The following is a 288,358-nucleotide window of genomic DNA, read 5'->3' on the forward strand; positions in this document are numbered from 1 at the left end:
TCTGGTTTTTAAAGTACTGGCTCTTTTGAAAACTAGATCAGGACCAGAACCCAAATAATCTTTAAAAAGGGGATCCAATTTGAGGACTGACCAATGCTTATTCAGAGTTTTACGTATCTGATCATTATGGGTGTTATATTGGGTCACAAATGGGCAGAAGTTAGATCGATTTTTCTCTTTTTCTTTGTATTTTAACAATTCATTTCTGTTCAGATTTCTTGACCTCACCAAAGCATTATCTATCAGGGTTTGGGGATACCCTTTTTCCTGGAATCTGGCCACATAAACTAAAGCTTGCTGTTCAAATGTATCGATGTTACTACAATTACGTCGCAATCTCAACAGTTGGGAATAAGGGAGATTGCTTTTCCATTTTTTATGATGGCAGCTGTTATACTGCAGATAGTTATTACTATCAACCTTTTTAAAAAAGGTGCTAGTCTCAATATTCTCAGGCTGTTCGTCATTTACTGTAAGGGTGAGGTCAAGAAACTCCAAACTCTTGTTATTGAAATTATATGTAAATCCCAAATTATATTGATTAATATGAATATACTCAACAAATTTAAGGAAATCTTCTTGTGATCCCCTCCATATCAGTAATAAATCGTCGATATATCGCCTGAATAGGACGATATTATCGGCAAACGGATTGTTTTGAAAAATACATTCCTCCTCCCATTCACCCAAATACAAATTGGCGAACCCTGGGGCACAAATCGTCCCCATCGCCGTGCCACAGAGCTGGATGAAATAACGCCCCAAAAAAGTGAAATAATTCGATTTTAACACAAAATTCAAACATTTTAAAATAAATGCACTTTTAACCTCAGAGATATCGGTGTCTCTTTTCAGAACTTCCTCTATACACCTCAATCCCTTTCCATGGGGTATTGAAGTGTATAGGGAGTTCACATCGATGGTTGCCCAGTTATAGTCACTTTTCCATTCTAATGCCTCTACTGTCTGAAGTACAGAAATTGAATCCTTAATATAAGATTTTAATTTAGGAACATATTTCTGTAAATACTTATCCACATAAGCCGACAGTCTTGATGTTACAGACTCAATGCCGGATACAATCGGCCGACCTGGTGGGGCCGACCGATTCTTATGTAGTTTTGGCAGATGGTAGATTGTAGCCACCCTTGGTTGGTCATTGTACAGGTATTCATATTCTTCCCTGCACAACGCTCCACATTGCCTCCCATCGTCCAAAATGACTTTGAGTTCCTCAACAAATTCTTTAGTTGGATCTACAGACAGTATTTTATATGAAATGGGGTCAGATAGTAATCTTTCCATCTCTTTCACATAATAATCTCTTGACAGGATAACTAGCCCGCCCCCTTTATCTGCCTGTTTAAAAACCAGGCTATCATTTTCAATGAGTTCTTTTATGGCGCGGGTTTCTTTATAAGTTAAGTTTTTTTCTTTTATTTCAATATTTTCTGAATATCCCTCAAAATCTTTTTTGACCAGCTGGGCAAATAACTCTAAGTTGGGGCCACGTGATTCCACTGGATAAAAAGTGCTTGGCTTCTTTAACCCAGAGGAATTAATATTCTCCTCCAAAATGTTTACTTCATCATTTTTATTATTTTTCAAGAAGTGGCGTTTAAGGGTTAGTTTCCTAATATAAAGGTTCAAATCTACCTGCAGGGCAAATTTATTAACCCTATTTGTAGGGGCGAAGGATAGACCCTTTTTTAAAAGGTCTAGCTGGGGTTGTGTTAATTCTACATTAGATAAGTTGAAAATGCCTTTAATCTGTGAATTAACTAGTTCAGGAATCTCCGTTTGAAGACGGGGATTTTTTCTCCCTCTTTTGCCCCTTCGTCTCGATTTCTTTTGCCCCATCTTTGGGGTGTCGAGACTTCTTTGTGGCGCTGTTCTAAAAAACGGGGTTCAACATTTGAAGGACCTTCCTGTGACAAAGAGGCAAACCTATTATAAGTTATTGGAGTGGTATTCGCAGATTGCTCATATCTGTTTGGTCTCCAGGATTTTTTCTTATTTACCTGTTTCCAATCTGACCCCACTCTTTCCTGTACATGGGAAGCCTGAGATACTGGTCTTTCCTCCCACCTTGTGTTCCACCTTTTTTGGGGGGGTTGATAAGCATTATTTTTAAAGAAATTTTTTGGACGGTTAAGATTTCTATTTTTATTCCAGGTTCTCACCTGTTTAAGATCATAATCTTCTTTATCCCGTCTAAATTTTTTTACTTTTATCTGCATAATGTCCTGTTCTGCCTTTATTACCTTTGCATCTATATATTCCTTAAATTCTTGTACTTCTTTGCTTTCTTTTAATAAAAACTGTGGTTCTAAATTGTCTATCTTTTTTTCTATTTCTTTCATATTTTTCTTTTTTTCTAAAATGATTAATTTCATTAATTCAATAGAACATATGTCTAAAATCTTATGCCATTCTTGTATAAATTGAACATTATCATGACCGAAGGTTGGCTCTTTAATTAGCCGCAACCCTCTAGGGACCCTGGAATTTTTAACATAATTATCCAGAGCCTCTATGTCCCACCATGTTCTCATCTCTTTGAGTAACAAATATTCTGCATCCTCATAAATGTCTGTATCATTGATTTTAGGAGGCTCATCTATCACAATCGAACTAGAATCAGAAAAAACATTTCCTAGCTGTTGGGATCTCCTATCCCGCAATTCAGCAAACCTGGACATTTTTCACACAATGCAGCAACCGTTTAAATGGATAAATACACAATAAAACAAGAAGAAAAAACAGTGCGCAAATTAGTGAGAAAAGCCAATGTCCAATTCAGACAATGATACCGTCAGAGAATATCCTCTGTAATAGTGTCTTTGAAATGCACTCAGGTGAAAGTATCCCCGGCAGCTTAAACTCTCCACCTCCAACGAGGTAATCCTGAATCCACAGGTAGATTTATCTGGAAAGAAATGATGAGAGCAAGCGCTCCATAGTGCGTGAATCAATTTTAAAAAATTTTATTGTTACACGGTAAAACAAGTGATAGACAGCAGGGATCACGTACCAAATACGGCGGTATAAACACCGCAGTATGAATCACATAAAGTGCTGACACCGCAGCAAAGTGTTGGAGTGGTTACACTCAGATGTCTCTCACCAAGCGGCAAACAGCACGCGGCGGGCGGTGATCCAGTGCAGACAGCGGCAGCGATCTGTGCTCAAAGTGGGATTCGGTCAGAGATGACGCTAAGCCACGCCCCAACGCGTTTCGTCATCGACTTCGTCAGAGGGCTGGCTTAGCGTCCATCTCTGACCTCTTTTAACAGGTAGATGCAAATTAGCAATCGTGGTAACACCTGGCCACTTAACCTTCATCCTGCCAGACAAGTTTTATACTGACTTGCAGCGTGACTGCAAAAAAATCTCCTATCACCTGATAGAATAAAAAAGACTTTCTATTTAAAAAACGGCTCTGTCTATAGAGCATTATAAAAATATATCTATATATACGGCTACCACGATTGCTGTACAAGATATAGCAACATTTTTATATACAAAAAATGCAAACAGTTGTTATATAAAAACCATTATTTTGACAATAAAATATTTTAACAATAAAATATTTTGACAATAAAATACAGGAATGGCACACAGTAATGCATTGAAATAGGAAGAGGAACATACATTTCCTCCTACTCCCTAGTTAAGACATAATCATATAGAACCACATCAAATTATTATATAGTGTCTTATTACATAGTCGTACAAAATAAAGAACATAAATTATACAGTCTTTAAAACTATACAAAAAAGGCTTAATTAGCTCAGGATTCAAAACACAGGCAATCAGACATATAGGTGATCTTCGTATGCCCCAAATAGAAATATTTCTTCTTTATCTCCTTAGCCCCAAGAGAGAAAAAAAAAAAAAAAAAAAAAAAAAAAAACACAGACAATGGTTATAACAACCAATATTGAATATATGATAAATTCACCTCATACAGGTACCTCTAAATCAATTAACGCATAGAAAATAATATGCGAAGAGGGTTACATATAGCTATGCAATACAAAGCAGAAGGAGCAAGCTTCAACTATTACTGCTTTTCGTATGCATAAATAGATTTTAGCCGATAAAGGCTGTAATTTCCAGTCCATCGTTTAATCCCTCTGGACTTAATGTTCCTAGATGGTACATCCAAAAAGATTCCCTTCTAAGCAGCATTTTTTCTCTATTCCCCCCCCTAATGTCGGTGGCAACAATTTCAATTCCCACAAACCTCATGCCCTGTGGATCACTCTTCTGACAGTGGGCAAAATGTCTAGGAACACTGTGATTGGTCACATGATTCTTGATGTTCCTATAATGTTCCAGGATTCTTATTTTTAGGGCCCGTTTTGTTTGCCCCACATATCTCATACCACAAGGGCAGACAAGAAGATATATCACATGGGTAGAATTGCAATTAATTACACCCTTTAGCTTCCATTTCTTGCCATCCTTCCCAACAATTTCCTTTGTGCCCTTTAGGCTGTGTGAACACATCTTACATTTTCCGCAGCAATAAAAACCCGTTGCTGGGGACATTCCATAGGGCATAAGACCTGGGTTATATATATATGGGAATGGGGTCAGAGCTGCAGTGTATGAATGTAATGAGCGCAGCCGGTCTTCTCCACTGGCTCATTGTCCGTCCGCATCACCCCAGCTTTCTGCTCAGTGTCTGTGGGAGAGAAGGACCATGGCTCCAGATGCTGGGAGGAGGGGGGTGGAGCTTCTGCAGCTGGGCAGAGGGGGAACGGGAGCTGCTGGGAGCCCACTGCCGCCGCACTTAAAGATTTAAAAACCTAAGCATGCATGCGGGCAGCAGCAGCAGGGAGGAGAACGGAGCCCGTGAGCAGTCACTCACGAGCTCCACAAAGGCCCATGGGAGGGGCTGTGCGCTGTCATGCATGTGCAGCAGCCCTCCCGCAGCCATTAAGGATTTGGGCAAAGCACTGAGGCCGCTACCCGCTGTTGCGCAGTCCGCGGCTCAACCAGCCCAGGGGGGAGCGTGGCCGCCCAGTTTGAATTATTTTTTTGGCCGGCCCACCGGGAAATGGCTCGGTTTCCCGCCGGGCCAATCCGCCCCTGGAATGGGTCATAGGTCGACAGTGTCTAAGTCTACAGTCAATAGGTGACCACTATGGGTCGGCAGGCACATAAAAATGTTCAACATGCTTAAAGTCAACATGAAAAAAAGGTCGACATGTAAATGGTCAATATAGGAAAAGGTAGACATGGGCACCGTATATGTGTACGGCATCCCCTCTCCATACTTCGGGCATGGTGCGTCGCTGCGCTACTATTATATTCTCCCTCTATGCCCACTGGAATGGTAAAGCAGTAGCGCACGCAGGGGGGGTTTCTGAGTACCCAGAAACCCCCTCAGGAGTCTAAAGGCCCCCATACACTAGCCGATTTTGGTCAGATTTCAGCCAGATCAGTCGGATCTGGCCGAAATCGGACCAAATTCGGCTAGTTTTGATGTCCCCTCAGATCCGATGCGCGGTCCCGTGCGCATCGGATCTGCGTCGGGTGGTCGGACCTGCTGCACGTCCGACCACCCGACTTGGGACCTAGTGGAGCGGCGCGGCGGTGGAGGGAGCAGGGGGGGCTGGGGACGCTGCGGGGGACACGTCTGTGTCCCCCCCTGCTGGGGACGCTGTCTGTGCGGCGAGAAGGTAGAGGGAGCAGGGGGGGCTGGAGACGCTGCGGGGGACACAGGCTGCATAGAGCCGGGCAGGGGGAGCCGGCCGGGAGCTGTCAGTAATGAATAAAAAAAAAAAGCCCATACAATGAATGGGCAGCCTGTGATTGGCTGCTGAGCGCTCTCTCAGCCAATTGCTGACTGGCTGAGAGAGCGCTCAGCCAATCACAGGCCGCCCATTCATTGTATGGGCTTTTTTTTTTTATTCATTACTGACAGCTCCCGGCCGGCTCCCCCTGCCCGGCTCTATGCAGCCTGTGTCGCCCGCAGCGTCTCCAGCCCCCCCTGCTCCCTCTACCTTCTCGCCGCACAGACAGCGTCCCCAGCAGCGGGGGACACAGACGTGTCCCCCGCAGCGTCTCCAGCCCCCCCTGCTCCCTCTACCTTCTCGCCGCACAGACGCTGTCCCCCGCAGCGTCCCCAGCAGCGGGGGACACAGACGTGTCCCCCGCAGCGTCCCCAGCCGCCCTGCTCCCCGGGTTTTTTACATGTGATAAATCGAGACGATTTATCACATGTAAAAAATGGCACATCAAGTGCCAATCTAATCAAGCTCCCCCGGGGAGCAGCCGGGGAAGCTCAGGGGGAAGTCGGGGGCGACTTGTCCTAAGGACAAGTCGCCCTAGTGTATGGGGGCCTTAAGGGTCCTAGGCTGAAAGCTGAGGGTCCCCTCTTTCCATGGGTACAAGAATTTAAAAAATCGGCCCTTGGGAACCGGAGATATCTGACTTCAAAGCAGTGGTCCCCATCCAAGCCTGTTAATTGCTCTTCCAAGTCAGATATTTCAGGTTCTCTCTGACTTATAGTTTTTCTGAGGGTATATCCCAAAAGCTGGGACTCTTCCCCTTTGATGGACACTAGCAGCTTGTCTCTACTGTTCCCAGAACCAGAGATATCAGCCTTCCAGCTGCTGGCTACTGCTCCAGCTCCACACACCTGGTATGTAGTTTTATATACTCGTTGGCAGATTGCTCTGCCTCCTGAACTCTGATCCCCTAGTCCCCAATACCATTTGGTAGGTGGGGTTATCTAGTTTTTAATTCCATTAAAATCTAAGAAATCTATTTCTGAGAACTGGAGATATCTTCAGTCAAGCAAGTTGTCCTCCCACCAGAAAATTATGAATAATAAGCCCACTCCACTATACACCCCTCCTCTGCATATTAACCATCCTCTTCCACCCTGGAAGTTATGTATCAGGGCCCCTTCATTCAGCCCAATGCCCCCTTCTCCCACCCCATCTCCCACCATCTGTGCAGTAAAGGGGTAATAAGTGGAAATTACTGATCCAGGCCCTACATGCTGAGCGGTTGATATAATACCCCCTACCACACGTGGGACATCAAAGCTTCCCACATACCCTATTATTTATATACATTTGATCTATCTATAATACTTTTACTGACCCGGCATATACTGGTCACCTAAGTGTCCATCTCCGTGCTTTGCTCTGCCCCTCTGGAAACCCCCTTCTGAAAATCCTGCGTTTGCCCCTGTAAAGTACAAGTCGATTTACAATAAAATTCACGAAAACCTCATGTTGACCTTTTGCTTGTGTCAATGTCGACCATAAGCATGTCAACTTTTTCACGTGTTGACCTAGTGTGTGTCAACCAATAGTGGTCAACCTATTGAGTGTTGATGACTGCATACTATCTAATCACTGCATACCACCTCATGGGAGTGACACACAATAGGGCTGTAACTGCTCTGCCAGCTGCTGCCTGATTCCTGCTGTGAGTACATGATGGCATTATGCGAACAGAAAAGTGTAGGTTTCTACAGCATGTGTGTGGACAGGGGGGGGGGGGGGGAGTCTTTGGTTTGACATTACAGTGGCATAAGTGTGTGTTTATGTGTGTGTGTGTGTGTGTGTATATATGTGTATATGTATATATATTATATATATAAAAACACAGGGGGCCCAGCACTCACTACAACAAACTAACTCACCTTAACATTCAAATAATCAATTAAATAAATAATGGGGTTTTAGTTCATGAATTGATCAATGCATTTAAGCCAGGGTTGCCGACCCTCCCGGAATTTCCGGGAGTCTACCGAAAATCGGGTACCCCCTCCCGGCCCCCGGAAGGGTGGGCAACCCTCCCGGATTCAGGGGGGAACCCCGCTGACCCCCGGATCGCGGCATTAAAATGCCGGAATCCTCGGGTCTCAGAGGAGGGGGCGGAGCTAAAACGGCACAATCGCGTCATTTTAGCCCCGCCCCCTCCATGGAGATCCCTGAATTCGATGCTTTTACCAGTATGGGGGCGGGGCTTAGTGATGTCACTTGTAAGCCCCGCCCCCTGAGCGGCTGCTGAAACTCTCCTCTCCGGGCTTCTCCCGGAGAGGAGAATGTTAAAGTCGGCAACCCTGATTTAAGCTTGCAGCCCATCGCCAAGGGACCCCATTTTACTGCAAGTCCTACACTAACAACTGATTTTCATGGGAACCTGGCAACTGTTTGCACATCATAGCTAAAATGAACATGTGTTATTTTCCTGGGTTAAAGCTCAACTGCCATGTCCTTATGGCTTTTAAAAGGTGAGACCATCCCAAACACAGCACCTAAATTAGTATTAAAGGGGCAGCTGTCACAGGTTTCAGGTAAATGAGCTTATCTAGGGTGCATGAGAAAGCTATGATCACAGTAACAGAGGTTAATTAAAAATCAACCCAGTGTAGGACTTGCAGTGAAATGGGGTCCCTTGGCGATGGGCTGCAAGCTTAAATGCATTGATCAATTCATGAACTAAAACCCCATTATTTATTTAATTGATTATTTGAATGTTAAGGTGAGTTATGGTGTGTACACACGTTAGATGTGCCTTAAGATCCTATCCACGATCTGATTAGATAGGATCGTGGATAGGATCTTAAGGCACATCCGATTTGCATCCTATCTTGACTATATAGTGCAGATCTGCACTATATAGACAAGGCAGCCAAGACTTTCTGGCTTCCGATACGTGAACGCGCATCGGGATCGGATCGGAATCGCAAGGGTTAAAACCCTTGCGATCTGGGGGCGTGGCCACGGCGGCAAGGACGTAGGACGTGTGGTGAGTGAGCTCCCGGGACCATCATCCTGATCAGCCCATCCTGTGCCCGATTACTGTCCCCATTACCGCACATCAGTTGCCCGACTCCCTCCTGCATCCAGCTGAGCTGCCTGCGCCCGGAGATTGCTGTGTGCGGTGCCTCTCTGTGTCTCCTGGTGTCTGCGGCCTTCCCGCCCCGACTGTGCTGCTGAGGCCTGCTGGCTTTGGTCGACCTGGGAGGCTGTACAGGCATCCTGTACCCTGCGGAGGCTCCCTGCTGAGGCCCTGGTCGCCGGCGGTGAGCCGACCCTGTGCTCTGATGTGCCGCTACTGAGCTGCGGACGCCCGGGCTGTTCAGTGGGCGTGGCCTAAGTGTGCGGCAGCCATCTTCTTCTCCTGCCTTCTTTTATGTCCCGCTGGGACGCTGCCGCGCTGATCCTCCAAGTGATCGCTGCTGGTCTCCGGCATACACGTGGGCGGGGACCATCTTGTGAGCTGTATCCTTTGCGGTCCCCCAGCCGCTGCCCTGTTGGTCCTGCTCAAGTTAGAGTGCCTGTTATTACATAGCTGCGTAAGTAGCTGGGAAGGACAGGGACTGACCTGGTGCCAATTGTTATTTTGGGCTGTATGGGCCAATGCCTGCTAAAACATAAATAACATAACAATAAAGGCCACGATTATACTGCTGCACAAGTGACCAGCACTGATAGACGGCCCACTCACTCTCCTGTATCTGTGTGTGCACCCTGGGATGCCAGGCACCATTTCGGTGACTATATATCTATTTCTTGCACGCATCTAACTATAGTTAAATGCGACTGCATCTGGCTCTGTTGCTGTTAGCAACCTCCTCAGCACGCTTGGTGGTGTGCTAGCCACCGCCATCTTATATAAGGACTTCCCTGCAGCAGCCTGCCTAATCTCCTTTATGCTTGAGATTCCAGCTGTATATACTATGGACATAATCATGAAAACATCTTTCCAGCAAATAATCCAGGCTATATATGCTTCAGCTGACAGGCTTGTTAAAAAGTTGGATGGCATCCAGGAAACAAGCCTTTCCACCTCTCATGTCCCTGATAGATGCTCTCCTTGAATGGTGAAGAATATGCCTCAGTGTCCTGATCATGTAATCCACATGGCTCCTGTGTTTGCCCACACCCTGAAAATGCTTTTACAGATGAATCTCCCTGGTTCTGAGGGTACTTGGTGCCAGATGCCCACATGCTTCGAGATTGCTGTGGTTCAGCAGGAACTTTCTACATCTCTCCTGATTGCAGCTTCCCAATTCCTCATTTCAATGTTTGACTATCCTAATTTTGTTCCAGCGAGTCCCCGGGAGCTTGGATGTGGGCTCCTTAGTGCACCTCGGTCCTATCTTGACACTGTAAACTGGCCAGATTAGAATTTGATTTACACATACTAGTTTGAGGACTATTTTATGGTTGGTTTTACATGCGAGAAAGGCCTGGCCAGATTAATATTACATCTCATTGTACTCATTATGTTGGTTTAATCTATGTTCCTCACATAGGCTGAACTGTTTCACTATTTCTTGCTATTGCGCTTCTTGCCATTTGTTTGATATTTTGCAGTCATCAGCATATATATGCTTATACCTACATGTATGCAGATAATGCCTACGACAGTTAACCGTCCCCAGCCAGTCCATTTCTAGCATATTTTTACAGATGTTGATAAATGTCCTTTAAGTCTTGCTTGTTGTGCGGGTAAATATATCCTGTTTTCTTTATGTTTATCTTTACCATTTATCTCTAATATTGTACAGGACGGGTTCACCCTTCTACTGTAATTATGATGCCGCATCCTAGTTGTATTATTTAACGATTGTCGAGTCACTGCCCCAATCAGCCCATTTGTCCTTTATCCGGATTTGGGGGGGGGGGGGGGAGGGTGTTTACAATAATATATAGATGTTAGTGTAGTTGGGTGGGTAGGATGGACGGGGAGTAAGCTAGGTTTCTCTGGTAGTTTGGCTATTATGTAGCTATAGACCACTAGCTTACTCCTATAGTCCATAGTAGGTAGAAATGGGTAGAGGGGTAGTATAGTTGCAGGGCTCCAGGTACACCTAAGTTGGGGGTGGGTAGTACAGGGTGGGGGGGTTATGTGGGAGGTTTGCTTTGGGTTTTGGGGATTTTTTTTTTCTTTTTTTATTAATGTTAGATGGTATTTAAGCACAGACAGTAGGGTTTCTTGCTAGCTGACTACTTTATGATGTAGACCGATGGTGCTTACTGATGCGCTATGCAATGTGTACAGGCGTGTGTGCCTCCTACCATTTCACTTACGGGAACCTGGATGGCGCCTTCAGGTTCTTAACTTAGCATATATTTATATCCTGAGGGGTGGCACTCATCCTATTTATGGACCATATATGTTATGTGCATGTACACAAATAGTTGATTTTATATACTCCCGTGTATATATTTTTTGTGTGCTGTTATATACTTTCTGTGTGCACCTACTGATCTTATTGATACACTGCTGCCTGTAATTCTGTCTTATTTTTTGTTTGTTGTTGTTTGTTTATTTTTTTTTTCTTTGCAAAACCAATAAAAATTACTCAATTTAAAAAAAAAAACCCTTGCGATCTGCATCCGATGTTGATCCGATGCCGATCCGATGTTGACTATATCGTCAACATCGGAAAGGAAATGGGACCGTGTGTACACAGCATTAGTTTGTTGTAGTGAGTGCTGGGCCCCCTGTGTTTGTATTTACTAGAGTGTGTGGTCACAGGCCAATGCACCCCATCCTGGGAAGTGGGTGCTGTTTGCACCCCATTCTTAGGAATGGCGAGTGTGTTGGTACTTCTGTATCTATACTCTGTTTCTTTGTCCAAATGCTGTGAATATGCGCCCGGTGCCTTCCTCAAAATTGTTATAAGTCTGGTCTGCATGGACGGCACTCCTGGTCCTTGAAGAATTAGGGATATAGAACCTCCGGTATTTGTTTCCTAGCACGGCCACACCGATTTGCATAGGGGTGGTCGTGTCGGAAAAATTGCGTCAGTCGCATCGCATGCAACCAAATCGCATGCGATGCGACCGACGTGATCGACCCGATTTTTACATTGAATCAAATGTGAATAGGGTCCCTGGGACCCTATTTTACATTGGATTCAATGTAAAATATTCCCCAGACCCCCAATTTTAACCCCTCAACGCCACCCCACGATTGGCGCCAACCCGAAGCGTGGCGAGCGGCGGCCGTGCGCGTCCTCCGACCTCCTCCGTGGAGTTGAGAATATAAAGCCCCACGAGGGGACGCGTATAAGGTACACAGGTATACAGGTATACGCGGCCCCTCACGGGGCTCGCTGCGCTCGCCACGCTTCGGGCTCCGTGGCTCGCTGCGCTCGCCACACTTTATATTCTCAACTCCACGCCGACGTGGGTAGTAGGGGTATGAAAAGGTCGGAGGACGCGCACCGCCGCCCCTCGTGGGCTTGCTGCGCTCGCCACCCTTCGGGTTGGCGTCAATCGTGGGGTGACGACGGGGCCATATACAATGTGAAATGGGTCATATTGGCCCATTTCACATTGTTTCCTATGTGAGATGGACTCAATCAAGTCCATCTCATCTTGTGCCATTATAATGGCACAAGACCGACGCGATGCTCCCGATTTCAATGTTAAAAATAATTTAACATTGAAGCCTATGGCAAAATCGCGGGCATCGCGTCGGGGGCCATGTTAATGCACGCGACCGACGCGATGCCCGCGATTTTGCCTTTGCCGGTAAAATGGACCTGATTTCAAAGGAAATCGGGTCCATCGCGGGCATCGTGTACCTTAACTTTAAGGTACACGATGTCCGCGATTGTGGCCGTTCTAGGAAACAAGTACCGAAACTCCTAACACGCTAGTTTGCATTTCAACATTTTGATTTTATTATTGTCTTTAGGAACAAGCTTACAGGTTACAGTACAGTTTTTATACAGTGAAGAACACCTCGTGCATATGTACTGATGTCATCAATGGCAGACCATTCTATCTTTGTCAGCGTCAGGGGGTTAATAGACTAATTTACATTGGAAAAGTACATATTCCATAGTTACGAGGATAAAGTGCAGAAGCAAATTTACATGGAAAAGTACATGGAAAAAAATACCCGGAAAAAATCCACAGAATAACGCATTTCCTCTTAATAAAGACTTCATCAGGGGTACTTCTTTGTATCTCACAGGGATCACTCATAATTTGTAGATTTTTTCTATGTAAAAAGATGGCTCACATAGGATCATACTGGTTTTTCTTCCTTGAAGTGATTGTGGCTGGAGTGCTTTACAGAATTATGGAACAAATCGGTTCAAAAACCTCTTTTGCAAGAAAAAATTATTGTAAATCAGTAGATAGCAGATAAAAACAGCTTTAAGCCCCCCATACACGGTCCGTTTAACGGATCCGTTCTGTGCTGAAACAGCACACATCGTATCGGATCGCATCCCTTGTGCATGCAGTGTGCATGCACTGTGATCCGATATGATGTTTACCTAGTACAAAAAGTATGTGCAGCACATACTTTTTGTACTGTACTATGTGATGCGCGGGAGCGCGCATCGCATAGTACAGAACGGAGCCGGCCAAAACGGAGAGTGTATGGGCTCCTTTAGATGTATTTTTTAAAAGGCAGGATACTGTAGCTCAGTAGTGTTTGAGCACCTCATACATCTTCTTCATGCACCACACCTTTCATGGGTTCAGTTTCAGCATTAGGGGGAGGATGGGCCCCAGAGGTAAAAGTGTTCCAGGCCCGAAGTTTTTTGTTGCTGTTTGCAAGTTCTCCGGTGAAGGTTTCTGCTGTCAAGTTCTGAAATTATATTTTCACAACTTGATGAATTTGGGTACCGTATTAGTGTATGGGCACCAATTGGTGTGCCGAAGCACCATTTAAAAAAAAATCTAAAATGGCTATTGTCCCAACCTCCTTGTGTTGCCTAATATTAGCTAGTGCTAGGACAGGGACGACAGTCCGATGGAGGAGAATGAGTGAGCAAGTGCTTCTGAAGAAAGAAGATGCCGAGAAATCATTGGATGGGCAGCGGCATGCAAAAGAGCTTAAAAGCCACTGTCCACCTGGTGAAGATGCTGGGGAAGCACTGGAAGGGTGAAAAGGGAGAAGACAATGGGCTCGGTGATAGGCTGCGGCAATGCAAAGCTTTAAAGGCTCTGCCTCTTTCTTGGGGGTGGGGCAGGGACGCGGCAGGGTGGCGAGTAAGCCACCCCGCCGCCCTACAGGTGGCGACTACACTAGCTTTATAATTGGGAAAGTTTTACTGAATTAAATAAAAACTGTAGCTCTCTGGAAAAACTTAAATCCAAAAGCCCTACACAATTCCTCCCAACTGTCCCAATTTTCATGGGACTGTCCCATGTACCTCCCAGGTCCAGCAGTGTCCTGCAGTGGGGGGCAGTTGGGAGTCCCACTGCTAACTGCGGCCCTGAGCAATCTTGCTGAGCATTCTGAGTAATCTAGCATCACTGAGAATGCTTAGCAAATCTCCTCGTGTGTAGGCCCTTTAACAGTTGAAACTTTAGATAGTTCCCAATGGTCATTTTTTATGTTTTTGCCAAGCAGCAAGGGGCAACAGTTCTACACGTCCCTGCCAAAACCCAGCTCAGTACATCCAACCACTTTTGAGGTGTAGCCCTTCAAACATCATGCCTCCAACTCTAGGGGTGGATTTAGGGGTGAGGGCACCCCTACGCACAACAATAATGGCAGCCGCCCCTGCCTAATTATATTATTTTTATTGATTAGTTATAAGCCCTCATTTGATGATCGCCCATTTCATAGAATAATAAAGCCACTAACCTTGAAATTTGTTTATTTTTTATTATGTATACATATTCAGTAGGATAGATTAACATAGCAATATCTGCATGTCTTATCCATTTACTGTACCATATTCTATCTTGAATATAATGTAAATGGATAGGACAGTGGGAATATTTTGCAGTTACTGGTACAGTTCAGACTGACAGTACCATCACAAGCATCTAAGTACCGCCCCCAAACATGTGCCGCCCCTAGGCACCTGCCTCATGTGCCTAATGGGAAGTTTGGCTCTGTCCAATTCAGGAATTCCCTAAGGGAGAATTCCATTTATTCAATTCAGCATTAATTTAAGGGCACGGCTGTTCCCTCACAATACTGTCATTCTGGCATTTTGGATCCAGAAGTGCTGCATCTACGGGAAAGAGATAATTGAACATGCTGAATATATATATATATTATATATAAAAATAATAATTCTTAGTATTATATTTTTATTATGTGTAATCTGTGATGGGATGTAGACTAGTAATGTTAGTGCCAAAGGATGCTACACACCCAGTGGAATCGTGTTGGCATCAGCAGGTTTCTTAGCAAATAGCCATCAACGCAAATCCTCAGGCATGTCTGCATTTCTAATATAGCGCTAACATTAACCACCCCTACCTATGTTCTAGAACCTTGGACAATCTGGGATATCTTACCACTCACTGCCTTTTTACATTTTATATTTATTAGTACATTTTCATTAAAAAAATATATATTTTTAGTCTGAAATGTAAACTGAACATTTAGTAGACAGTGATACAACTAAAACTAGAAAGCACTGGTACAAACCTAGTAATGGTGGTCAAAGGGGGTCATTCTAGTCCCTTTGGAACCTGGCGAATTCGGCCCCGTACCTATGGTTGGGGACTGCGCATGGTCTTTTATGCCCATGTGTAGTTCCCCTTTGCGAATGACTTTGGCGTACTTGCATAGTCGCCAAGCTGTTCACAGGGAGTGGGGTGGGCCGGGGGCGTGCACCGATGGGTGTAGCCCATAGGAATGCCCAGCGTTTCATGAGCGTCCCCATGAAAACACTGGGTGTTCCCATGGAAATACGGTTGGGCCGATGTGTGCCGGGGGCGGGCAGCTCTGGCACTCCACAAGCTACGATGTTCGCAGGTTACCGTGTCAACCAGAATCAGCCTTTAAAAATACACAACAGAGTGACTTCCATTGTTATAGTAAAGTCTGACATTCTCAGTGAAGAGCCCTCAAACTGGGCTCTTCATGGATGGATATCTGCGGCGGACATTTTTCCTGCAAATTCCTCTGCGCTGCTACAAACGTAGGTGGACTCCTGACTGAGGTTAAACATTAATAAATGCGTGCACCGATTATAAATACACCCCTGGGAGTATGGCTCGTGGAAGGCAAAATAAGAAGATATTTGTGCATCATATGGTTGGTCCTGGTTTTATCTGAAACATATGTCTTGCAAATGCACTATACAGTATCTATGTCATGTTTTGTTTGCATAGGCAGCATTACTGTGCAGTTTGTAACTGGCAAGTGGGGAATTGCCTGTGCAACATGTATAGCTGGTATTGGGGAGAAGGTCAGGATGCATCTGTGCTGTGCAGTGCAGGGCTGGTCAGTGGCATACAGGGCCGGCGCCACCACTAGGCAAATCTAGGCATTTGCCTAGGGCGCCGGCCACTGGAGGGCGGCATTTTGCCCCCCCCGTGCCGCGGGGGTACCTGTCCTGCGGCGCTGTGTAGTTAAAGCTGGCGGCGGCGGCGGCAGCGGGGGGTCCCTGCCGTCAATAAGAAGAAATAACCAGCGCTATCCGCCGGGCTATGCGGAAGCGCTTCTGTTGTGAAAACCCTGTCCGCACGCTGATTGGCTGTGCGGGCAGTGTTTTCACAACAGAAGCGCTTCCGCATAGCCCGGAGGATAGCGCTGGTTATTTCTTCTTATTGACGGCAGGGACCCCCCTCTGCCGCCGCCGACAGCTTTAACTACACAGCGCCGCAGGACAGGTACCCCCCCCCACCTCCCCCGGCACCAGGGCGCCCCCACCCCGACTCGCCTGGGGCGCTCCGGTGCCTTGCGCCGGCCCTGGGGGCATAGCTAGAAATTTTTCTCCCCCTGCCCAAAAAATTCTGCCCCCCAAGAAGGGGTGAGGCCATGGACTACGGGCACTGCTGGCTGAGCTGACAGATGACTCAGGCAGCAGTGAGCCCTGAGCTGGTCCTGCTCCGTGCATATCTAATGAGCGGGGACCCAGTGCAGTGCATATTTAATGAGTGAGTCCCCGCCCCATGCATATGTAATGAGCTGTTGCTGTGTGTATGGGTGAGCCGCCGACTGCCCATTTGGGATGTCAGTCCTGATGGATTGGGCAGCATGTATAGAGAACATGCTGCCCGATCCATTTGTAGATATATCTGTAGATCAACTGATCTTCAGATATATCTATTAGTGTGTATCCAGCATTATATTTGGGTGGGATGTATTCAATCTGATATCTAAATTGCAGTGTAATAATAAAGTAGCCAGTATTTACCCTGCACAGAAACAAAGGGCCTGATTCAGACCTGTTCGCTAGGCTGTGGATACTCGCAGCCTAGCAAACAGATAAAGATTGGGAAAGGGTAGGGATTGTCACAGGTGTGGTGCACCAAAAGAGAAATTAATTTAGGACTCGTAAAAAATACCTTTTATTAGGTTCATTTAAAACTGCGAAATATACAAACTTAACATAAAACATTAAACGGTGAATACAGTGATTTAAAAGATGCACGTGCGGTTTAACACGCAGTACCTCCTATTCAATTGATCACTTCTCCTATTATTACCTCTTATTTATCAACCCTTAAACCGTCTCTGATGGCTCAAGATGGCCTGTATTACAGGAAACGGCGGGTGGGGTTATCGAGGTATTATAACCCCACCCGCCGTTTCCTGTAATACAGGCCATCTTAAACCATCAGAGACGGTTTAAGGGTTGATAAATAAGAGGTAATAATAGGAGAAGTGATCAATTGAATAGGAGGTACTGCGTGTTAAACCGCACGTGCATCTTTTAAATCACTGTATTCACCGTTTAATGTTTTATATTAAGTTTGTATATTTCGCAGTTTTAAATGAACCTAATAAAAGGTATTTTTTACGAGTCCTAAATTAATTTCTCTTTTGGTGCACCACACCTGTGACAATCCCTACCCTTTCCCAATCTTTATTCTGACTAACTATTGTCCGTGGTCGCACACCCCTGCATCCTTATTGGATAACCAACAATACAGATACTTGCAGGGGGCCTAATTCAATGTGATATACTCATAATGATAAAGTCTTGTGCGATTGTACCCCCAAAAACCCTATCTAGCAAACAGATAAGCCTGCTGCCCCAACCAACTCACTAGCATGAGAGGGGATGTGTAAGCAAAGGGGGCGGGTGCTAACAGCATGTGATGTCCCACTTGTGTAGGGGAGTTACCAGCGTTTATGGGATGCGTTCCTCTGCTGCTGCACGCCCCCTTCCCTCCTCGAGTGAACAGCCCAGCGAGTCTGAAACAAACCAAAGCCATTAGCACCCGAGGTTTGCGCATGCGCATATTTGCGCATGCTCAGACCCCAAACATCAGGGAATGGGCTGAATTAAAATCCAAACGAATGGGTCTGAATCAGCCCCAAAGTACTCATTCAATTTAAAGGCCGACTTTGAGCTGAAAGCTGCTCAAAACAGCATGTGTATGGCCTGGCAATGACCATCGAATGATTTCTACCCTGTTCACAAATCTAAGTCAGTCTGGGATGACAGTCTTGCGGCATTCGGTTTGAGAACGGGGCAAGCAGCTGATGACCTGTGACGTTAGCCACCCCAAGTCTCCAAAGGCGTCCACACAGCAGCCCTGCACATGCGCATATGCAAATATGGTGCAATTTTGCCGGGACCAACCATATTAGAATGACCCCTATAAGGGAAGTGGCGTAACAACAGAATTGTGTCTGCCTGCCCACCCATAATATTTTAGTGATGCTTACACGTAATACCCACCATAGTGCCATATATGTAATGCCCCCCGTAGTGTGGTATTAATAAATAATGCCCACCATAGTGCCATACACATAATGCCCCATGTAATACTCACCACATCTTTTTCTGCAGATCTTCTGACATACTGTAAAGCAGCCCTCTACCCGTGTATCTTCACTTACTCTGCCGCAAATAGCTCTACCCCCTTACCAGCATCCAATGACACAGGATGGGGGGGTGCGCGGAGCTTCTAGCTGCCAGTGTTGCTGCCTGTCAGAAGGGATGGCCATCGTTGCCATTGCCATCGATGGTTGCCATCGATGGCAATTCCGCAACTGGCCATCGATAGTGCTAAACTATGCAATGGCTGACCATCGATATTTTTACATATCAATGGTCATCCATTGTGTTTGATTGATTGGCATGTGGGCCAATCAAAACACAGGGGATGGGCTTCGTGGGTGTTGGGGGGCGGGGCTATGCTCCGTGTCCCGGCACTTTGAACAAAAAAAGCAAAACATTGTTTTGCTGTTCCATCGATGGAGGGAAAGCATCTGGTTTTTGAATCGTCGATGGCCGATGGCCATCCCTACCTGTCAGACAGTGTGACAGGCGCAGCACCAGCAGCAACAGGACAGCAGCAGGGTGCAGAGCATTGAGAGCGCCTCTCCTGTCCAGCATCCTGGGTCCGATTCAGAACTATAGGCAGGGCTGCCAATTATCGTAAGATCGTGCATACGGTGGCCACTTGCAAGGTATTTAACAGGCGCCGGGCGTTTGAGGGCATAACACCGGTGTTTTCGGGCAGTGTCCCGTAAAATGCAGGCGTAACCTGGTAATTGAGATGGAGGGCTACTTATATGAGTAAGGGAGAAAATCATTAGAAGGTTAATTCGCGGGGAAGGTGGTCGGCAAGGCAGGCGGGCCAGCATTTATCGGCTCACTGGGCTCCGAATACTCGCAGGTCAGTGTGCAGGCCTAATTCAGGTCTGGACATTAGGGTGTGCCTAACACATACCTCCCAACTTTCGAAGTTGGGAGGTCGGGACGTCCGCGCGGCGAAGCCGCGCGCGCTCCCGAAAAGGGGGCGCGGCCTCGCGGAAAGGGGGCGTGGCCTCGCGGGGTGACGCGAAATTCGGCCGCGCCCCCGTTTTCGCCGCTCGTCGGCGCTGAATAGACGCTGTGCGCATGCGCACAGCGTCTATTCTCGGGAAGCTGGGGGGGCTCCCAACTGTCCCCCCCCCACCGCGGGACAATGGCGGCCCCGGGCGGGACGCGGGAACGTCCCCGAATATCGGGACGTTCCCGCGGGAATCGGGACAGTTGGGAGGTATGCTAACATACACATCCCTTGCACATGCCTATGCAGTGCTGGTGAAACCCATGTTGATGCAGGAGCTCAGAAGCCTCTATACAAGTTTGGGAAGAAGTAAAGAATGAGGCAGAGAAGAGATGAAAGGGTCCAGCTGCTCCACACAGTGACCAGAGTAGTCAAAGTCAGGAGCCAGGTGAGTTACAGGGTGTGGTCAGTCAAATCAGGTCAGTTACCAGTGACGTCAAGATACAGTATAGCAGCCAGATCAAAAGCATCTATTAATTAGAGAAATGCTTATTAAAATTGTGGCATGCTGAAAGGGAGGCTATAAACATTAGCGGAAACACCTGTGATATTTAACCCTGTTATGATCATTCATTGAAATGATCCCAAAAAAAACTGTATCATTTAAATTGCATTTTGTATCAAGGTATATTCCCTATGAAGAATTTTATTTTTTTCCGAAATTAAGGTACAACACACAATGAGGGGCTTAGGGGCCCATTTATCACAATCCAATCCAGATGTATGAATTATCATATGCAGGGATAGAGCTTGTGATGAAGCTCTGTCCCTGCGATGGGTCTCGCAGCATCATCAGGATATTTTTTCACAAATAATATCCTGATGCAGTACTGCACATGTGCTACCGCCCTCCACAGATTTATGCTCACCAACCCCAGGGAATCGGCTCCTGCAGCTCTGCCGGTCTTTGGGACTTCCTTCTCCTGTGATCCATGGTGCTGTAAAGTGGTCTGCCACTTTGTAGCATCACTTTACTGCACAAGGGTCCGTCCTTGCCCAGCTTTCTGCCTAGGAGCAAAGAAAGCTGTGTTGAAGCTACCAATTTGCATCTGAGCCCTGTGATTTGCCAGCTGAAGCTTTAGTAAAATTAGCCAGATCACATTTCCCTTTATAAGTATGGGAAATGTGATCTACATACTAAAAAACTGTGAATTGAAGAGTTTGGAGCAGTATTTGGTAAGTTGGAAAACAAAACATGTGCGGAGAGAAATCAAGAAGGCCAATATTATGTATCCTGTAAAAAGCCATCACATGTCTGTTTTTATGCTATGACTCAGAACTAGTCCTCACTTAATATCATGTTCCATGTACCCCACAATTTTTTTGACTGAAGAATGCACATTTGTGTAAATTAAATAGGCAATAGACCAGTCATATGTATATAGAAAATATATGTACAAATGGGGGCGCTAATCTAACTTCCAATGAGCACTAGACTCTTTTGACCCTTTAATTGGTTGCAGGCTGCTCCTGGGACTAAGGTGCTGTACCTTAGTAAATAACAGAAATAAGAAAACACATTTTTGGAGTGCTGTCTGCACCACAAAAGGTACAAAAAGAAAGAGAAAAGAGTATGTCCCTTGGTGTGGTGCACCTGATTTGAATTAAGATTTAACTTTTATTAGATAATGATAAAATAGGCTGTGAAATATAAAAGAAAGAAAAAACACATTCAACATCAAGTGAAAATATGACAAAGACAATAGGTGTTTTAAAATAAGGTGGCGAGCAGGTGGCACACTGTGATAGCCACTATTAATTTGCAAATGTTTTTTATATGTTCTTTATCAGTTGTGAGTGCGTTTCACTGTAAGATTTACATGATTTTTCCAGACGTGTTCCCTTTAATAAAGGCTATGTAGCCTGGGATTTGTCTGTATAGCTTTGAAACTTTTTATTTCATTTCATTGCTTATTTTGCTACTGAGGAGATTGGATACAAATGATTGTAGATGCTGGATTGCCACCATTTCTGTAGCAATTGGGTAATAATAAATTTACTCCAACTGGTACTTTAATTACAGAGAGGTTGGCTGGTTATATCGCATGGATATTCCCTTTTTCCTTTTCTTAACCCACTAATGACACTAAGCTGTCGTGTACAATGCAGTCATTGAAATAGCTTGAGATTATGCTATCAAAGCTGCCATGTATCGCAGTGGGTGGCTAAGAGTGAGAGTAATGCAGGGCATCCCATTCACTGAGGAATCCCAGTAGTTGTGGCGTTATCCGTCTGTATGGAGGTTTTATAGGGATTAATAGCCCAGTAATTGGCAGACAGGTGGTACTTAGGGTATAAATTAATCCTTATATAAGTTATTTGCTAGAATAGTTTCCCTAGACCGTAAGGTACAATTCATTCACTTTGTGTGTATCAGTACCCGGATAGTTGCAAGCCGTGATAATGTACACGGTCTCGCAGCCGGTAACTAGGTCCAGGCACGCTGTGTTTAAAACACAGCTCTCAGTGCTGTTAGCACGCTGTCTCCCTGCCTCTCTCACTCAGCACGGTGCTACACGCTCGCACTAAATGCGGAGTTAGCCACTAATATCCCGTGCCTTTCTCCTTTGTAGAGCTACTATCACAGTTAACACATCAATCACAATAATATACAATTTCAACACATAATAGGGTTCACAGTGTCCACTCTGCAAGCACACCACTAGCCGGCGTACGCTTCGCAGAATAGCTTTGTCAAAGGCAACCATGCAGGGGAGCAAATGGACTAAAATACTCCTACAGGAGTAGTGCCGCTTACACACATAGGATCTGATTTAGACCCGTTCACTAGGCAGTGTACATTAGTCAGCAGCGACCTCCTTCTCCTCACAGTGCCCAGTAAGTCTAGACATACTTGGCTTGGCGACTGCAAACAGGGAAATTCAATCAATGGTGAGTGATTACAAATGGTTTTCACCTTGTGCACAAATGTGAAGGTACTTGCTGCCATACACAGGAACAGGGGGGAAACCATGGCGGGGTGGTTCATAGCCCAGTGATCAGGTCTGAATGCTCATAGGAGTAGCGCTGTTTACGCACATAGTGGCCACAAGAGTAGCACCACAAAGGGTCCGATTCAGTCCTGATCTCTACTATGCCAATTAGCAGCAGCCAATGAACAGGTGGACACCGCCCCGCTATAGTGAAATCTCACCTTGCAAATAATGTACTTGCTGTGCAAATAGATGTGAACGGCTAGCGAAGACTTTGCAGCACCTAAATCTGCCACTGGCTATAGGAATCAGAGAAGATGGATTGATACTGTAGGTTTTGGGGAAGGGACTTTTGCTCTGCAGGTGTTAGAGGTGCTGTAACATACTGTACTATATGGAAAAAAGATTATTTATGAACTGGTAAGTGGTGCAGCCAAGGAGGGGGGGAAGGGTGCAGAAGGCATGACTACTCCTTCCACTAAAGAAATATTGAAATTGGCACCTTTCAGAGAGCAGTGCCAGTCAGTATATTGATACGCTAGAAGGCTGGCAAATATGTATCTTTTTTTTTAAATGAAACATGCTGGTCATGGGTGCCTGTCTGGGAATGGAGTTGAAGAAATAAACCACAATGATTGTAGCACAATTCCTTCTTCCCTTCCATTTTAGAAGTAATGCAGCCTATTGCTGATGTGCAGGGCCCAGCCTCCTCCCTTATGATCCCTCCTCTTGAGGTGCTACACACACACACACACACACACACATATTCAAAGAAAATGTATTTCTAATGGACTGGATAGAGGTCTCCCTGGATGAAGAGCCCAAAGTTCTTTAAACTTTTGGAAAGTAATATTTCAACCCTTCCATCCCGAACAAGCAACTAGTTGTTAAATGTTTTTCATCAACCTCCTGATACTTAGGGGGTGATTCTGGTTGGTTTGCAAAAGCAAATTCCTTTAATGGACAAAATCATGTGCACTGCAGGTGGGGCTGATGTTAAATGTGCAGAGAGAGTTACATTTAATAATAATAATATATGAATGATATTTATATAGCACTTTTCTTCATTAATTTTACACTGCAATTTAGATTTAAGTTTGAACACACCCCACCCAAATTTTATGCTGATTACACACCAGAATGATTTGGCCTCAATTCCCCCAATTTCGATACAATCTCGACCAATTGTACAGATGGAGCCCCTCTCATTATTGGCTGGCTCTCGCTAGACCGTCCCCGCTGGCGAGAGCCGGCAGAGAGGGACTCCATTAAACTAGGCCGCACACGTGTCCCAGTCTCTTGGCGGCTGGGCGTCGGGACCCTGCCCATCTCCGCTTCAGGGAGATGGGCAGGGTTAGGGGGGTGATTGGGGCGGCGAGGGGAACCATCGGCGGCAGGGGAGGCGGCGGTTACCGGGGGGGAGCTCCGTTGCCACGGGGTGTGCGAGCATCTCATGCGTGCGAGCCCCCTGGCGGGAGCTGGTGGCTGGCGGGGGCTGGCGATAGAATTGCCAGCCCCTGCAAAGACTAGGCAGGCTACATCTGTATGTAAATTGGGCATGTTTTTGCATATTTTAGATGCAATTCCAATCCGATGCTCATCCCCGCTGGTCGTTTGGTAGTTTTGTAGATTGTACATGCTGCAGTCAGGATTTGAAAATGACCCTTGCAACTGAGTACAGAACAGGATCGGATCGTATGCAGATTGTGTGCAGATCGTGTGTTCCAACAGATCGTGCAACAATCGTATGATTGTCTAACGATCTGCTCATGATTATGATCGTTCGGGTGTGTACCCTAAATAACTCATGTACATCTGCCCCATGTTACATCTGCTCCACCTGCAGTGCACATGGTTTTGTCTATTAGAGAGAGACTTTGCTTTTGCAAGCCCTTAATGCGATTGTTAATGATTCTCCAGTCTAGTTGGAATATTGATTAGGTTTTGCGCAACATGCACATTAAACCTTCATTAGTCTTTTCATTGTGTATGTTCTTTTTGTTTTCTCATTAATTTAAGTAACATAGGGCCTTATTCTAGTTCACTTTTTCTGACAAAATCCTTCTTAGATGGACAAAACCATGTGCACTGCAGGGGGGCAGATGTAAAATGTGCACAGAGAATTAGATGTGGGTGAGTTATTTTGTTTCTGTGCAGGGTAAATACTGACTGCTTTATTTTTACTCTGCAATATAGATCTCACTTTGAATTAAAACCCCACCCAAATCTAATTATCTCTGGAGAAGTTACATCTGCCCCACCTGCAGTGCACATGGTTTTGTCCATCTAAGAAGGAATTTGTCAGAGAGTGAACTAGAATAACCCCCATAATGTAATCTTTGTCTAATGTAGATCTGAAATCATTACTGTAAAATGTATGCCAAATTACAGTCTTCCAATAAAATTAAGTATAAAACAAAAATAAAAAAATTAGGCAAAAAGGGCAGAAGTTACTGGTGTGCCTAGGCAGGGAATCCTCACCCCTAAATTCAACCCTGAGTAGTAAATAAAAGCGTTATTCTTTACATGATATTTGTCTCGGGGTGAATGCCCATATAACAAAGTTACAGATGGAGAGATCTCGCCAGAATGCCCCTGCTGGCGAGATGGTGCTCTATCTGACTGGGACGTGTAAGCTTCCCACACGCATGTGTGTCCCAGTTTCCGGGCGGCGAGGGACGCGAACCCTGCACGTTTCCAAAGACGGTTGGGGGGGAGGGAGAGGGGAGGGGGGAAGGGGAACGCTGGCTAGACGGCAGGGACCAGTGGGGAGCTCCGTTGTAAGGGAGCTGGCGGTTGGCGATCTGACCACCAGACCCCCACTGGATGGAGTGCACTCCATCTGTAGTACCCAGGGAATAATGCTGGAAATGTGCAATATTGGTGATGTCCCCATGTTACCATATAGGCATATAGATATTGTTTTATACCATCATTAATGTAATGTGATTTTAACCATAGTATATATTATGTATGTGTAGATAAAAACAGGAATAGCTTAATAATTAGGATATCAGGGTTTTATGTTTAGACATTGTAATTTAGCTTGTTTTACTAAATAATATGAATGACCACTTTGTAACATATCAAATGCAACTGAATTCATTTAGGAGACAAAATGTCTAAGGCATGCTGGCTAGCAGATGGAGATGTGTTGATTCACCCCCAGTCAAACTTGTATATAATTAGCACAGACTATATAGGTTTAGCAAATACAAACTAGCTATTGTCTTGTTATACTGCGGGACAGGATACAACCGTTTAAACTGGGGTACTTCAAAGGAAGACTAGATTTTATGACACCTTGAGTCTTGGGAACCAACATTATCCCATGGGAACAGGCAATTTCAATCAGTGAATTGGTGATATAAGGAAAGAGACAGATAGAGCAGACTCACACACTGACACACTCACAGACACACACGGACAGTCAGCAAGAAACCCATTCAGTGAGTCAGGAGGAGAGATGTGAGACACGAGCAGGAGAGAAAACGGAACCGAAGCAATGGGCTGGAGTGAGAGACTAACAGTAAATATGGTAGTTATGAATGTTCGTTTATGGGTATAGGTATAAGTTATGTCAGTATTGTAGCAGTCTGTCTGCCAATTGTTTAATGTCGTTTTATGTAATATAAGCAAGGAGGCGTATATAAATATATATAATCATACCGCGGGGGTTCCGCATACGCAATCAGCCCACGGTGAGCAGAACCAATCTTGCTTTTTGTAAACAATGGTGCCAAATACTTAATGAATGTTCATTTCAGTTAATTTTGTTGGTTATTGAACAGGTCAACACGGATTTAGAGTTATTAGAGCATGAAATACTTGCTTATGACAAAACTGGTATAGAACAGTTATCTACTAGTCCAGATGGGGATTTACTGGTTAAACTTGAGGAGACAGTTAACAACTTTAGACTTGAGCTGCTAACTTTTAAAAAAAGCAAATATAAAGTCGTGAAGGAAGATTACAAGGAGATGCGGGTATATAGCTGGGTACAAGGCCATGAAAATAGAACCAATTGGAGGGACAATGTTAGATCACGTAGAAGACGTGGAGGAAGGGTGGACAAGGGTTATTCTGACCTGGATACGCATACCTCTGCGAGTGATTCGGATCAATCGCAACAACGGGTTTTTCCCAGAGGCAGTGTGACCAGGTCAAAATACAAAGCAAACCCCACAGAAGACCTTGCAGAAGGGGTGGAGTCAATAGGAAGAAAGCAGGCAGGGGGCAAAAACAAAAAGGCGAGCAAGTAATTTTTAATTTATCTGACTATACACCCAATAAAGATGAGTTGGAGGTCTTGTCTAAAGGCCTCTCCTTTGTTGAGACGTTTAGACAACACCCGTTCAATTTTGAAGTGGAGCTATATCGTTTCCATCACTCTCTCAGATTGAAAGACTTTTTTTCTAGACACCCCCAAATTAACAAACAGGATAGTCAATTTAGACCTCATAGTACATTTGACCCTCCTAGTACTAACTCATCGATTGATGTGTTCATCAATCTGGTAAAGAGAGACACATTGCAATATATGCGTCAACAAAAAAAGTCTTTCTCTAATCTGACTAGAGATCAAAGTATTGCCCTAAAAAGCCTCAGGGACAATAACACTATCACGGTCCGCCCCGCTGATAAAGGGGGCGGGATAGTGGTCTTAAATAGATCAGATTATGTGTCAGAAGTTTTGAGACAATTAACTGATACCATATGCTATAAAGTCCTTACCTACGACCCCACCTACAAATATAAAAAAGAAATTGATTCCATCATTACATTAGGATTGGGTAATAACTGGCTTGATGAAAAAACAGCTGAGTTTTTGACTCAGACACATCCACGTATCCCGATCCTATATGTCTTACCCAAAATCCACAAGACCATGGTTAAGCCCCCCGGTCGACCAATTGTTTCCTCTTGTGGATCTATCTGTCAACCGTTGTCACAGTACATAGATTTCTGGCTACAGCCAGTTGTCCAGAACACTGCATATTATCTATGTGACACTACAGACTTTATTCTTAAATTGAAAAAACTAGGCACCATACCCCCTAACGCACTTCTTGTGACCCTAGACGTTTCAAGTCTGTACACCAATATTGTACACAAGGAGGGATTAGATGCTGTCAGGAGTTTGGTGTCCACCAGTCCACACTATGCAGGTCCGAATGTAAATTTTCTTTTGTTATTGATGGAGGTTGTGCTTACTAAGAATTATTTTCTGTTTGAAAATGCTTTTTATTTGCAGCTCCAAGGCACGGCTATGGGGTCCAATATGGCCCCAGCCTACGCCAATTTGTACATGCACATGTACGAAAATAAGTACATTATGTCAAATTCCATTTTTTCATCATTTATAATATTTTATGTTCGCTACATAGACGACCTGTTCATGGTGTGGACTGGTGGAGCCAAACTCTTGGCAGATTTCGTTGATTATCTTAATGCCTTGCCCACCCCAATAAAATTCACTATGGCATATAGTGAGTCGCAAATTAGCTTTTTGGATGTTAATGTGGGTATTACAGAGGGTACATTTGTGACTAGAATCTTCAGGAAACCCACTGATAAAAACACGTTATTGGCCTCAGATAGTTTTCATCCGACTCCCCTCAAGCATGGATTGCCCTTTTCGCAACTCTTGAGGGTGAGAAGAGTAACATCTAACAATGATGAACTATCTGCTGCACTATTGGAAATGGGTGACAAATTTCTTGAGAGGGGATACTCCCAACATGAAATTTGTGATGCCATACAACGTTGCATGAATCTTCCCCAAGAGCAGTCCCTCTCAGCTACTGTTAGAAAGCAAGAACCTAATAGAATGAATTTTGTGAGCACGTATTCGACAGCCTCTACACGAATACGAGAAACTGTGCTCAAACATTGGCACATTTTACAGTCTGATAACATTATGGGTCAATTCTGTCAAAACACTCCTATGTTTTGCTACAAGAGGAGTAGGAATGTGAAAGATGTTGTAGCCAGATCAGATTTGTTACCTATAAAGCATCAAAATTGGTTGTCTCCAAAAAATGGGAGTTTTAAATGTGCTAAGTGTGTCAACTGTCAATTTGTGATTGTTACCAATGCTTTGCAAAATCCTATTACAGCAGTGTCATACCCAATTAGATACCATCTGGATTGTGATACTCGCTATGTTGTGTATGCAATTATTTGCTCGTGCAAGCTGATTTATATAGGGAAAACTATACGGACACTAAAAGAGAGGATTTCAATGCACCGCTCTTCGATAAAAAAGGCACTTGTCACAATTGATGCCAACACCCCCCCCCCCCCCCCCCCCCCCGGTGGCTAGGCATTTTTTCAATTCAAAGCATACAATGAAGGATTTTCGATTCCTACCTATTGACCATGTCCCTCCCTTGAGAAGGGGAGGAGACCGTGGAAACCTCCTACTTCAAAGGGAATGTTACTGGATTCACCAGTTGGACTGTGTTTCCCCCAAAGGACTAAATGAAGATCATTCATTTCATAGTTATTTATGATCTGTACTTTTTCTGAAATTTTTTTGATATTCTTATTATTATCTTCACTTTTTTTGCTCTATGTTTGTCTGTATTCATGTAATGGTCCGATATATTTCATAATATGATGTGTATGGTTAAATTTTGACATTGGAGTAATGCGATGACATGTAATGGACACACCTCCCGCCCACACCAGGTGACTACATACTCAATGCCTCTTCATTTATTTTTTTCTTTTCGCTTGGTGGTCACTGGCGATCCGATGAAAATCGGTAACCATTTGTGATAACCTGCGATTCTATTGTGCGGTAGTGCTTTAGCAATGCTGGATTGGTGGTTCCTGATTTATTCAGGTTTCCGCCATATCTACAGCGCTATCACTTGCTGCATCATAAGATGCCGTCTAGCTGTTACCATGACAGAGGACGCTGGCTGGGGCTATTCCCTAGTTGGCTTCCGGCTATTGGTGATGACGCCGGCAGTTCACGTCCCAGTTGTTTGCCTTGGAGACACACGTGGTGACCGGCATTATCCGGCTCCTGTGTGATGTCATCCATGTGCACCTGGGTCTTTGCATTGAACAGGTGAGAGTACGTCGCTGGGTGGACAGGTGAGCAGGTGTGTCCGTTTTCGCTTGATTGTCTATGCCATATATATCTGATCCTGGGACCAGTTTATTCATGCTCCTGACGACGGTGACATACAACCGAAACGGCCGTCGGGCATGAATAATCTACCTTTGGACGTCCATCCTGTGCTGCTGTCTATGCTGGTATACCTGTAACTACCTGTATCATGGATTCCGCTGTATTTGACTGCACCTTTTGATGATATGGATTGTCCATGTGCTTAATGAAATATAAAATACTTTTTTTCATTGATGAACAGAATGTGCTTGCCTCTGATTCCAAGTCTATATATATAATAGCATATACATCAATTACTGTGTTAATGTATTCTGTAATGGTTTGTTTTGCCTGTAAATAAATATCAGACTTTCTGAGCTAAAATTACAAGTCTTGAACTCTTATATTCTGGGAATCTGGTTATGACAAGTACTCTGCATATTGTATTGTAAAGTCTATTAGAATATAATTGCAGATGTCAAATATATATGTTATATCAATACAAGATATAATAAATATATTTTATATAATATTTCACTCTCAATAATTATTATTGGGATAAGAGAGATATATGATTCCTAAAACTCAACAATGGCGACCACGGAAGGGACTTGTACATTTTGGTATCTGATTGTATGATTATAATATTTATAAGGAGTAGCAGATGCGTGAAGCTGGCTACCTAACCTACAGAATCACAGTGAGGATGTATCTAGGAAAACGTAATACTATTGTGTATTTTTATCTTGCATTGTTTGTAGACCTAGAATAACGTATTGGTAGAACAGAACTGATATTCCATTGTTACCATTATCTGGGAGTGCACGCTTAGATATTGATATATGGCATCATTCAGCAATATTTTTAACTAATACTATATTTACTAGGCTCAGCACAAGGGTTGGTTAGCCTGCTGACACATTGCAAGACCACAGTGGGGTATGTTACTAATAGGCACTTCATAATTGTAAAGGCCTAGAATAAATAAACAATGGAAATGAGCATTTCCAAATAAATGAGAATTAGTACCAGATATTAGAGTTAACTTTGAGAATCCGGACACTATCATTGGGAGGATATCTTGTGTACAAAATATAAATATAGCATTGCAAAACGTGTGCAATGCTGAATTTACATAAAGTTGCAGTAGCATTCAGGAAAATGCCCAAAACTGTTACTTTAGGAGCTAAAGAGAAATCAGGTTCACGCCTTAAGAGCGCATGCCTGAAAATGAATGCAAAAATGCATTCATTGTTAAAGTCCCTTAAAGGGAAGAAAACCAAACAGGAAAATATAGGAACAAACGCAAGAAGCCTGGCAGTTTGTAATCAAACTGGCAAGATCTCTCATGCAGAGATATCAGAAACACCCAGCGAGCAAGCTGAGATCGTAGAAACACTTAACACCACAAATAAAAGCATTGTAGGTGTATTTGAGTCTGTTATGGTCACACACACCATAAACAAACCAGCCTCTTTGCTAGAGGAAGAAAGTAATATTGTTTTGATTAAGGTGGGAGATCAGTACATTGAGAAGGAGAGTGATTCTGCAGAATCCACTCTCACAGCCCCCATTGTGACAAAGAAACTTGTGTTGCCCTCAGGGAAAGGGGAACAGACAATAGCCTTGTGTACATACACACCAGTTGTAGGTAAACTTGTCACAGAGTTAAAAGAGCGAATGTATTCAGCCACAAATATGTTTGAGCTGAGCAATGGCATGAATTTAGGAGTGCATGTTAACTCCCAAAGTAACAATACATTTGCCTCCCTCACACTGCACCCAGCGACATCTAGTGATGTCCACAATCTCTCAGAGAGACCACATTCAGAGTGGCAATCTGTGAACACCACACAGAAGTACAGGAATGCTAAAAAGCATCACCAGGATGAGAAGGTTTATATGTCCTGGAGTCCTAACCATTTTATTTTAGGTTTGGTCAAACATGAAGCTCCGAGTCATACCAAGCATATTTGGCAAAGCCTAACCAGTTTTTCGCCCCACAAGTATATTTTTCAGAAGCTCCAAGTTTCCAGACTGAAGAAACTCGCAGGACCACCAAAAGCAAATCGAGAAAAGATGCATCCTGGCAATGACAACAGGGAGTATTGTTCATTTACTTTATAGATTAAATCTAGTTATTGGGTGGTGTAAGGGACTGCCACATGTTTAAATGGATACAAGATCCAGATTAAATGTAACCTGCATCATACCTGCAGCAAAGTTTATGTTGTCAGTGACATATACTATTACATAGAGGAGAGAAATGGTACAAACCAGAAAACATGGCCAGCAATGTTGGACCAGCAGATAGCACAATGCAATGTCACACCAGTATGTAAATAGCATAGCAATTGTATTTCTTTTTGTTTCAATTTTAGTCCTGCACAGCAGCCTTATTAATGATGGACGCAAAGTTTTAAAGAAAGCCCCAAGTCGCAACAACAACCTCTACTAAACCTTTTATTGCTGCAATTATGCAAAGAGCCAGTACCTTGCACAGCTTGTGTTTGTCATCCAAGGAGAATCCACAGTTGCTCTAAAAGGACTGACACATGGACAACCCCAAACAAGTTTTTTTCTTCTTCAGGAGAAGTTCGTTAACCCCCTCACTACAGCAATCATTGTTTGTGTGTTTGTCAGGACACATGCTCACACCTCTTACAGTGTGAATCTCACCCCTGCAAGCATGCAGAATCCTTTTGTACTGTACAGACGTTTTTAATCGCTGATCTGGTCACACATATGATCTTCATTCTTATGTCATTGTATATACCTTGTAACTATTTGTTTTCTTTTTCTTCTTCTTCTTCTTCTTCTTCTTCTTCTTCTTCTTATGAGTATATGCTGATTATATATATACGCTTCCTTCTTAAAAAGCTTCAAACTAATTTAAATATCAGACAAAGAATGGTATGCCTTACGTCAAATTGGAAAAGAAAAATGTTTTGTTAGTCGTTGGGATGGATCATTCTCTTACTACAGACTTAACCAAGTCTAAGAGAATGAATAATAGCATAGATAGAATATTGTAGTTATTGTCTATGCACATGGCTGCATATCACACAACACTGGAAGGAATCAGATATAGTCAAACCCATTCTTAACAGATATCTAATATTTGTTTGTAGCAAAATCATAGTCATTTGTTGTATTGATAGGATGTTTTCATAGATACGTCAAATCAAAATATTATTGTTAGTTATTGGATTTAGCTGGTGTATGGTTATTTTAGTTTAAGATAAGATAGTATATAGGAAGGTAGGTATGAGATCAGAGACTGAATGGTAAATTATTATTCAGTGAGGAAATTTAGTATAAATGGAGTGGATCCTTGAGAATCTACCCCAGACATTTACCTGCCAATGCCGGAAGATAAATGTTCTTATCAACAAGTAAAGGAAAAATACTTGGTTAAAGTTTCAACTGCTGTATTCAACGTCACAAACTGTTTTGTTCAACACAACGAGGTTGGGGTTAAAGAGAGACATGGACACTTATCATGATTGCAGCGCGATAATCTTAAAGGACGCACAAAGCGAGCTTGCTAAGGACTGCATTAATGAGGCCTATCAAAGGCCCCGTGTTTTTGCAAAACTGTGGTGAAGAAATTTATCAAGACCACAGCACTCCAAGGGCCACCCATTCCCTCTATACATGGCAACATGGCAAGCAAGTCAACAGCGTCTATGAAGAATTCTACTTCTACGTCCACCATACTGCAAATGTAAAGTGTCTCCAAGAACTGCAACCCACACAGGTGACAGCACTCAGCCATGAAATCACTGTGAGCAACAATACAAGGAAAGTGTCCTCACTCATCGACCAAACAAGATCGACAAGGCAAGCTGTGGCGTGGCATATAACTGTCTGTAGCAATGAAAATATTTTCCTCATGAATACTGAATATAAATAACCTCTGTCCCTGGTCAGATTTAGTTATTATAGGGTAAAATAGGTTAATTAAATGAAGGATATTTCATACCAATGGTTAATTTATGTTTAGGATAGTTTGAAAAAGAAATGTTTGGAAATATATAAGAAACAATATGGTAATTTACTGTGTGACCAATCAAAATAATTTCTCATGGTCACAAGCGGGGGACTGTTACCATATAGGCATATAGATATTGTTTTATACCATCATTAATGTAATGTGATTTTAACCATAGTATATATTATGTATGTGTAGATAAAAACAGGAATAGCTTAATAAATAGGATATCAGGGTTTTATGTTTAGACATTGTAATTTAGCTTGTTTTACTAAATAATATGAATGACCACTTTGTAACATATCAAATGCAACTGAATTCATTTAGGAGACAAAATGTCTAAGGCATGCTGGCTAGCAGATGGAGATGTGTTGATTCACCCCCAGTCAAACTTGTATATAATTAGCACAGACTATGTAGGTTTAGCAAATACAAACTAGCTATTGTCTTGTTATACTGCGGGACAGGATACAACCGTTTAAACTGGGGTACTTCAAAGGAAGACTAGATTTTATGACACCTTGAGTCTTGGGAACCAACATTATCCCATGGGAACAGGCAATTTCAATCAGTGAATTGGTGATATAAGGAAAGAGACAGATAGAGCAGACTCACACACTGACACACTCACAGACACACACGGACAGTCAGCAAGAAACCCATTCAGTGAGTCAGGAGGAGAGATGTGAGACACGAGCAGGAGAGAGAACGGAACCGAAGCAATGGGCTGGAGTGAGAGACTAACAGTAAATATGGTAGTTATGAATGTTCGTTTATGGGTATAGGTATAAGTTATGTCAGTATTGTAGCAGTCTGTCTGCCAATTGTTTAATGTCGTTTTATGTAATATAAGCAAGGAGGCGTATATAAATATATATATATATATATATATATATATATATATATATATATAATAGCATATACATCAATTACTGTGATAATGTATTCTGTAATGGTTTGTTTTGCCTGTAAATAAATATCAGACTTTCTGAGCTAAAATTACAAGTCTTGAACTCTTATATTCTGGGAATCAGGTTATGACAGGTACTCTGCATATTGTATTGTAAAGTCTATTAGAATATAATTGCAGATGTCAAATATATATGTTATATCAATACAAGATATAATAAATATATTTTATATAATATTTCACTCTCAATAATTATTATTGGGATAAGAGAGATATATGATTCCTAAAACTCAACACCCAAAAGTAACAGAAATCACTCTTCGACACTCAGATTTATAAAAGAGCAGAATAGTGAAGCTGAATGGTGACAAATGTAGAAAATAATAACGGTTTAGAAATATGTCATTTGGTTTATTATATGAGGTTAGGGACCAGATTGGGAGGGGGGGGGGGGGGATTTCACAAAACATGTAGGAGTTTTACTTTGTACACGGTCTCCTTATCTCCTAAATCAAAATATTCTTCAATTACTTTAGGCTTTTATAATTGCTTTCCCAATGTTCTCTCCATTGAGCATTCCAATGAATCCATTGGGCATGTTCATAAAACCGTGAGTGATATGTTCATGGTATTTCACTTTGTTCTGTAATACAGGAAAAAATTTACAGGTATAGCAACAAAGTTTATTATAAAACGATAAATGTGTATATCAACAAAATTCAGCAAGCTACTGTACATCTTACCCAAATACAGCATGAGGTTTATTTTGTTGGATCCTCTTAACCCTTTGAGTGCCAAGTGAATTTGTCAAAATAGGTGTGAAAATTGGCAAGCAAACATCATAATGTCCTGTAATGTTTACCTTTTACAGGTAATACGTATAATCTTTTTTTTTTTTTTTTTAACACAATTTTTTTAAATTTAAATTTATATGACAAATGTGAGCAATAATAGCATTTTAGCAGATATTTTGCACATCTCTCACAGAGATGTTGGCACTGAAAGGGTTAAACGACTTTAGGATAACTGGAATAGATATACTAAAAAAAAACCTGAAAATGTGTGTGTTTTTAATAAAGTATTTTTTTGTCTAAAACTCAGGCTTTATGAATTTTTTTACTTAATGAACTACAGGTCCCAACTGAACCAGAACTACTGATACAAGGCCTGACTCCCCTTGGGAAACTAACTCTGGTACCAACTTGGCTACCCTTCTATGCTTTCCACAGCCTGGGCTAGCAAAGTCCAGTACTGGTTAACCTGAAATCAAGGGGGGACCTTAGATTATTTCCCCTGCGTCACATCTGAGGAGTAATTCTGGTCTGGAGTTGGTATGTAATGGAAGCGTGGTTCACATAAAGGGAGACCCTTAATGAATATGTATGGAGCCGGAAGGAGACAGTTCTGGGCTGGAACCAGGGGATTCAGGGCCGGTGCAAGGCACCGGAGCGCCCCAGGCGAGTCGGGGTGGGGGCGCCCCGGTGCCGGGGGAGGGGGGGGTACCTGTCCTGCGGCGCTGTCCGGTGCTGGGGGAGGGGGGTACCTGTCCTGCGGCGCTGTGTATTTAAAGCTGGCGGCGGAGGCAGCGGGGGTCCCTGCAGTCCATTAGAAATAACAAGCGCTATCCGCCGGGCTATGCGGAAGCGCTTCTGTTGTGAAAACACTGGCAGCACGCTGATTGGCTGAGATCAGCGTGCGCCGTGCTGCCAGTGTTTTCACAACAGAAGCACTTCCGCATAGCCCGGCGGATAGCGCTTGTTATTTCTAATGGACTGCAGGGACCCCCGCTGCCTCCGCCGCCAGCTTTAAATACACAGTGCCGCAGGACAGGTACCCGGGCGGCACGGGGGGGGGGGCAAAATGCCGCCCTCCAGTGGCCGGCGCCCTAGGCAAATGCCTAGATTTGCCTAGTGGTGGCGCCGGCCCTGAGGGGATTCAGGTAAGTATCGTGAAAGATACAACGCTGGAGCCTCTTGGTGCTGTAGTCAAACCTGAACTATGTTGACTATCAATGGTGGAGGGACACAGAGGAGCATTGCAGATAATTATAGAGCTCAGGCATATACCACTAACACAGGCACAGGAGAGGTCCACCAATGATGACTGATGTTAAAACACCAATGGTGGTAATATCGATTTTGACACTCTGAGAAGGTGGCTGGTAACTTGGGTGGTACTGGGCAAACAAGCAGGTAGCAGATGTAAACAGTGAGTGATGATGAACAATGGTATTGCAATGGTGATCAGATAACCGATGAAGCAAATGCAGGTAGTAAATAGGCTTGGCTAGAACCAAGGTAATTTCCAGTCCTGACACTGGACACTGGAGGGAGTCGGGCTGTGCAGCAGGATGCAGATACTGCACAGAGACAAACATCAGGAGCACTGAAGATTCCAAGAACAGAGCTACCCTGGACATCATGGATGATTTTCGTGACATCCTGATATGCAGGTTTAAAACAGCAATGCTGGTTACATTTTTGTTTTCACAACATATAGTATTAGTGTACACTGTCCACCTACAGTACTTAACTAGCATTAAAACAATTCAGTTAGAGAGAAGTTCCAACTATCGATTAAGCTGGCCATATACTGAGCAATTTTTGTTCAAAATTACTATTTCGTTGGAATAAAAAATGACTCTGTTGGTCAGTGTAGGAAGCTTTTCTGGTGACACTCCAGTCTTTTAAGATCAAATCTCAAGAGGGTTTGTTACACTTGCTTGAACACATTATAACTATACTCGAGGGGTGGCGAAACTCTATCCTTAAGTACATTTAACAGATCAGGGGCCTGATTCTGCTTCATTCGGTCCCCTGAGAATTCACTATGAGGACCAATGTTTCGGGTCTGCACATTTGTATCGTCAAATATACAAATGTGCAGACCCAATGTGCGAATGCCTTCAGCGAATATCACACTCACTGAGGCATTCACGCACCGCGGGGTGGGTAGTACACATACATTTGCATGTAGGTGGGGATATACTTGTCCGGTGGCGTTTACCTGTACGCTGTTTAGAGAGTGGACCTGAATTAGGCCCCACGTTTCCAAACATTGACACTGGCATTTTGCAGGTACCGTTTAATGAAGCTGTCAGTTGAGGACCTGTGAGGCATCTATTTCTCAAACTAGAGACTCTAATGTACTTGTTTTCTTGCTCAATTATGCACCGGGACCTCCCACTTCTCTTTATACTCAGTTAGAGCCTGTTTGTGCTGTTCTCGGAAGGAAGTAGTACAGTAGTTGTAGGAAATGTTCAGTTTCTTGGCAATTTCTCACATTGAATGGACTTACTTTCTATAAAGAAGAATAGACTGTCGCATTTCATATGATACTCCTTTTTATTCTGGCCATTTTGAGAGTATAATCAAACCCACAAATGTGATGCTCCAGATACTCAACTAGCTCAAAAGAAAGCCATTTGTATAGCTTCTCTAATGAGCAAACACATTTTCAGCTGTGCTAGCATAATTGCACAAGGGTTTTCTAATCATCCATCTAGTTTCTTAACGTGATTAGCAAACATAATGTACCATTAGAAACAGGGAGTGATGGTTGCTGGAAATGGGCCTCTACTGTACCTATGTAGAGATTCCTTTAAAATCCTGACATTTGAAGTGTTACCACACCAACAATGTATAGAGTGTATTTCTGATTAATTTAATGTTATCTTCATTAAAAAAAACTGTGCTTTTCTTTCAAAAAGAAGAAAATATCTAAGTGACCCCAAACTTTTAAACGGTAGTGTATGGTCTTTTAAAGTGGGTGTGTCCACACCTGATTATGCCATTACTGGTGCCTGGGAAAAAGCTCTCTATGGACCTACAAAAAGTGTACTGTTGTACATACATACCTCTAAAATCCACTCCAAAAGTTGTTTCTGGGCTTCTCCATAAAGAGGTTTATCTTCCCAGTGGAATATCAGAAACCCTTCCATGCGCAGTTGTTTAAATAGAATATATGGCTGTATATATGGACCTGGGCATGAGAGATTTGAAATGAATACAATAATTGAAAAAACATTTTCTCTAATTTTGGATTCTAACAATAACTATCCATAAAAAACTTGTCTGTGTGAACCCAAGCATTCCTAATGACATCCTTGATCTTACCTGTATATGATATCACAGTCTACATTTTTAAAACAAAGCAATGTATTTGCAAACATTTTAAGGGAAAAATATTGCAGTGGTAAATGCACAAATGCAAATGAAAGTTATATGAATATATTACAATCCAACCAATCTGGATATTCTTGAATTAATCTTCATTTCCTTATCTATTTGTATTCTATTTAATTAATGTAATGTCTGCAATAGGCATGGAGTGGGTTAAACATCCCCGGCTGTTGTGTGACCTAGGGAAGCATGTGACTCGGGGGTCCAATAAGGACTCAGGGAAGGGCAGTGTTAGCTGGGATATCAGTGCAGGAAAGGGAGGAGTCTTCCTCTCTTTCCTGAAGGTTTTCTGGTGAGTAGACCTGTGCCCCTGAGCTCCCCAGTTAGTGTATAACCATATCCAGTTAAGTGCTGATAAATTGCTCTGCTGCCTCAGTTGTAATTTCCCTGACTAGTACCATGCCATGCATACCTCCCAACTTCTGAAGATTGCAAAAAGTGACTTTCGCAGCGCCCTAAAAGGGGGCGTGGTCTATGATAATTAGGTCTTGGTATAAGCGAATTAGCTGCGATTAGGCCCCCCTCTGCAATGCTGAATAGACTCTGTGCGAAGTCGAGGAGGACTGAATAGACGCTGTGGCATCATCCCCGTCTACGGTCACCATTCGCGGGCGGGCTGGTGGTAGACGCCCGGCTGCAGGTGAAGCCTTGGAGGCTCCTGCGCTGTGGCCTGCTTCCGGCCTTAGGCCCCAGGTGGTGGGACACTGTGGGGTAGCAAGGCCCGGTGTAGGAGGTGAGCGCTAAGTGGCTGCGGACATTAGGGGTCAGGCAGCGTGGGCCAGGTATAGTGCGGGCAGAATTTACATGCCCTCCTGGGGGCTGCCACCTAGGGGACATACATCTGCACAGGCTTCCGGGGGGATGGAGTCAGAGCGGATGGCAGGCTTCCACCGGCGGGGTGTGCTCTGGATCCATGGCTGGGTCTGGTGGTGCAACCGCAGCTAGAGTCTCCACTCCCTCCTTTGACCCCTCTCTGCTGTCCGCAGCATTGTCCTCCATGGCTGGGGCTCTGGTCGCCCCTTGTGTATACGTTGCCCCGGGGGACAGCAGGGTCCCAGACAGTTAGGGAATGGTCCCAGGGGGCACAAATGGGGGCCCATTCCAGGGTGCTCAGAATTCTCGGTCAACAACGGTATTCCCATGGAGTGTTGTTCGGTGGCTTATCAGTCATTTGGCAATGCGTTAGCCATGGTGCAATCGTTTGGTCCTGGGCCCTCATGGCAAAGATCGATGCGGAATTTTCCTTTCGGCTACTTTCTCTTCACCCGGACGCATTCTGACTCATGGGCTTCCGCATAAGTGAGGAATATTTAATCGTCAATTGTTTACCGGTGGGGTGTTCTGTATCCTGCGCATATTTCGAGAAGTTCATCACCTTCATAAATTGGTGTGTAGAGGTGGGATCAGGGGGAGAGCGGGATCGTTCACTACCTCGATGACCTGCTGTGTGTTGGGCCGGCTCATTCTGAGCGCTGCGCCGGTCTCCTGAGTAGATTCCGTTCTGTCTTCGGTGATTTCGGTGTGCAGATCACCGAGGATAGAACGGAGAGTCCAGTTACCTGCCTGTCATTTCTGGGTATCCAGATTGACACGGCGCAGGGTCTATGCTCCCTTCCCCTGGACAAAGTGTCCAGGCTCAAGGATGCGATTGCAATATGCAGGGAAGCGCAGAAGGTTATGCTGCGGCAGGCGCAGTTGGTCTTGGGACAGCTTAACTTTGCATGCTGGGTAATATCTATGGGGCGTTTGTTTTTCCATAAGCTAGAAGTGGCCACTGCGAGTGTAGCCAGATCTCACCGCCTGATTCGCTTGTCTGCCGAAATTAGGCGGGACTTGTCGGTCTGGTCCTCTTTTTTTGGAGGACTTTAACGAGGTGAGGATCTGGCTGGCTCCCGTAGTTGATAACGCGGATTACAGCTGTTTACTGACGCTGCTGGCTCCACCGGTTTCAGTTGTTTTGATCTTGAGTGATCTTGCAGCCATTGATACAGCTTGGCCTTTCTGCACTTTGGTTGGTCATTTATTGTTCCCCGAAGCTGTTCAAGAAATGCTAGGAATTGTAAGCTGATTGAGGAGGCTTGGAAGCAGCTTAACTCAGTTGTGGCACGGTGGGTTCTAGCTGCCAGAGGTGCTGTTGTCCTACAAGAGAGTATTAGGTTTTGGTGCCATCGTCTCTTCCAGCCTGACGGGGTGCATTTGGTTAGGAATAGTTTGTTTATTTTCTTGGAGGATCTGTTTCTGGTTGTAGCTCAGTTGCGTTAGGTTGGGGGCGAGGAGCGAGGATTCTGGGTTCAGAGTCCCCACTTTGGCGGCAAAGAACGGCAGGTTAATAAAATTAGTTCTTATTCAAATGATGATGCTACATATATGTTTGCTGGTACTTATGTAGTATCTGGGTGCCCGATTTTAAAATCGGGTCGGAAAAATCGCATCGAATCGCATCCGATATCGCATGCGATATAACATGCGATCTGATGCGATTTTCCATAGGATTCAATGTTAACATAGTCCTGTTCATTTCCCCACTTTCCAAGTGGGCATAGAGTTGATTTTATAAAGCGTGGCGAGCGGCTGCGGATTATGTAAAATGTTTTCCGTGTCCCTTCGCGGGGCTCGCTGCGCTCGCCACGCTTCTGGCTCGGTGGCTCGCTGCGCTCGCCACGCTTTATAAAATCAACTCTATGCCCACTTGGATAGTGGGGAAATGAACAGGACCTTGTTAACATTGAATCCTATGCAAAATCACATCGCATCGCATGCGATATCGGATGCGATTCGATCTGATTTTGCCGAAAATCGCATCAAATCGCATCTGATTGTATGCCTTAAGGTAAGGCATACAATCAGAAAATCGGCAGCCCAGATACTACATAAGTACCTGTTTGCTTTTTGGTTCGCTCGCCTCTCATTGGCTTAGGCCTTTGGTTGATCACCCGCTGTTGGTCAGCGACCCCATCCGGATGGGTGGGTAGTCAATGCAGTAGGTCGAGCAGATACCGCTTGTTATGGTAGGCTTCATTACGTTAGCAGATTGTGTGGGTGGAGCTTAGTTAATTAGCCGTTCTTTCTGGGCCACCATTAATTAATTAATTATTAATAAATCTATCTAGCTTAAAAGTGCTAAAATAAATCAGCTAACAATTTCTGCCAAACCTAAGTCTCCGAGTCTTTATTTCAGGTTTAGTTTGTAAGTTTTGAAATGTGATGTATATACATGCTAGGGGTCACACACATCAGATGCTAGGATGTTTAATATTGCAATATACAACTGTAATCTTTTATAGTCCTAAATTTACAAGCTTAGTACAAAACTCAAGAACAAACTAAATAACAAACTGTATAAACAACAATCCTGGTCTCAGTTGAATAAATATCAGATTATAAACCCATGTACTGTAAGAACTGTAGCACCAACTGAAGCGACCAGCACTATGGGGGTGATTCTAGTTGATTCGGTAAGCTGCAGAAGGTCGCAGCGTACCGAGTCCTTGTGACGCCACCCTGACTAATGCACGCCCCCTGCTGCCGTTTTCCCTCGCAACCAAGCTAAGGGATGTTTCACGAAGACACATCCCCTCGCATATGCTCGCAGCAGGAGAAATCATCATTGATTGTCGGCACCATCTAATGATTTTTTCTGCCTTCACAAACATAAGTCAGTGGAGACTGACTTATATTTGCGGGCAGGAGAACGAAGACAGGGTGGGCAGCTGACATCATGTGCTGTCAGCCAGCGGCCCCTGGCACACCTCGTCCAGCCCGCAATCCGATGGGAACGCCCAGCATTTTCATGGGGACACCAGACTCCACCGCCCCACATCACTCCGTGAGAACGGCTCGGTGACTATGAAAGTCGCCAAAGCCGTTCACCCATGGACCCTGCACATGCGCATAAATTATTATGCGCATGTGCACAACAAAACCATCGGTCCCGCGTGCGAATGGGGGAGGGACCGAATCAATCAGAATCACTTCCTATATCAAGTATCATAATAATAATTATTGAGCCAGGAGAACATTCTCCACACTTTATCAGTAGATGACAATGCTTCTCAATCATCACCAAATTTAAAGTGAAAAACTTTAATTACCCATTTCAGGCACAGAATCATTGTACATGGAGATGGCACCGCACACCGCTATTCTTCCAAAATCGTTCATCTGCTGAAGGGCTGCATCTGCAAACTTCCCTCCAACCTATATGCACACACCAAAAGAGAAAAACCAGACATGCTACACTACTGTATATGTAAGTTGGCAACTGCGCACAGTTTCAGGACCAGTCTCTGGGATATTTTGGATGTTCCTGGAAGGTGGCTATTCAGATGCAATCAGATCTTCCTTCTCATGAATATATTATGGGAGTGCAGCAGAAGTGGTTTCAAACTCAGATTACATGTCGGACACTTCTTTCTTCTGAGGAGGAAATCTAGTTTTGATGGATATATAGTACTGTGTCCCGATACCTCTTTCTGGGTCTTGACCAAGAGTGTCACTGTTGCATGGACTTTGCCTTTAATTAAGTTGGTGGAGGTGTTCTCACTTCACCATTAAAATGATTCCCTGTGCAAGCCATATTTGTCAGTGCATTGGGAGTTTGATATTGCTGTTCATTTTCTGACTGTCTCTGACCTTTGTAAAGTTTGACCAATGTCCTGTCTGCCACCCCAAATGTCATCTGGCTCCCAACCATTGCAGTTTACCTTATCTGCTGGTACTGTAGGTACTTGTGTAGTTTCACGGTGGCACTTATGTAATCAGCATAGTGTCCCTGTCAAAATACAGAGTCAGCGTAGTGTTCCTGTCAGCATCAGCGTTGTGTTCCCGCCATCCAGCGTAGTCAGCTTGTGTCTGCGACTGTGTGTACGTTCGCGCCTAACCGGAGCTTATGCAGTTAGTGGATATCAGAAGACAACAGCGTTTTTGGTTTGAGGGGGATAAAACACCACCAGGGGATCCACTTTTGTCTTCTATTTCCAATGTTCCATTAAACTCAGAGGGATAAGAAAGACATCATGGTGCAATACGTTTTTTAATGTTAAAATTTCTTTAAAAATGTACACGGAAGATATAAACAGAGGACTCTCACCATGTGAATATGTCCACAATGCAATTGTAGACAATCAGAGCATTTGATGGTAAAGAACAGGCATCCCTGGAAACTCCTTCACAATGATCAGAGCCTCTGCAATCCTCCTCAGCATTCAAATAGCCGACCGGTTTCGATACAAAGTATCTTCTTCAAGGCTTGATGCTCAAATGCTCTGATTGTCTACAATTGCATTGTGGACATATTCACATGGTGAGAGTCCTCTGTTTATATCTTCCGTGTACATTTTTAAAGAAATTTTAACATTAAAAAACGTATTGCACCATGATGTCTTTCTTATCCCTCTGAGTTTAATGGAACATTGGAAATAGAAGACAAAAGTGGATCCCCTGGTGGTGTTTTATCCCCCTCAAACCAAAAACGCTGTTGTCTACTGATATCCAGGTAGACAATAGAATCTGGTACGAGTTTTCTACATTTAAAGGCGTACTACACTGTTTTATTGAAAAACCTAGAAACAATATCACACTATTGTTTTTTTCTTCTTTTTTCTTCCTTTTGGGTACACCCCATATGAGGGGTTGGGATCATTTGGTCTATTGCATTATGGTAGAAAGTCATTAGGTTGAATCCATTAGGTCGACATGCTAAAAGGTCGACATGACTCTAGGTCGACATGGGAAAAGGTCGACATGATTCTAGGTCGAAAGGTCATTAGTTCGACAGGTCATTAGTTCGACAGGGTCATTAGTTCGACATTGTTTATGTCGACATTCACAAGGTCGACATGGGGTTTTTCACTGTTTTTTTACCTGAATGTCAACACAGTCGACATGGACACAGTTTAAAGTGCACTGCATCGCTGCGCTCGCTATGCGTCGGGCACGGTGCCTCGCTACGCTCGGCACACTATTTTATTCTCCCACCACACCCTAGTGGATGGTAGGGCATGAAATACCGCCTGTCGGCACATGTTGGCTCAAAAAACAGTGAAAAACTCCATGTCGACCTTGTGAATGTCGACATAGACAATGTCGAACTAATGACCTTGTCGAACTAATGACCTGTCGAACTAATGACCTTTCGAACTAGAATCATGTCGACCTTTTCCCATGTCGACCTAGAGTCATGTCGACCTTTTAGCATGTCGACCTAATGGATTCGACCTAATGACTGTCGACCATAATGCAGTAGACCAAATGACCGCATCCCGTGTGAAGTGGCTTTTCACTTTTTTGTTTGGTTTTCACTAGCTGCTTATCAGCGCACGGTCTAATAATCTGTATCTTATATTACATAACGGTGACTACCCTGCCTGATGGGGACACTATGCTGACTACGCAGGGCTGCCGCGGGGACACTACGCTGACTACGCTAGGCAGCCGTTGGGCTACGCAGACAACGTAGCTTAGCCTACACTGAAAACGTAGTGTAGCCTGCCGCTGTGAAACTACACAAGTACCGTACTGTACATATAGAGGCAAATTCAGTTGGCCACAAAGCTGTGAGCAGAAATGAGAGTAAAAGGGCATACACACATAGAGATGTGTGCTAAACTTTTTCCCTGCATCCAAATCGCCCATGGAGAGCACATACACATGTAGTGATTTGTGCTAAGCAATTTTGCCTAAGCAAAAAAAGGCAGGGTACTTGTTCAGAATGAGAGATCTCGATCAGTATCTCTCATTCTGTACACACACAGAGATTTGCAGTCACTTGCTAAGCAATTTGAATAGATTTTGGTTGCATGTACTGACTTAGTTAGCAGGCGTTAGCAATGTGCGGGACCGTGCATCGTGATCGCTCTGGGGCATACACACAGAGAGATCTGTGCCTACTTTCTAAGCAATCTAGTCAGATTCTGTCAGATTGCTTAGAAAAGAGCACAAAATCACTCCGTGTGTATGCCCCTTTACCAGTGTGGGCACTACCCGCTCAGCAGAGAATGCAAGGCAGGTAGGCACCGGGCAGGAGAGGGTGCACTCCCAGTCCTGCATCCCCTGCTGACCTGTTACTGTGACCTCTGTGGCTGCTGCAGGGCGGCTGCTGCTGCTCCTGTCATACATACATGACAGGCAGGCTGATTTCGATCAACTGTCTGGGTCATATATTATTATTTGGATTGTATCTGTATTCTATATATGGTAATTCATAAAAGTAAATAGAAATCAAATGGACCTAATCCCATTGACTATATATTACATATGGGGTGGTCCATATAACTGCAATTATAATATGTACAAGTATGCTTATAATGGAAATGATGGGATATTTGCTACCAGTGCTCCCCTAATATGTGCATGCAAATAGTAATACAACAACTACTTTACTAACTTACATTCTCAAAGTAACAGTCATAGCCTTCTGGAGAGGCTTTCTTCAGGGCTTCTTCAAAAGAGTTCACAGTTTTGTAGTTAAATGCTTCATCAAAACCAATTTCTTTTAAATATGTGACCTTGTCATCTGAACCAGCAGATCCAACAACTTTACAGCCCTGATGATAAATGGTTTTGGGGGATGAAAACAGAAAATCTCCAACCTACATACCTGCACATATGTTACAGTAAGTACAGAGAACCCCACAAGAATGACAACATACAGATAAAAGAACAGTGGCCTTCATACTTTTTGTTTCAGGATAAACACGACTTTTAGAAAAGTTTTTTTTTCATGAATTGATACCAAGAATTCTAATGTCCTGTGGAAACTGAAAATAAAAGAAATACTGAATATCTAGAATGGGTGCACCTATGTTCTTCAGTAATTACCTAGAGTCCCACAATGGCGGCACTGCACAAATCACCATAGAAATGGCACAGTGTCTGTTTTCCCAGCAATTTGCACATGTGCATTAGAATCTCTAATGCATGACTAAAAGCAATTGATAAATTAATTAACAAGCCATCTTTTATAGCATCTATATATGAAAACTGAGGTCTTTGTAATTGGTTTCAGTTGAAGTCTCAAGCTATAGTGATTAAACGCATTAAAGTGTTTCTGTGAGAGATTTTCCAGAAGGTTATCTTGAAATGGCATCACAGGTAAAAAAAAAAAAAAAAGCAGAGAGCATGAGGAGGTACTGTAACAAGAAACAATGTCCCGGATATCAGCAAATGGTGCCCTTCTTCTCCCTTTTTCTTGTTTTGTTCTCAGAACTACAACCGAGGGTGAGACTTTTCAATCTGATATTGGCAGATTGCTGAAGGTCCCAAAACCCCTGAAGACAATAATTTCACCAATTCTCCTAACATCACATCTATGTTTCATATTTTCATATAGAGTAAATGGCAATATCAGTAAAGATGCCTGCGTCGGTATTCTGACTCTCAGCATCCTGTCTACATCTCTCACTTTTCACAGATAACATAATTGTTTGGGTTCCTCAGTCACATAAACCATCATAGAGACAGGGTTTAAATGTCACTTAATTTTAACATTTACCTTTATTTTCGCAATTTGCCCAACAATAGTACCAACTGCGCCAGCAGCAGAGTTTACAAGAAGCACTTCACCTGGTTTTGGGTTGCAGATTTGCTGTAGCCCAATGTATGCAGTTATTCTGTGTAGAAAATAATACAATATAATTATTAGTAGATTCCTTGCGCCTCATTTTCTGGCAAGTATACAGATGTGTCAAAATAGACGTGAATGTCCCGACTTGGATTTTAGTCTGTTGAAAATGTGACAGTGGGATGGCAGTAATAGTATTTGGTGTGCCCACTTGGACTTTATAATTACCCAGCGCCGCTAGAGGATATCAATCCCTTGGGATAGCATTGCAGCATTTGTCCTCAAAGTCTTACGGCAATAAATCTGGTTGATGAATTTGTAATCCAAAGTGAGTCAGAAGGGCTGATGTACTCTTCAAGCTAGTAGAAAGCCAAAGTAGGCCACAATAAGAAGCCAATAAGGGGAACAGCACTTGGTAAAGATCCCAAAATCCTTGCAAAGGGCATACGAGGTGTGTAGGTCTGGTCCAAATAAGCCACTGACGTGTTTCACTGTTTAGGGAGCAGAGCTTTGTCAAAGGTGCAGATGTGTCACTTTCCATTGTTGCCACGGTGTGCATCATGGTAACACTATGCCCTGCTAGTATGTGTCTGCTCACATTTAGAGGTCTCCAGTTCAGTGCATATGGATAGTGGATGTGAGCGTACACCTGCCTTAGAATCTCACAAGTTGCGTGCCACTGGAATAGTTCATTATGACTGGTTTACAATTTAACTGCAAACCAAAGAAAGTATACAGGCAGGGGGGATTTTAATGACTAAATAAACTTAAGATTACATATCATTTGGTCCCTTTTTATTCTTCAGCATAAGCAAGACACAACAAGAGGATGGTAAGAAATTCTTAGACATTGTACAAGAGTGTCACATACTGTATTACGTGTTGCTATAGGAACAAGAAAGAGTAGAAAAATAAATTCATGGACTCAACATATAACATTAAGGCAAATTACCCAGGCATGCCAACAGCTCCAAGTGCCAATGATCTAGGCAATGATTCAGGCCATTTGGAAGGTAAGGCACGAAGGTCTTTACCATCTGATATGAAGTATGTTGTCCATCCTGCTTGTGCCACATAATAGTCCCCGGTAGCAAAGCCAGAATTTTTACTTTCCACTACCCTGGATCAAGAGATGGAGATTTTAAAGGAGAAAAGTGATTCTAACTAATGTACCTCTTAACAGTAGATTAATGGCATTTATATATTTAACATGTTGATTTTTGTAGTAAATCTATTTATATTGACTTCAAGTCACAGTAGGACAGGTGTCATTCTTAAGTCAGCTTTCATAATTACTCCTTAGTAACTATCTTCATATATTCAGTCCTGTAAAAGAACCTAGACTGCAAAGGCCGGATTACAAAATACCACCATTTTTGCCCTTTGTTGAAACATTGAGAGTGCTACTGCGCAGTCTCCAAGCTGCTTCTGAAGGGAGGCATTAAATCCTTTACCAAGATGGCCGCAGTTGGTTGCATGCAGAGGTGTACCTAGTGTTAATGGTGATTAAAATATAACCAGAGTGACGATAAGTGAAAAGCGTTGGTTACGTAATAAGTCCGCAACCAACGTACCCTTTATACCTAACTGCGTGCGAACAAAACGTAGCGCAGCGCAGCGTACAGTCTATTGTATGTTATACACCAAGAACCGATACCTTAATAAGAGATCCTTTCGCAGGACTTTGTCTCCAATTGTGCGAATATACCTTAAAGGACAGAGTCCGCAATGTAAGGACAGAGTCCTTAATGTACCTTATCGCTATTATGCGAATAACTAGACACGACCACTGAATAGAAGTAAGGAGGTTAGAACTCCGTAAAAAGATTGTATTAAAGTCCCTAATGGACAAAAGGGGGTTACAGAAATAAGAATAAACAGGTATAACAAGTGATACAATACAATAACAATGAATACTAAACAAACTCTGCTAAGGGGAAAGAATACAAATACAAAACACAATCAGCCAACAATACTTTAAGAATAAATACCGTGAAAATGCAACCGTTTACCGTGGTCATCTAGTATGTGAAAAGCAGTCCGGTCAGAGCTCACTATCGTTCAGGAATGAGCGATAGTCCGGTAGGAAGGTCCAGGGAAAGTAGTTGTGCCGAAGAGACCCTGGCTGCTCTGGGTCGCCTATCTTATAGGGTCAGAAAGGGGAGGTCAAAGGCCATTCTCATTGGTCAGAGATCATATGTCCGGTCCACTGTGATTGGAGGTTAGACGCTGTACCTGGTCTGACCAGGTGCAGGGGAGTGAACTTTAAGAGTCCTTTGTTTGGTGGTTTCGGCGTCAGCAAGGATAAGAACCGGTTTGAGCTAGTTTCCTTTGTTAACTACTTACAACAGAAACTGTCTCTGGAATATGGATTTTGTCCATAACTATCGGGCCGTGTACATTGCGAAATATTCGCAATGACCGGAATACTTTGCATGATGAGCTGAACGGAACGGTACTAAACACGATACAATCAGGTGTGTGCAGGGCTAACTAAGCTATGTGTGGCGTTCTAAACCTTTTAACTATATATCATTTCGTGTAAGTGTGTTATTATGAATTTATGTGTGATAGTATGTCTACTCTTCTGGTCCACATTGTCACACATACTCGGGTATGGAAACTTTATTTGCGCAACTCTGCGAACCAAAATGGCGGCCATACTATCACAAAATGGCGTGTGTGTACCTAGGCTTCCACAGTCCACCCTTTAACAGTAAATATAAAACTGTTACAATACAAAAACATTTCACACGACAATACAGAAATTCATAATCCTAACAAAGAAATTGGGATCCATGAAATAAACATATAAGGGGAGTAAACCATCTGCTCTCGGCCGATCCAGGATCATGGATAAACGATGGGCCGCATTTATCGAACAATCTACTCAGGGTCACGAAGGATAATGTACAATTTTGGGATAAAAATAAAAACAGGGGTGGTTACAACATATACACGTTCACAAATATGGCATCCTTTGGTAGGTATTGTTTGTGACAACAGACCCTTGAACTCTTTGTTGTCTCTCTTTTTGGTATGCTTTTAAGTATGATGGTATTAAACATCCGGTCCTGGGTAAGGTGTCAAGTTTATAGATTCTACCTTAACCTAAGCTGGGACGGGTAACACACTCTCAGAACTCTGTATCGTCCGTCCAATGCCTGGCAGCAGGGCGGCGGCGGTATCCTTGCTTTTGAGGATAAGAACGGATAGTGGGGGGGGGAGACAAGAATAGGACCCACAACAATAGAGAAAACTGAGAAAGGAAAAATTTTGTTAGTGATCCTTTCAACCTGTTACCAGTGGGGTGTGTCACAGTCCCTTTTGTAGCTTGTACAGGTTGCTTGACCTTAGCTGCTCTCCAGTCCTCCCGAAATGGTGCCTCTTAGCGATTTCTTTCTTTCGCCCTCGAGTGTAAGGACCTTCTGGTTTTCAGTTCCTTTGGCAGTAGGATGAACGTACCCGAATCTCTCTCTCTGCGACTTTGTTATTGAGGTAGTGCTGGTCAACAAGATTTGGGGTGGTTTTTTTCAAAGGTCTATCAAGCAACCTGTATATGGCAAAGCAGGGGAAACAACAACAACATCTCCTGGTTCATGGTTATGATAGTTCACAACAGGTGTCAACAACGTCCTTTTGCTGCAGTTTTCCAGGTGTGGATACATCACTTGCATTTGTGGTCTAGGATCTTCTTGTGGGATTACCATAACCTGTGGCTGCCCGCCAAGCAAAGTTTCGATGGGGACAAATTTTGGTGGAGTTCTGAGAGTGATTCTACTACTACAAAAAGAGATTATGGGGTGTACCATCAGTCCCTAAAGGTTCACACATGACTTAAACCTTTTATATATATATTTGCATACTCAAGGGTGCTTCTGGGCTGCCATATCTATACACACAAACGTCAACACATACATATATATATACATAAAAAAAATAATAATAAAAACTATATACTTTTAGAGTGGACTGTGCAAAGCCAATTTTTGTATTACCTGCAGAGGATCCTGCTGGAGGAGGGATGTGGAGATGGCTCTGTGGGAACAGCCGTTGCAGTTTCTTTCCTCCAGACAAGTAAGGCATGATTCTGTCGTCTTACCTGTCTGTGGGCACACCAGTAATTTCGGACTAATTTTTTTTCACATACCTTCCCTGTCAAGACAAGTCAGGCCATGGGCTATCTCTGTCCTGACAGTTTGGCATGTTCTCAGAGTCACTGGTTTTCCTTGTCCATCTTTCTATTCCTGTCCACATCCCTTCGGCTTCCAGACTGCTTCTCCTGCAGGGGACACAAATCTTGTATTACTATGTGAATATACTGACATTTATAGGGGGACCACAAACATTATCCGCAGAGCGCATGGCTCACCCAGCTGCCTTGCCAGCATGTTCATTATCAAGTGACACTGAATCCTCATTGAGGATGTGGTTTTTACACTTGATAACAGCCACTCTGTCCGGCAGCTGTGTGACTGTCAGAAATCTTTTAAACTTACAACGCTTGCGCCACTGGAGTGCCAGCTACTGAAACAGAACATCTGAGGCGCCATAGGGCCTACGATCTTCTGTATTACCCCAACAAACATACTTGGAGTCGGCATGAATATTGGCTGTTTTCCTCTCAGCCCGCAGTACTACTAATGAGACTGCTGTTGCTGAGTGAGCCGTCCAATGGGTTCAGCCTCTACTATGCCTTTTCCATCTATTACGGTATAGCCAGTGTACAATTTTCCCTCTCGGTGTTGTGGAAAGAACGAAAAAAAAATGAATTACCTCTTCCAATGGGTTGTTACCACCCTTTGGGGGCATGCTGCAAAGGTCTGATTCAAACATGTCATGCAATCATATTCGTCTCGGCTCCCACTAAATTCCACCATTCCAGCAACCTCAGCACCACTCCACCCTTTGTGCCTTAGTGGGCACACCTGGTAAGAGTGTTGCTGGGTTTACAATACTACCCATTTTTACTGGTAACATCAATGCAGGTTCCCATTTAGTGAACTTGGCTGATGAATATTTTTCACATGTTTAGGCAGAATTTTAGGAGTGTCCAGACTATACGAGGAGCATAAATAGTTAAAACACACCCCAACACCACATTCTCAGTTTTGTTTACCAGTAGTGCTATGGCAACTACACTGTGTAGACAAATATGAAGTGCTTAAGTAATAGGGTTTAATTGTACACTGCAGTACGACATTGGTCAGGCTGGCATCACCAGGTTTCTTACGTCACTATATCTGCCGCCCCCTCAGCAGGTCTAATATTCTAAATCACATGGTCTCTTGTGTCAGTTTTACCCATGGCAAAAAGCTGTAATCAGGCCTGTTTCTCCTTCTTTATTGTCCACATCTGTCTGTGAAGACATGGGTATTGTGATTGCACCTATTTATATGTAAATGCGTTTTACAACCCTTTTCATTCTTTGTAGAAGGGGAATGCTTTGTGCATTACTTGGACTGCTTTTCACAAGATGGTGGCTGTGGTTGCCCTGGGTAACATTAGGAGTAATGCTTAAAGTTATTTGGACTTTGTTCAAGATTTACTGAAAAATATCTATATTGTGACTACTCGCTTTACAGGGTACCGCATATTCACAATGGTATTTCTCTGCTGGGGGTGCGACAGATTCTTCGAACTGTTTTTCTATGATTTGTGGGTTTCTGGAACAGAAGGGTAGGGGAAGGAGAAAAAATTGGGAAAAGAGAGAGAGATAAACTCAAAAAGGGTAGAAGATATTTATGACAGTAATGTGTACATTTATTTTCAACAGAAACATTTTTCTTTTATTTTGAGGACGCCAGGATTTAGCACTATGGGGGAATTGGCTCTCAACTATTTGGTTCTTACCCTTTTCAACTCCTGTTCAGATTCATAAGCCCTCCCTTTCTTTCTGTTTCCCAGTGTGGTTGTGACTATGGGCTGTGTCTAGGGGTATTTAGCTAAAAGTTCTCTTTTGGGAACCTTGTTATTTCACTGGGTATTTTCTCAGCTCAACCTCAGGTTTCGAATGGTGAAGCTGTACTTTGGGGCGCTATACTTTCTGTTTTTAACAGGGTTTCTATTGAAGCTATGGTTGCCATTGATCCTGTGTCCTTCCCATCTTTAGTTCAAAGGGAACTCGGTATTTGTGCTGTAGTTTTTAGCTACCTTAGATGGATTTGACTCTCTAACAGTGGAATACAACATTAGCCTCTGAGGACTGTCCAGCATATCTTGCACTTCTTGTGTAAGATTTCTAGGAGTGTCCAGAAATACCCCATCAGGGGTGTAATAGATGACACATCCCATTTTGCATAGTAAATCTCTACCCAGGAGGTTAGTCGGGCCGCTGCAGCTAACAGAAAAGAGTGTTTGGTATGCAGAGGCTCGCTTGTAACATCTGCTGGTTTTGTCAGTGGGTAATGCTGTATTTTTCCTGTTACCCCACTTGCTGCTACTAATTGCTTGACACAACCTAGACCAGGAGGGAATGTTGTTAACAGGTTTGATACAAAAAAAACTTTATTTTTAAACTATTACACTTACCCATATCTGAGGCTCCTCCCTAAGGTATTGAGTTAGTCTAACTGGTTGTAGGATGCAGGTATGACCTGCTTCCTATTGTCTGACCTGGGTTGCCCTTAGCACAGTGTCAGTCATCAGATGGGGAGGAGGCATGTTGCGTGACCTGTCTGTCTCCTCCCATTGTCTAGGGGCTGGGTATCTCCGTGTCTCACCTTTGTGAGATTCCCATTCTCGCTTATGTGTCTTGATAACTCCTGGGGTTTCCTGACCTACAATGAGCTGAGTAGTGACCTTCCCTATTGCAGTTGTAACAGATAATTGGCTTTCTACCTGTGTCCCTGGTGTTTCGTTGGTAGGCAGCTTTGTTTGGGGCATTAGTAAGGGCTTGGATGCTAACCATCATTAGTTTGTCAGTTTGCAGTTCCCTGTGCTTCTTAATGTTGCGGTCGTGGTCCACAGCAGATTTCCGTAGGGCGTCTACTGTCATTCCACGCCAATTTGGAAAGGAAGTTTGGACTCTGGCTCTCAGGTTTTTGTTAAGCCCTTCCACCAGCACAGACACAATCAGCTCCCTCAAGTGGGGGTCGTCCTTAGGTTTAGAGACACCAGTGTATTTTGATATCGCCATCAAACCCCGGTTGAAATATTCGCTAGTTACTTCACCATCTTTCTGTGTGATGGTGAACCCTAGGGTATTTTCAACTGTCGCTGGGAAATATACACCCAATTGTATATTTATTAGGCGTATATTTTCCTGGTTGCCCTGTTCAGTTAAAATCTTATCGCCCTCCACACCACTGTCTCGAATGAACTTCTGGACATTTATGTGCGAAGGGAGGCAAGCTCTCAACATGTATCGCCAATCTTTATTGGTGGGCTCATCTGAATTTCCTCGCTCCCTTACAAATTTCTGACACTTTGCCAGATCTTTGCTGGGATCAGGGAAATTTTTGATGATTGAATGACGTTCCAATCGTGTCCATGTATTGTGCATGTTACTATCCTTTACAGGCATTACCTCATCCCCGTCTCCCCGTCCACAAGGAGGTTCCACTGTGTGCAGAGGGCGGATCTGTATCCCCCCTGCACCATTGGACAACATCTCAGGAGCAACTATCTCTGTGCTGTGTTGTGTGTACTTACCTGTGTCTCCAATCGTGTTCCTGGCATCAGCCATCTCCTCGACCAGAACGGCAGCAGCAGCTTGGGCTGTCTCAGCCTCTCCCTCCTTTCCGCTAGTTTCGCAAGGGATGGCTGATGTCAGGAATCTCCCTTGTGGATCTGTATCTTGCTTATAGAGGGTAAAAACAGGGTACAAGTTAGCAATGGATACATTATTACTTATGTCTTTCTTATAAGTCATTAACCCCTTCGGCACATATGGGGGTGGGGGAGCTGATTCTATTGCGGCAACGGTTGCATTTTTATTGTGGCTGATTGTGTCCGGTATTGCCAGACCTTTGATTCCCCATTGTTCCTGTCCTTCCTTCTGCCACAATTTAAGAATATCTATATGCTTCACTCTCTCCTTACGGCTGGAGAGTAGGCATATTTCATCTTTTACTGCCGATAAGATTTCTGGATCGAAGCTACCAACACTGGGAAATTCTAACTTGCTGCCTTGTGTCATTTTTCTCCATTTATTTTGGTAAACAACTGCGAGTTCACCGTGCTTCTTGCACATAATAAAAGCAGCCGATCCTTTTGGCTGGCTTGCTTCCTCCCTAACATGCACGTTATCACAGCGTGACCCGTTATTACCCATAGTTACAGGAATAAACGTTCACAGCTTAATAGATATCGGTGGGTTATTACTTATCTGAGAGCTCCCCAAACACTCACTTCTACAGCTTCCTAGAACATCCCACAGTCAAGCAGGTGCGAAGGATACGAGGTATTATACTCAATCACCAAGCTCTCAACTAGCAGCGAACTTCTAGCCAACTTGCTTGATGCGGCACAATTTTTCCAGGGTATAACAAACTTGTTTTCCTATACCCCCAAAAATCGGATTTCTAAAGTAGCTAATCGGAAACAAGTGCGTTCCGATATATCTTCTTGTACCCTCCTAGCGGAATTAATTCCACTGAAGGGGCAGTTCCTATGTGTACGTCGGCACGTACACCCTGTCCTAACTGGACCTGTCCTATTACACTGCGCTTGGGTTGTGTCCGTCCCACACCCGTCCGCCTCAGTTCTTTTTCACACTGGGCGCTATTTACACCTAGGTCTTATGCTTATTTTTGAAATATTTCTGTACAGAAAATTTTTCCCAGGCCGGTAGCTTTTCACTAGATTCTTATGCAGGTATAAATCCCTTATAATAAGCTATAGGAATCTATTAAAATAATGCTTGAGTTGCTTGCTTATGAGAAAATGAACAAAAAGAAAACCTTATTTTCTTTTCTTAAATCACCGCTTCATTCGCAGTATATTACTATACTGTTTAAATAAAGCTAGTGGTTTAAATACTGTTCACTTCTTCCTATGTGTGCTGCGTGTGCAGTACCAATGAACAGCCACGTGTGTACGTGCGCTTGTTCACAGGCCGCCGATGAATCGGCCACCCACGTGTTCTATAGTGTATTTGCAAGGTTGCGCTCGGGTTTCGCTATACGCAGTAATTGCGCCTAAATGTGGAATAAATCCCTTAACTCTGTCCGAGAGTTACGTATCAAGATGCGAAATAAATCCCGCACTTAATTCCGTAAACCACGTACAAAGATGCGAAACTTTCCCGATGTGGGCACGTGCGCGCGCACCTTGCGTAATACACAATAGACGCTTTACGTTACTGCAAAAGGCCCAGGACTTGTCGCCACGTGGCGGAGTCCCTGTTTTTGCGGTAGCTAACAATAAACAATTATAGTTTTGCACAGAGGGGATCCTCTATGTACTATAATAAACACAGATTCCACGTGTGCGAACCTTATCGCACGTGGTACATATACTATAATAAACAAGCAGCCCAAGACACTATACCCCGTTAAACTACTTGTGGCAGGCAGAAGTACAGTTTACTAAACACTTAGGTATGATATGCTTTAAAACATGTGGCTTTCACTTATTGTACTCCGGGTTCAGCGCTAGCACTTCCCGAACCCCGCACCGCCGCGGACTCGGCCTATCCAGCAATGGAAACAAATAAATACTTCCACCCTTTTGCTGGTATAGGTCGAGTCGCACGCCTGGTACTGAGTTCCGGACTGTGAAACGACCGGGCGAGCACCCCAATTGTTAATGGTGATTAAAATATAACCAGAGTGACGATAAGTGAAAAGCGTTGGTTACGTAATAAGTCCGCAACCAACGTACCCTTTATACCTAACTGCGTGCGAACAAAACGTAGCGCAGCGCAGCGTACAGTCTATTGTATGTTATACACCAAGAACCGATACCTTAATAAGAGATCCTTTCGCAGGACTTTGTCTCCAATTGTGCGAATATACCTTAAAGGACAGAGTCCGCAATGTAAGGACAGAGTCCTTAATGTACCTTATCGCTATTATGCGAATAACTAGACACGACCACTGAATAGAAGTAAGGAGGTTAGAACTCCGTAAAAAGATTGTATTAAAGTCCCTAATGGACAAAAGGGGGTTACAGAAATAAGAATAAACAGGTATAACAAGTGATACAATACAATAACAATGAATACTAAACAAACTCTGCTAAGGGGAAAGAATACAAATACAAAACACAATCAGCCAACAATACTTTAAGAATAAATACCGTGAAAATGCAACCGTTTACCGTGGTCATCTAGTATGTGAAAAGCAGTCCGGTCAGAGCTCACTATCGTTCAGGAATGAGCGATAGTCCGGTAGGAAGGTCCAGGGAAAGTAGTTGTGCCGAAGAGACCCTGGCTGCTCTGGGTCGCCTATCTTATAGGGTCAGAAAGGGGAGGTCAAAGGCCATTCTCATTGGTCAGAGATCATATGTCCGGTCCACTGTGATTGGAGGTTAGACGCTGTACCTGGTCTGACCAGGTGCAGGGGAGTGAACTTTAAGAGTCCTTTGTTTGGTGGTTTCGGCGTCAGCAAGGATAAGAACCGGTTTGAGCTAGTTTCCTTTGTTAACTACTTACAACAGAAACTGTCTCTGGAATATGGATTTTGTCCATAACTATCGGGCCGTGTACATTGCGAAATATTCGCAATGACCGGAATACTTTGCATGATGAGCTGAACGGAACGGTACTAAACACGATACAATCAGGTGTGTGCAGGGCTAACTAAGCTATGTGTGGCGTTCTAAACCTTTTAACTATATATCATTTCGTGTAAGTGTGTTATTATGAATTTATGTGTGATAGTATGTCTACTCTTCTGGTCCACATTGTCACACATACTCGGGTATGGAAACTTTATTTGCGCAACTCTGCGAACCAAAATGGCGGCCATACTATCACAAAATGGCGTGTGTGTACCTAGGCTTCCACACTAGATATTCGTAGGCCCTATAGCAAATTTTTTTAAGGGCCCCCTATTTAGCAACTCCTGGTGATTAATGTATGCAAAACATATTACTTACACAGCAAAGATGGGCCCCCTTCAGCTCTGGGCCCCATAGCAGCTGCACCCCTTGCACCTATGGTAATTACTCCCTTGGTTGCATGGCGCCATCTTGATACATATATGGCGCCATCTTGTAACTGAGTTAGAGCACCACAGTGTGACAGACATGTTCCACTTAGCTTAGTGAGATTGCAATCCACGGCACTCCAAGCCACTTGTAACCTTCATACAGTTACCGGGTGGTGTCTCTATTCTCTGTATAAGCTCTGCTTCATAACGAGGGCCAGATGTACTAAGCTTGAAAAGTGATCAAATGGAGAGTGATAAACATCGAGCCAATCAGCTTCTTACTGCCATGTCACAGACTGTGTTTGAAAAATGACAGCTAGGTGCTGATTGGCTGGTGGTTTATCACATTCCATTTTATCACTTTTCAAGGTTTAGTACATCTTGATCCATGTCTTTTACATGCATAACTCTGTGCAAGGCTGTACATCCACACTACAGCTAAATAAACTACTCCACTGGTTAAGCACTGTGTTTTCTTGTAAGATCTGCTGGCGTGTACTATTGAGCTGCGGTACCACTGCTAGCAGTACAAACATTTCAACATACTTATGCCTTCCTTACTTGGCAAACACTTATCCTACACTTCCTTACTTGGCAATCATCTATTATACTCTGCCTTATTTGGCAAACACATATTCTACACTTCCTTACTTGCAGTGGCGCAGCTTTGTTTGGGGCCCCCCCGCCGTTAATGGGGGGGCGCCCCCCCCCTCCCCCCCCCATTGCCGCAGGCATACCTGTCCGCCGCGCGTCCCGGCTCCCCTCCTGGCTTCAATTAATTCTATGCAGACGGACCACGATAAAATGGCCGCCCCCATACCGCAGACAGTTTCAGAGAACAGTCTGCTTTATGGGGCGGCCATTTTATCGTGGTCCGTCTCCATAGCATTGATTGAAGCCAGGAGGGGAGCCGGGACGCGCGGACACTGGACAGGTAAGCCTGCGGGGGATGGGGGGCGGGGGGTTTACTATAGCACCGCAGCCCCCCCGGCGCCCCCATATGCACAGCGCCCCCCCGCGACCGCGGGGGCTGCGGTGCTATAGCTACGCCACTGCTTACTTGGCAATCTATTATACTGTACTCTTTCTTACTTGGCAATCTATTATACTCTTCCTTACATGGCAATCATCTATTATACTCTTATCTTGGCAATAAGTTAATTAGGTAAATTAGTGTACAGTATATTGTGACATGAGCTTCTGGCAGTTCTGCAAAATATATTTTTGGTGTGATTCAGACTTGACTGCTTTTGTGAGAATTTGCAGTGGACTCCAAGGAGTAAGCCACTGCCGAGACAGATAAACTCCCCTTGCTAAATTGCGAGAGAATTGTAAATGGATAGCTAATCTGTATTCATTCGCAAAACCTTAAGCAATTCCCGAACCATCAAAGAGTTTTTTCCATCTGTGCAATAGTGAGCAGGTCTGAGGCTTACACAAATCTGCGACTGAGGCAGGGTCATCGCTGACATCACAGACTCTCTTCAAAAACGTTTTGGCAGGCCTGCGTTTTTCAGACACACCCAGAAAACATCATGTTTCCACCATCAAATACTGGCTTCCTGTCAGTCAAAGTTGGCCACATTGTACTTATGATTCATAAGCATTTTCTGTTGCTATTCACCCTTGCGTATGTGTAATGCGATTTGCGATTATGTCCTGATTTGCAAATTCAAGTTTGAATCAGGCCATTTATCTGAACCAGTGTAAATGGTACAGGTGACTAAAGGAATTAGTAACCGACAGTAGCAGCAGTTACGTACAACACTATCTAGCAAAGAGGTAGAGTATTACTGGATTGTTAATTAAGGCATATCATTGGTAGCATTACAGTGCACAATACCATTCACTTGGCAGGATGTACTATGGGAAAAATGCGGTAAAACCCTTTTTTTCTACTAAGATCCGGCCACCGCGTCCTCACCTATGGGCTTCTTATTGCTGCCCGCCGCCGACCTCACTCTGAGTCCCGGCATACACCTCCGTCAAACTCCTCCTCCCCCTAGCAACACAGCCGGAGGTCCTTCCGACTGCAGGGAAAAGGAGGAGGTGCCGGGGACAGCTGCTTCCCATACAGGCCGGAGAACTTGAAGAGGGAGAGACCAGGTATGTGACGGAGACCCCCCACACACCACATCACAGGTATCGTGGAGGCCTCCGTCACCGCTTTGCAATGCTAGTCGCATATGTTAGTACATATGCCATAGCATGGCTGTGGTAGCGTGGCGAGGGGCGGCAATGTATTTTAATACATCCTGCCCTCAATATTAGATTGAATACTGGAACTACATCATATGAGGAGTTTGTGGTCTCTTTTTCTGGTTATGGTCAACTTTCACAAGGTTGGATTGGGCCATGAAGGGCCCACTGGGGAAATTCAGTGGTAGGGGCCCATGTTTATGGTTGTGATCATTCCACAGAGGGGGTGTGGCCAGACACCATATTGCTGGGCTTTTCATAAATATAGTCAATGCATTATAATGTGCCAGTTTAATAACAGCAAAGACTTTAGAAAATACAATATAGTACTGTGCAGTATAAGGTAACATATGTTTCTGAAATCTGATTCCCAGAGGAGGAGGTGGAAGCCCCAAGAAATTGAAACATATGGGACATATTACAAGACTGATCTTACCTGGCAACTTGAGATCCCATTATGACATCTCCTTCTTTCAATGAGCGCTTACTGTATGGTCTTAAGAGTAAAAAAACAGTTATACATATTTGTATTAAATCAGCAATAACATTGCAAGCAACAAAGGGCCCAGATTATATGAATTGCATAATTAATGTAATCAAAAGGGAGAAGGGCTGCAGATATGGACTAAAATATGTATTGACATATGAGACCAAATGTAATAGGGTGAGAATCAGAAAGTGAGCGATTTTGGGCGAGTGTTCCAATTTTTTGAAGCTGCAATCAATAACATAGCAAAATCAACCTTATTTTTTTTCTCAGTGTAAATGATTGCCACTTTAATAAAAAATGGGAAAACTCTCCCAAAATCTCTCACTTTCTGATTCCCCCACCCTATTAAATTTTGCCCACAGTTTATGGATCATTTATAGAGCATCTGTGGTGCTCATTTTGTCAAATTTCACATTTTATACACGCTTATGGCATCCATGTTATGTGTAATATCAAAGATTTAAAACCTCTGAAAAATGAAAGAGATAATCTGTTTTGTTAAATTACCTCATGTATGGGTCTACACTCCAAAATTCAGATTTCAGCAAGATCTCTAAAAAAAATTTTGGAGAACAAAAAAAAACAAAAAAAACCCATAAGCTTAAAATATAAATTATAAATAATTTGACTTTAGTCATGAAACAACATTAGTTAACACTGATATGCATGTGGTCAGTGGAAGAATGTTTCAAATAAAAAATGTAATGACTGATGCATCCACCCCAAGGTCTTAAAGAATGTTGTTAAACTGGCCCAGATGTATGGGTACTCTGTATGGGTTTCCTAGCACGGCGCCCAGATTTTCTAAGTATGCTAACGTAGTGAAATCGCATTGCATGCGCTTTTTGCATGCCATGCGATGCAATGCGATTTTCCTGTTCCCGCTCCCTGACATTCCCGCCCCCTGAAATCACTCTGAGGTGATATTCTGTCTTGACAAGAAGTGTACCTCAGAGCTCCCAGTGATTTTTAGTGATTTATCACAAATTTCTAGAGTTTATTGTGATGGCTGCATCCGCAATGAATTTCTTTACGCTGCCTCAGTCGAAGGAGGAGGCGATAGTGTTCTTCCAAGGGCACAACCTCCTTCCTGTGTCGCAGATGTGTGAAAATGGACACGCTATGAGAGAACCTGTGGCGCTGCCACGTTAAAGTCTGCAGATTGAAGGTGAGTGTGCGAGCGGCGCACTAGTTCCCGGGGTGCCGCTTGTCTTTCGTCACCATGGTCATTTATGCCTGGGCCCAGGAGATGACATCAATCCAGTTTTGTCAGGACGAGCTGGATATGTCCAAAAAGACTGCCTTCTTATACAACACATGGATGAGAGAGGCCTGCACGTGTGAGGGCCAGGGAAGATCATCAAGGTCGACAAAAGCATGTTTGTCCGCAGGAAATATAATGTTGGCCGTATGCTCCCACAGCAGTGGGTTTTTGGCGGTATCTGTTGTGAGACGGGCCAGTGTTCTCTGTGTATGGTGCCTCGGAGAGATGCTGCCACATTGATGGTGGCATTGTGGACAACATCGAGGCAGGCACCACTATTTATAGTGACTGTTGGAGGGGTTACACCACAGAGTAACTGGAACGTGCAGGGTATTTTCATGCCCAAGTTAACCATCGATACAATTTTGTCGATCCTTCAACAGGCGTGCATACGCAGAATATCGAGCGCATGTGGGGCGCATGCAAGTGGGGCAACAAGCGTCAGAGGGGTACGGCACGCCACATGTTGCAGCGGTACCTCCAAGAATATATTTGGAGGAAAACATTGGGTGTGGAGAACTCTTTTGAAAGAGTGCTCTTCGCACTGACCCTCCTTCCTAAAGAGGATAAATTATTATCTTTTTATTGTCAATTATTCCTGATTTATTAATGATTTAGTGTTTTAATCGATTAATTCTTATCTAATCATTATTGATAGTATCTTTTATCTTTTTTATCTTTATTGTTATTGAATCATTATTGTTATTATCTTTATCATTATTTTTCATATATTTAAGTAAAAAGTACAGTTCTTTGTTAACACATGTCGTCATTACTGTCTCAGATGTAAGATATGGCTGGTGTGAATGTGTTCCTAAAACACCCCCACTATCCACGCCAGCCCGAAGCGTGGCAAGCGGCGGCGGAACGCGTCCTCCGACCTTTTCATACCCCCACTATCCACGTCGGCGAGGAAATGATTTTATATAGTGTGGCGAGCGCAGGGGGGGGGGGGGGGGGGGGGCGGCACAGCCTCTCTCTTCTGCTCAACACATGTTGCTCAGTGCCATGTGTTGAGTAGGGAAGAGAGGCAACTTTACTTTCTCAGCCTGTTTTCTCTCTCTCCCTGGTCGGCCACCCGTACACAACCCACACCCCCTGCTAAATTGATTTTTTAAAGGGGCGTGGCCATGCCCCCTGTTGGTTGTGCCCTCCCTTTTTACTGGGTCCTGGTGGTGCTTTTGGCAGCCTTGCCTTTGCATACTTATGTTTGGAATGTCAGCAGTGAGAATTTCAGTGCCACTATCCTCACCAATGATGACATTCCGGCGTTGGTCTCCTTACGGTAGTCAGGATGCTAGAATCTGTATTGTAACTGCTGCTGCTGGCATACCACCTGCCGGGATGCAGAATACATTGCATAATAAGCAGAATAGCTGCTTATAATAATTGACTTGGTGTTAGGCAGCAGGGGAGGGTGGAGAGTTAGGTTTAGGCACTTAACAGGGGGGCGGAGGGTTAGACTGAAGCGAGAGTCACCCACATACTCTGTGGTTACTGCTGTTAGCACAGTAAATGTCTGTTCCAAAAATGGCCACCATTTTCTCTAGCATTCTTAACAATTGAGACATTTTCACCATATTCTATGTGGCAAGCCAGGCCCCATGTAATACTGTATGCAGCGCTCCGTGTGATTGCCTGGATTGCCTGGCCCTAGAAAGTGCCCTGGTAGTGGGCATAAAATATATATGGGGTGGGGGGTGCTGATGCTCTCTCTTGATTGGTGTGCCAAAATGTCTACTTAAGGCCCGGGAATTATCTTACCTCCATCTTTAAGTGGTGGCAACTCTTTCTCAATTAATTTGAAGTCCTCTGGTTTAGGAACACCTTCAAAATGTCTCACCATAGTCCATGATTCTGACACAACCATTTTGAGTCGCTGTATTATAAAGCTAGAAATGAAAAGCCAAAGGTATGAGATAAATTAAATACATAATTGCTTACCCTCACGGAATGGCAAGAAGGCTCCCGAAAATCAGTCCCCCTCTCTGCTCCCCCAACCCTCGGCTCCCCTGAAACAAATTCTGGAATTTGCAGCTCTTTGGGGAGGGGGCGGGACTAAAATGATGTGAATCGCGTCATTTTGCATCATGGGCTGGACTGGGCTGTAAAGCCACTGGCCATGCCGCCAGCTCCTCTGTCTCCGGGAATTGACGCTGTGCTCACTGATGATAAAGTCAACATTGTGCCGCATGTACAGATGATGGGGGGGGGGGGGGGAGTGTGCATCGCTAATGATATTATTTATACACAGTAGACAATATGCACAATATACTGATATATTGCTCAGTGTGTACCAAGTATTAGAGGCATTATTGATTCAATCATGAATTGGCTGTGTATGTTATAAGCACATCATACTAAACAACCATTAAAAATAATCCCTAAGGAGATATTTAGTCAGAGAATATATAACACTGCCTCTAATAAACAGATGCACTAGAATTACCAGCTTGTTTTTTGCAATTAGATCCAAAAATACAAACATACATTTACTGCAATTCCTAAGAAATTGTCTCTTTTATAGATATGCAGAATGTATGAATGTAGCAGAGACTTTTATCCTATAGTTTTACTGTACAATTTACAGTACCTGACAATGGAGCGATCCTGATTGCAGGGAAAGGTATTCTATTTGCTTTACTCTGAGCCCTTGCTTACAAGTGTGCAGGCTTTGCAATTGACCAAACCCCTTACTCAAGTGTTGTCCCCCCCCCCTCAGTCCTTTATGTACTACAAAAATCATAAAAATGTGGGGCGGAGTGCTAGAAAACGTACAGGGTGTGTTGATAGAATACAGCATAAATAGGGGTATAGCTGGTAGAAATAAAATGCATCAGTTCTTAAGTAGGTGTCAAAATTGTCAAGGAGACTAAAGATGAAGTAGAGAAAGGGAAGAACAGGACAGGAGCGCTGGTGAGGTAAAGAGGTAGGGTGAGTACGTGAGGAAGGAGGGCCCTGCTCATAAGAGTTAATAGACTAAAAGGAGGGGGGTGGACGAACGAAAAACAATAGGATAATTAGGAACATACATCGCCACCCCTTGCCACGCCCCCGCCGCGATGCCACTGCATTGCGGTGGCGATACCCTGTCTGCTGAAGACGGTGCGGACGGGCTTTGTAAATTTGAAAATGCTGTAAAACGGGGGTTTTACTGCATTTTAGGTTTAGTACACTGGGTCAGGGACTGATGTGAATGTTCAAATTTTCTCTGTAAAGCGCTGCGGAATATGTATGTATGTGCTATATAAAAACTGTTAATAAATAAAGTTAAGGTAGGTGATTCTTGACAGGATCTGTTTCAACCAGCAGCTGCTGTAATCCAAGATAGTCAGTCCCGGAGAGAATATGACAAAAATGAAAAGAAAATGGTAGCAGCACTAAAATATTAACGTAAAAATGGGATGGACTGATTTTACAATCATACATTTTTAATAAAAAAATAAAAGAACAAATACGTGATCAAAAAATAAAACCACATTTCCTTGAATATGTTCACAGTAAAATAGTGATATGAAGAATTCTTAGTTTATGGAAATGGACTGTTCGTTCCTAAATGTGCTCCAGTAAATAAATGAATAAGTGCCAAGTGGGGGATATTGAATTACCTTCCACCTTAGGTGTGATGAGATAATCCTGGTAACCTCCTGTTCTCAGTGGGAAAGCTGGTGTGCAGATTTGTTTGAAGACCAGTTCACCGTGAAGGGAAAGGATGAGCAAATGGCACAAGGCAGGGTGGCAGAGAATACATTCCAAAGGGTGATGTGTACTTTGTAGATGAAGACGTTTGGTGCTGGTTCAGAACCATCCAGAGTCCAAAATGTGGGCAGCAGGCCCCCTGACGCGTTTCAAATGGTTTTATCAAAGGTCCGACTTCCACTTTAATTTAAATTGTGGCATATTATCATCATGTAATGCACTAAGTAGTGTCGAGTAAATTATGGAAATCAGCTGTCTATCGCCAATTGAGGTCAATCATTTCTTAAGAGCTGAGTCCTGTATACATTCATAAAAGTTGTACAAGCATGTCCGAGTTGGAGATCTGAAAAATAAACATTAGGGATAGGAAAGTCTACTTGTAATTGTTGGAGTGTCTTAAATATACCATATTGGTACAATTGTCCAATTCTAATTACACCCCATTTATCTTATACCTTGCGTAACTGTAGCCTAGACAATTCCCCAAACTCTTTGTTGCCATCTAAGGGCGAATCCGGATCTCAACCCATCCCAGGAAGAATGGCAGCAGCACCCCTCCACAAAAGTATAGCCTGTTTCACTATTGGTAGCTTTAGCAAAGTTACATTGACACTCAATACTAAATGTTGAGGGGTAAATCTGGGAGGAGCCTCAGACATTAACAGGGATGGCAAAGTAGTGTCTGACCCATCAGCAACCCATTCAACTAAATGAGCCAGTGGAGCCGCTAGGTCAGGGGTCTTCAACCCATGGCCCGCGGGCCACGAGTGGCCCGCGGAGCTGATCTCAGTGGCCCCCTGCCCGCCGGCCCGCCATGCACAGGATTTTTTCTTTTTTAAGTAAAAGAAAATGCTGCCGAGGGAGGCAGTGTAATGGAGTCCCCTTGGGTGCCGCCTACCCGATTTCCATTGGCTGCAGGCAGGGCAGAGGAGTGGATCCAGCGCGGCTGAGGGAGGAGGAGGCACGTCTGGTCACGAGCTGGGAAGTTGGGACCCGGCGAAGCTGCGGGAGGAGGAGACGCAGCTGGCGGGAGCAGGGGACCCGGCACTGGAACTGCAGGAGGAGGAGGCACAGCTGGCGGAGGGGACCCGGCGAAACTGCAGGAGGAGGCATGGATGGTGGAAGCAGGTGACCCGTCAAAGCTGCAGGATGAGGAGGTACATCTGGCAGGGAGCAGGAGACCTGGCAAAGCTGCAGGCATTACTGGGGGCATTGTGTGTGGGGCATTACTGGGGGCATTGTGTGTGAGGGGCATTGTGTGTGAGGGGCACTGCTGGGGCATTGTGTGTGAGGGGCACTGCTAGGGCATTGTGTGTGAGGGGCACTGCTGGGGCATTGTGTGTGAGGGGCACTGCTGGGGCATTGTGTGTGATGGGCACTGCTGGGGCATTAGGTGAGGGCACTGCTGGGGCATTGTGTGTGAGGGGCACTGCTAGGGCATTGTGTGTGAGGGGCACTGCTGGGGCATTGTGTGTGAGGGGCACTGCTGGGGCATTGTGTGTGATGGGCACTGCTGGGGCATTAGGTGAGGGGCACTGCTGGGGCATCATATGTATAAGCAGGAGTACTGCTGGCATTATGGTCTGTGGCATAATGGGCATGTGTGGGGCATAATGTGCAATGGGCATAATTTTGTGTGGATTAATGTGTAATGGGCATCACGGTGCGGCATAATGTGTAATGGGCATTATGGTGTATGACATAATGTACAACAGGTATTACGGTGTGTGGCATAATGTCTAATGGACACTATGGTGTGATGCACAATGTGTAATGGGCATTACGGACAGTAACAGTGTATATTGATTTAAGTAGCCTTTCATTGTTTGGGTTTGATCTGTGAGGCATACTATTTCACTGTGTGGGCCTTCATGTTTATATGTCATTGTGCAGCCTTCAGTCAACTTAAGCGTGTGAGGACAATGACCATTCCTGCGGTAACCAATGTCTGGTGTCAGGTAATTGTTTTCCTGCTAGTTCACACTCGTTATAATTAGACCACGCCCCTTATAATTAGGTCACACCCGTTTTTGGGAGCGCGCCTAGGGCGCGTGCAATTTATTTAATATCACGTTATATATGGGGGGGCACATATTTTACTGTTTGCACTGGAACCCAAATTGGCTGCTGATAACTATTAGGGTGTGTGTGTGTGTGTGTGGGGTTATGTGCTGAGTATGGGCGGCTGTGCCAACTATCTATGAAGGACTGTGCTGACGTTATAGGGGAGCTGTGATTCTATGGAGCTGTCCGAAATTCCGTAGGCGATTTTAGTGGCCCTCGGGCTTCACTGGATTTTTTTAGGTGGCCCACGCTGTCTTAAAGGTTGAAGACCCCTGCGCTAGGTAGTACAGCCTAAACATGGGAAGAGCCAAGCCTCCAGAAGTGCGTGTCCATGTCAGCGTATTAAATTTAATCCATACTCTCCGACTAGACCAAATGATGGAAAAAAGAAAACCATCAATACTTTTAAAAACCTTGTGATGCACATACATAGGAGAATGATGCAGAGCATAAAGCAGCTTACGCTGAGCAATCATTTTGATGAGGTTGACCCTGCCAGTAATCGTGATTAGGAGTTTCCCCCACAGTTGCATCCCTTGTATTTTGCTGGAAATCTAAGTACACATGCACAAATCAGGATTGCCATCAGAAATTGTGGGACCTGGGACTGATAAAACAGGCATGAATGAAAGAAGGTTCTATACATTTTATTAAGAGTCACTCTATTTTTTAAACATACCACATATGTATTTAAAGAGCAATATATTTTTTTTATTTCCTATATTATATAAAATAATCATCAAATTCATAATAGTATTTTTTCTCTAAAATCTAATAGTATTTCATTGAACAAATTGAAAATATGATTTTATTTGACAATTTATTTATTTATTTATTAACAGTTTCTTATATAGCGCACACATATTCCGCTGCGCTTTACAGAGAATATATGAACATTCACATCAATCCCTGCCCCAGTGGAGCTTACAATCTATATTCCCTACAACATGTACACGCGCACACAGACATTCTAGGGTTAATTTTTGTTGGGAGCCAATTAGCCTACCAGTATATTTTTGGAATGTGGGAGGAAACCGGAGCACCCGGAGGAAACCCACGCAAGTACTGGGAGAATATAGAAACTCTGTACAGTTAGGCAGTAATGCTAACCATTACACCATCCGTTCAATTGTGTCAACTTTATTTGATCATTTAATAAATCTCTATCTGTAATTATTTACGTAATAACACTGGCAAATAGAACTACAAACTTAATAAATCTTTCAATTTTCAACAGTTTATCAAAAACCCAGTAATAAACTGCACAGAGGCCTCCCATAGCATCATAACATAGCAAAAACTGTCATTCATATATAGAGGTCAGATATATTCTGATTCCAGCAGCTGTGCGGGATGCCGGCTGAACTCGGACATTTTGCTTAAAGTGGCAAAAACATGCCTTGTAGATGATTGCCCCTTTAATACAAGTCTGAGTTCGTCTTGCATCCTGCACAGCCGCTGGACTAGGAGGCTATTAAATCTGGCCCATGCACTCTATTTTATTTTAATTAGCAATGACTCTAAACTAAATGCACTCATTAAAAAGTAAAGGCATGTAAGACATGTGTTTCCCCACCAGAGGGCGAACAAATGTAATAAAACAAGTCTTTCTGAGCTGCAAGTCATTTTAATGTCATGTAGTATTAGATGTATAAGATGGTTTTGCTCCTATATTTACTCCTTTATATAATTTGAAAAGTCTTCTTATTGACTGATGCAAAAGAATCCCTTCTTCATATTAATCTATGCATGTGAATCTGTTTAATTGGTTGTTGCCAATGAGACAGACCCCCAGCAGAGGACCAGAGTATTATCACAGAAGGACACTGGAAAGCAAGACCATGAGCATAGAGTACAGCTTAGTGTGGTGGTCAGCATACGAGGCAAGGGCGTAACTACCATAGGTGCAGGGGGTGCAGCTGCTATGGGGCCCAGAGTTTTGGGGGGCCCATCTTCCCTCTGTAAGTTAGATGTGCTATCTAAATGTATCAGTATTGACTGGTAAATAGGGGCCCTTACAAACTTTTGTTATGGGGCCTATGAACATCTAGTTACGCCCCTGATACCAGGCAGCACTGAACACCGGTCGCAACCAACCAGCATTTGTTGCCTGCTTATCTGCTCAACTGAGTGCTACATATTAAAGGACTACAGCTGGATAGAGTAATTGTAACTAAAGGCCAACCAGCATTTGTTCCCTGCTCACCTGAGTAACATATGTGTAAGGCACCTAATGCTATTGCTAGTTATAACAACTGTGTCTTAAAGACACCCAGCATTTGTTATCTGCTAACCTCAGTGATACATATCAAAGGGTCTCTTGCTAAAGCTGAATAAAGTGACTTGGATTTAAAGGGAACTAGCATTTGTTACCTGCTCACCTGATTGCTATATGTGAAAGGGGCCTATTGCTATTGCTGATTATATGAATTGTGTCTTAAAGCCAACCAGCATGTTACCTGCTAACCTGAGTACTAGATAAGAAAGGGTCTATTACCAAAGATGGATAAATGGACTGTGACTTAAAGCCAACCAGCATTTTTTACCTGCTTATCTGCTCACCTGAGTGCTATATGTGAAATGAGCCTAGTGTTATTGCTGGTTGAAAGAACTGTGGGCCTGATTCAAATCTCAGCACTGCTGTGTGACATTGATCAGGTAGCCGTTGCCCAGGCAGAGTGAAGTCCCGTTCCGTGCAAGTCTACGCTTGACTTGCGAATGGATTGCTGATCTGCAAATCCATTTGTAACTCACTTACTCAAATGATTTTCCCAGTCTGTGCAAGTGTGTGGAACTCTGACTGAACAACACTCACAACTTTGCGACAGAGACAGACTGATCGAGGCCGGAGCTGACACCACACACCCTCCCTGAAACACCTTTGAGTGAGGAAATAGTCAAAAATAGACCTAAATAGTAACATATCTCCTGGCCCGGACGAAATACACCCTAGGAAACTAAAATAATTGAGTTCTGTCTTAGCACTAACGTTATATCTGATATTCAATGAATCAATAAACTCTGGGATGGTACCAAGGGACTGGCGTATAGCTTACATTGTACCAATATGGTAAAAAGGTTAACCCTGAAAATTATAGACCAGTCAGCCTTACATTCATTATGGGGGAAGTTTTTAAGAAGGCATAATAAGATATAGTATCCAAAATTTCAAATAGATCATGCCAGACTCATTTGTTTAGCTTCAATGAAGAAGTCAGTAGGGGGTGGACTTAGGGAAATCTGTTAATGTAATACTTCTTGATTTCATTAAGCTTTTGACATGGTGCCTCATAAAAGGTTATTAATAAAACTAGGTAACTTTGGGGTAGGAGATAAAATTTGTAATTGGATTAAAAACTGGTTGCACAATCAGGAAGAGAGAGTGGTGGTAAATGGCATACATTCCAGCTGGGGTAAGGTCCAAAGTAGGGCCTGCACGGTTCAATATTGGGACCCACCTTGTTTAATGTATTAATGATATAGGTAGTGACATAGAGAGTAAGTTTGCAATATTTGCTGATGACACCAAATGGAGTAAGGAAATGAACTCAGGGGAGGATGTGGATAAACTACAAAGTGACTTACAGTAGTTAAATTGGAAAGGTGGGAGAAAAGGTGGAAACTGTGGTTTAACATTGAAAAATGTAAAGTAATTCATTATGGGAACACAAATGAACAAGCTACTTCTATGCTAAATTGAGTTAATAAAGGGAATTCTGCAGTGGAGAAGGACTTAGGGGGTCATCATACATGACAAATTGGGTAATAGTTCACACTGCTCAAGTGCAGCAGCAAAAACAAACAGGACAGGATGCATTAAAAAGGGGAATGGATTCAAGGGATACCAATGTGACAGTGCCCCTTTAAAAGGCATTGGTGAGACCACACTTATTGTACTCAGTTCATGGCAACAAATTAATTCCTTCAATTCACTAATATTAGGTGAATTGGCACTAGGTTCTGGGAACCTACCTGTGCACACACACCCCATTTGAACCATTACATCCTTAGTGACTTGAAGGACCTTTTGTACTGTATATTTTGAGGAACCAACATTGGTGGATATTGGAAAACCAACTCATAAATTATACATTGGATATACAGATGGAGCCCTTCTCAGCCAGTGACAGGGCTCGACAGATTGCTCCCGCTGGCAAGATGGCACTCCATCTGACTGGGACACACGTCACTATGCGGTGGGTGATGTGAACCCTGTCCATCTCCGCTTCAAGGAGACAGGCAGAGTTATGGGGGGGGAGCGGGGAGGTGGCGGACAGCTTGGGGGACTGGCGGTGAGGTGGCGGGGACCTGGGGGGGTGCTCCATTAGAAGGGGATGCGCGCGCATCCCATTCCGGGGGCTGGTAGTTGGCGATCCAATCGCCTGCCCCTGCAAGAATGAAGGGCGCTCCATCTGTATATGCATTGGATCAACATTCCTGTTGTGAGGAACTACATCCCTGACACCAGAAAGTGTGGTCATCCAATCAAACCATTGTATTTCTTCCCCTAATGAAGTCATCGCGAATTTCAATGCGTTGGAATAACAATGTTGAACTGATGATTGTAATGTCAACATTCTAAAGGATTCCATACTGATGATTCATTGAATTGTGCTGAAATCTGTATGCACAATGGCGCTTAAGGTGCCCACACACGCACCGATCCCGGCGGTGCGATGCTATACGATGGGGTGAGCGCTCCCGCGGCACCCCATCGCACAGTACAAAAAGTATGTGCTGCACATACTTTTTGTACTAGCTTTTTCTAGCATAGCATCGCATCGTATGCACATCGTATGCATAAGGCATACGATGCGATGCTATGTGTGCTAGTTAAGCCCACAACGCACGCCGGGATCGGTGCGTGTGTGGGCACCTTTATTTAAATCTGATCGCAGTACAAATTTGTTCTCAAACTGGGCAAAACCATGTGCACTGCAGGTGGGGCAGATGTAACATGTGTAGAGAGAGTTGGAGTTGGGTGTTATTTTGTTTCTGTGCAGGGTAAATACTGGCTGCTTTATTTTTTCACTGCAATTTAGATTTCAGTTTCAAAACACCCCACCCAAATCTAACTCTCTTGGCACAGGTTGCATCTGCCCCACCTGCAGTGCACATGGTTTTGCCCATTTTGAGAACAAATTTGTACTGCGATCAGATCTGAATAAGGGTCAATGTCATGCCTTTAGGGTATTTTTAATTATTATTATTATTTTTTTATATTTTGAATCTAGTGCCCTCTGAGCTTTATCTTTCTCTTTAATTTCTAAACATTGGATCCTGTCTAACAGGGAATCCTTTCAGAGGTGCTGCTCATATTGTGTGAAAGTGCGCATTGGGACCTTCTCTACATTTTTAAATATACACAGTATATATATATCTATATATAGATATATATACCTATATATAGATATATATCAATATCTATATATATATAGATATATATATATATCTATATATATATAGATATATATATATAGATAGATAGATAGATAGATAGATAGATAGATAGATAGATAGAGATATATTTCCGATTAGCAGGCACTCTCATACAAAGCAATTTTGTGCCGGGGTGCCCTGTCTGGGTAAACAACATACAACAAACCCACGTGGGACCGGCACTCGGCGGACTTGAAATCAATTGCTCATACCCATGCTGGCTTTTGCAACGTTTGTACGCTGCCTGAGGAAGAACTTAATTAAAGAGTTTGAAACGTTGCAAAAGCCAGTATGGGTATGAGCAATTGATTTCAAGTCCGCCGAGTGCCGGTCCCACGTGCGTTTGTTTTATATATATATATATATATATATATATATATATATATATAAAAAACAAACCCATATATATATATATATATATATATATAATGCTGTTGCAATATTTGAATAAAAAGCAATAGCTGAAACCACTTGTGCCACCGGGAGTCCCAGTAGCATTGCAATCGCCTGGACCAAAAATCAGGGTGACAGCCTGGTGTACCGGTTGTCCGTTAACTGCTGGGAACAGAATCCCCAGCGGTCGGTTGGATGTGGCACATGTGGGTTGCCTACCCTCCCGGAATGGCCGGGAGGGTCCCGGAAATCGGGTCCCCCTCCCGGTCCCCCGGAAAGGGTGGCAATCCTCCCGCATATCCCCCCCAGCTACTGCGATGTGTCCCTTGGCAGGGGGGTCCGCAGGTAAAATGCCGCGATCGCGGCATTTTAGCCCCGCCCCCCGCAGTGCAATGACTGAAATACCGGCATTGCACGGCGGGGGGCGGGGCTAAAATGCCGTGATGCTGTAGACATGCCCCCAACAGGGCATCATCTGTGTGGCCACGCCCCCGGACCGCCTCTTTTTCCAGTCCAGGAACTGGCCGCGCCCCCCTGCCTGACAGAGCTGGCTGCCCTCAAAAGTCGGCAACTATGGTCTAGACTCATTTCTAAATTGCTGTTTTAAAAAAAAAAAACTGCCCAGTATTTTTGGGATACATGCAAGGAAACCAGTATTGACCACACTTGCAATAAATAAAAGCCCATTGCAAGGTGCTGTGGCATTTTGGGGTAAAAGTAAAAGGTTCTGAGTTACCAGAGGTGGTGTCAATTATTTACAAGGCAAAACCAAGTTAGTTCTGTTAGTGGTGTAATTCAAACAAGTAGCCAAGGTTGGATTATATCTAGGCACTTCAAAATTCTCTGGCAATGATTGAGTATCAGCTTTTAGTACACAAATGTATGCACTGATCTTTCATCTTAAAATATTATGGTTTACATTAAGTAACTTTGTATACCTGTCACTTTCTTGAGAATTTTACAGTTGTACTACCTATAGAACTGTGCTCATTAGCTGCTTTCTGCCACTGAAGGTCACCAGCTCCAATGTGCCTCAGTTCTGCTCACAATCTCTCCTGAACTCTTGAAGTCATGCTCCAAAGCCTAATGCTGCAGAATCTTTGTCATGTACATATTTTATGTGATTATATATAATTTGTTCATGCCATGTTATGACCCCCTAAAAATGTATCATGCTGTGTACTATGCTCTATAAATATCAATATAGTTCTACTTTATCCTTTTGTGATACCTGTATTTTAATTAGGGCTGCATGCATTTTTACATACAGCCACTAGATGGAGCTCAAACTGAATGGTTAGAGTGCAAAGATGATTCCTTGAAAGTAAATTGATTTTCCAGCTGAGCACATCCAACTTTCCCCTCCATACCATCCAATTGCCAGTCCTAAGGGAGAAATTACAGCAGCAACAGCAAGAACAGTATCACATCTGGCTGTGTATCGCAGGCACAGCATCATTACTAAAGAGCTCCCGTGAGACCATAAAAGTAAATACCTAGAACTGGGATGTAATAATCTGCTCTACTATGAGAGGCTTCAAATCATTTCTGTTTCTTTTGCATCTCATTGGGAGATTAATGGTAGGTGCATATATTATACCGCTAGTGTACTTTATTTGCAGCAAATGGATTCAAAAATTTAAATACACACTCGAATATACAAACCAACAACTTGTTGAATAAGATTAAAAAAAAAAAATAATAGAAAAAAAATAACAGAGTTATGCTTTTAGAATGTTTTACAATGTTTGTATATATGAAACTTATCTAATTGTGTAGGATACTTTGTTTATGCTTACCACAGTTCTATCTCCAATACATATTTACAGCTTTGGAAGTTCACGTCTGCTCAACATCCAGATATAGCTGACTACCATTTTGCTGACAAATAACCCAAAATAGCCTCATTTAATGCAAAATGTTCCAGTTTGTCTTGAACTTGCTGTCAGGAAAAACACTCATTATTGCAACAAATAATCCTATAATACACCAAGGGGATCACCGCAGTCTGCTAGATCTGCAAATATTGGATTTTTGATTCAATTTCAAAGCAGAATTTATCTGCATTTAAAAGAGAAAAAACTCTTCTTTATTTTGAATTAAAATACATTTTTTGTTATCACTTTAGATCTTTATCTTTGAAATAACTGATGGATGGCATGACTTGGACAACACGGAATATGACTGCTGGCCTCTGGAGAAGCCTGATGAAGGGAATATGTTAGACTGTGGAGGTAAGACTTGAGTACTGTACATAAGTAGGTGGAAGCTGCAGATTTGTGTAATTACTCATACTATGCACAAACGCCTTCCTGAACAGATGATTTACCCTTCATAGAAGACTGGTGTGAGCAGAAATACAATATTTTTGTGGTTACCCTACAATAAGAGCATTTCTGGAGCAAAATCTCCAAGTAGTTAGCTACTGTATTCAGAAGTTTAGACCCACTTCCCAATAGTTCATGCAAGTTGTGCCTACTGTACTTCTGTTGGATTGTGCGCTTTGTTGAGAGAAACAATCCAATATTGTGTAAAGTCCTGACTACCTCAACACCATTGCCATTTCATTTATTGAATCTTTTTTCTTTTAAAAGTTCTGCTTGTTGTAGTCTGTTTTATTTACTATACAGTATAGTCTTATCAGGACATTATGGTTGATTTAATTACATTTTTATATGTTTTAAAAATGTGTTTTTTTTATGACACTGGTGGTAAAGTAGTTTGCTTAGAAATGGGCTTTCCTGTGAAGTGCATCTAGAAGGTTCATAAAATTCTCACTTAATTGAGAATTTCTTCTCTCCTTGTCCATTTTTTCCAACTAACTAGAGTAAATTAATGCACCACACTGTCACTTATTTATCAAAGCTGGGAGAGAGATAAAATTGTGAGAGATAAAGTATCATCAATTGACTCCTAACTTATTTTTTGAACCCAACCTGTCATATGTAAGGCAGAAGTTTATTGGCTGGTATTTAAAATCTCACAGTTGTATCTCTCTCCAAGTCCTAGTATCCCCCAGCAATCCGTCTTTGCAAGGGACAACATTTACAATACTTCCTTTCCCCTACACACATGTGCAAACATACAGAAAACTGCATTGGTACTTGGCTGATCAGCATATAATGGGGGTGATTCTGCTTGGATTGGACAGGGCAGAATGTGCATATTTGGCATGTGCGAACGCCTTCATCAAATATCATCAGGGGAACGGCCAGCATTTTATGGATGTCCCCAAGAAAATGATGGGTGTTCTTCTGAGAGCGCGTGTGTGGCATTCCCTGCTCCGGGTAGGTGGCTGAGGTCATCAGTGCTCACCCCATTTTAGGTGGAAATAAAAGTCAGTTTTCACTAACTTTTATTTCCAAAGGGAGAGAAATCATTCCATGGTCGCTGACCATCGAATGATTTATCTTCCCTTCGGCGGCATACGAGGGGATGTTTTTTTGGACACATCTGCATGTTACTGAGGGGATGTGGATGGTGGGGCGGTGGACGGTGCTTAGCTGCAGAAGAATGCTGCTTAGCGAGCGATCCTGAATCAGGCCCAATATGTATTTCTACCAAATATACATTGTTTCTAGAACAACATTTTTACCAGTTTAACTGAAAAACAAAGCCGCTGAATACTGTGGCTCTCTCTGTATGGTTCTCATTTGCAGTGAATGTACTGTATATTTCTCTGTTCTGTTTGGCCCTGATTACTGTGTGCTACTTTGCTGCCCGTCAGTGTTTTCTTCTCATCACAATTATACCCCTTTCACATCGCACTTTTAAAACGGTATATTGCCGTTTTTTTTCCATTTTAAAACGTTTAAGGCTGCAATGCGAAAGTGCCAGAGTTGATTTACCGGTTAAAGTTAACCGGTATTTCAACACGGTTAAAAAGTCCTACACGTTTTAAAGCCGTTTTTTTGGCAGTTTGAACAGCTCTATTTCAATGGCTTGAAACGTGTCCCTTGGGGGTTAAACGGGTTGAATGTTTGAATGGTATTAAATGATTTTTAAAACGGTTTTCACCTGCAATGTGAAAGGTCTCAAGGCTCAGACCCGTTTTAAAGTCCCATTTAAGAATACAGTGTCATTACCTATTTCTGCAATGTGAAAGCAGTATTACTCTAAGTACTTCCATCAGCCTGAAGCTTTGTGTGAGAAGCACAATAAAGATAGTTATTTTGTAAGTGATGGGAAATGAATGTTCTAATGTGGTATCGCCCATTTTCCTGTTCAGCTATTACACTGATAACTGGTAATAGAAAGTTTTACCCCAACTAATGAATTCAGAATAACGGTATTATGTCAATAAGTAAATTAGAGCAAAATATGTTTATTGTAAATTTTTGGGGTATAGGAAACAAGGTTACGATACAGCAAGATAATACCATCAACGTCATCATGTAATGTAACATAAAAACATACTAGGAAGGGAAGCATGGAGAGGCGAGGGAGAAGAAGAGGAGAAAGTGGGTAAAGTTGAGGGTTGGAGAGAAGGGGCAGATCCGATACAAATCAGCGATTACAATCAAATCACATACAAAGAAGATAGTGTACATATGTCAGAACTTGGGGATATAGTAATTGGAGCGGAAAGACGCTAAGGTAGTGAGGGGGGGGTAGATTCCATTGCTGTCTTATACGAGGAAGATTCTTTAAAGGTTAACCATGAAGCCCAAGTGTCTCTAAAGGAATCGTAGCCTTCTGCAGCAGAGGACACTATATCTTCCATGTCCATATACATATCTATTCTATGGAACCACTCTTTGATTGTTGGAGGAGAGGAAGATCGCCAGCGCACAGGTATAATTGCCTTTGCCGCATTGTTTAGACGGCATAAGAGGGATTTTTTGTATCTTGGGACAGATCCAGACGAATAATGAAACAGCCAAAACAGGGGGTCTGAGGGTACCGTTTCACCTAGTATCTTTGTGGAGATAGAGATGACACTATTCCAGTAAGGTTGTAATGAGGGACAGTCCCACCAAATGTGGAAGGGATTTCCGGGGCCTGAGGAACAACGCCAACAGATATTTGGTATACCTAGCCCCATCTTAGATAAAGTGTCGGGGCATCTATACCACCTTGACAGTAATTTATATTGTGTCTCCACTACCAGTATGCTGGGGGAGCATGCATGAGCAAGGTGGAGGATTTTTCCCCATTTGGCATCTGTTAAGTCAGTCCCCAGGTCTTTATTCCATTTTTTAGTGAAGCAAGGGAGATCATGACTAGCGTCATCTAATAGTAGGTTGTAAATCTTGGAAATAGGGTGGGAAGGGGGCTCTTCAGATGAGCATAAAAGTTCAAAGGGGGTTGGAGAAGGGGATCCAGAGATATTGGGATCTAGAGATGACAGAAAATGGCGGGTTTGTAGATAGCGCCAGAAATCACTTGCCGGTAAATTCCATTTCCTGCGTAAGTCCTCAAATGGAACCACCCTACCCCCACTCACCAGCTGTCCCATGCGAAAAAGACCCACTTTATACCACGGCCTAAATGTATTGGCCTCTAAACCCGGGGGGAAACGCTTATCATATAGGAAAGCCATGTAGGGGGATGAGGGTGAGGAGACAGACGGAGAATTCCGGACTGCTTTCCAACATGCCAAGGTTGGGCCTACTGTGGGGTGGGATGAGTTGGGGAGGTGGAGGAGCCATGGGACAACATTAATGGGAAGGGGCAAGGAGTGACTCTCTATTTGGACCCACTGTTTAACGGTGTGCAACCTGGACCAATCTAGTATTCTACTCATCAGGCAAGCCTGGTAGTATCCCTGGACATTTGGGAGACGGACACCGCCTGCATTTTTCTGTCTCTGCAGTAGGGATAGTTTCAATCTGGGTCTCTTACCACCCCATATGAAGTCTCTAATCAAGGTCTGGACATCTCTGAACCATTTGGGGGGAATTTTTATCGGTAAGGTCTGGAGAAGATAGAGAATTTTAGGGAGGGAGTTCATTTTGACTATCCCCACTCTGCCGAACCAGGAGAACGGTTTCGATTTCCAAGTCTGAAGATCTGAACGTAGTTTAATAAGGAGGGGGGCGAAATTGAGGTCATATAATCTCGAGAGGTCGTTGGAGAGGATGACCCCTAAATATTTGAGATGAGAAGTGTGCCAGGCAAAGGGGAATGCTGATTTGAGTCCTGACACAACAGTAGGTGGGGCAGAGATGTTTAAAGCCACTGATTTAGTAAGGTTTATTTTGAAGTTGGAGAGGTCGCTGAAAGATCTAAATTCCTCCATCAGGCTGGGAAGGGAAACTACAGGATTTGTGATTGTGGCAAGAAGATCGTCCGCGAACAGTGCAAGTTTATATTCATGTCCAGATAGAGAGATCCCACTAATATTCGTGTTCAATCTAATTGCCCTGGCCAGAGCCTCTATACATAAGATAAAAATTAAGGGGGACAATGGGCATCCCTGTCGAGTACCATTATTAATAATAAATGAGTTTGATAACGAGCCATTAATCCTTACTTTGGCAGAAGGGGAGGCGTACAGTGCTAAGATGCGCTGTAAGCATAATGGACCGAGTCCCAGATGGTTGAGTACACCCTTCATAAAACCCCAGTCAATTCTGTCAAACGCCTTCTCGGCATCTGTAGATAGGAGAATTCCTGAGGTTTTAGTTGAGGAGAGATGATGTACCAGGCTTATTATCTTAGAAGTGTTGTCTTTGGCCTCCCGACCTGGGACGAATCCCACTTGGTCACTGTGAATAATGGATGGAAGGAATTGCTTAAGTCTATTCGCTAGGAGTTTCGCATAAAGCTTCACATCAATATTAAGGAGGGAAATGGGGCGGTAACTAGGGCATAGTGAGGGGTCTTTATCATCTTTCGGGATTACTGAAATGTGTGCCTCTAGGGATTGGGACGAGAATGGGTGGTTATCTGAGACTGTATTACAGGCCCGTAGGAGTAGGGGGATTAGTTTGTCCTTGAACGCTTTGTAATAGGAGATGGTGAAACCATCTGGGCCCGGGCTCTTTCCGGAGGGGGTTGTTTTAATCGCCTCTTCCAACTCTGCGGCCGAGAAGGGTCTCTCAAGATTATCCCTGATATCAGTTGTTAAAACAGGGAACCCAATTTTTGTTAGATAGGATTCTATATGACTTTGTTTGTCCTCAGCATTCGCAAAGGCTGTCGACGCGGGCAGGTTATATAAAGAGGAGTAATATGAGCAAAATGTCGATGCAATGGACTCTGTATCATGTACTGTTTGCCCTCGGGTATCTTTAATGGATGAGATGAAGGAAAGGGCCCTCTGGGTGCGGAGTGCTTTGGCAAGCATTTTACCTGGTTTGTTCCCCCAGCGATAAAATCGGTTACGACACTTTCTGTATGTCAGTTTTACTTTGTCTAATAGTAATTGATTAAGAGCTGATCTAGCGGCAGTGAGTTCCACAAAGGTGGCGGAGGAGAGGGAAGCTTTGTGCGTAGATTCTAATAAATTAATTTTGTGGAGAAGGGCATCAATCTGACCCTGCCTCTGTTTTTTCAAGTACGATCCCAGTTGGATACATTTCCCACGTACAACGCATTTATGGGCCTCCCATACCGTCAAATCAGAAACGTCAGGGGTGACATTGTGGTCTATATATAGATCTAGTGTGTCTACCAATTGAGATTTACAATAGGGATCAAAGAGGAAGGACTCGTTGAACCGCCAAGAGCGATGTTTTGGCTTTGTGGCTTCTAGAGAGATATCTAGGAGAACGGGCGCATGGTCGGACCAGGTTATAGGGCCAATAGAGGTGTCTCGAACCATATGTAGGTGGCCGTGGTCTAGGAGAAAGTAATCTAATCTGGAGTAAGATTTATGTGGAACTGAGTAGTACGTAAAGTCTCGGTCAGTGGGGTGGCCTATTCGCCATACATCGGACAGCTGGTGAGTGTGTAGCAAGCGTCTTATCCTTCTGGACCGGGGACCCAGGGCGGTGGTGGGAGGTGGGGTAATATCTTGAAGGGGATCTAATGCCCAATTGAAGTCGCCACCCACCACTAAGATCCCCTGCTTAAGTGAACCAATCGCGTCTAGAACCTTCCCAAGAAAAGTCGCTTGTCCCTGGTTTGGGGCATATACATTGACAATTGTAAGCGTTGTATTAAAAACAGAGCAGATAAGCAACAGGCATCTTCCCTCCTCCAATATATGTACTTGAACATCAGTAACTGGTATGTGTTTAGCAAATAAAATTGCAACACCTTTGGATTTTGAGTGTGGATAGTTGCTGTAGTATGTAGTGGGGAAGTAGTGATTACTGAGACGAGGGGCTGATTCGTCTTGGCGGAAGTGGGTCTCCTGGACTAGGACTATGTCTGCTTTTTCCCTATGAAAGGAATGGAGAGCCTGTGTTCTCTTTTCAGGGATATTGAGGCCCCTAGCATTGATAGAAATGATACGTAAGTTTACTGCCATCTGGTCGTATTAAGAGATATCGGATCAAAGAGAGAGGTACGGAAGGGAAAGAGGAAAGGGGAGTAGAGCGGGATGAAAATGGGGAGAGAGAGAAGGGGAGGGAGGATGAAGAAGACATTAAAACAGGAAAGAAAAACATAGTTTAACCATGAACATCTGGCAAAAACTACAAACACACAACCGCGTCCGGACATAAGGATAGCCATAGCGGCATCCATGTCACGGAAGAAACACATTTAGCGGTAGGGGAAACTAGGGGGCCGTGACTCCGCCAAACCACCTGGAAGTATCTCAGATAATGGCGGGAAGGAAGGAAAACAAATGGCTCCTACCTAAGCAAAGAGGAAGAACAGATCCTAACAGGGAAAAGGATATATACATATATATATTTATATATACACGTACGTGTGCATACATAAACACACAACAGTCGTAATCAAATAAGGTCGGTACAGTGTAAGAATAACAAATAGGATCTAAATGAGTAGTAGAAGGCAGCAGTTCTAAACGCACATTAAGTGCCGAAATTCAGCATTGATATTTACCACACATAGTCCAGTCAAGGAGGATCTTGTGGTTGAGAGGAAGATGGTCCTCTGGATTTCTTCGAGTAGCCGACTTGATGCCATCTCCCTCTTTTTGAAGTGTTGGGCAGAAGAGCATTCGGCAGGTGGAAGGCTTGCCAATCGGGAAGAGAGATGTTGTCTAGACCCAGACTGGAGCAAAAATCTGGCAGGTCAGCAGGAGAGCGCAGGGACATTAGATTGCCGGCATGTGAGACTTGCAGAGAAAATGGAAAGCCCCACCTATATTTGAGATTCGATTTCCGTAGAGCATCTGTTAGTGGCTTTAACAATCTCCTCTGTTGTAGCGTGCGCCACGAGAGATCCTGGAAAATCTGTACTTGAGTTCCATTGAATTCGACAGCATCTAATTGTCGGACCTTTCGTAGGAGTTCTTCTTTTTGGGAAAAGTAGTGAAGTCGGCATATCACATCCCTTGGGTATTCAGATGCTGGGCCCTTAGGCTTAAGGGCTCTGTGGGCCCGGTCAAATTCAATAGGTGTTCCGGGGTCCAGGCTCAGAATCTCTCCAAATATCTTGTTGAGGGCATCTATGATCCCAGACGGAGGGACCGATTCCGGGAGGCCTTTCACCCTAACATTATTTCTACGACCTCGATTGTCCAAATCTTCCAGCCTGTCTTGCATTGTTTTCAAGTCAGCGGCTTGTTGTGAAAGCACCTCCTTAATAGAAGTGAGTTGGTCGGAGTCATTTTCTCTCTCCTCCTCCAAAGAAGCAATTCTTGTCCCCATGAGGGTGACATCTGCTTGTACTGTAGCAATCTGAGATTGGAAGGAATCTTGCAGACGTGTTTCGAGTGCTTGTAGGTCTTGTTTAGAAGGGAGCGTTCGAACGTGCGTTAGTACTTCTCCAATTTCACTTCTCAGTTGTGACATTTGAGTTTGGAGATCTATTGTGGGGGCAGACTGGGCCATCTCGGGAGGGTCCGCTGAAGTGGTTTCAGGGGGGAGTGTAGATAGTCGATCTGCGACCTGAGAGGTGGAAAGATAAGACCGAAGATTGGATTGCGAGGCGTTAGGTGTCGAGCGGGAGTCTTTACCCTGCGTACTCTTCCTGCCTCTGCCCATTAGATGTGTGTGAAGTTTCCAGACTAGGTCATCTCGCAAGGCGGAACCATTAGCAGGTGGGTAGATGGAGGTCACATTCCCCTATATCATGGGCCTGGCATTAGGGATGCATTATAATCACATAGTGGTGCCAATAGCGGGGGTGCATGCCATAGAGATGTATTGTGATGGGCACGTCAGAGAGTCTTTGGGTTATTCAGGGACTGATCCTGGGGCAGTGCACAGAGGGAATAGGTGCCAGAGATGCAGGACTGATATGCTACTGAAGAATGTCTGTGGAACCTGCAAAAGAGCAGGGACAGTACACTCACTGTGTATACACCTCAGCTATAGGAAGATCACCCTCCCAGAGTTTCCCCAGGCAGCAGGGGTCAGGGTGAGAGTTGCAATTAGTGTTATTACTGTTTGGCATTAATTCTTGGGCAGCACTGTCTGTTTCTGTGTGCGTGCCTCTACCAAGATGGCCGCCGCAGCCTGTATTATCAGGTTATTGCAGCGTGGATGGGCTGAGGAAAACCCCTTGGGCAAGTCCCCCAGCAAGGGGTGAGCTCACCTGGGGGTCTGAGCAGCGTTGGCCGCTATGGCTGGCACTTCTGGGGCAGTCAGGGAGGCTGTCCGGCGGTCCGGGAACGAGCGCCCCACTTCCGGGATCCAGGAGAAATTGAGGCCCCGGCTTGGCGTCGGCGGTAGGCCGCAACCTGCAGGAATTGAGTTATCCGTTCCCCGGCTCCGCAGCTGCAACCACCAGGCACCGGAGGGGGTCAGCGTAGCAGGTAAGCAGGGTGGGGGCGATTTGGTGGGCTATTAATGCTTTTAGGAGGTGGCAGAAGTGTCACTCTATGGGAGCGCTGAGAATTGCGGCTTCCCTCAGTCCCGGCCAGGCCACGCCCCGTCAATAAGTAAATTAGAATCACTGGGCTAGAGAATTGTCTCCCTTGTTACAATGAAACAACAGAGAAAAGTAGAGACTGGCAATCGGTACAGGTATAAACAAAAAAATACCCAAATGGGTAAATCAGGCGCAACATATTCAAATACCTGTAATTAAATTTTAAAAAAATAACTATATCTCCAATCCACAGCTCAAATTGCTGCTCCCATAAAAAGACTAATAAGTCTTTATAGCAGTACAAAATACAAAAGAATAAAAGAGAGCGCACTGTGTTGATCTTTTTTTTTTGTTATTATTTTACTCAATAATTATTACATTCAGTACATACACAATAAAATCAAAACTATAAAAATACATACATTTATACAATGAATAATTAAACATCCGACTATAACCACTTAGAGCCGAATTTGTATTTTAGTAGTCAGCGGTAATTTATAGAAAGTTCCCAATTGGGTGGTAACAACAGTGGCGTAAGTTCATCCCAGTTGCCCGGAGGCAAGGTAAGTACTGGTGCCCCCCAAAATAGCTCATTCAGTAAGGTGTCTGTCTCCAGTAAGGTCATGGGTCTAATACAGGGTATGACACTTGCAAAAATGATGTTAGAAGGGGGAGTAAGCCACATTAGCAATATCAACTGCTTTCAATTAACTGATTCAAAACTCAAAGGGAAGGAGATGTGCCCCCTTGGGAGCAGGAGCCCGGCGGCAGATGACTCCATTGCCTCCCAGAGTTCTGCCTCTGGGTAACAATGCAAGAGTTCCCTTTTGGTTTAATAGCAGTTGTAACAACTGTTTGAGCTTAGAAACAATGTTCCTGTTGGAGAAAAGGAAGCATATTACCGGCTGATGTAAATGAGTGGATGTGGCGGTGGTCTTATTTCCAGGTGTCCGCTGCCACCGGTGTTGCTCTGATGGTGTGGGAGCCGGTACCGGGAGCAGACACAATGGATCCGGGTGGTGGCCGGTCTGCTGGCGACCAGCGTAGCTCCGGTGTTGGGGAGCCGGCGCTCAGGGAAGGTTTCAGCATAGAATATCATGGAACATTGCAGCATAGACTATCAGGGAACATTGCAGCATAGACTATCAGGGAACATTGCAGCATAGACTATCAGGGAACATTACAGCATAGAATATCAGAGAACGTTTTAGCAACAGAAAAATAAGAAAATGACTACGCTAGTAAAATAAGGAATGAATTAACATTGCCAGTACCAATAATAGATAATTTAATGGTTATAATTAATGGGATAAATTAAAAAGAGAAAAAAACTCATATAAAGTCCACATTAATATAAAGCCAATATTATGGCCAATAAAAGAGCTTTAAAAAAGGGGGAGGGGAAATGTAATGGTGGCTGATCAAATAAGTCCATGCGGTACCGTATTGAATGAACCAGCTGGTTTTATTTTTGTAGTGGTAGTATTCTGTCTCTTATATGGCCTCACTGTTATGGTGCTGTATAGATAAATGTAGAGTACCCCAATGGCAGCGTTTATGGAGGATGCAGAACCTCTTGAAGTGTTGTAGCCAAATGGATAGTAAGGGGTACCTCTGGGTAGGTGGAAGTCCTGGGAGTAGAGTCCAGCACAGATGGTCTTCAGAGGCTTGAATGGTCGTTCCGCAATAAAAAGGATAACTGGATGGAATTTGAATAGTCAGCCACAGATAATCCACCAATGTTTTAGCAACAGTGGTTCCCAAACTTTTTTGAATCACTGCACCCTAAAGTATCAGAATTTAATAATGGCACCCCTAGACCAAAAGTTTATTTGTGAGAAATTTGCAAAAAATATTTGATTCAGTTAATTGTGTTTATACTGTATGTCATCCTTAGGTTTAATTATCTGGTGAGGGACAAGATTGGCTTCTGTCTGTCCACATATTTTATGCATTGTAGCCACAAGCAAAGTCACAAAAACATATTTCTAAAAAAGGAAAAAGGTGGTGCTTATAAAATTAAAAGCAAAATAATGATAGGATGCAATAGATTATAGTATCTCCAATGAGTTTTGTCATCTGTAAAAAAACAAAAACCTTTTTATAAGTAACTCCCCAGTAATGTTGATAATTTCTTACAGCTGTAATAACAGATATAAAATTTTTCAGTAGAAGACCACTTTCAAATCATTGAAACAAGTACAGTAAATGGTGTTATATCCCTGAGTACACACAGGGAGATAGCTGTATACACCAAATCAGTGGCCCTTGTCTTGACCGCACCTTAACTTAAATTAAAAAATGTTGATTTCACTAAACTTCCATTTCCTACAGGTCTAGAGATGATGTGGGTGAAAAGGCCTCCCGCCAGAGCATACAGTGGCAAAGCATTTGATGTCACTTACTCTGTGTCTACTACAGATGCTTTTTATAAGTATGCAGTCGCACATGGAATCCTTTCACAAAGGTAACATTCTTCAATGTGTGTCCTTAGCAACATCATTTCATTTCATTTAAGCTAAATCAGTGTAACAAGTACAAATAAAACCCCTTTTACACCAGCCTATATTCCCGGGTTGGGCCCGACTAGCGCTGCCGTGAAAGGTTCCCGGGCCCGATTTCAACCCTGCTAGCTAGCAGGGTTGCTCCCACAACCAGCCTGGGATACACGCCGGTGTGAAAGGTACTTACCCAGCTTCGAAGTCCCAGACGTGAACCTGCCACTGTCCATCGCTCTCTGTCACTCTAGGGACACCGAGCAGCCCCGCACACCGCTGCTCTCCTTCACTCTTGGTACATGGAGGTCCTGGGTGCCCACCCCCCCCCCCCCGCGCCGCTGCCCATCACCCCCCCCCCCACCTCCACCACTGCCTGTCGCCCCCTCACCCCCCACCACTGCATGTCGCTGCCTGTAGCTGTCCCCGCACCTGCCGGACTATCTCTCTCCCCTCACACCAAAAAATGCCCCTATTCCCGGGAATGTCCCTGCATGATCCGGGGACCGTATTCCTGGGTTTTCTGGTGTGAGGGGACAAATCCCTGCATTTTCTGGTGTGAGGGGACAGAGTTAGTACTTCAGGTATAAGTTAATCTATCCCATACCTTCCAACTTTTACAAATATGATAACGGGCCTCCTGCATGCAGTTTGCCATGGGCTCTTGGAAAAGGAGCTTTGGCAAAAAAAGTGTGGTTTTGCGGTGATTGCGAGCTGTGCACCCATATTGCCTTCACTTTGGGTGCATGACCATCACTCTGTGAGCTGCTGGCAATGCTAGGCAGTGCAGGAAGTGACAGAGGGACTCCCACCTGTCCCCCCCACCGCAGAGCAATACTGACCGCTGGTGGGATAGCAAAACAACCACAAAAAAACATGGCTGTCCCTAGAAAATGTTACCATTGGTACATCTTGCTCATACTGTAGTTCACACAGCGACCTTTCACTCTCCATCTCTTTGGAATACTATTGCATATAAGGGTGTGTTTGCCTTTACATATTAGGACCAGAGTAAAAACCAAATGCAAACACCCCCCACACACACACACACTTTCTAGCCACTGTTAATAGTCTGCTCATATCATACTGTACTACTCAGAAGCAGCTCTGGCCATCACTTCCGCATTCCTAGCCTTCCAGACAATGGGTACAGAAGCTTTTTCCTGTGCACCGGTTTTCATGTGTCTTAGTTAATGGTTAAGTTAAATTGGGCCTGATTCAGATGCTAACTGCTAATGTGAGAATTCGCAGTGGACTGCAAGGAGAAAGCCACTGCCCGGACAAATAGAGTAATTGCCCATTACAAAATTGCGAGAGAATTGTGAATGGATAACTAATTGTTATCATTCGCAATTTCATACACAATTCACAAAACCTTTGAACAGTTATTGCCATCTGTGCAACTGTGAATAAGTCTAATGCTTCCACTAATCTATGGCTGAGACAGGGTGGAAGTGGTCATCGTTGACGTCACCAACTCACCTCAAAAAAAGGTACGTCTGCAGTTTTCTGACACACCCAGAAAACGTCAGGTTATGTTACCACCTCTTAATATTCGGTTTCCTCAAACTCAAACCGTGTATGATCCATATACATTTTCTGTCGCTACTTCCTCTCGCACATGTGCGATACAAACGGTACGCAAGCGCAATCATTCGATAATCGCAAATTCTCGTCTTACCAGTCAGGTCTGAATCAGGCCCATTGAAAGATCAACTATTACCACAAAGGAGCCCCAAGGATTATAGCATTAACAATTTCTTTCTGTGTGTGACTAAGGGATGCTGAGGCAGCTAAAATATTTTGTGAGGAAAATGAATGTCCAGACAACTGGAAAGATGCGAACCAGGAAAACTGTTGTGTCCATCACGCTAATATCCATTCCTGTCCACTGTCATTCATGGTAGGTACAAATGGTTACACACATGCTGAAATGTGCGGGGAACAATACATTTTAAAAGAAACAGACCCCCTGGGATATGTACCAATTACCAGCACTCCAGCGTTTAAAACCTTTTTAACACATTTATTTTTACAATATTTTCACAAGCTCAGCTTAACAGCATTATTAACCCTTTAACAACATTTTACATTATTAGATTGTTATTGAATGATATATTATAGGGGAATTCTAGATTGATATTTACAAATACATTAATATATATAGACTAGGTTGTTTATTTAAGGTTCATTATACTGTATTCCATTTATTATAAAAAAAAAAGTGTGCTTCAACCAATATTAACACAACTTAGGTTTTTTCTTGAAAAAAATGATGTTTGGCTTATGTTGGTTGCTCTGGGTTACGGAATATTTGCTGCAATACTTCTTGTGCTAATCTACTTTTTGTGCATCAGATTTATCAAATATGTTGAAGAGATTAAAAAGACCTTTTTTTAAATAACGTAAATTGTAAAATATTGGGGTGCTCCATTAAACACTGCTACAGACACTGCAACCAGCAATTCTTTATCTATCCTTGTCCATAAAATTGCTTTTATTAACTAGTTCTTAAGGTCTGTATACACTGGGTGACTCTCGCCCAGTGTGTATGGGCCTTTACTCTCTCATCCTGCTTTATGATCAGCTCCTATGTTGCTCTGGACACATAGGGGGTTAGTTACTAAGATGAGAGATTCAATTCAATGGATGGCCATTCAGGGGGGCTTCCCTCACCGGTCATTCATGCACTCCCGAAACTTGTGTAGGTATAGACATTGTCCCTGGTGCTTTGTGCATGAAGAAACCTCCATGCACATCTTCTGGGACTGCACCTACGCACAGTTGTTGATGGATGCCCTTGAGACTGAATTTAAAGATTCTGTGCCCAGGAACTGTCTTTCGTACCTTTCGGTACTGTATGGACTATTCCCAGGCACCCACACGTATGGGGCGACCCAGGAAGCCTGGCGCCTTATAAACTGTGTTAAGGACGCTTTGTGGTTTGCCAGAAATCGTCTCATATTGCAGAGCGAGAGAATGTCCGTTCAGGACTGCCGCAGGCTGGTTCACAGCCTGCTCATAGACTATTTCATTTCGGATAGCCCTGAGGAAGAAGAGGACTAAACCCCTCTTCTTCTGGGCCTTTCCCCTTGTGTGAACTGTTTTATAAGACTTTGGGACCGTGGCCCCTTCCCCCTCACTTCACAATGTCTGTTGTTTTGTTGATATCTTTCTATTTATTGCCCTCCCCTTATATGTGTTTGTCTGGTCAATAAAGCTTCGGGCATGTGATTCCCCCTCCCTCACCCCCCCCCCCCACCACCCTCCACACCCATAGTTTTGTATACTGTTTTGTAATGTTAGCTTTAGAATGCATAGTGCATAGTATAGCCTATAGCATGGGTGGGCCACTCCCGAGTCCAGGACAATGACAAGCGGCCCCCCACAATATTGATGATAGGAACGGTGAGGTCCCGCCGCTGCCGATGCATGACCGGCGACGCTCCATCCCCGCACAGCATTACTGGGAGTGTGGTAGGGGATGCGGTCACGCGGCCTCCGCACCAACCAATGGCGGGGAGGCGGCTGCCGCGTGACCGCATCCCCTCCCACACTCCCAGTAATGCTGAGCGGGGATGGTGCGGTCATACATCGGCGGCGGCGGGACTATTCAGCAGCAATGCAGGCACTTAAATTCAGGATTCTCCTGTCCTGACTACCCTCTGGCTGGCTAAGCAGACTCCACCACTCTAAAAGTAAGCGCTGCTGCAGTCAATGTTCAATGAGTAAATATACAGTATCTTGTATGACTGGCACTCACCTTCTATTTGTGCAGAGGGTTTTAATCAGGCAGCATAATGATTTGTAATTTCATTATGCTGCCTGATTAAAACCCTCTGCACAAATACAAGCCTGTTGAGAGACTCCTAACCTGCATTATTTGTGTGTATATATATATATATATATATATATATATATATACACACATATATATACACACACACACACACACACACACATGGTTGTGTAGGTAGGGTTTCCACTGCACTGGGGCACATAATGCTGTTAAGATGGCCCTGCCAACCTGTGCTGCCACAGCCGCCAATGAAGCGAGCTGGGATATTTCCTCCCTCCTCCTGTGATGTGAGTAACATGCTGAGATGCTAGGAGGCAGGTGGGGCGGAGCTTCTTGTGCAGTGGGGTCGGAGGCAGCTGTGTTAAGGTAGAATTGCTGCTGGGTCCTGGGGGTGAGGGAATGCAAAATAGAGGTAGAAGCTACCTCCGTTTTACATCCCATCTCCCCCAGGACCCAGACAGCAGCATATACAGATGGAGCCATCCTCATCTAGCCCTCTCAGCAGCAATACAATACATAGAACCATACAGTTGGAGAAGGGGATTAGCAGAAAAATCCGATTACTCACTTAGGCCCTTATTCTAGTTCACACTTAGAGGCAAATTCCTTCTTAGATGGACAAAACCATGTGCACTGCAGGTGGGGCAGATGAAACATGTGCAGAGAGAATTAGATTTGGGTGAGTTATTTTGTTTCTGTGCAGGGTAAATACGAACTGCTTTATTTTTACATGGCAATATAGATCTTGCTTTGAAGTAAAACCCCACCCAAATCTAACTCTCTCTGCACAAGTAACATCTGCCCCACCTGCAGTGCACATGGTTTTGACCATCTAAGAAGGATTTTGTCAGAAAGAGTGAACTAAAATAACCCCCACAATCTTATTAAAGGGCGAGATGAGGTTGGCTCCATCTGTATACAAGATATTTTGTGTGCGGCCCTCGAATATTCACTGGAAGTGTAAAGCGGCCCCCCAGCCAAAATAGTTACCCACCCCTGGCCTATAGTGTCATTTCATGCTGTATGTTATAATATGTACTATACTGTTTGCATGTGTACTGTGTTTTGGCTTTGCTGCGACACGGTATATATGTTTAAATGTTATCGTCTGTTTTTTGCTTTCTTTATGTACAATAAAGATTTGCTTTTTCAATCTAAAAGACATAAGGTAAGTGCATAACCTTACATTTATCTACATTGAACCTCATCTTCCATGTTTTTGCCCACTCATCTAGATTGTCAAGATCATTTTGAAGCGTGGTGACATCTTCAGTTTCTGAGTTACCCAATGCCTCCCCGATTAGGTTATAGCTAGCACACTGGTTATGTCTACCAAGATGCATTACCTTGCATTTGTCCACATTGAACCTCATTTTACACTTTTTTGCCCACTCATCTAATTTATTGAGATCGTTTTCAGGGGCAAACGCAGGATTTTCAGAAGGGGGTTTCCAGATGGGCGGAGCAAAGCACGGAAATGGACACTTAGGTGACCCAGTATATGCTTTGATGTCCCGCGGGTGGTAGGGGGTATTATATCAACTGCTCAGCATGTATTGCCTGGATCAGTAATTTCCACTAATTACCCCTTTACTGCACTGATGGTGGGAGATGAGGTGGGAGAAGGGGGCATTGGGCTGAATGAAGGGGCCCTGATACATAACTTCCAGGGTGGTAGAGGATGTTTAATATGCAGAGGAGGGGTGTATAGTGGAGTGGGCTTATTATTCATCATTTTCTGGTGGTAGGACAACTTGCTTGACTGCAGTTCCCGGAAATAGATTACTTAGATTTTAATAGAATTAAAAACTAGAGAATCCCACCTACCAAATGGTACTGGGGACTAGGGCAGTGGTTCCCAAACTGTGTGCCGTGGCTCCCTGGGGTGCCTCGGGACACTTGCAGGGGTGCCACGAGTTGGTGGTTCAGGACCAATTCAAATTATTTATGATCAATTATAATTATATTTATGGACAAAAACAGTGCTGGTGGCTGCCAATCATAAAATATGTGTACAATCAGCAACAACTCATGCCCTTTAACACATAACTGAACCTAAGAAGCACATATAAACACAATCTACTTCATTTTATATAATTTTTTTGGGCCTAGGGGTGCCGTGGAAAAATTCTGGTGCTCTAGGGTGCCATGATTCTAAAAAGATTGGGAACCCCTGGACTAGGGGATGAAAGTTCAGGAGGCAGAGCAATCTGCCAACAAGTATATAAAACTACATACCAGGTGTGTGGAGCTGGAGCAGTAACCAGCTGCTGGAAGGCTGATGTCTCTGGTTCTGGGAACAGGAGAGACAAGCTACTAGTGTCCATCAAAGGGGGAGAGTCCCAGCTTTTGGAATATATCCTCAGAAAAACTCTAAGTCAGACAGAACCTGAAATATCTGACTGGGAAGAGCAATTAACAGGCTTGGATGGGGACCACTGCTTTGAAGTCAGATATCTCCGGTTCCCAAGGTCCGATTTTAAAAATTCTTGTACTCATGGAAAGAGGGGACCCTCAGCTTTCAGCCTAGGGCCCTTAGACTCCTGGGGGGGTTCTGGGTACTCAGAAACCCCCCCTGCGTGCGCTACTGGTTTTGAAGCGTGGAGATATCCTCGGTTGATCTAATTACTCTGCTCAGTTTTGTGTCATCTGCAAAGATGGAAACATTGCTGAGTATTCCCACTCCAATATCGTTAATAAATATGTTAAATAAAATGGGCCCTTGTACCGACCCCTGTGGCACTCTGCTTAGAACTGGTATCATATTTGATACTGTGCCATTTACTATCACTCTCTGTTCTCTATTACACAGCCAGTTCCCTACCCATCTACAAATTATTACCCCTAGTCCAAGTTCCTCCATTTTATTTATCAACTTCTTATGTGGCACTTTATCAAAAGCCTTAGCAAAATCCAAGAAGACCACATCTACTGCATTTCCATTATCAAGGTTTTTGCTGACATCCTCATAGAATCCTTGGATTTTTGGATACCATCCCTTAAATATCCCTCAAATATTTTACCCACTATGGATGTTAAACTCACAGGTCTGCAGTTAGCTGGGTCATCCCTTTTTCCTTTTTTGAATTTTGGCACTACCTCTGCTTATCTCCAGTCCTTTGGTACCCTACCAAAGGGATGAAAGTGAGTTCACAAAAACATGATACAGAGGGGTCGCTATTTCCTCCATGAATTCCATAAGAACCCTAGGATGAATCCCATCTGGGCTTGGTGATTTATTTGTTTTGATTTTGTTGAGCCGCGATTTTATCTCACCTGTCGTGAAATCGATATTAAGTTCTAGCTTGTTTGTCCTATTTGTGGTACCTGTATGCTCCTCTGTCTGCTCATCCCTAGTAAACACTGATGAGAAAAATTAGTTTAACAGTTCTGCTTTTCCTTTATCTGTAAAGCTTTTTCCATTGATATTGGTTAATGGGCCTAAGTTTTCTTTAATTATTCCTTTACTATTGATGTACAGTATTTGAAAAACTTTTTAGGATTGGTTTTGCTCTCATCGGCTATACATTCTTCATTCTCCCTTTTAGCTACTTTGATTACCCTTTTACAAATTTAATTTAATTCTTTGTACTTATTGAATGCCTCCTCATTCACATTATCCTTGTAAAATTTAAATGATTGTGACTTATTGTTAATTGCTGTCCTAACTTTTTGTCCAACCATGATGGTTCTTATTGAATTTACCCTTATTACATTTTGGGATGTATTTAATAGTTAATGATTCAAGCACATTTTTTAGTGTACTGTATTCCACATTTCCTCTGCATTCTTCCCCTCAAATACCGCATCCCACTCAATTTCTTTTAGAGCTTCCCTGAATAATTTGAAGTTAGCTTTCCTAAAGTTTAATATTTTTGCTGGTTCTGTATGTTGTAGTTTACAGAGGTTGATTTCCAGTGAGACCATATTATGGTCACTGTTTCCTAGATGTTCTATGACTTTGGTATTTGAAACTAAATCTACATTGTTAGTTAATAGTAAATCCAATTATGCCCTGTTACGTGTAGGTGTTTCAACTGTTTGTGTAATAAACTTATCCTTTAGTAAGTTTAGGAACTCGCTGCTTTTTGCTGAATTACCTGTCTCATTTGTCCAATCAATATCTGGAAAGTTAAAATCCCCCATTATTAATACCTGCCCCTGATCTGACGATTTTTTATTTGGTTTAAAAGTAGAGACTCACCCCTTTCATTAATGTTAGGTGGCCTGTAGCATACCCCTATTAAAATAATATTATTAGCGTTTTTGTTATTTTTCGTTATCTCTGCCGACACTGCCTCAGTATTATCATCATCCATCCCCGAGCTCATTTCCTTTACACATGGTTTTAAGTTCTTTTTTACATAAAGGCACACTCCCCCCCGCCCCTTTTGTTTTCCCTGTCTTTTCTGAAAAGGGTATACCCCTCCATGTTTAGAGCCCAATTGTGTGACTCATTGCACCGTGTTTCAGTTATACCAATTATATAATTTTTAAGGGGCAATTACTTACAAAGCATGGTTTTGGCCCTTTTAAAAAACGTCCAAGTTTGTCTGGTATCCCACACTGCCACCGAACTCGAGCAGTATTACATATCGCCCCTATCACTGATGCATTGTACTGTTGCATATACTGTAGATGTTGTACAGTATTTTCCAATAATTGGGTAACTTACTAAAAATATCTTTATTATTTTTACTTTTTGCCTTTATATAACTATTTTCAAACTGTACCTTATCACATTGTTACAGTGTGTATTGATTTTTTCAATACAGGGAAAAGGTGGAATTTGTGGTCCTTGGATACCAGACGATGGACAGATATTCACACATACCTTATCTACCTCTGGAAAAATGACACAAGGGAACTGGACTGCAAAGGTACAGTATAATGCTGGACAGTACTTACTTCAGTTGTTTTTAAATATAAGCTTTTATCAGTCTGTTCCTTGTATCTGCCTGCAAACATTTAAATCAACTGTGCACTATGGGTACCCAATAAAGAGCATAAAGGTTAAGCCCCAAACACACTTGCCTATGACCTCTGAGGTCGATATTGGTGGCGGTGGGAACCTGGCAGGGTGCCATTATTGATGATAGCATACACATTTGCCGATGCCGGCAGGTAACGGAGTGATTTCTGGGGGGAATGGGGCAACAGGGGGAGCGAAGGCCATGCTGCATCTGCATCTGCAGCATGGCTGTCGTTAACGAAGAACCTACCTCACAGAACATGCAGGATGAGGGAGGGGGTCATAGACTATCTGCAGGAGCGCTCGTCATTAACGATATTCAGTATACAGACTAGGCTCATAGACTAATGCCCCCTGTTCTCCACATTATGCAGGACATTGTGCTTGTACCCCTGCCACCCACTGCCTCTCCCTGTCAGTCACTGCTCCCCATCACCCTCTGCCTGCCCTTGTCTTTTGTTATCACAGTCTTTCTCTATATGTCAACCTCTCCCTGCAATATGCTATCACCCTCTGCCTCTCCCTGTCACCCAGCATCTGCCATCTGCTGTCAACCTCTGCCTCTCACTGCTTAATGCTGTCATCCAGCAGTGTCCCCTGCCTCTAGATTTGCCCCTGGTTGGGGTTTGCAATTCTCCTTGTGCATTGCCACACCTCCATGTAGTAGGCCACGCACCCAAAAAATACCAGGGTACTATACATCTCTCTACAGCCCTGTGGAGATCATCCTGGAGACCTTCAGCTATATTACAAACCATCCTTAGTCTGAAAAGTACAGGGCTTTTAGGACAGGATAGCAAAATGCAGCATAGTAACCGCCCCTCCACCACTCACCATCAAGGCACACAGGTAGAAGTTCAATTGCATTTTTATGTCATGAAAACTGAGGAACATGGAGACATAAGAATAGGGTTCTTATGCAGTTTGTATAATTATATTTCTAACTTACATACATTTGCTTAATAATTAAAACAATATTTTAACGAATGCCTTCTAATGCTACCATTATCTATTAATTTTGTTTATTGCTATTGTCAGGTTGTCTTAGTTCATGCTGGTATGACTTCGTTAATCGCACATATTAGGATTGGCAAAATGCAAGTTGCACTGGAGGCTAAAACCGTGGTGTTACCTGTTGCAGGTATGTAATAAATGTATTGCCCTCTTTCTATCCTTTGATACGTGTAAAGGTCTCCAGTGACAACAATATGTCAGGCACTTTAAAGAGGATCATGTAGTTGTTATTTTTGATTTAGCAGCCTCCTTTCCCCATATAACTTAAGGCATTTGCAAGTTCCTGGTTCACTCCAAGTTTTGCGTGCACAATTTAAGTCAAAGTAACTTGACTCAACTGGTACTTAGCACATGTAGAGTACTGCAAAATGATTGAGATTACCATGTACCGGGACACTGGCTTGAGGTGCTCCAGAGTACTACAGTAGGCTTAAGTGCATGGACAAAATATTAGCTATGTAAAACAGGTCACAATTATCCTGATTGAACAGGATCAATGACTGACTGGAACCAATAGGTAGTGTTGTCCAAATGTATTATACTAGTAGGGGTCTGTGTATTAAGCCTTGGGGAGACATGAAGCGGACAGAGATAATGTACTAGCCAATCAACTCCTAGCTGCCATTTTATGGCTGTTTGGTGCTTTTTCCCTGTGTATTATATATATTATATCTTATACTGTATGTCTCCAAGGCTCAGTATATAGACCCAAAAATAAATACTTATCAATAGCTCCCTCCTCCCCTCTCTCTGATAGGGCTCTGAATTGAGACTTGCATGTTGTCCTCTGCATGTATCACTGTGTGTATTTTCTTCATGATATCAGTGAGTAAAACTGTTGAGAGCTCTGAACACCAGCTGTCGCAGTATGAGATACAACTAGGCTGGTGATGACCAGTGATAAAGCTGATTGGTTGCATTGAGCTAAATCTCTGCTTTATCTCTCCAGTGCTTGGTAACTAGTTAAATTACAGAATAACGGTGAAATTATCTGCAATTAGTTGTAGAAATACAATCACTGTCATGAATTATGTGTGTTCTCTTCTAGAGTGCGGCAATGGTGTGTGTGAAGAAAAAGAGATCTGTGCTTCCTGTCCTGCAGACTGTGGGGAATGCGCGCTCCCGTCTGATGTTAGAATGGCCATTGCTATTCCCGTGGCTGTGATTATTGCAGGCTTTATTTTGTTTGCTGTGGTAAATTCCCACCTCTTAATAACTATCTAAATGATTCTAATTAAATTAGGTCTAGGCATGAATAAAACAAGGAGTATTACATCTGTTAGTTATGACCCCATAAAATATATCCCATTTCATACAGGGCAGTATATCTCAAGTGAAATAATGTCATTATTGTGGAACTTTTTACAATTGCAGCACTGTGGCTATTGAAAGTATTCACCATTTTGTCATTCCATCCCAGGAGTCAAAATTTATTTACTAACTTAAAATAATTAATTGAGAGAGAGTGCACTGTGTTGATATGAAAATATATTTAATTATAAAGAATCTATAAACATTGGATATAACATCTTTGCTGTATGGACTTCATGGGGTAAGAGCAGGGGAACGTACCTTTGTTTGGTGCCAAATAACCATCAATAATATCTGATTAACTATTTCTTCAAATATACATATACCCAGGGCTATTTTTCTGCAGGCTCCAGCAGGAACTGAGGCCCTTATTCTAGTTCACTCTTTCTGACAAAATATTTCTTAGATGGACAAAACCATGTGCACTGCAGGTGAGGCAGGTGTAAAACCCCACCCAAATCTAATTCTCTCTGCACAAGTAACACCTGTCTCACCTGCAGTGCACATGGTTTTGTCCATCTAAGAAATATTTTGTCAGAAAGAGTGAACTAGAATAAGGGCCTCAGTTCCTGCTGGAGCCTGCAGAAAAATAGCCCTGCATATACCATAACATTTATATTTAGCGTGTCAGAAGTTAATTAAGGTTGGATACAATACCTCTGTGATTAGTATCTTGGTGATGATTATTAATTATTATACTGTGTATGTATTGTCATTATCAATATCTTAATTTATATAGAGGTTTTTATAATAAAATATATTTGCATATCAACACAGTGCTCTCTCTCAATTAATTGTTTTAATAACTTGTAGGGTTCCAGCTATTTCTGGGAGCAGCATACTAATAATAATCTTAGAGCATTGCATAAAAAAGGAAAAAAAAAGATTTTTTTTGTTGATACATTTATGATTTTTATATATTTCTTTACCCCTGGATTTTTTCTTTTGATTGCGCCTGATTTATTTATTCTTGTATTTACTAACTTGCCATAAGTCAGGAGCATTCGCTGCTCTGAAAACACGGCAACTGTGGGTTATCTCAGACTCTGGGCCTGATTCAGAAAAACACGCAATGATCCCATAGTTGTCTACTATACTATTCAGACAGCAGCCGCGACAGCGGAGGAGGTGAATGGATGCCTGTGTGCGGCATCCATTCACCTTCCGGACGACGGCTGGGGGGGTGCACAGGGGCTGGGGGTAGCCTTGGTGCTGGGCTTCCCCCAGCACGAAGATCGGTGTATCCGGTGGGGATCACCGCGGTAATCTCCAAGCGCCACCTCCATCTACACTGCGGGTGGGCACCGCAGTGTAAATGGAGTAAATCCCGGATCCGACCCGGCTTAGATCCTTCTTCCAAATGTCGGGTCTGATCCGAGATTTTTGGTCTGAAAGGGGTATAATTGATTCTCTTCTGTCTGGGTGGTGGCTATCTACTTTCAGTCAACTGCAACTTTGTAGATTAGCAATCCAAGCTGAATTATCCCCAAAGGGCCAGATGTAACAAGCTTAAAAAAGTGATAACTTGGAGAGTAATAATCAACCAGACAATTTTTATTTTTTATGGGATATTAAGTTACAAAGTGTTAGGGGGCCAGTAATGAGATTTCCAAATAAATCCATTTAGATTCCATGGCATGAGAAAAAAACAAAAACAAATTGACATTATATATACTGGCCCTTATACTGGTTGACTCACAAGTCCACCAGTCGCCGCTCACCGCCTGCACAGCAGCTCGCCTCCCCCCTTGCATGGTGCAATTACCCGCAGGCATGCGAATGGATGATTTGCATAATCATCCATTTGCAGCCTTGCGGGTGGGCACAAAATCACTCAATGGTCAACGACCATCGAATGATTTTTCAATCGCTCGGAACGCCCATGAAAAGCTGGGTGTTCCCATGGGCGAATCCCCCGGGCCGCAACCCCCGCCCGCACGGTTGTATGCGAGCGCCCTGCAAATAATCTATTCGCCGTGGCCGCTCGCACAAAGCAGCTGCACATGCGCACAACTGACTATCCCTCCCATTATTCAATCAGAATAAGGCCCACTGTAGAGAGAGAGAGAGATCTTATAACCAGAGTGATATGTATGTAAGTATGTGTTTTATTCTGAAGTGACTGTTTACACGACTGCAAGTTTTCATGAATTCTGCATACAGTGTCATTTTGTAATTTATCAAAGGGAAAATATGCTGGCTTGCTTCGTAAAATAACATGACGTCTCCTGCAGTTTTTAATAAACTGAATTATGAGACGCTTGTAAAACACTACCTAATTGATATGTAGAAGATAGGCTGTTTAGTCTAGTCTGTACCTGGATTCATCAGACATGATAATTGTAGACAATACACCTACCCTAGTGTGATAATTTCCTCCCAGTAATATCCTGACACCTAATACACTGCTGCTGGCTGTGCTGTCTAGTCTTCTGTCATTAGGGAGGCCATAATAAGTAACCCTTTCTGGTCTTAGACTTAACAGTGATTTGTTACTATAAGTATAAAAATGCTTAAACATTTCTTATGTATTTCTAAAATCTGCAAAACAAAAGAGGATGCAGAGGACAGAAAAAACACATTCCATATGACGGGCTAGTTATCAGTGGCATAGCAATAGCTGCCACTGGGGCTTGGATACACAGGAAGGTGTTTGTGGGTACTGGGGGTCTGCGGGGACTATTGCTAACACTGCCTGGACCGTAGATAAGATACTTGTCTGTGATCCTGTTGTAGCTGCAAGCAATGAAAATGTCCCTACCAAAATGGCTGCTTACTCATAGGAGACAGTTTTAATGGATGCTAGAGGAGGGCATTTTGGGAGGGACATTGTTAATGGGGGCAGGCGTGACAGACAGGGCTGCTTCCAGTATATTTGGCTCCCAGTGAGAACAGGTAAAAATACACCCCCCTATACACTAAAAAAAACAGCGCGCTCCAGAAAAAGGGGGTGTGGTCTAGTGGTAGCTTTGTGGCAAGAGTGTGTACTCCAGAAGGTGCACACTGAAAAAAAGGGTGTAAAATGCCCAAAGTAGTAGTGCCTTTTATATACATAAAGTGCCCAGTAGCAGCATAAGTTAACTAGACATTTTGGTGCCAAAAGTAGGGACAGTGCACACTGAAGGCATGTGACAAAAATGTGCACCATAATGCCATTTCACATTATGCCATACACCATAATGCCTATTACACATTATACCACACGCCATAACGCCCATTATACCATACACTGTTATGCCCATTACACATTATACGACACACCGTAATGTCAATTACACGTTATACCACATACCTTAATGTCCATTACACATTATACCATACACTGTAATGGCTCTTCCACAGGCTGGTTTACAGACCGGAGGCAACAGCGGGATGAGCCGTGCAGTGCCTCATGCAGCTGCATGGCTTGTCCCCCTGTGAAAATGACCCTAGTGAAAGACCCCAATGGCCACAGGGTGGAGGAGAATCCCCTACAATGAGCAGGTACCGGGGTAAGGGGGCTGGAAAACCTTCTAGCAGAGGGGCAACGATTTTCTAGTTTTTTCTAACACTACTGCTGGTTAGTATCATATGCCAGTGGTTCTCAAAATGTCTGCATAGGTACCCTGAGGTGCCGGGAGGCTTGTGCTTTGGGTTTGTGGTCCTGGACCAAATCAAATTATTTATGCTAATGGCTGCCAATCATATGGACAGTCAGAAGCACAACAGAACCTAAGGATGACAGATAGACACAAAGTAATGCATTTAATATTTTTTGTTCCAAATGTATCAATAAAACTTTTTTATCCTAGCTTAATGCTAATACTTTCGGGCAGTGATTCCCAAAATGTTTTGAACAACCGCAGCCTGGAGAATTAGAATTAGTTTCAAGGCACCCCTAGACCAAAAGTTTCTTATTGATCAATTCAGAAAAAAAAACATATTAAGTACATTGTGCTTATATGTCACCCGTAGACTCAATTATGTGGTGAAGGACAGGATTCACTTTTGGTTGTCCACATATTTTATTTTATTAGACGTCTCAAACACTGGATTTGCCTAGTCCATTGATTATAGATGATTTAATCTGGTCTTTGACCTTCAACCCGAAGCACCCATGCAAGTGTCCCAAGGCTCCCTGAGGTGCCTAGGCACAGTTTGGGAATCACTACTCAAGGGTACCATGATTCAAGAAAGTTTGGGAACCCCTGTCATATGCAATTTAGCAGCATAGGGTTTCAACATTTCACTGACCTCTATTCTTTACTGACGGTCAATAACAGGTACAGAACACAGACTCTTTATTAGAGGGAGGGGCCTGTATGCAACCTTCCCCCCTCTCAATCCGTGCATGCACAGAGAAGACATGGGGTGAAATGTAATAGGATGAGAGATTCAGAAAGTGAGAGATTTGGTAAGAAATCTCCAATTTTTTTTAAAGCAGCAATCATTTACACTTCAAAATCAAACTGGAATTGCAGTGTAACTGATTGCCGCTTTAACAAAACAGGAGATTTCTTGCCAAATCTCTCACTTTCTGAATCTATCATCCTATTAAGTTTCCCCCATGAAGTGCACATTATTTGATTTATTTTGTTATGATTGCCAAACAGAAGTATTTGTACCAGTGCCTCTGTTTTATAGATACAAATAAAATGCAATAACAATTATACCAAGTCTATGAGCTCCCCACTGTGCAATGCCAAGGGCTGAATTTCTTTATAAACACTAGAATTCAAAGATTATCTGTCTTTCATTCTTAAATCATTACAAGTAATATGTGATGTCAGATTTAGAGTAAGCAATAAACTAGAAAGGTATAGTAAGCAGTTATTAAGCAAAGGGCAATCATAAAATATCAGCAGTTTTTATATATTCCTGGACAAGAAAACTAGTGACAGGTCCATTTTCAGATACTGTAGTGAGTAAATACTCACGTTGCTGTCATAAATAGCTAATGATTTTATACTGATTAGATCACAGTTTGGTATATATACCCTAGAATTTATCTGATACCTGTACATTCAATTAATATATTATAAAAAAAAAATTGTATTGCTTATTTTTTATAGGGATTTCACTGCCAACGGCAAAAAATGTTTTGGGATGAAAGTTGGATCATCAAGTATAATGAAATAAAACAAGGTAGGAAACTCTGTATATATAAGGTATATAAACTTTGTATGTATGAAGCTGCAGCACTACTCCACTGCCATGCACAAAACCTTTAGCTAAAAAAAAATGTACTGAGCCCCCTCCTCCCCCTTAATCCAGCCCTGATGTGCATGCTAGTATTACCTGGTGGGGGCAAAAGCACATTCTTTCCCTCTATACCTGTCCGTCATTGTAAGGGATAACTAGCCGTAGGAAGGGAAGTTTTCTGTCACATGTTAAGATGCTCAGACAATCACCATAGCACACAAAATAATCTACAATCTTTGAAAATACCACTTTATCTCTCTCCAAAGTGAGACACTGCATCTGCTTTATAACTGGTTAGACTGTACAATAACAGCTTGGTCATCGAGTGTAATTCTGTCATGCTTAGTTTTAATTATGTGGTAGTGTAGAGTTGTGCTTTTTAATGTCAACATGTTTGAAATTGGCAGCCATTAGCACTGGTTGCTAAATTATTGGGCTCATGTATTTTCTTCATGACATCAATGAGTAGAACTGTTGAGAGCTCTAAACACTGGCTGCTGCAGTATGCGATTAAACTAGGCTGGATGATGACAGTCTCACTGATAACTGGTGAGCTTACAAGTCTTAATGGAGCCTACACACGTAGATATTCCCGTGCATTTTCTAAGCAGTCTCACTAGATGGCTTACAAAATGCCCCTACATCGCTCCGGCCCTGACAGATCGCTCAACAAATTGCATAAAAGACATAAAATATCCACAATACTGCGAGCAGTTCCATACAAGTTTGTTTGAGCAGTCCTGCACAGGTATGCCACTGGGCTTCTTGTCCTGCCATTCTCCTCCGGATTCCAGTCTGTTTCACCAATCCATATACAGTATCACCAACGCCTTGGCTTGTATGGAACTGCTCGCATATCAGTTCCTCTACATCCGGTAATACTCAATCTCAATTTCACCTAGGATTTTTGCTTATGCACTTTAAACAGTGCTGTGTGTATTGTGGATATTTTATGTCTTTTATGCTATTTTTTATCTGAAGTTTATTAAATGAAGTTATTGTGAAAAACGTACTTCACCATTATATGCATTTACTGTATTTCTCACTTTTATGTGAATATCACGGGAGGGATCCTGATGGAATCAAGACTCTGAGCGCCTGATAAGTTGTATTCCTATTTTCTGTTTACTATTGGTGTTGTCCTCCATTGCCTGTACATGCAGATCGCTATCAAAGCCATGCTACGGACTGCATGTGCGCAAACAGAAGCACAACCCAATCCCCCAAAACTGGCTAATAGTTAACTCAAGTTACTTCATTTAATATTGTTTTCTGAATTTCTCTATAAGACACTTTGGCCTGAGGTGTGAGCAGTAGCGGCTCTTACTGTTTGCAGCAGCCCCCCTCCTCCCAATGTCCCCCCCCCCCCCTCCCTCTGCTGCCGCTGTCACCACCACTGCCGGTGTTGTGATTTACGAAAATATGGGAACCACTATTTTACACTGACCTGAATCACACAGGGTTATCTACATTTTACTAAAGGCCTACATAATAGCATAACTTAGGAATGTCTAGTCACAAATCAAATCAATCACTCTAAAATCAGTAAAATCAGGGATACTGTGCACTGTATATCCAGCCACTCTCCTCCTGTAAGCACCATGAAAGCACTGACTGGTCTGCACATGAAATGTTTTTCACGTACACATATCTTATAATGGGACACAAATAACAATTTGCCTTCCATGTTCAGACTACACTTATAGGCAATAAAAAGCCCTTTGAGAATGTATCATTTAGCAGTGTACACAGGGCTATTTTTGTGCAGGCTCCAGCAGGAACTGTGGCCCTTATTCTAGTTCACTCTTTCTGACAAAATATTTCTTAGATGGACAAAACCATGTGCACTGCAGGTGTGGCAGGTGTAAAACCCCACCCAAATCTAATTATCTCTGCACAAGTAACACCTGCCTCACCTGCAGTGCACATGGTTTTGTCCATCTGAGGAATATTTTGTCAGAAGAAGTGAACTAGAATAAGGGCCACAGTTCCTGCTGGAGCCTGCACAAAAATAGCCCTGGTTGTACATATGCCATAAAGTCTGAGGACACAAACAATGGCATTATCTTTGTAACAGCTCTTATAAGAAACGTTTTTTCAATATTGTATTCTTATCTTCAGATCATTCCACAGATCGGAACCGTACAGGAAGCGCACTCCAAGCTGCCAGCACGTCCAATGCCAGTTGTGTCACTACTCTGAGCTCCTGCACAGGGGCTGTCAGCACATCCAGAAAGCAATTCTTTACCAAGACTGGCAGATAGTATGTCCTTATCAATCTTACTTTCCTCGCTCTCATTCCCTGCTGTAATTCAGTTCAAACCCATTCTTGTTGCAAAGACATCAGTCTTATTAAATCTGCTTTATAGTATCTTTCGTTCCATGCTGGTTTGGTATAATAACATCTGAATAATCAGTTTAACTTTAAGTATCTGTACTTTGGGAATACAATAGGTAACGCACAAATAAATAGCATCAAAATAACCCGGACCATGTAAAGCTATAAATGTGTGTGGCTACATTAAATATATCCTATATTTATATTAAATTTGTATCTCTCCTATGTAATAATTAAGGGGAGTACACATGTGAGATTGTGGCAGGAGATTTGACTAGATCAGTGGTTCCCAACCCTCATCCTCAAGTACCCCCAACAGTGCACGTTTTGCAGGTCTCCACACAGAATCACAAGTGACATAATTAGCTCCACCTGTAGATCTTTTAAAATGTGTCCGAATAATCTGTGCACCTGCTGGGTGACCTGGAAAACGTGTACTGTTGGGGGTATTTGAGGACCAGGGTAGGGAAACACTGGACTAAATGGTCAAAATCTCCAAAAAGGTTAGTCAAAATTTCCCAGATTTGCTAAAGCTTAGATACTGCCAGGGCCGGCGCTACCCACTCAGCAGAGGATGCAGAGCAGGTAGGCGCCAGGCAGAATAGTTACACTCCCAGCCATGCATCCTCTGCTGTCCTCTGTGGCTGCTGCTGCACCTGTCATCATGAGCATGAGTGTGACAGGCAGCGGCGCTGGCAGCACAGAGAGAGCTCCCTCCCAGCTCCTAACCCCCTGTCAGTGTCTGGGACCGAAAAGGGGTGGGCTTACATGGATTAGGAGGCGGGGCTACACTGAACAAAAGGGGAGGAGCTACATGTGGAGCAAGACTGATGAAAAAAGGAAGCTGCCAGCCTGAGCTAGGTGTACTACTGTGTCAGCAACTTTTGTGAACATACAGTATGTAAAGGCAGCACTACTACTGTCGACAACTGGTGTAGGCATATGTATAGGCAGCGTTACTACTGTCGGCAACTGGTGAACTGGTGTAGGCATATGTATAGGCAGTACTACTACTGTCAGCAATTGGTGTAGACATATGTATCGGCAGCACTTATAGTTTCAGCAACTGGCATGGGCAAATGTATAGGCAGCACTACTACTGTCGGCAACTGGTGTAGGTAGGCGCACTAGTACTTTCAGCAACTGATGTAGGCATATGTATAGGCAGCGCTACTACTGTCGGCAACTGGCGTAGACATATGTATCGGCAATGCAACTACTATGGGCAACTGGCATGGGTATATGTATCCGCAGTGCTATTATTGTCAGCAACTGGCGTGAGCATATGTCTCAGCAGCGCTACTATTGTTGGCAACTGGCGTGGGCATATGTATAGGCAGCACTACTATTGTTGGCAACTGCCATGGGCATAGGTATAGGCAGTGCTACTATTGTTGGCAACTGCCGTGGGCATATGTCTCAGCAGCGCTACTAATGTTGGCAACTGGCATGGGCATATGTATAGGCAGTGCTACTATTTTTGGCAACTGGTGTGGGCATATGTATAGGCAGCGCTACTACTGTCAGCAACTGGTGTAGGCATATGTATAGGCAGCGCTACTACTGTCGGCAACTGCTGTGGGCATATGTTTAGGTAGCGCTACTATTGTCGGCAACTGATGTAGGCATATGTATAGGCAGCGCTACTACTGTCAGCAACTGGTGTGGGCATATGTATAGGCAGTGCTACCACTGTCTGCAACTGGTGTGGGCATATATATAGGCAGTGCTACTACTGTCGGCAACTGGTGTGGGCATATGTATAGGCAGTGCTACCATTGTCGGCAACTGGCATGGGCATATATATAGGCAGCGCTACTCCTGTAAGCAACTGGTGTGGGCATATGTATAGGCAGCGCTATTACTGTCAGTAATTGGTGTGGGCCTTATATATAAGCAGCACTACTACTGTCAGCAACTAGTGTAGGGATTTTATATATATATCTATATATATATATATATATATATATATATATATATAGATATATATATCTATATGGATATAGATATATATATATATATGCAGCGCTACTACTGTTGGTTACTGTGGAAATTATGTATAAACAGCGCTACTACTGTCACCAGATGGTATGGGCTTATGTATAAGCAGCGCTACTACTTTTGGTAACTGGTGTGGCCATTATGTATAAACAGTGCTACTATTGTCTGTAATTGTGGGCATTATCGATATATAAGCAGTGCTGCTACTGTAGCCAACTGTGGGTGTTATGTATAAGCAGCGATAACACTGTGGGCATATGCAGGAGTACTCAGGGCATTACGTGTAGCATAATGTGTGTCATAATGTCATATGGGCATTATGGTGTGTGGCATAATGTGTAATGGACATTACTGTGGGTGGTATAATGTGTAATGGGCATTACAGTGTGTGTAGCATAATGTGTAATGCAGGGCTTTCAAATTTCTTTCAAATCTAGGAGCCAGGATGAAAAAGTAGGAGCCAGACAAACTAAAAATAGGGACAGTGCGTGCCAAAGCCACGCACCAAAAATGTACACTGTAATGCCTATTACACATGTCACACACCCATTACATATTATACCACATGCCATAATGCCCATTATACGTTATGCCACACACCGTAATACCTATGACCTATTACACCATACGCCATAATGCCTATTACATATTATGCCACATACATTCTGCTTACTTACATGCTCGTTCCCATGAGTTACATGCTTGATACCAGGTGTTGCATGCTCTTTACCAGGAGTTACATGCTCTGCCAGGGGTTAACATGCTAGTTGCAATGGGGTTAACATTCTTGTTTCTATGGGGAATTATCCCTCCACCATCCATGGTAACGGTAACAGCCAGGCATAAAAGTCATAAATCCACCCGGCTGTATGTAAGCAGGTCGACTGTGCAGTGGCGTAACTATAAATTTTGCTCCCCCTACATGGCAACAGTGAAATTAATTATATATCCCTTACCCCTGACGCATCTCTCCCGCTGAGGCCATATCCCTGTCCCAGCTCTCCCACTGATGCCATACCCCTGATGCAGTTCTCTCCCTGACGCCATACCCAATGCAGCTCTGCCCCTGATGCAGCCCCCCCCCCCTTTACTCCATACTGGATGCAGCTCTGACCCTGACACTACTCTCCCCCCCAGGCCCTCACAGCTCACACACTTCAAGTTCTTAACTCAACTAATGCAGCTCTCTCCTTCCAGTGGCAACTTCTGGGGGAGGGGGGGTCACTTCCCAGTCACACACATGCAGGGACCAGGGGCACACTGAGTCTGCTGTCCCTGACTCCCCTCTCTTCCCCCTCTGATGAACAATACCTACACCTCTGTCTTGCGAGTGGCCTGGAGGATGAGCGGGTCCCCAGACTACCGGAAGCAGCATTTCCAAGTGTTATTTGGACCCTGCAGCACAGGATGTGGTTTGTCCAGTCTGGCTGAGGTATTTAGAATAATGGGTTATTTCTTAGTTTGGCGCTGTACGCGGATGCGTTCTTTAGGCAGCCAGGCAGCCTGTACAGTGAGAGAGGATAGGGGTTGAAATTGCACCCTGCAGAGCCTCTCTTCCCTAACACATATTAGGCTGCAGCCTGTAGAGCCTCCTCTCCCTGACACATATCGTGCTGTAGCCTGCAGGGCTTCTCCTCCGGACCCTGACACACACTGTGCTTAGTACCTGGTCCCCTCAGCAGAAGCTCCTCTCAGGAGTCTCAGCCTCCGTGTGTTGGAGTGGAGGAATGTCTGAGATCTCCCAGCGCTCAGCACAGAGCGGAGGTGGACCCAGACCTGCAGTGCAGTCTGTGCCTCCGGGTGCTGGACACTCTCTCTCTAGCAGGCAGTGACAGAGAGAGCAGCACCGACAGGCAGGCTTTGGGTGTCTGTCAGTGCGTCCGGGTGAGAGTTGCGCCGGAGGAAGGGAGCTTTGTTGGATGGCAGTGGGATCGGCTCTGGTACGCGGCAGTGGGGCGGCTCTGGTACGCGGCAGTGGGGCGGCTCTGGTACGCGGCAGTGGGGCGGCTCTGGTACGCGGCAGTGGGGCGGCTCTGGTACGCGGCAGTGGGGCGGCTCTGGTACGCGGCAGTGGGGCGGCTCAGGTACGCGGCAGTGGGGCGGCTCTGAGCAGCTAAAGCGTTACAGTTACCCCACCGCAAACTGATTGACTCCCGATGCCGCGGTGGACCTGCTCCTTAGGGATGGACATCGGAACTAGCTATCATACAGCCAGGTAGATTGAAAGCCTCTCTGCCCGACTGTTACCGCAAGTGCACCCGGCCATGACCAGATTCTGCTTCAGAAAATCTGGTCGCCGGGAAGCAGAATCTGGTCGCCGTGGCGACCTGGCCCCCAGGGTTTGTCGAGCCCTGCCATTACAGTGTTATTGGTACTTTTATATGGTCACGCCCCTTTCACATAAAGCCACGCTCCTATATTTTTCTGTCTTGAGTATGGTGGTCAGCCAGTCACCAATTCCCTTTCTGGCACAGGGCACCAACATGTCTAGTTACGGCACTGGTGCTGTGTAATGTGAATATGATTGTGCTACTGTGTGGTGAAATTCGAAATCGGAGTACTATTGTGTGGCCATGCCCCTTCCTTGTGAGATCACTTTGTAAAGTATGGGAGGGCGCATATTTATAGTTTGCAGGAGGGCGCCAAACACCCTAGCACTGGCCCTGGATACCGCTACTAAGTCAGTATCTCCTAGCATAGATCGACTGCAGACAAGGGAATTTTTACTAGATCATTAGTTAGACAAAATCACTTAGTCAAAATCTCTTGTGCCTCTAGTCAAAATTGCTTAGTCAAAATTGTGCAATAAAATATATATCTCACCTTAAGTACAGGGCTTTGGGATAGAGAATTGATTGTTACAAACTAGTTGCAGAATTGTACATGACCTAATGGGGGACATTTACCAAAATGGATTTGTAGAAAAAAGGTGTATTCGTAGGGAGAAATACACCTTTTTTTTGACGAATTTGTATTTTCGGGATTTACAATCCCAATAATACAACAATTCGTAGTCCTAAAGATGGAACATTCGTATTTGTATTTACAAATACAAATGTCCTACACCATCGATAGGATACGACAGAAATCACCATTCAAAAGAATGGTGATTCCTGATGTACTAAGCAGCCGTACTGATAATACGGCTGCTAAGTGGTGTGAAACACCCACGCAAATACGACAGGAAAATAGAACACCATTTTCCTGTTCTATTTGCTTTAAGCCTGCACGGATCAGTCAGATCCGTGCAGGCTTCAGTGTAAAAAAATAGAAAAATAAATCAATTTAAAAAAAAAAACGGCGTGGGGTCCCCCCCACAGCTGAAACCAGCACCAGGCTGAAGGAGCCGGGGCCGGTAATTAAAAATCAGGGAACCCGACAAATAGGGGTTCCCCGATTTTTAACAACCAGCCCCAGGCTCCAGGTCCGGGGCTGGTTCCCAAAATACGGGGGACAAAATGACTAGGGGTCCCCCGTATTTCAAGAACCAGTCCCAGGCACAACCAGCCAGCAGGGTAATGTCACAGCCGGGGGGAGACTTTTTATACAAGTCCCCCCGGCCAAAACATTAACCCCTTGACCGGTCAGCCTGGCCAGGGGCCCTGGGGGAGTGGGGACCCCCCCAATGAAGGGGTCCCCCCCCCTCCAGGACTTACCTGACCAGGCTGAAGCCTGGTACTGTCCCAGATGCCCCTGGGCGGTGGGCATCGGGCTGATTATGGTGTAAAAAAAAGAATAATCTATTGTTTTTTACTGTGGCACTACAAGTGCCAGCAAGCCTCCCCTGCAAGCTGGGACTTGGAGAACCACAAGTCCCAGCCTGCTGGGCATTAAAGGGCCCGCTGGCACTTGTAGTTCCACAGTTAAAAAAATAGTACACAAAACACACTGACACACTTTTAAAATAAAACTTTAATACATACAAAGCCCACACATACTAATACTTACCTATCTTCTTTCCGTAGGTATCCCTGGTCCTGTGTCGTCTTCTGGTCCTCCTGTGTCGTCTTCTGGTCCATGTCGACGTCGCTGTCCATGTCGGCGATGGCGTCCCCGTCCGGATCCGACGAAATCCATGGAGGAAGCTGTGGAAGGAAACCATACTCACCTGTCCCAGCGTGACGTAGTCCAGGTAAGTGTCTTGGCAAAAAAACAAACCGAACACCCCGAAACCAGATCGGACTGAGGGAGCCGTACGGTACTCTGTGTACATCGTGCGGCTCCGCCTCCCGAATGCGGCCAATCAGGAGCCGCTAGGCCGCAAGGCGGCCAATAGCGGCATTCGGGAGGCGGAGCCGCACGATGTAAATCCAACACCGTGCGGCTCCCTCAGTCCGGTCTGGTTTCGGGGTGTTCGGTTTGTTTTTTTGCCAAGACACTTACCTGGACTACGTCGCGCTGGGACAGGTGAGTATGGTTTCCTTCCACAGCTTCCTCCATGGATTTCGTCGGATCCGGACGGGGACGCCATCGCCGACATGGACAGCGACGTCGACATGGACCAGAAGACGACACAGGAGGACCAGAAGACGACACAGGACCAGGGATACCTACGGAAAGAAGATAGGTAAGTATTAGTATGTGTGGGCTTTGTATGTATTAAAGTTTTATTTTAAAAGTGTGTCAGTGTGTTTTGTGTACTATTTTTTTAACTGTGGAACTACAAGTGCCAGCGGGCCCTTTAATGCCCAGCAGGCTGGGACTTGTGGTTCTCCAAGTCCCAGCTTGCAGGGGAGGCTTGCTGGCACTTGTAGTGCCACAGTAAAAAACAATAGATTATTCTTTTTTTTACACCATAATCAGCCCGATGCCCACCGCCCAGGGGCATCTGGGACAGTACCAGGCTTCAGCCTGGTCAGGTAAGTCCTGGAGGGGGGGACCCCTTCAGTCCTGGAGGGGGGATCCCCACTCCCCCAGGGCCCCTGGCCAGGCTGACCGGTCAGGGGGTTAATGTTTTGGCCGGGGGGACTTGTATAAAAAGTCTCCCCCCGGCTGTGACATTACCCTGCTGGCTGGTTTGGCCTGGGACTGGTTCTTGAAATACGGGGGACCCCTAGTCATTTTGTCCCCCGTATTTTGGGAACCAGCCCCGGACCTGGAGCCTGGGGCTGGTTGTTAAAAATCGGGGAACCCCTATTTGTCGGGTTCCCTGATTTTTAATTACCAGCCCCGGCTCCTTCAGCCTGGTGCTGGTTATGGCTGTGGGGGGGAACCCACGCCGTTTTTTTTTTTAAATTTATTTATTTTTCTATTTTTTTTTACACTCTGCAGCCTGCACTGATCTGACTGATCCGTGCAGACTGCTACAAATAATTCGTATTAGCGGCCGTATATATGTGCCGCTAATACGAATTGTTACACCATCGGAGGGTTACAAAGCAGTCGTATCTGACTGCTTTGTAATTTCCCCTCCGGAACACGACTTTTCATACGACTCAAACAGTCGTATGCAGTCGTAGGGGAAATACCAATACGAAAAACTAGGTTTTTCATTTTGGTAAATTTCCCCTGATATATCTGATAGTAGAGGTTACTTGCTTAGTAGAGTGCATTTGTTTTGTTCTATGCCCCCACAAACCTTTAAAACTTACCAAACATTTCTTGTCAGCCTCATTGGTTTGTGATCATTTCATCAAAACACAAAGTGTCCTGCTATGGAAAGCCATCCACGCCCGCGAAAATTGCTTGGACAGGCCAAAATGTGTATGCACTGAGCATTTTTCATCCCAGCGATTAAGCAGTAATAAAGTCATAATGAAGTGTATAGCACGCAGAGAAAGGTTTGATAGATATCTGTTTATCATGCATTTTCCTGAGACCAGGGGCATAACTATATCACCGCAGCCCCCACGGTCGTGGGGGGGGGGGGGGCGCTGTGCATGTGGGGGCGCCGGGGGCCTGCGGTGCTATAGTAATGCCCCCATCCCCCGCAGGCTTACCTGTCTGCGCGTCCCGGCTCCCCTCCTGGCTTCAATCAATTCTATGGAGACGGACCACGATAAAATGGCCGCCCCATAAAGCAGACAGTTCTATGAAACTGTCTGCGGTATGGGGGCGGCCATTTTATTGTGGCCCGTCTGCATAGAATTAATTGAAGCCGGGACGCGCAGACAGGTAAGCCTGCGGCGATGCGGGGGGGGGGGGGGGGTGCTCCAAACCAAGCTACGCCACTGCCTGAGACACAATTAACATAAATATATACTGTATTTACAGAAATATATACTGTATTTACAGATATTTAACTTATTGAAATTACTTCATTCAATTATAACAGTGACAAAACGTTAGAAAAAAAATGGCATGGTCAAAATGACAATGTTAATTCATATACATGAACATATAAAAAGCTATTATACTATGTATCAATTTTTGGATCAATAGTTATATGTAAAGCAGCATACCATATACAGTGTGTAGGAGGCCCTTATATTAACATAGAAACATAGAATTTGACGGCAGATAAGAACCACTTGGCCCATCTAGTCTGCCCCTTTTTTTAAACATGTTACCTCAAACCATATTTGATCCTTATTTTTTTGTAAGGATATCAATATGCTTATCCCAAGCATGTTTAAATTGTACTACTGTATTTGCGTCTACCACCTCTCTTGGGAGGCTATTCCACTTATCTACTACTCTTTCTGTGAAAAAATTCTTCCTCACATTTCCCCTGAATCTTCCTCCCTCTAGTTTCAGTGCATGTCCTCGTGTTCTGTTGCTCCTCTTCCTGTGAAGAATGTCTCCCACCTGTACCTTGTTAAAGCCCTTGATATATTTGAAAGTTTCTATCATGTCCCCCCTTTCCCTTCTCTGCTCTAAAGTATACATATTAAGATCTTTTAGTCTTTCCTGGTACGTTTTGTGATGTAGGCCATGCACCATTTTAGTTGCTCTTCTTTGTACAGTCTCTAATGTATTTATATCCTTCTGGAGATATGGCCTCCAGAACTGAACACAATACTCTAGGTGAGGTCGTACCAATGACCTATACAGTGGCATTATTACTTCTTTCTTTTTACTGCTGATACCTCTCCCTATGCAACCAAGCATCTGACTTGCCTTCTTCATTGCTTTGTTACATTGCCTACCTGCTTTTAAGTCCCCTGAAATAGTGACACCTAGATCCCTCTCTTCCTCAGTAGTTTCCATTATAGTGCCATTTATACTATATTGAGTCTTTGGATTTCTGAGACCCAAGTGCATGATTTTGCATTTTTTGGCATTAAACTGTAGTTGCCATTCTCTTGACCATTTCTCTAATCTGCCTAGATCCTCAATCATTTGTTTTACCCCTCCTGGTGTGTCTACCCTGTTGCATACCTTTGTGTCATCTGCAAAAAGGCACATTTTACCCTCAATTCCATTTGCAATATCACCAATAAAGATATTAAAAAGCACCGGTCCAAGTACAGATCCCTGGGGTACTCCACTTGTAACCTTTCCCTCCTTTGACTGTACTCCGTTTACTACAACTCTCTGTTTTCTGTCCTGCAACCACGCTCTTATCCATTCAACTATCTTAGAATCCAATCCCAAGCTTTCAAGTTTATTTAAGTCTGCGATGTGGGACAGTGTCAAAAGCTTTACTAAAGTCAAGATAAGCTACATCTACAGCCCCACCTTGATCTATTACTTTAGTCACCCAGTCAAAAAAGTCAATAAGATTTGTTTGACATGATCTTCCCCCAGTAAACCCATGCTGTTTTGGATCCTGTAAATTGCTGGTTTTGAGATATTCTACAACTCTTTGTTTTAAGAGTGTTTCCATCAATTTCCCTACTACTGATGTAAGGCTCACTGGTCGATAGTTGCTTACCTCTTCCTTGCTTTCACTTTTGTGCAGTGGGACTACATTCGCTGTTTTCCAGTCCTCTGGGATTACTCCAGTAGCTAGTGACTGGTTGAATAATTCTGTTATTGGTTTTACCAGCTCCCCTTTAAGCTCTTTTAGTATCCTTGGATGTATCCCATCTGGCCCCATTGATTTATCCACTTTCAGTTTTGAGAGTTCTGTGAGGACTTTCTCCTCTGTAAATGTACTTGTCTCTCCCTCAGTATTCTGGAGGGAACAGGGTTATTGAAACTGCAGTATTCTGGAGGGAACAGGGTTATTGAAACTGCAGTGACCACTCCAGAATATACATTAAGGATAATATTAATAATAAGTCCCTAGAGACTTATTGATACTAATAATATTGTAACAGGGATTGTCTATACGGATGTATTGCATAGTCTCCATATATTCCTAGGTAAGGCTTTTATATCTACTGCCTCACTGTCACTTGCATTATTCTAAATAAAACTTGAATGTTATAACAGGTTGGGCTAATGTCACTTTGGGACAGATATCCCCCTGAGTATTTATGAAGTGCATACTCGGGATTGCGTTATCCATTTGTTCAGTATTACACCAGTAAGTATACCTTATATTGCATGAAATTGGGCATAAGCATATGTGCCCATGCATACAGTATTTGTGTGATCCTGCCACTTACACAAAGTTGTGCCTAGCTAGTCAGTATAGGGGCACTTTAATCAGGGATGGATTAAGGGTGGGTGATAGGGGATGGAGAGGATCAGGTAGGCAAGTATGGATAGGGGTGGTCGTGTGAGGCCTCCCACACAGGGTCAACCTCGAAAGCTGCTCTGTCCTGAGCTGAAACCATGCCTGCCACAGGAGGTGAGTACCCAGGTGGCATGATGGGGAAGCACTATGGCCATATTGGTGGTAGGGCATGGTGGGGGTCATTTTATTGGATATGGCCCACACAGCTTGGTTGCACCATAGCCTGATGAACTTTTCTTTAGCCCCTGACTCTAATGCAAGCCAAGTACAGTTAGGTTGTATTGAGCAGTTGCGGAGTTATGCAGGGCAGCATGAAGATGTATATGGGTATGTGCCTGTCATAGGCGAATCTAGAATTATGGTAATGGGTGGTCCCAGATCTAGACATAATAGCAGGGGGACCTTTGCGCGGTGTAGTCGCATGGCAAAAAAGGGGGCGTGGCCTCATGGGAAGGAGGCATGGTATCACAAAAAGGGGTGTGGTATTACACTTTAGACCATACACAGTAATGCCCATTACACATTTTAGCAAACTCCGTAATAACCATTACACATAAAGCCACACGCCGTAATGCCAATTAAACATAAGGCCACACACCATAATGCCCATTACACATTGTGCCACACATCATGATGCCCATTACCTTCTATATAACAAACCGTAATGCCCATTACATATTTGCCACATAAGTGCTGCTTACCTATGTGCTCATTGCTAGGGGGTTCTTGCTTGATGGCAGCATAGTACCCATTACACTTGATGCCGCACACCATAGTACCAATTACACATGATGCCGCACACCATAGTACCCATTACACATGATGCTGCACACATAATGTCCCTTACACATGATGCCGCGCACCATAGTACCCATTACACATGATGCCGCACACCATAGTACCCATTACACATGATGCCGCACACCATAGTACCCATTACACATAATGCCGCACACCATTGTACCCATTACACATGATGCCACGCACCATAGTACCCATTACACATGATGCTGCACACATAATGTCCCTTACACATGATGCTGCACACATAATGCCCCTTACACATGATGCTGCACACATAATGCCCCTTACACATGATGCTGCACACCGTAATGCCTCTTACACATTAAGCCACACATTATGCGCAATGTCCCCACATACCGCCACTTGTAGCGTCCCTTAAGCAATGCCCCCAAAAGTGCCACTTACTGTAAATTTTTATATGAGCCTTCGCTGCTGCTGCAGGGAGAGATGGAGGGCGGTGCAGCTGCTTCTATGGGGAGAGGAGCAGAGCGCAGAGCACGCTCCCACTCCCCTCCTGGTGTCCCCTCTAGCCGAGTGGACATTTTAAATATTGTGCAGGGGGAGCACGCCGGGCGCCGGCAACACATGATTAAAGGGGGGGCGCGCTGAGGTGAAAGCGGGGAGAAGAATTGGAGCGGAAGCTGCAGGGGTGACAGTCATTGACAGCTGGGCAGAGAGCAGGGGGCTGCCCGGCTTTATTCAGAGCACTGCAGGACACGGCTGTTTGAAATAATACCCCTTTCACAACAGAAGATGCAGGGATTTACCTGGGAATATGGTCCCAGGATCATGCAGGGACATTCCCAGGCTGACCCCTTATACACCAGCCTAGTCCCTGCATTTTCTGATGTGAGGGGAAGAGACAACCACTACCCTCTCCCTACCCCCCCCCTTTCATAGGTGCGATTCTGTGGGTGCTTGAGGGCCCGAGCACCCACGGAAATTAATGAGCACCCACCCGCTCAGCAGCGGCCCACACGCCCGTGTCTCACTGCACTCCACATCCCTCGTTGCTGGCACAGGTACTGTGTGGGCATTTTTTGTATTTAGCACTCTGGGGGCATTTATGTATTTGGCACTGTGGGGGGGATTTTTGTACCTGCACTATGTGGGCATTTATGTATTTGGCACTGTTGCTATAATTTGAATATTGGAGACAACTGTGCTTGCTGCGTAATATAAATCAGTAATATGTTGTGGTCACGCCCCTTTCCCATAAAGCCATTCCCCTATATTTTTGGCTAGAGCACCCACCAGCAAAAACATAAATCGGCACCTATGCCCCCTTTAACCAACCAGCTATATCTTCGGAACCAATTGACCCATTTACATGAGACCAGTATTATGTTGAATAACTTTTGAGTTGGCTTCGAATGATTTTGGTCCCGTGAAACTGGGCTGTTTGGTTCCAGAGAAATCTGCCCTCAAAGAACATAAACAGTCATGAAATTACATTTAAGAAATGAAAAAAACGGTTTAACCTCAATATCCCTGGAACCAATTAACCTATATGGATCCAGCCTGGTATCAGATTGAAGGCCCAGCGATTTGCGTTCGACTGAGATCAACTTCGAGCTTCAGTGATGCCGAAGGGGGAACTGGCAGCCGTTGAACTGGGTGGGGGTCGGAATTAGCGGGTCCTATGTTATCCTATAGGGAAAACGTGCCAGCTTTGCCTGGCAGTATCTCCGCTTCCCAGGGGGCTAGAAACACGGGACTGGGCTGGTTGGAAAGCCCCATCCCTCAGCTACAAAATGGGCTAATGGGTGGTCCAGTGCACCCCCGGACCACCCCCAAGATTCGCCTATGGTTCCTGAGAAAGCACTATCTGTATCACTGTAAAGTTAGTATTGGTGAGGATGAGGATGATAATGGTCCTCAGCAATAGCAAATCACTTATGACTGGCTATTTGTAATTGCTCCACAGACACTGATGGTGATCTTAGTCGCTAAGGCATGTATTGTACGTTTGTGCACTTGTTTAAACAAATTGTTTCTCATTGCAGAGATGGTATGGGAATTGTTTCTGTTATAATGGAGAAGATTGTATAGCAGTTTTATTGATACCTAAGAGCAAAGGGGGTTTGTTGCAAATAAAAGAAATGGTTAAACAACAGGGGTATAAGTGAGATACAAGTGCATGTGACATGGACTATGTGTACTCATCTGAATCTAGTTGTTATTTTGTAAATTACCCCAATTATTGTATTTTTAGTTGTGCAAATTGTGTCTGCAATTTTGGGAGCCAACTGCATTAGCACCAAGGTGTTATAGTTTTCCAAATATGCTCATTTGCTATACTTATGTTTCATTGTCTAATTCTAATGCCAGTTAGGGTCCTACACCTCTACAAAGCTGTATGTATATTATCACCACATATGTAGCAGTCTCTTATATTCTGTAAATTAGAAGCTTTTTATCAAGATTAATCATATGGTAGTGAATGATACTGAAATAAATGCACAAATACAGGAAGCCTGTAGGTTTGATTTACTGCACGTGTTTATGTAGTCTTTCACCATCTATCAACACCTTTATTGGCTGACATATTACTTCATTGTTTGCATGGACTTCAATTCATCCTAAGTATAAAGACACCGCGACTAATACCATTACATCTACTGCCAATCTACAGTATTTATACATTGCATTCATTTAACATGTTTAACACTGTAAAGCTGGGCACATGTTACACAATGGGCAGTATTCAAAGCTGCTCGCTGCGGCCGTTGAGGGGGTTAAACAGCGAGGATCACAGAAACCAGCGATCCTCACTGTTTTACCCCCTCGCCAGCTGCTCGCCCTATTCAACGTTCTGGGGGAATCCTCACCGTCACAGGACAGTGAGGATTCCCCCAAACAGCGAGACCCGCGGCTACTGCAGTGAACCCACTGTATTTTGCCGCGAGTCTCGCTGCTTCTGCAGCCGCATATGCCGATCCCCCCTCGCTCAAAAAACGGAGCGAGGGGGAATTGGCGTATGAGAGGGGGGGGGATGTGAGTTGAATACTGACAGGGTGAGCGATGATAGCGAGCAGGAAGCCCTGCTGGCTGTCACTGCTCACCCACGGCATTGAATAGACCCCAATGATACAATATTGCTAATAATTGCACTTAAACTGCCAGGAACTCCTGGACAAATGATATAGGGCACACAGTAAACAATATTGTTCAGTGGCTACAGTACATCCAGGAGCATGCTGACTTTATAATCAGGATTGAGCTGCATCTACAGATGGCAGAGGCCCTTATTCTGGTTCCCTCGCAAAGGCAAATTCCTTCTCATATGGACAAAACCATATGCACTGCAGTGTGTGGGGGAGATGTAACATGTGCAGAGAGATTTAGATTTGGGTGGGTTATTTTTTTTCTGTGCAGTGAAAATAATGGCTGTTTTATTTTTATACTGCAATATAGATCTCACTTTGAAGTAAAACCCCACCCAAATTAAATTCTCTCTACAGAAGTTACATCTCCCCCACTGCAGTGCACATGGTTTTGTCCATTTGAGGAAATTGCCTTTGTGAGTGAACCAGAATAATGGCCACTGTGTGTACACATTTACCAATATGCACGAAAATATCTTTAACAGTATTGTTATCATGCATATGTGTACCCAGCTTTAGTCTCCCCCTTAGAAGTATAGCTCCACATTTCATCCCTTTGAATTGTACACAGGCATAGCAGCATCTTTTGCCACTGCTGAGAAACATAATTGAAGTTTCTCCATCCGTCCATGGCTTCCTGTGCGATCTGCTGTGCGTCTTTGGATGCGCATTGCAGCTACTTGCAAAAGCACAACCACTGAATTATACAGACCTTGCATCCAAATTAGGATCCATGCACAAACATAAGCCAACTGATTCCAGCATTGACACTGTGGGCCTTATTCTAGTTCACTCTTTCTGACAAAATCCTTCTTAGATGGACAAAACCATGTGCACTGCAGGGGGGGGGGGGGGGGGGAGATGCAACATGTGTAGAGAGAATTAGATTTGGGTGAGTTATTTTGTTTCTGTGCCAGGAAAATACTGACTGCTTTATTTTTACACTGCAATATAGATCTCACTTTGAAGTAAAACCCCACCCAAATCTAATTCTCTCTGCACAAGTAACATCTGGCCCACCTGCAGTGCACCATGGTTTTGTCCATCTAAGAAGGAATTTGTCAGAAAGAGTGAACCAAAATAACCCCCCATGTGCACTGCAGGGGGGCAGATGTTACTTGTGCAGAGAGAATTAGATTTGGGTGGAGGTTTACTTCAAAGTGAGATCTATATTGCAGTGTAAAATAAGGAATTTGGTACTTACCGGTAATTCCCTTTCTCCGAGGCAGCAGGGGACACTGCAGTCTACACGTGTGGGATAGTGTGGGTGCATTGGAGGAGTCGGCACTTTAAGAAATTTGAATACAGCTGGCTCCTCCCCCCGCTATCCCCCAGCAGACTTCAGTCTTAGAAACTGTGACCGAGAGAGGATAGGGGCCAGGGCTCGATCCCTGGAACAGAGGAGACACTTCGCAGAAGAGAAAAGATTAGCAAGAATAACTCATAACAAGAACTCACAACTTGCAATCGGCAAACATTCAATGTTAAAGTAAAACAACTTGTAAGATGGCAGGAATAAAGCGCTGGGAGGGCGTGCAGTGTCCCCTGCTGCCTCGGAGAAAGGGAATTACCGGTAAGTACCAAATTCCTTATTTCTCCTCCCAGCAGCAGGGGACACTGCAGTCTACACGTGTGGGATAGTACCAAAGCACTAAACCCGGGAGGGAGAGCGCTGAGAATCCTGCAAAACAGCTCTGCCGAATGATGCCTCCTCACTGGCAAAGCTGTCAAACTTATAGAACTTGGCGAAGGTGCTAGCACCCACCCAAGTGGCCGCCCTACAAACCTGTGTGAGCGAAACACCTCTGGCCGCAGCCCACGAATTGCTTACGGCCCTTGTTGAATGGGCGGAAATCCCTAAAGGAAGGACTTGGTTAGCCCTAGCGTAGGCCTCCTTGATTGTGAGGCACAACCACCTAGCCAGCGTCTGCTTGGACGCCGGCCAACCCTTCTTTCCTGCTCCATACAACACGAAAAGACTATCCGTCTTTCTCCACGATGCCGTTCTGGAAACGTAGATACGCAGAGCGCGCACCACGTCCAAGGACTTCATATCTCGTGAAAGGGCTGGAACCACAATAGGCTGGTTCACGTGGAATGCCGAAACCACCTTCGGAAGGAAACCCTGGCGAGTTCTGAGTTCCGCCCTGTCCTTGTGGAAAACCAGAAACGGGGAACGACAGGAAAGAGCCCCAAGCTCCGACACCCTGCGGGCCGAAGCCAGCGCCATCAACATGACCGTCTTCCACGTCAAGAACCTTAGATCCACCGAATCTAAGGGCTCAAAAGTATCAGATCTTAGGAATTTCAGAACCAACTCCAAATCCCATGGCTCTGAAGGCGGAACGGGAGACTGTATACGAACAACCCCTTTTAAGAAGGTCTGTACCTCCGGAATTAGAGCCAGCCTTCTGTGAAAAAACACCGATAGGGCAGACACCTGGACCTTCAAAGACGCCAGTCTGAGACCCTTCTCTAAACCCGATTGTAAGAACTCCAACAAACGGGAAAGATGAAACACTGCCCTTGGTACCGATCTAGCTTCGCACCAGGCTATGTAGGATTTCCAAATCCTGTGATAATAAGAAGCGGTCACCTCCTTCCTAGCCTTCAGCATAGTTGAAACTACAGACTGCGGTATTCCACGTCTCCTTAACAAGTCGGCTTCAACAGCCACGCCGTTAAACGTAGAGACTCTAAGCCGGGGTAGATGAATGGTCCTTGTTGTAGAAGATCCTGTCTGAGTGGGAGACGCCACTGCACATCCGCTTGAAGAAGCTTGAGGTCCGAATACCAGACCCGTCTCGGCCAGTCCGGGGCAATCAGAATTACTGAAGCAGACCCTCTTTTTATGCGCTTGAGCACTCTTGCTATGAGTGGAAACGGCGGAAACGCATATATCAGCTGGAAATCCCATGGTATGGAGAATGCATCCCCCGCCAGAGCTTCTGGATCCCGAGACCTGGCACAATACCGAGGTACCTTCCGATTCAACCTGGAGGCCTCCAAATCCATCTGAGGCATGCCCCACCGGACCGTCAACTGATGAAAAACCTCCGGATGAAGGGCCCACTCTCCCGGGTGGAAGTCCTGTCTGCTCAGATAATCCGCCTGCCAATTCTCCACGCCCGGCAGAAACACCGCAGAGAATCGGGGGACAAACGCCTCGGCCCATTCCAAGATAGGACGCACCTCGCGCATGGCCGCACGACTTTTGGTTCCTCCCTGTCGATTTATGTATGCGACCGCAGTCGCATTGTCCGACTGGACTCTTACCGGACGTCCCCTGAGCAAGTTGTGTGCTTGACCCAAAGCCAACCTGATTGCTCTTAATTCCAGGACATTTATCGGAAGACTTGCCTCCTGGGCCGACCACCGCCCCTGAAAAGTCTGGTTGAGAACAAAAGCTCCCCAGCCCCTGAGGCTGGCGTCGGTGGTCAGTATCGTCCAACTGCATGGACTGAAACTGCGGCCCTGGAGTAAATTGGGAGTGTGAAGCCACCATTGAAGTGACTGACGAGCTGCTCTTGACAGGGTAATCTTCCCGTGTATCTGTAGATGCGACCCTGACCACTGTGACAGTAGGTTCCATTGGAACGTTCTGGTATGAAATCTGCCGTACGAGATGGCCTCGAAAGAGGCTACCATCATCCCCAGCATCTTGGTGCACAACAGGATCGAAACTCTGCCGGGAGCTAGGACCTGTCGTACCTTTGACTGCAGCGCCGCGATCTTGTCCATTGGAAGAAATACCGCCTCCTGCGCCATATCCAGAATAAGGCCCAGAAATTGAAGCCTCTGTGTTGGATTGAGCTGAGATTTGCCGAAGTTCAAGATCCAACCATTTTGGACCAGAAAAGAACATGTGGCCAGAGCGTCTGCTATCAATTTGTCCTGAGAAGAAGCCTTTATCAAGAGATCGTCCAGGTACGGGATGATCGTTATCCCCTGTAACCTGAGTACCGCCACCATGCAGGCCATGATCTTGGTAAAGACCCTGGGAGCGGACGACAGGCCGAAGGGCAGAGCCCTGAACTGGAAATGAGAAGCCTGCATTGCGAACCTTAGAAACCTCTGGTGAGGTTCCCAAATAGGGACGTGCAAATAGGCGTCCTTTATGTCTAGCGACATAAGATATTCTCCCGGTTCCAGTGATGCAATCACGGACCGTATGGACTCCATCATGAACCTGTTGTAACAGATGTATTGATTTAAATCCTTGAGGTTTAGGATAGGCCTTACGGAGCCGTCCGGTTTGGGGACTACGAACACATTGGAGTAAAACCCCTGTCCCCTCTGATGTTCTGGCACCGGTATTATTACAGAAGCGTCCAAAAGCTTTTGAACTGAATCCTGTAAGGCCTTTCTTGTCTGATCCAGCTTTGGAAGGCCCATTGGAAAGAATCTTACTGGAGGTGGCGCTGAAAATTGAAGTCTGTATCCCTTTGTAATAATTTGCAAGACCCACTCGTCCCTGCAGTGAGTCTCCCAAACCTGAGGGAACAACAACAGACGAGCGCCCACCCTGGACTCTCCCACTAGAGCCGGAAGACCGTCATGCCACGGTCTTGTCGGAAGCCTTGGGCTCCTGGCGACGTGCTGGGGCAGCAGCGGCCGCTGCTGTTCCCGCCCCTCTACCTCTGCGACCTCTAAAGGCCGTAAAACCTCCTCTGGGCCTGCCTCTAAAGGCCGAGGAGCCTCGAAAGGACCGAAAGGACTGAGTGAGGGACCGCCTCTTAGGTGGAGGAGCGGCTGTAGGTAAGAATGTAGACTTACCCCCCGTGGCCTGGGAGATAAGTTTATCGAGCTCTGGCCCGAAAAGCATATCCCCTGTGAACGGCAAGGCTTCAACGGCTTTTTTAATTTCAGCCTCAGCCTGCCATGACCTCAACCAGACCGACCGTCTGGCCACCACAGCTGACGCAGAAATTCTGGCTCCTAGAGTCGAAATGTCTGCCGCTGCCTCACCTATGTAAGTTGAAGCATCCCTGATGCCTTCCGCCATAGGCAACAAATCTGCCACAGGCATATTTTGCTCCAGACCAGCCACAAGCTCAGCAGCCCATTGCTCCATAGCCCTGGCCACCCAAGCAGAGGCCAAAGCAGGACGCAAAAGGACCCCTGCCGTGGAATAAATGGTCTTTAGTGAGCAATCTAAACGCCTATCCTGCGCCTCTTTCAAAGAGGCCACCCCGGGGACAGGCAGAGTGGCTCGCTTAGATAGCCTGGATAGCGAGATATCCGGAGTGGGAGGAGTCTCCCACTTGGCCCTGGATTCAGGAGAGAAAGGATATAGTGTCCTTAGGCGAGCTGACACCTGGAATTTCCTATCCGGACATTTCCATATAGAGAGGAGAGGAGAGTCTAATTCCTCAGAATCCGGAAAACACAACTCCTGTCTTTGAGAGCGTCCAAAAATGGACACCTGGGGAGTAACCTCAGGCTGCTCTAATTTCAGAGTGGACCTAACAGCTCTAATAAGCCCCTCCACACCCTGTGATTCATCCTCCCCTACATCCAAGGGTTGGATATCCTCCACAGGGGGAAGAACCTCTCCTTCCTCTATAATATAATCCTCATGGTCTGAATCATCAGCCAAAAACAGAGAGGGCATAGCCTTTCTTTTAATTACAGCAGCAGCCGAAGGTCTCTTAGCAGGACCTGCCATAGACTGAGTTAAAGAGTCCACTGACTGAATTAAGGATTGAGCCCAAGCAGGCTCTGCAGAGGTCAATCTAGAAAGCTGAGTCTGAAACACCTCTCTATCCTTCCTAGAGGCAGCCATTTCAGCATTCAGATTAGACAGCAATGGTTGCAGCACCTCTGAGGAAACAGCAGCTGCCTGCACAGGTGCTGCAGGAGCAGCAGTAATTTGAGAAGCCCTATAGCAAATCTCACAGAGGGAACACCCTCTAACATGTTGTGTGTATTGCTGCTTACAGCTCTTGCAGGAATAAACCTTCAAAGCAGCCTTAGATGAAGTTGCTTTTCCTGCCATCCTGCCCAGTAAATGTAACAATACTGACAGACACACAACACCAGTCACACAAGAAACACCCCAAAATACAGCCCAACAGCAGGGAAATACCCAGTAAAGTAGCCCTGAAGTCTGGCAAGTTACAGGGGAAGAGGAGCCAATTAATAACCCCCGATTCTTGTGTGTGTAATGTACCCCTTAAGACTTACAGTGTCCCTGTAGTCCGCTGGGGAGCGCTGAGCTGCACAGGTAACAGAGGTCCCGTTTTGTACAGCAAACTGCAGAGAGAGAGAGCACCACAAAAGCCACCTCACAGCTCAAAAGCTCAGAGAGAAGAGAGAGAAGCAAGCTCCGCCCTCCTCTCTTATGCTGAGGCACGAAATCCAAGCCCTGCCCCAAACAGCCGGCATACTGGAGGGTGCGCTGACGTCACCACCGCGACTCAGCTCTCTCTCTGCCACCGACCATCGCGCTTAATGGCCGCCCCCTGTCTGGCGCACAGCGCCCTTACTTGTCACCGGCGTCCCTGGAGTTCGGGGGAGATAGCCCAGGACCCGCGACGCACACCGCATGCAGCTGCGGGCGGGTCCCCGGAACGGAGGCTCCGGTGGCTGGACAGTGGAGGGAGGCTGCATGCAGGCCCGACCATGTCCCTCCAGGGTCCCACGTCGCAGACAGGCATTCCCAGCCTGTCTGTGTCCAAGTATAAATAAAAAATAAATAAAAAGGAAACAAAAATCCTAGTCTCCTTAGGAGACATAGCCCGGGAGTCCGACTCCTCCGGGCACTTTTTCTAAGACTGGAGTCTGCTGGGGGATAGCAGGGGGAGGAGCCAGCTGTATTCAAATTTCTTAAAGTGCCGACTCCTCCAATGCACCCACACTATCCCACACGTGTAGACTGCAGTGTCCCCTGCTGCTGGGAGGAGAAAATAAAGCAGCCAGTATTTACCCTGCACAGAAACAAAATAACTCACCCAAATCTAATTCTCTCTGCACATTTTACATCTGCCCCCCTGCAGTGCACATGGTTTTGTCCATCTAAGAAGGATTTTGTCAGAAAGAGTGAACTAGAATAAGGCCCTGTGTGACTCAAAATAAACCTATTTATCTTTGCTACTTACTCGTTCACCAATGGAAGTGCACCATACATTGCTGTACTAAATGGTTCTTGAATGGCAGTGTAACCATCCAATCAGCTGCCCTGATGAATGCAGATTATATTTTTTTAACCTTATGCTAGAATCAAGTTTACCAGTGCCAGTATTGGTGTGTAGTTCAGGGACTGCTTGGATCCCGGGTATTGGATTAAAGGCAGGTTTGCTGATAAGATTAAGATGTTTCATTCTCCATTAGTAGTAGTTTGTTTATTTATAAGGCGCCACAAAAAACAAATGACAAGGTAACGTAATTTATATATAACTCCAATATAGATAATGAATGTTACTAGATAGTATGCTATTTTAACAAGACAATTGCTACAATTGTGCCAAATACAATGATAATGTATTATGATCTCTTTTTGTTTGTATTAGTGATGGCAGAATAGTGGCCATAAAGAAAATCCCAAAGAAGACATTTACCCTCACCAAGAGAATACGGCGAGAAATAAAGCAAATTCGGTAACTGTACACTACAGTATATTATAGTACTTATATGGATATTGCTGGTCACCCCAAGATGGGAGTTATATTTCACATGTTGCTATGGGAAATAAATCAGATACTACTATCTTTTATGTTCTAGAAGGTGCTGAATAAATAAGAAGCAGATTCTAATTGGTTGCCTATAGCAACATCCCATGTGAAATAGAACGCCTTAAAATTTATTTCCCCCAATGTGGTTTCACCTAAAAATAGGAATATTTTCACCTGAAAAAATCTGGCTTCAATTAAATTGCACAATTTTTTTTTTTTTTGTAAACAATCATTTTAAAGCCCATTTTTTGAGCTATAATATTTCTGACATAATTGTATTCCCACCAAAGTATTCTGCAATCTCAAGTAAAAAAAAAAAAATATTTTCAGAAAAATAACAAATATAGAGGCTGTGTATGGCCCATACACGGTACAATTGCTGGGTGCGATGAGATGCGCGCTCCCGTCACACATCTCATCACACAGATCAAAAAGTATGTGCTACACACACTTTTTGTACTAGATCTCATCTCATCTCATTGCATTGCAAAACCTATGCAATGCGATGAGATGCGATATTGTATACAATAATTGTACAGTGTATGGGCGTCTTAACTCTGAAGGAGCCCATACATGCTGCGATGCGGGCTGTGCGATGCGTGCTTTGAGGTGCGCGCTCCCGCGGCACCTCATCGCACAGTACAAAAAGTATGTGCTTGCACATACTTTTTGTACTTAGTTTTCATCACATTGCATCGCATTGCATGCACAACGCATGCACAGGGCATGCAATGCGATGTGATGCGTGCTAGTTAAGCACGGAACGCACGCCCGTATCGGGACGTGTATGGGCGGCATGACTTGTATTTACTAAACATCTCACATCTCTGTAGGGATCTTGATCATCCCAATCTTTGCAAATTTATGGGAGGATGCATTGAAGTTCCCAATGTGGCTATTATTACAGAATATTGTCCTAAGGGAAGTTTGAATGATGTGTTGCTGAGTGAAGACATTCCTCTAAACTGGGGATTCAGGTAATTATCTAGCTGTCTTTCTAACCTGTAAGTAACAGTTATGCTAAAAATTATTGTGTGTACATATCAAGAGACATAGGGTTTTATACAGACATGGATGCAATGCTGAGGATTGCACAGATGAGTGATTATTTGCTACAGAACATGCATAGAAAGTCAAGAAAACCCCATAAGGTGCATGTGTTCCCTACCTCCTAACTGTCCTCATTGCAGTAGGACTTTCCCGCTAATTGAACGCAGTCCCTCCTACGGGTTGCAGTGTCCCACGGGTGGGCGAGCCATTGACTCAGGTCTGCAGAGCAGCCAGTGATCACTGAATAAATGCTGTACACATATGCACGGCATCAAACAAGTGGGGGGAGAGGAGCCAGGGGCTGCCCAGCTGCAAGTGAGCTCTGGGAACTCCCCAAAATGACAAAAAAAACCTGGTATTGCGATGCTTGTCATGCCCCTCCACTTGAGGCTCCGGGTCCCTCCTCTTGTGGTCCCACCCCTTTTTTGGCTGCTCCTCCAGTGTGACAAGTCCAACTTGCAAGTCTTCAGAAGTTGTGAGCTAGGGTGTTATCTTGACTGTGAGCAGAGACCACTGCTCCGTATGGAGTCAACTGCAATAGGGCTTTCAGCAGACAGCCATGGGCATTCGTGGGGGCGTTGACTGGGAGGTGGGCTGAGGTGTTGCGAGTGGTGGATTGCTCAAAACCAGTGACACAGTTACACTGTCCAGGGCCGGATTATAATGGTGGCACAGGGGGTCAGTGCCCCTGGGCCCCCCTCTATCTAGCTAATGGTATTGTGTATGGGAGTGGGGTAGTGCTACAGCTTCATCTATCTGCCAATGAGTTTTTGGAGGTCAAAACAGTGAGGATCCCCACGCTGTACCTACTGCCGAAAATTCACAAAAATGAGGACAACCCACCGGGTCGACCTATTGTGTCGGGGATAGGGGGCCTCACTGAGAAGGCGAGTCAATTCGTCGACTTCTTCCTGCGGGAATACGTTTTCACTTTGCCCTCATATGTTAGGGACACGATGGATGTCCTTAACAAAATACAGGGCATCATCCTGAACCCTGATTGCTGGCTCATTACGTGCGACGTGGAAAGCCTGTATACCAGCATTATACATCAGAATGGTATACAGGCTGCCGAATACTTTTTGAGTATGGAGAGGGACCTACCGCTCAACTCCTTCATTATCCAACTCTTACGTTTTGTTCTGACTCGCAACTTTTTCATATGTGAGGACCGCTTCTACCTCCAGGTGCGGGGGACTGCGATGGGGAGCACTTGTGCCCCCACGTATGCCAACCTGTACCTGGGATGGTGGGAGCGGGAGCATGTATTCACTGACCAAAATGACAGGTTCACAGTACACATATTGATGTGGCTCAGGTACATTGATGACCTGCTGATACTATGGGAAGGGGACATAGCTCTGTTTATGACATTCCTGGAGGTTCTAAACACCAATGACCTAAACCTAAAACTTACCTGTCATGTGAGCCAGAAAGAGGTCGAATACCTGGACCTCCGCATCAGCGTCGGCACTGATGGGTCACTGGTCACTGACCTCTTCCGAAAGAGTACAGCAACCAACTCGCTACTCCATAATGAAAGCGCACACTTTCCACCAGTCCGAAAGGGCCTACCCAAGGGCGAATATCTCAGGACAAGGCGTAATTGTTCGGAAGATACCACATATGAGAAGCGAGCAGACGAACTGGACCTCAGACTCATTAGTAGAGGTTATAGTAAGAGATCCGTACACAAGGCCAGGAGAGAAGTACAGAAATATAAGCGAGAACAGCTGTTGGTTCCAAACAAACAAAAAGAGACTAATGACAATGATAAAACCAGATTTATCGGCACATTCTGCCAGGAATGGCGTCAAGTGCAAGGGGCACTCAATAAACATCTCGGAATCCTTAAGAGTGACAAGGACCTTGATGAGATATTGGGTGACCGCATTGACATAAGCTGGAGGAGATGCCAGAACATCAGGGACCACTTAGTACAAAGCCATTTTGAGAAACCCACCAAGGCTAAAATTCGCAAAAAGGGCACACTCAAATGTGGGACGTGCAAAGTCTGCATTTACATAGCACCCCGCAACACATATACGGACAGATACGGGAAAGTGCACAGGATCAATCAATACATCACCTGTGATACCCCAGGGGTTATATACAATTTGGAATGCCCCTGCGGGAAACATTACATCGGCAAAACTAAAAGGCCATTTAAGACCCGTCTGTCAGAGCATTTAGCCAGTATTAAATATGCCCAAAGAGATAACCAAAATGGCAAGACCCTGACACCAGTGGCCAAGCATTTTCTCAAATACCACTAGGGAAACACTAAGGGCCTCCAAGCATACGGGATGCTACAGGTAGTACTGGGCACCCGAAGGGGTGACATTGATAAAGAACTACTCAAGCAAGAAACCCGATTGATTTTTCTCATGCAGACCCTGGTCCCCTCAGGCCTGAATGAGGAGAACATATACACGGTCTTTCTATGACCAATGTCAACTGTCACTTCACTAAGAAGCAATAGGGAAGCTCTCCCTACATGCCAATTAACTACATGTATGCGATCAGTTGCATACACATCATGAAGCCGAACTGCGTGCACTGATCTCATTTGATTTCTACCTCACCAAATTCACTCAACCGATCAATAGCCATGGGGTCACTGAGGTCTCATGTAATTACGTGTGTACTTGACACAGGCGAGTAACACATGTACCTGTTATATTAACGCGCTGATGTATTATTTGTCCATCTTATGGGGTATTTTTCCCTCACTCTCATTTAAATCCCCTATTTAGATGTAATGGCATCCTGAATATTTTACAAATTATTATCTAATTATTACTCTTGTATTTTCTATGTATTCATATCATTTTATAAATGGGATGACAAGGACTAAACACCTTGCACATACTCACAATTTTCACCCCATTTCAACCCCCCACTCATCCTGGCCCATGGCTGGCCCAAACATGAATCACACATTTATCACAGGGGTTATACCTCGAATCCTTATCTACCCTAACCCTCATCACGGTTTTTCTGTTTTTTCACTTTAGTTGCTTTCACATTTAACACGTTTTATTTTATGCACTACTCTGGGTATTATCACTCCCTACATGTTAATCAACTCATGACATTGTCACTGGAGTCAATCACAAGTGAATTTAGCAGCACTACCAGTAACTTCTTTACATTTTATATTTTTTATATTTTTTACTTTATTTAGTCTATTGTCACTTTTATTCTTATATTTATATTTATTTTTATTCTTTACTATTTCTTATTTCTGACTTTGATTAAATATAAAATAAGAAGCGTCCCTTCTCACGAGTTCCGCGAAATCTGATGAATAGAATATGTTATAAGTATTCATACTCAGGATCACATATTATTCATGAACCTTTCAGCACTACACCAATCCAATACACTAATAGAGTATTTCTGCCCCTCAGTAACTGAGACAAACAGTCCCCGCGTTTTATACGCTACATAATTCAGAATCTTGCAAGGTGATGTGCACCGATGTACCTAATAGCAGGGGAGCATATACTGCTCACACACCCATGGCCAGATACATCATCAGCTAAGCTCAAGTACCTAACTGATCCCATAATCCAACTATATTATGAGCTCGAACTATGTAAAATTAAAAGTGTTTCTTCTAGTTAGCCCCTCACAATCTAATGAGCAGAATATGATAAAAATATTCACACTCACGGTCATTTACTATCCAGGAACCTTTCACGTTCAGCACTACGCTAATTCAATACACTAACGTTAGCAGTTTGTCTTTCAAATATAAAGACAAACAGTCTCTGCGTCCTTCACGCCATACATTCAGAACCTTGCAAGGTGACATACATTGATGAGCCCTATAGCAGTGGGGCATATACCGCCTATACACTTATGGCTAGATACACCACCAGCAAAGTTTAAATACCCTACTGACCCCACAATTAAGCCATGTATCTTTGCATATACTGCAATACATAGAGGGATTATCATTTTTGATACCTGCCATTAGATGCTCATAAAAACTCTCACTGGTTGACATGGGACATGTCGACCAGTCATAGTGTCAGCAAGTTACAAACGCGCAGAACTTTAGTGTATTTGTACACATATTACAACCGATACACGGGTACAATTGTACAAGATCTCTGATTATCGGTGCATTGAAACCTCTTAGGTCGACACGTAAGATGTCGACCAGCAGTAAAATCATCATTTACGAATAGCAGCGAGTGGTCTCTGACTCAACATAGACCTGTTCTATTAACAAGCACTTACCCCATGAGCATATTATATCCAACATCCAATAAGACTTTCTTACGAGCACAATGTTTTCCACATTGACAGTAAGATATACGCGTCATAGAGTTACACCAATGACGAACAGGGGGAGGAACACACCCCCGTTCAGCTCATGAATATTCAACAGATAGGAGGAATAAAAGGAGCTTCCGGGCGCCCACCGGGTGGTCCTGAGGAAGCGTTCACTGCGAAGCGTACGCTGACCGTCTTGACACACTCAGTGTGTTTAAAAACCCCCTCTTCCCCTCCCCACTTACAATGTTGAAATTTACTTGTATTGCTGCGCACAAACTGTGAGCGGTCCTGCCCGACGACTGACACGCTAGTCTGGCGCCAGACTTAGCGCGGTCAGGACGAGCTGATTGAACGAGGCAAGTGCATCCCTGCACACCTCGAATTTGGTTCACCAGCCGGCAGCACTTATTAGCGGTAGCGGTTACCTGGGCTGAGGGCAGCACTATTAGAGGATTGTCCTCAATAGGTGCGTGCCTCACCCCCACTTATTACTTTCTAACTGCATGAGATTGCATGAGATAGTATCTGTATCATGTCAAATTGATTTACAGAGACCTTTGTCATTACGCCGTATACAGGAGAATATCTACTCCTCCATTACTTACCTGTGAAAAAGGCTAATCTGTGATTACACACCTTTAGGATTGGGTTCACCAGCCCTTCAAACACCTGTGAAACATTAGTGGACATTTAGGTTGAGGGCAGCACTACTTGAGGACTGTCTTCAATAGGTGCGTGCCTTACCCTCATTCCACCTACTATCTCCCTATAAGTAGGCTGATATTTTTGACCAACATAACCGCTATCATAGGAGAATACCCACTCCTTTATTATTATCATTAGTACCTATCAAAACATTGGGGTTGTGGTGATCAGGGGGTCACACTGAGTCAGGGGAATGTCCTCCCCTTTTTATTTTGTGTGATTGTTGTATGTTTTGGTTTTATATTTCGCAGAAATTTTATACATGGATCTATTAAAAGTTATGTATTATGAGTCCAATTATTCTTAGGTGCACCAACAAAAGGCATTCTTCCTGTCTTCTTTTCCTGTAAAATTCCATGCCTTAGGTAGCACACCCTCAATACTTACCTGTAATAGTTGCAGAATTACACTCATTACAAGGAGGGTCCATTTGGTTAACACACTGTTCATATCATTAACCAGTGCGACTGACTTTCTCTCTCTTTTTTGTGTCTAACTCTATAGTGATACCTTATCACTCTCTGCCAGTCAGCACGGCACACTTGTGAATAATTGTTTATAAAAACCTTTATATATATCCAGTTAAACCTGGTGGTAACTCCCGGTCAAGTTCCCACCTCCAAATTAAATTAAATTCCTTAACATGGAACAAGCTTCGCTTTTTCCTAACGTGGCTACACCATCAACATCATTTAGCCTTAGTCAGGAATTAAATGATAGACAAAACAATTTTAAAAAATGTTTGGAAACCATGCTTAATAAGGATATCACACACATGGATACGACACAGGATGATTGGTTTAATGAATTACATAACCTTAAAACACTCCTGACAAAACAAATGAAGGCTTTTTGGAATAAAGCGACCTTTGAAAGTTACACAAAACAGCAGATAACTCCGAGGGGCCTGAGACCCAGGGTCTTTCCTTCATTTGAATTGGCGAATGAATCACTCAAAATAGAATGGGAAAAAACCCTTACAACATGTTCCCTGAATCTTATTAATATCCTGGCTAAACATGATGAAATAATGCTTAGTAAATATGCACTTGACATCTCCATCCTCAGTGACAAACTTAAAAGTTTTGAAAAATTGGATAAATTCCAAAAAACATATCACAGAATAAAAACTGAACTTGACAGCATTGAAAAAGAGGTTATAAGCCGCAAAAAAAGTAAGTTACAAAGGGACCTCAACGATTTCCAAACTAACAGAGTATATAAATGGAACTTTCCCCAAAAAAGGAAACCCATGGACTCTGCTAGAGGCTATACTACCTCAGAATTAGACTCATCTGAGAGTGACCATTCTGAAACCCCCCTCTCCGTCAGATCTAGGCGGAATTTTTTAGGGGTCAGTCCCAGGACTGCCAGAGACAGCCTGGGACAAGATTCAAGAGAACCAGGAGGGGAAAGAAGAGGAAAGAGGGGTCCCAGGGATTGGCGAGAAGATCGCAGAGAGACCAGACGCTATCGGAGATAGCCCCCAATGATTCCCTCAGAATAGTCAATTTAACCCCCCATGTATTGTCCGAAGCCCAGATCTCTGTATTAAATAAGGGACTCAGCTTCTCCCCCACAAAACCTATGAACAGATTTGAGTGTGAAAAAGATCTTCATTTGTTTATAAGGAAACTTCTCCTCAAAAAATTCTACAAAAAGAAAAAAGATAACTATCCTGATACTGTAATCTCACAGGAAAATAGAGATCCACGTCAGCCCCGTATCGATTCCTTCTTTGATACCCAAGACAGAGAGATATTACAACTGTTGGAGGAATTGTCAGAGGAATGCGAGAGCACAGACCCCAATAACCCCTCCCAGTCGGAATCAACTAAGAACTTGCTGAAACTCAAAAGAAAATCCACCTTCCTTCCTGATATCTCTATATGCCCACAAGCAAAGGTATTTTTAGAGATGGTCAGCAGAGAATTAGACCAGATTGAAATGAACAAACCTTTCTGCAACTTTGGGGATAACATCACCAATGAAGAAAGGAGGGCTCTGCAAGAGATAAAAGATTGGGAGGACACGATAGTGAAACCTTCTGACAAAGGGGGGAACATCGTGCTCTGGGGCATAGATTCCTACAGGAAGGAACTGAAAAAACAACTCCAAGATGAGACATGTTATAAGGCTCTTACCTTCAACCCTACTCAGAACTATTTGGAATTATACCAAAAAATCCTAGCAGAAGCAAGATACAATGGGATTATCACCAAGTCCCAATTTGAGTTTTTGGAGGTCAAAACAGTGAGGATCCCCACGCTGTACCTACTGCCGAAAATTCACAAAAATGAGGACAACCCACCGGGTCGACCTATTGTGTCGGGGATAGGGGGCCTCACTGAGAAGGCGAGTCAATTCGTCGACTTCTTCCTGCGGGAATACGTTTTCACTTTGCCCTCATATGTTAGGGACACGATGGATGTCCTTAACAAAATACAGGGCATCATCCTGAACCCTGATTGCTGGCTCATTACGTGCGACGTGGAAAGCCTGTATACCAGCATTATACATCAGAATGGTATACAGGCTGCCGAATACTTTTTGAGTATGGAGAGGGACCTACCGCTCAACTCCTTCATTATCCAACTCTTACGTTTTGTTCTGACTCGCAACTTTTTCATATGTGAGGACCGCTTCTACCTCCAGGTGCGGGGGACTGCGATGGGGAGCACTTGTGCCCCCACGTATGCCAACCTGTACCTGGGATGGTGGGAGCGGGAGCATGTATTCACTGACCAAAATGACAGGTTCACAGTACACATATTGATGTGGCTCAGGTACATTGATGACCTGCTGATACTATGGGAAGGGGACATAGCTCTGTTTATGACATTCCTGGAGGTTCTAAACACCAATGACCTAAACCTAAAACTTACCTGTCATGTGAGCCAGAAAGAGGTCGAATACCTGGACCTCCGCATCAGCGTCGGCACTGATGGGTCACTGGTCACTGACCTCTTCCGAAAGAGTACAGCAACCAACTCGCTACTCCATAATGAAAGCGCACACTTTCCACCAGTCCGAAAGGGCCTACCCAAGGGCGAATATCTCAGGACAAGGCGTAATTGTTCGGAAGATACCACATATGAGAAGCGAGCAGACGAACTGGACCTCAGACTCATTAGTAGAGGTTATAGTAAGAGATCCGTACACAAGGCCAGGAGAGAAGTACAGAAATATAAGCGAGAACAGCTGTTGGTTCCAAACAAACAAAAAGAGACTAATGACAATGATAAAACCAGATTTATCGGCACATTCTGCCAGGAATGGCGTCAAGTGCAAGGGGCACTCAATAAACATCTCGGAATCCTTAAGAGTGACAAGGACCTTGATGAGATATTGGGTGACCGCATTGACATAAGCTGGAGGAGATGCCAGAACATCAGGGACCACTTAGTACAAAGCCATTTTGAGAAACCCACCAAGGCTAAAATTCGCAAAAAGGGCACACTCAAATGTGGGACGTGCAAAGTCTGCATTTACATAGCACCCCGCAACACATATACGGACAGATACGGGAAAGTGCACAGGATCAATCAATACATCACCTGTGATACCCCAGGGGTTATATACAATTTGGAATGCCCCTGCGGGAAACATTACATCGGCAAAACTAAAAGGCCATTTAAGACCCGTCTGTCAGAGCATTTAGCCAGTATTAAATATGCCCAAAGAGATAACCAAAATGGCAAGACCCTGACACCAGTGGCCAAGCATTTTCTCAAATACCACTAGGGAAACACTAAGGGCCTCCAAGCATACGGGATGCTACAGGTAGTACTGGGCACCCGAAGGGGTGACATTGATAAAGAACTACTCAAGCAAGAAACCCGATTGATTTTTCTCATGCAGACCCTGGTCCCCTCAGGCCTGAATGAGGAGAACATATACACGGTCTTTCTATGACCAATGTCAACTGTCACTTCACTAAGAAGCAATAGGGAAGCTCTCCCTACATGCCAATTAACTACATGTATGCGATCAGTTGCATACACATCATGAAGCCGAACTGCGTGCACTGATCTCATTTGATTTCTACCTCACCAAATTCACTCAACCGATCAATAGCCATGGGGTCACTGAGGTCTCATGTAATTACGTGTGTACTTGACACAGGCGAGTAACACATGTACCTGTTATATTAACGCGCTGATGTATTATTTGTCCATCTTATGGGGTATTTTTCCCTCACTCTCATTTAAATCCCCTATTTAGATGTAATGGCATCCTGAATATTTTACAAATTATTATCTAATTATTACTCTTGTATTTTCTATGTATTCATATCATTTTATAAATGGGATGACAAGGACTAAACACCTTGCACATACTCACAATTTTCACCCCATTTCAACCCCCCACTCATCCTGGCCCATGGCTGGCCCAAACATGAATCACACATTTATCACAGGGGTTATACCTCGAATCCTTATCTACCCTAACCCTCATCACGGTTTTTCTGTTTTTTCACTTTAGTTGCTTTCACATTTAACACGTTTTATTTTATGCACTACTCTGGGTATTATCACTCCCTACATGTTAATCAACTCATGACATTGTCACTGGAGTCAATCACAAGTGAATTTAGCAGCACTACCAGTAACTTCTTTACATTTTATATTTTTTATATTTTTTACTTTATTTAGTCTATTGTCACTTTTATTCTTATATTTATATTTATTTTTATTCTTTACTATTTCTTATTTCTGACTTTGATTAAATATAAAATAAGAAGCGTCCCTTCTCACGAGTTCCGCGAAATCTGATGAATAGAATATGTTATAAGTATTCATACTCAGGATCACATATTATTCATGAACCTTTCAGCACTACACCAATCCAATACACTAATAGAGTATTTCTGCCCCTCAGTAACTGAGACAAACAGTCCCCGCGTTTTATACGCTACATAATTCAGAATCTTGCAAGGTGATGTGCACCGATGTACCTAATAGCAGGGGAGCATATACTGCTCACACACCCATGGCCAGATACATCATCAGCTAAGCTCAAGTACCTAACTGATCCCATAATCCAACTATATTATGAGCTCGAACTATGTAAAATTAAAAGTGTTTCTTCTAGTTAGCCCCTCACAATCTAATGAGCAGAATATGATAAAAATATTCACACTCACGGTCATTTACTATCCAGGAACCTTTCACGTTCAGCACTACGCTAATTCAATACACTAACGTTAGCAGTTTGTCTTTCAAATATAAAGACAAACAGTCTCTGCGTCCTTCACGCCATACATTCAGAACCTTGCAAGGTGACATACATTGATGAGCCCTATAGCAGTGGGGCATATACCGCCTATACACTTATGGCTAGATACACCACCAGCAAAGTTTAAATACCCTACTGACCCCACAATTAAGCCATGTATCTTTGCATATACTGCAATACATAGAGGGATTATCATTTTTGATACCTGCCATTAGATGCTCATAAAAACTCTCACTGGTTGACATGGGACATGTCGACCAGTCATAGTGTCAGCAAGTTACAAACGCGCAGAACTTTAGTGTATTTGTACACATATTACAACCGATACACGGGTACAATTGTACAAGATCTCTGATTATCGGTGCATTGAAACCTCTTAGGTCGACACGTAAGATGTCGACCAGCAGTAAAATCATCATTTACGAATAGCAGCGAGTGGTCTCTGACTCAACATAGACCTGTTCTATTAACAAGCACTTACCCCATGAGCATATTATATCCAACATCCAATAAGACTTTCTTACGAGCACAATGTTTTCCACATTGACAGTAAGATATACGCGTCATAGAGTTACACCAATGACGAACAGGGGGAGGAACACACCCCCGTTCAGCTCATGAATATTCAACAGATAGGAGGAATAAAAGGAGCTTCCGGGCGCCCACCGGGTGGTCCTGAGGAAGCGTTCACTGCGAAGCGTACGCTGACCGTCTTGACACACTCAGTGTGTTTAAAAACCCCCTCTTCCCCTCCCCACTTACAATGTTGAAATTTACTTGTATTGCTGCGCACAAACTGTGAGCGGTCCTGCCCGACGACTGACACGCTAGTCTGGCGCCAGACTTAGCGCGGTCAGGACGAGCTGATTGAACGAGGCAAGTGCATCCCTGCACACCTCGAATTTGGTTCACCAGCCGGCAGCACTTATTAGCGGTAGCGGTTACCTGGGCTGAGGGCAGCACTATTAGAGGATTGTCCTCAATAGGTGCGTGCCTCACCCCCACTTATTACTTTCTAACTGCATGAGATTGCATGAGATAGTATCTGTATCATGTCAAATTGATTTACAGAGACCTTTGTCATTACGCCGTATACAGGAGAATATCTACTCCTCCATTACTTACCTGTGAAAAAGGCTAATCTGTGATTACACACCTTTAGGATTGGGTTCACCAGCCCTTCAAACACCTGTGAAACATTAGTGGACATTTAGGTTGAGGGCAGCACTACTTGAGGACTGTCTTCAATAGGTGCGTGCCTTACCCTCATTCCACCTACTATCTCCCTATAAGTAGGCTGATATTTTTGACCAACATAACCGCTATCATAGGAGAATACCCACTCCTTTATTATTATCATTAGTACCTATCAAAACATTGGGGTTGTGGTGATCAGGGGGTCACACTGAGTCAGGGGAATGTCCTCCCCTTTTTATTTTGTGTGATTGTTGTATGTTTTGGTTTTATATTTCGCAGAAATTTTATACATGGATCTATTAAAAGTTATGTATTATGAGTCCAATTATTCTTAGGTGCACCAACAAAAGGCATTCTTCCTGTCTTCTTTTCCTGTAAAATTCCATGCCTTAGGTAGCACACCCTCAATACTTACCTGTAATAGTTGCAGAATTACACTCATTACAAGGAGGGTCCATTTGGTTAACACACTGTTCATATCATTAACCAGTGCGACTGACTTTCTCTCTCTTTTTTGTGTCTAACTCTATAGTGATACCTTATCACTCTCTGCCAGTCAGCACGGCACACTTGTGAATAATTGTTTATAAAAACCTTTATATATATCCAGTTAAACCTGGTGGTAACTCCCGGTCAAGTTCCCACCTCCAAATTAAATTAAATTCCTTAACATGGAACAAGCTTCGCTTTTTCCTAACGTGGCTACACCATCAACATCATTTAGCCTTAGTCAGGAATTAAATGATAGACAAAACAATTTTAAAAAATGTTTGGAAACCATGCTTAATAAGGATATCACACACATGGATACGACACAGGATGATTGGTTTAATGAATTACATAACCTTAAAACACTCCTGACAAAACAAATGAAGGCTTTTTGGAATAAAGCGACCTTTGAAAGTTACACAAAACAGCAGATAACTCCGAGGGGCCTGAGACCCAGGGTCTTTCCTTCATTTGAATTAGCGAATGAATCACTCAAAATAGAATGGGAAAAAACCCTTACAACATGTTCCCTGAATCTTATTAATATCCTGGCTAAACATGATGAAATAATGCTTAGTAAATATGCACTTGACATCTCCATCCTCAGTGACAAACTTAAAAGTTTTGAAAAATTGGATAAATTCCAAAAAACATATCACAGAATAAAAACTGAACTTGACAGCATTGAAAAAGAGGTTATAAGCCGCAAAAAAAGTAAGTTACAAAGGGACCTCAACGATTTCCAAACTAACAGAGTATATAAATGGAACTTTCCCCAAAAAAGGAAACCCATGGACTCTGCTAGAGGCTATACTACCTCAGAATTAGACTCATCTGAGAGTGACCATTCTGAAACCCCCCTCTCCGTCAGATCTAGGCGGAATTTTTTAGGGGTCAGTCCCAGGACTGCCAGAGACAGCCTGGGACAAGATTCAAGAGAACCAGGAGGGGAAAGAAGAGGAAAGAGGGGTCCCAGGGATTGGCGAGAAGATCGCAGAGAGACCAGACGCTATCGGAGATAGCCCCCAATGATTCCCTCAGAATAGTCAATTTAACCCCCCATGTATTGTCCGAAGCCCAGATCTCTGTATTAAATAAGGGACTCAGCTTCTCCCCCACAAAACCTATGAACAGATTTGAGTGTGAAAAAGATCTTCATTTGTTTATAAGGAAACTTCTCCTCAAAAAATTCTACAAAAAGAAAAAAGATAACTATCCTGATACTGTAATCTCACAGGAAAATAGAGATCCACGTCAGCCCCGTATCGATTCCTTCTTTGATACCCAAGACAGAGAGATATTACAACTGTTGGAGGAATTGTCAGAGGAATGCGAGAGCACAGACCCCAATAACCCCTCCCAGTCGGAATCAACTAAGAACTTGCTGAAACTCAAAAGAAAATCCACCTTCCTTCCTGATATCTCTATATGCCCACAAGCAAAGGTATTTTTAGAGATGGTCAGCAGAGAATTAGACCAGATTGAAATGAACAAACCTTTTTGCAACTTTGGGGATAACATCACCAATGAAGAAAGGAGGGCTCTGCAAGAGATAAAAGATTGGGAGGACACGATAGTGAAACCTTCTGACAAAGGGGGGAACATCGTGCTCTGGGGCATAGATTCCTACAGGAAGGAACTGAAAAAACAACTCCAAGATGAGACATGTTATAAGGCTCTTACCTTCAACCCTACTCAGAACTATTTGGAATTATACCAAAAAATCCTAGCAGAAGCAAGATACAATGGGATTATCACCAAGTCCCAATTTGAGTTTTTGGAGGTCAAAACAGTGAGGATCCCCACGCTGTACCTACTGCCGAAAATTCACAAAAATGAGGACAACCCACCGGGTCGACCTATTGTGTCGGGGATAGGGGGCCTCACTGAGAAGGCGAGTCAATTCGTCGACTTCTTCCTGCGGGAATACGTTTTCACTTTGCCCTCATATGTTAGGGACACGATGGATGTCCTTAACAAAATACAGGGCATCATCCTGAACCCTGATTGCTGGCTCATTACGTGCGACGTGGAAAGCCTGTATACCAGCATTATACATCAGAATGGTATACAGGCTGCCGAATACTTTTTGAGTATGGAGAGGGACCTACCGCTCAACTCCTTCATTATCCAACTCTTACGTTTTGTTCTGACTCGCAACTTTTTCATATGTGAGGACCGCTTCTACCTCCAGGTGCGGGGGACTGCGATGGGGAGCACTTGTGCCCCCACGTATGCCAACCTGTACCTTGGATGGTGGGAGCGGGAGCATGTATTCACTGACCAAAATGACAGGTTCACAGTACACATATTGATGTGGCTCAGGTACATTGATGACCTGCTGATACTATGGGAAGGGGACATAGCTCTGTTTATGACATTCCTGGAGGTTCTAAACACCAATGACCTAAACCTAAAACTTACCTGTCATGTGAGCCAGAAAGAGGTCGAATACCTGGACCTCCGCATCAGCGTCGGCACTGATGGGTCACTGGTCACTGACCTCTTCCGAAAGAGTACAGCAACCAACTCGCTACTCCATAATGAAAGCGCACACTTTCCACCAGTCCGAAAGGGCCTACCCAAGGGCGAATATCTCAGGACAAGGCGTAATTGTTCGGAAGATACCACATATGAGAAGCGAGCAGACGAACTGGACCTCAGACTCATTAGTAGAGGTTATAGTAAGAGATCCGTACACAAGGCCAGGAGAGAAGTACAGAAATATAAGCGAGAACAGCTGTTGGTTCCAAACAAACAAAAAGAGACTAATGACAATGATAAAACCAGATTTATCGGCACATTCTGCCAGGAATGGCGTCAAGTGCAAGGGGCACTCAATAAACATCTCGGAATCCTTAAGAGTGACAAGGACCTTGATGAGATATTGGGTGACCGCATTGACATAAGCTGGAGGAGATGCCAGAACATCAGGGACCACTTAGTACAAAGCCATTTTGAGAAACCCACCAAGGCTAAAATTCGCAAAAAGGGCACACTCAAATGTGGGACGTGCAAAGTCTGCATTTACATAGCACCCCGCAACACATATACGGACAGATACGGGAAAGTGCACAGGATCAATCAATACATCACCTGTGATACCCCAGGGGTTATATACAATTTGGAATGCCCCTGCGGGAAACATTACATCGGCAAAACTAAAAGGCCATTTAAGACCCGTCTGTCAGAGCATTTAGCCAGTATTAAATATGCCCAAAGAGATAACCAAAATGGCAAGACCCTGACACCAGTGGCCAAGCATTTTCTCAAATACCACCAGGGAAACACTAAGGGCCTCCAAGCATACGGGATGCTACAGGTAGTACTGGGCACCCGAAGGGGTGACATTGATAAAGAACTACTCAAGCAAGAAACCCGATTGATTTTTCTCATGCAGACCCTGGTCCCCTCAGGCCTGAATGAGGAGAACATATACACGGTCTTTCTATGACCAATGTCAACTGTCACTTCACTAAGAAGCAATAGGGAAGCTCTCCCTACATGCCAATTAACTACATGTATGCGATCAGTTGCATACACATCATGAAGCCGAACTGCGTGCACTGATCTCATTTGATTTCTACCTCACCAAATTCACTCAACCGATCAATAGCCATGGGGTCACTGAGGTCTCATGTAATTACGTGTGTACTTGACACAGGCGAGTAACACATGTACCTGTTATATTAACGCGCTGATGTATTATTTGTCCATCTTATGGGGTATTTTTCCCTCACTCTCATTTAAATCCCCTATTTAGATGTAATGGCATCCTGAATATTTTACAAATTATTATCTAATTATTACTCTTGTATTTTCTATGTATTCATATCATTTTATAAATGGGATGACAAGGACTAAACACCTTGCACATACTCACAATTTTCACCCCATTTCAACCCCCCACTCATCCTGGCCCATGGCTGGCCCAAACATGAATCACACATTTATCACAGGGGTTATACCTCGAATCCTTATCTACCCTAACCCTCATCACGGTTTTTCTGTTTTTTCACTTTAGTTGCTTTCACATTTAACACGTTTTATTTTATGCACTACTCTGGGTATTATCACTCCCTACATGTTAATCAACTCATGACATTGTCACTGGAGTCAATCACAAGTGAATTTAGCAGCACTACCAGTAACTTCTTTACATTTTATATTTTTTATATTTTTTACTTTATTTAGTCTATTGTCACTTTTATTCTTATATTTATATTTATTTTTATTCTTTACTTTTTCTTATTTCTGAATTTGATTAAATATAAAATAAGAAGCGTCCCTTCTCACGAGTTCCGCGAAATCTGATGAATAGAATATGTTATACGTATTCATACTCACGATCACATATTATTCATGAACCTTTCAGCACTACACCAATCCAATACACTAATAGAGTATTTCTGCCCCTCAGTAACTGAGACAAACAGTCCCCGCGTTTTATACACTACATAATTCAGAATCTTGCAAGGTGATGTGCACCGATGTACCTAATAGCAGGGGAGCATATACTGCTCACACACCCATGGCCAGATACATCATCAGCTAAGCTCAAGTACCTAACTGATCCCATAATCCAACTATATTATGAGCTCGAACTATGTAAAATTAAAAGTGTTTCTTCTAGTTAGCCCCTCACAATCTAATGAGCAGAATATGATAAAAATATTCACACTCACGGTCATTTACTATCCAGGAACCTTTCACGTTCAGCACTACGCTAATTCAATACACTAACGTTAGCAGTTTGTCTTTCAAATATAAAGACAAACAGTCTCTGCGTCCTTCACGCCATACATTCAGAACCTTGCAAGGTGACATACATTGATGAGCCCTATAGCAGTGGGGCATATACCGCCTATACACTTATGGCTAGATACACCACCAGCAAAGTTTAAATACCCTACTGACCCCACAATTAAGCCATGTATCTTTGCATATACTGCAATACATAGAGGGATTATCATTTTTGATACCTGCCATTAGATGCTCATAAAAACTCTCACTGGTTGACATGGGACATGTCGACCAGTCATAGTGTCAGCAAGTTACAAACGCGCAGAACTTTAGTGTATTTGTACACATATTACAACCGATACACGGGTACAATTGTACAAGATCTCTGATTATCGGTGCATTGAAACCTCTTAGGTCGACACGTAAGATGTCGACCAGCAGTAAAATCATCATTTACGAATAGCAGCGAGTGGTCTCTGACTCAACATAGACCTGTTCTATTAACAAGCACTTACCCCATGAGCATATTATATCCAACATCCAATAAGACTTTCTTACGAGCACAATGTTTTCCACATTAACAGTAAGATATACGCGTCATAGAGTTACACCAATGACGAACAGGGGGAGGAACACACCCCCGTTCAGCTCATGAATATTCAACAGATAGGAGGAATAAAAGGAGCTTCCGGGCGCCCACCGGGTGGTCCTGAGGAAGCGTTCACTGCGAAGCGTACGCTGACCGTCTTGACACACTCAGTGTGTTTAAAAACCCCCTCTTCCCCTCCCCACTTACAATGTTGAAATTTACTTGTATTGCTGCGCACAAACTGTGAGCGGTCCTGCCCGACGACTGACACGCTAGTCTGGCGCCAGACTTAGCGCGGTCAGGACGAGCTGATTGAACGAGGCAAGTGCATTCCTGCACACCTCGAATTTGGTTCACCAGCCGGCAGCACTTATTAGCGGTAGCGGTTACCTGGGCTGAGGGCAGCACTATTAGAGGATTGTCCTCAATAGGTGCGTGCCTCACCCCCACTTATTACTTTCTAACTGCATGAGATTGCATGAGATAGTATCTGTATCATGTCAAATTGATTTACAGAGACCTTTGTCATTACGCCGTATACAGGAGAATATCTACTCCTCCATTACTTACCTGTGAAAAAGGCTAATCTGTAAATACACACCTTTAGGATTGGGTTCACCAGCCCTTCAAACACCTGTGAAACATTAGTGGACATTTAGGTTGAGGGCAGCACTACTTGAGGACTGTCTTCAATAGGTGCGTGCCTTACCCTCATTCCACCTACTATCTCCCTATAAGTAGGCTGATATTTTTGACCAACATAACCGCTATCTGTCCGTAAAGTAAGGACAAAATCCGTAGTGTAAAGTATGATACTGTAGGTCCTCAAATAAAGTTTTAAGTAGTCATCCAGCAATAGCAAAGGTTAGCATGTCTTCTGTACCAATTACATAACTGACCGTACGTAGCTGCTTCTGCGAATAAATACAAAACAATCTGTCCGTAAAGTAAGGACAAAATCCGTAGTGAAAAGTGGCTGGTTAGCAATGGTTAGCGAATTTAATCCCGAAACACGGTCCTCAAGGCAAGGAGTTTTACCTGAAAAGCTAAATCTATTTTGCGAAAAAAAACGTTTAAAAAATAAAAATATAATGTAATCAACTGAGGATCGAACTACTGATACTGAGATAGTGAAGCCGTGCCTCTACCCGCTAGGCCACTATTGCCTGTGATTTTACTCCTGGCAGATGGTTAGCATGGCTTCTGCACCAATCAAATACAGTTCATGACCATCCAGTACTGTACGTCACTGAGGCTGCGAATAAAAGAAAATAACTCTGTCCGTAAAGTAAGGACAAAATCCGTAGTGTAAAGTATGATACTGTAGGTCCTCAAATAAAGTTTTAAGTAGTCATCCAGCAATAGCAAAGGTTAGCATGGCTTCTGTACCAATTACATAACTGACCATACGTAGCTGCTTCTGCGAATAAATACAAAACAATCTGTCCGTAAAGTAAGGACAAAATCCGTAGTGAAAAGTGGCTGGTTAGCAATGGTTAGCGAATTTAATCCCGAAACACGGTCCTCAAGGCAAGGAGTTTTACCTGAAAAGCTAAATCTATTTTGCGAAAAAAAACGCTTAAAAAATAAAAATATAATGTAATCAACTGAGGATCGAACTACTGATACTGAGATAGTGAAGCCGTGCCTCTACCCGCTAGGCCACTATTGCCTGTGACTTCATTCCTGGCAGATGGTTAACATGGCTTCTGCACCAATCAAATACAGTTCATGACAATCCAGTACGTCACTGCGGCTGCGAATAAAAGAAAAGAACTCTGTCCGTAAAGTAAGGACAAAATCCGTAGTGTAAAGTATGATACTGTAGGTCCTCAAATAATGTTTTAAGTAGTCATCCAGCAATAGCAAAGGTTAGCATGGCTTCTGTACCAATTACATAAATGACCGTACGTAGCTGCTTCTGCGAATAAATACAAAACAATCTGTCCGTAAAGTAAGGACAAAATCCGTAGTGAAAAGTGGTTAGCAAAAATCCGTAGCGTAAAGTCTTAACGTGGAGCATTAGTCACCCAGTGGTTAAACTATGTATTGCATGGCGTGGTACATAATGCAGGACATAACGTGATCTGCAACTCGCGAGTCAGAGCCCTCAATGGCGCGTTGTAAACCACGATGTACCAGGCCATAACTGTAGGTTGAGGGCAGCACTACTTGAGGACTGTCTTCAATAGGTGCGTGCCTTACCCTCATTCCACCTACTATCTCCCTATAAGTAGGCTGATATTTTTGACCAACATAACCGCTATCATAGGAGAATACCCACTCCTTTATTATTATCATTAGTACCTATCAAAACATTGGGGTTGTGGTGATCAGGGGGTCACACTGAGTCAGGGGAATGTCCTCCCCTTTTTATTTTGTGTGATTGTTGTATGTTTTGGTTTTATATTTCGCAGAAATTTTATACATGGATCTATTAAAAGTTATGTATTATGAGTCCAATTATTCTTAGGTGCACCAACAAAAGGCATTCTTCCTGTCTTCTTTTCCTGTAAAATTCCATGCCTTAGGTAGCACACCCTCAATACTTACCTGTAATAGTTGCAGAATTACACTCATTACAAGGAGGGTCCATTTGGTTAACACACTGTTCATATCATTAACCAGTGCGACTGACTTTCTCTCTCTTTTTTGTATCTGCCAATGTGACAATGATTAATGGTGCTGAGCATCAAGAGCCAAGGCACACTGTCTGCACAAGTGTGCAATGCATTACTGGGAGTTGACTAAGTCCCATAACACTTTGCACCATGCTCACGTGGGGTGTGGGCAGACCCGCTGGGGGGGCGATGGTGGTGGTGGACAGGGGGATGTGCGGGCAGACCTACTGATGGGGTGCAGGCATACCTGCTGATTCAGGGGGGGGGGGGTGCAGGCAGAACCGCTGCCCTAGGGAAGGGGAAAGGGGGAGGGCAGTGGTGTTGATGGGGAGGGGTGCAGACTTGCTGATGGGGGGGTTTGCGGACAGACACACTGGGGGGGAGGGTGCTGGCAGAAGGGGGGGCGCAGGGAGACCTGTGGGGGGTTGTTGGTGGTGCGGAGGGGGGGCATCGCAGGGGGATGTGCAGGCAGACCCACTGATGGGGGGGTTTGCATGCAGACACGCTGTACATGGGGGGGTGTGGCTTTGCGGGCAGCCCCACTCGCGAGGGGGGGTTTGCGGGCAGACACGCTTTTGGGGGGTGCGGGGAGACTCACTGGCAGACCCTAAGGCAGAAACTATGTGTGTATAACGCTGTTACTCTTGTAACCCCACCCAGCGTTATACACACAGGGGATGAGTGACAGATCTGGATAAATATATAAGATATATATATATATATATATATATATATATATATTAATTCCCCCCCCCCCCCCTGCAGTTGACCATTGAACAAGTTTATACTGCTTTTACTCTGTGTTTTGACAGTTTAATATTCTTCTTTGCAGTTTGCGGCCAATAATGACAAGTAGGAGGGGGCCCCCCTTTCTAAAGTGCCCTGGGCCCCCCAAAGGCTTAAACCGGCTCTGACACTGTCCATGAACACTAAAAACAGAAGGCAGATATTAGCACATATATATTGTTACTTACCATGTTCCAATGGTGACCGATATTGAAAACACTGTAGTGACAACCTCTGAATCAGGCCCATTGTTAACAATTTTGAGTAGGCAGGAAAAAAAGTGGCAAAAAGACTACATGGTCCTAGCAACCAAACTATTGTTCTAATTTATCATGGTGGCCAAATTAGACAAGAACCAGCCATTTGCATCTTGCATTTATTCTGTAATGTCTTAAAGTAGGCATACACTATACAATTATCTGGCAGCTCATCTGACACATCCGGCTGGTTGCAGTCAAAATCTAGTAACGAGACTAACACAACCAATTGTGTCTGTCTCCCACATCTGTGCTAAACTACAAATGTTCAGTGGTAGTATAACCCCAATTGGAATGAAGACATTACTTTGTACTGAGGCTCAGGTCTGGCAGTCCTACAAACACAGTTTTAGCAGTCACTGCAGTGCACTCCCCAAATATTATCATAAACTCGCCATCTGGTATCCCCAGGACCACTTTACAGTTCAGCCAAACAAACCTTAACTTAGCTTATCACTTAAATTCTAACTAATAAATAAGACACGGACACAAAGTGCTGGCGTTTCAAAAATGAATGTCAAATTTATTTTTGACGGGTGCCGGATGGGTTCCCAACAGTCGGGATCCCGACAGTCATTTACCCGACGTTGGCATCCCGACTGTCAAAACGCCGGCAGCCGAGTGACCGACGGCCACCAGCTATTTTCCCTCGTGGGGGTTCACGACCCCCATAGAGGGAGAATAGAATAGGTGGCTCGGGAAGCGAGCCACCGTGCCCGCAGCGTGGCGAGCACAGCGAGCCCGCAAGGGGCTTTTTTGCACTCGCCATGCTGTCTGACTCCGGGCAGTCGGGATCCCAACGTCGGGATAATGACTGTCGGGATCCCGACTGTCGGAGTCCCATACCACACCCTTTTTGACAATTAACTAAAACTATAATTGGTGGCGGCACCAAAGAACGGTCACTATAGGAAAGTGGGGTTATAGATGACTCCACATCCCATCGCTGGTGATCACTCTCCCAGGTCATCCACCTCGGCAGGTGACAGACGATGCCAAGGGAGATCGCACCCCACTATCTACACACACACAAGATCTTAAAAGGATGACCGTTCTTTACCGCCGCCGAAGAAGAGAGAAAATAGGGAAGGGTGGGTGGGGCTTCTCAGGACAGAGTGACTCACATCTAGCATGTGACTTCCTTGCCCTATCTAAAACCCTCACCCTGCTCTGATAGGCCTTGTGCCCATCCTAATCAGCATGTCACAAGACACCTTCCAAGTGTAACCTGGGGAACCTATCAGCGGTTAATGTTCCCTTACTGCTTACTCAGCATTCGTGATTCTTAAACTCGCCATCTGGTATCCCCAGGACCACTTTACAGTTCAACCAAACAAACCTTAACTTAGCTTATCACTTAAATTCTAACTAATAAATAAGACACGGACACAAAGTGCTGGCGTTTCAAAAATGAATGTCAAATTTATTTTTGACAATTAACTAAAACTATAATTGGTGGCGGCACTAAAGAACGGTCACTATAGGAAAGTGGGGTTATAGATGACTCCACATACACACCATCGCTGGTGATCACTCTCCCAGGTCATCCACCTTGGCAGGTAGCTTGGCCATCCCCTGGACAGAAGCATGGCCGATGACAGGCGATGCCAAGGGAGAGCGCACCCCACTATCTATACACACACAAGATCTTAAAAGGATGACCGTTCTCAGGGGCAAACGCAGGATTTTCAGAAGGGGGTTTCCAGAGGGGCGGAGCAAAGCACGGAGACGGACACTTAGGTGACCCAGTATATGCCGGGTCAGTTAAAGTATTATAGATAGACCAAATGTATATAAATAATAATAATTAAAAATTGTGTATATATATATATATGTATATATATATATATATATACATATACATACAGGGGCATCAACAGCAGTGTAGGCCCCTGGGCATAACAATGTATTGGGGCCCCTACCGATCCTCCAGCGGTAGGGGTGGGGGGTGCTTTGATGTCCCGCGGGTGGTAGGGGGTATTATATGAACCGCTCAGCATGTACGGCCTGGATCAGTAATTTCCACTAATTACCCCATTACTGTACAGATGGTGGGAGATGGGGTGGGAGAAGGGGGCATTTGGCTGAATGAAGGGGCCCTGATAAATAACTTCCAGGGTGGTAGAGGATGTTTAATATGCAGAGGAGGGGTGTATAGTGGAGGGTGCTTATTATTCATAATTTTCTGGTGGGAGGACAGCCTGCTTGACTGCAGATATCTCCAGTTTCCGGGAACAGATTTCTTAGATTTTAATGGAATTAAAAACTAGAGAATCTCACCTACCAAATGGTATTGGGGACTAGGGGATCAGAGTTCAGGAGGCACAGCAATCAGCCAACGAGTATATAAAACTACATACCAGGTGTGTGGAGCTGGAGCAGTAACCAGCAGCTGGAAGGCTGATATCTCTGGTTCTGGACAGAGTAGAGACAAGCTACTAGTGTCCACCAATGGGGGAGAGTCCCAGCTTTTGGAATATACCCTCAGAAAAACTCTAAGTCAGACAGAACCTGAAATATCTGACTGGGAAGAGCAATTAACAGGCTTGGATGGGGACCACTGCTTTGAAGTCAGATATCTCTGGTTCCCAAGGGCCGATTTTTAAAATTCTTGTACCCATGGAAAGAGGGGACACTCAGCTTTCAGCATAGGGCCCCTAGACTCCTGGGGGGTTCCTGAGTACTCAAAAACCCCCCCTGCGTGTGCTACTGGTTCTTTACCGCCAAAGCTAGGCCCTAAGCCGCAGAACCGCCACCACTAGACACAAAACGCTCAGCACTGTTGGTCCAACCAACCAAAAACATCTCCCAAAAACAGAGCCACGCCCTCCGGGCTCAAATGAACGCCATCGCTTCTATACAGCGCAATCCGCTGAAAGCTGATGGTGTCATGGTGAATAACACCCCCGCCATTGGTCAGCAGATACCTCTCAACTGCAGCATTCACTTTCTTCCGCAAACGCTCCAGGCGGGGGCAGGAAACAGCATTTCTCCATACTCTCCTGGAGATAATGGAGGACCAAACTAACCTACACGTAGGCAAACACTGCGCAATGATCACGGACTATCACTGAGCGTAGCTCAAGAGCGGATACCCGCCCTAAATCATTACCACCCAGGTGGAAAATAATAATTCTCGGGACTCCGAATCTCCGCAGGGCTCGAATCAGCCCGGCCTGCAGTCCATTCGACAGCATACCTCTCTCACCCAGCCACCTAACAACCCCAGACTGAGGAAACACACATAAATCAGAGGCGATGGTCGCCCGGGAGGCCCAAAACACAAATTAATGGCCCATCATCCACACGGACTTAACGTCCTGTCGACCTGAAATATGTATAGAGAGGTTAGAGAGCTGTCGGCATACTGGCACACCGCATTCAAAACACCATACATGTTAAGAGAGAGATAAAATAAAAACCGTGGCCGACCAGCTCTTGAGGCACAAAACACACCGCCTGGAGTAAACTAACAAGTACACCATGCCAGATTGTGATTAAAGCCAAAAGCAGCCCCAATCCTAAAGGAATGCGACCCAAATTCCTTCGGATCGAGACCCGTGGCCTCCAGCGCCCGCCCCAAGACGTGACAAAACTGGTACTTGGTGAGCGGCGACCCATCCTCATGCATCAGCCATGCGCCAGGTAGGTCCGGGCGCACCTGTGCGAAGGCCGAAACCAACGCTACTGGGCACGCCCCTTCCACTGTGCACGGGAGCAAGGACAGCCACCGCCCCCTCCTAGCCTGGTCTGTCTTAGAACGTCGCAGGTGACACAGCACCGAATCAGCTTGGACCACCAGGTCATCCACGACCAATGGTGAGGGGGCACGTTTTGACGGCGCCACCAGCTCCCCGACCCTGAAGGCCCCGTGATATGCCATCACGTACACCGTGCGGAACAAAAGGACCTCATAATAAGGCCAACAAATGTCCCTCAGGGCGCCCAGCAGAGCTGGAAGCAACGACATATCAATAGGGCGCCTGCAGTCCGGGAGAGCCGGTGTGGCCCTCCGCCAACCTCGCAATGCCCTGGACACCAAAAATGACCGGGAGGGGTCCGCCCTACCCTGCAATGAGGAGAAAAAAGATACCCCTGACAAGGTCCTGCGCACGGAGGCAACAGAGCGACCCATGGAGTACAAACTCCAAACAAAGGCCACCATGGCCGCCTCAGGTGTCTTACCTGTCTGGGGGGCGGACAGCCGGAACTGCTCCCACTCGTGCCATCCTGCCTGATAGCAATGGAGCATCCTTGGTGCGATAGCCCGCATGGCTAGCCCCTCCATTCCGGCCTGATCATCTGCCAAATATAAGAGGAACAGTGTTCACCAACAAGGGAGGCATCAGGTGCCAGGGCCCGGAACTTAACCCAGTCAGCCCTGGACAGAGCATCTGCCACGGAGTTCTCCACCCCGGGAACATGTTTTGCCACAAACTGCACATTGAGCAGTAGGCATCGCAGCACCAGACGCGCCAGCAGCCTAACCACCGGCAGAGAGGCTGCCCCCTGCCGGTTGACTGACTGCACTACTCCCAAATTGTCGCACCAGAAAACAATACTGGAATTGCGCAGCCTGTCCCCCCAAAGCTCCAACGCCACCACAATGGGAAACAGTTCCAGGAGGAGCAGATTTTTTGTGAGCCCTTCCATAACCCACTCCACAGGCCACGGTGCAGCACACCACGACCCATGCAAATAGGCACCGAAACCCCCCCCCCCTCCGCGCGGCGTCAGTAAACAATTGCAACTGCGTGTTTGAGCAGGTGGGGGCGGGCCATATTAGGACTCCGTTAAACTGCTCCAGGAAGGTCAGCCATACGTGCAAGTCCCTCTTCAGCTCAGCTGACAGCTGTACATAGTGAAGGGGATGCCTGATGCCTGCCATGGACCTCTCCAGTTTCCTGCAGAAAACTCGTCCCATGGGTATAACCCTGCAGGCAAAGTGTAGCAGGCCTAGCAGTGACTGGAGTTGGCGCAATTGTAGTTTGCCAACTGCTGAAAAAGGTCCTGCATGTAAGACAGTAATAGGCCACAATGAGGTGAGTCTGCGGGGCCCACGCACAGGAAATCATCCAAATAGTGGGCCACCCCGTCTATCCCGGATCCCGACTCCATGCACCAGTGCAGGAAGCTGCTAAAGCACTCAAAATATGCGCACGAAATAGAGCAGCCCATCGGCAGGCACCTGTCCACATAGAAGCCAGTGGGGAGGCGAAAGCCCATGAACCGAAATGATTCCGTGTGTAGGGGGAGCAAGCGAAAGGCGGACTCAATATCCACCTTGGCCATGAGAGCCCCCCGGCCATGACCACGCACCATCTCAAGCGCCTGTTCAAAAGACTGGTACTGGACGCGACACAAATCCTCTGGGATCGCGTCGTTAACCGAGCTACCAGGGGGGTGGGATAAGTGCTGGATAAGCCTAAACTTACCCGTGGCCTTTTTGGGAACCACCCCCACCGGAGATAGGATCAGCCCCAGTATGGGAGGGTACGGGAAAGGGCCGACCATCCTGCCTAAGCTAACTTCTTTGGCAACCTTCTCTAAGACGACCCCCGGCATTTGGATAGGAGACTTTAAATTACGGGGAGCGGAAGTTGAAACCTCCCCCTTTATAGGGAGGATGAAACCCGAACGGAAACCAGATTCCAAGAATACGGCCTCACCCCTGCGCGGGTACCCACTCAGCCATCCGGCCATGCGGTCCACCCGAACAGGAGAAGGGGCCTTACTGAGGGGGACCTCCGGCAGCTGCTGCCTGGGAGGGGCCACCCTGCTTTCCCTTCCTGCATTCTTTTGAGGAATGGTTACCCCAGCATTTTGTGCAGGCGTGTTTGAACTTGCAACTGGCACCCAGGGCGCAGCCGGCTCCGTTAAAGGCGAAGCAGTGTCCGGCGGGGGCGCCCCCCGCCCTCCCTCGAAAGGGGGCGTGTGCCCTGGGGGTTGTAGGGGCAACGGCTGGTGCAGTAGTCGCAGAGGTGGATGGTTTTGGGCCCATCCAGATCTCCACATCCTTGCACCCAAAATCCATGATGTCCAACCCCGACTGTTTATGTCGGAAGTTCACATCATAGGATCGCCAGGAGGAGTCGCTCTCCGACAGGAACATCCCATGAATCATGTGCATGTAGCGCACCATGTTCATGTGTTCCTGCGGCCTTGTCTCCAGGTAACACGCGGCGAACATGAACATGCCCGTCTGCCACCGGTGATAGGTGCAATAGGCCTCCTCCCCAATTCCTCCTTTGCGGCGTGATACTCCTTCTCAGCCTGTGCAGTCATCGTGAAGAAGCTCACGTACTTGCCCTCCTTTATTCTGTCCTGGACACTGTGCCTCAAACCCCTAAGGACAGCAGTGTTTTCGCAGTGCACTACCTGACCCCTAGGGAACAGAGGGGACCCAGAACTGCCGCTTGAGCTAGAGTGCCTGCGGCGGCGCCTATGCCTGCGTCTCCTACGGGATTTCCTACCCCCTTCTTCCCCCGAGGACCTGGAATCTGACTCGCTGGACGATGAGGAGGTCCGCGCGGCCCTACGCTTGCGGTGTTTGCGCTTAGCTGATGACCCACCTGAAGTGCCCGCCGTCGGCACGAGGCTCATCTCCACAGGGGCAGTCACGATCCCACCGGGGGAGTTCCTGAAGCCACCACGTCCCTTGATGTTAGGGGAGCAGGAGTGGGGGTGACAGAGGGAGATGCCCCGCTGGGGGCTGCCGGGGGAGCCCGGTTTACAATGGATGTCAGTAGCACCATAAACTGCTGCATCCCTTCACTCCCCACTCCAGGAGGTGCCGAAGTGGCAGAGGCCTCCTGAGCCGTGCCTCCCACGGCTTCCCCAGGGGACCGTGTACTAATCCTATGCTGTGGCATGACCCTGGTTTGTCTAAGCCACTGCCGCCTAGCCAACCGTAAGGGGGACATAGCAGATAATATACCCCTGCTTGGGGTGTCCGGTGGGCCCACCGGACCTGAATCCCCCCTTTGGGCCTGCACACGCTGTGGGGCCGCCCCCCCCCCCCCGCCCCTGGGGCGACCGCTAGCCGGCCTGGGAAGCCTGGAAGGCGGGGGGGGGGGTAGACGGACGACTTCCCCCCTGATGCAGCCTAGCTGCCAATATGGGAATGCCAGAGGGGCACCCGGGGGAAGCCTGGGGAGCCCCGCCAACCCCCCCCCCCCTGCTGCACAGCGAGGGGGAGGCCAGGGCTGCAGTTGCTGGGCCAGGCCTACCAGGCCGCGATCTTGTCGCCATGAGGCCGCCCCGGGCATTGCACCAGGCAACCGCGGCGATGCGGGGGCCTAGCCCTGCATCGCGTGAACTAGCGCCGCGGGCTCTACCCCTGCCCAACCCCCCCTGCCGGGCTGTGCCTCTGGCACGTGAGCCGCGGCCTTGTCTCGCCTCCAGCAACGGGTAAGGTGCCTCACGGAGCCGCGCTGGCAGGCGAGATGCGCGAGTGGGGCGCTGCATGCTGCACAGTATTTTTAAGAGATAGGACAGGGACAGAAGGAAGAGAGGACAGGGACAGAAATCTATAAGACGAAGGAGAAAGAGGTTAGAAGAGTTTTTAGAAAGAAAGCACAGCTAAATACTTTTGCTCCAGGGAGCACTTGCCTGACTATGTAAGCGTCTCAGCTTCTCAGGACAGAGTGACTCACATCTAGCATGTGACTTCCTTGCCCTATCTAAAACCCTCCCCCTGCTCTGATAGGCCTTGTGCCCATCCTAATCAGCATGTCACAAGACACCTTCCAAGTGTAACCTGGGGAACCTATCAGCGGTTTATGTTCCCTTACTGCTTACTCAGCATTCGTGATTCTGGAACATTCTCCATTTGCAGTCCATTGTACTATAAAACTAGTCTTCCTAACTAAAACATAACAACAGATGAACATTCTATAAGCGGAACATGAAGGCCTTTATACATTCTCCTTTATTAAAGGGCCAGAGCACCTAATTTAAAATCTTTCTTAAGTCTCTTCCCAATACAGTAGTAATTTTTCTGTGTGGGCCCCTCCATCGCGATTCTCAGGATTTCCTCTATGTAGGATGGTCTTGGCACTCATAGCTAATCCATCCTCCACAGTGCCAAGGGCACTCTCTTTAGCAGGAGAGATCAAACACAGAGGTTTTAGCTGAGATTCCCTGTGCAAATATGTCAGATATGTTGTGAATACATGAGCAGTAGAGGTCACATCTATACATGAGTGCCATTACGCTGATAAACAGAACAAATTATTGGAGTGCCTGTGGAAGTGATTAGCCCAATGTTCTATTAGAGAGGTGCAACAGTATACTTTCCTTTTGACTCTTTACATTGTTCTATACATATAGGAACTACAACCATTAAAAAAAATGACATTATGGATTAAGTTTATAGAAGAAAAAAGCAAGCAACTGTACACTTGGGCCATGTGGTACAGTAGGGAGGGATTAGGTTTAGCATGTGCAGAGAGATAAAAGCTGGGCACAGTAGCGCACGCAGGGAGGGGTTTCTAAGTACCCATAACACCCACCCCCACCCAGGAGTCTAAGGAGCCTAGGCTGAAAGCTAAGGGTCCCATCTTTCCATGGGTACAAGAATTTTAAAACTCAGCCCTTGGGAACCAGAGATATCTGACTTCAAAATAATGGTCCCCATCCAAGCCTGTTAATTGCTCTTCCCAGTCAGATATTTCAGGTTCTGTCTAACGTTTAACGTTTTTCTGAGGGTATATTCCAAAAGCTGTGAGTCTCCACCTTTGATGGACACTAGTAGCTTGTCTCTACTGTTCCTAGAACCAGATATATCAGTCTTCCAGCAGCTGGTTACTGCTCCAGCCCTACACACCTGGTATGTAGTTTTATATACTCGTTGGCGGATGGCTCTGCCTCCTGAACTCTGATCCTCTAGTCCCCAATAGCATTTGGTAGATGGGATTCTCTAGTTTTTAAGTTCAATTAAAATCTAGGAAATCTATTTCGGGACCTGGAGATATCTGCAGTCAAGCAAGCTGTCCTCCCACCAGAAAATTATGAATAATAAGCCCACTCCACTATACACCCCTCCTCTGCATATTAAACATCCTGTACAACCCTGGAAGTTATGTATCAGGGCCCCTTCATTCAGCCCAAAGCCCTTCTCCCACCCCATCTCCCACCATCTGTACAGTAAAGGGGTAATTAGTGGAAATTACTGATCCAGGCCCTATATGCTGAGCGGTTGATATAATACCCCGTACCACCCGCAGGACATAAAAGCTTCCCCCACCCCTACCGCTGGAGGATCGGTAGGGGCCCCAATACATTGCTATGCCCAGGGGTCTACACTGCTCATATATATATATATATATATATATATATATATATATATGTGTATATAATTATTATTATTTATATACATTTTGTCTATCTATAATACTTTAACTGACCCAGCATATACTGGGTCACCTAAGAGTCCATCTCCGTGCTTTGCTCCGCCCCTCTGGAAACCCCCTTCTGTAAATCCTGCGTTTGCCCCTGGGGTACACACTTGCACACCTTCTTCACAGCTGACGGGGGATGTCGCTAGTGACCCGTGGGAGCATCATGGATACTGTACATACTATAGGATCTACCCGATATGTTGCTCTGATTCATGGGATTGGGCAACATATAATCTAGTTTTGGGAGAGTTTTCCCATTTTTTTAAAGCAGCAATCAATTACAAGGCAAATTCAACCCGTTTTTTTTTTTTTGTTCAGTGTAAATGATTGCCCCGTTAAAAAAAAATGGAAAACTCTCCCAAAATTTTGCACTTTCTGATTCTCACACCCTATTACATTTGGCCCATAGTCTACTCAACTGAAACACCTACCACCACTACCCCCCCCCCCTCACCAGTAGCGCACGCAGGGGGGGTTTCTGAGTACCCAGAAACCCCCCCAGGAGTCTCGGGCCTTAAGCTGAAAGCTGAGGGTCCCCTCTTTCCATGGGTACAAGAATTTTAAAAATCGCCCCTTGGAAACCAGAGATATCTGACTTCAAAGCAGTGGTCCCAATCCAAGCCTGTTAATTGCTCTTCCCAGTCAGATATTTCAGGTTCTGTCTGACATAGAGTTTTTCTGAGGGTATATTCCAAAAGCTGGGATTCTCCCCCTTTGAGGGACACTATTAGCTTGTCTCTAATGTTCCCAGAACCAGAGATATCAGCCTTCCAGCAGCTGGTTACTGCTCCTGCTCCACACACCTGGTATGTAGTTTTATTTACTCATTGGCAGATTGCTCTGCCTCCTGAAATCTGATCCCCTAGTCCCCAATTCCATTTGGTAGGTGGGATTCTCTAGTTTTTAATTCCATTAAAATCTAAGAAATCTATTTCTGGGAACTGGAGATATCTGCAGTCAAGCAAGTGGTCCTCCCACCAGAAAATTATGAATAATAAGCCCACTCTACTATACACCCGTCCTCTGCATATTAAACATCCTCTACCACCCTGGAAGTTATGTATTAGGGCCCCTTCATTCAGCCCAATGCCCCATTCTCCCACCCCATCTCCCACCATCTGTGCAGTAAAGGTGTAATAAGTGGAAATTACTCATCCAGGCCCTACATGCTGAGCGGTTGATATAATACTCCCTACCACCCGGGGGACATCAAAGCTTCCCCCACCCCTACCGCTGGAGGATCAGTAGGTGCCCCAATACATTGCTATGCCCATTTAGCCCTTTTATCAAGACCAGGTCTTGATAAAAGGGCTAAATCCCCTGAAACGTTGACCACATACAGTTGTCGCGTACTTTATTTCATTGATTCATCTCCGAGTGACATCCCTTCCTGGACAGTATGGGGGAAATTTACCAATATAAAAAACCTAGTTTTTCGTATTGGTTGTTTCCCTACGACTGCATACGACTGTTTAAGTCGTATGCAAAGTCGTGTTCCGGAGGGGGATTTACAAAGCAGTCAGATACGACTGCTTTGTAACCCTCCGATGGTGTAATGATTCGTATTAGCGGCCGTATATACGGCCGCTAATACGAATTATTTCTAGCAGTCTGCACGGATCAAGTCAGATCCGTGCAGGCTGCAAGGTGTAAAAAAAAATAGAAAAATAAATAAATTAAAAAAAAAAACGGCGTGGGGTCCCCCCCACAGCCATAACCAGCACCAGGCTGAAGGAGCCGGGGCCGGTAATTAAAAATCAGGGAGCCCGACAAATAGGGGTTCCCCGATTTTTAACAACCAGCCCCAGGCTCCAGGTCCGGGGCTGGTTCCCAAAATACGGGGGACAAAATGAGTAGGGGTCCCCCGTATTTTAAGAACCAGCCCCAGGCACAACCAGCCGGCAGGGTAATGTCACAGCCGGGGGACACTTATAATATAAGGTCCCGCGGCCAAAACATTCTCCCTACCGACCAGTCAGCCTGGCCAGGGGCCCTGGGGGAGTGGGGACCCCCCCAATGAAGGGGTCCCCCCCCTCCAGGACTTACCTGACCAGGCTGAAGCCTGGTGCTGTCCTCGATGCCCCTGGGCGGTGGGCATCGAGCTGATAAATGTTGTAAAAAATAGATAAACCATTGTTTTTTACTGTGGCACTACAAGTGCCAGCAAGCCTCCCCAGCAAGCTGGGACTTGGAGAACCACAAGTCCCAGCCTGCTGGGCATTAAAGGGCCCGCTGGCACTTGTAGTTCTACAGTTAAAAAAATAGTGCACAAAACACACTGACACACTTTTAAAATAAAACTTTATTACACACAAAGCCCACACATACTAATACTTACCTATCTTCTTCCCATAGGTCGCCCTGGTCCTGTGTCGGCGTCTTCTGGTCCTGTGTCGTCTTCTTCCTCCATGTCGACCGTCGCTGTCGGCGATGGTGTCCCCGTCCGGATCCGAAGAAATCCATTTGGGAAGCTGTGGAAGGAAACCATACTCACCTGTCCCAGCGCGACGTAGTCCAGGTAAGGGTCTTTGCAAAAAAATAAACCGAAAACCCCGAAACCAAACCGGACACGACGGAGACGCACGGTGTGTTTACATTGTGCGGCTCCGCCTCCCGAATGCCGCTATTGGCCGCCTTGCGGCCTAGCGGCCAATAGCGGCATTCGGGAGGCGGAGCCGCACGATGTAAACAAACACACGTGCGTCTCCGTCAGTCCGGTTTGGTTTCGGGGTTTTCGGTTTATTTTTTTGCAAAGACCCTTACCTGGACTACGTCGCGCTGGGACAGGTGAGTATGGTTTCCTTCCACAGCTTCCCAAATGGATTTCTTCGGATCCGGACGGGGACACCATCGCCGACAGCGACGGTCGACATGGAGGAAGAAGACGACACAGGACCAGAAGACGCCGACACAGGACCAGGGCGACCTATGGGAAGAAGATAGGTAAGTATTAGTATGTGTGGGCTTTGTGTGTAATAAAGTTTTATTTTAAAAGTGTGTCAGTGTGTTTTGTGCACTATTTTTTTAACTGTAGAACTACAAGTGCCAGCGGGCCCTTTAATGCCCAGCAGGCTGGGACTTGTGGTTCTCCAAGTCCCAGCTTGCTGGGGAGGCTTGCTGGCACTTGTAGTGCCACAGTAAAAAACAATGGTTTATCTATTTTTTACAACATTTATCAGCTCGATGCCCACCGCCCAGGGGCATCGAGGACAGCACCAGGCTTCAGCCTGGTCAGGTAAGTCCTGGAGGGGGGGGACCCCTTCATTGGGGGGGTCCCCACTCCCCCAGGGCCCCTGGCCAGGCTGACTGGTCGGTAGGGAGAATGTTTTGGCCGCGGGACCTTATATTATAAGTGTCCCCCGGCTGTGACATTACCCTGCCGGCTGGTTGTGCCTGGGGCTGGTTCTTAAAATACGGGGGACCCCTACTCATTTTGTCCCCCGTATTTTGGGAACCAGCCCCGGACCTGGAGCCTGGGGCTGGTTGTTAAAAATCGGGGAACCCCTATTTGTCGGGCTCCCTGATTTTTAATTACCGGCCCCGGCTCCTTCAGCCTGGTGCTGGTTATGGCTGTGGGGGGGACCCCACGCCGTTTTTTTTTTTAATTTATTTATTTTTTCTATTTTTTTACACTGTAGCCTGCACGGATCTGACTGATCCGTGCAGGCTAAAACGCAAATAGAACAGGAAAATGGTGTTCTATTTTCCTGTCGTATTTGCGTGGGTGTTTCACACCACTAAGCAGCCGTATTGTCAGTACGGCTGCTTAGTAAATCAGAAACCACCATTCTTTTGAATGGTGATTTCTGTCGTATCCTATCGATGGTGTAGGGCATTCGTATTTGTAACTACAAATACGAATGTTCCATCTTTAGGACTACGAATTGTTGTATTTTTGGGATTGTAAATCCCGAAAATACAAATTCGTAAAAAAAAGGTGTATTTCTCCCTACGAATACACCTTTTTTCTACGAATCCATTTTGGTAAATGTCCCCCTATATTTCTATATTGGATGTGCACCGGAGTCAGCTGTGATCTACCCAGGAGTGCCGGTCTCCATTAGTTCATATATATATATATATACATATATTTTATTATTATTATTATTATTATTATTATTATTTATATACATTTGGTCTATCTATAATACTTTAACTGACCCGGCATATACTGGGTCACCTAAGTGTCCATCTCCGTGCTTTGCTCCGCCCCTCTGGAAACCCCCTTCTGAAAATCCTGCGTTTGCCACTGCTCACCCCTTCCCCCATAAGGCATAGGCTACACGGGCATGGCATAGGAATTGCTGTTTGAGAACAGTATTTTTTGTTGTCTCCTAAAGTATTTTGGATACACTCCAGGTACTCAGACCCAAATGTCTGCAAGGATGTGCAACCTCCAACTCCAGCCACTGCAAATGTGCAGACTGCAGCCATCTTTATTGTGTAAGAGGATCACTGTACTGTACACACATACACCTCTTTCAGCGACACACCTTAAACACTCCCATGAGACACAACATCTCAATTAATTCTTTTACACACCCCCTGTAACCTTACAATCATTGGCCCAGAATGCCCCTTAAATGTCTTCTACTGTACCATGCATCTAAGTTTGTTCTGCAACTCTGTACAAACAAAATCATGATGCACGTGCATACAAAAAAAATTGCTCCACTGCGCCTGACATTATCATTGCGACCAACCCAGAGTGAGGTCCTATGTGTTATGTAAATGCATAGACGGCAGCCCAAATAAATGATGTGGAAGATCTGTGCCATTTTAATTTTGAATATATGAATAATATTTCATTGAAAGTAAGCTATTTACTTTTAGTTTATAAAGACTACTTTAGTTTGCCAGTTACAAGCAGTATGTAATGAGACCAAGCAAAATGGCTACCCCCTGCGGCCTTACTTCAGCAAACTTGCTTATTATAGCAATGTAGTAGAAAATTGCAACTATGCATAACAAGAAAAATTATAACAAGAAAGAGAAAGCATTCAAATTAAAGTATTTTAGTGACCACGGTCCTTTTAACATCATGTGGATATAGCAAAGCACTGTCATAAATACTGTAGGTTGCATGTTCTTCTCTGCCTAGCAGATTAAAATGTAAGAAACATATAGAAGCGTATAGTGGCAAGGTGAGCGAATATAATACATCAAAACATACTTGTCCTTGCACTTTGTGTTGACACATCAGCCCATTGTCTCTACAGAGAACCTGCAATTGCTTACTTAGGGATCCATTAATGACCTATGCTTCCAAGGGAGCCCTACAGTAATGCTTTGCATAGCAAAAGGTGTGCAAATCTTATTAGTAATACATTGGTAACTACTCATTTCATATGATTTTATTGTATAAAGGTGTTCACTTATTCCTATTCTTGTTTGTTTTTATTTATGGTTAATATATTTTTCTCATTTCATTTTGGGGAATTGCCATTAATGTAATAATGGGTTGTTTTGTGCTTTTAGGTTCTCTTTTGCTAATGATATAGCACATGGTATGGCATATCTACATCAACATAAAATATTCCATCCACGGCTTAAATCCACTAACTGTGTCATTGATGACCGATGGGTTTGTAAAATTACAGGTACACTTATTATTTGTATATTAACTGTTGAATTATAATAAATACAGTTAATATAATACGCTTGGCAGGAATGTTAGCCTCAGCTGAGTTGTGAGACTTAGAATATAGGAAGCCCTATTATTCCTATTTTATAAATTACCTCATTTTTGAACACCCCTGAGATGGTGGGCGGAGTGATCTATTGCTATATGTGTGTGGTTTGTCAGTGAGTAGATGCGCAGTGATACATTGCTTTGTATGATGGATGGAGGTAGGTCTCCCCTCTCCCCTGGTACCTGGCCAGCGCAGGAATCCAGGCAGTGGTGTCCATGCAGATGGGGGTTCCCATATGCCGCAGGGTCCCCACCGCTGACTTTCCATCTGCCGCAGGGATCCCGCTGCCTCCCCAATGCTACATGGACCCTGCTGCCCGGACCGACCCGCGCTGGTCAGGTACCGGGGAGAAAGGGGACCAATGTGGGGGCCCAGGGCAACCACCCTTGTCGCCCCTTGTATAATCAGCCACTGGTCCAATGTACCAAACGGAGATGGTGAACTCCTTTCAGAATTCCTACCGCTATAGCTATCAGGTCCTTCTCAGTAGATAAACTGCTCTTGGACATTGCACTGAACCACATCTGAGGAGATTAGCATTTGGAGATTACAGTCTAAGTGGCAATGTCATTCATGTGGTGTGGTGACCATGGTTCCGTGTTACTGTGTGGTGAGACTTTGATGGGTTTTTTAATACAGCTGAGTTGAGAGTTTTTCATTGCTAGAATCGCCCTAATAACTTACTGCAAATGACCTTTCCAAAAGAGATCTATGGATTCCTTTCTTTTGGGCAGCAAACAGTAACAACTGATTGAATAGTTTGCTAAGTGGGTGGGGGCGAATCACTCTGTTCAACATTAACCAAAAATACATCTTTGCTTAGCTCAAATTTATCTCAAAACACGTGAGGCAGCCTAGATGCATGGGAGTTATTTTATCCCCCCTTGCTGTTCAGCCATTTGTGTCAGCTGACTGTTGCAGTTGGTGGAGCAGATTTCAGCTGACCACCGGTGGTGGTGGTGGCACATGGTGGTGCCAAGCTAAAGGAAATGTCAGGAAACTCCATGGGGAGCATGTGAGAAGCATCATGGTGTCGCAGCAACTGTGGTTGAGTTCAGGGTGGCAACAAGGACACTAATAACAGGACACTAAAATGTGGTGCACAAGTAAGGAAGATAGTGCAAGTCTCCGCTGCCTGACAATGTTTTCGTTATGGCAGGGTTGCACATGACAGAAGTTCAGTCATGATGGGTGTTTGGAAATTGAGCCAAGCAGGAGGCCCCAGACTGAGAGGTACTGTAGATAATAGAAGGAATAGGGAAAGCCCCAAAAGTACTGAGTATTGTTATTAGGCTCACCAACTAATGCTAAATAATCTGCAGGAAAAGTTCATGCATCTAACTTGTTTAAGGGCCTGATTCTGATGTAGACAGAATTGCACAGACACAAGAAAGCAGCTGTGCAATACTGTACAAATAACATTCAAATGCTGTAGGCGGTGTCTGTAGGTTTACATACAAACCAGATTCAGGCCCTGTCACTGCTCATAGAAGTAGGATCAAATGATAGCTTGCCATCAATAGACCAATGCATGTTTAGCATCTATGCAATTAAACCATCAATAAGAAGCCATTAATGGTCCAATCCATCCATGGACATCTCTGCTCTGTGACACAGTAGGTGACAGGCCAATCAGGGAAGATGTGGGGCTAAGAATAACTGTGGGGAGGGTGGGCTAAACTCTGTGACCCCTGACCAAAGGATAAATAAAACACTTTGTTGCCACTATGGCTTCTGTGGTGGAGAAAGATCAGATTGGTGACAAAGCAATCAACCTTTGGTGGCAAACCATTCATGGCTGCTATCAGTGATCTGTTGCCATTGATAATGCTAGTAAGCCACTGTAGAGTAGATCATGTGAATGGGTGAACAAACGGTGAGATTTTGGCAGGAGATTTTGACTAGCTAGTCAAAATCACCTAGCAGGTTAGCCAAAATCTCTCAGGTTTTTTTCTTGCTTAGATACCAGTCATTATCGCCTAGCATAAATAGACTGTGTTTGTAAGGCAATAATAACTAGGTCATAGACTATCATTAGTTAGACAAAATTGCTGAGTCAAAATGTCAACTGCATCTAGCCAAAATCTCTTGTGCATCTAGTCAAAATTGCTTAGTCAAAACTGCTTGGCTTTAGAATAGATCCTGTTAAACATGATAGTTTTGAGAGAGACCAATGAATCAGATAATAATAGGGTGTGAGAATCAGACAGTGAGAGATTTTAGTAGAGGTTTCAATTTTTTTTAAAGCGGCAATCAATGCCATGGCAAAATCAACCAATGGTTTTGCCATGTAAATGAATGCCGCTTTAAAAAAATTGGGAAAAATCTACCAAATTCTTTCATTCTGATTCTCATACCCTATTACATGGGTCCTCAAACTGCGGCCCTCCAGATGTTGTGAAACTACGAATCCCAGCATGCCTTGCCACAGTTTTAACACTCCCTTATAGCAAAACTGTGGCAAGGCATGCTGGGATTTGTAGTTTCACAACATCTGGAGGGCCGCAGTTTGAGGACCCATGCCCTATTACATTTGGCCCATGATAATCAGGTGCACAGATACTGAATTAAGAGTTCTTAGGGGAAATTTTCTTGTGATCTTGTCACGGATTTTTTAGGGGAAGAGTTTATGATTGCCTTGAAGATCAGTGGTTTAAATTGTATTCTGATTATAATGATATTCAGTCTATGATTTTGAGGTGTGGCGCAGTGGATATAGAACAGCTAGCAATTAAGATCAGATTCACCATGGCATTTAGAATGAAATGTACATTAGCCAGGATCAGATAGGTCAGAGGAAGCCTAATAGGAGGTTGTAGCAGACAGTACAGAATATAATAAGAGAATGGATAAATGTTATGAAGAATCATCATATTTTGGCAATATTTGTGGTAGATACAACACAATAGGGCCTAATTCAGGATAGCTTACTATTCCCGATTTCCTCTACTCTGTGCATGCACACATTTTGCGTTGTGAATGCACGAGGCCAGAACCTGCAGTTACCTTCTGAGAAATACAACCACAAACTAAATGTTGGTGGGGTGATGGCAATGTGGTATTGGGAGGGTGGTGATGCGGTGTTGGGTGGCCGCAAGCTGGATGGACATGGTGGCTGCGTGATGTCACGCACAGCCGCTGTGACCCAAAACATGGTGGCCCAACTAGGGGGCAACCATAATAATGCAAGCACTCAAAAGCTTGAGCATTTTTACAATGCAATTGCAAAAGTTTGCAATCACATCACTGGGGGGAATACAGCATGCGGGGTGGCCTGTTTGTTTGTAAAACTACAACTGAACCTGAATCAGGCCCAGAGGGCTCTATATATGTAGACCCAGTGCTCACTGTAAATCTGTATTTCTGCATTTCCCGGCAATCCAGACTACAGTAGCGCCACTATTTGACAATATGGGGCTGCTGCAAAAACTGCATTTCTGTGTCACTATAAAGTGTGCATAGGAAGCCAACAGCCAAGCTAGTATTTCCTGGTGGGGGCAAAGCACATTCTTTCCGTCTATACCTGTCCCTCATTGTAAGGGATAGATAACTGAAGATGGTATTACCTAGCCATAGGAAGGGAAGCTTTCTGTCACTTGTTAAGTTGATCAGACAATCACCATAGCACTCTGAAAATAATATACAATCTTTGAAAATACAGTGACTACAAAATAAATCAGTATGTTCTCTGTGGTTAACACTGCTTCATAAATAGACGCTGAAGGCATTTTCATGTCCTCAGTCTCTTGAGGTACTGTAGCAAACTAATGTTTATTTCTTCACCGCTTGTGTCATCAGATAAAAATAATGTACAGTATGTTGTTATTGATGATTTCAGACTGATGTGTCTTCAGAGGTGATCATTTGTTTTGTTCCTCTCCCCATGTATTTATTGATCGCCCTTCACTTCAGATTATGGTCTGGAGAGTTTCCGAAAAACTGTGTCTGCTGCAGATTATGACACATACCAAGAGCATGCTGTCCGTGTGTACATACCTCTAGAGGCTCAGTCTGTGTCCAGCCAGGAGAAATCTGCAGCAGCCGACATGAACAGGTATGACATGTACAGTAGTATGAAAGGGTTCCACAGGGTCATGTTTATAGAATTCATTCTTTGTACACCTTAATAATAATAATAATAATAATAATAATAGTAATAATAATAATAGTAATAATAATAATAATATTTATATTTAGTGCAGTTATCAAAACATTTAATTTCAAATGAGCAGGAGCTTTCATACATATCTGTGTGTTTTAAACAAGTAGATATAAAAATATACATAGAAAAGGAGATGTAGAGGTGCGCTCAAGATATAGTTTCACCAGTCCACAAATAAGTAAAAGCAATATAGAATGTATTTATTACAAACAATAAAACAATTTAAAATACATTAGTTCTGAATCATTTGCAAGAGTTTTTTCCGATAGATCATTTCACGTCAGTGCAAGATTTCTAATTTGACCATAGGTGCAAATGGATCTTAAAGGAAACCCTAAACGTTTCGTCCCCTAGGGACTTCTTCAGGGGTAATACACAGAGATCAGTAGAATTTTTACGCCTTACATAGGTACATATATATTAAGAGCCCACACTCTAGGGTGTATAATTGGATGGTGTGGTCAACGTTGATGTTCATACAATACTGTGATGCTTCAATTTGTAAGAGTTTTAACTCGATTTCAGAACAGGGGAAAGCAATGAGACACCTCTCCGACTGGTGCCTTTCCCAATTCTGCGGTAAATTCAGAATCAATGTGGAATAGGGAATCCACAGTCTAGGTAGAGAGAACATACATACATACATATCCCGTATCCAAAAAGTTCAGGAGCAGAAGCATTAGGCTCCACTGCTACATAAGAAAAGAAAGTACTGTAGGGTGCAGTGGACGTCCTATTAAACTGTTATAAAATATAACTTTTATTAGTTTCTAGATAAAAGTTGGTGAAATATTAAAACATAGTGTGAAAAAAAGAAAGAATAAGTGTATTAAAAAAGAGGGGCCATTGTCTCTTTAAATCCTTTATTTACCGAGGTAATGTGTTCTTATATGTTCCTTATATTCTTGGAAAGTAGCTGTAAGACTTTAAATAAAGCAACTGTTACAGTATATAAATAGGTTTATATCCCTGTATATTTTAGACTCCTTTTATATGTCCCTTTGCTCCACCACTTATTTAAGTAGAGTGAATTGATTTGTTTTACTTTTGTATCACTTTATGATTTAAATCAAGAGAAAACATGTATCAATATATTTACACTCTATGTTCATAAATGTTACTTTGTTGTAATCTCTTTACCAATAAAGTTCAGTTTTGTATCTGTCATATGATTTCTTAGAGAGATTGGTTAATTGCTTCCCTTATATCAGCAGTTTCTCATTCACATTGTCACTATACTCAGTAATCGCTACTGTCATTAATTCTCTGTGGCTGTCAGCTTTATATTAATTGTATTAGAAGCTGCTAAAGCTTAATGTAAGGTGCCTAATTATTTTTATCACCATTGACAGGAATAATTTATTGTGTGTACTTGTGGGGACCACTGTACTTGTAGGGACCAATGTGCTTATAACACAATCTTCCCAATTATTCACTGCCAGACCTTTTTCTGTTGTATGGAAGACAGAAGATAAATAGGCATGGCTGACTCTACCACTATGCACCTTTAAGCAGCTGCCTAGGGTGCCGTGATCTGGGGGCACCACTGAATCTGAATCCTGGGATAGAGCCAGTTAACTATGCGAGTGCACCGCAGAGCTCCAGTGGAAGAGCAGTGGTCACATTTAGATACCACTGTGAACCCCACCGGTGCTGCTTTACATGCAGGTGCCCCTTCAGTGCTGTTAGTCAGGAGGCAGGTGACTCCATTGCCTCTGGGAGTTACGTCCCGGGGGGCAGTAGGTTCATGTTTTGCCTAGGGTGCCGAGAAACCTTACACCAGCCCTGGAAATAGGCCAAACATAGGGCGGTATATGTGAATGAAAAAAAACTATCAAAAACAGCCATTCCCATATGTATTAAAATGGCCAGATATGGTAGATAAACACTATGAACCGCCGGCATTGTGCAGCAATGCTCTTCCATAAAGAGACGTACTGTAAATAAAGTGCATGGCTGTATTAACCTCCTCCAGCATAACCTCATTGGTACCAACAGTATAATTGTATTTCTTAAAGTTGTATTTATTGAAAATAATTAATGTCTATGTTTTATGTTTCAGCTATGCTGTCATCTTACTTGAAATCGCAATTAGGAATGATCCTGCTTCGGTAAGAAAGTGTCATTTCAAGTGATCAAAATTTTAACTTTTGAAAGAAGTCAAAGCAATGTACCAGAGCTTACTAGGAGCGAGATGTAGGAGGAGTACCAACTGTTGCAGGGTTGTGAGGGACTTTGCCAAAAAGCAGGAGTCAACTGCAACTTCCGAGAGAGTAGATAAGTACACTTCAAGTATGTACTAAAGAAAAGCTGACGGGATCATTTTTAAACACAGGAATGTTTTGATTTTTGAAAAGCAGCAGAGTACAAAAAAGTATCTGCACCTTTTTCATGCTCCTGATTGGAGAAGAGGTATTTACAACATGTGAAATGCTAATTTTCATTTGCATAAACTGGTTAAATGCTGGCAAAAAAAAAAAACATTAGTCTTAAGATTTAACATTGCTCTGGAAATCCAGGTAACAAAATTCATTGAGTCTCACATTGAGGGAGTCAGTGATTGAATACTGACCTTGTATTATTGTCCATAAATGCAATGAATGCTAAGCCCTAGGCCCCCCACACACTAGAACAATTTTTACTGATAATCGGCAATAATTTAATGTGTGCTTTGTTTTACATATGAACGAAGTGTATGGTTTCGCTAAGTCAGTTTGTACAACAATATAGTTTAGAATTTTGATAACAGAGCTTGGATGCTAACATTAACATAGTGAAACATAGGGCTATATGGGTAATAGGTATCGCCACATATTCTTGCTCCATTTAAACAAAAATGTGTAACAATGACATATGGTGACAGGCAGATTTTTGATGCTGCTGGATTAAGAGTGATTAATGTGAGTGCTTGAATGTCATCAGGAGGATGAGAAGATATATGTATTGTTTAATTCTTGTTTCATTTGTTATCTAGAAAGATGACACCAGATCAGCAGAATACTGCTGCCTTCCTTTACCAGAATTAATTAAAGGGAAAGCAGACAATGCCTGTCCATGCCCATCAGAATATGTGGAGGTAAGTCACTAAAAAACATATAGCCGATTCATTCCTGATCGCTGCTTGTGAATTCGCACAGCGGCCAAATATTCATCGACTGTGCATGTGTACGGCCTGTAGTATGCATGCGCAACACCTGCTAGAGAAGAGATCCTGTTACTTTTTGCCTCCGCTAGCCGTTTGCAAGGTGATTTACAGGAAATAGGCATCTGGGGGTGTTAACCATCTGTTTAATAGGTTTATTAAGAAAAATGCAGGTCTATACTATCTAGTACTAGTGCCCCTTACACATTATGCCACATATGTAATGCCTGTTACACATTACAGTATACCACACACCAAAATACCAACATTATGCCATATATTTTAGATAGATAGTTAAACATCTTTTAAAATGCATGTAAAGGTGCCCATACACTAGTAAGATTTATCTTCAGATCTGGATGGTTGGAACAAAAACATGGTTATAGTTGAGTGACAGTTTGTCAGTTTTCCAGCATTTCCAAGCAAATGGTCAACTGTCATTTGCTCTCATCCATAACCAGGTTTTTGTTCCAACCAGCCAGATCTAAAGATAAATCTGTGTGTGTATGGCCACCTTAAGTCACTGAATCTCAAATGACAGTATCTATATTTGTTGCATCCTATCCTTTCTGTAGCAAAAAGAAGTGTAATGGTTACATTGATGAATATATGGAAGCTCAACTGAGATGTCAATTTTTATGTGTGTACAATGTCTCAGATATATAGGAAAGAGAAAAAAGATAAAAATGTGCTGCTACTGATTATATCCAGTGGTTACTATTCATGGAGCAGCATAATATATTTGAAAGCTCTCGCTGCACCCATTCTAGCCAAAGAGGTGAACAGCCTAAACTGCGGAAAGAGAAGAGCAGAGGGAAGATTCCTATCACAGGATTGGCCATTACCAGGGCCCTTAGAAACTGTACATGGAAAATATTTACAGGACCTGCAAACAATCTTTGTTCTATAGAACACTATACCATTATACAGGGCACCGCTGGATGCTTTGATAAGGTAGAAAGCCATAGGGGTACATTTACTAAGATGGGAGTTCTATTGAAGATGGGATGTTGCACATAGATTATAAATAGAATCTCATTGGTTGCTTTTAGAAGGTGCTTAATAAATAATAAGTAGAAGCTGCTTAGTTGCTATCGGTAACATCCAATCTTTAATAGAATGGGATACGGTCATTATGTCTACAGCAACTAGGTCAACAAGCATTGGGTCGACACCACTAGGACGACAGGCAACAAGGTCGATATTAGTTTAGGTCAACATGGGTCAAGGTCGACATGGATCTAGGTCGACATAGGTTTAGGTCGATAGGTCATTGGGTCAACACAAGCATTAGGTCGATATGGGCAAGGTCGACAGTCAAAAGGTCGACATGGGGTTTTTCACTGTTTTTTAAACGACATGTGCTGACAGCAGGGGCGTAACTACCATAGGAGCAGGGGGTGCAGCTGCTATGGGGCCCAGAGCTGAAGGGGGCCCATCTTTGCTGTCAAACTAATATGTTTTGCATACATTTATCACCATCAGTTGTTAAACAGGGGGCCCTTACAAACTTTTGCTATGGGGCCTACGAATATCTTGTTACGCCTCTGGCTGACAGGCGGTATTTCATGTCCTACCATCCGCTAGGGCTTGGCGGGAGAATAAAATAGTGTGCTGAGCATAACAAGGCACCGTGCCCGAAGCATTGCGAGCTAAGCGAGTGATGCGAGGGGATCCGGTGCACTTCAAACTGTGTCCATATCGATAGTGTTGACATTCGGGTAAAAAAAACAGTGAAAAACCCCATGTCGACCTTTTGACTGTCAACCTAACCCATGTTGACCTAATGCTTGTGTTGACCTAATGTCCTGTCTACCTAAACCCATGTTGACCTTGTCCCATGTAGACCTAGACCCATGTCGACCTTGCTGCCTGTTGATCTAGTGGTGTCGATCTAGTGGTGTCGACCCAGTGCTTGTCGACCTAGTTGCTGTAGACCTAACAATCCACACCCAATAGAACTCTCATATTAGTAAATATACCCCAAAGTATTAATTGTGATTAATTAATCTGTAACATACACATTATAAGAGCAGAAAAAAAAATATTAATTTGTTTTGACATATTACAATGAAAACTTCTCCCTTTTTAATTAAGCATGGTAACTTTATAGAAATATTGTAGTAAAACTTTGCCAAGTTCAATTGAGCAGAAAAATAGTGCAGCATAAATACACATGCAGCCTGATGTATTCGGAAACAAATTCTAGCAGCACAGTAATTAGATGAGAAATAGGGGGAAATTTACTAAGATGTGTATTCTAATTCACATGTGATGTTGCTATGGGCAACCAATCAGAATTTACTTCTTATTTATTTAGCACCCTCTAGAACATAGTAGACAGGATCTGATTGGTTGCCCATAGCAACATCACATGTGAAGTAGAATACACACCTTAGTAAATTTTCCCCATAATCTCAGTAGTGTGTGACACGTTTTGTTTACATGTGTTGGCAATATACAGTAACATATTGCATTCCAGGATGAGCGTGTGCTCTGTTCAATTCTTAGATCATTTTGTGTCCGAGTATTAATTCATCCTAGACATAGCTGCCTACCCTCCTGCATTCTGCAGGAGACTCCCTAAAATACCAAAAATCTCCCTCTCTCCCTCATTAGTCTAGCAATCTCCCTCATTTCACCTAGTCCACATTACACTGTTACATTTTTGGGGAAAAAAGGAATGAGAGACAGATACATTTACATTGAAGTATCAGCACCATTTCCCAGCACTTAAGTATAGTAGATCTTACTAACTGTTTTGGGGCTCATCTACATTTGGATATAAGTCATTTTAAAAGATTCCTCTGTAGCAGTACACACCCACGCTTCTAGGTGCCACATTCACAATCGCTTTTCACAATCTCTACATATATGGAACTAAACATGCCCTTTGGGTGGAGCACGACACACCCCCTCATTGGGACGCTGTGCAAAATTCTACTACCAACTATAATCTCCCTGAAACTAGTTTTCAAAAGTAGTCAAGTATGATCCTAGATAACCTGTCTAAGCAGTATTATAGCAGATACTTTGCACTACACGTGCTGTAATGTATTTGTGATGCAACTGATACAATTATAGCAGGAAAATGCCCTAGATTTCTGCTTTGTAAAAAATTTTCTTTTGCAGCTGATCAGGAGGTGCCGCAGCCAAAACCCAGCTCAGAGACCTACATTTGAGCAAGTCAAGAAACTGCTGTACAAGATGAATCCAAATAAAGTGAGCCCAGTGGATATGATGATGACTTTGGTAAGCTTGCGTTTGTGCCTACTTTTATTTGTCATTTTATTGCAAGGCATTTTGGGGGTCACTCTGGTCCCTTTGGAAGGGGGCATATTCGTCCACGCCCCGATGGTTGGAGGACTACACATGCAAATGATCTTTTATGCGCATGTGCAGGTCCCCTTTGTGAACGGCTATGGTGACTTGACTTGCGTCGCCGAGCCGTGGGCAGGCTGGGGGTGGATGGTCGCAAGGTCGGATGTCTCCCATGGGAACACCGAGCATTTCATGGGAGTCTGAATGAAAATGCTGAGCGTTCCCACGGGAATGCAGGTGGGCAGATGTGTGCCAGGGGGGGGCGGCTGACATCATATAAGTCAGCCACCTGTCCTGTCTTCATCCCGGCACACACAGATAAAAGTCAGTTTCCAATGACTTATTTGCGAGCCCAGGAGTAACCATTCGATTGTCAGTGATCATCGAATGATTTCTCCTGCAGCAGACACATGCAAGAGGATGTGTCATCGTTTCACACCCATTGCAGAATCAACCCCTTTGTCACATAGTTAAAGAACTATTCATTTAAAAAATATAGACATGATATAGACATGATCAATTAATGTATATTGTATGACAATTCTGCTAAACTCATTGGGGGAAAGTTACTAAGGTGGGAGATGTGAAATAGAACTCCCATATAAGTGAATTTTATCCATAATGTATTGTGTGCCACCATGACTGCAGATTTTGTAACTTTAAATACATGTTAGTGATGGTGTGTTTAGCTGTTGTTTTGTCTGAATTTTGGGACCAGATATGAAAAAAGATACCATAATATATGAACTATTACCTTCTGAAAACCTAAGCAATTGGTAAACCCTATATCCAATCATAGCAAAAAAGCAATAGTGTGTGAGTGAGGCTGTATCTGCATATGAAATAGTGTATTCATGGAAATCACTGTAACATAGCATTCCGTATGCAGGCACAGCCACAGCCACAGTCGCACACAGAATATAGGCATGCCGCATATAATTTTAATCATCAGAAGCTCCTTGTGTGCCCTGGTCACATAACTGCAAATAAGACGAATTTTTAGCAAAAAAGGCACCCAACTATCAACGCCAACCCGAAGCGTGGCGAGCGCAGCGGTACGCGTACTCCGACCTTTTCATACCCCCACTATCCACGTCGGTGTGGAGTTTATATTATATAGGTTGCTGAGCCCGAAGCTTGGGACCGCAGCGAGCCCCGCGAGGTGACACGGACTACTTTACATGTATTCCACGTCCCCTCGCGGGGCGTGCTGCGCTCTCCACGCTTTGGGCTCATATTCAGCGTCCCCTCATGGGGTTTGCAGCGCTCGCCACGCTTCAGGCTCGCCACACTATCTAAAATCAACTCTTTGCCGACGTGGATAGTGGGGGTATGAAAAGGTCGGAGGACGCGTACTGCCGCCCCTCGCGGGCTTGCTGCGCTCGCCACGCTTCGGGTTGGCGTTGATAGTGGGGGTGGCGTTGACAATGGGGGTGCATTTAACTTTGTAAGCACCCATCAGGGTGCTTGTACAATAAAAAATCGCATTGCATCGCATGCCATTTGATATTTCATTGTACAAGCACTCCTGTTAATTTAACATGAAGTATGGTATGCGATGGGTGACGTGCTAGGAAACAAGTACCGAAGTATGTGTAACAGGCATTATGTGTGTCATGTGTATAAGGGTATTAATAAGGTGCAACATATGTGTAAGGGGCATTATGTGTGTCATTATGTGTATGAAGGGCTTTAATAAAGGCTGGCGTAATGTGTAAGGGGCATTATGTTTATAAGGACATTAATTATGTGTCATGTGTAAGGGGCATTACTGTATCAGGAGTGCCGAGAGAAAGGGGAAGTAGGCCCCTGTCGCCCATTCCTTTATCCGGTCCTGATGGCCTGCATATCTTTTCTCCATAAATGCTCTCTTAAGTTATATATTTTCAACTCCAAACTGAGATGCCTGAAACACATTATTTAAAGAAAATGTTCTTTATTTTATCTAGCACAGATGGAGATGATTGTTTATGGCATTTATGAATGCAGTATTTATGACACCAGTGAGCTGTGGGAAAAGCAGATGGCAGTGACACAGTGCATTAATTGTGTAGCTTTTTTTTAGTCGACTAACTTATAAGGTGCAGTTTGATTTATTCCCACAGATTTCCCACAAAGTTATATTGTCCCAAAAAAGCAACATTACATTATCAATCACTTTACCACATTTTCATGCAAAAGCTTTTGCCCTCAGTATACTTTATTTACCACAAGGTGTACACTTCATACAATGGCTCGTGGTCCGGAAGTTGTGTTGCCCTTAACTTCATAGAAATATACAATAGTCCATGTTGTAAGCTTTTTTTAAATATCTTAAACTTTCATGCATGTACTAAAAAAGTAGTTTCTGTAGATTCCTGAGTCTGTACATTACCTACACACATTTTATTATCTGTCAGCAGTTCTCCCTGCCCACCACACACCTGATTAAGTATTACCAGATCATTAGGTTATTTGCTTGGCCAAATAGAGCACTACCATGTCCTACTCCCATCCTTAGTCCTGCCCACTGACTCCTTCCCACATAACGTAAGAAGCAGATCTCCACAGAATGTTTTTTTTACCAAAGCCTATAAAATATCAAAATGCCTTAACCATTCTAAAATGCAGATGATAAAAGTGGTATTGCTTGCATTTCACACCTCTACACTGTAGCAAAATCATGTAGCCTAAATGGGGAAAGACCCTCTGGCTCTAGTATGTCCACAGTGATGGTTATGTGTACCCCCAGACACCCTTAGTAACAACACTGCTTGTGGGTGGTATATACTGTATATGAAATTATGCATATGTGTATGTTTGTGAATTTGTTGCCTGTTATATCCCCTTTATATGGTACAACGGAACCCTTGTGGTGCCATATGAAAGGAAATAAACATGAGGGGCCTGTGCATGTATTCTCACCTGTCTATAACCAGGGTGAAGCCAGTAGCAGATTGTAGTAGCATTTATAGTCTAGATGATGTCACTTGTCCTGTAAGAAGTGAGGTCTATCTCTGCATAGGCTTTGGAAGTACAGACTGCCCTCTGACAGGTCAGAAAGTAAGGTAAAAAAAAAGCATGATGACATCACAGTTTAACTGAGCAGCTGAAGGCTGAGAGACTACCTACCCTGCCCAATATGCAGTGCTGCCCACTATGTCAGCCTGCTGGTGGCACCCTGCACTGCCAACCAAACCTAAAGATGAGCATATGTGTTTCACATATATGCAAACCTCCATAGAAAGACTGTAGAACACATGCACAGACAAGGCAAATTGTTTTTTTTTTCTCACCATGGAAGTAGCAATGCCTGGAAAATATCTGTGTGGGTCCACTTTTATTAGAAGCAGGAATTAGTCTTAAAGAAATCACAAAAGGGTCAGTGAAGTGACAGCTAAAGGGTTCTGTGGAAACAATTAAACATCAATCTCAATGAATATTTGCTAAGCTGGAACATCAATTATTATTAATGGTAATTATTTCTCCTGTCATATTGCGGAATAGATTACTGAATATACATTTTAGTCTGTAGCATTCCCATCCCTAGCTCTCCTGTGCTGCAGTCTGTCTTAATGCACATTTTTAAGTCTATAATTTGACTTACAAAGCAGTTTGTAGATATCACTGAATTGCTTCTTCCCTCTGTGACTACATATCCCTTAGGTTAAGGTGTATGAAGATTAATAGGCAAGTTTGGTACTTGAGTATTTGCAGGAACTGCTGGAATAAGCTATATAATTTGATTTTCAATGCTAAGTGGGAACATTTGATAGGATATGTTATTGTGTAACATATTTCCGTAATAAATGTGATGCTGTAATTATACCTACAGCGCTACATTATATATGGAAGGGTTTGAGGGATGAATATTTTACTTAAAGATAGTCCCGTAGTATCATCATATTGGTGGAGTGCCACTGGAAACCTTGGCCCCAAAACCATTGGGTTTAGTCTTCAGCAAACACTATTGTAAAAAACACATTATGAGTTGCAGTTTTCTGATGTCATTTACACATGTAGTGATATCTCAGTTTTTGGATGTGAATGTGTATCACATCGGGATGTCTGCATGTGTGAAAGGAAACAACCTAGGACACTGGGTTATTCAGACCTGAGCACTGTGCTGCTAATTTGTAAAGCCTACGACCATCTATCTCTATAATAAGATTAAGTGAGTAATTGGATTACTATGCTAATCCCCTACTCTATTGTTCTATGTATTGTATTGCAGCTGAGAACAATAGGATAGCCATGGTGAGCCACGGTGAGCCATGGCCTAAGGAAGATAGATGAGATGGGCTCCTACTGTAGCTGTCCAGTCAGAGTGAAATCCTGCCCTATGGAAGTCTATGGAAAGCATGTGAATATATTGCAGCCCTGCGACTAGCTGCAACACATACACAACTCACTCACCATCAAATGTGATAGCGACAGGTTGATTGGGGCCCAAGCTGATGTCACAAGACCCCCCCCCCCCTGAATACACTTTGGCACCCCTCTGTTTTTCCTGACACTCCCAGTGCATGGCCGGATAACACCCACAGACGCTGGCTTCTTGTTAATCAACTTGTGTACGATTATTGATTCAGAAAGATGCTGGATTTCATTGCAGGGTGGCCTCACGCATGCCTACTGCAAGCCATAAGCATGCCCAGTGGAACAATAATAGCCTGGCCTTGGAATTCACAGCCGTGCGATCAGGTCAGAATAACCCCCCAAATTCCATGAGATTTTCAGTCACATGTCTGAAAGGGGCATAAAAGGGTTCTTGTTTGGAATGTTCAAGTTTATATGTTTATAGTGTCTATTAATAAATGGTTAGTCAATAAATAAAGGTTTTCCTTTTGTTTTACTTATTTTAGATGGAAAAATATAGTAAGCATCTGGAGCTATTAGTTGCAGAGCGCACACAGGATCTAATGCATGAAAAGCAAAAAACAGACCAACTGCTATATAGTAAGTAACATGTGTTTCCCTCTTATATTTACTAATAGTTTAATGGCTTCACTGCTGAATATTAATGAACTAATGCTAATACAGGATAGTTGTTACTTTTCAGAGACATACAGTATCATGAAATTTATGGCAGGTCATTATTAAGTACTATACATTTGCTTGTACAAGAGAATGATCATGCCATGGTATATGACTATATGCCCATATCAGGTACAAGACTACAGGACAGTCCCTTGTGTGTGTGCGCTCTTCACATTATGGGGCCGATTTACTAAGATTGGGCCTGATTCAGGTTGGCTCGCTAGGCATTGTATATTTGCTGCCTAACAGTCACCTTAAAGCCGCCCTGCCGAACGCACATGGGCAAACCCCCCACCAACAGACTCAGGGTCAAATTCGGAGCCTGCCGAACGGGCTTTACAAAAATAATGTGAAAAGAAGTAGGGGTTTTTTACATCCTTTTTACATCACTTTATTTTCACCTGAATGTACTAAAGGGTTTTAAGTCAGGGCTGGTTCTGAGTCATAGCTTAAAAACAGACATGTGATGGCTTTTTACATTGTACATCAAAAGTTCTTGCCTTTTTGATTTCTCTCTGCACGTTTTGTTTTCCAACCTACCAAAATACTAAGGGGCCCATTTCCTAACATTATTTTACTAAAATAATGTGAAAAATAGTGTTTTCACACCATTTTCACATTATTTTAGTTTATCCTGAACGTATTAAAGGGCTTTGGAAGAAGATTTCATTAACAACTGCTCCAAACCCTGCAATTCAAATTTTTTTTTTTTTTTAGTAAGCAGATCGCATTTCCCATACTTATAATGGGAAACGTGATGTGGGTAAATAATAAAAATCGCATTTGGCCCTGTGATAATAACGCCAGCTTCAGCTGGTGAAACACTGGGCTCAGATGTGAATTCTGGGCTTCTGCACAGCTTGTGCTCCCAATAGGGGTGGGGGGGCTACAACAATTGAGTTGCACTAGGATTATGGCAATTAGTTTGCAGGCCCTCCTTTTCTGTAGCTTATTCGACAGCTGTAGGGAACACAGCATTGTCTACCAATACATACACACACATACAGAACCCAGAAATATGCAGGGGAGGAGGGCTGTCTACAGACCCATAGCAACATCACCAACTAGTTATGATGCCTGTGCCATTTCTTTCTATTAAATCTTACTAGTTAAAGGGGGTGATTCAGGTTGGTTTGCAAAGCACAGTTGGGGGGTGATTCAGTTTGGTTGGCAAAAGCAAACTTCTTTAATGGACAAAACCATGTGCATTGCAGGGGGGGCTGATGTAACGTGCAGAGAGAGTTAGATTTGGGTGGGGTTTTTACTTCAAACTGATATTTATATTGTAATGTAAAAATAAAGCAGCCAGTATTTACCCTGCACAGAAACAAAATAACTCACCCAAATCTGAATCTCTCTGTACATTACATTTGCCCCCCTGCAGTGCACATGGTTTTGTCCATTAGCAAACCAAACGTGCTTTGTGAGCCAACCTGAATCATCCCCTAAATATAAAAAAATAATTGTGGTGAATAATTAGTGACCACAAATGTTTGAAATTTAGGCTAGATTCTTTGGTACTTATGTATTATCTGGGCTGCCGATTTTTTGATTGTATGCCTTAACTTAAGGCATACAATCAGATGCGATGCGATATCGCATCGCATCGCATACGACCATATCGCATACGATGCGATGAGATGACCCGATTTTTCCATAGGATTCAATGTTAAAATGGACTGAGTCCATTTTAACATGGAATTCAATGGGAAAAGGGGTTCTTTTCATACCCCTACTATCCAAGTGGGCATGGAGTTGGATATAAACCTGTGGCGAGCGTAGCGAGCCACCGAGCCCGAAGCGTGGCGAGCGAAGCGAGCCCCGCGAGGGGACGGTATTCTGTGTCCGCTCGCCACGCTTCGGGCTCGGTGGCTCGCTACGCTCGCCACAGGTTTATATCCAACTCCATGCCCACTTGGATAGTAGGGGTATGAAAAGGACCCCTTTTCCCATTGAATTCCATGTTAAAATGGACTCAGTCCATTTTAACATTGAATCCTATGGAAAAATCGGGTCCATCGCATCGCATGCGATATGGTCGGATGCGATGCGATGGACCCGATTTCAAAATCGGCAGCCCAGTTAGTACATAAGTACCGATTCTTTAATATTTATATTACAGTAATAAATAATGTTGACATATTCTTTTATTTCTTAAGGCATGCTACCAAAACAGGTTGCAGATGATCTGAGACAAGGCAAAACTTCGCAAGCCCAAAATTATACCAGTGCAACCGTATTTTTCAGGTAGGATTGTGCAAATCAGTATGCCATTCATGGGAACCTACTAGGGGTGTATTCCATATGTGGCTATGTAATGCTATACAGTACTTTGTTTCCCACTACAGAATAATGGTGCATTCTCATGCCAGTTTTTTTCTGCACACTACATAAACATACTTGCCTACTTTATAAGTCCTAGGGGCAAGCTGGGGAGACATAATGGTGCAGACTACCTCCTCATGGACTTTTTCCCACAAAGCAATTCTGGGATTGACACAATGACAGAGTTTGATTCATTTGGCACCATTGTGCTATGGCAACTGAAAGCTGGCCCTGATGATGACAGTCATCAATATTCAGGAAAAGTAGACGAGTATGTGTATGTCAACGTATTGGTTATGCTTCTGCAAATTGATATGTGAGCTCATCTTCCACCCTTTCCCGTGGTCACCTCTGTTCTATCTTCTAGGCTCTGTTTATTGTAAATATTACGTTATTTGTAGCAATGGACAGTTTTGCTATTGGTGGCAATGATTTTCTGCCTGGGCTATCATTGTGGTCGTATGAATAGAAAGCATTTGTCAAGCCCACAGGAAGTGAGCATGAGGAATATTAATTTACCTTATTGGCCTAATGTAAAGAGCAGCTTCTGCTAAGTATACACCATGTTTAAATATTAAGGTGGATATTTGTCAAAGTTGGTGAGAGAGAAAAGTGGAGAAAAGTAACAACCAATCAGCTCCTTAAGCCATTTTCTAGGCTAGGTTTGAAAATGATAAAAAAAAGCTGATTGGTTGATATTTTCTCTCTCTCTACTAGATACAAATAGAAAGTCATGACATTCATGCAGAGCGTGGCTTGAGAACACTTTTTCTTGCTGTGAGGTGACTTCTTTGGGCTCACATAGAAAACTATTTTCCTGTTACTTAAACAGACTTGATGCCCGTTTCTAAAGGGAAAGAACCTGTGTATAAATAATTTGAATTCCTATGTCTCAATAGGGGACCAAGCTTCTTCACATTTTAACCTACTATTAACCTTTTGCACTACACAGTGTTATCCATTTAAAAAGTATACAGTACCGAACATAAAAGGTTATTTTAACTAAACCATCACTTACCAGATTACACCCCCATGCAAGGCTTGGCTATCTAGACCTTGATCAATTCTAGACTTTTTGTTTTTTACATACTTGGCCGAGATTACCAAAATGTTTTAGCTAACCCCTGATGAAGTATCCTAAGAGATGAAACACGTTGGGTGATGCAGCACGTTTAACCTTGAATGGACAATAAAATATCTTCATTGAACATTTTTTTATTCAGTTGAATGAAGAGTCGGTGTAAACGTAATATAAATAAGGCCCCCATACACTTTTGCAACTTCTCAAAGAGAGGTCACATAAGAATTCCCGGACAGCAGGATCGCATGCGGTATATCGCATGAAATCCCATTCCCAGCTGCTGGGAGGCTGCCCGTGTCAGAGGTTGGAGGTGCAAGCAGGTACGATCTCCGACTCCCATCAGCTGCGCACGGGACTGTGAACCAGATCAGATCAGATGTCAAACACATCCAATTGCCTAGTGGCCTAGTGTGTATGTGGCTTTAGACTAGAAAGACTTTCAAATGCAGCATGCTGTAAAAGATGTCCTAAAGACCAAATAGGGATTTATTAGTTCCAAAAGTTCTCAAATGCAATAGTTAAACTTAATAAGGATATTAGTTGAAAATAGTTGTTGCTAGTAGACAAGCGGTTGATGTTTTGATATTTTAGTCACTCAATTTGCCAATCTGAAATGCAAGCAATATGATGTAAGCTTTCTTCTAGGTTAGTAAGGGTTAAACAGTAAATTTTCTTTCATCCAAGTAGAAAGGAATAGGTAAAGTCAACTGGACAGTTATTGTATAGTGGATTGACCGTGTCTAGATTAACAATCATGTGGTTGACCAATCTTGGTTTAACACGTATAGTTAGATGCCTAAAGATAGATGACAGCATCTAGATCAGGCCTGGCCAACCTGTGGCTCTCCAGATGTTGTCAAACTACAAATCCCATCATGCCTTGCCACAGTTTTTCTATAAGGGAGTGTTAAAACTGTGGCAAGGCATGCTGGGATTTGTAGTTTCACAACATCTGGAGAGCCACAGGTTGGCCTGTCCTGATCTAGATCAACAGTATTGAAATATAGATGCAAGCGTTAGGTCCACGGGACCGTGATCGACAGTTACTAGGTTGACACAAATGTTTCACTTTTTTGGGTGTCTATGTCTACATATGTCAACATGGACTCCGTATAAGTGTACAGTGTCCTCTCGCATTGCTCACTAAGATGCATCGGGCACGGTGCCTTGCTGCGCTTGGCACACTACTATAATCTATCTTTATGCCCAATGGATGGTAAAGTGTGAACCAAGTCAGTCTAAACGAAATAGACATGAAAAACTTGTGATGACCTTGTGACTGTCGATCACGTTCCCCTCGACCTAACGCTTGCCCTCTATCTTCCATTACTGTCAATCTAGATGCTTTTGACTATCTTTAGGCATCTAACTAGACCCGTTTGATTATGACTGGTCGACTATGTGATTGTCAATCCAGAGGCCATCGATCCAGAAGCCATCGACCAGATACATGGGCAAATGCAGGATTTTCCAGAGGGGTTTCTGTAAGACCCCTTTCACATTGCACCTTGGACCCGGGATAATGCCAGGTTACTGATGTAGAGACCTGGGTTGAGGTGCAGTATGAAAGCACCAAACCTTATAACCTGGGTCGACCAACCCAGCAATTTGACACTGGTTATAAGAAAGTTTAAACCTGGGTCGCCCTCTGTATAATGGGTGACTCAGGTTTAATGTGAATGTTCCAATCCCAGGGTCTGACCTGGATTTGAGATGTGAAAGCAGCATACATGTACACATATACACAGATATACACACACACTTTTGTATGTATACTGTACATACACATAGCATACTTACAAAAACATCATACATACCCCCCCCCACACACACACACAGCATACATACACAATACAGACACACTGCAGAAAAATACACACATCATATATATACACACACAGCATACATACAGTACAAACATACCATATATTGTGTGTGTGTGTGTGTGTGTGTAGCATACAGTATATGTACACACAGCATGCATACACACACAGCATGCATGCACACATCATATACACAAAGCATACATTCACACATATGATATACACACAGACACACCATGTACCCACTAACACACATACAGTAGCATACAAAAACACATTATATACACCGTCCCACCTCAAACAAATTTCAGGACAGTCCCTGACTTCCACGGCCAGCATGACACCCTGGGGCATAGCATATAACACACTTACTTGCCCAGCTACAGAGAACAGTCCGCAGCCTCTCAGACAGCTCTATCCCACACAGTCACACGGAGGATCACAGCCTGGGAGGAGCTGCCAGCGGACAGCACAGCGGCAGCCTGTCTTAGACAGCATGGCTGCCGGGAGCCACACAGCACGACAGGCGTAAAAAATAAATAAAGAGCGGTAATCTGCGCCGCTGCATCCCGCAGCGGGCAGGGGGGTTTCTAGATACTCAGAAACCCCCTGCATGCGCATGTAGGATATGAACTTTGGTACTTGTTTCCTATCTGGGCGCCCAGGTTTTCTATGTACGGCACCGTAATGAAATTGGATCGCATCGCATCGTACACATACACGATATTGAACGATGCGATGCGATTTCCCATAGGAAACAATGTGAAATGGCTCAATTTAGCCAAATTATCATAGGAACAATAGTAAATGGGCCAAAAACACCCCTGAACATTGAAATGTCTCCCCAAAAGTAGTTGACGCCACCCCGCCATCAATGTGAACCCGAAGCGTGGCGAGCGCAGCGAGCCCGCGAGGGGCGGCGGTACGCGTCCTCCGACCTTTTCATGCCCTACTATCCACTAGGGCGTGGAGTGAGAATAGAATAGTGTGGCGAGCGCAGCGAGCCACCGAGCCCGAAGCGTGGCGAGCGCAGCGAGCCCCGCGAGGGGACGCGGATACCTTCACAGTTATACGCGTCCCCTCGCGGGCTTCCCAGGTGTCCATGGCGACGCGGACACCTGGGAAGCCCGCGAAGAGACGCGTTTACCTGTGAAGGTATCCGCGTCCCCGCGCGGGGCTCGCTGCGCTCGCCACGCTTCGGGCTCCGTGGCTCGCTGCGCTCGCCACACTATTCTATTCTCACTCCACGCCCTAGTGGATAGTAGGGCATGAAAAGGTCGGAGGACGCGTACCGCCGCCCCTCGCGGGCTCGCTGCGCTCGCCACGCTTCGGGTTCACGTTGATGGCGGGGTGGCGTCAACTACTTTTGGGGGGACATTCCACTGCTATGTGGGTTTTTTTGGGGTTTCTGGCCCATTTACCATTCTTCCCTATGCTGATTTGGGTAAATTGATCCATTTAACATTGTTTCCTATGGGAAATCGAATCGCATCGCATCGCATCGTTCAATATCGTGTATGTGTACGATGCGATGCGATCAGATTTCTCTACGGAGAATAGCATGGTGCGCAATTAACTTAGCGGGCGCCCAGATAGGAAACAAGTACCTGAACTGGTCTTAGCCATAAATAAATACTGAATGGTAGATCTTACCAGCCATATGTACTCATGCTGTAAAATTGCCTCATTAACAAAAAAAAAATAAAAGAAAATCCCAATAGTCAGAGAGAAGCATTTAATGTGTGGAGAGATTGACAAAAGAAGAAGGGTTCAGTGAATCAGAAACTATCAGTGACTTAAGTAAGCCAACTCATTTGTGTCAGTACTGATGCAGTGAAATAAAACCTGTGCTATGGGGGCAACTTGTGCCCACCAGAGATTGTGAACAGACAACAATTGTTACACTGATTAATATAGTTTCCCCTTGTGTGCCTTGTTTTATCTAATAAAGAGAATACTGAGAGAATGTTCTTCCTTAATGTGCCCATACACAGTGAGATGAACTCTGTGCTTTTAGTAATAGATTGCATTTTATCTAGTACAAAAAGCATACAATGTACTACAGCAGCGTGTGTTTTAAACTAGATACAATCAGGGCCGGATTAAGGGGGGTGGGGGGGGTGGTGGCTCAGGGGGTCAGTACCCCTGGGCCTCCCTCTATCTAGGGCTCCCTGTTGTCAGCATGTATGCCAAAAAATTTTGAGCTAAAGGTTTTGTGCATGGGAGTGGGGTAATCCTGCAGCTTCTATCCTATCTGCCAATGTGGCAATGATTAATGCTGCTCAGAAGCCAAGACACACTGGCACACTGTAGTGCATTACTGGGAGTTGACCCATGAGACTTTGCACAAGAGATCAGAGGCTGAGAAGCTTGTGCTGAACTCTGATTGATGGAGCTCATCACATGCTTCTCAGGCCTATGGAAGACAGCAGCAGCATCCTTGTCATGGGAGGGTTTTTAATCAGAGGCAGCACTGAGCCTGTGAGGTCTCCCATAGAGTAATGTACAGCAGGACAAACACAGGCTTTTCATGTGGTATATATCTATCTATCTATCTATCTCTATAGAGATAGAGAAAGAGATAGAGATAGAGAGAAAGAGATAGAGAGAGAGATCTATCTACATATAAATATATCTATATACTGTATAATAATCCCCCACCCTGTAGTTACCCATTGACCAAGTTTTTACTGCCTTTACTCTGTGCTTTGACAGTGTAATATTCTTCGGTAATGACAAGTAGAAGATGCCCCCCTGTCTAAAGTGACCCGGGCCCCTCGAAGGCTTAATCCGCCCTTGCAATCTAGTATTAAAAGCACGGGCTGCACAGACTTTCTGTGTGGTGTGTAGGGTTACCACCTTTTTGTTGAGAGATTCCCAGACAGTGGCCCACCCCTAGATCCACCCTCAGCCCGCCACTTGACCCGCCTTATCACATTTTTTTTCTTTGCTACAAATCTATTCTTGATTTTGCACACCGTAATGCCACTTACACATTTTGCAACACACCGCGATACACATTAAACGTTATCCCAAACACTGTAATGCCCATTACACGTTATACCAACCACTATAATTCCCATTACACGTTATACCAAACACTGTAATGCCCATTACACTTTATACCAAACACCATAATGCCCATTACACATTATACCAAACCATAATGCCCATTACACATTATTCCAAACACAGTGATGCCCATTACACGTTGTATTAAACACCGTAATGCCCATTAGACATTATACCAAACACTGTAATGCCCATTACACATTATGCCACACACTAATGCCCATTATATATAATACCTCATGCCGTAAAGCCTGTTACATATAAACACTGCTTTCTTACATGCTCGTTGCTACGGGTTTCATTCTTGATGCCAAGGATTTCAATATTTTTAATGCTTGATGTCAAGGATTGCATGCTCTCTGCCAGAGGTTACATAATCTGCCAGGGGGTACATACTCTATGCCAGGGGTTATATGCTCTGCCAGAGGTTACATGCTCGTTGCCAAGGGGGGAGTGAAAAGGTGAAGCCAGGCAAGGTGAGCTGTGCAGTAGGCAGGGTGAGCAGTGAGGCAGGCAGCCAGGCAGAGTCCTGAAGGAAGCACAGCCCGCCCCGGCTGTTGTATGGCTGTCAGAGCAGGTCTCCGCTTTTTGAATTTTTCTATGTGGGGTAACTACTGGCTGCTTTTGCATGAAGCCCACAAATGTTAGACAGCTTTATGTTTATACTGCAACCCACCCAATTTGAGTTATATATGCGCATGTTACATCTGCCCCATCTATAGTGCAGTGTGGTTCTGCCCAGTAGTTAGTAAGGAGCTCTGCGGCCAATACAAAGAACAAGCCTTTAGGCTGAGCATTTAATGTATGTCACAGGAATCTAAAGTGACCGCTAAAATGTAGGCTACTGATTTATAGTATGGGGTACATTGTAAGATGTATGTTTTCCTTCTGAACAACATGTGTCCTGCTGTAAGTTATGAGATCAAAGCTTGACTTTTATACAAATACTATTTATAGGAGGTTATATATATTAACAGTTGTGCATTATACAGTATATTTATATACACATATATATTTTTTAAAAGTGTTATTTTTAAGAATCAATTATGACTTTGTTGTGTCTTACTAGTGACATTGTCGGATTTACACAACTGTCCAGCTCCAGCACACCTTACCAGGTTGTAGACTTTCTCAACAAACTCTACACCACATTTGATGACATAATTGACAACTATGATGTGTATAAAGTGGAGACAATAGGAGATGCCTGTAAGTAAGAAAGTTTTTCTATTTAATGTATAATTGTTTTCTTAGGAAACAGATGAAGTGATCTGTACTGACTCTCGAGGCTCATCACTCTAGTGCTACAAAAGTAGTTCCTTGTTTATGCAACATTTTGTAACATTTTTACAATGTTGCAGTGGGAAATAAAGTCTACTTCATATGCTAGAATTAGGATACTTCTAGGGTTACCATATATCTGGGATTATTCAGACAGTCCAGAAATCCACCAGACTATACCATGTCCGGATGAGTGCAATCCTGGACAGTCTGCCCCAGCCGTACAAAGGAGCCGTAGATTGGTGTGTTTCTCCCCCTCTTCCTGAAAGATTAAGGGGTTTATTCAATCTGCCACTATTTTCCTCAGGGGAAATAGCAGCGGGTGCCTAGTCAATGCTGTCTTTCCTAACAGCACTGAAGAGGCATCTCGGCAGAACGCACCGACTTTAAAAGCAGTTGGGCCCATTTTGCTGAGAATCTCGATGATCCATGGCTGTTTCTTGGGGACACGCCCCCTTTTTGGCGCTCGGCAGGTGGGACATTGAATCCCTCCTGCCGATTATCAGTCAAGCAGGCCGAGAACGGGACAGGGTCACGGCTGTCAGGACGTTCCGATGGAATATCCCCCTAAGAATATTAACTCACTCACAGTCTGTAAGAGGTATATGACAGTCAACCAGTGACACAGGACCTAATTCAAACCATACTTGACAAATTTATTTTTCTCCTCTCCGGGAAAACAGATACTACTGTCAGGGGGGGCAGGACGAGGCTGATGTCACCAAGCCCCGTCCCCATGCCAGGCATTACGCAATAATTTTAGCCCCGCCCCCTCACCACAGATCTGCAAAATTTGCTGCAGCGGGGAAGAGGGTAACGGGGGCTCCAGGGGCGATGTGGGAGCCTTCTGGCCATTCCAAAAGGGTTGGCAAGTATGATTCAGATGTGATTGCAGATCAAATTTGTTCTCAAAATGGGCACAACCATGTGCAGGTGGGACAAATGTAATATATGGAGCGAGCAAGGTAGATTTGGGTGGGTTGTGTTCCAACTGTGTTCCAACTGCAATCTAAATTGCATTGTGAAGATAAAGCAGCCAGTAAGTGATTGAATTGAATATGCTCTGCACAGTGCCGTTACATGGCATTCTGGTGCCCTTTGCTAGAAAGGGATTTGGTGTGTCCCCCACCCCAAAATAGGGACAGTGTGTACCATAGGTGTGCCAAAAATTTAAGGGCATGGCTGCATGGGAAGGGGTGTGGCTGCATAATAATACCAACTCACATTACACCACACAGTAGTGTCCATTATTCACATTACACCACAGAAGTGCCACTTATACACATTGCACAGGTAAGCACTTATACACATTGTGCCAGGTAGACTGTAACACTGTAATGCTGAACCCGTAATTCCCCTTACTCATTATGATGCACACTGTAATGCCCATTACACGTATCACTCACCATAATGCCCATTACACAATATGCCACACACCACAATGCCCTTTACACATTATACTACACACCATAATGCCCATTACACAATATACAACACACTGTAATGCCCTCTAGGGAGCAGATTGGAGGATCAGGGGAGATGAGGCTTGGTGGGGAGGGGGGAGAGAAGGCAACTACTCACCTTTAAAGCTTGGAGCATAGAGAGAATTGGGTGAGGTGTGTTCAAACTGAAATCTAAATTGCAGAGTAAAAATAAAGCTGTATAACATCTATGGGCTACATGAAATAGCAGAGAAAAAATATAAATCTATTTGCCCCCTTTATTTATTTATGTATTTATGGTTTATTCCACAAAATTACTTTCTTTATTGCTTTGCTAAATCTGGCCCATAGTCTGCTTCTGGTACAGGTTGAGTATCCGGAATCCGGATATCCATTATCCGAATTATTCCCAAAAGTGGTTTTGTTTTGGAATAGTTCAATTTTTTTTCTCCCCCCCCCCCCCCCCCCCCCGACCCTCTTTTTATACTTACCTAGTCCTCCGGCGTCCACGGCAGGCCTTCAGCTTAATCTCCGGCGTCTCATGCAGTCCCAGGAGTTCATTGCGCGAGTTCCCAGGCGCGCCGGTGACGTCACTAGCACGCCTGGGAACTCGCCCAATGCACTCCTGGGACCGCTGGAGATGCCGGAGATGAAGCTGAAGGCCTGCCATGGACGCCGGAGGACTCCATGGACGCCGAAGGGACCATTGGGGACTCACCAGGGGACAGGTAAGTATGTAATAAAAAAATTATTCCAAAAACCAGAAAAATCTCTTATTCGGAATGTTTGTGGTCCCGAGAATTTCGGATAAGGGATACTCAACCTGTACGGGGGGGCTTAGTAAACTCACACCAACCAGATAGTGCAGAGTTCACAGGACATTGTGATCATGCCACAATAACCCTGAGGTTTGAAAATGGTACTGTCTAGAACAGAGCATACTTTATGACTTTTAATTCCTCCCCTCCAGAAGAAGCTTGAAGTGAAGGTGCAGATGAGCACTCTGTGGCAAGGGACAGGCTCTTCATGGCAAAACCCCTTTGTTAAGGGGTTAAGGCTAAATGATATAACTCGTGCCATATTGGCCTTTTCCCCTTCCCAATATTATCTCCAGACATAGGTGTGTGTACATTGAGTGTTAGGGGTGCACAAGGGTGGGTCCCTTAATGCTGTGCCCCACCCTTATGAACGCCTCTGCCGCTAACAGTACCAGCAATACCGAGCCTTAACCAAAGACTTTTGCTTTTTAGAACTGTATTCCATTTAAAGAAGCGCCCATCAATCAATTAAATGTGTGTTTGCATTGTTAATTGAACTAGACCATTGTCATATCACTAAATACCTGTGTCCTCCATATATGTTTATGACTGTATTTGCATGTACTGTTACACAGAGAAATTAGAAGATTAAAACTGAAAGGCAGGAGAATATGGTGTGGCTGAGAGACTTTTTATATTATGGCGAGTGCCAATAGATGATGGAAGACATGCCTGATTGGCGGTGGTAAACATGCCCAATAGATGGAGCTATGCACACTCCTTTGACGGTGCACCCCCTTATAAAATGTGCTGCCTATGTCTCCAGATACAGGAAATCCTTCCACTTTTACAGACATTTTTCTTTAAGAGCATTTACTGTATGACTTGAATCGGGATAAGTCATTAGGTCTACAACAACTAGGTCGACAAGCATTGGGTCGACACCAGTTGGTCGACATGGGTTAAGGTCGACACCAGTTGGTCGACATTGGTTAAGGTTGACTTCGGTCAAGGTCGACATGGATCTAGGTCGACATGGGTCTAGGTCGACATGACTTTAGGTTGACACAAGCATTAGGTCGACATGGGCTAGGTCGATAGTCAAAAGGTCAACATGGGGTTTTTCACTGTTTTTTGAGCCGACATGTGCCGACAGGTGGTATTTTATGCCCTACCATCCACTTGTGAGTGGTGGGAGAATAAAATAGTATGCCGAGCGTAGCGAGGCACCGTGCCCGAAGCAATGCGAGCAAAGCGAGCGGTGCACTCCAAACTGTGTCCATGTCGACTGTGTCGACATTCGGGTAAAAAAAACTGTGAAAAACCCCATGTCGAACTTTTGACTGACGACCTAGCCCATGTCAACCTAATACTTGTGTCGACATAATGTCATGTCGACCTAGACCCATGTCAACCTAGTTCCAAGTCGACCTTAACCCATGTCGACCTTGCTACATGTAGACCTAGTGGTGTCGGCACAATGCTTGTCGACCTACTTGTTGTAGACCAAACGATCCACACAACTTGAATCCTGCCTTCCATGCAAAGGCCAACAAATAGTTTCATACACAACTTTATTATTGGCTTTAGTTTGCATTGGAATAATTAGTGATGAAAATAACCTACCTAATGAAAGACATATCTCTTCTGAAAAGCTATATAAAAGTTTACTGAGATCCTAAAATATTGAAAAAAATATCCTGCCAAATCAAGACAGCAAAAAAAAAAAAACACTTCCTAGATGTCAACATTTATGATGTTCACATTTAAACCATGCTGACATCACAGCTGTCAATATTAGAATGTTGTCAATATCCTGACTGCTTCCATAGAAACAATTTCATTTGTTCTGTTATACATCTACTTTTGTGGCTAAAACTAATGTTTTGCTTTTTGTGTTTTTCTTATATTTTCTATAATCATGTCCATTGTTTTAAGATATGGTTGTTTCTGGTGTTCCCAAAGAGAATGGTATGTTCCATGCCAGTGAAATCGCAAGCATGGCTTTAGACTTAGTTGCCGTTTGCAAGAGTTTTAGAATTCCGCATAAGCCAAACACCCAGCTAAGGATCCGTGCCGGAATTCATTCAGGTATAGTCTACTCTACTATCTCACCAGAATTCATTTCTTTATGTATGCCTTTTTTATATGTATTCACTCATTACGCAAAGGCCACTTATTTCCTCCATTATGTCAGCAGTAGTTTGAGTACAGCTGTCAGGGATATCTTTTTAATTATATTGATGAGTAGTCTTTTTTAAATACCAAAGTTGCCTAAGCAATCGATACTATATTTTCAAAAAAATTGAATCACAACTAACTATGGGCCTAATTCAGTACCGCTCACTAAGCAGTGGCCATTTGCTGCTTAGAGGCCCACTCGACCGAACATACCCCCAACCCCCCCATGGTAGCATAACCCCCCCCCCCCACCCCCCATCTAGCCATGTTAACATCACTGTATGGCAGAGTTACTGTACCTCAGAGATGGAAAAATCAGAATGAATGGGGACAATACAGTGTAATAAGTGTGGTGAGCTGTCAGGGGGTAGGGCCTCATGTCAACAAACACAACAGACCCCTGATATACATTGGCCCACCTGGAATCTTCCCTGTTAGGCCATTGGCCAATCCACCCCTAGTTTCAACATTATCATCATTTTTAGGACCTGTGGTTGCTGGAGTTGTTGGAACAAAAATGCCTCGGTATTGCTTATTTGGAGACACAGTGAACACCGCTTCAAGAATGGAATCAACAAGTGAAGGTGATATTGCCTACACACATATATATTTGTGGGTGGGTGTGTATACACACCCACACACACACAGAAACACCTATATTGCAGTACCAATGTTTTTTCGTAGAATGTTTCTATCTTGGGAATGTTTTTAGATATTTGTGGATGTTCTTATTTCTTATCTGTATTTATATTTTATATAGGCAGCATTTCCCCAAAGTGGACTAAGTGTAATTTAAGAATAGGATGAATTATTCCTCAAAAATAATCAACTTGAGATCACTCAGTTAAAAACTTTCTAAATGATTCAGTGATAAAATAAATGGTAATTTTAGTCTAAAACATTATTATAAAATAAAAACTTATCGACAAATGCAATTCTGTACAACTGCTACAAAACAATAGTTTTATTCTTAATATTGCCCCTTCATAGATGGGCTGGATGCCAGCCAATCCAGCTCATTCTGAGTTACATGTATCAATGCGTTTCGTCAGCATAGACTTCTTCAGGTGTGAATCTTGCTCTGTATACTTCTTTAGATCTAATAGCATGAATCAAATAGTGATCAAATGTTGGCCACTAAATAGCTTCTTATCTCTCTCCTGGTCTGAGCAGCTCTGGAGTCAGATAAGTAAACTACAATAATAGGTAGGGAATCCAAGAAGTATTCTGTGAGTATAGTGGTATCTTGCTCCTGTGCTCTGGACACCCTATTGTTATCAAATTCCATATTTGTATTTATTAAAAATATATATATATATATATTGTTTTATTTAGAACACATACTTTTTATGCAGTTTTATGTTCAAATTTACTTTGACCAGGTAATGTTTAAAAAAATCATATTGAAAATAATAATGATATAATAATAATAATTAATTTGTTAAGGAACCAGCTGAAAGCCTGCTTACTAAATTTAATAAATGTGAAAGTTAAAGTGGTGACTGCAATGTCTGTAACAAGGGAATGGATAGAAGCCTTTTACTCTTCTCTGATAACATTGTCTTACACCATCAGACCAAACATAACTTCAAAGCTATCAATGGTGCTGTGAAATGTGACAAGTGTCTGTTGACAGATGTTATGTTAACATAGGCTTACATGGAATGCAGGTTCCTTTGTTTACATACCCCCACAAAATATGCGGATCACTATTGATACAAACACAAGTTAGAGACTAGAACATGTGACTTGGGAGTTTTTATGTCTTGAAACACTGACACTCTAAATAAAAGCATTTCTCTGCAACGCCCTTGTCACGAATTGGCGACTCCCATCCGGACGATTCGGTAGGTTTTGCCATTCAGGGTCTATTCGTCTGTCGACTAGACACTGCCATCTTTCCAGGTCACATGACAGCACCAACCAATGCCATCTGTAGCCACTGTCAGTCACTCAGCAGACACACCATGGGGCATGAAAGTGTTAACTCCTCAAGCATCTGACGCCATTGCAACACTGTACAATATGGGTAGGGGTTGGCACTGGCAAAATAGTAAGGATGATATTACTTGATGGATCAAATTCAATATACAGATGGAGCCATCCTCAGCGTGTCTGCCAGCAATACAGTCCTGGTGGCTGACAAACCGGCATATGTGGACGCGCGAGCATCTCCCAAACTCGTACATCCATTGTGAGCGTCTCGAATGCAAGAGCGCCACATTCAGTGGCGAGCCTTGACAATGGTGCACTGAGGCCCCGCTAGATGAGGCTGGCTGTATCTGTACCAATATCTACTGCTTAGACTACAATGATCTGAGGTGTCTGGTTGGTGGTGCTTCCAAAATAGTTCAGCGTCAAAACTGAAAAAGTGAGTAACAAAGATGACTACAAATGAAGAATAAAAAGGTTTTGGGGGCACACTTGACAAATAATGATTGAATAATTAAAAACAATACTTTTATTAGGTAATATAGCTAAAATAGTGGTACGCTTGGTAAAGATTAATTTAATAGAATGACAACATTAAGAAAAATGATGCTGTCACAGTTTAATATTCAAGTGCGAAATGAAATACAGTAGTAGACAATTACTCCATGGGTTCAATACGTAAATCAATAGTTACATTTAGTGTCAATGATGTAACACAAAGATACCATTAATGCAGCATATAAGTACTTTCTTGCAACACTATCCTTAAGCATGTCTGCATCTCAGTGGCAAACGCAGGATTTTCAGAAGGGGGTTTCCAGAGGGGTGGAGCAAAGCACGGATGGACACTTAGGTGACCCAGTATATGCCGGGTCAGTTAAAGTATTATAGATAGACCAAATGTATATTATCTATATAATAAGTTGAAGAGTCTGTGTGCGTGTGTGTGTGTGTGTGTGCGTGTCCGTCGCATTGCGGACACACCGTGGCACTCAGAGACACCAAATTCAGCAACAAGATACCTCTGGACCCGGTGGTGTGCACCTCGAAGCCGTTTTTGGGAAATTTCACTTAGAAATTTAAAAAACATCAAGTTTCAATTTTCCTTCATTGATGATCTGGGAAAATATTGACGATCTGGGAAACCGTTGCGAAGGAACAACTCCACACCTGATTTCATTGCTGTCATTGAGTAAGAATGACACATTCTAACATTATGGTAAAGGCTTTAAACAATTAGGAAATAATTGATGATATACATAGACCACACATAACACACACATACACATTGTACACACACAACACACCACATGCAGTACAATACAAATCCATACACACTACAACACACACCCAAAAACAGTACAACAAACACACAGAACACACACACTTTAACATTGCCAGGATATGCAAAGCACACTACACACACATATATATGTAGCACACCTCACAAACTTACACATTCGGCAGATACACACAACACAACACAACACTCACAGTACAACACACACCCACATTCACTACAACACACACACTTAAACATTGCACAGATACACACAGCACACTACACACACAGATTTATACATAGCACACCTTATGCACTTACACATAGGGCAGATACACACAACACACACATAACATACCTCTAACAGCACAACACACAACCACATTCACCACACACACACCCAAAAAACAGTACAACACACACAAAACACACACTTAAACATTGCACAGATACACAAAGACACAACACACACATACTGTATATACGTAGCACATATCACACACTTACGCATTGGACAGATACATACAACACACACAACCACATACACTACAGCACACACAAAAACAGTACAACACACACAAACACACAGAACACATAAAAAATAATTTGCCGTTTATACAACAGTCTATACCGGCAAATAAAAACTGTACCTAATGTACCGTTTCTACTTTGTTCCCCATATCCGTCTCTCCAGTCCTCCAGCCTGTCACTGCGCTCCCCGGCCAGTTGCACTGAGAAATCTTTGTCCTGGCCAATGCACCCATTGATCAATACAAAGTGGGTACACTGCACTCACCCTGTTAGTCAGTTGGATATCAGGCACTGCTCTGCCTTAAGGGTTTCCCAGACTCTTTTGGTTCACAGATAATGTTTGGTCGATGGGCATGAGCGCTGCATGCATTTGTTTGAATGTTATGAGTGTAAGAAGTTGAAGAATAAGACTGAGATGAAGATTTGTCACGTTATAGTGTACAATTTACTCAATAAATCGTGAAAAGTAGAGAAGTAAAGTACAATCAAGAAATGAAAGTAGGATTAAAAAATAAATTCTGATTCAAACTGATAATTGTTTGGATGGCGGTGGATTGCGAAACAAATCTATAGGTGGAGGGGGTATGGATATTGTGGGTATAATTGGTGTTTGGTACACCTACAGGGGGTCCCCAGTTGATGAGAAATTTTCACTACAGTGTCACCGTAGGGGGATTTCCAATTGGGGTTCAGGTGGTTTTTTAGGGACCCCTTTACAATCCCGTTGGTCTATTCTCCTGGAGCCTACGGTCTCCCTCAGTGATTGACTATTATTGAGGGAGACCATAAGCTCAAGGAGAAGAGACCTACAGGATTGTAAAGGGTCCTTAAAAGACCACCTGGAACCCAATTGGGAATCCCCCTATGGTGACACTGTGACCGTGACACTGTAGTGAAAATCCCATCAATTGAGGGCCCCCTGTAGGTGTAACAAACACCAATTATGCCCACAATATCCATACCCCACCTATAGATTTGTTTCACAACCCACCCCCATCCAAACAATTATCAGTTTGAATCAGAACTTATTTTTTTAATCCTACTTTCATTTCTTGATTGTACTTCTATGTACACTTATATTTTTTTTACGATTTATTCAGTAAATTGTACACTTTGTAACATGGAAATTCTTTTTCTCAGTCTGTGGGGCAGATTTATTAAGCTTGGAGAAAAGATAAACTGGAGATAAAGAGGAGAAAAGGTAAAAGGAGATAAAGCACAGACAATCAGCTGTGTTTGAAAAAGACAGTTGGGAGTGGATTGGCTGGTGCTTTATCTCCTTTTACCTTTTCTCCGCTTTATCTCCAGTTTATCTCTTCTCCAAGCTTAATAAATCTGCCCCTTATTCTTCAACTTCTTAAACTCCAAACCTTAGCAATGCATCCATTGAAGATTGTGATGGCTGGATCAGTGGATTGGCCCGGCGGGTGTAGGGAAGAATTTGGCCCATTGCACCCATTCCCAGTGGTGCATTACAGTGGTGCGGGTAGCGTGCGTCGCGTCATGACATCATGTGGCCAGGCCCGCGGACCTGCTCCCAGGCTCCTCAGGGGCTGCCCGACTGTTTGGTAGAGATGCTCGGTGCATGTGCTTTACAGATCCCCAGACCTCAGAGACTGCTGCAGGCAGGTTCGGTGAGGGGAGTGGCAGTGGAAGGGAGCAGTGAATTTTTAATTAATTATGGTGCGGTAAGTAACGCCCACCCCGGACCCCATGCACTCAGCGCCTGTAATTACACACCCTAGAAACTGTACCATTGAAAGTATAGAAATTGAGGTGTGGCCACGTCCCTTTCTGATTTTGTACCGATTTCTGACCCTCAGATGTTGGAGGATATGTCATACAGTGGGTGCTAAATCTCAGGAGTGGATGTGGAATTCATCAACACATACAAGTTATCAACTCAGGAGCGTTGTGTTTCAAACAACAACACCACACCTGATTTCATTGCCGTCATTGAGTATCAATGCAAACACATTCTAACATTATGGTGGAATCTATAACAAATTACAATCTTAGGTCTTTGGCACAGCATACTGTAAGATGACATTTTTCAGCAATTTTGGAAATAAAGAAACCCCAAGGTTTTCCCGGGCAACGCCGGGTGGGTCAGCTAGTTATTAATAATAATAATAATAATAATATATACACACACACACATATATACATACATACATAACAGCAGTGTAGACCCCTGGGCATAGCAATGTATTGGGGCCCCTACCGATCCTCCAGCAGTAGGGGTGGGGGAAGCTTTGATGTCCAGCAGGTGGTAGGGGGAATTATATCAGTAGGGCCTGGATCAGTAATTTCCACTAATTACCCCTTTACTGCACAGATAGTGGGAGAAGGGGGCATTGGGCGGAATGAAGGGGCCCCGATACATAACTTGCAGGTTGGTAGAGGATGTTTAATATGCAGAGGAGGAGTGTATAGTGGAGTGGGCTTATTATTCGTAATTTTCTGGTGGGAGGACAGCTTGCTTGTCTGCATATATCTCCAGTTCCCAGAAATATATTTCTTAGATTTTAATGGAATTAAAATCTAGAGAATCCCACCTACCAAATGGTATTGGGGACTAGGGGATCAGAGTTCAGGAGGCAGAGCAATCTGCCAACGAGTATATAAAACTACATACCAGGTGTGTGGAGCTGGAGCAGTAACCAGCTGCTGGAAGGCTGATATCTCTGGTTCTGGGAACAGAAGAGACAAGCTCCTATTGTCCATCAAAGGGGGAGAGTCCCAGATTTTGGAATATACCCTCAGAAAAACTCTAACTCAGACAGAACCTGAAATATCTGACTGGGAAGAGCAATTAACAGGCTTGGATGGGGACCACTGTTTTGAAGTCAGATATCTCCGGTTTCCAAGGGCCGATTTTTAAAATTCTTGTACCCATGGAAAGAGGGGACCCTCAGCTTTCAGCCTAGGGACCTTAGACTCCTGGGGGGGTTTCTGGGTACTCAGAAACCCCCCCTGCGTGCACTACTGCTGAGCTTCTCAATCAGATCCAGTCCGCCTAGTCCGGATACTCCTCTGGAAATATATTCTTCATTCTTCAGCTCTGATCCAGTCATCTGGTAAATCTCTGGATCATGATTCCTCAGTCTTTGGTTTCAGTCCTCTTGTCTAGTAATTCTCTGGATATATTCTTTCAGTCTTCTGATTTAAGCTCTGGTCCAGTCATCTGGTAATTCTCTGGATAATTTACTTGTCACTCCAATTCAGTCTTCATCTCATATGTATTCTGCAGTTGTCCAAGCCAGAGAGAGCCCAGACAGGTTGTGATCTCCACATCCTTATGGGGGATCTTTTTGGAAACCACTCAATGTGTTAGACTCAGCGCCCCTGTCCTTGGTAATGTCAGCCTCTTTCACTAGTTACTGGCATCCCTACCATTGATGCACAAGTGCTACATAAAGTCTGCCAAACAAAAAACACTAATGTGAAAGCTCACTTTTTAAGGTTAATGGCAGTAAAATAAATGTGGTGTATACTGAAAACAGACTTAATATTTACAGCCATAGAAGCCATCCATATACTGTTGTATTGTGGTTCCATGCCCAGGGTGTCCCTTGTGAGCCTGCTGATCATAGAAGTCTCAAAGGCCAAAAGCTCAACAAACAGATGACCATGCAGAAGTATGCCATATGAGAAGGTCAGTTCATCGTGGAAGGCCAATAAAGACTTAAGGTCATGCAATAATTCCTTGGAGGAAGAAGGCCAGCCATGCATTACAACACAAGAATTGGCATGTTGGCAAGAATGTTGGCAGAATTAATCGCTTAGTGTGGCATCATGGATCTCCTACATGAGTCTAACAGAGACGAGACAAAACTCCATGACATCCAGGTCATCATCAGCATCAGGGACACTCGAGTCCTGGAGGTCAGCATGTTATAAGGTGCCAGTGTCCTTACAATTTTGTATACAAAATCCAGATGGTACCTTTTGAGCTTGAGCATGAAATGTTGAATTAGGAGACTAGTGAACACTGATTGGTGCTCTGTCCCTACCAATACTGGATGTGCAAAGATGAATTTGTGAAACTTTTGACAAGTAAATACAAGGACCAACACTTCCCTTTCAACTTAAGTATAACACAACTCAGTCTCACTAATGGACCTGGAAGTAAAACCGGTGGATTTGTTATGCCACAGGCAGACAGTACAAACACTATGATGGGAGGCATCAGCAGAAATCACAACAGGAACATACAAATCAAAACAAAGAAGCTTTGGTCTGGAAGAGAGCATAACGTTGAGGTGGAAAATAGCAGCACCATGACAGTCCAACTAACTCCATTTAATTTTTCTTTGTGCAAAAGCGGGCATAGTCAGGCGGTGGCTTCACTGTAGTTTGGAAGAAATTTCAGTAATTTAGTCATACCCAAAGAGGACTTCAGACTCAGCTCATCTGCGTGGCTAGGCATTTGTGGGATAGCATATGTCTTGCCAGGCACCCAGCATATTGAATTTAGGAGGTGGCCCAGAGTTCAGTTACTCTGAAATGACACTTGTCAGGGTTTAACTGCTTGTTGATTTATCTTAACGATTTCTTTAAAAAAATTAAAAAAACCCTATTGGAATCTTAAATCACTATAGGTTCGTTACATCTTTATAACTTGATGTTGTTCCAAATGTTGACATACAGCGTACTTTCATGGAGCCTACACATGCTATCCTGGCATTACTTTCAATAATAGCAGTATCCCCCCACAGATTGCTAATTTAATCAAGTGTTATCTTGACCCTCAACCCTCTGTTATCATGTTATTTATCAACCTCACTATATAATGGGGCAGATGTATTAAGCCTGGATAAGAGATAAGCTGGATATAAAGTGAAAGGAGATAAAGCACCAGCCAATGAACTTTGATTGAAAATGACAGGAGTTGATTGGCTGGTGCTTTATCTCCTTTCACTTTATTTCCACTTTATATCCAGTTTATCTTTTCTCCAAGCTTAATAGATATGCTCCAATGTATGCTCCTGTTCTGTGAGTTCATACATCTGATACCATTTAATGTAGTGCAAACAAATGGACCCCTGAAAGCCCCGCATCTAAAAGTGCTGTATTGATAGTAATGGCTATTTTCATTCTTTCCCTCTTGAATATCCGATGTGTTTACTACCCAAATTTAAGGGTGAAAATGCATATTTATGTCCTATGTTTATTTATCACCACATGTAGTGTAAGCAATAAGGGGGAAAGGGTGGCCACCCCACTGCCTGCATGTTCTATATCAACCCTCATACACTGATCCAATTTGGGCTGACAGATTGGCCCAAATCGGATGAGTTTGACACTTCATCCGACCCGATGCGCAGCCCCGTGCGCCTGGGGCTGGACCCTACAGACTGAACCTGCTGCAGGTTCAATTGGTCAGATCGGACCCATCAGCGGCACATCGTGGATGCTTTTTAGCACCCGCGATGTATCCAGTCGGATTCCGAGGTGTGTGCCAGCGGTACTGCACCGCTGGCACATACCTTTCTGCGTGTCCTACCTCTGGGCGATGGGTGCTGAGTGGCAGTGGGTGGTGAGGAACAGTGGGATGGGTGGTGATCAGCGGGACGGAAACGCCGGGCAGCGTCAGGTATTAGAATTTTTACCTTAATAGCTTGTGTTCAGAAATGTGCACTTAGTGGAAAAGTGTTCAAATGCAAAATAGTATGTTTCACTCTTGCATTTTATACCTTCAATGAGCAAGTAAAATATAATGCTGGGCCATATGTTACATATTAAGTGTTGTAAGTATAAATAAGTGCTTTAATGAATAATGTCAATATGTATTACAGAAAATATCTTCATTTTTCAGCACTGAAAATCCAATGCAGCTCCAGCAGCTATGATTTCCTGAAACAAATTGGAGGATATAAACTGGTATGCCGTGGGACATTATCAATCAAGGTATTTATATAGGCCATCAATATTAAAGGGATGTTCCATGCTAAGTTTTAGATATTTCTGAGAATGATGGCCACACAGCCATATTATAGATTAGGACAGTGATTGCATTGTTGCCAATATATATAATCAGGATAGCGTTCAATATAGATCAAACAGTCTGTTATTATCAAAGTTAGATGTCCCGGTGGCCACTTTACAGTGGTAAACAGTATTACAGTAAAAAATATAGACCCCCAAATGCATCCTAGTGCAATAATATCTAAATATAGTTTGTAGAATCCAATAGCATTCCAGAATGTACACATATCAAATACTACGGCAACAGTATGCCTTATCTTGTAGAGGCTGGATCCAGCTTTCAACAACAACTTTCTGGTTGAAAGTGTATGGGAAATATTAAGGTAATATATAGTGTCATATTTTATTACAAACACACTATAAACTTACTGTACATTCAGTACAGTAAAGTGGACCTTATCTGAAGAGCAGCAGTAAGAAAGCAGTCTAAGATGGAGCCAACCAATAGGAGAACACCTGATATGTTTTGTCCAATTTTTATGTTCTGGATTTCATCAGTAGACCGCTTCTTCATCTGACTTTAATACTCTGGACCTCATCAGGAGTGCAGAACATAAAAGTCAGACAAAATGTGCTGAGGTGTTCTCTTACTGGTTCTTCTGTTGGCTCCATCTGGGACTTTTATTTGCACAAAGACACACACTGATTATGGACTCCTTCACCACTGTTCTACTAGTTGAATATTCACAAAACAGTAACTTTAATTTTTTTCATTCGGTTGTACCTATTGTTGTGGGAACTGACCTTCCCTTGAGTAGCTGCTTGACAACACCCCCCCCCCCCCTTCTAAGGCGCCTGATTTTACCCTTGATAATCTCTTCTACATTTCAAACAATCTTCATACTATTAGTGATGATAATAATATACACATATTTACTTTGTAAACCTACATAATGTGCATTTATTTTGTGTAGGGCAAAGGAGATATGACAACTCATTGGCTTGAAGGCAAGACCGGTGCACCAGCAAAGAATATCAATCCAAATACATCAGAAGTCAGTCAAGAAAATGAAAGAGAGTCATTTCATTTGATACCTGGAGTACTATCTAATGATGCTCTGTCCACCTCATTCTGAAAAATGTTTACTTACTGAACCTCTGTGTGAGGTCTACTGTTCAGCAATAGGTTGGTCACATGCTATGATCTATGTGCAGATCTACAGGAAAGGAATATACTGTAGGCATTGTGTCAGGACAGTGAGTCAAACAGCTAATAGCAGATTGGCCAGTGTGAACTATTTAACTATCTTTAAACAAGAGGAGAGGGTCATTTATTGTAAGTTCATATTTCAAGAAAAGATTTAAACTTACAAATGTAAGCATGAAAAGGGTGTAGTGCTAGACGTTCAACATAATTGTTCTTATATACAAGATGAGATGCACTTAACTCTGTGAGAAACATGTTTACATTTTAATAATTATTTTTAATAGTATCATATTCTTAATTATAGATCCCTTTAAAGTGTCTGCAGCAGGGCGGCCATGAGGTATGCCGGGCCCAGTAAAATTTGGGGGTGTGGCATAATTGCGGGAGACGTAGCCACCTCCCGCAATTAGGCCACGCCCCCAAAATGTTTGAGGGGGTGAAAAAATACTCTAAAGTCGGGGGTGTTATTGTGTCCCCCCCCCCCCCTCAGCAGCAGCAGCACAAACCTACAGCATGTGCTGTGCTAGTGTGCTGACAGCAGGATCAGCATGAGCTCTCATGCTGTCAGTGAGACAGTCATGCTGAGCCTGCTGTCAGCACAGCACATGCTGTAGGTGTATACTGCTGCTGCTCGGGAGAGATGGAGGGGGAAGGGATGGCTAGACCGGGGCCCCTGCCGGGTCCCTCCAGCAAGCCCGTGCCCGGGTAATTAGTACCTGCCCCCCCCCCTTCTCGGCGGCCCTGGTCAGCAGTACCGTACATTGATAAGCAATGCTACTTACATAAATATACTGTATAGTATAAAGATAAACACAATGCAACCAAAGGGTGAAGTAGAGGAGGAGTTTGAGCGACTCACTATGGTTTGTAGAAACAAGCAATGATGGGTTGTGCTGGAGTGGGGTGGGGGAGTAGGAAGCCAACCAGGAGAGCTAGGAGAACAATTGTGCATTGTTGACAGGTACAGTATAGGGGGCAGGATAGAGTGAGGAAAAAAGGCTATGCATTTGAGGGCTCCTTGTCTAAGGGGCTGATGCAAAGTTGAATGCATATTGACAAAAATGTTAAACGCATTGCATTATCATACAGTATATGTGTGCCATCAATGCAGATACAGTAGCACCTATCAGCCTCAGAGGTAAACCAGCCAATCCAAATAAGCAAGTTTATGCTGATGACCTACGTCATCATTGTATCTTTGCACCAGCCTTCAGACACCTGCAAATGATTTAGAAGCAAATGTACAGTATTAAGCCTGGTGAAATAAGTATGCATAAAGGGTTTATAAAGTATTATAAAGGTATTATAAGTGTGCAGATGACTCAGCTAGGTGGGGTACTCCGGAGTGTTCCTCTGCACTCCAAAAGAGCCAATTGGATACAATACAAAGTGAGAACCCTTCAACAGCACACCGTATAGATATGTTTTAATTTCCCTGGTTGCTCTAGGGATGTCACAGAAAATAAATGGTGCTCACAGTTTCTGGATGGATACAGATGTTTTCAATAGGCAAGTTTCTCCACCATGAAATGAGAAAGTATTCTCAAGTAGAAAGTAGTTTAAGACCCGCTTTGGGGACACTTTGTTCAGTGCACATTTTATTGTTATTTTTTTGAAGTCATTTTGGTTGTTTGACTATGTATTACATATAGTATTATGTTATTGGATATCTATCCAATAACATAATACTATATGTAATACATAGTCAAACAACCAAAATGACTGTAAAAAAATTAACAATAAAATGTGCACTGAACAAAGTGTCCCCAAAGCGGGTTGAAATGCCTCAGCCTGAACCTGTGGTGGACTGGCTGGCATGGAATATCTTTCTCATTTCATGATGGAATCTATAGAAGAAACCTGCCTATTGAAAAAAATCATTATTCATCCAGAAACTGTGAGCACCATTCATTTTCTATGACATCCCTAGAGCAACAAGGGAAGTTTAAACATATATTTTTGGTGCGCTGGTGAATGGTTCTCATTTTGTATTGTATCCAATTGAAGTGAAAAAAGTGTCTGGTACTTTATCACCGGCCAGTCAGCGCCCAATTGTCATTTTTTAAACCCAGTATGCAACTTGACAGTTAGAAACTGATTGGCTGGTGATAAAACCCCACCCAAATCCAATTCTCTCTGCACATTTTACATCTGCCCCCCTGCAGTGCACATGGTTTTGCAGAAGGATTTTGTCAGAAAGAGTGAACTAGCATAAGGCCCAAAGTACCAGCCACTCTTTATAATCTGTTCCTTAGTCTCTGATAGATGTAAACTGTATGTGACTGCTGGCATATACACACTCTTACTGTAACCCACTTGTTAGACACGTCTTTCCACTCTCGTCCGTCCTCTCTTGTCACTAAGCACATGTGCATAAGCACTTATGTGTGTGCTAAACACATTCAGCTAATAGGTTATACTGTATAATGGAGATTTCTGTAAAAAAAATATGGTACTTATGTAGTATCTGGGCGTCCGATTTAGAAATCGGATCGGATCGCATTGCATTGCATGCGACCAAATCGTATGCGATGCGATGGTCAAGATTTTTCCATAGGATTCAATGTTAAAATGGTCTGAGTCCATTTTAACATAGAATTCAATGGGAAAAAGGGGTCCTTTTCCTTTCCCCACTATCCAAGTGGGCATGGAGTTGGATATAAACCTGTGGCGAGCATATCGAGCCACCGAGCCCGAAGCGTGGCGAGCGTAGCGAGCCCCGCGAGGGGACACAGAATACTTTTTAAGAAATATGCGTCCCCTCGCCACGCTTCGGGCTCGGTGGCTCGCTGCGCTCGCCACGCTATATAAAATCAACTCTATGCCCACTTGGATAGTGGGGAAATGAACAGGACCTTCTTAGCATTGAATCCTATGCAAAATCGCATCGAATCGCATCTGATTGTATGCCTTAAGGTAAGGTATACAATCACAAAATCGGCAGCCCAGATACTACATAAGTACCAAAAATATATATAATTCTGCCAAGTCATTTAATATTTCCATTTAGAATAGCCTGCCAAGTAAAGATTATTAGTTCTGTGTAAAGCACTAAAACACATTCAGCTCAGTTACAGATTAAGTGAGAAGAAATGAAAACAGACCATTTTCCCTTGGAGAGTATAGTAGAAAAATAATTATTAATTTCTTACTATTTCAATTATACGTAGTTTGATGGCTGCCTAGTCTCTCATATCAAATAAATGATTGAATTCAATGAGCGGAACAATGTGGAAACAAATTTGATAAAATCTAGCACTAATAATTTTCTGCCTGAAATGTTACATTGTTATACTGTATTATACCTTTTACTGTTATACTCACATTGTTTAAGATACAATAGTTACAAGAAGGGAATATATTATAATGTGCAATATGTGTCAAACCTGAATATCATATGGTATGGGTGGCGGAAGCCAAACCTAAAATTGCCACAAAAAGCAGTTTGTACAATGCTGTATGTTAGAACTGTTTGTAACTTAAGCAGTTTTCTAATTGGACTATGCGGAATACCCTCTAATGCTCTGATTTCAAAATACACAGGCTGTTGTTATATGTGGTTATTCATGTTCAGTTAGGAAGTAAAACATTGCGGAATGCCAGTGCTTATTTATGTGCTAGAGTGCGCTAATTGTCTGGATACTAGGCTAGGGCTTTCACACTGCATGCTCAGTCTTTGGCACGGCTCCCAGAAAAACTAGCGACACCAAACAATTCAGGAGCGCCCCTTTTATTCCGTTACTATTTTCTTCCTGACAATGCTATTGCAATTCTCATATCTACATTTATGTCTCCGGGGGAAGCAGGATTGGTTTCCATTTTCCATTTTGCATACCGAAAGCTTTTTACTACAGTGGTCCATATGCATTCAAGAAATGTAACTGATGTCCAAATTGTATCCATGCAAAAATATAGAAGAGTTCTTTTTTGTGCATCCTCCCTAAAGCCCTCCCTCTGTTGATCTGAAATAATAACAGAAGCTATATTTTGCATGCTGGCTGAAGTAGGTGTACTTGTTAGGTTGAGGATTTAACCCATCGTATTCTGCATTGCAAGTACACTGTATTTTAAATGCCAAAACCCAAAAGTAAAGCCTGTTATTATGTTGCTTTCAACAGCTAATACATTTGCAGTCTAAAAAGGTGGATCCTTATTGCACTATGTAATTCCCTTAAAAAGAGGAAGTGGCCCCGCTGTATATATATCGTATATTTATTTTAGAGAAGTGAACTATGAAAGAAGCCGGCAGAGATGCAAATAATGAAATGTTATGTATAAAGCAATATGAAATATCAAATGTGACATTTATAAGACTTAATAATGGCTTTATTATACATGAAAGGAAATGATTGAGATAACTTTTAAAGGGCTACAGAGCATGGAAAAAGTAGGTTACTGCAAAATAGATTTTTGCCTTTGAAGATATGTGACTTATCAGGCATGTTCAGGTGAGTGCTGTTTGGTCCCCTATTCAAATAACCTGATGTTATGTCACACAGCAATGGAAGCATGGCAGACCACCTGTGGCCTTGGAAGCAAAATTAAGTAGCTGAACCAAGCGTTAGACAGTCCTTACTGACACGTGTTACCCTTAAAACCACTTACTGTGCAATTTTTTCCTTCCATCAGTGTCAGTCTGACCTTTAATGGAACAGTGCTTTACAAAGGTATCTGGAGCAATGTACTCCCTGTGTTGGTAATTGTATAACTTAAAAACTAGCAGTTGACTTTATTTTCTTTTTGGCCAGATTCTTTGTACATAAGTTGATACATTTTGTTTATATTGGGCTATATCTCTCGTTGATAGAACATGTTTTGGTTTATATAAGTTAAATTATAGTAGCTGCTAAAAATAAACAGTTATTCCTACAGTAGTAGCATTATCTATGACAAAATGAAATCATTAGCTCCATATGTGATCTTTTAAAATGTGTCAGTGAGTAATGAGTGCACCTGTGCACCACCCGGGAGACCCGGAAAACATAAGCTGTTGGGGGTCCAGGAGAACTGATGTTTTGGAACCACTGTTCTATAGTAAATACAATTTGTCTCATCTAAGTCACACAACAACTATTTAATATTTTATCAATAATTGAGCAACACGCAATGCTGTATATTGGTGTAATAGCTCAAGTGAAACACAATGACATTGCTTGGAGATTCATGTAAACCATACAATAATATAAATATGCATAATCATAATGTCTGTTTACAGAAATCTAACATATGTATGTCCACTCTCAGTAAAAGTGTGTTGCATTTAAGAAGTACAATTGGAATGGTTGAATAAAATAATATTTTTGTTATATTTTTGTGAAATGTGTAAGTTTTTGTACAATACAAATGTAAAGGTGTTTGGAATGCAATATTATCAAAACTACTGTACCAATGAGCACAGCATTTCTCATTACAAATAGCTTTATTTGTCAGACAATGATGGAGAATTGAACACAAGTCACTTTTTGTGTGTTTTTACTGCTCCCCACCCAAGTATTCTCTGCTAGGGAGATGCTGAGAAGGATGCAGCCACTATTGGCTGAATGGCATACCTGGGGGATAACAAAGGGTTTTTCTGGTAGCAAATTATAACAAGGGTTCAGTATGTAAAGAGTGCATAGAAATATCTTATACTAAGGATACAGTTGGTGCAAATGCATAATGATAATGATGGCAGCTATTTAATCAAGAATATGGATGGTGTGGCACAGCTGGATAGATGCGTACAAGCGGTTATCAATATTTTATTACTTACATGCAATACAAGTATAATTATTTCAGACTAGCATTCATCTCTGCATCAACCCAAATGTGTATAGTTATACATTTCTGCACTCTTGGCCACATTGCAGGATTCACTGAATTATCTAAGTGAGAAGAGTTGCCCCAGCCTCAGAAGTATAACACTTTCCACATCTGACTGCACAATTGCTAATTATTTGTTGAATATAATAGTCTGAAAAAAAATTAAACTGTGAAATTAGCATCTACATTTTGTGGGCTCTCCTTGACCCAGTTGTTGTTCTTAATTTATTTATTTAAAATCTAAAACTCTGTACTTATTAGGCCTTATATTAGTCTAGGTCAGAGGTTACCAAACGCAGTCCTTAAGGCACCCCCAACAGTATAGGTTTTAAAGATATCCATGCTTAGGCACAGGTGACTTAATTAGTACCTCAGTCAGTTTGATTATAGCATCTGTGCACAAGCAGGGATATCCATAAAACCTGGACTGATGGAGTGCCTTGGGGACTACACATGGGGACCACTGTGCTAGGTGAAGACAACGCCACCATTAAATACTGTTGTACCCTTCTAAACTTTCAGGATGTTATATATACACTTCTCCATGGTGGGTTTCTGAATGCATAGTTTAGGAACAGAATAAAGAAAAATACTGAAATAAGCCCAAAACAGACTTTTGTAGATCATTTACACTGCAAAATCAAACTGGTTTTGCAGTGTAAATGATTGCCACTTTAAAAAAACTGGAGATTTCTCACAAAATCTCTCACTTTCTGAATCTCTCATCCTATTAAATCTCACCCATTCTTTCCCATTTATATAGTTGAGTACAAAATGGATGCTTATTTACCCACAGTGTTATCTAATGAGATTAATAGTATTTTGAAAATGGCAAAAAGAAAATGTTAGCATTTAAAATAGAATATTACTGTATCTGCAGTAAAGTTGGCTTCATCCTCCAGACTATGGCCCTTATTCTGGTTGGTGCGGCCGGAGCCGCACACGGTGCTCCGGCCGCACAAACCAATCCCCGCCCACGAGACGGATCGCCACGGCCGTCCGTACACGGACGGCTGGCGATCCGCATAAAAATGGTGGGGCGTACGCCTCCACCATGGTGGGAGCTGCCCCCTGCATTCGATGGTCGTCGACCATCGAAGGCAGGGCCGCACGCCACAGCAGCTTCCGCAAGCTGAGACCATACGGACAATCGTCCGTGTGATAGCTTGTATGGGGGCTGAGAGCTGACATCCGGCGACGTCAGCTTTCCGCCCCCATCAGTGGCGTCATACCCTGATTAGCATGCATACGCCCCGCGTTTGCATGGGAACGCCCATGAAACGCGGGGCGTATACATAGGGAAATGAGGGTATGAAGCCCCTCACGCCCCTATACGCCCCCTTTGCGGCGGACGAAATACGTCTGCGGCGAATGGGGCTGCACATGCGCAGATTGACCTCTGCGCATGTGCAGACTAAAAACATCGGCGGTACGGCCGCACGCGGGCCGTACCGTCCGATTCAGAATAAGGGCCATTGTATGCTTCAAGTAGGTTCAGGAGGATTCATCAATTCATAGAGCTGGGAGTTCTTGCTGGTTCCATAATGTGTTCATGATTATCAAGTGTGTTTCAATCCTTTTAACAAATACAAATGCAACACCCACCTTCGGTGTCCTGTGGTTCTTTTCTGAGAGAATCGGGTACACTGCCACAGAAGTTCTCTTCCTTCCTTGGCAGATAGATGAAGGTAACCCAACCCCAAACACATTAAGAACACCATTTTATAAAATACAGGTTTATTGAACTGGAATACTTCTTCAGCTGTATACCACATTTGTTTTAAGCAGAGTTATCAATTCAACAATGTAACACATTTGTGTAATATAAGAACATAAAAATAAGTCCTAACACACCCCCCCCCCCTCCCTGTAGCCTTATTCTAACTTCTCCCCTAACTTCCTGGAGTCTTACACTTACCTCTCCCCTAACCTCCCCTCCTGCAGCCTTGACCTATACTATCCCCTTTCCTCCACTCCTGCTGCATTACCCTATCCTCTCCTTAACCCTAACCTTCCATACTGCAGCCTTACCTTATCCTAACTTCCCCTTCCTCAGCCTTTCTCTAACCTGTCCCCTAACCTCCACTCCCACAACCTTACTCTAACCTCTCCCTTAACCTCTCCTCCTGCAGCCTTAACCTGTCCTCTACTTTAATGTCCCCTCCTGCAGCCTTACTCTAACCTCTTCGTTGACCTCCCACCCGTTTACTCCATGCTGCCTTTTTTATATTATTTTACTAAAAAAACTGCACATTCCCGTTAGTAAAAAATTGTACCTTGCCTAAAATAATCACACATTCCCAGTACGAAAAACTGCCAGAACATACAGTACAATTGATTTCTGACTTGTGCAATTTGGTGCAATATTTTTATGTTATTAAAAAAATCACACCCTATTACATTTACACCAGGGTGTCTATTTTTGCTCTAAGAGACTCACAATTTGCTTTTGCTTTCATAGATATGTTGTTTTATCGTGTTTTAAAGCCATAATACAGACAAGTTGTGAAATACCGCCTTGAGGACTTCCACATTTGGAAACAAGTATATTATTCACTCCTTTAATTTCTATACATTGTTACGATATTTTGAACATTGAATTGATGTTCATCAAATTGCACCTTTGGCCTTACTGTATATCCAATCTTATTTAGCAAATAAAGTGGATTGACTTTAATTTTTGGTTATTAAAACCCCAGTAAAATCACTACTTAGTAAATTCATTCCCAAACTGTGTGCCTAGGCACCCTGGGATGCCTCGGAATGTTTGCACGGGTGCATCGGGTTGGGGGTCCACCACCAAAACAAATTACAGTATTTATGCTCAAAGTTATAGGCAAAACCAGTGCTGGTGGCTGCCAATCATAAAATGTATGGACAATTAGAACCACAGCTATGTTCCTCACCATGCCAGTTAAGTGCAATTAACTTCATGTTTTTATTTATCCATAAGAAACTTTTTGACTAGGGGTGCCTTGAACAAATGCTGATATTCTAGGATGCCCTAGTCAAGAAAGTTTGGGAACCATTGCCATAGGGTAACCTGTACTTTTCATTCTACTACAATTGTAAGGTTTGTATTTTATATTTCACAATGACATGAATTAATGTAGCAATTACTGAATATGCGTGTAAAGCATCTGCGTTGTAGCTCTTATATATAGGTGGGAGATCATGTATTTTATCATTTATCAACATAGCATTTCATTTTTGTTCCTAATGTAAAAATAGAGCATGATTCAGTTGCCTGCCACGCAACTCATGCAAAGCTATACATTAGGTCAGAAATTAGGTCAATTACAAATTTCTGGCAGCCATCTGAACACAAAGGCATCAGTCGTATATTCATACCTGATGAGGAAGGAGCTCAGGGTGGCTGTGTGAGCATGTAACATATCACACAGAAATATAGTGTACATTACTTTTCAGCTGACCTGCACACTTAGTTTTTGAGATGATCAATATAATTGGCATTTGCAGCGGAGTGGATCTGTATCACGCTACTAGCCTGCAGGCAGCTGTCTAGCCAAAGTTACAATAATGCAAGCACCTACTATGAAGAGAGTTTTATAGGACCACAGTCATCAATCAAAAGCTATTACATGCCAACAGCCTTCCACCATAGGATCTCTAATTCGATTGTTGTAATGTTCTTGCTTTTGAACGGTGAAGATGCATTTAATCATTTGATATTTTTTCTGTCATTTGTCCAAACTCACCCACAGAGACATTTGATTTTATTTGATTTAGAATTGAACAAAAGTTACCATTTTCTCACAGATTCTGAATTAAAAATAATAAATAACATGAAATTATAAACAGCGTAGGTTACCCTGATGTGTTTTTATTAGAGATTATCTAAAAATTTTAATTTTCAAAGATTCTAAATAAAAATATCACCAGTTCGAATGCCCTAATCAAATCGAAAAACAGTTAATAGTAGACTCTCATTAAAATGATTAATCAGAATTTGGAGACGGTTTTCCTTTTCGCAGATCAAGGTTCACTGTTCAAATTCATGTTCAATTTTTTAACATAGAAAAACCCAAATACTATTTAGATAATACCTAAAATTGTTGTTAGCAGTTTGAAATAAAACAAATATGTAAAATATTTTGAATATACATTAGCTGCATGAATGATCTCATCCACTGACTCAGATATTGTCAAATAGAATCAAAGCAGGAAACTTCAGCAAATGTTTGAATTTTAAAATTGATCAATCAAACCAGTCTGAGATTTGAAACACAGTGAGTATAAGCCCTGTGGGGTAGATGTATGAAGTGGGGGATATAATAGAGAAAGTTGCCAGTGGAGAAGTGTGCCATGGCAACCAATCCACTGCTATGTATATGGTAAATGGCTACTTATTGGTTGCCGTGGCACACTTCTTCACTGGCTCACTTCTCCACTCTTATAGCTGCTTCATACATCCACCCTTGTAACTCTTATGGAACTGTAATCACTTACTTTTGGTGTCAGGGTGTAATGTTGCACATCACCTTGTTATTTCTCACCACCTATGGTATCCACTCCAAGGAGGCCTTTGAATACTTTAGCGCTTAGTACAATTCAATATTGGACAATATGGGTGTACTACAAAGTCAAAAAAATCTTGGGCACCAGATCATCTCATGTTGAAAACAGAACATAAAGTGTACTGTACAGTATTAAACGATTCGGTACTTGTGTACTTTCACAGCTCCCATCGCATGCCATATGTAGTGGCATGCGATGGCATGCAATGCGATTTTACCGTGGTTTTATGCATTTTTGGTAAAAATCGCATGAGTTCGCATGCGATCTGGTGCGATGCAATGTCATTTTTCACTGAAATTATGGACATGTGTTGAAATCATGTAAAATGCACCCCAAATGTCATTTTTCACACTGTACCACCCCCACTACCAACGCCAACCCGAAGCGTGGCGAGCGCAGCGAGCCCGCGAGGGGCGGCGGTACGCGTCCTACGACCTTTTCATACCCCCACTATCCACGTCGGCGTGGAGTTGAGAATAGAAAGTGTGGTGAGCGCAGCGAGCCACTGAGGCCGAAGCGTGGTGAGCGCAGCGAGCCCCGCGAGGGGACGCGGATACCTTCACAGGTATCCGTGTCCCCTTGCGGGCTTCACAGGTATCCGTGTCCCCTCGCAGGGCTCGCTGCGCTCGCCACGCTTCAGGGTCGGTGGCTCGCTGCGCTCGCCACACTTTCTATTCTCAACTCCACGCCGACGTGGATAGTGGGGGTATGAAAAGGTCGTAGGACGCGCACCGCCGCCCCTCGTTGGCTCGCTGCGCTCGCCACGCTTCGGGTTGGCGTTGATAGTGGGGGTGGTACAGTGTGAAAAATGACATTTGGGGTGCATTTTACATGATTTCAACTCATGTCCATAACTTCTGTGAAAAATAACTTTGCATTGCATCAGATCGCATGCAATCTCATGCGATCGCATGCGATGCGATTTTTCCCTGTACGATGCACATCGTGGGAGCCGTGATTGTACACAAGTACCAACGATTCTTTCTCCAGCTGAGCAATCATGGTGATTACACAAGTACAGCTTCTCCATTAAATCTGCCAGTATGTACAGTGTTTCCAGAAAGTATTCACAGCGCTTCACTTTTTCCACCATTTGTTATGGTACAGACTTATTCCACAAAAAGTCGAAAAAAGTTTTTGGGAGATTATTGCAAATGTATTAAAAATAACAAACTAAGAAATCACATGTACATAAGTATTCACAGCCTTTGCTCAATACTTTCTTGATGCACCTTTTGGCAGTAATTACAGCCTCAAGGCTTTTTAAATATAATACCACAAAGCTTGGCTTGCCTATCATTGGGCATTTTCACCCAGTCCTCATTGCAGCACCTCTCCAGCTTCAGATCTCTCCAAAGTTGTTCAATCAGATTAAATTCTGGGCTCTGGCTGGGCCACTCAGCCTGAATCCTCTCCTTTGATGTCATGGCTGTGAGTTTAAGGTTTTTGTCACCCCAGTCTGAGGGCAAGAGCAGATTTTATACATTGTTGGATTCATCTTTCCCTCTATTCTGATTAGTTTCCAAGTTCTTGCCACGGAAAAACATCCCTAGAGCATGGTGCTGTCACCACTGTGCTTCATCAAAAGGGATGGTATTGGATTGGTGATGAACAGTGTCTATTTTCCTCCAAACATGTTGCCTGGCATTTACACCAAAGAGTTCAATATTTGTCTCAAAGAAAACTTCGACATATCCAAAAGACACTTGCAGATTAGCGCTCTAGAGGAGATTCTATTGTTTATTCAGCTTTGAAGTCTAAACAACTGATAAAATCTCTTGCGAGACTAAACGCATTGGTTATTATTCTTTATACGGTCGTCTTCATGCATCACGATCATTGTTAAAGATCAAGAAAATACTGTTGAATGATGGATTGTCTGCACCATTGATTTTACAGATTTTTTACGAATAAAAAACCCCTTGGGATATCTATATCATTGTAACTTTTATTGAATTCTGGTTGTCCGCACAAATTTATCTATGTTTTAAAAAAGGAGCTGAATTTCACTACTGTGTATATGTATATATATATATATATATATATATATATATATATAGAAACAAGAAAAAGAATAGAAGTGCGCCCAAATACAATTTTTTCACCACAGAAATTATACACAGTTAAAACATCTGTATTTATTACAGCAATAGATACATAAAAATTAGTAGTACAATAATACGGTTTTACATAAAATTTGATCAGTAGATCCAACAGAATAATCCAATATCAGAATAGGACTTGTACAGATACGACCCTACGCGTTTCGTCCGTTAGGACTTCCACAGGGGTGATCTGGATCCAATTAGATCAAATAAATCGATAAAGCTGAGATTATTTTCCAGCATAAAACGAAAAAAGGGGGAAGCCGTTTATAAACGGTCTAGTAGAATTTGGGGCTTTGATTCTTGAACGAAGTGTCACACAGGCTCCATAGTAACCAAGAATTTACGCTTAATGTTGAGCGAAGATGCAGATATACATTGGCGACAGTGGACAATCGATATGGAGTGGATAATTTCCAGGTCAATTCTCAAAAGTGTACTTCAGAGAGTCAGGAGCTAGGTGTATCCCCACTGAGAGTACCGCATGCGGTACTCTCAGTGGGGATACACCTAGCTCCTGACTCTCTGAAGTACACTTTTGAGAATTGACCTGGAAATTATCCACTCCATATCGATTGTCCACTGTCGCCAATGTATATCTGCATCTTCGCTCAACATTAAGCGTAAATTCTTGGTTACTATGGAGCCTGTGTGACACTTCGTTCAAGAATCAAAGCCCCAAATTCTACTAGACCGTTTATAAACGGCTTCCCCCTTTTTTCGTTTTATGCTGGAAAATAATCTCAGCTTTATCGATTTATTTGATCTAATTGGATCCAGATCACCCCTGAGGAAGTCCTAACGGACGAAACGCGTAGGGTCGTATCTGTACAAGTCCTATTCTGATATTTGATTATTCTGTTGGATCTACTGATCAAATTTTATGTAAAACCGTATTATTGTACTACTAATTTTTATGTATCTATTGCTGTAATAAATACAGATGTTTTAACTGTGTATAATTTCTGTGGTGAAAAAATTGTATTTGGGCGCACTTCTATTCTTTTTCTTGTTTCTATCTGTATCCGTTGTGCCTTTATTAACAGCAAGGCACTATAGAAGTGCTGCCCCACCCTTAGCGCAGAAAAAAGGCCACAATACCCCCTTTGCGCTATATATATATATATATATATATATATATATATAATCTCCATCTACAAAAATAGAGGGGGCGCCTGATAGTGTAATATCGGTTTTTAATCAAAAACCTGTGCAAACAATATAAAAGCAATTTTGCAGAAAGTAGTGCCCGTACCAAGGTCTCCCTCTGGTGTGGGCTGGCTACCACAAGATTTCACAATCAGCCACTGGCAAGACAGCTCGCAATGATGGACTCACAGGACCCTCAAGATCTCCACAGGCTCTCCCGGCTGGCTGCGATTTTGCGCTCGGCACACACACCCGGCAAGCAGCTCGGACCACCAGCAGCGTCTCCAGCAGCAGAGTAGTGTCACACAAGCCACGACCCTACGCGTTTCGTCACAGGACTTCGTCACTGACGAGCGCAAAGATTTTTTCACAATGCGGACTGGGAGTGTTAAATAATTACAGAGAGTTGAATGCAATTGTTAGATTGTTTTGACAGTTTGGTGTTTATATATGATTATGGTTTATCACTTGTTCTTGGTTCTTGTGTTTCAACCTGGGGGCCAGCTGCATTCATTCCTTGATTTCAAATCCAAATTTCTCCTTAGAAATAATGAATTTTTTATGTTTTTGCAAATTCACCACTTTATACTAACATTACCAACTGCCATGTTAGTAGAGGCTGATAATGATGTTTTCTGATCCTTACTAAATATTGGACACTATAAAACTATTACTTTATATAATTACTCGCTCCTGGCAAAAGTGGAGGTCTTGTGGGGAAGTTGTATCCAGAATTGGTCGGCTGATATAACTCAAAGTTAATTCCCCTGATGTTTTAAAACATATGGAAAAAACTTCTTCACTTAGCTATCTTAAAACCTTAGCTATCTTAAAAAATAGGGCATATTTGTCTCAGCATCAGATGTGACAAGGGGAAATGGAGATGTTCAAAATGCAAATCTTCCTCAGCCACATTATTATACAAATTATGGGAATCTGGTAAAAAGTAAGACATTTTGAAATAAGGTTATGACATTTATTAACACTATTTATGCCACACAGTTTATTAAAGAACTCATAGCCATGCTGGGTGCTAATTTTATAAATTGGGACTTACAGGGGCGGAATACAGCACTGTTGTCCTTTATTAACCCTTTGAGTGCCAATGTTGCTGTAAGAGATCCTCAAAAGTTGCCAGCGTAGCTCACAGGGACTGTTCTTTTATTTGGTGCAATATTAGACTAAACTTCAATGATTTGACTTATTTGTATTTACTTATACTACTACTACTACTACTACTACTACTACTACTACTACTACTACTAAAGAACAGTCGTTGTGAGTGATGCTGGCATTTTTAGCGGATATTTTGAGCAATGCTGGTACTCAAAGGGTTAAAACATGTGTAACTGTAGAAAATAGAGTTATTCCATGCATTTGGACATTTCCCACAGCACCCTCTATCCAGACAGTTAAAAATATGTTATTACAGATACAGTACTTTACTTGGGGAGAGAGGTTACGATTCCTGATGTTGAGAGAGCTAGATATGGGAGAGTTATTTTGTTTCTATGCAGGCTAAATACTGGCTGCTTTATTTTTACACTGATTCAGTTTCAACACACCTCACACAAATCTAACTCTCTCTGCACATGTTACATCTGTCTCACCTGCAGTACAACATGGTTTGTTCATTAGGGAAAAAATGTGCTTTGTGATCCAGTCTGAATTAAGCCCTCAGTGGATTCTGAATTTGCTAGGTGACAGGCCAATTGTAGAGATACTGTACAGCACTTCAAACCCCCAACCAAACTGATATTTAGTCAGGAAAATGCCATCAGCAAGCCAATACTGAATCTGTGCAAGAGTGACTGGGCGCATTCATAAGTCCCAATAAGTATCCAATGACACCCGCCTCATTTTATTGTTTAGTACAACCTGCCCAGAGAGACCAAATAAAAGTAGCCAGCAACAATCAAAATGGATATCAATTTCATTACTAACAATGTGTCTTATCCTCCATTTTTTTCTCAGTAGAGTTTGGAACTGCATATTACTAGAAAATAAATTAATTGAGAACAAAAAAAAAATATACAGCGACTCAACAACACAGAAGAAATCATCAATATATTGAGCTTTCCATAATCTCTATAAAAATACACCAACGAAGGGGTGGCCTCATTGTGGCAAAACTTTATAACTAAAATAATCAAATAGATCATCATAATTATCAATGAAAAAGGAATTGGCCCTGTTTGTACTTTTTCATGTTCTGAGTCCGTCACCCTCTGCACCCAAAACAGCTAAAGAAGCACCTAACTTCTGGCTACTTTTTGTTCTTAGTTAAACCATTTAAGGGGAGATTCATCAAAGTATATATAGAGAGATAGACTGGAGAGAGATAAAATACCAAGCAGTCAGCTCCTGTCACGCTACAGGATGTGTTTAAAAAAATTACAGGAGCTGATTGGTTGGTACTGTTATTTTCAAGCTTTGATAAACCTGCTCCTTATGAAGTCCAGAATATGTTTTCACATAAATTCTACAGGAGCAATTACTCTGAAAAGCACACAGGCATCGGGATCATTGATCCCTGAGACTGCAATCCTTCGCTGTTCACAAATAGGGCAGTGTAATCAGCAGGACACAGCAAAGCAATGGGAAATTATGCAAGGTATGCTGTTGTTCTACTGAATGTAGACACATAAACATAATGATCAATACGCTTGATGCCCGCACAATTTCCAGAGCAGTTTACTCATATCACATTCCATCTGGAACTCGACATGAGAAAACTCTGGCTGAATGCTTGTCTAAATGAGCTGCAATACAAATCATGAAGAGACGAGGCTGTATCTGCTGAGAAAACATGTAATAGTGCAGAAAATCTGTCAGTGGGCAATTCATTTTTCATGTCACTTTCAAGCCATTAGGATGGAGGATGAGAACGTTATTAGGTTAGTGCTTACTGGTCCTTTACACGAAACAATAAAAAGCATTGTTTAAAAATCTATTTATTTGCGCTAATTCATGCTTGCCATGGTCTGATATGTCTCTGGAGCCCATCAGACACATAATCAATGCTGGCACACCACATATAAAGTTCCAGCTGTAGTAATTGGCACATCATTAAGGTAAACTGTAAGAAAATGTAATTGGCATCCTTAAAGAATTAAAACCTCATTAGCCTCAGCCCACCATGAAAGAAAATATTGCAAAGTTTTTCTCACATACTACACCCCATTGAGAATGCATCAGAGGATAAAACACATTAAATCATTTGCATTAATTTGTGCCTGCAAATCCTTGTTGCTTTGAGAGATGTTATGTTATTAAATTAAATTAATACACTTAGCTTAGCAGTTATGTAAACTAGGGATAATGCTGAGTCGGACACACAAATCGGGGCTAATGCAGAGATGAATGTACGCCCATTTTTCCAACATATCACTAGATTTTGTACAGCACGTTCCAAACTGGGCAATCGTGAGTACAAGTGATGCTATGCATACCTGCACATTTGAGGTGATACACGTGAAAAGATGCATCTACTAGAGCAGGGCTGACCAAACCAGTCCTCAAGATCTAAAACGGTCCACGTTTCCCAGACCACTTAGATGTTTCATTTTCAAAAATGCTGCATTCATTCCTGCTATAGATCCACAGGTTGCCTGAAATACATAAACTGTTGGTAGATCTTGAGGACAAGTTTGGCCACCCCTGTGCTAGAGGGACCTTACGTATTCCTGTTCCTGGGGTGTTCGTATTTTGAAATACGAATGAATACACCATTGAAAGAAAATTAATCACCATTCATTTGAATGGAGTTTCAAGGCATATTTGGCTGAAGCCTGGACGGATCAGTCAGATCCGTCCAGGCTTCAGTGTGTAAAAATAGAAAGAAAAAAAAAATGGTGTGGGGTCCCCATCCCATAGCTTTAGTTTGCCTCTGGCTAAAAAAGCCGGTCCTGCTTTTAGAAATTCAAGGACCAAACCAGAAAGGAGTTCCCCATATTTTTAGAACCAGCACCGGGCCCAAACAGCCAGCCCGGTAATGCCACAGTCGGGGGAAACTATACTAGTTTCTCTGGCCAAATCATTATTCCCCCTGACTGTTCAGCCCAGGCAGTAACCCTGGGGGAGTGGGGACCCCCAATAAAGGGTTACAGAATTAACCCTGCCCGGGCTGAAGTCTGGGGCTGTCCCCGGTGCCCCTGGACGGTGGGCACCAGGCTAATGGGTTTTGTGTAAAAGAAAGAGTTAAAACTAATGTGTTATGTTGTGGAACTACAAGTCCCAGCATACAGGGACTTGGAGAACCACAAGTCCCATCATGCGGGCATTAAAGGGCTGGCTGGGTCTTGTAGTTCTGCAACATAAATAGATAAATAACACGCACACATAAGGAAAAGTAAAAGTTTATTACACACTACAATCATTCATACTATACTAGTGGTCCATCGCTGGCCTGTCCCTTCGCCAGTAAAATCAGTGGGTACTTGCAGAAGAAAATTATACTTACCAAGGTCTCTGGCACAGATCATGTCCTCTTGGTTCCATGTAGCATCCAGAACGGATAAAATAAAATAATATAAAATAATAATTTTGCCAAAACTCTGCACCTGATTGGCTGACGGCTGGCCAATCACGCAGTGTATAATGTTTTATATTTTGCTTTAATCCACATTTTTTATAGTTTTACAATTTAACGTTTTGCGGATTACATTTAAAAAATGTTAAAAAGTAGTCATTCATTTAAAAAAACAACAACACATTTATATTTTTATTTTTCTATATTTGGACCTACTGTAGTGCACATTTCTTTGTCTAAGCACCTGCCTCCAAAAGGCCTGGGGGCTGCAGGAACAGAGGCACAAGATAAGGATAGCTCCCCTGTGGTGTGATCCATTGGCAGCCTCTCCACCACATTATAATCAATAAATATAACGTAGAAGCAAGGAAAAGGTTAGGAAACTGATGATGAGAGAAGTAACAGCAGCAGAGTGTAGGAGTGTTGAGGAGGAAGGATGGGAAAATGGTAATTAGGAGAAGTGCAGTAGGATAGAGGTAGAAGAGGGGCAAGATGTGAGCCTTTCAATGGTATATGCAAACATGGGGCAAATTATAGAGCTAAGGCCCCATCCACTAGTGTTATATGGCCATTTCTTATGCTGTTCCCATGCATTGCTGCGACGGATCACATAAAAAGTTGCACATTGCATGTCATTTACCTGCGATGTGAGGCGCATTCCAGTGCCATAGGCCAATCACACACAGTTTGCAGGTTAGTGTGCCTTGCCTGCACAGTCCATATTGCCACACGATAGCGTTGCCGCAGGGCCGCACATTGCTATCGCCCTCAGGGAAAACAAGTGGTATTTATGACTAACTTGCTAGACAATTTTGACTTTTAGAGTGAAAGTTGTCTTCAAAATGGCACCGTATGTACACCCTTTTAAGGCATACACTATACACTAGTCCGACTTGTCTAAATTGCCCCTGAGCTTCCCCAGCAGCTCCCCGGGAGGCTCACATGGGATTTAGCACTTGATGTTCCATTTTTAATAAATCAATCACAATAAATCACATGAGATTTGGAATAATTTCTCGGCCTGATGGAAATCATCTAAAATTGACCAAAATCTTACAAGTGTATGGGGGCACTTAACAAGCTGCATGTTGTAAGTTTCAATTTTAAAATTAAATATAAAAAAGGTTATTTATTAAGTGTTTTCATTCCTGGTATATGATGCCTTCACAAATGCATTATGGGTTGCGTTTTCTTTGCCTTTTGAAAAAGCTCCCAGTTGTGCAGTGAAACATGAGGCGGATACAGGCGACTCTTCTCTAAGGACCCTACCGCATTCCCACTGTTCCACAACACTGAGATTTCAAATTACCCGTATATACTCGAGTATAAGTCGACCCGAATATAAGCCGAGGCACCTAATTTTACAACAAAAAAACTGGGAAAACTTATTGACTCAAGTGGGACCCTCACTCGAGTATAAGCCGAGGGGGGCTTTTTCAGCATAATTTTTTATTTTTTTTAAAGTAGGCTTATACTCGAGTATATATGGTAATTCCATTTAATACCATTACAACCTATTGTCCATCTTGCATTGAGGATTTAGTGGAACATAGAGGACTCTCAACATTCATGGGATATTGGTGAGCCATACAACCCAAGCATTTGTTACATATGTGCGTACCTATGTGCAGGTGCTCTGGATGTTTTCCCATTCTTCTTTTTGATTGTTATTGCTTATGATAAATTGCATACTAGCCATTATCTAGTTAGAAATTGCACATTTTTGTTTACTCCCGGGAGGATTTTTACAATTTATATTGTGATAATAAATAATATTATATTACTTTGTGTTTTATGTATTATTATTAAGTGCGACATGGTTTGTGTTGTTCATCTTTCTTTGTTTGGAGGCTGGCATACCTCTTCCATAGTGGCTGCTGATATACATACTTATTAGATCACTACCCACTATAGCGGCTAAGACACTACTATTTTTTCCTGCATTTTTCTAACTGTATCAAACGAAAATGAAAAATAAGTGTATTTTTGGTGTTTATTAGATTCAATATGACTATTTAGTCAGCAGAAGTGTCAGATGGAATGTAGCAGTGGCATTTCAGAATAACGATCCTGCTTCAATCTAACAAAGTCACACGTCAAGATTCTAACAAGGTCACAGCAGAAGTAAAATCAGGAACTGCAGCCACAACAGAGATGGTTAATTGAATCAAATGTCTAATTGCTTTATTGATATGAGACACTACATGAATGTGAAGGAAAGATTACAAACATGAGAAGATGCAGAGTTCTCATGTACACAGGCATAAAATAACTTCTATTAGACAAATCTGTATTTGTAATGGGAGGCAGTTTGCAATCCGGCAGTTGAAATCGTAATGGCGACATTGCTTTCAATGTAGATGATGGAATCCTGACTGCCGGCATCCAGTTCGTAAAGGTATGTACGCACGGGTTGAGTCTGTCTAATGGCAGACTTTGACTATCCAATTTTGACTATTCGATTTTGACTAACTGCACTTTAGTTGTACTTTACATTTAGTGGGCCACCGTAGGAGTTTCAGAAAGTGAGAGATTTTGGGAGAGTTTTCCCATTTTTTTTAAAGCGGCAATCATTTACACTGCAAGACCAGGTTGATTTTGCCATACAATTGATTGCTGCTTTAAAAAAAATGGGAAAACTCTCACAAAATCTCTCACTTTCTGAAATTCTCACCCTATTACATTTGGCCCACTATCTTATAATTTGGCTCTAGGCTAAATACATTCTACAGACGAGAACGCCAAGATAGACTTGCCTGCACAGCATATTTTCTATTTAATAATGATGGAATCGGGATCAAATCGGCATTGAATGTGGCTGAATACTGTGTGATTCGGACTAATTTTCTATTCGATTTTGACAATATAGTCAAAACTGATAGCCAGAATCACACCGTGCATACACAGCTTAAGTATGCATGGATGGGTTAGGGTGACTGTTGGGGAATGCAGGCTGCGAGGATACAGATTCTCTGATCACTCAGTTAAACAGTTTAAGGGCCAATATTTTAAAAGTTGTGAGGTATGTATAGCTATAATATAATAACACAATATAATACAATATTGGGTACTTGTGGAGTATCACGGCTCCCACGATGGTCATCGCACATGAAAAAATCGCATCGCATACAGAAAAGCATCCAAATGCATTGAAATTAGTATGAAACATGTTCAATGGCCCCCAAATGGCATTTTTGAGGCTGTACCACCCCCACTATCAACGCGAACCCGAAGCGTGGCGAGCGCAGCGAGCCTGCGAGGGGCGGCGGTACGCGTCCTACGACCTTTTCATACCCCCACTATCCACGTCGGCGTGGAGTTGAGAATAGAAAGTGAGCGCAGCGAGCCCCGCTAGGGGACGCGGATACCTTCACAGGTATCCGCGTCCCCTCGCGGGCTTCACAGGTGTCCGCGTCCCCTCGCGGGGCTCGCTGCGCTCGCCGCGCTTCGGGCTTGGTGGCTCGCTGCGCTCGCCACACTTTCTAGCGCTCGCCACGCTTCGGGTTCGCGTTAATAGTGGGGGTGGTACAGCCTCAAAAATGCCATTTGGGGGCCATTGAACATGTTTCATACTAATTTCAATGCATTTGGATGCTTTTCTGTTAAAAATCGCATGCGACCGTGAAATGGTAAGCATACACAAAGGTATACCTCCTCCTTACACTGATACCCATTATGACCAAATCCACAAAAGGGAATTAACAATCAAGAAGGAACCCCTAGCCTCTGAATTGATACACGAATCATTCGGTATCCAACTCCTCATTGCGTTAGACATTACCCATACCGCCAGGGGAGTCATTAATTTTAAGTATATTCAAGCACTAGCAAGCTTGGTAGACAATATTACTGAGATTTATGATGACACCTTTAGATACACTGGGAGGGAGTTACAAGCATACAAAAGAGAGCTAGTTCAACATCGGATGGTGTTGAACTATCTGACAGCCATGATAGGAGGATATTGTGTCACCCTCTCTACACAGTTTGGGGTAAAGTGTTGTACTTACATTACCAACAATACTGAAGACCCAGAAGAAATCATCGATCATCGGATGGATGAGATTCTTCAGCTTAAATGGGAATTTAGAAGGGAACACAATATCAGCCTGGCAGAAGTAGGTGATAAGGTCAGCGAATGGACCTCCTGGTTGAACCCAATGCATTGGTTCTATGGGTTAGGAGAATGGGCGCAAGGAATCATAGCCAATATCGGAAAACTACTTCTTTGCATCGGTGGTGCCATCATAATCTTTGTGTTATTGTTTAAATGTGTTAAAATGGTGACCCGGGGAAAGACCAAACGTACTGAAATCATTAGTGTAAGAACGAGGGATGCAGAAGAAGACCAGGGTTTGGTATATGACCCTAGAATTGAAACCATCACCCACTAAAAGATACCATATCTAAAAAATTGTATATATTGTAACCTCCCTTGTTTTTATTTTTATCCCAAAAATTGTATATTATCCTTCGTCCCCCTGAGTAGATTGTTCGATAAATGTGGCCCTCATTTATCCATAATCCTGGATTGGCCTAGCACAGATGGTTTACTCCCCTTTTATGTCAAATTCAAGGATCCCCAAAAAATGTTTTGTTAGGATTATGAATTTCTGTTGTGTTTTAGGAAATATTTTGTACTGTGACAGTTTTGTATTTACTGTCAAAGGGTGGACTGTTAAAGTCGAGTTGCACACACGCCATTTTAGGATAGTATGGCCGCCATCTTGGTTCGCAGAGTTGCGCAAATAAAGTATTATACCCGAGTCTGTGTAACAAAGTGGACCATAAGCGCAGCCATACTAATACACATAAATTCATAATACCAAACTTACACCAAATAAAATATAGTTTATTAAAGGTTTAGTGCACCACACATAGGTTAATTAGCAATACACAATTATGTCTGTATAATGTTTAGTATCGTTATGTTCCGTTTCTCATGCGCAGCACTCCGGTCGTAGCGAAAACTTCGCAAACCATAAGGTCCGAGAGTTACGGACAAAATCTATATTCTATGTACTATTTCTGCTAAACTGTGTGAGACAAAGGAAATCAAGTTATAACCGGTTCTTATTGCTTTTTACGACCCCGACGACGATGCCAACACACAAAGGACCCTGGAGTACACTCCCCCTGCACCAATCCTATTCAAGTGTAATTCTTTGCCCCAATCACTGAGGACTGGACATTCGAACCCTTGACCAATTGCAACGGCCTTTGACCCCCCTTCTTGGACCCTATAAAATAGCTATCCCTGAGCTGGCTCGGTCACTTCGGCACTGCATCTATCCCTTCACCATTGACCGGGCTAAAGTTCTATTTGAACATAGCGAGCTCCGACCGGACTGCGCTGCGCATATCTGATGAGACGGTGCTTTCTTATATTGTTTATTGGCTGATTGTATTCTGTACCTGTTTTCTTTCCCCTAGTAGTATTTGACTTGTATTTAGTATTGTTAGTATTGTATCACGTGTTATCCTGTATTTCTTCTTTCTGTAACCCCCTTTTGTCCGCTAGGGACTAAATACACTATTTGGAGAATCTATCTCCTCACTTTGGTATATCTTTGTCTCGTCTATTATTCGCATCTAGCGATAAGGTATATTACGGACATCGTCCATAAAAGGTATTCGCAGTTTAGGTATTAAGTACTGCGAAGGGATACTCAATAACTGGTGTCGATCCAGCGTGTACATTACACGGAAAAGGTCCGCTACGCTTTGTACACACGTAGCTAGGTTAAAGGGTACGCAAGTTACGGAAAGAGTGCGCAATTGCACATTTCACTTATTGTCCTTCTGGTTATATTAATATCAGCATTAACAAGAGAGAGTTAGATTTGTGTGAGTTATTTTGTTTCTGTGCAGGGTAAATACTGGCTGCATTATTTTTGCACTGCAATTTAGATTTCAGTTTCAACACGCCCCACCAAAATGTAACTCTCTCTGCACATATTACATCTGCCCCACCTGCAGTGCACATGGTTTTGCCCATATTGAGAACAAATTTGTACTGCAATTAGATCTGAATAAGGGCCAATACCTGTTATCTGCCATCCACTATGCCGAACTGGGGCAGCCAGAAATATCATCAAGTACGCCTTTATCCTGGCACTGGAAGCGACACCTAAGTGTTGACATTTTCCTATTTTGTAAACTGTTATAAAGCTGAAATTTAGTAATGTAGGGTTACAAAAACGCTATACGTCAGGGGTTCCCAAAGCTTTAGAATCACAGCACCCCAAAGCATCAGAAATGTTTTCGTGGCACCCTTAGGCTAAAGGTTTCTCATTGAGAAAATCAGAAACAAATATTAAGTTAAATGTAAAAAACAAATTGTGTTTATATCTCATCCCTAGGATCAGTTATGTGGTAATGGACAGGATTCGCTTCTGTTTGTCCACAATTTGACTATTGTAATGGACATAAAATACTTGAATTGGTCCTGGACCACCAACACAGGGCACTTCTATACGTGTTTTTGAGTTACACTACAACACTAATCAATATAATACTGTACATCTGGCCAGAAAGAGGATTTGTTTGCCACCCGTAGTTTGCAATTTCTTTCTAAGCTAAAAATAGTCATTCCTTACAGCTTGAATCCTTGAATGGTGTTCAGTGAGCTCTCATAGCCTTACTCGTACGCATATAAGAGATTTCTCATCAAGTCTAAAGCAGTAAAAAGAAAATTCATTTCCTTCAATTCGTCAGCCCACTGTCTCTGAAACTTAGCACACCTCCAAATCACATGAAGGAAGTCTCCAGTGTCTAGATGACATTTCCCACATTACTTATTCAAACTTGTTACAGCTCTAAAAAGTCTATCTCAGGTATATTGTGCTCTGCGAAGAACAAATATTTGGGTCAACTAATTGAAATAATAAAGAGATACTTTCAGTGCTCATCTGATATTTTCTGACTATCACTTTGCTAATTACTGTATATCTTGCTCATAACTCCACCGTTCACAAGCAGTCAGCCAGGATTAATATTTTCCCCTCTGCCATAACAAACCGTGGATTAATATGGACACTGTTTTATTAAGCTGTAAAATTCATGCATATCATAGCTTCAGAACAGTAATGTACCACACAGCCAATTGCCGCAAGCACCATGTATATCGTGCCCAGTAATCCATAATCCAAATTCATTATTAACTGGCACTGTTCATCCGACCAAGATGGCAAACCAAAAAGCGGTGTATCAAACGCCAACAATAGTGGGCCAAGAAATCCCCTGGCTAACTATTAGAATTGAGATTGCCCATACATTTACAATTGTTGGGTACCATTTTACTATGGGCAACTAGTAAAGTCCGCCATCCACTAGTGGGAGGGATCACATGGGGTACCTTGCATCTGCCAACTCACCCGGCAATGCTCGGGCAGCTGGATCGCATACGATACATCGTGGAGGCAGCACAGCAGTCCACCTATATCAGAGCTTTTTCAGTGCCCCAAGTGTACCATGAATATTTGGATACAGAACAAAGACTGTATCTCACCCATGGAGAGTATCAGGAGCAGACACATGTACAGTACAGAAGCCAGGAGGATAAGGTTTGTATCAAGTCTTGGGAGCATGTTTTTTTCTTTGTCTGATTGTGATAAACTCTAAAACCACTGAAATGATTGTGATGCGTTTTTCACCATTGTGTAGGTAACTTTCCCAGGCAGGTTTTAGGCAAAGTATCATCATGATCAGTGATCAGGGGCCTGTGGGTAGTGATCCTTGGGAAGGGGTCCCATGTACTGCTCATGCCAAGTTGGCAGTCATAGGCATCTGCGGCTCAAAAGCAACAGATTGGTCATCAGGTGGCTTTGAGCAGGGTCCCACAAAGGCTTCCCTCCACTGCCCTCGCCAAGTCAGCAGTGACAGGTATATGCACCGATTTTGCAGCAGTTTTTTTAACCGCAGCAAAAATAGCAAATTAGTGATAAAACATTTCATCCCCTTCCCAACATTCTAAAATAAAGATTCTTTATATATTATACATTATATCATATATACAGAATTATATAACACAACATAAAGTAATACATATGGATAATAAAAAGCTGTCAACATTGTTAATACCATAAAATACAAGTTATAATAATACTTCAAGGTGACTTCTAAATGCACATTGTAAACTGAGCTACAGCAACTATATAAATATATATATAATATTATAATAAACAAGTACATTTTGTTTCCTAAAAGATACATGGACTCTGTGGTCTATGCACTAATCCTTAAAGAGAGATAAAGTGGACAGAGATAAAGAGCCAACCAACCAGCTCCTAACTAAATACAGCCTGTAACATGACAGTTAGGGGCTGGTTGGCAACAGTCCCCCAAAATGGTGACTGTCCCGCAAAAATTGGGACAGTTGGGAGGTATAGCTGCCATCGGGAGGTTATTCCATAACACTGAGGGGGAGGGGAATAAACAAAATCCACTGTGTAAAAAAGATGCATAAAGTAAAATGACAAGAGTAGGTGTATGGGAATAACTACAGTCCCCAGATGTAGTTTCAGAAATGTATTAAAGTTTCACAAAATTCAAAGAAATTGTCATCATACTTCCTTAGATCCCATGGTACGCGCAGTACTGTACATGGTTAATTTTTCTTTGTAGCTTGTTTAGTGTATAAGCACTAAAATAATGTCATAACTTAATGTTCTTTTAATGAGGGGGTGGGTGAATAGGTAGACTGTACCTTACAAATGACTGATCAAGTGCATCAGAGCTGCTTATAATGTATTCAACTCACAGAGGAGCATCCATCTGGTTACTTTGTGTATAGTGTAGAGGTGTACAGCGGACACGTATTCCAGTCTTTCTGTGCCAATTGTACAGTAAATGAGCCTATCTGTAATATAGTAGCATTGTTACAGTAAGTCAGCTTTGCTCATTTCTGTGAAGCAGTTACAATAATAATATCATGTTGTGCCATAGAGGGCCCTTTCAGGACAATTTGATGTGAACACTATAAAATGCCCCCTGCCCAATATAGTCATTCTCAAACTGTACTATTTTCATGTGCGCCGGTGGCATACATGTCAGAAAAAGTGTGTGGCCTCACTGTCATGGGTATGACCTTGCAGAGAAAACTACCTAACACCGACACAATAGTGCCCCTTACACCATATTATTCCCCACACCGTAATGCTTATTGCACTATATTATGCCCGACACAGAAATTCCCCCTGAACCATAATATGCCCCCACAGTTATGCCCCTGTCACCAGATTATGTGGCACACAATAAATACTGCCCCTTACAAACTATGGGGGCTATTCAGACCTGATTGCACAACTGCTACTTTGCAGAAACCTGCGATCAGATATACGCCGCCCAGTCCTGCCCTGTGTAGGCCTGAACACATTGTGCAGCCCTGTGATTAGCTGCAAATCCATTTGCATTCATTCGGCATCTAATGATTTTTGTAGTATGTGCCGTCTATGCATACCCAGGACTTACTCAGTGGCTGCAATAGAATCAGGTTGTTTGAGGCTGGAGCTGACCTCACATTACTTCCCTTCAAACATCTGGGCATCTGCCTTTTTACTTGACACCTTCAGAAAAAGACTGGCTACACCCCCAAATGACATTTTTCTGTCAGTCAACTTGCGTATGGCCAGGGATAAAAAAAATAGCAGGATTTTATTGTAGATTAGCCTCATGCATGCGTAGTACAAGCCATGTTCATGCTCAGTCTATCTATAATCACTTGGCCTGTGAATTCCCAGCTGTGCAATCAGGTCTGAAAACCCCTCTATGCCACAGTACCTGCTCGTAAAGCACTGTTTTCTGTTTTGGCCTGCCTCATTCACAGAGCCACTATTAATTGGCCTACCAAAATGGCCACCACCTTTTCTAGCATCTTGATCAACTTTCTCCTCTTATGCCCCTTTCAGACCGCACATATTAACCGTTATATTGCAGTTTTTTTACCGTTTCAAAACGGTAATGTGTGCGGTCTGAAAGGTGCAGAGTGATTTTACAGTTTCCAAAACAACGTTTTTTGGAAACTGTAAATATGGAGGGTCCTACCCGTTTCAGACCCGTTTATTTGGTGTCTAGAACGGGTCTGAAACGGTATTTCCCCCGAGCGCAGGGAAGGGAATGGTCGCGCTGGGGGCAGGGGGTCCCTGCAAGTGTCCGGGGCACTGTGATCTGCCCTGCCCGGGGTGAGAGGGGTGGCTGGTGCTACTGCTGGCGCCGAGGAGGTGAGCGGGGACGGGCGGCTCTGGCTGGGGTGCGGGCGGCTGTCTGCCCTGACTCACCGTCAGCCTGTAGGTTCCGGAGCGGGGCAGCAGCGGAGTGCGGGCAGCGGGCTGCGGGAGCCCGATGTGGATGTCCCGCTGCCTCCTCACCCTCCGCTTATCACTATGCTCGGAGAGACACAGGCAGCAGCCAGCGCAGGGTGTGCTGATGATGAGAGGGACGGAGAGCAGCCAGCGGTGCTGCTGATGGAGAGCGGGCAGGGGGGCGCATGGTGAGGTGATGCCCCCCCTGCCCGCTCTCCATCAGCAGCACCGCACCCCCCCCCCCCCCCCAGAGGATGAGGAGGCAGCGGGACATCCACATTGTGCTTCCGCAGCCTGCTGCCCGCACTCCACTGCTGCAACGCTCCGGAACCTGCAGGCTGACGGTGAGTCAGGGCAGACAGCCGCCCGCACCCCAGCCAGAACCGCCCGTCCCCGCTCACCTCCTCGGCGCCAGCAGTAGCAGCAGCCCCTGTGAAAAGCACCCCCCCGGGCAGCGCAGGTCGAAGATTCCTATTGTGCCCAGCATGCCGACGACCCCCAGCTCCGTGTGAGGGCGCATGATGGGCAGTGACCGGCGGGGGGGGTGGATGGACGGGGGAGCCGAGGAAGTCAGCGGGGATGGGCGGCTCAGGCTGGGTGGACGCCTGGAAGTCAGCGGGGATGGGCGGCTCAGGGGGGGTGGACGCTGCTGCCCAGGGGTTCTCTGGGGGGGGGACCGACACCTGTATACTGGTCTCCAGTGTCCCCCGGCCAGCGCTGCCGGCCACTGCACAGGTAAAAAAACGGCACTTAAACGGTAATATACCATTTCAGAGATGCGGTGTGAAAGGGGTTAAACCTGGCAGACCCGTTTTTGGAAACGTTTTCAAATACAGGGTCAAAGCATGCGGTCTGAAAGCAGCATTAGGTCATTTTAGGCAAGTAGCGCACGCAGGGGGGGTTTATGAGTACCCAGAAACCCCCCTAGGAGTCTAAGGGCCCTAGGCTGAAAGCTGAGGGTCCCCTCTTTCCATGGGTACAAGAATTTTAAAACTCGGCCCTTGAGAACCAGAGATATCTGACTTCAAAGCAGTGGTCCCCATCCAAGCCTGTTAATTGCTCTTCCCAGTCAGATATTTCAGGTTCTTTCTGACTTAGAGTTTTTCTGAGGGTATATTCCAAAAGCCGAGACTCTCTAACTTTGATAGACACTAGAAGCTTGTCTCTACTCTTCCCAGAACCAGAGAAATCAGCCTTCCAGCAGCTGGAACCTGCTCCAGCTCCACACACCTGGTATGTAGTTTTATATACTCTTTTGTGGATTTCTCTGCCTCCTGAACTCTGATCTCCTAGTCAGTGGTGCAAGTAGAATTTTTTTCTTGGTGGTACTGATAGCCTCCACCAAAAATGGGCATGGTCATGTGTCATCAGGGAGCGTGGTCACACAAAGCTAGAGGAGTGACTAAATGACAATAGAGGCGTGGACACAGGAGACAGGGAATGAGAAACTGGGAATGACTGGGGGTGGGTTGGCTCTTGCTTGGGGGAGAGCCAGGCAGCTTGTGATTACAATAGTGGAGCCTGCTCTTCATTCTGTCGGCGCTGCTGATGACAGTCAGTGTGACAGGCTAAATCAGCAGTAGACGGTAGCTGCATACAGCACCAATCATAACGCTGGGTGGGCGGGCTGCGGATGCATTATATTTAGACTTAAAATGAAAATAGAAATGACAGTGGATCAGGGGTAAGTGGTACTGCGTACCTGCAACATATTTCTTACAGGTACTCCGTACCACGCCGTAACCCCTTACTTGCAACACTGCTCCTAGTCCCCAGTACCGTTTGGTAGGTGGAATTCTCTAGTTTTTAATTCCATTAAAGTCTAAAAATCTATTTCCGGGAACTGGAGATATCTGCAGACAAGCAAGCTATCCTCCCACCAGAATATTATGAATAATAAGCCCACTCCACTATACACCCCTCCTCTGCGTATTAAACATCCTCTACCACCCTGGAAGTTATTTATCAAGGCCCCTTCATTCAGCCCAATGCCCCCTTCTACCACCATCTGTGCAGTAAAGGGGTAATTAGTGGAAATTACTGATCCAGGCCCTACATGCTGAGTGGTTGATATAATACCCCCTACCACCCGTGGGACATCAAAGCTTCCCCCACCCCTACCACTGGAGGATCAGTAGGGGCCCCAATACATTGCTATGCCCAGGGGCCTACACTGCTGTTAATGCCCCTGTATATATGTATGTATATGTATATATATATATATATATATATATATATATAAATGTATTATTATTATTTATATACATTTGGTCTATCTATAATACTTTAACTGACCCGGCATATACTGGGTCACCTAAGTGTCCATCTCCGTGCTTTGCTCCGCCCCTCTGGAAACCCCCTTCTGAAAATCCTGCGTTTGCCACTGTAGGCGGGACATTTTGTATAGTATTCCACATGGAATACTGTCTGCAGCAGTGTTTGTGATCGCAGGCATCCCATTCGATCCCTAGAAATGGCCCTGGCCACAGGCCATATGATGCTGAATAACTTACATATGAAACATGGACTATGCCACGGCAGAAGCAATGGCATATTATATGCCATTATATGCTATTATCGTTTAGCAGTAAAGGTGAATTCCAAAAGTGAGAACAAGAAAGGTGTGCAGAGCTTTTCTTTGTTTGTGAAGATAATAACCTATTGCCACCCTAGTAGCCACTCATAAATGTATGCCCAAATCTTGGTTTGGGAAACTGTTCATGGAAATACCCATCATGCAGAGGCAATATAACAGCTCATTGTTGAAACTACTATCATATCATAATAATCCTGTTATTATTTCAAGCTGCTCTTAAAATATTGCTACATTCTTTTTTTTCAGAAAAAAATGGATGTTTTATTACTTTTCTTGACATTATTTGAAATGCAGCTATAAATTTGCTTCACTATATAATGATAATATTTAAGGGGCAAAGGGACTGATTCTAGTTGAATCGGTCGGTACCCAGCGTTTTTGCATGGGTGACCCATGTTGAAGCATTGGGCATCTGTGCGGGCACCTGCATAGTCAGCGTGGTGCTTGCACAGGGGTGGTGGGATGGAGGCACGCAGGGGGCGTTTGCAAACACTGGGTGCACCCAGGAAAATACTGCTTATCCCCATGTGAATGCAATACCCGTCCGCCCCGTTTTCGCCAGGTAGGGTATCGCCACCCTCTGGGTGGCGATACCCTATAGAAGCCTATGGGCTTCTTTTCGCCGCCCGCCGCGTCGCCGCAACCCCGCCGCCTCGCCGACCCCTCCTTTCCCCCTCCCTTGGGCTTACCTTCTTGCAGGTCCTCCAGGTCCCCGGAAGGTAAGCCCTTCCTCCCCCTTTCAACGCAGCTGGACGTCCTTCCGGCTGCAGGGGGAGGAGGAGGCGGCGCCGGGGACAGCCTGCTTAGCTGTCCCAGTCGTGTAGGCATCAGGAGCTGGCAGGGAGGAGACGGAGACCCCCCCGCAGACCACAGTACAGGTATCGCGGGGGGTCTTCGTTACCGCACCGCGATGCCAGCTGCATGTGGGTATATAACTACAGTAGCTACACCCACTGTGTGTGGCCCACACTCCGCAAGAAGCACCTCAAGACATGTTTTCATCTTCTTTGGAAAATCTCACTGTTCCTAGGTTTGGATTGCAACTCTGTTATCAGTCCACACAAAATTCTTATATAGACCATTTTGAACAATGGACAATAAAGATTATTTTTAGGCACTGCTCCCATTTTGTTCATATTTGGTTAGAAAATGCTATTGCATGTAAATTGGAGATGTGGCTAAACACAGGTTACCTTGACCTTTGAGAAGTTACCTACCTCTATGTCCCACAGTTTTACAATATAGCAGCACAGATTATAAACAGCCAAACCCACAATTCCCAGAGATCCCCCAAATAATAACTGCACCACCTACCCTTTCTTCATCAACCAATAAGCCTCTTCCCCTTAAAAACATAACATTATATTCCATTTCTACTACTTCCTGTACATGTATCTGCAAACAAAAGGATTGCTGTACATTGATATCTCAGTACTATTGTATTGTGCCTGAAAAAGCCATAGTACACCAGCTGCTAGCAGTACTATAGATATAATCCATCATGTGTTGCTTTTTTATTGTTTATCACTTCTGCAATAGAGAAAATAAAAAGTACCCTATATGTCTAAACATTGTGAGCAATGTGTTGTTGGATTCACTGATGAAATTGGGCTTCCACAAAGGAGGACCCAGTAGCAGATTACAAAGACTCTATGTTGGCTGTTCCTCCTGCTGTTTTATCTGGCCGCTACAGGCGTCCAACATAATTACTTGTCAAAGCTCCAGTAAATATCATGGTCCTGGGACATTCAAACATATTAATGGTGTCAGACCTGTGCTGTGGTCTACTCTGCATATCGTCCCTACTCATCAGACTCCCATACAGTGCAGATCAGAACTGTATCAATATCAGGGTTGCCGACCCTCCCGGAATTACCGGGAGTATCCCGAAAATCGGGTCCCCCTCCCGGCCCCCCGGAAGGGTGGGCAACCCTCCCGGAATCAGGGGGACCCCCACTGAGCCCCCCGATCCCGGCATTTAAATGCCGCAATTCGTGGGTCTCAGAGGAGGGGACGGAGCTAAAATTACACACTCGAGTTATTTAGACTATTTCCCGTAATGGGGTCGGGGCTTAATGACCTCACAGTCAAGCCCCGCCCCCGAACGGGTAATGAAAGTGTCCTCACCGGGCTTCTCCCGGAGAGGAGAATTTGAAAGTCGGCAACCCTGATCCATATGTGTTACGTACAGATGATAGACATCTATACCACTAATGGCAGGGGCGTAACTATCATCTTCTGGGCCCCATAGCAAAATCCTGAAAGGGGCCCCCCAACTGTCACTAAAATGCCCCTCGGGGTGGCAGAAGAGAAAAGGATTTAAGAGCCAAAGAGGGTATCGCGGAGAGAGAGGGGTGGTTAGGGAGAGAGAGTGTTTAGAATCTAGATGGATGTGAGGCACAGGGGAGAACAGAGGAGAGGAAGAAAGAGAAGAGAGAGGTTGGATGGAGAGGGAGTGAGGGGTGGGGGTAGAAAGTGCAGCAGAGAAATAGAGTAAGGTTAGATAGAGCAAAATTGGGGAGAGTGCAGGGGAGAGAGAGATTAGACCAGAGGAGAGAGAGAGTGCAGGATAAAGAAAGATAAAGGACAGGAGGGGGGGGGGTAGACAGAGCAGGAGAGAGAGAGAGAGAGAGAGAGAGAGAGAGACAGAAACATGAGAGAGGTTAGACACCCCCCCTCCTTGCTCCTCCCAAGTCCCCATCTGCGACCTCACACTTAAAAATGAGGGCTGCAGTTTACCTCCAGCATTGAGGGAAGGTCTCCCTGACGGCGCCGGGTCTTTCATTCATCTGCAGTTCTGCACCGGGTTTCCGCTCTTGCAGACAGTCCCAGCTGAGTTCACATATCAGGCAGCTCCCACCCATGTCTACCGCGGCGCACAGCGCAGGCAGCAGCATGGGTCCTCCTGCATGATTCAGCCGGGGCTGGTCACTAAATAGTGACATTGAGCCCCGATATGAGGTCAGAGGGGAGAGGGGAGGGGGCTGGATCACCACTTCTCCCTCCGTCCCTTCACAGTTAGTCACAGTGCCGCTGACAGGGAAGCGTGTCCGGGACAGCACCAGGGGTCCTGGCACTGGCAGCAGCATGGGTCCTGCATGATTAACGCCGGGGCTGGTCACTAAAATAGTGACATCGAGCCCCGGCACCATCATAGGGGAGGGGGGCTGGATCACGCACTGCCCGCCGCTGACAGGGAAGGGTGTCTGGGACAGCGCCGCTGACACTACCCGTTCGGCATTGCTCAAATAGAATAAAAGGGTGCAGGGGGTGCCTGCAGAGCCCTCGGGCCCCCCAAAGGCCCGGGCCCCATAGCAATTGCACCCCCTGCACCCTCCATAGTTCCGCCACTGACTAATGGTCAACATACCCTAGGTCGACAATGACAGGAGGTCGACACAAGCTTTAGGTTGAGTTTTTCATGGTTATTAGTACTTATTTTGACATGGACACCGTATTAGTGTGCCACGTCCCCTTACGTGGCTTGCTGCACTCGCCACGCTTCAGGCACTATCATACTCTTACTAGTAAACTAAGATAAACCGGTACTTGTTTCCTAGCACGGCCACAAATCTTGGCCATCGGGGGTAATTTTAGTGGCCTGCGACGCGACCGACGCGATGCCCCCGATTTTTCCATTGAAATGCATTGAAAACAGTGAAAAATCGGGTCGGTCGCGTCGTGTGCGCCTAAAAATGCTTAAATGGTCCACCCGCGATGGCCGCGATTTCCCCATAGGGAACAATGTTAAATGCCTCAATTTAGCCGCGATGCCCCCTATTTCCCATAGGAAACAATGTTAAATGGGTCAATTTACCCAAATCATCAAATCAAATCATTCACCGCAGAACAAGCCTGACTTCAGAAGCTGTCGGGCCCGTTCTGCTGATAACAGCTGTGGATTGATGTGATCCCAGCCGCAGAACGACAAATTACGACCGTTTACGTGGACACGCCCACTTTTTTGCTGATCGCTAGGGACTTTTAGTGTTCTGTGTCTCATGTTTCGGGTCTGTATCTCGGGCCATGTTTTGGATCTGGGTCTGATCCAAAACACCACCCTTCCATGTTTCGTGTTTTGAATCTGCATTTAGAAAAATAAAAACATAATAATCGCAGAATGTTTTTATTTTTTTGCTCTTACACTATTATTAACCTCAATAACATTGATTTCCACTCTATCCTGAATACCTCACAATGTTGTTTTTAAGCCAAAAGGTTGCACTGAGGTAGCTGGATGACTATGCTAAGTGACACAAGTGGGTGGCACAAACACGTGGCCCATCTAGGAGTGGCACTGCAGCAGCAGACAGGCTGGCAGTTTGAAAAATTAGGCCCCAAAGGGCACATAGGGCCTTATTGTAGTTCATTCTTTCTGACAAAATCCTTCTTAGATGGACAAAACCATGTGCACTGCAGGTGTAAAATGTGCAGAGAGAACTAGATTTGGGTGAGTTATTTTGTTTCTGTGCAGGGTAAATACTGGCTGCTTTATTTTTACACTGCAATATAGATCTCACTTTGAAGTAAAACCCCACCCAAATCTAATTCTCTCTGCACAAGTAACATCTGCCCCACCTGCAGTACACATGGTTTTGTCCCTCTAAGAAGGATTTTGTCAGAAAGAGTGAACTAGAATAAGGCCCATAATGCCCATAATGCCAAAAAAGAGGTGCAAGTTGGAATTGTGCTTGGGCCCTCCCACTCACCCTTATGTTGCGTAAATAGGACATAATTTCAGCGACAGGGTCTGCCACACGACTGTGGCTGAAATTATTGGTTTGTTTGGGCAGCACAAAAAACGAAGCAAATCATCTCTTCCTGTACAAACTGTCTCTACAGAGGCAAAATGTCATCCTCATCCTCCGATTCCTCATCCCCTTCAGTACGTACAGATGTAGCGCGGCTCAATCAATCCCGACGGCCACTAGATCCCTTTCACTGGCGAGCGCAGACTATAGGGACTGGGACATCTCACGCACGTCCGAGTATCACGGTGGCTTGGCAGCATCTACCTGTCCTTCTCTGCTTCAGGGAGATGCTGCCCAGTTCGGGGGGTCGGGGCAGCGAGGGGGACCGGTGTCGGGGGAGGTGGCGGGGACCGGCGGCAGGCTCCGTTGCCAAAGGGCGGTAGCTGGCCGCTGGTGGTAGCCGGCCACTGGTGGGGCTGGCGATTCTATCGTTACATCTGTACATCCTCATCCTCACAGACAATCAATTTGTCCCCGCTGGAATCCACCATTACAGGTCCCTCTTCAGTCTCTGGAGGCAATTGCTGGTTTTCAATGAAGAATTGCTAATTAATTTTGATGAACATCATGTTCTCCACATTTTGTGGAAGCAACCTCCTTCACGCTCATTGACCAGGTTCCCGGCTGCACTAAAAACTCTTTCGGAGTACACACTGGAGGGGGAACACCTTAGGTAAAATAGAAAAAGAGGCAGGTTGTAAAGGGGCCTCCAATGTACCTCTTTTTCCTATTAGTACAGTTACAGACTGTCTGACATGTCTACTTGGATGCGGTCACCAAAGTAATCCTACACCATTTTTTCAATGATGACAGCATCGTATGCAGCAACAGTAGACATGTCAGCAATCGTTGGCAGATCTTTCAGTCTTTACCAGATGTCCAAACTCTCTCCTGCCTGCTCTGCATCACCGTCAGCGGGTCGGGTAGGAAATTTGAGCTGTTTCCTCGTAGCCACAGGTGTGGCAGAAAATGAAGGAGAAGTTTTTGCCATGTCACGGTCCGCTTCAGAGGACAACCTCCCGACCAGCAGGTCTTTCCACTGCTATAGGGTTGTGTCCACTGGAAACAGAGACACAACATACGCTTTAAACTGAGGATCGAGCACAGTGGCCAGAATGTACTCCTCTGACTTTATTAATAGACTGACCACCCTCGAATCCAGGCAAAGCGTATGAAGGACTTTGCCTGGATTCGTAGGCAAACAGGCAGGCAGTCAGGCCGGCATCCAGGACTTGCTGCCTCTTCATTCTCCTAGATTGAAGTGAAGATGGGGGGGGCGGCAGTTCGCCCCTCACCCCTAGCGAACTGTATAAAAAATTGCTGCGGCGCCGTCATGTGTATAAAGCTGGCTGCGGTCGGCGGGGTCCCTGTAGTGAATAGCAAATAACTAGCGATATGCGCACGGCGGCGCGGGAAGCGCTAGTTATTTGCTATTCACTACAGGGACCCCGCCGGGCGCATCCAGCTTTATACACATGACGCTGCCGCAGGTACCCCGGCGGCACGGACACCCCTGCCCCCCCCCCCCCCGCACTGCAGGGACGCCGGTGCAGCAATTTTTTTTTATACAGGTACCACCCCCCCCCTCCCTCCCCCCGGCACCGGGGTGCCCCCACCCCGACTCGCCTAGGGCGCTCCGGTGCCTTGCACCGGCCCTGGCTATGGGCCACTTTTTTCACTTTATCCATTTCAAAGATATGATACATCTTTCCCTTAGGGCCAGATGCACTAAACTTCAAAAGTGATAAAATAGAGAGTGATCAACAGCCAGCCAATCAGCTCCTGTCTGACATTATTCAAACACAGTCTGTGATTAGGTAGGTAGGAGCTGATTGGCTGACTGTTTATCACTCTCCATTTTATCACTCTAAAAGCTTAGTGCATCTGGCGCTTAGTCTTCTACATTCAAGACAACCTGCTCTTTAAGGGCGGGATGTATTAAAATACATTGACGCCCCATGCCACCCGACCGCAGCGATGCTAGCTATTAACAGATGTAGCTAGCATTGCAATGCGGTGATGGAGGCCCCCCGCGATACCTGTGATGTAGTGTGCGAGGGGTCTCCGTCACATCCCTGGGTGCCTCCTCCTCCTTTCTTGCCGGGAAGCCTAAGCAGGCTGCCCCCAGAACCTTCTCCTTCCCCCTGCAGCCAGGAGGACGTCTGGCTGTGTTGCTAAGGGGAGGAGGAGTTTACCTTCTGGATCCAGGAGGACCTGGAGGAAGGTAAGCCAGGGAAAGGGGGTGTGGTATCTGCGGAGGCTGTGGACAGTTATAGAAGCCCATAGACTTCTATAGGTTATCACCACCCAAAGGTGGCGATACCCTTGCCAGCAAAGACGTGGCAGGCAGGTATTAGTACATTTGAGAATGCAGTAAAACCCCCGAAAATGGGAGTTTTACCGCATTTTCCCCTTAGTACATCCTGCCCTCAGGGTAAAATTTACTAAAGTTTCTAAAAATAAAAAAGAGGTAATGTTGCCCATAGCAACCAATCAGATTCTATAAATTCTCTATTGATTCCTGCAAAATAATAGACAGAAATTGATTGGTGCTACTCATTCATAAAAACCCAACAATTTCTAAACAATTTCTAAACAATTTTTGGAAAAATATTAGCCATTGATAATTCCCTTTATTGTGGTATTTATATGAACTACCCAGATTCTATGGCTACTGGAGCTAATTCAAGTCTTCATTTTTTTTTCAACAACAGCACCTGTGTAATTCACATACAGTATTAGTATTAGTAAATATGTGACCTCATACATCATTGTTGTAGTCATGCCAAACAGCTCCTCTTGCTTCACTGCACACACAATATGCAAGTGTATTAAATTATTCAGTATACAGGCATTCTAGTCACATTGTGTAGAGACTAACAACCAACTTTGGCAAAATAAATACCCAACATTAGCAAAATTGCATGGACCTTGCAGGTTACTCATGTCAGGCATCTCATGATACATGGCATATTGAGGATATATATATATATGAGGACTCATAGACCTGCAGATCAGAGCCATCAACAACGGTGTACCATACCTTTCAACTGTCCCAATTACAGCAAAGGATGGAGGCTGCTGCCCGTCAACAGCAGTTTGGGGAGTTTTTTGGTGAGTGGAAGGCTGGCAACAGCGAACAGTTTGAGGCGTTCACCCGCCAGAATGACATTCTGGCGGCTGGCATGCAAAGCATTGCCCAACAACTCAGCCGCCAGAATTACATTCTAGCGGAGCTGCTCACCACCGCCAGGTCGCTCAGGGCAGACACCCCATCTGCTGCCCCACCCCAAGCTGCTCCACTAGATTCCACCTCTGCCAACCCTCCTGTGCCCACTGGCCGAAGAGGGTGCAAGGCCGCTGTCCCCAAGGCCCGATCAAAAAAGGCAAAAAAAGGCACCTTATTCACTTTCTCTGTGTTTGGACCCCAAATCTTTCCATTTGCAGTGGGGTTCCACTTCCTGAGTGCTAAATCAATCCATTCTCGTGCAAAGGGTACTAATCTGTTCAATTATAACTCTTGAAATGCAGGGTATATTTTTGCTGGTGTGTATCCTGCTTAGCATTCTTCCTGGGTGATGCAGGTCGGATGCTGGTGTTCCCTTTCATTTCACCATTGCAGTTGCTGGGTAACACATGTTTGTAGATATGCCACTTCTTGTTCTGGCTGGTTGTTATTTTTGTTTTCAATATTTATGCAATAAAAAAAAAAAAAGCTGTGATGCTTAACAGCAAATTAATTTATTTTACAAAATTAAAAACTCGTGTTGTATGTGTAATTTCTTGTGCAAACCAAATACTACATTTATGTGTACTTACTCAACTTGGTCTTTAGGTGAATGTAGTTATGTGTTTTTCATGTTTGCCATGCAGAACCCTCTCCATGAGCATGCACATGTCCATCTCCACCATTTCCCTGCTAATTTGTTTGTGCCAGCACATGTGCAGAGCAACTTAATAGGTGAGAAAGCAGTTTCTGTGCAGGTGATGTAAATCCTACATTACTAGTTAAAACCAGGGCCAGAACAATGGAGTGGGTGAGGTAGGCAAACAAGGGGCCAAAGTGACATTTGTGTAGGAATGCATATGTGTCCTCCAAAAACAACCAGTGAGGACTCCCCATAGGTCTTGGTACAGGTATCTTAAAGATGTGTCAGTCGACCAAGCATGACAAAATGGTTTGTGTGCAAATATGTTCAAATATTGTTTAAAATATGAGTTTAGGACAGGCTACCGGGGGCGTAACCACGGCAGCACATGAGTGAAGCCACGCAAGTGGGAGCTCCGGCATGGCTCCGACCGCACCACGCTAATCCCCTATCAACCCCACTAAATTTCCATCTAGCTCGGCATGAAACATATGGATGAGTGACTGCCCGAGGGTACCTGAGCCGGGACCGAGACCTCTGAACCAGCGTAGCTGAGCGATAGGATTGCGGCTCCATTCTGAACTGAGGCGGGAACTGCCGCGCTGTGCGAGCGGTTGCCGGGGACGTGGATCTGAGGTGCACCGCAGGAAACCGCCTGCCGCTTGTCGTCACCAGCAGCAGCAGCCTCCTCTGACGTGTCTCGTGGCGGCGGTGAGAGGGCCGAACGAGGGGTGACCAGTGGTGGCTGCGTGAGCCTGGGCTGTGAGAGAGCACGCTCACACATAATACCGGCACCGAAAAAAGGCATTCTTCAAGCTTTACAGACACCAGCGGCCATCGGAGTGAAGATAGCTTACCAGCGTATTTTCCCTGGGTGAGTTCAGGCTGTGAGAGAGCCGGCTCACAGGCAACGAGGACATCGAGTGGCAGAGGTTCCCACATGCCCGGGCGTCTGCTGGCGGTAACCATATAACGGGGTAATTTGTCTACACAGCCTCAGGTCACCCTGCTCTGGTCTGTGAGAGAGACTTTTGGGCCCAGCAGTCTTTTTTACTTTAAAAATACACTTAACTTCACAGCGCGTTTGGTGCTGAATACTGTGTGGTAGGCAGGGGTATTTGGAGAACTGTGCAGACACTGCAGGTGGTTGGTGGAAGATTGAATCTCCTGCTCTCTGAAGGGATTTTTTTTATTTTTCTTATCATGTGCTAAAAACAGCAGATACTCGCCTGATAGGTGGTTGTCTTGCACCATTTCTGTACTATTGAATTTGGCCTTACATGCCAGTGGCCAACAAATAGAAAATACTGTGATTGATTCTTGTAAGGACTGAGAGACTTTCTTTAGTTACATCGACCAGGTGCAATTAGTAGAGAGGAGACCATGCCTAAATCAGCAAGCAGCGCGGCAGCCACCAGGCTAGAAAAATATGCCCGCTCAAACCCTTCCCAACCTACCACACCACAAACTACCCCTTCCAAATCACTACCACAGCCGTCTGTCCCTGAGGTTACTCTGCAGCAAGTCCTGGAAGCTGTCAATAAATGCGAAACTCGACTTCTAGAACAACTGAGTAAAGTTCAATCTGACATAATGCTGATCAGAGACGATGCTCAAAAAACTAGGGATAGGGTAGTGGAGCTTGAGAAACGTACTTCAGACATAGAAGATATAGTGGCTCCGTTACGGGCCCAGGTCAAGGAAATGTCCGCACAAATAGTCGATCTACGCTTCAAGGCCATAGATTTGGAGGGTCGCTCTCGTCGAAATAATGTCCGTATTGTAGGTTTGGAAGAGCGAGTTGAGGGCCGTGAACCCGAAAAATGTATAGAAACATGGTTGCTGCAAGAATTTGGAAAAGACAACTTCTCTGCTCAATTTACTATCGAGAGGGCACATCGAATTCCAGCTGTCTCAGATTCATTTCCAATATATCGCGGTACGAGGCAGGGCTGCCCCCTCTCCCCAACGCTCTTTGCATTGGCCATAGAGCCATTGGCATGTAGGTTGAGAAATATTCTGGGCTTGAGCGGACTGGGGGGTGGGGGGAGTGGCCTTGTCTCGTTATACGCGGATGATTTACTTGTGGGAATGACGGATTATAAACATGACTTCCCAAAAGTGTTGGAAACTCTTTATGAGTTTGGTCAATACTCGGGACTAACAATCAACAGTAGTAAATCCCACCTGTTAATCGATGCAGTGACCACTGAGATGAGGGACGAACTCCATGGGGCCATAGATATACCTAAGGCTGAAAGGTTTGATTACCTGGGTGTAGTGATAACTAGAGATACATCTGAGTTTGTAAAATATAACATTGTACCAGTAATTGATTCCATTAGATCCAAATGCAAGAACTGGCTAAAACTGCCATTAACAGTTCTGGGAAGGGTAAACCTTGTAAAAATGATGGTTCTCCCAAAGCTTCTTTATCTCCTTCAACATTCCCCTGTATATGTCCCAGATGGTGTATTTAGGAAAATTAATGGGATATTAACCTCCTTTGTATGGAGAAATAAAAGCCCAAGGGTAAAATTAACTACACTGATGAGACCAAGGGATCTCGGAGGGCTCACCCTCCCAAACTTCAAATGGTATTATTTAGCAACGCAGCTGGTACATCTGCGAGATTGGGTTAAAGACCCATGTCAATCCGCAGAATTACCAAACCTAATTAATAAAACCATCCCGGGTTTTTCCCCATTACAAGCAATTTTGATGAATTCATGTCGTAAGAAATACCCCCCGATACTGAATCAAGCAATAAAAATTTGGAAATGGATTACTAGGGAAATAGGCTATATGGACACCGACCCTGAAACAAATCTCCTTTCCCTAAGTACCTTTAAAACACTTAAAAAACATCAGGGTATGTCAGCCTGGTCACACTTTGGAATAACAAATCTGGGCCATGTAGTTGTGCAGGATGGTGTTAAGACATTTGCCCAGTTGCAGATTGAGTTCGAAATACCGAACAGTATGTTCTTCCGCTATTTGCAACTGAGAAGTGCAACCGAGGAATATTTGTTACTATCCTCCCGTAGAATAAAAGACCACCCTATTAAAATATTTCTTAGGAACATGGGTCCGTCTAAGGGAGTTTCCAAATGCTATAAGTATATCTCATCCCTAATCCCCAACACTGGCCTGCATGAACTTATGACAAAGTGGACTAGGGAAATCCCCGATATAACACCCGATGAGTGGGAGAATGCACTTGGTATACCCAACATGGCCACTTCTTCATTTAGGACCCAGCAGATCCAATTTAACATATTGCACCGTACATACCTATCGCCCACCAGAATTAAGAGATTTGCAGGGGACAAAGTCGACTCCTGTCCTAAATGTAGGGAATTGGGGTGCGATTTTTGGCACTTGATATGGCAATGTAAATTCCTGCAAAAATTTTGGGATGACATTAGGGGTGTAATGACCGATATTGGTATTCCTCGTAGTGAAATAGGTCCTAAGGCTCTATTACTGGGAGTATGGTCTAGATCAGGGTTGTCGGCAGATGAAAGGCAGCTTGTCATCATCTTAGGCTCAATCGCCAAAACCTGTATTGCAAGATCTTTGATGGCAGCCAAAGCACCAAATAGGACAGAATGGGTCAATATAGTGAATCTCACTTTTGAGCACGAGAAAGAGGTTTTTTTTTCTAGGAATAATATTGGGAAATTTCACCTAATTTGGGAGAAATGGTATTACTCCTCTTACTTCAAAAATATTTTTGGATAATGATACATAGAATAAATTAGGTAAATTTAAGATAAATGTATTTTAAGATAAAATTTATATTAAAATAATGAAAGCACGAATGGCATTCTAGTAAAGTAAATTAAGTATATTCACGCCGAGATCGGAACTTAAAAAGCGGCACCCCTTTTTTCTTTTTTTTTTTTCTTCTTAATAATAATAATAATAACTGTTAATTAAAAATAAGTCACGATAGCACGACAGGTTGTAGTGGACAGCTAAATTAATTAAATAATAGAAAATATGGTGCTTAAGCACGATTCACTCGGATGTAGAACTATATGGTATGAATTCAGGATAGAGTTCGGAGGCCTATGGATCTGGGGGCATATCTGGGTATGGTAGAAACTGAACTTGGGACAGGGCATGGGATATGGGGGGTAGGTAGGAGCGGGGGGATGGTCAGTTTACCAATGGTTATATGTTTGTAAAGTGTTGTATGTCTTATACTTGTATGTGGAATGAACTGTCGATATATTTCAGAGTTTTAATACCCGCTTATATCTAACCACATGTATGTGTAATGTTTTGTATATTTGTATGTCCGCAAATTTTTAAAAAATTAAATAAAGAAATATGAAATTCCAAATATGAGTTTAGAGTGTGATAGGCAGATGTGATTGCAATAATGTGCTTGGTGGCATCTTACATACAGAGTGTGCTACATAAAAATCATAGCAGATATGAAAGTGCATAATCTATGTCGTTGGGCTAAAATAAAAAGATTGTGTGCAAAATAGTGGCCATGGCCTTTGGACATTGCTCAAACATCCTTGTTGGTCTTAGATGTGGTTTATGTGTGTTTTTCCATATAAAAAACTGGTATGTTTGTGCTACAGTGAAAAAGTTGACACATGTCGACTTCTGTGAATTGAGTGTCCTGCTTTTTAATGTATACAAAAACACTTTCTGAATGGGTGTAGATGGTTTTAAAATAACTACCTTGACATATATAAGCAGGTCTTTGAATGAATCTTACCTAAAATGAAACCAACCTTTACATGTTCAAGTGTAGAAAGATATGCTTCCAATGTATTTGAGGGCAGGTAGTGAAATAATGTTTTTCGCTTAATAGCCTGCAGCATTGCTTATTACATTCAGGTGTATGTGTTTGTATAGTAATCAGCGTTAATTAGCAGACCCAGGAGTCCGCTCTCATACGGTATCTCTAGGGGTGGTCTGGAGCTATCTTTGGCATCCGCCTGTTTTTGGGCCAAAATGCACGGCGCAATCGCCGATCGAGTGGTTGTAGCACCGTACATTTTTGGTGCACACCCCTGTGTACGCCCATGTTTACGCCCAGTTTTCCTCATTATTCCGGCCGCTCCCCTAAAAACGCCCCCATGCCGCCCACAATGACCGTACTCTTGCGGACAGGTTTTTTCGCACGGAGAGACCCATCCGTGAGCCGGCCACTCCCACGGCTGTGGGGTAAGTAAGTGAAAATTTATTTTCACTTTACTTACTCCAGTGAAAGTCAGGAGGCTTGCCACCCAACCTACCAGCTGTTGCTAGGTGGCAATCCTATTCCCTACAACAAAGAAAGTTGGCAGGTCATAGTTTCCTGCAAATATGCGCGTATATTAATAAGGAGCATGCAAATGAGCTCTGTGGTGTGCTCACGCTAGTCCCGTGAGCGCACAGAGCATAGCACTGGAAAGCCCACCTCCTGTCAGATTTTACAGAAGCTTACGGATGGCAATCCTTAGAACGTGAACACTGGAATATAATACCAAGTACTACCATATTAAATCAGTCTAGAGACCGACTGATGCAAGATGAACAGTGTTTAATATTAGCTACTTGACAACAAGAGAGTGATGAATGATCTAACCAATGAGGTAACTCAAACATTTAGTGCAGTTTTATTTCACTAACAATGTATCCAATACGCTGCTGTGTGCAGCTGAGGTAAGGTGGGTGAGAAGGGGGGGGGGGGGGGGGGTTGGTGCTGCTGGGGCAAGGCACACAAAGGGTGGTGGGGTGGTGGCAGTCAATGGGAGAGAAGAATAAGTCACAAACAACTCACAGGTAAGTGGTGCGGGGGGCTGGTGTCCCGTCCCGCCCGCAGTGCACTTTACCTGTTCTCACCGGGCTGGTGATGCTTGTCCTCTGTCCTGCTTCCGATTACTGGCTCCGTCTCACCTCGGCTGAATCGGCGCCTTGACCGCTCGATTCGCCAGCTTCCACAGCCTCAGCACAGACGGGACTTCCGGGTTTGCGTCTCACGGGACTACGGCGCGTTGGGTTGGAAATGTCTATCAGCGAAAGGCTCGGCCCCCCTTGCCGCGAATGCTAAGGCCAGCAAGGATGCCAGTTTTCTAGACAAACTGGGAACTTCGGATGTCGAGGGTATAATGGCCAAATAATTAAGGAAGGGTTCGATGTCCCAGGTGGTCGAGTAACGTGGGCGTGATGGCCTGGATAGAAAAATACCATTGAGTAAACGCAAATATAACCTATTCTCTGAAAACCCCAGGGTCAGGTGAGTAAGTACAGAGCCATACGAGCATATGGTGGCAGAGGCTGAGCCTGTGTCATATTGATGTGACAAGAAATTAATCGCTGAGTTAACAGCCGATGAGGGACGATAGTTAGAGTTTGTGGTTTGCCAAGAAATTAATTCCCTGATTATGGCACTGTATCTACATTTGGTTCTGGGTCTCAGTGATGCGTTAATCAGGGCAGTCGACGATGCTGAGAGGTCTGAATGCGTTAATAACCCAGCAATATCGCCATCCACATGCATTGTGGTTGTTGTTGAAGCAAGTCTTGGGTACCCAGGAAGCACTCTCTCGATAGCTCTAGGGGAATCTTGGGGCCCTCCCATAATTGACTGACTAATGGGAACCAAATTCTGGATGGCCAAACTGAATATACCGGGATTATCAGGGGTACCCTGTCTGCCTTGATCTTGTGCAGTACTCTCAACAGCATGGCATATAGGAGGACGAGAGTTGTCCATGGAAATGACATTGGAAGGCTGCTTGGGACCATATTCTGGAGACAAAGGTCGGGACCTGATTGTTGTATGGGGTCACAAATAGGTCTATCCCTGGCTGCCCAAAGGTTGTCACGATCTTGTGAAAGATCTCTGGTTTTTGTGTTGCTCTGTCTAGTGTGAGTAATGTTCTGGAGAGAGAATCTGCCAATTTGTTTAGCTCTCTGGGTACGTATATTCTGGATAGCTGGATGGATCTTTGTATTGCCCAGTCCCAAATGTCTATAGCTTCCTGACAAAGGAGTAACGACTGTGTACCGCCCATCTTGTATATGTAAGATACTGCGGTGTTGTTGTACAAGTGGACTTGAATGGAAATGTGACTAATATGCGGAGGTACAAGAGCCGCTAGGGATAGCTTGGCTGCTCTTAGCTCCAAGAGGTTGATATGGGCATAGACCACTTGCCCCTTACTGCTTTGCCGCGAGTAAATGCTCCCCACCCTGTGAGAGAAGCATCTGAAGTTATAACTATAACTGGTATAGGGTCCTGCTGAGGTCTGGGGGGGTAGGGGGTTGGTTAGAACTGTCCACTTCTGTATTTCCTCGCGAACTATAGGTGTGAGCATGATCTTGTCTGACCAAGTGTAGCCTATCCTGATAAGGAACCCCAGAAGGTTTTGAGAGTGTCTGCAAATGAGGGGTGCATGGAGAAACCCTGGATCTAGGGCCCTCATTTTCCCAATCATTTTTGCAAGGTCTCTCATGCTGAGCCGACGATCTAGAATGTGGGACACAAAGGTTTGGATGTCTGTCCATTTCTCTGAAGGGACTGCAATAGAGAAAGAACGAGAATCTATTATGAACCCCAGGAATGTAATCGACTGGCAAGGTGTTAGTATCGATGTGGCATCGTTTATCGAAAAGCCTAGGTTGTGCAAGAGGGCTACTATTGTGTCTCTGGAAGAGTAGTGTCTCTTGTTCTGAGTGGACTACTAGGAGGTCGTCTAAGTAGATTATACATCGAATTTGTTTCTGATAAAGGTGTGTTACTACAGCCTTCATGAGTCGTGTAAAAGTTTACGGGGTGTTGGATAAACCGAAGACCATCACCGTCCATTGGTAAAGGCCGTCGTTCCAGAGAAATCTCAGAAACCTTCTGTGATTTGAGTGTACATGGATTATGTGGAAGGCCTCCTTGAGTTCTATTTTTATACAATAGTCGTTCTGTGTCAAAAGGAAAGGTACTTCCATTCTGAACGTGCAATGTCTTATATAATGGTTCAGGGATTTGACGTTTAGAACTGGTCTGTAAGAACCGTCTTGCTTTCTTACGTGGAAGAGGTAACTCATCCAACCCGTCCTTGAGGTGTCTGCCATTTCTATCTTGCCCTGAGAAAACGCCATAGTCAAGACACTGTCTAAGAGAGGACTGGCGTTTATTGAGCAAGGGATTCTCTGGCGAGAGAATCTTAATAGCGGGAGAGACAAACCTTTTTTTATTATTTTTAATAACCACCTGTCTGTGGTAATCTCTCCCCACCAATCTACGGCTTGAGAGAGGCCAAGGTGCAGCTGTGTCTCTGTTACACTTACTGTTTCCTCTTCTGGAGTAAGAGGACGAAGGTGCGGCACCTCTGAAGTTTCAGGCCCTGGAGAAGCCTCCTCTCTGGCCTCTGGAGGAGCCTCTTGGTGAAAGGGCCGCTTGCAAGGCTGGTTGCTCTTCAGATCCGCAAATGATTTGCGTGCCTTATAATGAACTTTGATGTTGTCAATAGAGTCTGGGCCGAATAAATCAGAATCAGTGAGGTTAGGAACCTCCACTGGTTTGGGGGCTAAATCAGCAAGCCCTGCTCTAGATAGTCAACGAGACCTACGAGTGTTTGATAAAAACTCAAAAGTCTGCCCAACCATTAGGGTGGCCTTACTAATTGCTTTAAGGAGTGCTGCTTTGGATGCCACTAGTGAGTCTAAAGAACTGCTAGCAGTACCCTCTTTCTCTGCTTTATTTAGTACAAATAGCAGAGGGCCAGCAGGGTTTGAGACCTTCAATTGAATCTTTCTCAGCAGCTTATCAATTAAATCACTCTGGGTCTTATCTCCGATGAGAAACGCTAAACTTGGGTCAATATCGGGAGCGAAAAGGGCGGGGATATTCAGGATCCCTGTATGGTTACGAAGAACCATTTCTTCCTCTTTAACGAGAGATGTTCTGAAAGCTAATTGTGCGAAGTTATGGACTTCTGACTTCTCATGCAAAGCCCAGTGAGAGGAATACATTTTATTAGGGGTATTCCTGCTAATGCCACTCTGGCCATCTGCACGTCGCTATATTCACCTCTCTTAGAGGATGCTGAGGTTCTAGTCACCTCCTCAGACTCCCAGCCTACTGAGGGCTGACTACGATCCTCCTCTAAATTAATTGGGCTTAGGGAACGTTGCTTACTTGCCCCCTTACGTGAGCCCTGAGACCTCTTATGCTTATCTGAGGCTCATGAAATATGCCGGCCGTGGGCAGGAGACTGAGGTATGTTTCGTACCATTGAGGTATTCCGATTTCGGCAATACCAGGGAATGAGACAATTCTTCCTGAACAAGGCGTCTCTTTTGGAGCTTTTGCTCACATGTCTCTGTTTAGAAGTACTTTTCCTCCCTTGTTGAAATATTGAGCTGGAGGGTGAGTGACTTTCATCAGGTATACTATCTACCTCCTGTTGTCCCTGTTGTCATCCGACCTGACAGGGTTAAACAGCCTTCTTCTTTTAAATATAATATCCTCAGATGAGGAAGAGTCACTAGGAAGCCTTTTCCTATATTTTAGGCTCCTAGCGCTTGCTGAAGGGGACACAGGGAGAGTGTCTGTAGCAGAGACAGACACTGTGTCCTCCATGTTCAGCGCTGAGGTAAAATCTGGGCGGGCTTTCCCCTGCTATGCTATGTGTTCTCACGTGACCAGCGTGAGCGCACCACAGAGTTCATTTGACTGCACATTATTAATATGCGCGCATGCGCAGGACATCCGGCGCGGCAGTGCAGGGAAATATGCGCGCTCACTCACAGGCACCGCCGCCAGCTCCAGCCTGCTCCCCCAGATGTGGGGTAAGTAAGGGAAAATGTATTTTCACTTTACTTACTCCAGCGAAAGTCAGGAGGCTTGCCACCCAATCCACCAGCTGTTGCTGTTGGTCTCCAGCTGCGGGTCCTTTGCATGTCCTCCAGTCCTGGTTGCTCGAGAGCGGGTCTCCTCTGCAGCTTGTTTGACTACGAAGTATACAGTAAAAATGCCCGGCTGTCAATTCTTTAAAATCGGTACATTCGGTACAGATTTAATTTGCTGGTACAGACCGTTAAAAAACGGTACTGTACCGGCAAATTCGGTACAGTTGGAGGGTATGCAAGAGGTTGACACCATATTATCGACATACATATGGTCAACATGGCCAAAAGGTCAACATAAGCAATATGTTGACATTGCAATGGTTAACACATGAAAGGTCTACATGAGTTTATCATAATTGTACTTTTTGGAGTTCTTAATATCCACGTGGATGTGTACACTATTTCTGGATCCACATGCTCTGGTGTCAACATTGTCCCTAGAAAAGTGAAAAACTCACGTCGACATTGTCACGTGTTGACCTTTTCTGTGTGGACCTTTAGCTTTTGTCGACTTTTTTCCAGTGTCGACCTTGTGCATGTTGGCATTTTGTGGTCATTTTATTGACTGTCAACTTAGACATTGTCTGTGTGCTATACCACACCCCTGCAGGCTAGGTACTGAAGGATCAGAGCAAAAATTAGAAGGGAGAGCAGACACCCTGTCTACTGCCAGTTGAGATAGGAAAGGAATCAGAGAGAAGGCCCCCTGGCAAGACAGAGTTGAAAAGATTATATTAGAGAAGTTTACCTTCAAAGTGTTGATTATAAAAATCCACAATATTAAAAGCCTGCTCACCTTCTAAAACAAGAAGGAGAAAAGAGAGCTTGAGGATGTTTACATCATAAATGAGGTCCACAGTGCATTAAGTATTGTAGAGGGCTTGGTGGGTGTGCACCATACTTGCCTACTTTTGAAAACTAGTTTCAGGGAGATTATAGTTGGTATTAGAATTTTACACAGCGCCCCATTGAGGGGCGTGTCATGCTCCACCCAAAGGGCGTGTCTAGTTCCATATATGGAGAGATTGTGAAAATAGATTTTGAACGTGGCACCTAAAAGCGTGGGTGTGTACTGCTGCATCTGAGAGGAATCTTTTAACATTACTTATATCCTAATGTAGATGAGACCCAAAGCAGTTAGTAAGAGCTACTCTACTTGGTAAAGTGCTGGGAAATGGGGCTGATGATTCAATGTAAATGTATCTATCTATTATTCCTTTTTTCCAAAAAAAGTAACAGTGTAATGTGGGCTAGGTGAAATGAGGGAGATTGCTAGACTAATCAGGGAGAGAGGGAGATTGCTGCTATTTCAGGGAGTCTCCCGCAACTATGGTGTGCACAAAACCCATCTGTTCTGAGAGAAGGGAGAAAGAATACAGAGCATGGCATGGTTGTGGAAGGATATACTGTAACTTCTCTAATTTCTATCATATCAAGCAAATGCAACACAAGGGATGTTATTAACAGTGGGATATAGAGATACAAGAGATCCTCATATTGGGAATAAGATATTAAAGACACTGAAGAGTTTCTTTTTTATATAATTGTATAAAGTCAACATATTCTCGTATTTTATCATATCCTTTGTTAGACTGGGGCATAAAGGGCCCACCAGAGGAATACAGGATCTTATTCAGGACCGTTTGCTGTGGCCGCTCGTTCGCACGGGGACTGATGTTTGTTGTATGCAGTCGCTGGGCGGGGGGCTGGCCATTAGCATATGGCAAGCTGGGCGTTCTTATGCCAATAGCCGATGACGCAGGTGCGGGGGGTGGGAGCTGACATCACCGGATATCAGCTGCCCGCCCATTTCCCCCCGAGCATCCACGCATATAATAACTGACTTTAGAGGCAATTTTATAATGCATGCGCCTTCGCCATCAATCGATGGTCGCCAACCATCAAATGATGGGGGCGGAAACCACAAGGATGCGAATGGATGTTACTGTGAGGCCACCATTCACAAGGCAGGGTTTGGTTGAATCGTATGGGTGCAAATTTGCATCAGAACGAGTCAACCAGAATAACCCCCACAGTGTTAGAGGCCCATACTTAGGGGTGTGGCCATTAACTGAAGAAACTTGGATAACCATTAAAGAGTGCATGGTCTAGGCCTCTTTAAAATGTATATATGGTAATTACTGCAAGTGCAGGAACAAAACTGTACAAGATTAATAACAGCAGCCAGTGGCGTAACTATAGAGGGTGCAGGGGATGCAGTTGCTATGGGGTCTGGCGGCTTGAGGGGGCCCTGAGGCAACCCACTGCACCAGCGGTGTAGCTAGGTGCCATGGTGCCCGGAGCAAGGGCATATTTCGCGCCCCCCCCCCCCCCCCCCCCCCCCCCCGCTCGGAGACTGACTGACATGTTGGTAAAATAGTGTTGTTTTAATTCAACATGGTTATAGCAGTCTCCAGGAGGAGTCACCATGCTGGATTAAAACAACACTATTTTTACCATGTACTTGATGTCATCACACACCCATTACATATTATACCGCATGCCATAATGCCCATTACACATTATGCCACGCACCATAATACCTATTACACCACATGTCGTAATGCCCATTACACGCTATACCAAACACCATAATGCCCATTACACGTTATGCCTTACACCGTAATGCCCAATACACGCTATACCAAACACCGTAATGCCCAATACACGCTATACCAAACCCCGTAATGCCCAATACACGTTATACCAAACCCCGTAATGCCCAATACACGCTATACCAAACCCCGTAATGCCCATTACACATTATACCAAACCCCGTAATGCCCATTACACATTATACCAAACCCCGTAATGCCCATTACACATTATACCAAACCCCGTAATGCCCATTACACATTATACCAAACCACGTAATGCCCATTACACATTATACCAAACCCCGTAATGCCCATTACACATTATACCAAACCCCGTAATGCCCATTACACAGTATACCAAACCCCGTAATGCCCATTACACAGTATACCAAACCCCGTAATGCCCATTACACAGTATACCAAACCCCGTAATGCCCATTACACATTATACCAAACCCCGTAATGCCCATTACACATTATACCAAACCCCGTAATGCCCATTACACAGTATACCAAACCCCGTAATGCCCATTACACAGTATACCAAACCCCGTAATGCCCATTACACAGTATACCAAACACCGTATTGCCCATTACATGTTATACCAAACAATGTAATGCCCATTACACGCTATACCAAACACCGTAATGCCCATTATATAATAACACACAACGTACTGCCTATTACATATTATGCCACATAAGTGCCACTTACCTGCATGCTCGTTGCTAAGGGTTTCATGCTCGATGCCAGGGGTTTCATGCTTTGTCTGGGGTCTCTGTGACAGGCAGCCAGTGACACCTGTGTGGTGTCAGTGTCACTCAGCCTTCCCGGTGGACAACAGGCCAAATAGGAGTGCCCAGCTAGGGCAGCAGGGGCCATGGGGGCAATTTAGGGCTTCTCAGAGACAGCCACATAGTGGCTGCCACAGGACTCAAGAGGGTGGGCCCACAATCAATGGGCTGGAGCCTGGCCGGGCTTTGCTAGGGCAGCCTGAGCCCTTGGCAGCAGCAGAGGCCAGGGAGGAAAAAACTCCTCAAAGCCTACCAGTGCCACACGGTGGCTTTCAATAGTAAGGGAACATCGGGCAGTCACACTCACACTGACTGGCAGCCCCATCACCCGATTCTCCGGCAGCGGCGCAGCCCCAGCGTCCGTGTTGTCCTTCTGCGCATGCGCTGCGGCCAGCCTGTGCTTTACGCTGCACATCAGACTCGGCAGAGCGCTGTGTGCGTGCGCACCCTAGAGCTGTAAATCAGCCTGTGCTTTTAAGCACAGGCTGGCAGCGGCGCATGCGCAGAAGGACATCACGGACGCTGGGGCTGCACACAGCGCTGTGCCGCTGCCAGAGAATCGGGTGATGGGGCTGCGGGCTGACAGTCAGTGTGAGTGTGACTGCCCGATGTTCCCTATTAAACGCCACCCGCCGGAACATGCTGCCCGCCGTTAGTACTATTTAGTATAGTACATTTGCGGAGGGGGGGCGGGCCAGCGGCGCCAGTCGTCCAATCGGCGCCCGGAGCGTGAGCTCCGGTGGCTCCGCCCTCCCTACGCCTCTGCACTGCACTCTCTTTAGTTGGGAGACCAGCATTTTACTTACTGGATGGGGGATAAAGGTAGGAAGCAAAGCCACTTTATCAGGGCCGTTTCTAGAGGCGGACAAGCCGTGCAGCAGCCCGGGGCGCCGCACGGCTTGTCCGCCTCTGTTTGACAGCCGGGGCGCCCTGCAGCTTCCCCAATGCCGCAGCCGCCGCAGCAGCCTCCTCCCCGGCGTCCACACACAAGCAGAGGAAGGGGAGGGGAACGCATCGCGCGTCTGTCCCTCCCCCTCGCTTAGTGTGTCACTGGGCTGTCAGCCTATCAGCGCTCGTGGGCTGGCAGCCAATAAGGAGCCAGCCCGCGGGGTATGAATGGCTGATGGGCGACGGCTCAGGACAGACAAGTACACACTACACAGTGAAGGGGAAGGAAAGAAGCGCGATGCGCTCCGCTCCCCTCCCCAAGGAATCAGCGCTGCAGCAGCACTCCCCAAGGAAGCAGCAGCAGAGGCAGAGGCGATGGCACAGGGGGAGACACAGAAACAGTGAGTTTGGCACTGTGGGGGCATAGATCTATGGCACTGTTGAGGCATATTTGGCACTGTGGGGGCATACATCTGTGGCACTGTGGGGGCATATTTGGCACTGTGGGGGCATATGTTTGGCACTGTGGGGGCATATGTTTGGCACTATGGGGGCATAAGTGTGGCACTGTGGGGGCATATGTGGCACTGTGGGGGCATATTTGGCGCTGTGGGGGCATATGTGGTGCTGTGGGGGCATATGTGGCGCTGTGGGGGCATATCTGGCACTGTGGGGGCATATATCTGTGGCACTGTGGGGGCATATGTGTGGCACTGTGGGGGTATATATTTGTGGCGCTGTGGGGGCATATCTGGCACTGTGGGGGCATATTTGGCACTGGTGGCATATGTGTGGCACTGTGGGGGCATAGCTGTCACTGTGGGGGTATATATGTGTGGCGCTGTGGGGGCATATCTGGCATTGTGGGGGCATATTAGTAAACGGCATCAGTTGTGCGTCAGCAGCGCGTGGGGCATAATTTGTAATGGCCATTACGGTGTGGGGTCTAATGGGCATCACGGTGTGCGACATAATGTGTAATTGTCATCACGGTGTGTGTGACATAATGTGTAAATGTCATCACGGTGTGTGACATAATGTGTAATTGTCATCACGGTGTGCGGCGTAATGTGTAATTGTCATCACGGATAAATAGTGTATAATGATTTAAGTAGCCTGTCATTGTTTGGCCTTGATCTGTGAGGTGTACTAAGTCCCTGTGTGGCCTTCAGCCGGCCAATTTGAGTGCGGGAGGACAATGACAATTCCTGCGGTAACCAATGTCTGGTCATGCAGGATGCAAATGTGTGATGTAAGGTAATTGTCTTCCTGCTAGACCACGCCCTTATATTAAACCACACCCCCTTTTAAATTAAGCCACACCCCCTATTTCGGCGCGCGCCTGAGGCGCGCGCAATTTCCGCAGTACCATGTAATGTATTTCATTTGGGGGGGGGGGGGCGCATTTTTTTTCCTTCGCCCTGGGTGCTAAATTGTCTAGAAACGGCCCTGCACTATGTTCAGATTCTGGAAGCTAGCAGCGGCGCTGGTGGCGGAAGTACAGATATAGTCCCGCTGGGGCCCCGCTTAGTGTACCCCACACTGTGTCCAAGTGCTTCCTGCATAATGTCTGACTCTGCATCTGCGCTCACGGTGACAGGAGGAGGACAGAGTTGCCGACTATGTTACCACAGCAATCAGCTCAGCAAGTAAGCATCAGGTCTCGGTTCCCCGGCCGGCCTGTCCCCTTCCCTCCCGCCCGGCATGTGGTAGTGTCAGTCTGACACTGACTGACTTGTCCTCATGGGTGTCAGCTGGCTGCTCGCTCTGCACAGCCACAGGCAGTCACACAGCGCTGCAGTGCAGACGGGGAGCCAGTGGGTCATGGCGGGTGAAGTAACGGAGGAGACCCTGAACTGGACCCTGCTTGTCCTCCGGCGGCAATGAAACAGCAGGACGAGCCGCGTGGCACCCCATGCAGTTGCACGGCTCGTCCCCCTGTAAAGTCTCGGCCCTGTTTGCTACATAGATAAGGTGAGCGTGAGCCGCTGTGCAGTGCCGGACTGATTTCCCCCCTCAATACTGTACAGGGATCTCAGGCCCTGTGTTTTGAATCTATCAGATGTCTTATTCACCCTGCGTCTCTCCATCCCCATCCTATCACCCTGCATCTCTCCATCCCCATCCTATCACCCTGCATCTCTCCATCCCCATCCTACCACCCTGCATCTCTTTCCCTGCCCACCTTTTTTTTCATGTGTGGACAGATATTTTTTTTTCTTTCAAGATTTTGATTTGGGGCACACAAGCTTCTAGTTACGCCCCTGACAGCAGCACACTGTAGAAAATACACCATAGTCCTGTGCAGTATAATGTAACATACAGAATATATATAATGCATAGTTGTTACACAGTCTGGACTGTGCAAAGTAGTAACAGTTTTAAGCAAAACAACAATTAAAAATAGGAACATTTGGTAAAAGGAAAAGTACTGTAAACCAGAAAAAGTCAGTAAAATTTATAGCTCAGTTGGTGTAGAAATATGCTCCCTATGTATGAAACACCTTGTCGCCCCTTTAAAATATAGATTCCTAAAATTCACAGCTTTTTTATATTTCCTTGTTTTTTTTTTGTTTTTTTTTTATAATTTTTATCAAATAATGTAGTGTTGCTTTGCTTAAAATTGTTAACAGTCTGGGGGTTTTTCTAGTTCACTCGCAAAGGCACAATCACTCTCTAAAGGACAAAACCATATGCACTACAGGTGGGGCTGATGTAACATGTGCAGAGAGTTAGATTTGGGTGTTTTATTTTTTCTGTGCAGGGTAAATACTGGCTGCTTTATTTTTACACTGCAGTATAGATCTCAGTTTGATGTACTACAAACCCCACCCAAATCATGTTGTTTGAGGACAGAATTCACTGGAACCAAACATCCCAGTTTCACGGGACCAAAATCATTCGAAGCCCACATGCAAATGGGTCAGTTAGTTCCAAAGGTATAGCTGGTTGTTTAAAAGGGGGGGGGGGGGTTTCTTGCCTCTCACACCAGAAAATGCAGGGACTAGGCTGGTGTAAAGGGGGCATTTTATGGTGTGAACGGGTTATTATTTTAAATAGCCAGGACCTGCAGTGCTCTGAATATAGCCGGGGAGCTCCCCTCACTCTGCCCGGCTGTCAATGGTTGTCATTTCTGCCCGGCGGCTGTCCCCCAGTTACCACAAGCATTTATTTCCCCTTGGCAATGAGCATGTAATCCCACATGGCAATGAGCATGGAACCCCTGGCAATGAGCATGGAACCCCTGGCAATGAGCATGTAGGTAAGCAGCACTTATGTAGCATAATTTTTAATAGGCATTATGATGTTTGGCATAATACGTAATGGACATTATGGTGTGTGGCTAAACATGTAATAGGCGTTATGGTGTAAATTTTTAATGCGCGCCATTGGCTCGCAATGCCCCTGTTTATGAAGCTTGTTGTGCATTATTGCTCAATCTGTGTGGCATAACGTGAATTTTGACTCAGTCGGTGTGAATTTTGGCTCATTCCATGTGGCATAATGTGTAAGAGGCAAGTACAGTATAAGGGAGTTACTATTGTGTTGCATGTCCCACAATAAAAAATATACTGGTAGGCTAATTGGATCCCAATAAAAAATAACCCTAGACTGTCTGTGTGTGTGTATATGTGTGGAAGGGAATATAGATTGTAAACTCTACTGGGGCAGGGACTGATGTGAATGTTCAACTATACTCTGTAAAATGCTGCGGAATCTGTGTGTGCTATATAAGAAACTGTTAATAAATAATAATAATAATAATGATTTGTATAAGGGGTATATGGTGTGGTAAATTTAGGTGACCACATAAAAGGTGCTGAAATGTTGTCTATCAAGTTTTGGCTTTCAGTATTTTTTTTATGACTGGAGTGCCGCCTCACCCCGCAAGTATCTTAGGACATTAGCATCCTGCGGGTGCACCTTTGAAGGGCACCCGCCAATATATTTCCCTGCATTTTTCCTATGCCAGCCCCCTGCCTTTTCCAGGCATATATAATTAGTTGAAAGTATTTACACAAATAGAGACACGCCCATGAGCAGACCACCCAACCAGAACACTGGTCACGCCCCCCACATTATTAGGTGCTGGCCGCAACCCCTATTATTGCGCATAATAGATCCTTGATAATTTTCTGTTTCAGGCCCATTTAGACCTTAATCTGGCACTGCTGCAGTGCACATTGGGCCTTATTTTGGTTTATTCTTTCTGACAAAATCCTTCTTAGATGGACAAAACCATGTGCACTGCAGGGGGGGAAGATGTAACATGTGCAGAGAGAATTAGATTTGGGTGAGTAATTTTGTTTCTGTGCAGGGAAAATACTGACTGCTTTATTTTTACACTGCAATATAGATCTCACTTTGAAGTAAAACCCCACCCAAATCTAATTCTCTCTGCACATGTTACATCTGCCCCACCTGCAGTGCACATGGTTTTGCCCATCTAAGAAGGATTTTGTCAGAAAGAATGAACCAAAATAAGGCCCATGGTTTTGTCCATTAGAGAGTGATTGTGTCTTTGCAAGTGAACAAGAATAACCCCCTCTGTTAGGAGGTGTATCTAATTATATATGACTTCCACATATATTTGCATGGGGACCCTTATTTTACAAATGTTGCAGTGGTTCTTGTATTATTATTATTATTATTATTATTATTATTATTATTATTATTATTATAATCCATTAAAGTTTTTAAAGGGGGGGAAATCCATTTAGATCATTGGGTGTCAATAGGGGATAGTTTATACTTATGATATGCAGTGATATAAAAGCACCGTAATGGTTGACACACAGAGACCTCTTCGCAAATATTCCATAAGACCTAATATTGGCAAATAATTTTTATAACGTGTAATCAAATTATATAGAAAGAAAAAATAGAATTATAGGTTTTTACAGTAGTGCTAAATTATTAAAATGTTTTTTTTTTTTTTTTTTTTGTGAAAGTACCAAAGTGAAATCAGTAGTTGCTGAGATCTAGGGAAAGCTCCCACTTTCCTCCTGTATATGGGGTTTATTCTGGTTCACTCCTTCTGACAAATTTCTTCTTAGCTGGACAAAACCATGTGCACTGCAGGTGGGGCAGATGTAACTTGTGCAGAGAGAATTAGATTTGGGTGGGGTTTTACTTCAAAGTGAGATCTATATTGCAGTGTAAAAATAATTTTCCCTGCACAGAACAAAATAACTCACCCAAATCTAATTCTCTCTGCACATTTTACATCTGCTCTCCTGCAGTGCACATGGTTTTGTCCATCTGAGAAGGAATTTGCCAGAAGGAGTGAACTAGAACAACCCCCTATATTCTGACAGCTAATGACAAATAATGTGCCCATTTGTACTGGATACTACCAAGTGGGCAAAGAAATGTCATCGTCAAAAAAAAATTACAAAATGTAAAGTATTCCCAGTTAATTGATCATTTGACCTTTATATTAATTAGCACAGTACTTTTACATATTAGCTATTTTAGTTGACTGTCAGCATTCAGATCCTATGTGGGATGGATTAAGGCTAGGGGGACGTAGGGTTAGGCTGTGGAGTGGGAGGGTTAGGCTTAGACAGCAGGGTACGGCGGTGAAGGTTAGTGGTTTCTAAACTGTGTGGCATTGCACCCTGCGGTGTGGCGTGACACCCTGGGGTGCCTCTGCACACTTGCAGGGGTTCCTTGGATTGGTGGCCCAGGACCAATTCAAATTATTTATATTTAATATAATAGGCAAAACCAGTGCTGGTGGATACCAATCATATATATATATATATATATATATATATATATATATATATATATATGTCTAGTGTCCGTGTGAGACTCTGAAACACTGCCATCTGTTGTCAGCAAGTGAAACTACATCTACTAGCTTTGAAAGCATTTGCTTTGAGTGGGATTACTAGTGATTAAAGCGTGTCGGTGTTCTCCTTCTTGGCCAACGCATTTCGTGCGTCAGGCGCACTTTTTCAAGGATGAAACAGTGTGGGTATTTATAGGAAAAACTTTATTCATAAAATAGTGCGCATGACGCACGAAACGCGTTGGGAAGAAGGAGAACACCGGCACGCTACCCTGACATCTGCTCCACATCTCAAGCCCACGGCCACAAGCAACTTCTGGCGACATCCGGTCACCGTCAGTGACGAGCAATCAGTGCCGCAGCCGCAAACAACATCAGCGGCAGAGACTAAACTGCACCTAGCTCCAATCCTACATCTCTGATAGCAAAGGAACATCAGCAGCCGTTTGGAGACACCTTAGGGTCATTGCAGGGATAGCGAAAAATACCGGTAACCTACCAGAACTTTCCATGCATTATCCCCAAAAGGGTGTAAACATTGTTACCAACTAATTTTTTCTTCACAGGTACCACTCAAATCATTTTACAATACATATTGCATATATTTAATTATTAGCATATAATATATATTTTTAAATATATTTTTACATTTATTTTCATTTAATTCATAGCGCTCTTTCACTAACCCCTAATGTTTATCCAAAGTGTTAATAATTATTTATATGAAATTATGTTTATTCATTTTAAACATAATTTAAGCTTTTTTGAGTATTAATATTATCTGTACAGATTCTGGTAGTACCAATAACACATGTAATCACTCATGTAAATGATTCCATTAAATGAAAGCACAGATCCCTATTTATTTCTCATTTAAGCACATCATTCTTGAAGGTCATAGGTTATAACTGCCGTTCTCTATTTTTCCCAGATGAAATGCCAAAGCTGAACTCTCCCCTCCTAACGTTTTAAAGCTTAGTCAACTTTTTTTACTGTAATATTTTCATAGCCAGAGGACTGAGAAACAATTTATTTCAGAAGACCTTTAAGGGACAATGTGGTGAAGCCAGCATATTGAAAACACATCGAAAAGCTATTATAAATGCATAAGATTGCCCCAGTGTTCTATGTTAAGTCTCACACACCCAAGCAACTACTGTATGTACACCAAGGAACAACAAGATTGGATTTAGAAATAAACCCAGTCATCAAACCCTGAAATAACCAATACACACACTGCTATGAATTATATGCAAGCAATATAGTTTACTGTTCGTTAAGAAACCTACATTTTACAAACAATTATTAGGTTTAAAGTACATAGTCCATAATTATAGCGAGTGCATATTTTATTCTTAGGAAGGAAAAGAAATGTATGGCAGCTTCTAATACTGTCTTGCATTAGCACATTTATGGGAAATACTACCAGAAACAGTATTATTATTATATTGCATCATTTATATATGAACATTGTAATATCTTTCATCAGAGAAACATGACATATTTTATTGTTTGCATTGTTGCAGCTCTTAGTACTAGCTATAGTGTACTCAATAGCTTATAAATTCAGTCTTGCCATTGGAGTCTTATGAAGAGGTATAGTCAAGCTAAAAAGCTCTCCACTCATAGCAAAATAACAAGATTTATAGCATCAATATATAATGACAGGTATAATAAAAAATGTGCTTTTTGGGGGGGACGGGACGGGACATTTTGTTCATATATTAAAAATTTTATCTTTTTTATGATAGTTCCCCTAGAAGAACCATAGTCAGATGTTTCCAGCAGCATCACATTATCTAAATTCAGTTTTGTTACTGAGGATGATGCTATTTCTGAGCATACAAATAGCAGTGCTAAGCTGAAATATATTGATTTGCCAGAAAAGTATATGGGTACCTGTTTCTCCACATGTAACATAATATTTTGCATCATATATGACATATAAAAAATACATTGTTGTCGCAGCAACTTATTGGAACCACAGACAATAGCTTTCAGTGTACGAGAGGAACAACTGTGTACACCTCAGCTTGCCTGTGGTGTTAGCCCTGCTCATTGTCTTATAGCTGATCGGCAACGTCCACTGCATACATATCAAGGCACTGTGTTCACAGATGAACCAATTGGCCAGAAAAAATCACTAAGGAAACAGGTGACCTATAATCCTAGACATGCTGGTCTGCAACAACAACCCCTCAGCAGAAGGCTGCCAGGTAGAAGTACCTGGACTTTTTTTTTTTTTAAACAGAACCTGAATCTGTCATGCAGTGCAAAAACATTCTTGTTCAGTGTATATGTGTAGGTATGGGGATTACACAACTGTCTCTTGGTCCCAGTTCACTTCCGTTGGTTTTATGTAACAGCAGTACCTGTTGTAAGGACTCTGCCCCCCTTGAGGATTGGCTCCTGCATCACTATCTCTAGGATCAAGGGTAACTTTCTCCTCTGTGGCAGTGTAGATAATTCTTTCTGGGGTATACTTTTTATCAAAAACAGAACTAATGTTGTGGTTCTCTACCCCTCCAGGTAATGTTTTTTGGGAATAGCATTTGTCCATGTACCTCACCATCTCATCTCCATCCACCTTCACAGTGAGTCCCCTGGAGTCCCCTATGGTGATGATTTTGCTGGATTCACAGCTTTCACCCTTCTCCTCTGGTTCTGCCTTTTTGTCCAGCTCATTAGAACTCCCTTTTCCAGACTCCATGTCTGATGGGGTTTTCAGAAGCTCCACGTTTTCTCTATCTCTGCCCTTTTTACAGCAGCAGGTGCAATATTTGTAAGGCCACTTAGTACAGCCATCTGTCCTCCTGGTCAGGGTAATAGCTGCCACTCCAGGCAGGAAAATAGCTGGTCCTATGGCAAGAAGTGGAATGGATCCCAGAGTTTCCCCTTTGAAACCAGAAACTGTAAACATGAAGCCAAAAACAAGGAATATGCTCATTAGGGCTACCACCAGTCCAGTACGTGGGTTGATATCATCTGGTCTCATCTCTCTACACCATTAAACTGTACTTTCTGAACATTAGGACACCAGCAGTTCGGAGCTCCTCTGGGCTAGTAGATAGCACCAAACCAACAAACCATTAATGGAACAAAAAAAAAACACACTCTTCTGTATCACAAGTCAAACTGCTTCCTTAATACCTCCACAGAAAGCACCAGACTGTAGTCCCTTATCACTCTCACATTCTTTGTTAAAACAATCCTAAAATGATGGCAGAAACTTCTGAATGAGATGGATTATTTACATGTGAAGACATTTCTCCTGGAGTCGACGCAATCCTTATAGAAGAATCCACTGGGAGTCCGATGCTGTGTTACAGATGCCAGAACAGTGAGATCCTGCATGTGCTCAAAGTGCTTGAATGGGAACTGAGACACTCATCTCTTAATGCAAGACTATGTGAAAAGAGGGAGGGGAGTGGAGAAAGAGCAGAGGAGTGGACTTTAAATACTAGAAAGATAAAGCACTTAGGAACCTCCTGCTTTATTATTTTAAAAAACAGATCAGCAATTTCATCTCTGCAAGGTCTCCAGTAAAATAACTGACGTTTAAATGAACCAAAAATAGTTTAATTCACCAAAACGCTTTCAATAAAATGCATCCATAACAAGAGTCATTTAAATAGTGGGAAATGACACTACAAACAGCATAAGCTGCATTCCTTATGTGTAATGTGTGCAGCTGCAGGTTCAGTGCATGAATTTATTGTCTGACTGCTCTAATGACAGGACCTGTCCTCTCTAAAATGTGAGATACCCTAGATGAACTTGCATATCTTCAATCGCCTATCACCTCTGTCGCTACAGCCTAAAAGATGACCCTTTTCTAGGTTTCTTCTCTCCTCCACACAGGGATTTCCTGAAAATGTTCCCCTGCATTAGATAATAATAAACTCAAAGCCTTGAAACTATACACCATTATAAAAGACTCTGCAATAAATGCAATACATTTTGACAAATTATGTCATGTACGTCCCTAAAATATACTGTAAAGATATAAATTATATCTTTACAGTATATTTTAGGGACGTACATGACATAATTTATATCATATAATTCAATGTTGAAATTCTTCAAAAATCCTCGAATTAAGAATGGTGTCGTACAAAAGCTGTTTGTGGCCCCTACATTAATATCACTGACTGGTTTTATAATGCTGTGCGGTGATCCGTATGGCAAAGTAGAATGTTTTTCTTCTAGATGATGAATGGATAAAGTGGATTAAGGCATTCCCCTGGTTTATGATGCAGTTATGCGGCCATCTGCATACCTGAACCATTAAAACAAGTTTTTGTGCACATGACATTTTAATGAGCAATTAAGATATGGAAATATTAAAGGCTTTTCTGTTTGCGAAGTATCAATGTAATATTAATTATTTTATATTCACTTTGGACTTGGCGGATGTCAGTTCTCTCAGTACTTTGAGCATTGTTACTGCATGCAGTAATCAGCAGTACATACCCAATTGCAAATATATTCAATTGAATGTTTTATGTCTTTGATTAGTAAACAGTAGCTTCGTAGGTAGATCTAGAGGCCTTCTCAGAAATAAATGCCCCATACTGTATATTTGTGCTTTAATGATATCACTGGTACCTACCAGCATTCTACTAGCATAATACTGTACAATTACCTACTGATGTTTTCATTATTTTTGTATTATTTTCTGAAATACAAGCAGAACAGAAAATGTTTATACGTGACCTATAGGAGCATATATATATATATATATATATATATATATATATATATATATATATATATATATTTATATATATATGCATAATATCACAGAAAAGTGGAACACTAATCATTTGGCTTTCTATTAAGTCAGTCTTCCTTGGTTAAATTACCATCACAATAGATCTGCATCTGATGCCATATTAACAGGCTTCACGCTTCCACAATGCCTGAGGCACCAATTGATGCAGATTATACATTTTAGGTTTGTTTTGGAGAAAACTGAAACATCATCACATATGTCCACTCATATTTCTTTTGGTTACGTAACATTGCCCCCTTAATGCCACATACAGTACTTTTGCTGTATGATAAATGTATCACTGCCTGCTATACTTTTTCAGTTTACTTAAGGATAGAAGAGACAGCAATCAGTTTATTATGCACAGCTAGATGATTGCACTTATCCTGCAGTATGCAGTTCCATGGAATAATTGCCCATATGACAATGTCTACTGTACCTTTCACATTGCTGACATACCCTTAAGGAGCCCATACACAGTAAGATCCAGCTGCTTAACTCAAGTGGCCATTATGTGCAAATTAACATGTGAGGTCAAAGGAAAAGATCCAGCCATTTTATACTTGGCCAGAACAGCAGGGCCCTATGGATTAGTCCAATCACAGACATCAGACCTGATTCAGCATGGATAGCTAATCAGGGAAAAAGCAGTTGACTGCGAATAGAAAGCCGCCGCCGCCTATACAGAAAGACTAACGCCCTGTGCAAATGTATGAGTACATCACAGATCTCTGAGCATATGCAGATCCATTCTCAAATCCCAGAATATGGAAGAGTACTTTCCATCTGTGCAGATTGTATTTCTAAGGCTTCCACTAATCTGCGCCCGAGATGGGCTGGAAGTCGTCAGCAGTGACCCAAAAAAAGCCACGTTTCCGCCTATAAACGCCAGCATCCTGTCAATCAAACTGCAAATACTACTGTATGCGATTACTAAATTTTCACATTTTTCAGACGCTAATTTCATTCACAAACACAGAATGCGAATGCTGAGCCCATCAGGCCCATCATTTGATCCTATTTTCTGTCTTAAATGACCTTGAAAATATTTTGATGATGATATTGACCAGAATCAGCCATTGGTTCACAACAGTATGTGCCACCGTTTTTATGCAAATATTTTTGTTGCAAATAAACCGGTCAGCAGAATTGTTGTTAATGAGATCACTACCTCCCAAAAAATCATATTATAATCCAACAGTGTCTGTATGACAGCAAGTATGCTAGGGCTTTATATGTTTACAGAATATAAATAACATACTAACATTAGATATGTCCGTGTTTAAATTCATTATATTTGCCTTTCAAATTTCTCTTTGCTACTCTGTGTGGTTAATGAAATGTATTAAGAAATGAAATATCCTCTATCCTATGTGAAGGTTTCTGAAATCATCACACCTATTTCTCTATCTGTATCTGCAGACACCGGGGAGGAAAGTAGCACACTGTCATTTGTAACTGAAAGCTGTGATTGGCCTCCTTCCAACTTCCTACCAGCTGTTACTATAATCGGAATTATTTTCATCTAGAACCTACAGAAAAAGATGCAAAGCAGCTTTATACTTTACATGCGCAAAATGAAAAGTGCTCACACACCGTTTGAAGTTCCGAAAAAAATATTTGAAAGCCTTATAATAGAACTTCTGCAAAGTCTCGGAAATTCATTTAAAGTTGGTTGTTGTAAACAACATTATAATTAATTACTGCTTTACTCTAAGCTCCCTGACACAATCATTCTCTGGGGCACAAGCACATCCCAGTATTACTGACACATTTGGAAGTACTTTCTATTCAAGCCACTACCTGTTGTTATTATAGATCAAAGGTTGTTTTTTTAGGAAACTTATATGACTGATTTGAAAAGATACTTAGGGGGGTATCCAATTATTTGTGAATAGTCCGCAAGAGAAAAATATTTATTTTTCCAGATTTATCCTAATGTTTTACAGGCTATCCAATTTAGATGAAAACACAAATTCCATTTCCACTCAAAAACAGGGCTGTTTTTGGTGATTTGGTTTCACCTCCATGAGGCAGGTGAAACAAAATACCTAATTAATAGTGGCACTTGATGGCTTCTTAGGGCTAATTGGTAATTTATCGCTATAATTTACCTTGTATTATTGAATACCCCAAAAAAACTCAGGTGGGGGAGTGGCTGCTCATTTGAAGGGTTCTGCATCCTTGTACATATTTCCCGTAAGGTGCAGACTGAACATCTTTCTGTCTGCATTTTAAAGAAAGTTAGGTACTTGTGTAGTTTCACGGCGCCACCATGGTGCCGTGCGTTTGAGTCCCCTTGCGGGGCTCGCTTCGCTCGCCCACGCTGCGGCCTCGGTGGCTCGCTACACTCGCCACGCTATCTAAAATCAACTCCATGCCAACATGGATAGTCGGGGTATGAACTATCCATGTTGGCATGGAGTTAAGTTACTTTATTTTAGATAGTTTGTGGCGAGCGTAGAACCCGGAACCCGAAACTACACAAGTACCGAAAGTTATTGCCAGGGCAGCTGAGCAATACCTGACCACTTGCTATGGTTGTAAGGGATGTGCACCGGCCACTTTTCGAGTTCTGATTACCTTCAGGTTTTGGGTTCTAATGGGTTTTGCCAAAACACCTCCTAAACGTTTTGGGTTTTTGGTTCTGACTTTTTTTTTTTTTAAAGCATTAAAACTGCTAAAATCGCAGAATTTGGGGGGGGGGGTTGCTCCTACGCTATTATTAACCTCAATAACATTAATTTCAACTCATTTCCAGTCTATTCTGAACACCTCACAATGGGGGAGATTCTGTAAAGCAGAAATGCGGTAAAAACCCAGTTTTCGGGGGGTTTTACCGCATTTCTATATGCTATATGCCCCCTCCGCAGTGCCAGCGCTGCGGAGGGAATCGCCAGCAAAAGCTGGCGATTCCCTGCAGAAGCCTATGGGCTTCTTACCGCAGCGCTGTTTGAGGGATCCGTCACGGATCCCTCCCAGCGTGCCCTGCGGCCGGCGCCGGGGTCTTCGCATGCACAGATGGACTCCCGGGTCACAGACCCGGAAGTCCAGTGCCGGCACCGCATCGCAAGGGACAGCTCTTATCGCAAGAGCTGTTCCTTGCGTTAATAACGGCATATGTTACAGCATATGCCGTTATTAATAATGCGGTAGCCGGCGATAATGGGCGCGGATGTTACAACATCCCGCCCAATATTGTTTTTAGGGCAAAAGGTTGCACTGAGGTAGCTGGATAACTATGCTAAGCCACACAAGTGTGATGCACAAACACGTGGCTCATCTTGGAGTGGCACTGCAGTGGCAGACAGGATGGCAGTTTGAAAAACTAGGCCCCAAAAAGACCCCTATCTGGCTTGATCGTGTTTACCACCAGCCGAGGAGCAGTGGGTGGTTGGTGCAGCAATGCAATAGCTGCAAAGAAGTGGAACCTTCTGACCACAGGCGGCGACCAGTCAAGGAGCAGTGGGCAATTGGTGCAGCACTGAGTTGGTCTGTGAGTGTGCTGTGTATCTGTTTTTATCAGATTAATAAGACCACTATCTGGCTTGATCGTGTTTACCACCAGCCGAGGAGCAGTGGGCGATCTGCAGCCTTCTGCAGGCAGTGGCAGAAACGCTCCTGTCACATAGGCCATCTTCCCATGGCATCTGGTTGTGTGATGCAGGGTGAGAGTGGCAGCAGTGGACTCCAGGAATAATATAGGGAATATACCCATCTGCATTACAGTGTCTGTGAATGTGACACAGTCATGTATGTGTTATCTGTGCTTAAGGTACAGTGCCTACATTAACGACACTGCAGAATGGCTTCCCGGAGACACCTGTAACACCCTATCTAACACAGTAGATGTACCAGCAGAGAGGTATTATATTTACGGCAGGAGAATGGAATGGAACAGACATAACCAGGCAACGATCAGCCGAGGAGCAGTGGGCGAATCGTGCAGCAATCAATGACTCTCAGCAATGGGATTGGTCAGCTCTGTGATTATTACCACTTGAGCGCAAACAGTTGTATGTGATTAAAGACGAGTCCACTTATCTCACATATCAATGACTCTCAGCAGTGGGATTAATGAATGGTGATGCAAGATGGAATTGTCCTTGGGGCCTCCCACCCTTATGTTGTGGAAATAGGACATGCACACTTTAACAAACCAAACCTTTCAGCGACAGGGCCTACAAAACTGTGGCTGAAATGATTGGTTTGTTTGGGCCACCCACAATACAAAACCAATTCAAATCTCCCTTCATAAACTGGCTCTACAGAGACAAGATGTCATCGTCACTCATCATCCTCCTCCTCTGATTCCTCACCCCCTTCAGTGTGGACTTCCTCATCCTCACAGATTATCAATTCGTCCCCGCTGGACTCCACAATCACAGGTCCCATTATAATCTCTGGAGGCAATTCCTGGTATTCATTGAATAATTGATCATTCATTTTTTAAACATCATCTTCTCCACATTTTGCGGAAGCAACCTCATTCGCCACTTACTGTCCTGGTTCCCCACTGCACTGAAAACTCTTTCGGAGTACACACTGGAGGGGGGACAACTCAGGTAAAATAGAGCCAGTTTGTACAGGGGCTTCCAAACCGCCTTTTTTTTCTGCCAGTACAGGTAAGGACTGTCTGACATGTCTACTTGGATGCTGTCACCAAAGTAATCCTCCACCATTTTTTTCAATGGTGACAGCATCCAATGCAGCAAAAGTAGACATGTCAGCAATCGATGGCAGGTCCTTTAGTCCGGACCAGATGTCCAAACTCCCTCCTGCCTGTCCTGCATCCCTGCCTGTGGGTTGTGTGGGAAATCGCAGCTGTTTCCTCGCAGCCAAAGGTGTGGGAGAAAATGAAGGAGGAGCTCTGGCCATGTCACGGTCCCCTTCAGATGACAATCTCCTGACCAGCAGGTCTTTACACCTTTGTAGACTTTTGTGTCCGCCGGAAACAGAGACACAACATACGCTTTAAACCGAGGATTGAGCACGGTGGCCAGAATGTATTCCTCTGACTTTAACAGACTGACCACCCTCGTATCCTTGCAAAGTGTATGGAGGGCTTCATCCACAAGAGCGACATGCTTTGCGTAATCACAACACTTTAGCTCCTCCTTCACTTTCTCCAGCTGCTTCAGCAACAGCCTGATCAGGGGAATCACCTGACTCAAGCTGACAGTGTTGGAACTGACTTCACGTGTGGCTAGTTCAAACGGCTGGAGAATCTTGCACAACCATAGGTTGAATGGCCTTTTGCTGCTCCTCCATCCTCTGCAGCATATAGAGGGTGGAGTTCCAGCACATTGTTTAAGCTGATGGCAGGGCAGGTTGAGGAGTTTTTGCTGCCGCTCCAGCCTTCGGCAGGCAGTGGCAGAATGTCAAAAGTGTCCGCAAATTTTGCGGCCCACCACAAGCATCTCCTGCATATTCTATTCACTTTTGATGAAATGCTGCACCACAAAATTTATTGTGTGGGCAAAATGTGGCACGTGCTGGAAATTGCCCATGTGTAATGCCCGCACAATGTTACTGGCATTGTCCGACACCACAAATCCCCAGGAGAGTCTAAGGTGGGTAAGCCACTGTGAGATGATTTCCCTCAGTTTCTCTAAAAGGTTGTCGGCATTGTGCCTCTTCCTGAAACCAGTGATACACAGCGTAGCCTGCCTTGGAAGGAGCTGGCGTGCAAGAGATGCTGCTGCTGTGGAAGGCGATGCATCTACCCAGTGGGCTGTCACAGTCATATAGTCCTTAGTTTGCTCTGATCCACTTGTCTACATGTCCGTAGTTAAGTGGACAGTGGGTACAGCTGCATTTTTCAGGGCACTGAGGACACTTTTTCTGACCTCCCTGTACATCCCGGGTATCACCTGCCTAGTGAAGTGGAATCTAGACGGGATTTGGTCCCGGGGACACAATACCTCCATCAACCATCTAAATCCCACTCCACTGATGGCGGACACCGGATGCACGTCTAACACCAACATAGCTGTCAAGGCCACAGTTTGCCATAGGATGACTGCTGTCACATTTCATCCTCAAGGCAAACGACTGTTGGACAGTCAATTGCTTAGTGAAAGATATATATATATATATATATATATATATATATATATATATATATATAGATAGATAGATAGATAGATAGATAGATAGATAGATAGATAGATAGATAGATAGATAGTTCCAGTGTAAATCACCATTGAGGGCACTCACCACCAGTAGCAAGTAAAATACTTTAATCGACAATACTCAGCATGAGATTTACGAGAGATGACTATTGTCAATTAAAGTATTTTACTTTCTACTGGTGGTGAGTGCCCTCTCTGGTGAGTTACACTGGAACTCTCTATCTATATTTGGAATTGCATTTCTTTAGTGGAGCACCCCCTTATGTGAACACTGACTGGATGTGAGTGCGGATCCAAGGATATATATATATATATATATATATATATATATATATATACATATAGGAGCATAATGGTGGGGCACTCGTGGCTTTTTCCAAAGAAATACAATCCAGCCAATTAGCAGCCACGTTTCAATTTATGAGAAAATTGTCATCAGGTTACCTGTTAAATTGAAACGTTGCTGCTAATTGGCTGGATTGTATTTCTTTGGAAAAAGCCACGAGTGCCCCACCATTATGCTCCTGTACTTTTTAGTGTAGGCACCATCGCAGCTGTAACCAGTAACAGGGAGTAACCAGTAACAGGGAGTGCCAAACCCCGTATCCTGACTCTTGTGCTGTGAGGACGTCAATGCTGACCTGTCTTGATAAAGGCCACCTGGTGGCCGAAACGTAGGCCTACAATTGTCTGATTGGTAATGTACCTTGAATAAATTCTTCATAATTTTGGTGAGTGCCCTTATTGGAATATCCAACCCTGCTATATATATATATATATATATATATATATACACACATACACACAGAGTACCACAACACTCGCCATCCCTGCGAATGGGGTGCAAACAGCACTCGCCATTCCCAGGTTGGGGTGAAAGTGGCCTGTGACCACATGCTCTAATAAATACAAATACAGGGACTCAACACTCTCCATAATGAACTAACTCACCTTAGTATACAATTAATCAAATAAACAATGGGGTTTTAGTTCATGAATTGATCAATGCATTTAAGCTTGCAGCCCATCGCCAAGGGACCCCATTTCACTGCAAGTCCTACACTAGCAATTTGTTTCTCAAGAGCCTGTCAACTGCTGACACATCATAGCAAAAGTGGACATGTGTTTTTTCTGGTTTAAAGCTCACCTGCCAAGTGCCTTATGGCTTTTAAAGATGAGGCAGTCACCTAACACAACACCTGACTTAGAATTAAAGGGGCAGCTGTAACAGGTTACAGATAAATTAGTTAATCTGGGGTGAAAGAGAAAGCTATGATCACAGTAACAAAGGTTAATAAAAATTAACCCACATATATACACACATACAGAGTACCACAACACTCGCCATCCCTGCGAATGGGGTGCAAACAGCACTCGCCATTCCCAGGTTGGGGTGAAAGTGGCCTGTGACCACATGCTCTAATAAATACAAATACAGGGACTCAACACTCTCCATAATGAACTAACTCACCTTAGTATACAATTAATCAAATAAACAATGGGGTTTTAGTTCATGAATTGATCAATGCATTTAAGCTTGCAGCCCATCGCCAAGGGACCCCATTTCACTGCAAGTCCTACACTAGCAATTTGTTTCTCAAGAGCCTGTCAACTGCTGACACATCATAGCAAAAGTGGACATGTGTTTTTTCTGGTTTAAAGCTCACCTGCCAAGTGCCTTATGGCTTTTAAAGATGAGGCAGTCACCTAACACAACACCTGACTTAGAATTAAAGGGGCAGCTGTAACAGGTTACAGATAAATTAGCTCATCTGGGGTGAAAGAGAAAGCTATGATCACAGTAACAAAGGTTAATAAAAATTAACCCACATATATACACACATACAGAGTACCACAACACTCGCCATCCCTGCGAATGGGGTGCAAACAGCACTCGCCATTCCCAGGTTGGGGTGAAAGTGGCCTGTGACCACATGCTCTAATAAATACAAATACAGGGACTCAACACTCTCCATAATGAACTAACTCACCTTAGTATACAATTAATCAAATAAACAATGGGGTTTTAGTTCATGAATTGATCAATGCATTTAAGCTTGCAGCCCATCGCCAAGGGACCCCATTTCACTGCAAGTCCTACACTAGCAATTTGTTTCTCAAGAGCCTGTCAACTGCTGACACATCATAGCAAAAGTGGACATGTGTTTTTTCTGGTTTAAAGCTCACCTGCCAAGTGCCTTATGGCTTTTAAAGATGAGGCAGTCACCTAACACAACACCTGACTTAGAATTAAAGGGGCAGCTGTAACAGGTTACAGATAAATTAGCTCATCTGGGGTGAAAGAGAAAGCTATGATCACAGTAACAAAGGTTAATAAAAATTAACCCACATATATACACACATACAGAGTACCACAACACTCGCCATCCCTGCGAATGGGGTGCAAACAGCACTCGCCATTCCCAGGTTGGGGTGAAAGTGGCCTGTGACCACATGCTCTAATAAATACAAATACAGGGACTCAACACTCTCCATAATGAACTAACTCACCTTAGTATACAATTAATCAAATAAACAATGGGGTTTTAGTTCATGAATTGATCAATGCATTTAAGCTTGCAGCCCATCGCCAAGGGACCCCATTTCACTGCAAGTCCTACACTAGCAATTTGTTTCTCAAGAGCCTGTCAACTGCTGACACATCATAGCAAAAGTGGACATGTGTTTTTTCTGGTTTAAAGCTCACCTGCCAAGTGCCTTATGGCTTTTAAAGATGAGGCAGTCACCTAACACAACACCTGACTTAGAATTAAAGGGGCAGCTGTAACAGGTTACAGATAAATTAGCTCATCTGGGGTGAAAGAGAAAGCTATGATCACAGTAACAAAGGTTAATAAAAATTAACCCACATATATACACACATACAGAGTACCACAACACTCGCCATCCCTGCGAATGGGGTGCAAACAGCACTCGCCATTCCCAGGTTGGGGTGAAAGTGGCCTGTGACCACATGCTCTAATAAATACAAATACAGGGACTCAACACTCTCCATAATGAACTAACTCACCTTAGTATACAATTAATCAAATAAACAATGGGGTTTTAGTTCATGAATTGATCAATGCATTTAAGCTTGCAGCCCATCGCCAAGGGACCCCATTTCACTGCAAGTCCTACACTAGCAATTTGTTTCTCAAGAGCCTGTCAACTGCTGACACATCATAGCAAAAGTGGACATGTGTTTTTTCTGGTTTAAAGCTCACCTGCCAAGTGCCTTATGGCTTTTAAAGATGAGGCAGTCACCTAACACAACACCTGACTTAGAATTAAAGGGGCAGCTGTAACAGGTTACAGATAAATTAGCTCATCTGGGGTGAAAGAGAAAGCTATGATCACAGTAACAAAGGTTAATAAAAATTAACCCACATATATACACACATACAGAGTACCACAACACTCGCCATCCCTGCGAATGGGGTGCAAACAGCACTCGCCATTCCCAGGTTGGGGTGAAAGTGGCCTGTGACCACATGCTCTAATAAATACAAATACAGGGACTCAACACTCTCCATAATGAACTAACTCACCTTAGTATACAATTAATCAAATAAACAATGGGGTTTTAGTTCATGAATTGATCAATGCATTTAAGCTTGCAGCCCATCGCCAAGGGACCCCATTTCACTGCAAGTCCTACACTAGCAATTTGTTTCTCAAGAGCCTGTCAACTGCTGACACATCATAGCAAAAGTGGACATGTGTTTTTTCTGGTTTAAAGCTCACCTGCCAAGTGCCTTATGGCTTTTAAAGATGAGGCAGTCACCTAACACAACACCTGACAGGGCCGGATTATAATGGAGGCACAAGGGGTCAGTGCCCCTGGGCCCCCCACTAGCTAGGGGCCCCCTGTGGTTGGCATGTATTTTAAAAAAAAAAAAAATTTTTTTTTTTTTAGCTAAAGGTTTTGTGCATGGGAGTGGGGTAGTGCTACAGCTTCACCTATCTGCCAATGTGACAATGATTAATGGTGCTGAGCATCAGGAGCCAAGGCACACTGATTGCACAAGTGTGCAGTGCATTCCTGGGAGTTGTCTAAGTCCCATGACACTTTAAACCAGAGGGCAGAGGCTGAGAGGATTGTGCTGAGCTCTAATTGGTGGAGCTCATTACATGCCCATGGAGAACAGCAGCAGCAGCTTAGTCATGGGAGGGTTTTTAATCAAAGGCAGCACTAGGACTGTGAGGTCTCCTACAGAGTAAGGTGCAGAGGGAAAACACAGGCTTTTCATATGGTATGTATTTATGTGTATGTGTGTGTGTGTGTATATATATGTGTATATATATATATATATATATATATATATGCAGTTACCCATTGACCAAGTTTATACTGCCTTTACTCTGCGTTTTGACAGTGCAATATTCTCCCATGCAGTGTGCGGCCAGTAATGACAAGTGCAAGGGGGCCCCCCTGGCTAAAGTACCCCGGGCCCCCCGAAGGCTTAATCTGGCACTGACACCTGACTTAGAATTAAAGGGGCAGCTGTAACAGGTTACAGATAAATTAGCTCATCTGGGGTGAAAGAGAAAGCTATGATCACAGTAACAAAGGTTAATAAAAATTAACCCACATATATACACACATACAGAGTACCACAACACTCGCCATCCCTGCGAATGGGGTGCAAACAGCACTCGCCATTCCCAGGTTGGGGTGAAAGTGGCCTGTGACCACATGCTCTAATAAATACAAATACAGGGACTCAACACTCTCCATAATGAACTAACTCACCTTAGTATACAATTAATCAAATAAACAATGGGGTTTTAGTTCATGAATTGATCAATGCATTTAAGCTTGCAGCCCATCGCCAAGGGACCCCATTTCACTGCAAGTCCTACACTAGCAATTTGTTTCTCAAGAGCCTGTCAACTGCTGACACATCATAGCAAAAGTGGACATGTGTTTTTTCTGGTTTAAAGCTCACCTGCCAAGTGCCTTATGGCTTTTAAAGATGAGGCAGTCACCTAACACAACACCTGACTTAGAATTAAAGGGGCAGCTGTAACAGGTTACAGATAAATTAGCTCATCTGGGGTGAAAGAGAAAGCTATGATCACAGTAACAAAGGTTAATAAAAATTAACCCACATATATACACACATACAGAGTACCACAACACTCGCCATCCCTGCGAATGGGGTGCAAACAGCACTCGCCATTCCCAGGTTGGGGTGAAAGTGGCCTGTGACCACATGCTCTAATAAATACAAATACAGGGACTCAACACTCTCCATAATGAACTAACTCACCTTAGTATACAATTAATCAAATAAACAATGGGGTTTTAGTTCATGAATTGATCAATGCATTTAAGCTTGCAGCCCATCGCCAAGGGACCCCATTTCACTGCAAGTCCTACACTAGCAATTTGTTTCTCAAGAGCCTGTCAACTGCTGACACATCATAGCAAAAGTGGACATGTGTTTTTTCTGGTTTAAAGCTCACCTGCCAAGTGCCTTATGGCTTTTAAAGATGAGGCAGTCACCTAACACAACACCTGACTTAGAATTAAAGGGGCAGCTGTAACAGGTTACAGATAAATTAGCTCATCTGGGGTGAAAGAGAAAGCTATGATCACAGTAACAAAGGTTAATAAAAATTAACCCACATATATACACACATACAGAGTACCACAACACTCGCCATCCCTGCGAATGGGGTGCAAACAGCACTCGCCATTCCCAGGTTGGGGTGAAAGTGGCCTGTGACCACATGCTCTAATAAATACAAATACAGGGACTCAACACTCTCCATAATGAACTAACTCACCTTAGTATACAATTAATCAAATAAACAATGGGGTTTTAGTTCATGAATTGATCAATGCATTTAAGCTTGCAGCCCATCGCCAAGGGACCCCATTTCACTGCAAGTCCTACACTAGCAATTTGTTTCTCAAGAGCCTGTCAACTGCTGACACATCATAGCAAAAGTGGACATGTGTTTTTTCTGGTTTAAAGCTCACCTGCCAAGTGCCTTATGGCTTTTAAAGATGAGGCAGTCACCTAACACAACACCTGACTTAGAATTAAAGGGGCAGCTGTAACAGGTTACAGATAAATTAGCTCATCTGGGGTGAAAGAGAAAGCTATGATCACAGTAACAAAGGTTAATAAAAATTAACCCACATATATACACACATAAAGAGTACCACAACACTCGCCATCCCTGCGAATGGGGTGCAAACAGCACTCGCCATTCCCAACAAATTGCTAGTGTAGGACTTGCAGTGAAATGGGGTCCCTTGGCGATGGGCTGCAAGCTTAAATGCATTGATCAATTCATGAACTAAAACCCCATTGTTTATTTGATTAATTGTATACTAAGGTGAGTTAGTTCATTATGGAGAGTGTTGAGTCCCTGTATTTGTATTTATTAGAGCATGTGGTCACAGGCCACTTTCACCCCAACCTGGGAATGGCGAGTGCTGTTTGCACCCCATTCGCAGGGATGGCGAGTGTTGTGGTACTCTGTATGTGTGTATATATGTGGGTTAATTTTTATTAACCTTTGTTACTGTGATCATAGCTTTCTCTTTCACCCCAGATGAGCTAATTTATCTGTAACCTGTTACAGCTGCCCCTTTAATTCTAAGTCAGGTGTTGTGTTAGGTGACTGCCTCATCTTTAAAAGCCATAAGGCACTTGGCAGGTGAGCTTTAAACCAGAAAAAACACATGTCCACTTTTGCTATGATGTGTCAGCAGTTGACAGGCTCTTGAGAAACAAATTGCTAGTGTAGGACTTGCAGTGAAATGGGGTCCCTTGGCGATGGGCTGCAAGCTTAAATGCATTGATCAATTCATGAACTAAAACCCCATTGTTTATTTGATTAATTGTATACTAAGGTGAGTTAGTTCATTATGGAGAGTGTTGAGTCCCTGTATTTGTATTTATTAGAGCATGTGGTCACAGGCCACTTTCACCCCAACCTGGGAATGGCGAGTGCTGTTTGCACCCCATTCGCAGGGATGGCGAGTGTTGTGGTACTCTGTATGTGTGTATATATGTGGGTTAATTTTTATTAACCTTTGTTACTGTGATCATAGCTTTCTCTTTCACCCCAGATGAGCTAATTTATCTGTAACCTGTTACAGCTGCCCCTTTAATTCTAAGTCAGGTGTTGTGTTAGGTGACTGCCTCATCTTTAAAAGCCATAAGGCACTTGGCAGGTGAGCTTTAAACCAGAAAAAACACATGTCCACTTTTGCTATGATGTGTCAGCAGTTGACAGGCTCTTGAGAAACAAATTGCTAGTGTAGGACTTGCAGTGAAATGGGGTCCCTTGGCGATGGGCTGCAAGCTTAAATGCATTGATCAATTCATGAACTAAAACCCCATTGTTTATTTGATTAATTGTATACTAAGGTGAGTTAGTTCATTATGGAGAGTGTTGAGTCCCTGTATTTGTATTTATTAGAGCATGTGGTCACAGGCCACTTTCACCCCAACCTGGGAATGGCGAGTGCTGTTTGCACCCCATTCGCAGGGATGGCGAGTGTTGTGGTACTCTGTATGTGTGTATATATGTGGGTTAATTTTTATTAACCTTTGTTACTGTGATCATAGCTTTCTCTTTCACCCCAGATGAGCTAATTTATCTGTAACCTGTTACAGCTGCCCCTTTAATTCTAAGTCAGGTGTTGTGTTAGGTGACTGCCTCATCTTTAAAAGCCATAAGGCACTTGGCAGGTGAGCTTTAAACCAGAAAAAACACATGTCCACTTTTGCTATGATGTGTCAGCAGTTGACAGGCTCTTGAGAAACAAATTGCTAGTGTAGGACTTGCAGTGAAATGGGGTCCCTTGGCGATGGGCTGCAAGCTTAAATGCATTGATCAATTCATGAACTAAAACCCCATTGTTTATTTGATTAATTGTATACTAAGGTGAGTTAGTTCATTATGGAGAGTGTTGAGTCCCTGTATTTGTATTTATTAGAGCATGTGGTCACAGGCCACTTTCACCCCAACCTGGGAATGGCGAGTGCTGTTTGCACCCCATTCGCAGGGATGGCGAGTGTTGTGGTACTCTGTATGTGTGTATATATGTGGGTTAATTTTTATTAACCTTTGTTACTGTGATCATAGCTTTCTCTTTCACCCCAGATGAGCTAATTTATCTGTAACCTGTTACAGCTGCCCCTTTAATTCTAAGTCAGGTGTTGTGTTAGGTGACTGCCTCATCTTTAAAAGCCATAAGGCACTTGGCAGGTGAGCTTTAAACCAGAAAAAACACATGTCCACTTTTGCTATGATGTGTCAGCAGTTGACAGGCTCTTGAGAAACAAATTGCTAGTGTAGGACTTGCAGTGAAATGGGGTCCCTTAGCGATGGGCTGCAAGCTTAAATGCATTGATCAATTCATGAACTAAAACCCCATTGTTTATTTGATTAATTGTATACTAAGGTGAGTTAGTTCATTATGGAGAGTGTTGAGTCCCTGTATTTGTATTTATTAGAGCATGTGGTCACAGGCCACTTTCACCCCAACCTGGGAATGGCGAGTGCTGTTTGCACCCCATTCGCAGGGATGGCGAGTGTTGTGGTACTCTGTATGTGTGTATATATGTGGGTTAATTTTTATTAACCTTTGTTACTGTGATCATAGCTTTCTCTTTCACCCCAGATGAGCTAATTTATCTGTAACCTGTTACAGCTGCCCCTTTAATTCTAAGTCAGGTGTTGTGTTAGGTGACTGCCTCATCTTTAAAAGCCATAAGGCACTTGGCAGGTGAGCTTTAAACCAGAAAAAACACATGTCCACTTTTGCTATGATGTGTCAGCAGTTGACAGGCTCTTGAGAAACAAATTGCTAGTGTAGGACTTGCAGTGAAATGGGGTCCCTTGGCGATGGGCTGCAAGCTTAAATGCATTGATCAATTCATGAACTAAAACCCCATTGTTTATTTGATTAATTGTATACTAAGGTGAGTTAGTTCATTATGGAGAGTGTTGAGTCCCTGTATTTGTATTTATTAGAGCATGTGGTCACAGGCCACTTTCACCCCAACCTGGGAATGGCGAGTGCTGTTTGCACCCCATTCGCAGGGATGGCGAGTGTTGTGGTACTCTGTATGTGTGTATATATGTGGGTTAATTTTTATTAACCTTTGTTACTGTGATCATAGCTTTCTCTTTCACCCCAGATGAGCTAATTTATCTGTAACCTGTTACAGCTGCCCCTTTAATTCTAAGTCAGGTGTTGTGTTAGGTGACTGCCTCATCTTTAAAAGCCATAAGGCACTTGGCAGGTGAGCTTTAAACCAGAAAAAACACATGTCCACTTTTGCTATGATGTGTCAGCAGTTGACAGGCTCTTGAGAAACAAATTGCTAGTGTAGGACTTGCAGTGAAATGGGGTCCCTTGGCGATGGGCTGCAAGCTTAAATGCATTGATCAATTCATGAACTAAAACCCCATTGTTTATTTGATTAATTGTATACTAAGGTGAGTTAGTTCATTATGGAGAGTGTTGAGTCCCTGTATTTGTATTTATTAGAGCATGTGGTCACAGGCCACTTTCACCCCAACCTGGGAATGGCGAGTGCTGTTTGCACCCCATTCGCAGGGATGGCGAGTGTTGTGGTACTCTGTATGTGTGTATATATGTGGGTTAATTTTTATTAACCTTTGTTACTGTGATCATAGCTTTCTCTTTCACCCCAGATGAGCTAATTTATCTGTAACCTGTTACAGCTGCCCCTTTAATTCTAAGTCAGGTGTTGTGTTAGGTGACTGCCTCATCTTTAAAAGCCATAAGGCACTTGGCAGGTGAGCTTTAAACCAGAAAAAAACACATGTCCACTTTTGCTATGATGTGTCAGCAGTTGACAGGCTCTTGAGAAACAAATTGCTAGTGTAGGACTTGCAGTGAAATGGGGTCCCTTGGCGATGGGCTGCAAGCTTAAATGCATTGATCAATTCATGAACTAAAACCCCATTGTTTATTTGATTAATTGTATACTAAGGTGAGTTAGTTCATTATGGAGAGTGTTGAGTCCCTGTATTTGTATATATATATATATATATATATATATATATATATATATATATATATATATATATATATATAATGATAATGCAGTTTATAATAACAATTAGTTCTTTTTAAAACTAATTTCTTATCGTGTTATATCTCTATCTATTTAGCATAACAGAATAAATATTACATTCTTTATTTTCATATAACCTATATATGCATGGAAGCTTTTAATATACAGTACTTGATGTCCACCATCTACTGTACCAGGGTGTGTTCAATTTATCATGAACTTCTTACGTTTCCTGTACTATGTCCCTAACAATATCCAGATTTAAGGTCAGTCAGGGTTTATTTACAGAGATGACAGAAGAAGAGGAATACATAATAGACCTATGATGCACCACAGCCTATTCCATGCATCAGTTTTGTTCCTCAGTACAGCACAGCCAGGTGTCTGCAGGGCTGGATCTGTGTAGAAACATTTATCAATTCAAAGCGGATCCCACAGGGATATGAAATGTGTGCCATTTTTGGCCTCGCACCTGTGTTATGAAATTTTCCTTTTTCTGTTTCACATGAGCAAATGACCCGTAAAAACGTCAGTATAATGTAGAGTAAAGCAAGCTGTGTTGTTTATTATCTAGTGAATATTTAGGATTTGTTTTGCAAATAATCCAATAAACACATTTCAAAATATTTCTCTATGTTTAAGTATTATATATGTTTATATAGAAAGCGCTAATTCACAGCACTCACCATTTCTAGATTTGAGGTGCAACACGGTTTGTGACTGGCGCACATACAACCCTCGCATCGCCCCCCCACCGTTGCATACCCCCCCCCCCCCCCCCCCTGACACATAACTCCCAGTCGATCATGCGTCAGATATCGCCGGGGCTCCCTTACCCTGCAACTGCCCCCCGCTGACATCAGGTCACACTCTGGATGTTCGCGGCACCTGAACATTGAAGCATATGAACACAGAGCGAGCCCTTCCTTATCTAAGCTTCAGAGATCCTTCCCTTCTACACTCCTATAGGTCAACTGGACCTGTCAAGCCAAACACCAGACTATCAAAGCCAAATCTCACTTCCAAAACCTTACACTGATGTAGCTGTAGTCTTATGAAGCCTTCATATTTGAAAGAAATGTTTCTAGAAGTGTACGTAGGAATGCTACAGTGGGCTACTTGTAACCTGAATTCAATCGGTTGCACATTTTAGGCTCACTGGCCCCAGTAGATTTACAATTCATTTTCTTTATTGAGCTACTCGTAACTGCATTCCTGTGGGAGAGAGTAGCATATTTAATAAGTGATTTTATAACTGTGAAATTCATATTACCAGTACAGTTATATTCCCTGTCATTATTAATTGTGCTTACCACAATGCCTTTGTTAATAATTAAGTGAAGGGTTTCACTTTCCTGTAGTTATTTGGGTTTCTGTTAAGAGCGCTAAAAAATGGTAATTTTTGTTTACTGGAGGTATAATGAAAAAGGGAGGAGAGTGGGACTGTACATAGAAATATAAAAATATATATAAATATTGGGGATGAAATTATTTATAAGTGGTACCTGTAAGGAAGGAAAAAGAGTAAGTAAAAATGTTTAAGCCCTTCTGGGGAAAACTTGAATTTTTTGTAAGATTGACGTTTGTATGTTTCCGTTGAAGCGCTATCCCTATCTAACCCTGCAATGAAGATGGTACCTTTTCGCCGCTTCTTCCGGCTTTCCTGCAGTGTTAGCTGGAGGGCTTCTAAGCGCAAAGACTGTCTGGGTGACAGCCGTTTGCGCTGATGCTCCGTCCGTGGCGTGTAGACCGGAAGTTGACGGAAGGCTTGTATTGCGGCTACGGGTGTAGGAGACGGCTTCTCCGGTGGTAGTCTCTGTAAGGCTCCAACGCGTTTCGTACGCCAAGCGTACTTTTTCAAGGATAAAAGATTTTGCCAACTCTGTGGCTATTTATAGGGAAAAAACTTTAATGATAAAACGGAAGTAACATTCCGGAAGGAGGGTGAAAGTGGTGGGAATCGCGTGCTTTTCTAAACTGCTGACTCCATCTTGGATTTTGATGTTGGTTACTTGATCCA

General features: G+C 43.7%; 3 protein-coding genes across 3 annotated transcripts; 1 reads left to right on the forward strand and 2 right to left on the reverse strand.

Moving 5' to 3' along the window:
• Nucleotides 1–35,084: 35,084 nt before the first annotated feature.
• LOC146028458 (prostaglandin reductase 1-like) lies at nucleotides 35,085–65,173 on the reverse strand. Its single transcript, XM_083158311.1, has 10 exons — nucleotides 65,057–65,173; nucleotides 64,228–64,355; nucleotides 61,707–61,752; nucleotides 61,146–61,205; nucleotides 48,367–48,534; nucleotides 47,346–47,463; nucleotides 46,243–46,398; nucleotides 42,946–43,051; nucleotides 38,530–38,654; nucleotides 35,085–35,316 (listed from the first exon to the last, which is right to left on the reverse strand). The coding sequence occupies exons 2-10, from the start codon at nucleotides 64,331–64,333 to the stop codon at nucleotides 35,206–35,208; spliced, it is 996 nt and encodes a 331-aa protein (XP_083014437.1). The 5' UTR covers nucleotides 64,334–64,355; nucleotides 65,057–65,173; the 3' UTR covers nucleotides 35,085–35,205.
• Nucleotides 65,174–75,464: 10,291 nt separating this feature from the next.
• On the forward strand, nucleotides 75,465–206,198 carry LOC146075184 (atrial natriuretic peptide receptor 2-like). Its single transcript, XM_083184159.1, has 23 exons — nucleotides 75,465–75,639; nucleotides 76,187–76,292; nucleotides 87,295–87,427; nucleotides 89,235–89,358; nucleotides 96,030–96,134; nucleotides 97,265–97,367; nucleotides 98,289–98,434; nucleotides 103,603–103,675; nucleotides 105,854–105,995; nucleotides 128,060–128,146; nucleotides 129,055–129,198; nucleotides 165,066–165,187; nucleotides 169,193–169,334; nucleotides 171,505–171,553; nucleotides 172,417–172,518; nucleotides 175,717–175,836; nucleotides 180,750–180,843; nucleotides 183,084–183,171; nucleotides 190,295–190,434; nucleotides 194,645–194,797; nucleotides 195,373–195,471; nucleotides 204,454–204,545; nucleotides 205,538–206,198. The coding sequence occupies exons 1-23, from the start codon at nucleotides 75,586–75,588 to the stop codon at nucleotides 205,697–205,699; spliced, it is 2,580 nt and encodes an 859-aa protein (XP_083040285.1). The 5' UTR covers nucleotides 75,465–75,585; the 3' UTR covers nucleotides 205,700–206,198.
• Nucleotides 206,199–266,629: 60,431 nt separating this feature from the next.
• On the reverse strand, nucleotides 266,630–268,792 carry TMEM215 (transmembrane protein 215). The gene has a single exon (XM_083158312.1). The coding sequence runs from the start codon at nucleotides 268,344–268,346 to the stop codon at nucleotides 267,666–267,668; it is 681 nt and encodes a 226-aa protein (XP_083014438.1). The 5' UTR covers nucleotides 268,347–268,792; the 3' UTR covers nucleotides 266,630–267,665.
• Nucleotides 268,793–288,358: the final 19,566 nt, after the last annotated feature.

Source organism: Crinia signifera, chromosome 1, assembly GCF_055691185.1.
Source record: "Crinia signifera chromosome 1, ASM5569118v1, whole genome shotgun sequence".
Classification (NCBI taxonomy): Eukaryota; Metazoa; Chordata; class Amphibia; order Anura; family Myobatrachidae; genus Crinia; species Crinia signifera.

Bases quoted from the DNA above. Each gene is read 5' to 3' on its own strand.
- LOC146028458 (XM_083158311.1), bottom strand. From the start codon at position 64,333: ATGGTTGTGTCAGAATCATGGACTATGGTGAGACATTTTGAAGGTGTT. The intron at 61,753-64,227 runs GTAAGATAATTC...AATTTTTTTTAG, and splicing joins GCCACCACTTAAAGATGGAG to AGATCTTGCTGAAATCTGAA. The intron at 46,399-47,345 runs GTAAATGTTAAA...ATTTATCATCAG, and splicing joins GGCAAATTGCGAAAATAAAG to GGCTGTAAAGTTGTTGGATC.
- LOC146075184 (XM_083184159.1), top strand. From the start codon at position 75,586: ATGAGAGGCTTCAAATCATTTCTGTTTCTTTTGCATCTCATTGGGAGA. The intron at 76,293-87,294 runs GTAAGACTTGAG...CATTTCCTACAG, and splicing joins GAATATGTTAGACTGTGGAG to GTCTAGAGATGATGTGGGTG. The intron at 204,546-205,537 runs GTATTTATATAG...TATTTTGTGTAG, and splicing joins GTGGGACATTATCAATCAAG to GGCAAAGGAGATATGACAAC.
- TMEM215 (XM_083158312.1), bottom strand. From the start codon at position 268,346: ATGAGACCAGATGATATCAACCCACGTACTGGACTGGTGGTAGCCCTA.